We start from the raw sequence: 284,674 nt of genomic DNA on the forward strand, positions 1-284,674 counted from the left end.
ACGCCCTTTCTCGCCCTACAACGCCCTTTCTCACCCTTTCTCGCCCTTTTTCGCCCTTTCTCGCCCTAAAACGCCCTTTCTCGCCCTACAACACCATTTCTCGCCCTTTCTCGCCCTTTCTCGCCCTTTCTCACCCTTCCTCGCCCTACAACACCCTACAACGCCTTTTCTCGCCCTTTCTCGCCCCTCCTCGCCCTACGGCGCCCTACAACGCCCTACAATGCCCTTTCTCGCCTTTTCTCGCCCTACAACGCCCTACAACGCCCTTTCTCGCCCTACAGCGCCCTTTATCACCCCTTGTCACCATACAACGCCCTTTCTCACCCTTTCTCGCCCTACAACGCCCTTTCTCACCCTACAACACCATACAACGCCATTTCTCGCCCTTTCTCGCCCTACAACGCCCTACAACTCCCTTTCTCGCCTGCATCTCCCTTTCTCGCCCTACAACGCCCTACAAAGCCCTTTCTCGCCCTTTCTCGCCCCTCCTCGCCCTACATCGCCCTACAACGCCCTACAATGCCCTTTCTTGCCTTTTCTCGCCCTACAACGCCATATCTCGCCCTCTATCGCCCCTCCTCGCCCTACAACGCCCTACAAAGCCCTTTCATGCCCTTTCTCGCCCTACAACGCCCTTTCTCACCCCTTCTCACCATACAACGCCCTTTCTCACCCTTTCTCGCCGTACAACGCCCTACAACACCCTTTCTCGCCCTACAACGCCCTTTCTAGCCCTACAACGCTATAGAACGCCATTTCTCGCCCTTTCTCGCCCTACAACGCCCTACAACGCCCTTTCTCGCCTGCAACACCCTTTCTCGCCCTACAACACCCTACAACGCCCTTTCTCGCCCTACAACGCTCATAATCGACCTACAACGCCCTTTCTCGCCCTATCTCGCCCTACAATGCCCTTTGTCGCCCTACAACGCCCTTTCTCGCCCTATCTCGCCCTACAATGCCCTTTCTCGCCCTACAACGCTCTACAATGACCTTTCTCACCCTTTCTCGCCCTGCAGCGCCCTTTCTCGCCCTACAACCCCATACAACGCCCTTTCTCGCCCTTTCTCGCCCTACAACGCCCTTTCTCGCCCTACAATGCCCTTTCTCGCCCTATCTCACCCTACAACTACCTTTCTCGCCCTACAACGCCCTACAATGCCCTTTCTCGCCCTACAACGCCCTTCTCACCCTTTCTCGCCCTGCAACGCCCTTTCTCGGCCTCCAACCCCATATAACGCCCTTTCTCGCCCTACAATACCCTTTCTCGCACTGCAACGCCCTTTCTCGCCCTACAACGCCCTTTCTCACCATACAACGCCCTGCAACGCCCTTTCTCGCCCTACAAAGCTCTTAATCGCCCTGCAACGCCCTTTCTCGCAATTCAACGCCCTTTCTCGCCCTGCAAAGCCCTACAACGCCCTTTCTCGCCCTTTCTCGCCCTACAACTCCCTTTCTCGCATTTTCTCACCCTTTCTCGCCCTACAACGCCTTACAACGCCCTTTCTCGCTCCTCCTCGCCCTACAGCGCCCTACAACGCCCTACAACGCCCTACAACGCCCTTTCTCCCCCCTTCTCACCATACAACGCCCTTTCTCGCCCTTTCTCGCCCTTTCTACCCCTAAAATACCCTTTCTCGCCCTGCAACGCCCTTTCTCGCCCTACAACGACCTTTCTCGCCCTTTCTCGCCCTACAACGCCCTTTCTCACCATACAACGCCCAACAACGCCCTTTCTCGCCCTACAACGCTCTTAATCGCCCTACAACGCCCTTTCTCGCCCTACAACGATCTTTCTTGCCCTTTATCGCCCTTTCTCGCCCTACAACGCTCTTTCTCGCCCTACAACGCCCTTTCTCACCCTTTCACGCCCTTTCTCGCCCTTTCTCGCCCTTTCTCGCCCTACAACGCCCTTTCTCGCCCTACAACTCTCTTTCTCGCCCTACAACGCCCTACAACGCCCTTTCTCGCCCTTTCTCGCCTTTCAACTCCCTTTCTCGCCCTTTCTCACCCTACAATGCCCTTTCTCGCCTTACAACGCCCTTTCTCACCATTTCTCGCCCTGTAATGCCCTTTCTCGCCCTACAACGCCCTTTATCGCCCTTTCTCGCCCTTTCTCGCCCTTTATCGTCCTACAACTCCCTTTCTCGCCCTTTCTCACCCTTTCTCTCCCTACAACGCCTTACAACGCCCTTTCTCCCCCTTTCTCGAGCCTCCTCGCCCTACAGCGACCTACAACTCCCTACAACGCCCTACAACGCCCTTTCTCCCCCCTTCTTACCATACAACGCCTTTTCTCACCCTTTCTCGCCCTACAACGCCCTACAACGCCCTTTCTTGCCCTTTCTCGCCCAACAACGCCCTACAACGACCTTTCTCGCCCTACAATGCTCTTTCTTGCCCTACAACGCCCTTTCTCGCCCTACAATGCCCTTTCTCGCCCTTTCTCGCCCTTTTTCGCCCTTTCTCGCCCTAAAACGCCCTTTCTCGCCCTACAACACCATTTCTCGCCCTTTCTCGCCCTACATCGCCCTTTCTCATCCTACAACTCCCTTTCTCGCCCTATCTCGCCCTACAACGCCCTTTCTCGCCCTTTTTTGCCCTGCAATGCCCTTTCTAGCCCTACAACGCCCTAAAACGTCCTTTTTCGCCCTTTCTCGCCCTTTCTCGCTCTTTCTCGACCTACGCGCCCTTTCTCGCCCTACAGCGGCCTTTCTCGACCTACAACGCCCTACAACGCCCTTTCTCACCCTACAACGCAATTTGTCGCCCTACAACGCCTTTTCTCGCCTTACAACGCCCTTTCTCGCCCTTTCTCGTCCTTTCTCGCCCTACAACGCCGTTTCTTGTGCTACAACGCACTTTCTCGCCCTTTCTCACCCTACAACTCCCTTTTTCGCCCTTTCTCGCCCTTTCTCGCTCTTTCTCGCCATACAAAGCCCTTTCTCGCCCTTTCTCGCCCTACAATACAATTTCTCACCCTGCAAAGCCCTTTCTCGCCCTACAACGCCCTTTCTCGCCCCTTCTCTCCCTTTCTCGCCCTTTCTTGCCCTACAACTCTCTTTCTCGCCCTACAACGTCTTACAATGCCCTTTCTCGCCCTATCTCGCCCCTCCTCACCCTACTGCGCCCTACAACGCCCTACAACGCCATTTCTCCTCCACTCTCACCATACAACGCCCTTTCTCGCCCTACAACGCCGTTTCTCGCCCTACAATGCCCTTTCTTGCCCCACAACGTCCTTTCCTGCCCTTTCTCGCCCTACAACGCCCTTTCTCGCCCTTTCTCTCCCATTCTATCCATTTTTCGCCCTAAAACGCCCTTTCTCGCACTACAACACCCTTTCTTACCTTTTCTCGCCCTACAACTCCCTACCACGCCCTTTCACATCCCTACAACGCCCTTTCTCGCCCTTTCTCACACTACAATGCCCTTTCTCGCCCTTCAACGCCCTTTCTCGCCCTACAACGCCCTAAAACGCCCTTTTTTGCCCTTTCTTGCCCTGCAACGACCTTTCTCGCCAAACAACGCCCTACAATGCCCTTTCTCGCCTTTTCTCGCCCTACAACGCCCTACAACGCCCTTTCTCGCCCCTTGTCACCATACAACGCCCTTTCTCACCCTTTCTAGCCCTACAACGCCCTTTCTCACCCTACAACACCATACAACGCCATTTCTTGCCCTTTCTCGCCCTACAACGCCCTACAACGCCCTTTCTCGCCTGCAACTCCCTTTCTCGCCCTACAACGCCCTACAAAGCCCTTTCTCGCCCTTTCTCGCCCCTCCTCGCCCTACTTCGCCCTACAACGCCCTACAATGCCCTTTCTTGCCTTTTCTCGCCCTACAACGCCATATCTCGCCCTCTATCGCCCCTCCTCGCCCTACAACGCCCTACAAAGCCCTTTCATGCCCTTTCTCGCCCTACAACGCCCTATCTCACCCCTTCTCACCATACAACGCCCTTTCTCACCCTTTCTCGCCGTACAACACCCTACAACACCCTTTCTCGCCCTACAACGCCCTTTCTAGCCCTACAACGCTATACAACGCCATTTCTCGCCCTTTCTCGCCCTTTCTCACCCTACAACGCCCTTTCTCGCCTGCAACACCCTTTCTCGCCCTACAACACCCTACAACGCCCTTTCTCGCCCTACAACGCTCATAATCGACCTACAACGCCCTTTCTCGCCCTATCTCGCCCTTTCTCGCCCTACAATGCCCTTTGTTGCCCTACAACGCCCTTTCTCGCCCTATCTCGCCCTACAATGCCCTTTTTCGCCCTACAACGCCCTACAATGACCTTTCTCACCCTTTCTCGCCCTGCAGCGCCCTTTCTCGCCCTACAACGCCATACAACTCCCTTTCTCGCCCTTTCTCGCCCTACAAAGCCCTTTCTCGCCCTACAATGCCCTTTCTCGCCCTATCTCGCCCTACAACGCCCTTTCTCGCCCTACAACGCCCTACAATGCCTTTCTCGCCCTACAACACCCTTCTCACCCTTTCTCGCCCTGCAACGCCCTTTCTCGGCCTCCAACGCCATACAACGCCCTTTCTCGCCCTACAATACCCTTTCTCGCACTGCAACGCCCTTTCTCGCCCTACAATGCCCCACAACGCCCTACAACGTCCTACAACGCCCTTTCTCGCAATTCAACGCCCTTTCTCGCCCTGCAAAGCCCTACAACGCCCTTTCTCGCCCTTTCTCGCCCTACAACTCCCTTTCTCGCATTTTCTCACCCTTTCTCGCCCTACAACGCCTTACAACGCCCTTTCTCGCCCCTCCTCGCCCTACAGCGCCCTAAAACGCCCTACAACGCCCTACAACGCCCTTTCTCCCCCCTTCTCACCATACAACGCCCTTTCTCGCCCTATCTCACCCTACAACTACCTTTCTCGCCCTACAACGCCCTACAATGCCCTTTCTCGCCCTACAACGCCCTTCTCACCCTTTCTCGCCCTGCAACGCCCTTTCTCGGCCTCCAACCCCATATAACGCCCTTTCTCGCCCTACAATACCCTTTCTCGCACTGCAACGCCCTTTCTCGCCCTACAACGCCCTTTCTCACCATACAACGCCCTGCAACGCCCTTTCTCGCCCTACAAAGCTCTTAATCGCCCTGCAACGCCCTTTCTCGCAATTCAACGCCCTTTCTCGCCCTGCAAAGCCCTACAACGCCCTTTCTCGCCCTTTCTCGCCCTTTCTACCCCTAAAATACCCTTTCTCGCCCTGCAACGCCCTTTCTCGCCCTACAACGACCTTTCTCACCCTTTCTCGCCCTACAACGCCTTACAACGCCCTTTCTCGCTCCTCCTCGCCCTACAGCGCCCTACAACGCCCTACAACGCCCTACAACGCCCTTTCTCCCCCCTTCTCACCATACAACGCCCTTTCTCGCCCTTTCTCGCCCTTTCTACCCCTAAAATACCCTTTCTCGCCCTGCAACGCCCTTTCTCGCCCTACAACGACCTTTCTCGCCCTTTCTCGCCCTACAACGCCCTTTCTCACCATACAACGCCCAACAACGCCCTTTCTCGCCCTACAACGCTCTTAATCGCCCTACAACGCCCTTTCTCGCCCTACAACGATCTTTCTTGCCCTTTATCGCCCTTTCTCGCCCTACAACGCTCTTTCTCGCCCTACAACGCCCTTTCTCACCCTTTCACGCCCTTTCTCGCCCTTTCTCGCCCTTTCTCGCCCTACAACGCCCTTTCTCGCCCTACAACTCTCTTTCTCGCCCTACAACGCCCTACAACGCCCTTTCTCGCCCTTTCTCGCCTTTCAACTCCCTTTCTCGCCCTTTCTCACCCTACAATGCCCTTTCTCGCCTTACAACGCCCTTTCTCACCATTTCTCGCCCTGTAATGCCCTTTCTCGCCCTACAACGCCCTTTATCGCCCTTTCTCGCCCTTTCTCGCCCTTTATCGTCCTACAACTCCCTTTCTCGCCCTTTCTCACCCTTTCTCTCCCTACAACGCCTTACAACGCCCTTTCTCCCCCTTTCTCGAGCCTCCTCGCCCTACAGCGACCTACAACTCCCTACAACGCCCTACAACGCCCTTTCTCCCCCCTTCTTACCATACAACGCCTTTTCTCACCCTTTCTCGCCCTACAACGCCCTACAACGCCCTTTCTTGCCCTTTCTCGCCCAACAACGCCCTACAACGACCTTTCTCGCCCTACAATGCTCTTTCTTGCCCTACAACGCCCTTTCTCGCCCTACAATGCCCTTTCTCGCCCTTTCTCGCCCTTTTTCGCCCTTTCTCACCCTAAAACGCCCTTTCTCGCCCTACAACACCATTTCTCGCCCTTTCTCGCCCTACATCGCCCTTTCTCATCCTACAACTCCCTTTCTCGCCCTATCTCGCCCTACAACGCCCTTTCTCGCCCTTTTTTGCCCTGCAATGCCCTTTCTAGCCCTACAACGCCCTAAAACGTCCTTTTTCGCCCTTTCTCGCCCTTTCTCGCTCTTTCTCGCCCTACGCGCCCTTTCTCGCCCTACAGCGGCCTTTCTCGACCTACAACGCCCTACAACGCCCTTTCTCACCCTACAACGCAATTTGTCGCCCTACAACGCCTTTTCTCGCCTTACAACGCCCTTTCTCGCCCTTTCTCGTCCTTTCTCGCCCTACAACGCCGTTTCTTGTGCTACAACGCACTTTCTCGCCCTTTCTCACCCTACAACTCCCTTTTTCGCCCTTTCTCGCCCTTTCTCGCTCTTTCTCGCCATACAAAGCCCTTTCTCGCCCTTTCTCGCCCTACAATACAATTTCTCACCCTGCAAAGCCCTTTCTCGCCCTACAACGCCCTTTCTCGCCCCTTCTCTCCCTTTCTCGCCCTTTCTTGCCCTACAACTCTCTTTCTCGCCCTACAACGTCTTACAATGCCCTTTCTCGCCCTATCTCGCCCCTCCTCACCCTACTGCGCCCTACAACGCCCTACAACGCCATTTCTCCTCCACTCTCACCATACAACGCCCTTTCTCGCCCTACAACGCCGTTTCTCGCCCTACAATGCCCTTTCTTGCCCCACAACGTCCTTTCCTGCCCTTTCTCGCCCTACAACGCCCTTTCTCGCCCTTTCTCTCCCATTCTATCCATTTTTCGCCCTAAAACGCCCTTTCTCGCACTACAACACCCTTTCTTACCTTTTCTCGCCCTACAACTCCCTACCACGCCCTTTCACATCCCTACAACGCCCTTTCTCGCCCTTTCTCACACTACAATGCCCTTTCTCGCCCTTCAACGCCCTTTCTCGCCCTACAACGCCCTAAAACGCCCTTTTTTGCCCTTTCTTGCCCTGCAACGACCTTTCTCGCCAAACAACGCCCTACAATGCCCTTTCTCGCCTTTTCTCGCCCTACAACGCCCTACAACGCCCTTTCTCGCCCCTTGTCACCATACAACGCCCTTTCTCACCCTTTCTAGCCCTACAACGCCCTTTCTCACCCTACAACACCATACAACGCCATTTCTTGCCCTTTCTCGCCCTACAACGCCCTACAACGCCCTTTCTCGCCTGCAACTCCCTTTCTCGCCCTACAACGCCCTACAAAGCCCTTTCTCGCCCTTTCTCGCCCCTCCTCGCCCTACTTCGCCCTACAACGCCCTACAATGCCCTTTCTTGCCTTTTCTCGCCCTACAACGCCATATCTCGCCCTCTATCGCCCCTCCTCGCCCTACAACGCCCTACAAAGCCCTTTCATGCCCTTTCTCGCCCTACAACGCCCTATCTCACCCCTTCTCACCATACAACGCCCTTTCTCACCCTTTCTCGCCGTACAACGCCCTACAACACCCTTTCTCGCCCTACAACGCCCTTTCTAGCCCTACAACGCTATACAACGCCATTTCTCGCCCTTTCTCGCCCTTTCTCACCCTACAACGCCCTTTCTCGCCTGCAACACCCTTTCTCGCCCTACAACACCCTACAACGCCCTTTCTCGCCCTACAACGCTCATAATCGACCTACAACGCCCTTTCTCGCCCTATCTCGCCCTTTCTCGCCCTACAATGCCCTTTGTTGCCCTACAACGCCCTTTCTCGCCCTATCTCGCCCTACAATGCCCTTTTTCGCCCTACAACGCCCTACAATGACCTTTCTCACCCTTTCTCGCCCTGCAGCGCCCTTTCTCGCCCTACAACGCCATACAACTCCCTTTCTCGCCCTTTCTCGCCCTACAAAGCCCTTTCTCGCCCTACAATGCCCTTTCTCGCCCTATCTCGCCCTACAACGCCCTTTCTCGCCCTACAACGCCCTACAATGCCTTTCTCGCCCTACAACACCCTTCTCACCCTTTCTCGCCCTGCAACGCCCTTTCTCGGCCTCCAACGCCATACAACGCCCTTTCTCGCCCTACAATACCCTTTCTCGCACTGCAACGCCCTTTCTCGCCCTACAATGCCCCACAACGCCCTACAACGTCCTACAACGCCCTTTCTCGCAATTCAACGCCCTTTCTCGCCCTGCAAAGCCCTACAACGCCCTTTCTCGCCCTTTCTCGCCCTACAACTCCCTTTCTCGCATTTTCTCACCCTTTCTCGCCCTACAACGCCTTACAACGCCCTTTCTCGCCCCTCCTCGCCCTACAGCGCCCTAAAACGCCCTACAACGCCCTACAACGCCCTTTCTCCCCCCTTCTCACCATACAACGCCCTTTCTCGCCCTTTCTCGCCCTTTCTACCCCTAAAATACCCTTTCTTGCCCTTTATCGCCCTTTCTCGCCCTACAACGCTCTTTCTCGCCCTACAACGCCCTTTCTCGCCCTTTCACGCCCTTTCTCGCCCTTTCTCGCATTTTCTCGCCCTACAACGCCCTTTCTCGCCCTGCAACTCTCTTTCTCGCCCTACAACGACCTTTCTCGCCCTTTCTCGCCCTACAACGCCCTTTCTCATCATACAACGCCCAACAACGCCCTTTCTCACCCTACAACGCTCTTAATCGCCCTACAACGCCCTTTCTCGCCCTACAACGATCTTTCTTGCCCTTTATCGCCCTTTCTCGCCCTACAACGCTCTTTCTCGCCCTACAACGCCCTTTCTCGCCCTTTCACGCCCTTTCTCGCCCTTTCTCGCCCTTTCTCGCCCTTCAACTCCCTTTCTCGCCCTTTCTCACCCTACAACGCCCTAAAACGCCCAACAACGCCGTTTCACGCCCTTTCTCGCCCTACAACGCCCTTACTCGCCCTACAAGGCTTTTCTCGCTCTACAACGCCCTACAACGCCCTTTCTCGCCTTTTCTCGACCTACAACGCCCTACAACGCCCTTTCTCGCCCTTCAACGCCCTACAACGCCCTTTCTCACCCTACAACGCACTTACTCGCCCTACAACGCCTTTTCTCGCCCTACAACGCCCTTTCTCACCCTTTCTCGTCCTTTCTCGCCCTACAACGCCCTTTCTCGCCCTACAACGCCCTACAACGCACTTTCTCAACCTCTCTCACTCTTTCTCGCCCTTTCTCGCCATACAACGCCCTTTCTCGCCCTTTCTCACCCTACAACTCCCTACAACGCCCTTTCTCGCCTTTTCTCGCCCTACAACGCCCTTTCTCACCCTTTCTCGCCCTGCAGCGCCCTTTCTCGCCTTTTCTCGACCTACAACGCCCTACAACGCCCTACAATGCCCTTTCTCGACCTTCAACGCCCTTTCTCGCCCTACAACGCCCTTTCTCTCCCTTTCTCTCCCTACAACGCACATTCTAGCCCTACAACGCCCTTTCTCGCCCTACAAGGCCCTACAACGCCCTACAACGCCCTACAACTCCCTTTCTCTCCATTTCTCGCCCTACAACTCCCTTTCTCGCCCTTTCTCGCCCTACAACGCCCTTTCTCACGCTACAACGCCCTTTCTCGTCCTACAACGCCTTTTCTCGCCCTTTCTCGCCTTTTCTCGCCCTTTCTCACCCTTTCTCGCCCTACAACGCCCTTTCTCGCCCTTTCTCACCCATTCTCGCCCTACAACGCACTTTCTCGCCCTTTCTCGCCCTACAACGCCCTTTCTCGCCATTTCTCACATTACAACCCTATTTCTCGCCCTACAACGCCCTTTCTCGCCCTTTCTCGCCCTACAACGCTGTTCTTGCCCTTTCTCGCCCTACAACACCCTTTCTCGCCCTACAACGCCCTACAACTCTCTTTCTCTCCCTTTCTCGCCCTACAACTCCCTTTCTTGCCCTTTCTCGCCCTACAACGCCCTTTCTCGCCCTTCAACGCCCTACAACGCCCTTTCTCACCCTACAACGAACTTTCTCGCCCTACAATGCCTTTTCTCGCCCTACAACGCCCTTTCTCACCCTTTTTCGTCCTTTCTCGCCCTACAACGCCCTTTCTCGACCTACAAAGCCCTACAACGCACTTTCTCGACCTCTCTCGCTCTTTCTCGCCGTTCTCGCCATACAACGCCCTTTCTCGCCCTTTCTCACCCTACAACTCCCTACAACGCCCTTTCTCGCCTTTTCTCGCTCTACAACGCCCTTTCTCACCCTTTCTCGCCCTGCAGCGCCCTTTCTCGCCTTTTCTCGACCTACAACGCCCTACAACGCCCTACAATGCCCTTTCTCGACCTTCAACGCCCATTCTCGCCCTACAACTCCCTTTCTCGCCCTTTCTCGTTCTACAACGCCCTTTCTCACGCTACAACGCCCTTTCTCGTCCTACAACGCCTTTTCTCACCCTTTCTCGCCTTTTATCGCCCTTTCTCTCCCTTTCTCGCCCTACAACGCCCTTTCTCGCCCTTTCTCACCCTTTCTCGCCCTACAACGCCTTACAACGCCCTTTCTCGCCCCTCCTCGCCCTACAGTGCCCTACAACGCCCAACAACGCCCTACAACGCCCTTTCTCCCCCCTTCTCACCATACAACGCCCTTTCTCGCCCTTTCTCGCCCTTTCTACCCTTAAAATACCCTTTCTCGCCCTGCAACGCCCTTTCTCGCCCTACAACGACCTTTCTCGCCCTTTCTCGCCCTACAACGCCCTTTCTCACCATACAACGCCCAACAACGCCCTTTCTCGCCCTACAACGCTCTTAATCGCCCTACAACGCCCTTTCTCGCCCTACAACGATCTTTCTTGCCCTTTATCGCCCTTTCCCGCCCTACAACGCTCTTTCTCGCCCTACAACGCCCTTTCTCGCCCTTTCTCGCCCTACAACGCCCTTTCTCGCCCTACAACGATCTTTCTTGCCCTTTATCGCCCTTTCTCGCCCTACAACGCTCTTTCTCGCCCTACAACGCCCTTTCTCGCCCTTTCACGCCCTTTCTCGCCCTTTCTCGCCCTTTCTCACCCTACAATGCCCTTTCTCGCCCTACAACTCTCTTTCTCGCCCTACAACGCCCTACAACGCCCTTTCTCGCCCTTTCTCGCCCTTCAACTCCCTTTCTCGCCCTTTCTCACCCTACAACGCCCAACAACGCCCTTTCACGCCCTTTCTCGCCCTACAACGCCCTTCCTCGCCCTACAAGGCCTTTTCTCGCTCTACAACTCCCTACAACGCCCTTTCTCGCCTTTTCTCGACCTACAACGCTCTACAACGCCCTTTCTCGCCCTTCAACGCCCTACAACGCCCTTTCTCACCCTATAACGCACTTACTCGCCCTACAACGCCTTTTCTCGCCCTACAACGCCCTTTCTCACCCTTTCTCGTCCTTTCTCGCCCTACAACGCCCTTTCTCACCCTACAACGCCCTACAACGCACTTTCTCAACCTCTCTTGCTCTTTCTCGCCATACAACGCCCTTTCTCGCCCTTTCTCACCCTACAACTCCCTACAACGCCTTTTCTCGCCTTTTCTAGCCCTACAACGCCCTTTCTCACCCTTTCCCGCCCTGCAGCGCCCTTTCTCGCCTTTTCTCGACCTACAACGCCCTACAACGCCCTACAATGCCCTTTCTCGACCTTCAACGCCCTTTCTCGCCCTACAACGCCCTTTCTCTCCCTTTCTCTCCCTACAACGCACATTCTAGCCCTGCAACGCCCTTTCTCGCCCTACAAGGCCCTACAACGCCCTACAACTCCCTTTCTCTCCATTTCTCGCCCTACAACTCCCTTTCTCGCCCTTTCTCGCCCTACAACGCCCTTTCTCACGCTACAACGCCCTTTCTCATCCTACAACGCCTTTTCTCGCCCTTTCTCGCCCTTTCTCGCCCTACAACGCCCTTTCTTGCCCTTTCTCACCCATTCTCGCCCTACAACGCACTTTCTCGCCCTTTCTCGCCCTTTCTCGCCCTACAACGCCCTATAACGCCCTACAACGCCCTTTCTCGCCCTACAACGCCCTTTCTCACCCTTTCTCGCCCTTTCTCCACCTACAACGCCCTTTCTCATCCTGCAACGCCCTGTCTCGCCCTACAGCGCTCTTGTTCGCCCTACAACGCCCTTTCTCGCCATTTCTCACATTACAACCCTATTTCTCGCCCTACAACGCCTTTTCTCGCCCTTTCTCGCCCTACAACGCTGTTCTAGCCCTTTCTCGCCCTACAACGCCCTTTCTCGCCCTACAACGCCCTACAACGCTCTTTCTCTCCCTTTCTCGCCCTACAACTCCCTTTCTTGCCCTTTCTCGCCCTACAACGCCCTTTCTCGCCCTTCAACGCCCTACAACGCCCTTTCTCACCCTACAATGCACTTTCTCGCCCTACAACGCCTTTTCTCGCCCTACAACGCCCTTTCTCACCCTTTTTCGTCCTTTCTCGCCCTATAACGCCCTTTCTCGCCCTACAACGCCCTACAACGCACTTTCTTGACCTCTCTCGCTCTTTCTCGCCCTTTCTCGCCATACAACGCCCTTTCTCGCCCTTTCTCACCCTACAACTCCCTACAACGCCCTTTCTCGCCTTTTCTCACCCTACAACGTCCTTTCTCACCCTTTCTCGCCCTGCAGCGCCCTTTCTCGCCTTTTCTCGACCTACAACGCCCTACAACGCCCTACAATGCCCTTTCTCGACCTTCAACGCCCTTTCTCGCCCTACAACGCCCTTTCTCTCCCTTTCTCTCCCTACAACGCAAATTCTAGCCCTACAACACCCTTTCTCGCCCTACAACGCCCTACAACGCCCTACTACTCCCTTTCTCTCCATTTCTCGCCCTACAACTCCCTTTCTCGCCCTTTCTCGCCCTGCAACGCCCTTTCTCGCCCTACAATGCCCTACAACGCCCTTTCTCACGCTACAACGCCCTTTCTCGTCCTACAACGCCTTTTCTCGCCCTTTCTCGCCTTTGCTCGCCCTTTCTCGCCCTTTCTCGCCCTTTCTCGCCCTTTCTCACCCTTTCTCGCCCTTTCTCACCCATTCTCGCCCTACAACGCACTTTCTCGCCCTTTCTCGCCCTACAACGCCCTTTCTCACCCTTTCTCGCCCTTTCTCCACCTACAACGCCCTTTCTCGTCCTGCAACGCCCTGTCTCGCCCTACAGCTCTCTTGTTCGCCCTTCAACGCCATTTCTCGCCCTACAACGCCCTTTCTCGCAATTTCTCACATTACAACCCCATTTTTCGCCCTACAACGCCCTTTCTCGCCCTTTCTCGCCCTACAACGCTGTTCTCGCCCTTTCTCACCCTACAACGCCCTTTTTCACCCTACAACGCCCTACAACGCCCTTTCTCTCCCTTTCTCGCCCTACAACTCCCTTTCTTGCCCTTTCTCGCCCTACAACGCCCTACAACGCCCTTTCTCGCCCTTTCTCGCCTTTTCTCGCCCTACAACTCCCTTTCTTGCCCTTTCTCGACCTACAACGTCCTTTCTCGCTCTACAATGCCCTTTCTCGACCTACAACGCCCTTTCTCGCCCTACAATGCCCTACAACGCCCTACAACGCCCTTTCTCACACTTTCTCGCCCTGCAACACCCTTTCTCACCCTACAACGCCATGCAACGCCCTTACTCGCCCTTTCTTGCCTGCAACGACCTTTCTCGCCCTACAACGCCCTTTCTCGCCCTTTCTCGCCCTTTCTCGCCCTTTCTTGCCCTACAACACCCTACAACGCCTTTTCTCGCCCTACAACGCTCATAATCGACCTACAACGCCCTTTCTCGCCCTATCTCGCCCTTTCTCGCCCTACAATGCCCTTTGTTGCCCTACAACGCCCTTTCTCGCCCTATCTCGCCCTACAATGCCCTTTTTCGCCCTACAACGCCCTACAATGACCTTTCTCACCCTTTCTCGCCCTGCAGCACCCTTTCTCGCCCTACAACGCCATACAACTCCCTTTCTCGCCCTTTCTCGCCCTACAACGCCCTTTCTCGCCCTACAATGCCCTTTCTCGCCCTATCTCGCCCTACAACGCCCTTTCTCGCCCTACAACACCCTTCTCACCCTTTCTCGCCCTGCAACGCCCTTTCTCGGCCTCCAACGCCATACAACGCCCTTTCTCGCCCTACAATACCCTTTCTCGCACTGCAACGCCCTTTCTCACCCTACAACGCCCCACAACGCCCTACAATGTCCTACCACACCCTTTCTCGCCCTTTCTCGCCCTTTCTCGCCCTACAACGCCCTTTCTCGCAATTCAACGCCCTTTCTCGCCCTGCAAATCCCTACAACGCCCTTTCTCGCCCTTTCTCGCCCTACAACTCCCTTTCTCGCATTTTCTCACCCTTTCTCGCCCTACAACGCCTTACAACGCCCTTTCTCGCCCCTCCTCGCCCTACAGCGCCCTACAACGCCCTACAACGCCCTACAACGCCCTTTCTCCCCCCTTCTCACCATACAACGCCCTTTCTCGCCCTTTCTCGCCCTTTCTACCCCTAAAATACCCTTTCTCGCCCTGCAACGCCCTTTCTCGCCCTACAACGACCTTTCTCGCCCTACAATGCCCTTTCTCACCATACAACGCCCAACAACGCCCTTTCTCGCCCTACAACGCTCTTAATCGCCCTACAACGCCCTTTCTCGCCCTACAACGATCTTTCTTGCCCTTTATCGCCCTTTCTCGCCCTACAACGCTCTTTCTCGCCCTACAACGCCCTTTCTTGCCCTTTCTCGCCCTTTCTCGCCCTTTCTCGCATTTTCTCGCCCTACAACGCCCTTTCTCGCCCTACAACTCTCTTTCTCGCCCTACAACGACCTTTCTCGCCCTTTCTCGCCCTACAACGCCCTTTCTCACCATACAACGCCCAACAACGCCCTTTCTCGCCCTACAACGCTCTTAATCGCCCTACAACGCCCTTTCTCGCCCTACAACGCTCTTTCTCGCCCTACAACGCCCTTTCTCGCCCTTTCACGCCCTTTCTCGCCCTTTCTCGCCCTTTCTCGCCCTTCAACTCCCTTTCTCGCCCTTTCTCACCCTACAACGCCCTAAAACGCCAAACAACGCACTTTCACGCCCTTTCTCGCCCTACAACGCCCTTCCTCGCCCTACAAGGCCTTTTCTCGCTCTACAACGCCCTTTCTCGCCTTTTCTCGACCTACAACGCCCTACAACGCCCTTTCTCGCCCTTCAACGCCCTACAACGCCCTTTCTCACCCTACAACGCACTTACTCGCCCTACAACGCCTTTTCTCGCCCTACAACGCCCTTTCTCACCCTTTCTCGTCCTTTCTCGCCCTACAACGCCCTTTCTCGCCCTACAACGCCCTACAACGCACTTTCTCAACCTCTCTCACTCTTTCTCGCCCTTTCTCGCCATACAACGCCCTTTCTCGCCCTTTCTCACCCTACAACTCCCTACAACGCCCTTTCTCGCCTTTTCTCGCCCTACAACGCCCTTTCTCACCCTTTCTCGCCCTGCAGCGCCCTTTCTCGCCTTTTCTAAACCTACAACGCCCTACAACGCCCTACAATGCCCTTTCTCGACCTTCAACGCCCTTTCTCGCCCTACAACGCCCTTTCTCTCCCTTTCTCTCCCTACAACGCACATTCTAGCCCTACAACGCCCTTTCTCGCCCTACAAGGCCCTACAACGCCCTACAACGCCCTACAACTCCCTTTCTCTCCATTTCTCGCCCTACAACTCCCTTTCTCGCCCTTTCTCGCCCTACAACGCCCTTTCTCACGCTACAACGCCCTTTCTCGTCCTACAACGCCTTTTCTCGCCCTTTCTCGCCTTTTCTCGCCCTTTCTCACCCTTTCTCGCCCTACAACGCCCTTTCTCGCCCTTTCTCACCCATTCTCGCCCTACAACGCACTTTCTCGCCCTTTCTCGCCCTTTCTCGCCCTACAACGCCCTTTCTCACCCTTTCTCGCCCTTTCTCCACCTACAACGCCCTTTCTCGTCCTTCAACGCCCTGTCTCGCTCTACAGCGCTCTTGTTCGCCCTTCAACGCCACTTCTCGCCCTACAACACCCTTTCTCGCCATTTCTCACATTACAACCCTATTTCTCGCCCTACAATGCCCTTTCTCGCCCTTTCTCGCCCTACAACGCTGTTCTTGCCCTTTCTCGCCCTACAACACCCTTTCTCGCCCTACAACGCCCTACAACTCTCTTTCTCTCCCTTTCTCGCCCTACAACTCCCTTTCTTGCCCTTTCTCGCCCTACAACGCCCTTTCTCGCCCTTCAACGCCCTACAACGCCCTTTCTCACCCTACAACGAACTTTCTCGCCCTACAATGCCTTTTCTCGCCCTACAACGCCCTTTCTCACCCTTTTTCGTCCTTTCTCGCCCTACAACGCCCTTTCTCGACCTACAAAGCCCTACAACGCACTTTCTCGACCTCTCTCGCTCTTTGTCGCCGTTCTCGCCATACAACGCCCTTTCTCGCCCTTTCTCACCCTACAACTCCCTACAACGCCCTTTCTCGCCTTTTCTCGCTCTACAACGCCCTTTCTCACCCTTTCTCGCCCTGCAGCGCCCTTTCTCGCCTTTTCTCGACCTACAACGCCCTACAACGCCCTACAATGCCCTTTCTCGACCTTCAACGCCCTTTCTCGCCCTACAACTCCCTTTCTCGCCCTTTCTCGTTCTACAACGCCCTTTCTCACGCTACAACGCCCTTTCTCGTCCTACAACGCCTTTTCTCGCCCTTTCTCGCCTTTTCTCGCCCTTTCTCGCCCTTTCTCGCCCTACAACGCCCTTTCTCGCCCTTTCTCGCCCTACAACGCCTTACAACGCCCTTTCTCGCCCCTCCTCGCCCTACAGCGCCCTACAACGCCCTACAACGCCCTACAACGCCCTTTCTCCCCAATTCTCACCATACAACGCCCTTTCTCGCCCTTTCTCGCCCTTTCTACCCTTAAAATACCCTTTCTCGCCCTGCAACGCCCTTTCTCGCCCTACAACGACCTTTCTCGCCCTTTCTCGCCCTACAACGCCCTTTCTCACCATACAACGCCCAACAACGCCCTTTCTCGCCCTACAACGCTCTTAATCGCCCTACAACGCCCTTTCTCGCCCTACAACGATCTTTCTTGCCCTTTCTCGCCCTTTCTCGCCCTACAACGCTCTTTCTCGCCCTACAACGCCCTTTCTCACCCTTTCACGCCCTTTCTCGCCCTTTCTCGCCCTTTCTCGCCCTACAACGCCCTTTCTCGCCCTACAACGATCTTTCTTGCCCTTTATCGCCCTTTCTCGCCCTACAACGCTCTTTCTCGCCCTACAACGCCCTTTCTCGCCCTTTCACGCCCTTTCTCGCCCTTTCTCGCCCTTTCTCTCCCTACAACGCCCTTTCTCGCCCTACAACTCTCTTTCTCGCCCTACAACGCCCTACAACGCCCTTTCTCGCCCTTTCTCGCCCTTCAACTCCCTTTCTCGCCCTTTCTCACCCTACAACGCCCTAAAACGCCCAACAACGCCCTTTCACGCCCTTTCTCGCCCTACAACGCCCTTCCTCGCCGTACAACGCCTTTTCTCGCCCTACAACGCCCTTTCTCACCCTTTCTCGTCCTTTCTCGCCCTACAACGCCCTTTCTCGCCCTACAACGCCCTACAACGCACTTTCTCAACCTCTCTTGCTCTTTCTCGCCATACAACGCCCTTTCTCGCCCTTTCTCAAACTACAACTCCCTACAACGCCTTTTCTCGCCTTATCTCGCCCTACAACGCCCTTTCTCACCCTTTCCCGCCCTGCAGCGCCCTTTCTCGCCTTTTCTCGACCTACAACGCCCTACAATGCCCTTTCTCGACCTTCAACGCCCTTTCTCGCCCTACAACGCCCTTTCTCCCCCTTTCTCTCCCTACAACGCACATTCTAGCCCTGCAACGCCCTTTCTCGCCCTACAAGGCCCTACAACGCCCTACAACTCCCTTTCTCTCCATTTCTCGCCCTACAACTCCCTTTCTCGCCCTTTCTCACCCTACAACGCCCTTTCTCATCCTACAACGCCATTTCTCGCCCTTTCTCGCCTTTTCTCGCCCTTTCTCGCCCTACAACGCCCTTTCTCGCCCTTTCTCACCCATTCTCGCCCTACAACGCACTTTATCGCCCTTTCTCGCCCTTTCTCGCCCTACAACGCCCTATAACGCCCTACAACGCCCTTTCTCGCCCTACAACGCCCTTTCTCACCCTTTCTCGCCCTTTCTCCACCTACAACGCCCTTTCTCATCCTGCAACGCCCTGTCTCGCCCTACAGCGCTCTTGTTCGCCCTTCAACGCCATTTCTCGCCCTACAACGCCCTTTCTCGCCATTTCTCACATTACAACCCTATTTCTCGCCCTACAACGCCCTTTCTCGCCCTTTCTCGCCCTACAACGCTGTTCTAGCCCTTTCTCGCCCTACAACGCCCTTTCTCGCCCTACAACGCCCTACAACGCTCTTTCTCTCCCTTTCTCGCCCTACAACTCCCTTTCTTGCCCTTTCTCGCCCTACAACGCCCTTTCTCGCCCTTCAACGCCCTATAACGCCCTTTCTCACCCTACAACGCACTTTCTCGCCCTACAATGCCTTTTCTCGCCCTACAACGCCCTTTCTCACCCTTTTTCGTCCTTTCTCACCCTACAACGCCCTTTCTCGACCTACAACGCCCTACAATGCACTTTCTCGACCTCTCTCGCTCTTTCTCGCCGTTCTCGCCATACAACGCCCTTTCTCACCCTTTCTCACCCTACAACTCCCTACAACGCCCTTTCTCGCCTTTTTTCGCTCTACAACGCCCTTTCTCACCCTTTCTCGCCCTGCAGCGCCCTTTCTCGCCTTTTCTCGACCTACAACGCCCTACAACGCCCTACAATGCCCTTTCTCGACCTTCAACGCCCATTCTCGCCCTACAACTCCCTTTCTCGCCCTTTCTCGTCCTACAACGCCTTTTCTCGCCCTTTCTCGCCCTTTCTCGCCCTACAACGCCCTTTCTCACCCATTCTCACCCTACAACGCACTTTCTCGCCCTTTCTCGCCCTTTCTCGCCCTACAACACCCTATAACGCCCTACAACGCCCTTTCTCGCCCTACAACGCCCTTTCTCACCCTTTCTCGCCCTTTCTCCACCTACAACGCCCTTTCTCGTCCTGCAACGCCCTGTCTAGCCCTGCAGCGCTCTTGTTCGCCCTTCAACACCATTTCTCGCCCTACAACACCCTTTCTCGTCATTTCTCACATTACAACCCCATTTCTCACCCTACAACGCCCTTTCTCGCCCTTTCTCGCCCTACAACGCTGTTCTAGCCCTTTCTCGCCCTACAACGCCCTTTCTCGCCCTACAACGCCCTACAACGCTCTTTCTCTCCCTTTCTCGCCCTACAACTCCCTTTCTTGCCCTTTCTCGCCCTACAACGCCCTTTCTCGCCCTTTAACGCCCTACAACGCCCTTTCTCAACCTACAACGCACTTTCTCGCCCTACAACGCCTTTTCTCGCCCTACAACGCCCTTTCTCACCCTTTTTCGTCCTTTCTCGCCCTATAACGCCCTTTCTCGCCCTACAACGCCCTACAACGCACTTTCTTGACCTCTCTCGCTCTTTCTCGCCCTTTCTCGCCATACAACGCCCTTTCTCGCCCTTTCTCACCCTACAACTCCCTACAACGCCTTTTCTCGCCTTTTCTCACCCTACAACGCCCTTTCTCACCCTTTCTCGCCCTGCAGCGCCCTTTCTCGCCTTTTCTCGACCTACAACGCCCTACAACGCCCTACAATGCCCTTTCTCGACCTTCAACGCCCTTTCTCGCCCTACAACGCCCTTTCTCTCCCTACAACGCAAATTCTAGCCCTACAACACCCTTTCTCGCCCTACAACGCCCTACAACGCCCTACTACTCCCTTTCTCTCCATTTCTCGCCCTACAACTCCCTTTCTCGCCCTTTCTCGCCCTACAACGCCCTTTCTCGCCCTACAATGCCCTACAACGCCCTTTCTCACGCTACAACGCCCTTTCTCGCCCTACAACGCCCTTTCTCGCCCTACAACGCCCTTTCTCACCCTTTCTCGCCCTTTCTCCACCTACAACGCCCTTTCTCGTCCTGCAACGCCCTGTCTAGCCCTGCAGCGCTCTTGTTCGCCCTTCAACACCATTTCTCGCCCTACAACGCCCTTTCTCGTCATTTCTCACATTACAACCCCATTTCTCGCCCTACAACGCCCTTTCTCGCCCTTTCTCGCCCTACAACGCTGTTCTAGCCCTTTCTCGCCCTACAACGCCCTTTCTCGCCCTACAACGCCCTACAACGCTCTTTCTCTCCCTTTCTCGCCCTACAACTCCCTTTCTTGCCCTTTCTCGCCCTACAACGCCCTTTCTCGCCCTTCAACGCCCTACAACGCCCTTTCTCAACCTACAACGCACTTTCTCGCCCTACAACGCCTTTTCTCGCCCTACAACGCCCTTTCTCACCCTTTTTCGTCCTTTCTCGCCCTATAACGCCCTTTCTCGCCCTACAACGCCCTACAACGCACTTTCTTGACCTCTCTCGCTCTTTCTCGCCCTTTCTCGCCATACAACGCCCTTTCTCGCCCTTTCTCACCCTACAACTCCCTACAACGCCTTTTCTCGCCTTTTCTCACCCTACAACGCCCTTTCTCACCCTTTCTCGCCCTGCAGCGCCCTTTCTCGCCTTTTCTCGACCTACAACGCCCTACAACGCCCTACAATGCCCTTTCTCGACCTTCAACGCCCTTTCTCGCCCTACAACGCCCTTTCTCTCCCTACAACGCAAATTCTAGCCCTACAACACCCTTTCTCGCCCTACAACGCCCTACAACGCCCTACTACTCCCTTTCTCTCCATTTCTCGCCCTACAACTCCCTTTCTCGCCCTTTCTGGCCCTACAACGCCCTTTCTCGCCCTACAATGCCCTACAACGCCCTTTCTCACGCTACAACGCCCTTTCTCGCCCTACAACGCCTTTTCTCGCCCTTTCTCGCCTTTGCTCGCCCTTTCTCGCCCTTTCTCGCCCTTTCTCACCCTTTCTCGCCCTTTCTCACCCATTCTCGCCCTACAACGCACTTTCTCGCCCTTTCTCGCCCTTTCTCGCCCTTTCTCGCCCTACAACGCCCTTTCTCACCCTTTCTCGCCCTTTCTCCACCTACAACGCCCTTTCTCGTCCTGCAACGCCCTGTCTCGCCCTACAGCTCTCTTGTTCGCCCTTCAACGCCATTTCTCGCCCTACAACGCCCTTTCTCGCAATTTCTCACATTACAACCCCATTTCTCGCCCTACAACGCCCTTTCTCGCCCTTTCTCGCCCTACAACGCTGTTCTCGCCCTTTCTCACCCTACAACGCCCTTTCTCACCCTACAACGCCCTACAACGCCCTTTCTCTCCCTTTCTCGCCCTACAACTCCCTTTCTTGCCCTTTCTCGCCCTACAACGCCCTACAACGCCATTTCTCGCCTTTTCTCGCCCTACAACTCCCTTTCTTGCCCTTTCTCGACCTACAACGTCCTTTCTCGCTCTACAATGCCCTTTCTCGACCTACAACGCCCTTTCTCGCCCTACAATGCCCTACAACGCCCTACAACGCCCTTTCTCACACTTTCTCGCCCTGCAACACCCTTTCTCACCCTACAACGCCATGCAACGCCCTTACTCGCCCTTTCTCGCCTGCAACGACCTTTCTCGCCCTACAACGCCCTTTCTCGCCCTTTCTCGCCCTTTCTCGTCCTTTCTTGCCCTACAGCGCCGTTTCTCGCCCTACAACGCCCTTTCTCGCCCTTTCTCGCCCTACAACGCCCTTTCTCACCTGCAACGTCCTTTCTCACCCTACAATGCCCTACAACGCCCTTTCTCGACCTTTCTCGCCCTTTCTCACCCTTCCTCGCCCTACAACGCCCTTTCTCACCATACAACGCCCTACAACTCCCTTTCTCGCCCTACATCGCTCTTAATCGCCCTTTCTCGCCCTACAACGCCCTTTCTCGCGCTACAACGCACTTTCTCTCACTCTCTCAGCCTACAACTCCCTTTTTCGCCCTTTCTCGCCCTTTCTCGCTTTTTCTCGCCATAAAACCCCCTTTCTCGCCCTTTCTCGCCCAACAATACCCTTTCTCACCCTGCAACGCCCTTTCACGCCTTACAACGCCCTTTTTCGCCCTTTCTCGCCCTACAGCGCCCTACAACGCCCTACAACGCCATTTCTCCCCCATTCTCACCATACAACGCCCTTTCTCACCCTTTCTCGCCCTACAACGCCCTTTCTCGCCCTTTCTCGCCCTACAACGCCCTTTCTCTCCCTTTCTCGCCCTACAACTCCGTTTCTCTCCCTTTCACGCCCTACAACGCCCTTTCTCGCCCTACATTGCCCTTTCTCGCCCTTTCTTGTCCTGCAACGCCCTTTCTCGCCCTACAGCACTCTTGTTCGCCCTTCAACGCCATTTCTTGCCCTACAATGCCCTTTCTCGCCCTTTCTCACATTACAACCCCATTTCTCGCCCTACAACGCCCTTTCTCGCCCTTTCTCGCCCTACAACGCCCGTTGTCGCCCTTTCTCGCCCTACAACGCCCTTTCTCGCCCTACAGCACCCTACAACGCCCTTTCTCTCACTTTCTCGCCCTACAACTCCCTTTCTTGCCCTTTCTCGCCCTACAACACCCTTTCTCGCCCTACAACGCCCTTTCTCGCCCTTTCTCGCCCTACAACGCCCTTTCTCCCCTTTCTCGCCCTTTCTCGCCCTACAACGTCCTACAACGCCCTTTCTCGCCCTTTCTCGCCTTTTCTCGCCCTACAACTCCCTTTCTTGCCCTTTCTCGACCTACAACGTCCTTTCTCGCTCTACAAAGCCCTTTCTCGCCCTACAATGCCCTTTCTCGCCCTACAACGCCCTACAACGCCCTACAACGCCCTTTCTCACAATTTCTCGCCCTGTAACACCCTTTCTCACCCTACAACGCCCTTTCTCGCCCTACAACGCCCTACAACGCTCTTTCTCTCCCTTTCTCGCCCTACAACTCCCTTTCTTGCCCTTTCTCGCCCTACAACGCCCTTTCTCGCCCTTCAACGCCCTACAACGCCCTTTCTCAACCTACAACGCACTTTCTCGCCCTACAACGCCTTTTCTCGCCCTACAACGCCCTTTCTCACCCTTTTTCGTCCTTTCTCGCCCTATAACGCCCTTTCTCGCCCTACAACGCCCTACAACGCACTTTCTTGACCTCTCTCGCTCTTTCTCGCCCTTTCTCGCCATACAACGCCCTTTCTCGCCCTTTCTCACCCTACAACTCCCTACAACGCCTTTTCTCGCCTTTTCTCACCCTACAACGCCCTTTCTCACCCTTTCTCGCCCTGCAGCGCCCTTTCTCGCCTTTTCTCGACCTACAACGCCCTACAACGCCCTACAATGCCCTTTCTCGACCTTCAACGCCCTTTCTCGCCCTACAACGCCCTTTCTCTCCCTACAACGCAAATTCTAGCCCTACAACACCCTTTCTCGCCCTACAACGCCCTACAACGCCCTACTACTCCCTTTCTCTCCATTTCTCGCCCTACAACTCCCTTTCTCGCCCTTTCTGGCCCTACAACGCCCTTTCTCGCCCTACAATGCCCTACAACGCCCTTTCTCACGCTACAACGCCCTTTCTCGCCCTACAACGCCTTTTCTCGCCCTTTCTCGCCTTTGCTCGCCCTTTCTCGCCCTTTCTCGCCCTTTCTCACCCTTTCTCGCCCTTTCTCACCCATTCTCGCCCTACAACGCACTTTCTCGCCCTTTCTCGCCCTTTCTCGCCCTTTCTCGCCCTACAACGCCCTTTCTCACCCTTTCTCGCCCTTTCTCCACCTACAACGCCCTTTCTCGTCCTGCAACGCCCTGTCTCGCCCTACAGCTCTCTTGTTCGCCCTTCAACGCCATTTCTCGCCCTACAACGCCCTTTCTCGCAATTTCTCACATTACAACCCCATTTCTCGCCCTACAACGCCCTTTCTCGCCCTTTCTCGCCCTACAACGCTGTTCTCGCCCTTTCTCACCCTACAACGCCCTTTCTCACCCTACAACGCCCTACAACGCCCTTTCTCTCCCTTTCTCGCCCTACAACTCCCTTTCTTGCCCTTTCTCGCCCTACAACGCCCTACAACGCCCTTTCTCGCCTTTTCTCGCCCTACAACTCCCTTTCTTGCCCTTTCTCGACCTACAACGTCCTTTCTCGCTCTACAATGCCCTTTCTCGACCTACAACGCCCTTTCTCGCCCTACAATGCCCTACAACGCCCTACAACGCCCTTTCTCACACTTTCTCGCCCTGCAACACCCTTTCTCACCCTACAACGCCATGCAACGCCCTTACTCGCCCTTTCTCGCCTGCAACGACCTTTCTCGCCCTACAACGCCCTTTCTCGCCCTTTCTCGCCCTTTCTCGTCCTTTCTTGCCCTACAGCGCCGTTTCTCGCCCTACAACGCCCTTTCTCGCCCTTTCTCGCCCTACAACGCCCTTTCTCACCTGCAACGTCCTTTCTCACCCTACAATGCCCTACAACGCCCTTTCTCGACCTTTCTCGCCCTTTCTCACCCTTCCTCGCCCTACAACGCCCTTTCTCACCATACAACGCCCTACAACTCCCTTTCTCGCCCTACATCGCTCTTAATCGCCCTTTCTCGCCCTACAACGCCCTTTCTCGCGCTACAACGCACTTTCTCTCACTCTCTCAGCCTACAACTCCCTTTTTCGCCCTTTCTCGCCCTTTCTCGCTTTTTCTCGCCATAAAACCCCCTTTCTCGCCCTTTCTCGCCCAACAATACCCTTTCTCACCCTGCAACGCCCTTTCACGCCTTACAACGCCCTTTTTCGCCCTTTCTCGCCCTACAGCGCCCTACAACGCCCTACAACGCCATTTCTCCCCCATTCTCACCATACAACGCCCTTTCTCACCCTTTCTCGCCCTACAACGCCCTTTCTCGCCCTTTCTCGCCCTACAACGCCCTTTCTCTCCCTTTCTCGCCCTACAACTCCGTTTCTCTCCCTTTCACGCCCTACAACGCCCTTTCTCGCCCTACATTGCCCTTTCTCGCCCTTTCTCGTCCTGCAACGCCCTTTCTCGCCCTACAGCACTCTTGTTCGCCCTTCAACGCCATTTCTTGCCCTACAATGCCCTTTCTCGCCCTTTCTCACATTACAACCCCATTTCTCGCCCTACAACGCCCTTTCTCGCCCTTTCTCGCCCTACAACGCCCGTTGTCGCCCTTTCTCGCCCTACAACGCCCTTTCTCGCCCTACAGCACCCTACAACGCCCTTTCTCTCACTTTCTCGCCCTACAACTCCCTTTCTTGCCCTTTCTCGCCCTACAACACCCTTTCTCGCCCTACAACGCCCTTTCTCGCCCTTTCTCGCCCTACAACGCCCTTTCTCCCCTTTCTCGCCCTTTCTCGCCCTACAACGTCCTACAACGCCCTTTCTCGCCCTTTCTCGCCTTTTCTCGCCCTACAACTCCCTTTCTTGCCCTTTCTCGACCTACAACGTCCTTTCTCGCTCTACAAAGCCCTTTCTCGCCCTACAATGCCCTTTCTCGCCCTACAACGCCCTACAACGCCCTACAACGCCCTTTCTCACAATTTCTCGCCCTGTAACACCCTTTCTCACCCTACAACGCCCTTTCTCGCCCTTTCTCGCCCTACAACGCCCTTTCTCACCTGCAACGTCCTTTCTCACCCTACAATGCCCTACAACGCCCTTTCTCGACCTTTCTCGCCCTTTCTCACCCTTCCTCGCCCTACAACGCCCTTTCTAACCATACAAAGCCCTACAACTCCCTTTCTCGCCCTACATCGCTCTTAATCGCCCTTTCTCGCCCTACAACGCCCTTTCTCGCGCTACAACGCACTTTCTCTCTCTCTCTCACCCTACAACTCCCTTTTTCGCCCTTTCTCGCCCTTTCTCGCCCTACAATACCCTTTCTCACCCTGCAACGCCCTTTCTCGCCCTACAACGCCCTTTCTCGCCCCTTCTCGCCCTTTCTCGCCCTTTCTTGCCCTACAACTTCCTTTCTCGCCCTTTCACACCCTTTCTCGCCCTACAACGCCTTACAACGCCCTTTCTCGCCCTTTCTCGCCCTACAGCGCCCTACAACGCCCTACATCGCCATTTCTCCCCCATTCTCACCATACAACGCCCTTTCTCACCCTTTCTCGCCCTACAACGCCCTTTCTCGCCCTTTCTCGCCTACAACGCCCTTTCTCGCCCTACAACGCCCTTTCTCACCCTTTCTCGCCCTTTTTTGCCCTTTCTAGCCCTAAAACGCCTTTTCTCGCACTACAACACCCTTTCTCGCATTTTCTCTCCCTACAACTCCCTACAACGCCCTTTCACACCCTACAACGCCCTTTCTCGCCCTACAACGCCCTACAGCGCCATTTTTTGCCCTTTCTTGCCTGCAACGACCTTTCTTGCCAAACATTGCCCTGCAATGTCCTTTCTTGCACTTTCTCGCCCTGCAACGCCCTTTCTTGCCCTACAACGCCCTACAGCGCCCTTTCTAGCCCTACAACGCCCTTTCTCACCCTTTCTCGCCCTTTCTCCCCCTAAAACTCCCTTTCTCACCCTTTCTCACCCTTTCTCGCCCTACAACGCCCTACAACACCCTTTCTCGCCCTTTCTCGCCCCTCCTCGCCCTACAACTCCCTACAATGCCCTTTATCGCCTTTTCTCGCCCTACAACACCCTTTCTCGCCCTCTATCGCCCCTCCTCGCCCTACAACGCCCTAAAACGCCCCTTCTTGCCCTACAACGCCCTTTCTCACCCCTTCTCACCATACAACGCCCTTTCTCACCCTTTCTCGCCCTACAATGCCCTGCAACGCCCTTTCTTGCCCTACAACGCTCTTAATCGCCCTACAACGCCCTTTCTCACCCTACAACGCTCTTTCTCGCCCTACAACGCCCTACAACGCCCTTTCTCACACTACAACTCCCTTTCTCACCCTTTCTCGCCCTACAACGCCCTTTCTCGCCCTACAACGCCCCTTCTCGCCCTACAACGCCCTTTCTCCCCTTTCTCTCCCTTTCTCGCCCTACAGCGCTCTACAACGCCCTTTCTCGCCCTTTCTCGCCCTACAACTCCCTTTCTCACCCTTTCTTGCCCTACAACGCCCTTTCTCACCCTACAACGATCTTTATCGCCCTTTCTCACCCTACAACGCTCTTTCTCGCCCTTTCTCGACCTACAACGCCCTTTCTCGCTCTACAATGCCCTTTCTCCTCTTTCTCTCCCTTTCTCGCCCTACAACGCTCTACAACGCCCTTTCTCGCCCTTTCTCGCCCTACAACTCTCTTTCTCGCCCTTTCTCGACCTACAACGCCCTTTCTCGCTCTACAATGCCCTTTCTCGCCCTACAACGCCCTACAACGCTCTTTCTCACACTTTCTCACCCTGCAATGCCCTTTCTCGCCCTACAACGCCCTTTCTCGCGCTACAACGCACTTTCTCTCACTCTCTCAGCCTACAACTCCCTTTTTCGCCCTTTCTCGCCCTTTCTCGCTTTTTCTCGCCATAAAACCCCCTTTCTCGCCCTTTCTCGCCCAACAATACCCTTTCTCACCCTGCAACGCCCTTTCACGCCTTACAACGCCCTTTTTCGCCCTTTCTCGCCCTACAGCGCCCTACAACGCCCTACAACGCCATTTCTCCCCCATTCTCACCATACAACGCCCATTCTCACCCTTTCTCGCCCTACAACGCCCTTTCTCGCCCTTTCTCGCCCTACAACGCCCTTTCTCTCCCTTTCTCGCCCTACAACTCCGTTTCTCTCCCTTTCACGCCCTACAACGCCCTTTCTCGCCCTACATTGCCCTTTCTCGCCCTTTCTCGTCCTGCAACGCCCTTTCTCGCCCTACAGCACTCTTGTTCGCCCTTCAACGCCATTTCTTGCCCTACAATGCCCTTTCTCGCCCTTTCTCACATTACAACCCCATTTCTCGCCCTACAACGCCCTTTCTCGCCCTTTCTCGCCCTACAACGCCCGTTGTCGCCCTTTCTCGCCCTACAACGCCCTTTCTCGCCCTACAGCACCCTACAACGCCCTTTCTCTCACTTTCTCGCCCTACAACTCCCTTTCTTGCCCTTTCTCGCCCTACAACACCCTTTCTCGCCCTACAACGCCCTTTCTCGCCCTTTCTCGCCCTACAACGCCCTTTCTCCCCTTTCTCGCCCTTTCTCGCCCTACAACGTCCTACAACGCCCTTTCTCGCCCTTTCTCGCCTTTTCTCGCCCTACAACTCCCTTTCTTGCCCTTTCTCGACCTACAACGTCCTTTCTCGCTCTACAAAGCCCTTTCTCGCCCTACAATGCCCTTTCTCGCCCTACAACGCCCTACAACGCCCTACAACGCCCTTTCTCACAATTTCTCGCCCTGTAACACCCTTTCTCACCCTACAACGCCCTTTCTCGCCCTTTCTCGCCCTACAACGCCCTTTCTCACCTGCAACGTCCTTTCTCACCCTACAATGCCCTACAACGCCCTTTCTCGACCTTTCTCGCCCTTTCTCACCCTTCCTCGCCCTACAACGCCCTTTCTAACCATACAAAGCCCTACAACTCCCTTTCTCGCCCTACATCGCTCTTAATCGCCCTTTCTCGCCCTACAACGCCCTTTCTCGCGCTACAACGCACTTTCTCTCTCTCTCTCACCCTACAACTCCCTTTTTCGCCCTTTCTCGCCCTTTCTCGCCCTACAATACCCTTTCTCACCCTGCAACGCCCTTTCTCGCCCTACAACGCCCTTTCTCGCCCCTTCTCGCCCTTTCTCGCCCTTTCTTGCCCTACAACTTCCTTTCTCGCCCTTTCACACCCTTTCTCGCCCTACAACGCCTTACAACGCCCTTTCTCGCCCTTTCTCGCCCTACAGCGCCCTACAACGCCCTACATCGCCATTTCTCCCCCATTCTCACCATACAACGCCCTTTCTCACCCTTTCTCGCCCTACAACGCCCTTTCTCGCCCTTTCTCGCCTACAACGCCCTTTCTCGCCCTACAACGCCCTTTCTCACCCTTTCTCGCCCTTTTTTGCCCTTTCTAGCCCTAAAACGCCTTTTCTCGCACTACAACACCCTTTCTCGCATTTTCTCTCCCTACAACTCCCTACAACGCCCTTTCACACCCTACAACGCCCTTTCTCGCCCTACAACGCCCTACAGCGCCATTTTTTGCCCTTTCTTGCCTGCAACGACCTTTCTTGCCAAACATTGCCCTGCAATGTCCTTTCTTGCACTTTCTCGCCCTGCAACGCCCTTTCTTGCCCTACAACGCCCTACAGCGCCCTTTCTAGCCCTACAACGCCCTTTCTCACCCTTTCTCGCCCTTTCTCCCCCTAAAACTCCCTTTCTCACCCTTTCTCACCCTTTCTCGCCCTACAACGCCCTACAACACCCTTTCTCGCCCTTTCTCGCCCCTCCTCGCCCTACAACTCCCTACAATGCCCTTTATCGCCTTTTCTCGCCCTACAACACCCTTTCTCGCCCTCTATCGCCCCTCCTCGCCCTACAACGCCCTAAAACGCCCCTTCTTGCCCTACAACGCCCTTTCTCACCCCTTCTCACCATACAACGCCCTTTCTCACCCTTTCTCGCCCTACAATGCCCTGCAACGCCCTTTCTTGCCCTACAACGCTCTTAATCGCCCTACAACGCCCTTTCTCACCCTACAACGCTCTTTCTCGCCCTACAACGCCCTACAACGCCCTTTCTCACACTACAACTCCCTTTCTCACCCTTTCTCGCCCTACAACGCCCTTTCTCGCCCTACAACGCCCCTTCTCGCCCTACAACGCCCTTTCTCCCCTTTCTCTCCCTTTCTCGCCCTACAGCGCTCTACAACGCCCTTTCTCGCCCTTTCTCGCCCTACAACTCCCTTTCTCACCCTTTCTTGCCCTACAACGCCCTTTCTCACCCTACAACGATCTTTATCGCCCTTTCTCACCCTACAACGCTCTTTCTCGCCCTTTCTCGACCTACAACGCCCTTTCTCGCTCTACAATGCCCTTTCTCCTCTTTCTCTCCCTTTCTCGCCCTACAACGCTCTACAACGCCCTTTCTCGCCCTTTCTCGCCCTACAACTCTCTTTCTCGCCCTTTCTCGACCTACAACGCCCTTTCTCGCTCTACAATGCCCTTTCTCGCCCTACAACGCCCTACAACGCTCTTTCTCACACTTTCTCACCCTGCAATGCCCTTTCTCGCCCTACAACGCCATAAAATGACCTTTCTCGCCCTTTCTCGCCCTACAACGCTCTTTCTCGCCTGCAACGACCTTTCTCCCCCTACATAGTTACATAGTTACATAGTTTATAAGGCCGAAAAAAGACAAGCGTCCATCCAGTTCAGCCTATTTCTTGTGCACTGCAGCTATTCCACAGCGTTGATCCAGGGGAACGCAAAAAAAACCCAAAACAAAACAAAAAAAAAAAACATGCGGTATAGGCCAATTGACATCATTGAGGAAAAAATTCACTTCCCGACTCCAATCTGGCAGTCAGATTAAATCCCTGGATTAATTAACTATCACTAAGCATAAGATGTAATTTTATTGTTCTCAAGAAAGGCGTCCAGGCCTCTCTTGAACTCATTAAGTGAGTTGGACATCACCACTTCCTCTCCCAGAGAGTTCCAGAGTCTCACGGCTCTGACCGTAAAGAATCCCCTTCTATGCTGGTGCAGGAACCTCCTTTCCTCCAGACGCATAGTGTGCCCCCTCGTCATTGTCACCATCCTTGGTATAAACAGGTCATGGGAGAGATCTCTGTACTGCCCCCTGATGTATTTATACATGTTTATGAGGTCTCCCCTAAGCCTTCTCTTTTCCAACGTAAATAGGCCTAATTTTGACAACCTCTCTGGGTATTCTAGTCCCTCCATTCCCTTTATTACCTTAGTCGCCCTCCTTTGTACCCTCTCTAGCTCCAATATGTCTTTCCTGAGCACCGGAGCCCAGAACTGTGCACAATATTCTAAGTGCGGCCTTACCAGCGCTTTATACAGAGGAAGAACAATGTTCTCATCATATGCCCCTATTCCTCTTCTGATGCATGCCATGACTCTATTTGCCTACAACGCTCTACATCGCCCTTTCTCGTTCTTTCTTGCCCTTTCTCGCCCTACAACGCCCTTTCTCGCCCTTTCTGGCCATACAACGCCCTTTCTCGCCTGCAACGCCCTTTCTCGCCCTACAACGCCCTACAACGCCCTTTCTCGACCTTTCTCGCCCTTTCTCGCCCTTCCTCGCCCTACAACGCCCTTTCTCACCATACAACGCCCTACAATGCCCTTTCACGTCCTACGACGCTCTTAATCACCCTACAACGCCCTTTCTCGCCCTACAACGATCTTTCTCGCCCTTTCCCACCCTACAACGCACTTTCTCGCCCTATAACGCCTTTTCTCGCCTTACAACGCCCTTTCTCGCCCTTTCTCGCCCTACAACACCCTTTCTCGCGCTACAGCGCACTTTCTCGCCCTTTCTCACCCTACAACTCCCTTTTTCGCCCTTTCTTGCCCTTTCTCGCCCTACAATATCCTTTCTCACCCTGCAACGCCCTTTCTCGCCCTTTCTCGCCCTTTCTCGCCCCTTCTCGCCCTTTCTCGCCCTTTCTTGCCCTACAACTCCCTTTCTCGCCCTTTCACACCCTTTCTCGCCCTACAACGCCTTACAACGCCCTTTCTCGCCCTTTCTCGCCTCTCCTCATTCTAAAGTGCCCTACAACGCCATTTCTCCCCCATTCTCACCATACAACGCCCTTTCTCACTCTTTCTCGCCCTTCAACGCCCTTTCTCGCCCTTTCTCGCCTACAACGCACTTTCTCGCCCTTTCTCCCCCTTTTTCGCCCTTTCTCGCCCTAAAACGCCCTTTCTCGCACTACAACACCCTTTCTCGCCTTTTCTCGCCCTACAACACCCTACAACGCCCTTTCTCAACCTACAACGCCCTTTCTCGCCCTACAACGCCCTACAACGCCCTTTCTCAACCTTTCTCGCACTTTCTCACCCTACAACTCCCTTTTTCGCCCTTTCTTGCCCTTTCTCGCCCTACAATATCCTTTCTCACCCTGCAACGCCCTTTCTCGCCCTTTCTCGCCCTTTCTCGCCCCTTCTCGCCCTTTCTCGCCCTTTCTTGCCCTACAACTCCCTTTCTCGCCCTTTCACACCCTTTCTCGCCCTACAATGCCTTACAACGCCCTTTCTCGCCCTTTCTCGCCTCTCCTCATTCTAAAGTGCCCTACAATGCCATTTCTCCCCCAATCTCACCATACAACGCCCTTTCTCACTCTTTCTCGCCCTTCAACGCCCTTTCTCGCCCTTTCTCGCCTACAACGCACTTTCTCGCCCTTTCTCCCCCTTTTTCGCCCTTTCTCGCCCTAAAACGCCCTTTCTCGCACTACAACACCCTTTCTCGCCTTTTCTCGCCCTACAACACCCTACAACGCCCTTTCTCAACCTACAACGCCCTTTCTCGCCCTACAACGCCCTACAACGCCCTTTCTCAACCTTTCTCGCCCTTTCTCGCCCTTCCTCGCCCTACAATGCCCTTTCTCACCATACAACGCCCTACAACGCCCTTTCACGCCCTGCAACGCTCTTAATCGCCCTACAACGCCCTTTCTCGCCCTACAACGATCTTTCTCGCCCTTTCTCACCCTACAACGCACTTTCTCGCCCTACAACGCCTTTTCTCGCCTTACAACGCCCTTTCTCGCCCTACAACGCCCTTTCTCGCGCTACAACGCACTTTCTCGCCCTTTCTCACCCTACAACTCCCTTTTTCGCCCTTTCTCGCCCTACAATACCCTTTCTCACCCTGAAACGCTCTTTCTCGCCCTACAACACCCTTTCTCGCCCCTTCTCACCCTTTCTCGCCCTTTCTTGCCCTACAACTCCCTTTCTCACCCTTTCACACCCTTTCTCGCCCTACAGCGCCCTTTCTCGCCCTTTCACACCCTTTCTCGCCCTACAACGCCTTACAACGCCCTTTCTCCCCCTTTCTCGCCTCTCCTCATTCTAAAGCGCCCTACAACGCCATTTCTCCCCCATTCTCACCATACAACGCCCTTTCTCACTCTTTCTCGCCCTTCAACGCCCTTTCTCGCCCTTTCTCGCCTACAACGCACTTTCTCGCCCTTTCTCCCCCTTTTTCGCCCTTTCTCGCCCTAAAACGCCCTTTCTCGCACTACAACACCCTTTCTCGCCTTTTCTCGCCCTACAACACCCTACAACGCCCTTTCTCAACCTACAACGCCCTTTCTCGCCCTACAACGCCCTACAACGCCCTTTCTCAACCTTTCTCGCCCTTTCTCGCCCTTCCTCGCCCTACAATGCCCTTTCTCACCATACAACGCCCTACAACGCCCTTTCACGCCCTGCAACGCTCTTAATCGCCCTACAACGCCCTTTCTCGCCCTACAACGATCTTTCTCGCCCTTTCTCACCCTACAACGCACTTTCTCGCCCTACAACGCCTTTTCTCGCCTTACAACGCCCTTTCTCGCCCTACAACGCCCTTTCTCGCGCTACAACGCACTTTCTCGCCCTTTCTCACCCTACAACTCCCTTTTTCGCCCTTTCTCGCCCTACAATACCCTTTCTCACCCTGAAACGCTCTTTCTCGCCCTACAACGCCCTTTCTCGCCCCTTCTCACCCTTTCTCGCCCTTTCTTGCCCTACAACTCCCTTTCTCACCCTTTCACACCCTTTCTCGCCCTACAGCGCCCTACAACGCCCTACAACGCCATTTCTCCCTCATTCTCACCATACAACGCCCTTTCTCACCCTTTCTCGCCCTGCAACGCCCTTTCTCGCCCTTTCTCGCCTACAACGCCCTTTCTCGCCCTACAATGCCCTTTCTTGCCCCACAACCCCCTTTCTTGCCCTTTCTCGCCCTACAACGCCCTTTATCGCCTTTTCTCGCCCTTTTTCGCCCTTTCTCGCCCTAAAACGCCCTTTCTCTCACTACAACACCCTTTCTTACCTTTTCTCGCCCTACAACTCCCTATAACGCCCTTTCTCAACCTACAACGCCCTTTCTCGCCCTAAAACGCCCTTTCTCTCACTACAACACCCTTTCTTACCTTTTCTCGCCCTACAACTCCCTATAACGCCCTTTCTCAACCTACAACGCCCTTTCTCACCCTACAACGCCCTTTCTCACCCTTTCTCGCCCTACAGCGCCCTTTTTTGCCCTTTCTTGCACTGCAATGACCTTTCTCGCCAAACATTGCCCTACAATGTCCTTTCTTGCCCTTTCTCACCCTACAACGCCCTTTCTCGCCTTTTCTCGCCCTTTTTCGCCCTTTCTCGCCCTAAAACGCCCTTTCTCTCACTACAACACCCTTTCTTACCTTTTCTCGCCCTACAACTCCCTATAACGCCCTTTCTCAACCTACAACGCCCTTTCTCGCCCTAAAACGCTCTTTCTCTCACTACAACACCCTTTCTTACCTTTTCTCGCCCTACAACTCCCTATAACGCCCTTTCTCAACCTACAACGCCCTTTCTCGCCCTACAACGCCCTTTCTCACCCTTTCTCGCCCGACAACGCCCTACAGCGCCCTTTTTTGCCCTTTCTTGCACTGCAATGACCTTTCTCGCCAAACATTGCCCTACAATGTCCTTTCTTGCCCTTTCTCGCCCTGCAACGCCCTTTCTCGCCCTACAACGCCCTTTCTAGCCCTACAACGCCCTTTCTCACCCTTTCTCGCCCTTTCTCCCCCTACAACTCCCTTTCTCACCCTTTCTCACCATTTCTCGCCCTACAACGCCCTTTCTCGCCCTTTCTCGCCCCTCCTCACCCTACGGCGCCCTACAACGCCCTACAATGCCCTTTTTCGCCTTTTCTCGCCCTACAACGCCCTTTCTCGCCCTACAACGCCCTTTCTCACCCCCTCTCACCATACAACGCCCATTCTCACCCTTTCTCGCCCTACAATGCCCTACAACGCCCTTTCTCACCCTACAACGCCATACAACGCCATTTCTCGCCCTTTCTCGCCCTACAACGCCCTTTCTCACCTGCCTCGCCCTTTCTCACCATACAACGCCCTACAACGCCCTTTCTCACCCTACAACGCTCTTTCTCGCCCTACAACGCCCTACAACGCCCTACAACGCCCTTTCTCGCCCTTTCTCGCCCTACAACGCCCTTTCTTACCCTACAACGCCCTATCTCGCCCTACAACGCCCTTTCTCGCCCTACAATGCCCTACAATACCCTTTCTCGCCCTGCAACGCCCTTTCTCGCCCTTTCTCGCCCTACAACTCCCTTTCTCGCCTTTTCTCATCCTTTCTCGCCCTACAACGCCTTACAACGCCTTTTCTCGCCCTTTCTCGCCTCTCCTCGCCCTAGAGCACCCTACAACGCCCTTTCTCCCCCCTTCTCACCATACAACGCCCTTTCTCACCCTTTCTCGCCCTACAACGCCCTTTCTCACCCTTTCTCGCCCTTTCCCGCCCTACAATACCCTTTCTCGCACTGCAACGCCCTTTCTCGCCCTACAACGCCCTTTCTCACCATACAACGCCCTGCAACGCCCTACAACGCCCTTTCTCGCCCTACAACGCTCTTAATCGCCCTACAACGCCCTTTCTCGCCCTACAACGATCTTTTTCGCCCTTTCTCGCCCATTCTCGCCCTTTCTCGCCCTACAACGCTCATTCTCGCCCTACGACGCCCTTTCTCGCCCTTTCTCGCCCTTTCTCACCCTTTCTCGCCCTACAACGCCCTTTCTCGCCCTTTTTCGCCCTAGAACTCTCTTTCTCGCCCTACAATGCCCTTTTTCGCCCTTTCTCACCCTTTCTCGCCCTTCAACTCTCTTTCTCGCCTTTTCTCGCCCTACAACGCCCTACAACGCCCTTTCTCGCCCTTTCACACCCTTTCTCGCCCTTCCTCGCCCTACAACGCCTTTTCTCGCCCTTTCTCACCCTACAACGCCCTTTCTCGCCTTTTCTCGCCCTACAACGCCCTACAATTCCCTTTCTCGCCCTACAACGCCCTTTCTCACCCTTTCTCGCCCTGCAACGCCCTTTCTCGCCCTACAACGCCATACAATGCCCTACAACTTCCTTTCTCGCCTTTTCTTATCCTTTCTCATCCTACAACGCCTTACAAAGCCCTTTCTCGCCCTTTCTCGCCCCTCCTCGCCCTACAGCGCCCTACAACGGCCTACAACGCCCTACAACGCCCTTTCTCCCCCCTTCTCACCATACAATGCCCTTTCTCACCCTTTCTCGCCCTGCAACGCCCTTTCTCGCCCTTTCACTCCCTACAATACCCTTTCTCGCCCTGCAACGCCCTTTCTCGCAATACAAAGCTCTTAATCGCCCTACAACGCCCTTTCTCGCCCTACAACGATCTTTGTCGCCTTTTCTCGCCCTTTCTCACCCTACAACACTCTTTTTCGCCCTACAACGCCCTTTCTCGCCCTACAACAAACTTTCTCGACCTTTCTCGCCCTACAACGCCCTTTCTCGCCCTTTCTCGCACTTTCTCGCCCTACAACAACCTTTCTCGCCTTTTATCGCCCTACAACGCCCTACAACACCCTGCAACGCCCTTTCTCGCCCTTTCTCGCCCTACAACGCCCTTTCTAGCCCTTTCTCACCCTACAACGCCCTACAATGCCCTTTCTCGCCCTACAACGCCCTTTCTCACCCTTTCTCGCCCTGCAACGCCCTTTCTCGCCCTACAACGCCATACAACGCTCTTTCTCGCCCTTTCTCGTCCTACAATACCCTTTCTCGCCCTGCAACGCCATTTCTCGTCCTCCAACGCCATACAACGCCCTTTCTCGCCCTTTCTCGCCCTACAATCCCCTTTCTCGCCCTGCAACGCCCTTTCTCGCCCTACAACGCCCTAAAATGCCCTACAACTTCCTTTCTCGCCTTTTCTTATCCTTTCTCGTCCTACAACACCTTACAAAGCCCTTTTTCGCCCTTTCTCACCCCTCCTCGCCCTACAGCGCCCTACAACGCCCTACAATACCCTACAACGCCCTTTCTCCCCCTTTCTCACCATACAACGCCCTTTCTCACCCTTTCTCGCCCTGCAACGCCCTTTCTCGCCCTTTCACGCCCTACAATACCCTTTCTTGCCCTGCAACGCCCTTTCTTGCCCTACAACGCTCTTAATCGCCCTACAACGCCCTTTCTCGCCCTTTCTCACCCTTTCTCGCCCTTTCTCGCCCTACAACAACCTTTCTCGCCTTTTCTCGCCTTACAACTCTCTTTCTCGTCCTACAACGCCATACAACGCCCTTTCTCGCCCTTTCTCGCCCTACAATACCCTTTCTCGCCCTGCAACGCCCTTTTTCACCCTACAACGTCCTACAATGCCCTACAACGCCCTTTCTCGCCCTTTCTCGCCCTACAACTTCCTTTCTCGCCTTTTCTCATCCTTTCTCGCCCTACAACGCCTTACAATGCCCTTTCTCGCCCTTTCTCGCCCCTCCTCGCACTACAGCGCCCTACAACGCCCTACAACGCCCTACAATGTCCTTTCTCCCCCCTTCTCACCATATAACGCCCTTTCTCACCATTTCTCGCCCTACAACGCCCTTTCTCGCCCTTTCTCGCCCTTTCACGCCCGACAATACCCTTTCTCGCCCTGCAACGCCCTTTCTTGCCCTACAACGCCCTTTCTCGCCATTTTTCTCCCTACAACGCCCTTTCTCACCATACAACGCCCTACAACGCCCTACAACACTCTTAATCGCCCTGCAACGCCCTTTCTCGCCCTACAACGATCTTTCTCAACCTTTCTCGCACTACAACGCTCTTTCTCGCCCTTTCTCGCCCTTTCTCGCCCTTTCTCGCCCTACAACGCCCTACAACGCCCTACAACGCACTTTCTCGACCTTTCTCGCTCTTTCTCGCCCTTTCTCGCCCTACAATACCCTTTCTCGCCCTGCAACGCCCTTTCTTGCCCTCCAAAGCCATACAACGCCCTTTCTCGCCCTTTCTCGCCCTAAAATACCCTTTCTCGCCCTACAGCGCCCTTTCTCGCCCTTTCACACCCTTTCTCGCCCTACAACGCCTTACAACGCCCTTTCTCGCCCTTTCTCGCCTCTCCTCATTCTAAAGCGCCCTACAACGCCATTTCTCCCCCATTCTCACCATACAACGCCCTTTCTCACTCTTTCTCGCCCTTCAACGCCCTTTCTCGCCCTTTCTCGCCTACAACGCACTTTCTCGCCCTTTCTCCCCCTTTTTCACCCTTTCTCGCCCTAAAACGCCCTTTCTCGCACTACAACACCCTTTCTCGCCTTTTCTCGCCCTACAACACCCTACAACGCCCTTTCTCAACCTACAACACCCTTTCTCGCCCTACAACGCCCTACAACGCCCTTTCTCAACCTTTCTCGCCCTTTCTCGCCCTTCCTCGCCCTACAATGCCCTTTCTCACCATACAACGCCCTACAACGCCCTTTCACGCCCTGCAACGCTCTTAATCGCCCTATAACGCCCTTTCTCGCCCTACAACGATCTTTCTCGCCCTTTCTCACCCTACAACGCACTTTCTCGCCCTACAACGCCTTTTCTCGCCTTACAACGCCCTTTCTCGCCCTACAACGCCTTTTCTCGCGCTACAACGCACTTTCTCGCCCTTTTCTCACCCTACAACTCCCTTTTTCGCCCTTTCTCGCCCTACAATACCCTTTCTCACCCTGAAACGCTCTTTCTTGCCCTACAACGCCCTTTCTCGCCCCTTCTCACCCTTTCTCGCCCTTTCTTGCCCTACAACTCCCTTTCTCACCTTTTCACACCCTTTCTCGCCCTACAGCGCCCTACAACGCCCTACAACGCCATTTCTCCCTCATTCTCACCATACAACGCCCTTTCTCACCCTTTCTCGCCCTGCAACGCCCTTTCTCGCCCTTTCTCGCCTACAACGCCCTTTCTCGCCCTACAATGCCCTTTCTTGCCCCACAACGCCCTTTCTTGCCCTTTCTCGCCCTACAACGCCCTTTCTCGCCTTTTCTCGCCCTTTTTCGCCCTTTCTCGCCCTAAAACGCCCTTTCTCTCACTACAACACCCTTTCTTACCTTTTCTCGCCCTACAACTCCCTATAACGCCCTTTCTCAACCTACAACGCCCTTTCTCGCCCTAAAACGCCCTTTCTCTCACTACAACACCCTTTCTTACCTTTTCTCGCCCTACAACTCCCTATAACGCCCTTTCTCAACCTACAACGCCCTTTCTCGCCCTACAACGCCCTTTCTCACCCTTTCTCGCCCGACAACGCCCTACAGCGCCCTTTTTTGCCCTTTCTTGCACTGCAATGACCTTTCTCGCCAAACATTGCCCTACAATGTCCTTTCTTGCCCTTTCTCGCCCTGCAACGCCCTTTCTCGCCCTACAACGCCCTTTCTAGCCCTACAACGCCCTTTCTCACCCTTTCTCGCCCTTTCTCCCCCTACAACTCCCTTTCTCACCCTTTCTCACCATTTCTCGCCCTACAACGCCCTTTCTCGCCCTTTCTCGCCCCTCCTCACCCTACGGCGCCCTACAACGCCCTACAATGCCCTTTTTCGCCTTTTCTCGCCCTACAACGCCCTTTCTCGCCCTACAACGCCCTTTCTCACCCCCTCTCACCATACAACGCCCATTCTCACCCTTTCTCGCCCTACAACGCCCTACAACGCCCTTTCTCACCCTACAACGCCATACAACGCCATTTCTCGCCCTTTCTCGCCCTACAACGCCCTTTCTCACCTGCCTCGCCCTTTCTCACCATACAACGCCCTACAACGCCCTTTCTCACCCTACAACGCTCTTTCTCGCCCTACAACGCCCTACAACGCCCTACAACGCCCTTTCTCGCCCTTTCTCGCCCTACAACGCCCTTTCTTACCCTACAACGCCCTACAACGCCCTACAACGCCCTATCTCACCCTACAACGCCCTTTCTCGCCCTACAATGCCCTACAATACCCTTTCTCGCCCTGCAACGCCCTTTCTCGCCCTTTCTCGCCCTACAACTCCCTTTCTCGCCTTTTCTCATCCTTTCTCGCCCTACAACGCCTTACAACGCCTTTTCTCGCCCTTTCTCGCCTCTCCTCGCCCTAGAGCACCCTACAACGCCCTTTCTCCCCCCTTCTCACCATACAACGCCCTTTCTCACCCTTTCTCGCCCTACAACGCCCTTTCTCGCCCTTTCCCGCCCTACAATACCCTTTCTCGCACTGCAACGCCCTTTCTCGCCCTACAACGCCCTTTCTCACCATACAACGCCCTGCAACGCCCTACAACGCCCTTTCTCGCCCTACAACGCTCTTAATCGCCCTACAACGCCCTTTCTCGCCCTACAACGATCTTTCTCGCCCTTTCTCGCCCTTTCTCGCCCTTTCTCGCCCTACAACGCTCATTCTCGCCCTACGACGCCCTTTCTCGCCCTTTCTCACCCTTTCTCGCCCTACAACGCCCTTTCTCGCCCTTTCTCGCCCTAGAACTCTCTTTCTCGCCCTACAATGCCCTTTTTCGCCCTTTCTCACCCTTTCTCGCCCTTCAACTCTCTTTCTCGCCTTTTCTCGCCCTACAACGCCCTTTCTCGCCCTTTCACACCCTTTCTCGCCCTTCCTCGCCCTACAACGCCTTTTCTCGCCCTTTCTCACCCTACAACGCCCTTTCTCGCCTTTTCTCGCCCTTCAACGCCCTACAATTCCCTTTCTCGCCCTACAACGCCCTTTCTCACCCTTTCTCGCCCTGCAACGCCCTTTCTCGCCCTACAACGCCATACAATGCCCTACAACTTCCTTTCTCGCCTTTTCTTATCCTTTCTCGTCCTACAACGCCTTACAAAGCCCTTTCTCGCCCTTTCTCGCCCCTCCTCGCCCTACAGCGCCCTACAACGCCCTACAACGCCCTACAATGCCCTTTCTCCCCCCTTCTCACCATACAATGCCCTTTCTCACCCTTTCTCGCCCTGCAACGCCCTTTCTCGCCCTTTCACTCCCTACAATACCCTTTCTCGCCCTGCAACGCCCTTTCTCGCAATACAAAGCTCTTAATCGCCCTACAACGCCCTTTCTCGCCCTACAACGATCTTTGTCGCCTTTTCTCGCCCTTTCTCACCCTACAACACTCTTTTTCGCCCTACAACGCCCTTTCTCGCCCTTTCTCGCCCTACAACAAACTTTCTCGCCCTTTCTCGCCCTACATCGCCCTTTCTCGCCCTTTCTCGCCCTACAACAACCTTTCTCGCCTTTTATCGCCCTACAACGCCCTACAACACCCTGCAACGCCCTTTCTCGCCCTTTCTCGCCCTACAACGCCCTTTCTAGCCCTTTCTCACCCTACAACGCCCTACAATGCCCTTTCTCGCCCTACAACGCCCTTTCTCACCCTTTCTCACCCTGCAACGCCCTTTCTCGCCCTACAACGCCATACAACGCTCTTTCTCGCCCTTTCTCGTCCTACAATACCCTTTCTCGCCCTGCAACGCCATTTCTCGTCCTCCATCGCCATACAACGCCCTTTCACGCCCTTTCTCGCCCTACAATCCCCTTTCTCGCCCTGCAACGCCCTTTCTCGCCCTACAACGCCCTAAAATGCCCTACAACTTCCTTTCTCGCCTTTTCTTATCCTTTCTCGTCATACAACACCTTACAAAGCCCTTTTTCGCCCTTTCTCACCCCTCCTCGCCCTACAGCGCCCTACAACGCCCTACAATACCCTACAACGCCCTTTCTCCCCCTTTCTCACCATACAACGCCCTTTCTCACCCTTTCTCGCCCTGCAACGCCCTTTCTCGCCCTTTCACGCCCTACAATACCCTTTCTCGCCCTGCAACGCCCTTTCTTGCCCAACAACGCTCTTAATCGCCCTACAACGCCCTTTCTCGCCCTTTCTCACCCTTTCTCGCCCTTTCTCGCCCTACAACAACCTTTCTCGCCTTTTCTCGCCTTACAACTCTCTTTCTCGTCCTACAACGCCATACAACGCCCTTTCTCGCCCTACAATACCCTTTCTTGCCCTGCAACGCCCTTTCTCGCCCTACAACGTCCTACAATGCCCTACAACGCCCTTTCTCGCCCTTTCTCGCCCTACAACTTCCTTTCTCGCCTTTTCTCATCCTTTCTCGCCCTACAACGCCTTACAATGCCCTTTCTCGCCCTTTCTCGCCCCTCCTCGCACTACAGCGCCCTACAACGCCCTACAACGCCCTACAATGTCCTTTCTCCCCCCTTCTCACCATATAACGCCCTTTCTCACCATTTCTCGCCCTACAACGCCCTTTCTCGCCCTTTCTCGCCCTTTCACGCCCGACAATACCCTTTCTCGCCCTACAACGCCCTTTCTCGCCCTTTCTCGCCCTTTCACGCCCGACAATACCCTTTCTCGCCCTGCAACGCCCTTTCTCGCCCTACAACGCTCTTAATCGCCCTACAACGCCCTTTCTCGCCCTACAACGATCTTTCTCGCCCTTTCTCGCCCTTTCTCGCCCTTTCTCGCCCTACAACGCTCATTCTCGCCCTACGACGCCCTTTCTCGCCCTTTCTCGCCCTTTCTCACCCTTTCTCGCCCTACAACGCCCTTTCTCGCCCTTTCTCGCCCTAGAACTCTCTTTCTCGCCCTACAATGCCCTTTTTCGCCCTTTCTCACCCTTTCTCGCCCTTCAACTCTCTTTCTCGCCTTTTCTCGCCCTACAACGCCCTTTCTCGCCCTTTCACACCCTTTCTCGCCCTTCCTCGCCCTACAACGCCTTTTCTCGCCCTTTCTCACCCTACAACGCCCTTTCTCGCCTTTTCTCGCCCTTCAACGCCCTACAATTCCCTTTCTCGCCCTACAACGCCCTTTCTCACCCTTTCTCGCCCTGCAACGCCCTTTCTCGCCCTACAACGCCATACAATGCCCTACAACTTCCTTTCTCGCCTTTTCTTATCCTTTCTCGTCCTACAACGCCTTACAAAGCCCTTTCTCGCCCTTTCTCGCCCCTCCTCGCCCTACAGCGCCCTACAACGCCCTACAACGCCCTACAATGCCCTTTCTCCCCCCTTCTCACCATACAATGCCCTTTCTCACCCTTTCTCGCCCTGCAACGCCCTTTCTCGCCCTTTCACTCCCTACAATACCCTTTCTCGCCCTGCAACGCCCTTTCTCGCAATACAAAGCTCTTAATCGCCCTACAACGCCCTTTCTCGCCCTACAACGATCTTTGTCGCCTTTTCTCGCCCTTTCTCACCCTACAACACTCTTTTTCGCCCTACAACGCCCTTTCTCGCCCTTTCTCGCCCTACAACAAACTTTCTCGCCCTTTCTCGCCCTACATCGCCCTTTCTCGCCCTTTCTCGCCCTACAACAACCTTTCTCGCCTTTTATCGCCCTACAACGCCCTACAACACCCTGCAACGCCCTTTCTCGCCCTTTCTCGCCCTACAACGCCCTTTCTAGCCCTTTCTCACCCTACAACGCCCTACAATGCCCTTTCTCGCCCTACAACGCCCTTTCTCACCCTTTCTCACCCTGCAACGCCCTTTCTCGCCCTACAACGCCATACAACGCTCTTTCTCGCCCTTTCTCGTCCTACAATACCCTTTCTCGCCCTGCAACGCCATTTCTCGTCCTCCATCGCCATACAACGCCCTTTCACGCCCTTTCTCGCCCTACAATCCCCTTTCTCGCCCTGCAACGCCCTTTCTCGCCCTACAACGCCCTAAAATGCCCTACAACTTCCTTTCTCGCCTTTTCTTATCCTTTCTCGTCCTACAACACCTTACAAAGCCCTTTTTCGCCCTTTCTCACCCCTCCTCGCCCTACAGCGCCCTACAACGCCCTACAATACCCTACAACGCCCTTTCTCCCCCTTTCTCACCATACAACGCCCTTTCTCACCCTTTCTCGCCCTGCAACGCCCTTTCTCGCCCTTTCACGCCCTACAATACCCTTTCTCGCCCTGCAACGCCCTTTCTTGCCCAACAACGCTCTTAATCGCCCTACAACGCCCTTTCTCGCCCTTTCTCACCCTTTCTCGCCCTTTCTCGCCCTACAACAACCTTTCTCGCCTTTTCTCGCCTTACAACTCTCTTTCTCGTCCTACAACGCCATACAACGCCCTTTCTCGCCCTACAATACCCTTTCTTGCCCTGCAACGCCCTTTCTCGCCCTACAACGTCCTACAATGCCCTACAACGCCCTTTCTCGCCCTTTCTCGCCCTACAACTTCCTTTCTCGCCTTTTCTCATCCTTTCTCGCCCTACAACGCCTTACAATGCCCTTTCTCGCCCTTTCTCGCCCCTCCTCGCACTACAGCGCCCTACAACGCCCTACAACGCCCTACAATGTCCTTTCTCCCCCCTTCTCACCATATAACGCCCTTTCTCACCATTTCTCGCCCTACAACGCCCTTTCTCGCCCTTTCTCGCCCTTTCACGCCCGACAATACCCTTTCTCGCCCTGCAACGCCCTTTCTTGCCCTACAACGCCCTTTCTCGCCCTTTTTCTCCCTACAACGCCCTTTCTCACCATACAACGCCCTACAACGCCCTACAACACTCTTAATCGCCCTGCAACGCCCTTTCTCGCCCTACAACGATCTTTCTCAACCTTTCTCGCACTACAACGCTCTTTCTCGCCCTTTCTCGCCCTTTCTCGCCCTTTCTCGCCCTTTCTCGCCCTACAACGCCCTACAACGCACTTTCTCGACCTTTCTCGCTCTTTCTCGCCCTTTCTCGCCCTACAATACCCTTTCTCGCCCTGCAACGCCCTTTCTTGCCCTCCAAAGCCATACAACGCCCTTTCTCGCCCTTTCTCGCCCTAAAATACCCTTTCTCGCCCTGCAACGCCCTTTCTCGCCCTACAACGCCCTACAACGCCCTACAACTCCCTTTCTCGCCCTTTCTCGCCATACAGCTTCCTTTCTCGCCTTTTCTCATCCTTTCTCGCCCTACAACGCCTTACAACGCCCTTTCTCGCCCTTGCTCGCCCCTCCTCGCCCTACAGCGCCCTACAACGCCCTACAACGCCCTTTCTCCCCCCTTCTCACCATACAAGGCCCTTTCTCACCCTTTCTCGCCCTAAAACGCCCTTTCTCGCCCTTTCACGCCCTACAATACCCTTTCTCGCCCTGCAACGCCCTTTCTCGCCCTACAATGCTCTTAATCGCCCTACAACTCTCTTTCTCGCCCTACAACGCCATACAACGCCCTTTCTCGCCCTTTCTCGCCCTACAATACCCTTTCTCGCCCTGCAACGCCCTTTCTCGCACTACAACGCCCTTTCTCGCGCTTTCTCGCCCATTCTCGCCCTTTCTCGCCCTTCAACTCTCTTACTCGCCCTTTCTCGCCCTACAACGCCCTTTCTCGTCCTTTCTCGCCCTACAACGCCGTTCCTCTCCTTTTCTCGACCTACAACGCCCTACAACGCCCTACAATGCCCTTTCTCGCCCTTCAACGCCCTTTCTCGTCCTTTCTCGCCCTACAACGCCCTTCCTCGCCCTACAACGCCCTACAACGCACTTTCTCGACCTTTCTCGCTCTTTCTCGCCCTTTCTCGCCATACAATGCCCTTTCTCGCCCTACAATACCCTTTCTCGCCCTGCAACGCCCTTTCTCGCCCTCCAACGCCATACAACGCCCTTTCTCTCCCTTTCTCGCCCTAAAATACCCTTTCTCGCCCTGCAACGCCCTTTCTCGCCCTACAAAGTCAACAACGCCCTACAACGCCCTTTCTCGCCCTTTGTCGCCCTTTCTCGCCCTACAACTTCCTTTCTCGCCTTTTCTCATACTTTCTCGCCCTACAACGCCTTACAACGCCCTTTCTCGCCCTTTCTCGCCTCTCCTCGCCCTACAGCGCCCTACAACGCCCTACAACGCCCTTTCTCCCCCCTTCTCACCATACAAGGCCCTTTCTCACCCTTTCTCGCCCTAAAACGCCCTTTCTCGCCCTTTCACGCCCTACAATACCCTTTCTCGCCCTGCAACGCCCTTTCTTGCCCTACAACGCTCTTAATCGCCCTACAACGCCCTTTCTCGCCCTTTCTCACCCTTTCTCGCCCTTTCTCGCCCTACAACAACCTTTCTCGCCTTTTCTCGCCTTACAACTCTCTTTCTCGTCCTACAACGCCATACAACGCCCTTTCTCGCCCTTTCTCGCCCTACAATACCCTTTCTCGCCCTGCAACGCCCTTTCTCGCCCTACAACATCCTACAATGCCCTACAACGCCCTTTCTCGCCCTTTCTCGCCCTACAACTTCCTTTCTCGCCTTTTCTCATCCTTTCTCGCCCTACAACGCCTTACAATGCCCTTTCTCGCCCCTCCTCGCACTACAGCGCCCTACAACGCCCTACAACGCCCTACAATGTCCTTTCTCCCCCCTTCTCACCATATAACGCCCTTTCTCACCATTTCTCGCCCTACAACGCCCTTTCTCGCCCTTTCTCGCCCTTTCACGCCCGACAATACCCTTTCTCGCCCTGCAACGCCCTTTCTTGCCCTACAACGCCCTTTCTCGCCCTTTTTCTCCCTACAACGCCCTTTCTCACCATACAACGCCCTACAACGCCCTACAACACTCTTAATCGCCCTGCAACGCCCTTTCTCGCCCTACAACGATCTTTCTCAACCTTTCTCGCACTACAACGCTCTTTCTCGCCCTTTCTCGCCCTTTCTCGCCCTTTCTCGCCCTTTCTCGCCCTACAACGCCCTACAACGCCCTACAACGCCCTACAACGCACTTTCTCGACCTTTCTCGCCCTTTCTCGCCCTACAATACCCTTTCTCGCCCTGCAACGCCCTTTCTTGCCCTCCAAAGCCATACAACGCCCTTTCTCGCCCTTTCTCGCCCTAAAATACCCTTTCTCGCCCTGCAACGCCCTTTCTCGCCCTACAACGCCCTACAACGCCCTACAACTCCCTTTCTCGCCCTTTCTCGCCCTTTCTCGCCCTACAGCTTCCTTTCTCGCCTTTTCTCATCCTTTCTCGCCCTACAACGCCTTACAACGCCCTTTCTCGCCCTTTCTCGCCCCTCCTCGCCCTACAGCGCCCTACAACGCCCTACAACGCCCTTTCTCCCCCCTTCTCACCATACAAGGCCCTTTCTCACCCTTTCTCGCCCTAAAACGCCCTTTCTCGCTCTTTCACGCCCTACAATACCCTTTCTCGCCCTGCAACGCCCTTTCTCGCCCTACAACGCCCTTTCTCACCATACAACGCCGTACAACGCCCTACAATGCCCTTTCTCGCCCTACAATGCTCTTAATCGCCCTACAACTCTCTTTCTCGCCCTACAACGCCATACAACGCCCTTTCTCGCCCTTTCTCGCCCTACAATACCCTTTCTCGCCCTGCAACGCCCTTTCTCGCACTACAACGCCCTTTCTCGCGCTTTCTCGCCCATTCTCGCCCTTTCTCGCCCTTCAACTCTCTTACTCGCCCTTTCTAGCCCTACGACGCCCTACAACGCCCTACAACGCCCTTTCTCGCCCTGCAACGCCCTTTCTCGCAATACAAAGCTCTTAATCGCCCTACAACGCCCTTTCTCGCCCTACAACGATCTTTGTCGCCTTTTCTCGCCCTTTCTCACCCTACAACACTCTTTTTCGCCCTACAACGCCCTTTCTCGCCCTTTCTCGCCCTACAACAAACTTTCTCGCCCTTTCTCGCCCTACATCGCCCTTTCTCGCCCTTTCTCGCCCTACAACAACCTTTCTCGCCTTTTATCGCCCTACAACGCCCTACAACACCCTGCAACGCCCTTTCTCGCCCTTTCTCGCCCTACAACGCCCTTTCTAGCCCTTTCTCACCCTACAACGCCCTACAATGCCCTTTCTCGCCCTACAACGCCCTTTCTCACCCTTTCTCACCCTGCAACGCCCTTTCTCGCCCTACAACGCCATACAACGCTCTTTCTCGCCCTTTCTCGTCCTACAATACCCTTTCTCGCCCTGCAACGCCATTTCTCGTCCTCCATCGCCATACAACGCCCTTTCACGCCCTTTCTCGCCCTACAATCCCCTTTCTCGCCCTGCAACGCCCTTTCTCGCCCTACAACGCCCTAAAATGCCCTACAACTTCCTTTCTCGCCTTTTCTTATCCTTTCTCGTCCTACAACACCTTACAAAGCCCTTTTTCGCCCTTTCTCACCCCTCCTCGCCCTACAGCGCCCTACAACGCCCTACAATACCCTACAACGCCCTTTCTCCCCCTTTCTCACCATACAACGCCCTTTCTCACCCTTTCTCGCCCTGCAACGCCCTTTCTCGCCCTTTCACGCCCTACAATACCCTTTCTCGCCCTGCAACGCCCTTTCTTGCCCAACAACGCTCTTAATCGCCCTACAACGCCCTTTCTCGCCCTTTCTCACCCTTTCTCGCCCTTTCTCGCCCTACAACAACCTTTCTCGCCTTTTCTCGCCTTACAACTCTCTTTCTCGTCCTACAACGCCATACAACGCCCTTTCTCGCCCTACAATACCCTTTCTTGCCCTGCAACGCCCTTTCTCGCCCTACAACGTCCTACAATGCCCTACAACGCCCTTTCTCGCCCTTTCTCGCCCTACAACTTCCTTTCTCGCCTTTTCTCATCCTTTCTCGCCCTACAACGCCTTACAATGCCCTTTCTCGCCCTTTCTCGCCCCTCCTCGCACTACAGCGCCCTACAACGCCCTACAACGCCCTACAATGTCCTTTCTCCCCCCTTCTCACCATATAACGCCCTTTCTCACCATTTCTCGCCCTACAACGCCCTTTCTCGCCCTTTCTCGCCCTTTCACGCCCGACAATACCCTTTCTCGCCCTGCAACGCCCTTTCTTGCCCTACAACGCCCTTTCTCGCCCTTTTTCTCCCTACAACGCCCTTTCTCACCATACAACGCCCTACAACGCCCTACAACACTCTTAATCGCCCTGCAACGCCCTTTCTCGCCCTACAACGATCTTTCTCAACCTTTCTCGCACTACAACGCTCTTTCTCGCCCTTTCTCGCCCTTTCTCGCCCTTTCTCGCCCTTTCTCGCCCTACAACGCCCTACAACGCACTTTCTCGACCTTTCTCGCTCTTTCTCGCCCTTTCTCGCCCTACAATACCCTTTCTCGCCCTGCAACGCCCTTTCTTGCCCTCCAAAGCCATACAACGCCCTTTCTCGCCCTTTCTCGCCCTAAAATACCCTTTCTCGCCCTGCAACGCCCTTTCTCGCCCTACAACGCCCTACAACGCCCTACAACTCCCTTTCTCGCCCTTTCTCGCCATACAGCTTCCTTTCTCGCCTTTTCTCATCCTTTCTCGCCCTACAACGCCTTACAACGCCCTTTCTCGCCCTTGCTCGCCCTTGCTCGCCCCTCCTCGCCCTACAGCGCCCTACAACGCCCTACAACGCCCTTTCTCCCCCCTTCTCACCATACAAGGCCCTTTCTCACCCTTTCTCGCCCTAAAACGCCCTTTCTCGCCCTTTCACGCCCTACAATACCCTTTCTCGCCCTGCAACGCCCTTTCTCGCCCTACAATGCTCTTAATCGCCCTACAACTCTCTTTCTCGCCCTACAACGCCATACAACGCCCTTTCTCGCCCTTTCTCGCCCTACAATACCCTTTCTCGCCCTGCAACGCCCTTTCTCGCACTACAACGCCCTTTCTCGCGCTTTCTCGCCCATTCTCGCCCTTTCTCGCCCTTCAACTCTCTTACTCGCCCTTTCTCGCCCTACAACGCCCTTTCTCGTCCTTTCTCGCCCTACAACGCCGTTCCTCTCCTTTTCTCGACCTACAACGCCCTACAACGCCCTACAATGCCCTTTCTCGCCCTTCAACGCCCTTTCTCGTCCTTTCTCGCCCTACAACGCCCTTCCTCGCCCTACAACGCCCTACAACGCACTTTCTCGACCTTTCTCGCTCTTTCTCGCCCTTTCTCGCCATACAATGCCCTTTCTCGCCCTACAATACCCTTTCTCGCCCTGCAACGCCCTTTCTCGCCCTCCAACGCCATACAACGCCCTTTCTCTCCCTTTCTCGCCCTAAAATACCCTTTCTCGCCCTGCAACGCCCTTTCTCGCCCTACAAAGTCAACAACGCCCTACAACGCCCTTTCTCGCCCTTTGTCGCCCTTTCTCGCCCTACAACTTCCTTTCTCGCCTTTTCTCATACTTTCTCGCCCTACAACGCCTTACAACGCCCTTTCTCGCCCTTTCTCGCCTCTCCTCGCCCTACAGCGCCCTACAACGCCCTACAACGCCCTTTCTCCCCCCTTCTCACCATACAAGGCCCTTTCTCACCCTTTCTCGCCCTAAAACGCCCTTTCTCGCCCTTTCACGCCCTACAATACCCTTTCTCGCCCTGCAACGCCCTTTCTTGCCCTACAACGCTCTTAATCGCCCTACAACGCCCTTTCTCGCCCTTTCTCACCCTTTCTCGCCCTTTCTCGCCCTACAACAACCTTTCTCGCCTTTTCTCGCCTTACAACTCTCTTTCTCGTCCTACAACGCCATACAACGCCCTTTCTCGCCCTTTCTCGCCCTACAATACCCTTTCTCGCCCTGCAACGCCCTTTCTCGCCCTACAACATCCTACAATGCCCTACAACGCCCTTTCTCGCCCTTTCTCGCCCTACAACTTCCTTTCTCGCCTTTTCTCATCCTTTCTCGCCCTACAACGCCTTACAATGCCCTTTCTCGCCCCTCCTCGCACTACAGCGCCCTACAACGCCCTACAACGCCCTACAATGTCCTTTCTCCCCCCTTCTCACCATATAACGCCCTTTCTCACCATTTCTCGCCCTACAACGCCCTTTCTCGCCCTTTCTCGCCCTTTCACGCCCGACAATACCCTTTCTCGCCCTGCAACGCCCTTTCTTGCCCTACAACGCCCTTTCTCGCCCTTTTTCTCCCTACAACGCCCTTTCTCACCATACAACGCCCTACAACGCCCTACAACACTCTTAATCGCCCTGCAACGCCCTTTCTCGCCCTACAACGATCTTTCTCAACCTTTCTCGCACTACAACGCTCTTTCTCGCCCTTTCTCGCCCTTTCTCGCCCTTTCTCGCCCTTTCTCGCCCTACAACGCCCTACAACGCCCTACAACGCCCTACAACGCACTTTCTCGACCTTTCTCGCCCTTTCTCGCCCTACAATACCCTTTCTCGCCCTGCAACGCCCTTTCTTGCCCTCCAAAGCCATACAACGCCCTTTCTCGCCCTTTCTCGCCCTAAAATACCCTTTCTCGCCCTGCAACGCCCTTTCTCGATCTACAACGCCCTACAACGCCCTACAACTCCCTTTCTCGCCCTTTCTCGCCCTTTCTCGCCCTACAGCTTCCTTTCTCGCCTTTTCTCATCCTTTCTCGCCCTACAACGCCTTACAACGCCCTTTCTCGCCCTTTCTCGCCCCTCCTCGCCCTACAGCGCCCTACAACGCCCTACAACGCCCTTTCTCCCCCCTTCTCACCATACAAGGCCCTTTCTCACCCTTTCTCGCCCTAAAACGCCCTTTCTCGCTCTTTCACGCCCTACAATACCCTTTCTCGCCCTGCAACGCCCTTTCTCGCCCTACAACGCCCTTTCTCACCATACAACGCCGTACAACGCCCTACAATGCCCTTTCTCGCCCTACAATGCTCTTAATCGCCCTACAACTCTCTTTCTCGCCCTACAACGCCATACAACGCCCTTTCTCGCCCTTTCTCGCCCTACAATACCCTTTCTCGCCCTGCAACGCCCTTTCTCGCACTACAACGCCCTTTCTCGCGCTTTCTCGCCCATTCTCGCCCTTTCTCGCCCTTCAACTCTCTTACTCGCCCTTTCTAGCCCTACGACGCCCTACAACGCCCTACAACGCCCTTTCTCGCCCTTCAACGCCCTTTCTCGTCCTTTCTCGCCCTACAACGCCCTTTCTCGCCCTACAACGCCCTACAACGCACTTTCTCGACCTTTCTCGCTCTTTCTCGCCCTTTCTCGCCATACAATGCCCTTTCTCGCCCTTTCTCGCCCTACAATACCCTATCTCGCCCTGCAACGCCCTTTCTCGCCCTCCAAAGCCATACAACGCCCTTTCTCTCCCTTTCTCGCCCTAAAATACCCTTTCTCGCCCTGCAACGCCCTTTCTCGCCCTACAAAGCCAACAACGCCCTACAACGCCCTTTCTCGCCCTTTCTCGCCCTACAACTTCCTTTCTCGCCTTTTCTCATCCTATCTCGCCCTACAACGCCTTACAACGCCCTTTCTCGCCCTTTCTCGCCTCTCCTCGCCCTACACTGCCCTACAACGCCCTACAACGCCCTTTCTCCCCCCTTCTCACCATACAAGGCCCTTTCTCACCCTTTCTCGCCCTAAAACGCCCTTTCTCGCCCTTTCACGCCCTACAATACCCTTTCTCGCCCTGCAACGCCCTTTTTCGCCCTACAACGCCCTTTCTCGCCCTACAACGCCCTTTCTCGCCCTTTCTCGCTATTCAACTGTCTTTCTAGCCCTTTCTCGCCCTTTCACGCCCTACAATAACCTTTATCGCCCTGCAACGCCCTTTCTCGCCCTTTCTCGTCCTACAACGCCCTTTCTCACCATACAACGCCTTATAACGCCCTTTCTCGCCCTACAACACTCTTAATCGCCCTACAACGCCCTTTCTCGCCCTACAACAATATTTCTCGCACTTTCTCGCCCTACAACGCTCTTTCTCGCCCTACAACGCCCTTTCTCGCCCTACAACGCCCTTTCTCGCCCTTTCTCGCCATTCAACTGTCTTTCTCGCCCTTTCTCGCCCTACAACGCCCTACAATGCCCTACAATGCCCTCTCACGCCCTTTCTCGCCCTACAACGCCCTTCCTCGCCCTACAACGCCTTTTCTCACCCTTTCTCGCCCTACAACGCCCTTTCTTGCCTTTTCTCGACCTACAACTCCCTTTCTCGCTTTTTCTCATCCTTTCTCGCCCTACAACGCCTTACAAAAACCTTTCTCGCCCTTTCTCGACCCTCCTCGCACTACAGCGCCCTACAATGCCCTACAACGCCCTACAATGCCCTTTCTCCCCCCTTCTCACGATACAACGCCCTTTCTCACCCTTTCTCGCCCTACAACGCCCTTTCTCGCCCTTTCTCGCCCTTTCTCGCCCTTTCTCGCTATTCAACTGTCTTTCTAGCCCTTTCTCGCCCTACAACGCCCTACAATGCCCTACAATGCCCTCTCACGTCCTTTCTCGTCCTACAACGCCCTTCCTCGCCCTACAACGCCTTTTCTCACCCTTTCTCGCCCTACAACGCCCTTTCTTGCCTTTTCTCGACCTACAACTCCCTTTCTCGCTTTTTCTCATCCTTTCTCGCCCTACAACGCCTTACAAAATCCTTTCCCGCCCTTTCTCGACCCTCCTGGCACTACAGCGCCCTACAATGCCCTACAAAGCCCTACAATGCCCTTTCTCCCCCCTTCTCACGATACAACGCCCTTTCTCACCCTTTCTCGCCCTACAACGCCCTTTCTCGCCCTTTCTCGCCCTTTCTCGCCCTACAGTACCCTTTCTCGACCTACAACGCCCTTTCTCGCCCTACAACGCCCTTTCTCGCCCTTTATCTCCCTACAACGCCCTTTCTCACCATACAAAGCCCTACAACGCCCTACAACTCCTTTTATCGCCCTACAATACTCTTATTCGCCCTACAACGCCCTTTCTCGCCCTACAACGCTCTTTCTCGCGCTACAACACCCTTTCCCGCCCTTTCTCGCCCTTTCTCACCCTACAACGCCCTTTCTCGCCCTTTCTCGCCCTACAACTCTCTTTCTCGCCCTACAACGCCCTTTCTCGCCCTTTCTCGCCCTTTCTCGCCCTTCAACTGTCTTTCTCGCCCTTTCTTGCCCTACAACGCCCTACAACGCCCTACAGCGCCCTTTCACGCCCTTTCTCGCCCTACAACGCCCTTCCTCGCCCTACAACGCCTTTTCTCACCCTTTCTCGCCCTACAACGCCCTTTCTTGCCTTTTCTCGACCTACAACTCCCTTTCTCGCCTTTTCTCTTCCTTTCTCGCCCTACATCGCCTTGCAAAAACCTTTCTCGCCCTTTCTCGACCCTCCTCGCTCTACAGCGCCCTACAATGCCCTACAACGCCCTACAACGCCCTTTCTCCCCCCTTCTCACCATACAACGCAATTTCTCAACCTTTCTCGCCCTACAACGCCCTTTCTCGCCCTTTCTCGCCCTTTCACGCCCTACAATGCCCTTTCTCGCCCTAAAACGCCCTTTCTCGCCCTTTCTCTCCCTACAACGCCCTTTCTCACAATACAACGCCCTAAAACGCCCTTTCTCGCGCTACAACACTCTTAATCGCCCTACAACGCCCTTTCTCGCCCTACAACGATCTTTCTCGCCCTTTCTCGTCCTACAACGCTCTTTCTCGCCCTACTACGCCCTTTCTCGCCCTTTCTGGACCTTTCTCGCCCTACAACGCCCTTTCCCGCCCTTTCTCGCCCTACAACTCTCTTTCTCGCCCTACAACGCCCTTTCTCGCCCTTTCTCGCCCTTCTACTGTTTTTCTCGCCCTTTCTTGCCCTACAACGCCCTACAAAGCCCTACAACGCCCTTTCACGCCCTTTCTCGCCCTACAACGCCCTTCCTCTCCCTACAACGCTTTTTCTCACCCTTTCTCGCCCTACAACGCCCTTTCTTGCCTTTTCTCCACCTACAACGCCCTACAACGCCTTTTCTCACCCTTCAACGCCCTTTCTCGCCCTTTCTCACCCTACAACGCACTTTCTCGCCCTACAACGCCTTTTCTCGCCATACAACGCACTTTCTCGCCCTTTCTCGTCCTTTCTCGCCCTACAACGCCCTTTCTCGCCCTACAACGCCGTACAACGCACTTTCTCGCCCTTTCTCACCATACAACTCCCTACAACGCCCTTTCTCGCTCTTTCTCGCCCTACAATACCCTTTCTCGCCCTGCAACGCCCTTTCTCGCCTTACAACGCCCTTTCTCGCCCTACAACGCCCTTTCTCACCATACAACGCCGTACAACGCCCTACAATGCCCTTTCTCGCCCTACAATGCTCTTAATCGCCCTACAACTCTCTTTCTCGCCCTACAACGCCATACAACGCCCTTTCTCACCCTTTCTCGCCCTAAAACGCCCTTTCTCGCTCTTTCACGCCCTACAATACCCTTTCTCGCCCTGCAACGCCCTTTCTCGCCCTACAACGCCCTTTCTCGCCCTACAACGCCCTTTCTCACCATACAACGCCATACTACGCCCTACAATGCCCTTTCTCGCCCTACAATGCTCTTAATCGCCCTACAACTCTCTTTCTCGCCCTACAACGCCATACAACGCCCTTTATCGCCCTTTCTCGCCCTACAATACCCTTTCTCGCCCTGCAACGCCCTTTCTCGCCCTACAACGCCCTTTCTCGCGCTTTCTCGCCCTTTCTCGCCCTTTCTCGCCTTACAACTCCCTTTCTCGCCTTTTCTCATCCTTTCTCGCCCTACAACGCCTTACAACGACCATTCTCGCCCCTCCTCGCACTACAGCGCCCTACAACGCCCTACAACGCCCTACAACGCCCTTGCTCCCCCTTTCTCACCATACAACGCCCTTTCTCACCCTTTCTCGCCCTACAACGCCCTTTCTCGCCCTTTCTCGCCCTTTCACGCCCTACAATACCCTTTATCGCCCTGCAACGCCCTTTCTCGCCCTTTCTCGTCCTACAACGCCCTTTCTCACCATACAACGCCCTACAACGCCCTTTCTCGCCCTACAACACTCTTAATCGCCCTACAACGCCCTTTCTCGCACTACAACAATATTTCTCGCACTTTCTCGCCCTACAACGCTCTTTCTCGCCCTACAACGCCCTTTCTCGCCCTACAACGCCCTTTCTCGCCCTTTCTCGCCCTACAACTCTCTTTCTCGCCCTTTCTTGCCCTTTCTCGCCCTTTCTCGCCCTTTCTCGCCATTCAACTGTCTTTCTCGCCCTTTCTCGCCCTACAACGCCCTACAATGCCCTACAATGCCCTCTCACGCCCTTTCTGACCCTACAACGCCCTTCCTCACCCTACAACGCCTTTTCTCACCCTTTCTCGCCCTACAACGCCCTTTCTTGCCTTTTCTCGACCTACAACTCCCTTTCTCGCTTTTTCTCATCCTTTCTCGCCCTACAACGCCTTACAAAAACCTTTCTCGCCCTTTCTCGACCCTCCTCGCACTACAGCGCCCTACAATGCCCTACAACGCCCTACAATGCCCTTTCTCCCCCCTTCTCACGATACAACGCCCTTTCTCACCCTTTCTCGCCCTACAACGCCCTTTCTCGCCCTTTCTCGCCCTTTCTCGCTATTCAACTGTCTTTCTAGCCCTTTCTCGCCCTACAACGCCCTACAATGCCCTACAATGCCCTCTCACGTCCTTTCTCGCCCTACAACGCCCTTCCTCGCCCTACAACGCCTTTTCTCACCCTTTCTCGCCCTACAACGCCCTTTCTTGCCTTTTCTCGACCTACAACTCCCTTTCTCGCTTTTTCTCATCCTTTCTCGCCCTACAACGCCTTACAAAATCCTTTCTCGCCCTTTCTCGACCCTCCTGGCACTACAGCGCCCTACAATGCCCTACAAAGCCCTACAATGCCCTTTCTCCCCCCTTCTCACGATACAACGCCCTTTCTCACCCTTTCTCGCCCTACAACGCCCTTTCTCGCCCTTTCTCGCCCTTTCTCGCCCTACAGTACCCTTTCTCGCCCTACAACGCCCTTTCTCGCCCTACAACGCCCTTTCTCGCCCTTTATCTCCCTACAACGCCCTTTCTCACCATACAAAGCCCTACAACGCCCTACAACTCCCTTTATCGCCCTACAATACTCTTATTCGCCCTACAACGCCCTTTCTCGCCCTACAACGCTCTTTCTCGCCCTTTCTCGCCCTACAACTCTCTTTCTCGCCCTACAACGCCCTTTCTCGCCCTTTCTCGCCCTTTCTCGCCCTTCAACTGTCTTTCTCGCCCTTTCTTGCCCTACAACGCCCTACAACGCCCTACAGCGCCCTTTCACGCCCTTTCTCGCCCTACAACGCCCTTCCTCGCCCTACAACGCCTTTTCTCACCCTTTCTCGCCCTACAATTCCCTTTCTTGCCTTTTCTCGACCTTCAACTCCCTTTCTCGCCTTTTCTCTTCCTTTCTCGCCCTACATCGCCTTACAAAAACCTTTCTCGCCCTTTCTCGACCCTCCTCGCTCTACAGCGCCCTACAATGCCCTACAACGCCCTACAACGCCCTTTCTCCCCCCTTCTCACCATACAACGCAATTTCTCAACCTTTCTCACCCTACAACGGCCTTTCTCGCCCTTTCTCGCCCTTTCACGCCCTACAATACCCTTTCTCGCCCTAAAACGCCCTTTCTCGCCCTTTCTCTCCCTACAACGCCCTTTCTCACCATACAACACCCTACAACGCCCTACAACGCCCTTTCTCGCGCTACAACACTCTTAATCGCCCTACAACGCCCTTTCTCGCCCTACAACGATCTTTCTCGCCCTTTCTCGCCCTACAACGCTCTTTCTCGCCCTACTACGCCCTTTCTCGCCCTTTCTGGACCTTTCTCGCCCTACAACGCCCTTTCCCGCCCTATCTCGCCATATAACTCTCTTTCTCACCCTACAACGCCCTTTCTCGCCCTTTCTCGCCCTTCAACTGTCTTTCTCGCCCTTTCTCGCCCTACAACGCCCTACAAAGCCCTACAACGCCCTTTCACGCCCTTTCTCGCCCTACAATGCCCTTCCTCGCCCTACAACGCTCTTTCTTGCCTTTTCTCCACCTACAACGCCCTACAACGCCTTTTCTCACCCTTCAACGCCCTTTCTCGCCCTTTCTCACCCTACAACGCACTTTCTCGCCCTACAACGCCTTTTCTCTCCATACAATGCCCTTTCTCGCCCTTTCTCGTCCTTTCTCGCCCTACAACGCCCTTTCTCGCCCTACAACGCCGTACAACGCACTATCTCGCCCTTTCTCACCATACAACTCCCTACAACGCCCTTTCTCGCTCTTTCTCGCCCTTTCTCGCCATACAACTCCCTTTCTCGCACTTTCTCACCCTACAACTGCCTACAACGCCCTTTCTCGCCCTACAACGCCCTACAACGCCCTACAACGCCCTTTCTCGCCCTACAACGCCCTTTCCACCCTTTCTCGCCCTGCAACGCCCTTTCTCGCCCTCAAACGCCATACAACGCCCTTTCTCGCCCTGCAACGCCATTTCTCGCCCTACAACGCCCTTTCTTGCCCTTTCTCGCCCTACAACGCCCTTTCTCACCATACAACGCCCTACAACGCCCTACAATGCCCTTTCTCTCCTTACAATGCTCTTAATCGCCCTACAACGCCCTTTCTCGCCCTACAACGATCTTTCTCGCCCTTTCTCGCCTTTTCTCCCCCTACAACGTTCTTTCTCGCCCTACAACGCCCTTTCTCGCCCTTTATCGCCCTACAATACCCTTTCTCGCCCTGCAACGCCCTTTCTCACCCTACAACACCCTACAACGCCCTACAACGCCCTACAACGCCCTTTCTCGCCCTACCACTACCGTTCTCGCCTTTTCTCATCCTTTCTCGCCCTACAACACCCTTTCTCGCCCTTTCTCGCCCTACAACGCCCTTTCTCGCCCTTTCTCGCCCTACAACGCCCTACAACGCCCTACAACGCCCTTTCTCGCCCTACAACGCCCTTTCCACCATTTCTCGCCCTGCAACGCCCTTTCTCGCCCTCAAACGCCATACAACGCCCTTTCTCGCCCTGCAACGCCATTTCTCGCCCTACAACGCCCTTTCTTGCCCTTTCTCGCCCTACAACGCCCTTTCTCACCATACAACGCCCTACAACGCCCTACAATGCCCTTTCTCACCTTACAATGCTCTTAATCGCCCTACAACGCCCTTTCTTGCCCTACAACGATCTTTCTCGCCCTTTCTCGCCTTTTCTCCCCCTACAACGTTCTTTCTCGCCCTACAACGCCCTTTCTCGCCCTTTATCGCCCTACAATACCCTTTCTCGCCCTGCAACGCCCTTTCTCGCCCTACAACACCCTACAATGCCCTACAACGCCCTTTCTCGCCCTTTCTCGCCCTACCACTACCGTTCTCGCCTTTTCTCATCCTTTCTCGCCCTACAACACCCTTTCTCGCCCTTTCTCGCCCTACAACGCCCTTTCTCGCCCTACAACGCCCTACAACGCCCTACAACGCCCTTTCTCGCCCTACAACGCCCTTTCCACCCTTTCTCGCCCTGCAACGCCCTTTCTCGCCCTCAAACGCCATACAACGCCCTTTCTCGCCCTGCAACGCCATTTCTCGCCCTACAACGCCCTTTCTTGCCCTTTCTCGCCCTACAACGCCCTTTCTCACCATACAACGCCCTACAACGCCCTACAATGCCCTTTCTCACCTTACAATGCTCTTAATCGCCCTACAACACCCTTTCTCGCCCTTTCTCGCCCTACAACGCCCTTTCTCGCCCTTTCTCGCCCTACAACGCCCTACAACGCCCTACAACGCCCTTTCTCGCCCTACAACGCCCTTTCCACCCTTTCTCGCCCTGCAACGCCCTTTCTCGCCCTCAAACGCCATACAACGCCCTTTCTCGCCCTGCAACGCCATTTCTCGCCCTACAACGCCCTTTCTTGCACTTTCTCGCCCTACAACGCCCTTTCTCACCATACAACGCCCTACAACGCCCTACAATGCCCTTTCTCACCTTACAATGCTCTTAATCGCCCTACAACGCCCTTTCTCGCCCTACAACGATCTTTCTCGCCCTTTCTCGCCTTTTCTCCCCCTACAACGTTCTTTCTCGCCCTACAACGCCCTTTCTCGCCCTTTATCGCCCTACAATACCGTTTCTCGCCCTGCAACGCCCTTTCTCGCCCTACAACACCCTACAACGCCCTACAACGCCCTTTCTCGCCCTTTCTCGCCCTACCACTACCGTTCTCGCCTTTTCTCATCCTTTCTCGCCCTACAACACCCTTTCTCGCCCTTTCTCGCCCAACAACGCCCTTTCTCGCCATACAACGCCCTACAACGCCCTACAATGCCCTTTCTCACCTTACAATGCTCTTAATCGCCCTACAACGCCCTTTCTCGCCCTACAACGATCTTTCTCGCCCTTTCTCGCCTTTTCTCCCCCTACAACGTTCTTTCTCGCCCTACAACGCCCTTTCTCGCCCTTTATCGCCCTACAATACCGTTTCTCGCCCTGCAACGCCCTTTCTCGCCCTACAACACCCTACAACGCCCTACAACGCCCTTTCTCGCCCTTTCTCGCCCTACCACTACCGTTCTCGCCTTTTCTCATCCTTTCTCGCCCTACAACACCCTTTCTCGCCCTTTCTCGCCCAACAACGCCCTTTCTCGCCTTTTCTCGCCCTACAACTCTCTTTCTCGCCCTACAACGTCCTTTTTCGCCCTTTCTCGCCCTTCAACTGTCTTTCTCGCCCTTTCTCGCCCTACAGCGCCCTACAACGCCCTACAACGCCCTTTCACGCCCTTTCTCACCCTACTACGCCCTTCCTCGACCAACAACGCCTTTTCTCACCCTTTCTCGCCCTACAACGTCCTTTCTTGCCTTTTCTCGACCTACAACTCCCTTTCTCGCCTTTACTAATCCTTTCTCGCCCTACAACGCCTTGCAAAAACCTTTTTCGCTCTTTCTCGACCCTCCTCGCACTACAGCGCCCTCTCTCGCCCTGCAACGCCCTACAATACCTTTTCTCGCCCTGCAACGCCCTTTCTCGCCCTACAACGCCCTTTCTCGCCCTTTCTCTCCCTACAACGCCCTTTCTCACCATACAACGCCCTACAACGCCCTACAACGCCCTTTCTCGCCCTACAACTTTCTTAATCGCCCTACAACGCCCTTTCTCGTCCTACAACGATCTTTCTCGCCCTTTCTCGCCCTGCAACGCCCTTTCTTGTCCTACAACGCCATTTCTCGCCCTTTCTCGTCCTACAACGATCTTTCTCGCCCTTTCTCGCCCTACAACGCCCTACAATGCCCTACAATGCCCTCTCATGCCTTTTCTCACCCTACAACGCCCTTCCTCGCCCTACAACGCCTTTTCTCACCCTTTCTCGCCCTACAACGCCCTTTCTTGCCTTTTCTCGACCTACAACTCCCTTTCTCGCTTTTTCTCATCCTTTCTCGCCCTACAACGCCTTACAAAAACCTTTCTCGCCCTTTCTCGACCCTCCTCGCACTACAGCGCCCTACAATGCCCTACAACGCCCTACAATGCCTTTTCTCCCCCCTTCTCACGATACAACGCCCTTTCTCACCCTTTCTCGCACTACAACGCCCTACAACGCCCTTTTGTGCCCTATCTTGCCCTGGAACGCCCTTTCTCGCCCTACAACGCCCTACAACGTCCTTTCTTGCCCTTTCTCGCCCTGCAATGCCCTTTCTCAACCTACAACGCCGTACAACGCCCTTTCTAGCCCTACAACGCCCTTTCTCACCCTTTCTCGCCCTTTCTCGCCCTACAAATCCCTTTCTCTCCCTTTATCACCCTTTCTCGCCCTACAACGCCCTGCAACGCCCTTTCTCGCCCTACAATGCCCTTTCTCGCCTTTTCTCGACCTACAACGCCCTACAACGCCCTACAATGTCCTTCCTCGACCTTCAACGCCCTTTCTCGCCCTTCAACGCCCTTTTTCGCCCTTTCTCTCCCTACAATGCACATTCTAGCCCTACAACGACTTTTCTCGCCCTACAACGCCCTTTCTCGCACTTTCTCGTCCTTTCTCGCCCTACAACGCCCTTTCTCGCCCTACAACGCACTTTCTCGCCCTTTCTCGCCCTACAACGCCCTAAAACGCCCGTTCTCGCCCTTTCTCACCCTCCAACTCCCTTTCTCACCCTTTCTTGCTCTTTCTCGCCCTTTCTCACCTTACAATTATCTTTCTCGCCCTTTCTCGCCCTTTTTCGCCCTTTCTCGCCCTATAACGCCCTTTCTCACCCTTTCTCGCCCTTTCTTACCCTACAACGCCCATTTCTCGTCCTACAACGCCCTTTCTTGCCCTACAACGCTCTTGTTCGCCCTTCAACGCCCTTTCTCGCCCTACAATGCCCTTTCTCGCCCTTTCTCACATTACAACGCCCTTTCTCGCCCTACAACGCCCTACAACGCCCTTTCTCGCCCTACAACGCCCTACAACGCCCTTTCTCGCCCTACAACGCCCTACAACGCCCTTTCTCGCCCTACAATGCCCTACAACACCCTTTCTCGCCCTTTCTCGCCCTACAACGCCCTACAACGCACTACAACGCGCTACAATGCCCTTTCTTTCCATTTCTTGCCCTACAACGCCCTTTCTCGCCCTTTCTCGCCTTTTCTCGCCCTTTCTCGCCCTTTCTCGCCCTACAACGCCCTTTCTCGCTCTTTCTCGCTCTTTCTCGCCCTTTCTCGCCCTACAACGCACTACAACGCCCTATAACGCACTGCAACGCCCTTTCTCGCCCTACAATGCCCTTTCTCGCCTTTTCTCGACACCACAACGCCCTACAACGCCCTACAATGTCCTTTCTCGACCTTCAATGCCCTTTCTCGCCCTACAACGCCCTTTCTCGCCCTTTCTCTCCCTGCAATGCACATTCTAGCCCTACAACGACTTTTCTCGCCCTACAACGCCCTTTCTCGCAATTTCTCGTCCTTTCTCGCCCTACAACGCCCTATCTCGCCCTACAACGCACTTTCTCGCCCTTTTTCGCCCTTTCTCGCCCTACAACGCCCTAAAACGCCCGTTCTCGCCCTTTCTCATCCTACAACTCCCTTTCTCGCCCTTTCTTGCTCTTTCTCGCCCTTTATCACCTTACAACTCCCTTTCTCGCCCTTTCTCGCCCTTTCTCGCCCTTTCTCGCCCTATAACGCCCTTTCTCACCCTTTCTCGCCCTTTCTTCCCCTAAAACGCCCATTTCTCGTCCTACAACGCTCTTTCTCGCCCTACAACGCCCTTTCTCGCCCTTTCTCGCCCTACAACGCCCTTTCTCGCCCTTTCTCGCCCTACAACTCTCTTTCTCGCCCTACAACGCCCTTTCTCGCCCTTTCTAGCCCTTTCTCGCCCTTCAACTGTCTTTCTCGCCCTTTCTCGCCCTAAAACGCCCTACAACGCCCTACAACGCCCTTTTACGCCCTTTCTCGCCCTACAACGCCCTTCCGCGCCCTACAATGCCTTTTCTCACCCTTTCTCGCCCTACAACGCCCTTTCTTGCCTTTTCTCGACCTACAACGCCCTACAACCTCTTTTCTCGCCCTTCAACGCCCTTTCTCGCCCTTTCTCACACAACAACGCACTTTTTTGCCCTACAACGCCTTTTCTCGCCATACAACGCCCTTTCTTGCCCTTTCTCGTCCTTTCTCGCCCTACAACGCCCTTTCTCGCCCTACAACGCCGTACAACGCACTTTCTCGACCTTTCTCGCCCTTTCTCGCCCTTTCTCGCCCTACAACGCCCTTTCTTGCCCTTTCTCACTCTACAATGCCCTTTCTCGCCCTACAACGCCCTTTCTCACCCTTTCTCGCCCTTCAACGCCCTTTCTCGCCCTCCAACGATATACAACACCCTTTCTCGCCCTTTCTCGCCCTACAATACCCTTTCTCGCCCTGCAACGCACTTTCTCACCCTACAACGCCCTACAACGCCCTACAACGCCCTTTCTCGCCCTTTCTCGCCCTTTTTCTCCCTACAACTCCCTTTCTCGCCTTTTCTCATCCTTTCTCGCCCTACAACGCCTTACAACGCCCTTTCTCGCCCTTTCTCGCCCTTTCTCGCCCTTTCTCGCACCTCCTCGCCCTAGAGCGCTCTAAAACGCCCTAGAACGCCCTTTCTCCTCCCTTCTCACCATACAACGCCCTTTCTCGCCCTTTCACGCCCTACAATACCCCTCCTCGCCCTGCAACGCCCTTTCTCGCCCTACAACGCCGTTTCTCAGCATACAACGCCCTACAACGCTCTTTCTCACCCTACAAAGCTCTTAATCGCCCTACAGTGCCCTTTCTCGCCATACAACGATCATTCTCGCCCTTTCTCGCCCTTTCTCGCCCTACAACACTCTTGTTCGCTCTACAACGCCCTTTCTCGCCCTTTCTCGCCCTACAACGCCCTTTCTCACCCTACAACGCCCTTTCTCGACCTTTCTCGTTCTACAACTCTCTTTCTCGCCCTACAACGCCCTTTCTCGCCCTTTCTCGCCCTTCAACTTTCTTTCTCGCCCTTTCTCGCCCTACAACGCCCTACAACGCCCTTTCTCACCCTACCACGCCTTTTCTCACCCTTTCTCGCCCTACAACGTCCTTTCTAGCCTTTTCTCGACCTACAACGCCCTACAACACCCTACAACGCACTTTCTCGCCCTACAACGCCTTTTCTCGCCCTACAACGCCCTTTCTCGCCCTTTCTCGCCCTACAACTCTCTTTCTCGCCCTACAACGCCCTTTCTCGCCCTTTCTCGCCCTTTCTCGCCCTTCAACTGTCTTTCTCGCCCTTTCTCGCCCTAAAACGCCCTACAACGCCCTACAACGCCCTTTTACGCCCTTTCTCGCCCTACAACGCCCTTCCGCGCCCTACAACGCCTTTTCTCACCCTTTCTCGCCCTACAACGCCCTTTCTTGCCTTTTCTCGACCTACAACGCCCTACAACGTCTTTTCTCGCCCTTCAACGCCCTTTCTCTCCCTTTCTCACCCAACAACGCACTTTTTTGCCCTACAACGCCTTTTCTCGCCATACAACGCCCTTTCTCGTCCTTTGTCGCCCTACAACGCCCTTTCTCGCCCTACAACGCCGTACAACGCACTTTCTCGACCTTTCTCGCTCTTTCTCGCCCTTTCTCGCCCTTTCTTGCCCTACAACGCCCTTTTTCGCCCTTTCTCACTCTACAATGCCCTTTCTCGCCCTACAACGCCCTTTCTCACCCTTTCTCGCCCTGCAACGCCCTTTCTCGCCCTCCAACGCTATACAACACCCTTTCTCGCCCTTTCTCGCCCTACAATACCCTTTCTCGCCCTGCAACGCACTTTCTCACCCTACAACGCCCTACAACGCCCTACAACGCCCTTTCTCGCCCTTTTTCTCCCTACAACTCCCTTTCTCGCCTTTTCTCATCCTTTCTCGCCCTACAACGCCTTACAACGCCCTTTCTCGCCCTTTCTCGCCCTTTCTCGCCCCTCCTCGCCCTAGAGCGCCCTAAAACGCCCTAGAACGCCCTTTCTCCTCCCTTCTCACCATACAACGCCCTTTCTCGCCCTACAATACCCTTCCTCGCCCTGCAACGCCCTTTCTCGCCCTACAACGCCGTTTCTCGCCCTTTCTCGCCCTACAACGCCCTTTCTCAGCATACAACGCCCTACAACGCCCTACAACGCCCTTTCTCACCCTACAAAGCTCTTAATCGCCCTACAATGCCCTTTCTCGCCCTACAACGATCATTATCGCCCTTTCTCGCCCTTTCTCGCCCTACAACACTCTTGTTCGCTCTACAACGCCCTTTCTCGCCCTTTCTCGCCCTACAACGCCCTTTCTCACCCTACAACGCCCTTTCTCGCCCTTTCTCGTTCTACAACTCTCTTTCTCGCCCTACAACGCCCTTTCTCGCCCTTTCTCGCCCTTCAACTTTCTTTCTCGCCCTTTCTCGCCCTACAACGCCCTACAACGCCCTTTCTCACCCTACCACGCCTTTTCTCACCCTTTCTCGCCCTACAACGTCCTTTCTCGCCTTTTCTCGACCTACAACACCCTACAACACCCTACAACGCACTTTCTCGCCCTACAACGCCATTTCTCGCCCTACAACGCCCTTTCTCGCCCTTTCTCGTCCTTTCTCGCCCTGCAATGCCCTTTCTCGCCCTTTCTCGCCCTACAACGCCCTTTCTCGACCTTTCTCGCTCTTTCTCGCCCTTTCTCGCCATACAACGCCCTTTTTCGTCCTTTCTCACCCTACAACTCCCTACAACGCCCTTTCTCGCCCTTTCTTGCCCTTTCTCGCCCTACAACGCCCTTTCTCGCCCTACAATGCCCTGCAACGCCCTTTCTCGCCCTACAACGCCCTACAATGCCCTTTCTCGCCCTACAATGCCCTTTCTCGCCCTGCAATGCCCTTTCTCGCCCTACAACGCCACACAACGCTCTTTCTTGCCCTTTCTCGCCCTACAATAACCTTTCTCGCCCTGCAACGCCCTTTCTTGCCCTACAACGCCATTTCTCGCCCTTTCTCGCCCTTTATCGCCCTACAACTCCATTTCTCGCCCTTTATCAGCCTTTCTAGCCCTACAACGCCCTACAACGCCCTTTTGTGCCCTATCTTGCCCTGGAACGCCCTTTCTCGCCCTACAACGCCCTACAACGTCCTTTCTTGCCCTTTCTCGCTCTGCAATGCCCTTTCTCGACCTACAACGCCCTACAACGCCCTTTCTAGCCCTACAACGCCCTTTCTCACCCTTTCTCGCCCTTTCTCGCCCTACAAATCCCTTTCTCTCCCTTTATCACCCTTTCTCGCCCTACAACGCCCTGCAACGCCCTTTCTCGAACTACAATGCCCTTTCTCGCCTTTTCTCGACCTACAACGCCCTACAACGCCCTACAATGTCCTTTCTCGACCTTCAACGCCCTTTCTCGCCCTTCAACGCCCTTTCTCGCCCTTTCTCTCCCTACAATGCACATTCTAGCCCCACAACGACTTTTCTCGCCCTACAACGCCCTTTCTCGCACTTTCTCGTCCTTTCTCGCACTACAACGCCCTTTCTCGCCCTACAACGCACTTTCTCGCCCTTTCTCGCCCTACAACACCCTAAAACGCCCGTTCTCGCCCTTTCTCACCCTACAACTCCCTTTCTCGCCCTTTCTTGCTCTTTCTCGCCCTTTCTCACCTTACAATTATCTTTCTCGCCCTTTCTCGCCCTTTCTCGCCCTTTCTCGCCCTATAACGCCCTTTCTCACCCTTTCTCGCCCTTTCTTCCCCTACAACGCCCATTTCTCGTCCTACAATGCCCTTTCTCGCCCTACAACGCTCTTGTTCGCCCTTCAACGCTCTTTCTCGCCCTACAACGCCCTTTCTCGCCCTTTCTCGCCCTACAACGCGCTTTCTCGCCTTACAATGCCCTACAACGCCCTTTCTCGCCCTTTCTCTCCCTACAATGCCCTACAACGCCCTCCAACGCCCTACAATGCCCTTTCTCTCCATTTCTTGCCCTACAACGCCCTTTCTCGCCCCTTCTCGCCTTTTCTCGCCCTTTCTCGCCCTTTCTCGCCCTACAACACCCTTTCTCGCTCTTTCTCGCTCTTTCTCACCCTTTCTCGCCCTACAACGCACTACAACGCCCTATAACGCCCTGCAACGCCTTTTCTTGCCCTACAATGCCCTTTCTCGCCTTTTCTCAACCCACAACGCCCTACAACGCCCTACAATGTCCTTTCTCGACCTTCAACGCCCTTTCTCGCCCTACAACGCCCTTTCTCGCCCTTTCTCTCCCTACAATGCACATTCTAGCCCTACAATGACTTTTCTCGCCCTACAACACCCTTTCTCGCACTTTCTCATCCTTTCTCGCCCTACAACGCCCTATCTCGCCCTACAACGCACTTTCTCGCCCTTTCTCGCCCTTTCTCGCCCTACAACGCCCTAAAACGCCCGTTCTCGCCCTTTTTCACCCTACAACTCCCTTTCTCGCCCTTTCTTGCTCTTTCTCGCCCTTTCTCACCTTGCAACTCCCTTTCTCGCCCTTTCTCGTCCTTTCTCGCCCTTTCTCGCCCTATAACGCCCTTTCTCACCCTTTCTCGCCCTTTCTTCCCCTACAACGCCCATTTCTCGTCCTACAACGCCCTTTCTCGCCCTACAACGCTTTTGTTCGCCCTTCAACGCCCTTTCTCGCCCTACAACGCCCTTTCTCGCCCTTTCTCACATTACAACGCCCTTTCTCGCCCTACAACGCCCTACAACGCCCTTTCTCGCATTACAACGCCCTTTCTCGCCCTACAACGCCCTACAACGCCGTTTCTCGCCCTTTCTCATCCTACAACGCCCTACAACGCCCTACAATGCCCTTTCTCTCCATTTCTTGACCTACAACGCCCTTTCTCGCCCTACAACGCCCTTTCTCGCCCTACAATGCCCTACAACGCCGTTTCTCGCCCTTTCTCGCCCTACAACGCCCTACAACGCCCTACAATGCCCTTTCTCTCCATTTCTTGACCTACAACGCCCTTTCTCGCCCTACAACGCCCTTTCTCGCCCTTTCTCGCCTTTTCTCGCCCTTTCTCGCCCTTTCTCGCCCTACAACGCCTTTTCTCGCTCTTTCTCGCCCTTTCTCGCCCTGCAACGCACTACAACGCCCTATAACGCCCTACAATGCCCTTTCTCGCCCTACAACGCCCTTTCTCCCCCTACAACGCCCTTTCTCATCCTACAACACCCTTTCTCGCCCTACTACGCTCTTGTTCGCCCTTCAACGCCATTTCTCGCCCTACAACGCCCTTTCTCGCCCTTTCTCACATTACAAACCCATTTCTCGCCCTACAACGCCCTTTCTCGCCCTTTCTCGCCCTACAACGTCCTTTCTCGCCCTTTCTCGCCCCTCAACGCCCTTTATCGCCCTACAACTCCCTACAACGCCCTTTTTCGCCCTACAACGCCCTACAACGCCCTACAACGCCGTTTCTCTCCCTCTCTCGCCCTACAACTCCCTTTCTCGCCCTTTCTCGCTCTACAACGCCCTTCCTCGCCCTACAACGCCCTTTCTCCCCTTTCTCTCCCTTTCTCGCCCTACAACGCCCTACATTGCCCTTTCTCGCCCTTTCTCGCCCTACAACTCCCTTTCTCGCCCTTTCTCGCCCTACAACGCCCTTTCTCGCTCTACAATGACCTTTCTCACCCTACAACGCCCTTTCTCGCCCTACAACGCCCTTTCTCACCCTACAACGCCCTACAATGCCCTTTCTCACACTTTCTCGACCTGCAAAGCCCTTTCTCGCCCTGCAACGCCATACAGCGCCCTTTCTCACATTACAACCCCATTTCTCGCCCTACAACGCCCTTTCTCGCCCTACAATGTCCTTTCTCGCCCTTTCTCGCCCTACAACGCCCTTTCTCGCCCTACAATGCCCTACAACGCCCTTTCTCGCCCTACAACACCCTACAACGCCCTACAACGCCCTTGCTCTCCCTCTCTCGCCCTAAAACTCCCTTTCTCGCCCTACAACGCCCTTTCTAGCCCTACAACGCCCTTTCTCGCCCTTTCTCGCCCTACAACGCCCTTTCTCGCCCTACAACGACCTTTCTCCCCTCTCTCTCCCTTTCTCGCCCTAAAACGCCCTACAACGCCCTTTCTCGAACTTTCTCTCCCTACAACTCCCTTTCTCACCCTTTCTTGCCCTACAACGCCCTTTCTCACCCTACAACGCCCTTTCTCACCCTTTCTCCCCCTACAACGCCTTTTCTCACCCTACAACGCCCTACAACGCCCTTTCTCGCCCTACAACGCTCTGCAATGCCCTTTCTCGCCCTTTCACGCCCTTTCTCGCCATACAATTCCCTTTCTCGCCCTTTCTCGCCCAACAACGCCCTTTCTCGCCCTTTTTCGCCCTTTCTCGCCCTTTAACTCCCTTTCTCGTCCTTTCTCGCCCTATAACGCCCTACAACGCCCTTTCTCGCCCTTTCACGCCCTTCCTCGCCCTACAACGCCCTTTCTCCCCCTACAATTCCCTACAACGCCCTTTCTCGCAATACAACTCTCTTAATCGCCCTACAACGGCCTTATTCGCCCTACAACGATCTTTGTTGCCCTTTCTCGTCCTTTCTCGCAAAACAACGCTCTTTCTCGCCCTACAACGCCCTTTCTCGCCCTTTCTCGCATTTTCTCGCCCTTTCTTGCCCTACAGCACCCTTTCTCGCCCTTTCTCGCCTAACAACACCCTTTCTCACCCTTTCTCGCCCTTTCTCACCCTTTCTCGCCCTTCAACTCCCTTTCTCGCCCTTTCTTGCTCTTTCTCGCCTTTTTTCACCTTACAACTCCCTTTCTCGCCCTTTCTCGCCGTTTCTCGCCCTTTCTCGCCCTTTCACGCCCTTCCTCGCCCTACAACGCCCTTTCTCGTCCTACAATGCCCTTTCTCACCCTTTCTCGCCCTTCAACTCCCTTTCTCGCCCTTTCTTGCTCTTTCTCGCCTTTTTTCACCTTACAACTCCCTTTCTCGCCCTTTCTCGCCCTTTCTCGCCCTTTCTCGCCCTTTCACGCCCTTCCTCGCCCTATAACGCTCTTTCTCGCCCTACAATGCACTTTCTCTCCCTTTTTCGCCCTTTCTCGCCCTACAACGCCCTAAAACGACCGTTCTCGCCCTTTCTCACCCTACAACTCCCTTTCTCGCCCTTTCTTGCTCTTTCTCGCCTTTTTTCACCTTACAACTCCCTTTCTCGCCCTTTCTTGCTCTTTCTCGCCTTTTTTCACCTTACAACTCCCTTTCTCGCCCTTTCTCGCCCTTTCTCGCACTATAACGCCCATTCTCACCCTTTCTCGCCCTTTCTTCCCCTACAACGCCCATTTCTCGTCCTACAACGCCCTTTCTCGCCCTACAACGCTCTTGTTTGCCCTTCAACGACCTTTCTCGCCCAACAACGCCCTTTCTCGCCCTTTCTCACATTACAATGCCCTTTCTCGCCCTACAACGCCCTTTCTCGCCCTTTCTCGCCCTACAACGCCCTTTCTCGCCCTACAACACCCTAAAACGCCCTTTCTCGCCCTTTCTCGCCCTACAACGCCCTACAACGCCCTACAAAGCCCTACAATGCCCTTTCTCTCCATTTCTTGCCCTACAACGCCCTTTCTCGCCCTACAACGCCCTATAACGCCCTTTCTCGCCCTTTCTCACCCTACAACTGCCTTTCTCGCCCTTTCTCGCCCTACAACGCCCTTTCTCATCCTTTCTCGCCCTACAATGCCCTTTCTCGCCCTACAACGACCTACAACACACTTTCTCGCCCTTTCTCGCCCTTTCTCGCCAAACAACGCCCTACAACGCCCTTTCTCGCCCTTTCTCACCCTACAACTCCCTTTCTCGCCCTTTCTCACCCTTTCTCGCCCTTTCTCGCTCTACAACCCCCTTTCTCGCCCTACAACTCCCTATATTGCCCTTTCTCGTCCTACAACGCCCTTTCTCACCCTTTCTTGCCCTACAACTCCCTTTCTCGCCCTTTCTCACCCTTTCTCGCCCTCTCTCGCTCTACAACGCCCTTTCTCGCCCTACAGCTCCGTATATTGCCCTTTCTCGTCCTACAACGCCCTTTCTCACCCTTTCTTGCCCTGCAACGCACTTTCTCGCCCTACAACGCCATGCAACGCCCTTTCTCGTCCTACAATACCCTTTCTCACCCTGCAACGCCCTTTCTCGCCCTACAACGCCCTACAACGCCATTTCTCGCCCTTTCTCGCCCTACAACTCCCTTTCTCGCCCTTTCTCACCCTTTCTCGCTCTACAACGCCTTACAACGCCCTTTCTCGCCCCTCCTCGCCCTACATCGGCCTACAACGCCCTACAACGCCCTTTCTCACCCTTTCTCGCCCTCCAACTCCCTTTATCTCCCTTTCTCGCCCTTTCTCGCCCTTTCTCGCCCTACAACGATCTTTCTCGACCTTTCTCACCCTTTCTCGCCCTACAACACTATTTCTCGCCCTACCACGCCCAACAACGCCCTTTCTCACCCTACAACGCCCTTTCTCCCCCTACAACGCACTTTCTCATCCTACAACACCCTTTCTCGCCCTACTACGCTCTTGTTCGCCCTTCAACGCCATTTCTCGCCCTACAACGCCCTTTCTCGCCCTTTCTCGCCCTACAACGTCCTACAACGCCCTTTCTCGCCCTACAACGCCCTTTCTCCCCCTACAACGCCCTACAACGCCCTTTTTCGCCCTACAACGCCCTACAACGCCCTTTCTCTTCCTCTCTCGCCCTACAACTCCCGTTCTCACCCTTTCTCGCCCTACAACACCCTTTCTCGCCCTACAACGCCCTTTCTCCCCTTTCTCTCCCTTTCTCGCCCTACAACGCCCTACAACGCCCTTTCTCACCCTTTCTCGCCCTACAACTCCCTTTCTCGCCCTTTCTCGCCCTACAATGCCCTTTCTCGCTCTACAATGACCTTTCTCGCCCTACAACGCCCTTTCTCGCCCTACAACGCCCTACAACGCCCTTTCTCACACTTTCTCGCCCTGCAAAGCCCTTTCTCGCCCTACAACGCCATGCAACGCCCTTTCTCGCCCTTTCTCACATTACAACCCCATTTCTCGCCCTACAACGCCCTTTCTTGCCCTACAACGTCCTTTCTCGCCCTTTCTCGCCCTACAACACCCTTTCTCGCCCTACAACACCCTACAACGCCCTTTCTCACCCTACAACGCCCTACAACGCCCTACAACGCCCTTGCTCTCCCTCTCTCGCCCTACAACTCCCTTTCTCGCCCTTTCTCGCCCTACAACGCCCTTTCTCGCCCTACAACGCCCTTTCTCGCCCTTTCTCGCCTTTTCTTACCCTTTCTCGCCCTACAACGACCTTTCTCCCCTCTCTCTCCCTTTCTCGCCCTACAACGCCCTACAACGCCCTTTCTCGCCCTACAACTCCCTTTCTCATCCTTTCTTGCCCTACAACGGCCTTTCTCGCCCTACAACGCCCTTTCTCGCCCTACAACGCCCTTTCTCACCCTACAACGCCCTACAACGCCCTTTCTCGCCCTACAATGCCCTTTCTCGCCCTTTCTCGCCCTTTTTCGCCCTTTCTCGCCCTTCAACTCCCTTTCTCACCCTTTCTCGCCCTACAACGCCTTACAACGCCCTGCAATGCACTTTCTCGCCCTTTCACGCCCTTTCTCGCCCTACAACTCCCTTTCTAGCCCTTTCTCGCCCAACAACGCCCTTTCTCGCCCTTTTTCGCCCTTTCTCGCACTTCAACTCCCTTTCTCGCCCTTTCTCGCTCTTTCTTGCCCTACAACGCCCTACAACGCCCTTTCTCGCCCTTTCACGCCCTTCCTCGCCCTACAACGCCCTTTCTCACCCTACAACTCCCTTTCTCGCCCTTTCTTGCTCTTTCTCGCCTTTTTTCACCTTACAACTCCCTTTCTCGCCCTTTCTCGCACTATAACGCCCATTCTCACCCTTTCTCGCCCTTTCTTCCCCTACAACGCCCATTTCTCGTCCTACAACGCCCTTTCTCGCCCTACAACGCTCTTGTTTGCCCTTCAACGCCCTTTCTCGCCCAACAACGCCCTTTCTCGCCCTTTCTCACATTACAATGCCCTTTCTCGCCCTACAACGCCCTTTCTCGCCCTTTCTCTCCCTACAACGCCCTTTCTCGCCCTACAACACCCTAAAACGCCCTTTCTCGCCCTTTCTCGCCCTACAACGCCCTACAACGCCCTACAAAGCCCTACAATGCCCTTTCTCTCCATTTCTTGCCCTACAACGCCCTTTCTCGCCCTACAACGCCCTATAACGCCCTTTCTCGCCCTTTCTCACCCTACAACTGCCTTTCTCGCCCTTTCTCGCCCTACAACGCCCTTTCTCGCCCTTTCTCATCCTTTCTCGCCCTACAATGCCCTTTCTCGCCCTACAACGCCCTACAACACACTTTCTCGCCCTTTCTCGCCCTTTCTCGCCAAACAACACCCTACAACGCCCTTTCTCGCCCTTTCTCACCCTACAACTCCCTTTCTCGCCCTTTCTCACCCTTTCTCGCCCTTTCTCGCTCTACAACCCCCTTTCTCGCCCTACAACTCCCTATATTGCCCTTTCTCGTCCTACAACGCCCTTTCTCACCCTTTCTTGCCCTACAACTCCCTTTCTCGCCCTTTCTCACCATTTCTCGCCCTTTCTCGCTCTACAACGCCCTTTCTCGCCCTACAACTCCCTATATTGCCCTTTCTCGTCCTACAACGCCCTTTCTCACCCTTTCTTGCCCTGCAACGCACTTTCTCGCCCTACAACGCCATGCAACGCCCTTTCTCGCCCTACAATACCCTTTCTCACCCTGCAACGCCCTTTCTCGCCCTACAACGCCCTACAACGCCCTTTCTCGCCCTTTCTCGCCCTACAACTCCCTTTCTCGCCCTTTCTCACCCTTTCTCGCTCTACAACGCCTTACAACGCCCTTTCTCGCCCCTCCTCACCCTACATCGGCCTACAACGCCCTACAACGCCCTTTCTCACCCTTTCTCGCCCTCCAACTCCCTTTATCTCCCTTTCTCGCCCTTTCTCGCCCTACAACGATCTTTCTCGACCTTTCTCACCCTTTCTCGCCCTACAACACTATTTCTCGCCCTAACACGCCCAACAACGCCCTTTCTCATCCTACAACACCCTTTCTCGCCCTACTACGCTCTTGTTCGCCCTTCAACGCCATTTCTCGCCCTACAACGCCCTTTCTCGCCCTTTCTCGCCCTACAACGTCCTACAACGCCCTTTCTCGCCCTACAACGCCCTTTCTCGCCCTACAACGCCCTACAACGCCCTTTTTCGCCCTACAACGCCCTACAACGCCCTTTCTCTCCCTCTCTCGCCCTACAACTCCCGTTCTCGCCCTTTCTCGCCCTACAACACCCTTTCTCGCCCTACAACGCCCTTTCTCCCCTTTCTCTCCCTTTCTCGCCCTACAACGCCCTACAACGCCCTTTCTCACCCTTTCTCGCCCTACAACTCCCTTTCTCGCCCTTTCTCGCCCTACAATGCCCTTTCTCGCTCTACAATGACCTTTCTCGCCCTACAACGCCCTTTCTCGCCCTACAACGCCCTACAACGCCCTTTCTCACACTTTCTCGCCCTGCAAAGCCCTTTCTCGCCCTACAACGCCATACAACGCCCTTTCTCGCCCTTTCTCACATTACAACCCCATTTCTCGCCCTACAACGCCCTTTCTTGCCCTACAACGTCCTTTCTCGCCCTTTCTCGCCCTACAACACCCTTTCTCGCCCTACAACACCCTACAACGCCCTTTCTCACCCTACAAACGCCCTACAACGCCCTACAACGCCCTTGCTCTCCCTCTCTCGCCCTACAACTCCCTTTCTCGCCCTTTCTCGCCCTACAACGCCCTTTCTCGCCCTACAACGCCCTTTCTCGCCCTTTCTCGCCTTTTCTTACCCTTTCTCGCCCTACAACGACCTTTCTCCCCTCTCTCTCCCTTTCTCGCCCTACAACGCCCTACAACGCCCTTTCTCGCCCTACAACTCCCTTTCTCATCCTTTCTTGCCCTACAACGGCCTTTCTCGCCCTACAACGCCCTTTCTCGCCCTACAACGCCCTTTCTCACCCTACAACGCCCTACAACGCCCTTTCTCGCCCTACAATGCCCTTTCTCGCCCTTTCTCGCCCTTTTTCGCCCTTTCTCGCCCTTCAACTCCCTTTCTCACCCTTTCTCGCCCTACATCGCCTTACAACGCCCTGCAATGCACTTTCTCGCCCTTTCACGCCCTTTCTCGCCCTACAACTCCCTTTCTAGCCCTTTCTCGCCCAACAACGCCCTTTCTCGCCCTTTTTCGCCCTTTCTCGCACTTCAACTCCCTTTCTCGCCCTTTCTCGCTCTTTCTCGCCCTACAACGCCCTACAACGCCCTTTCTCGCCCTTTCACGTCCTTCCTCGCCCTACAACGCCCTTTCTCACCCTACAACGCCCTACAACGCCCTTTCTCGCAATACAACTCTCTTATTCGCCCTACAACGGCCTTATTCGCCCTACAACGATCTTTGTTGCCCTTTCTCGTCCTTTCTCGCAAAACAACGCTCTTTCTCGCCCTACAACGCCCTTTCTCGCCCTTTCTCGCATTTTCTCGCCCTTTCTTGCCCTACAGCACCCTTTCTCGCCCTTTCTCGCCCTACAACGACCTTTCTCGCCCTTTCTCACCCTTTCTCGCCCTTTCTCGCCCTTCAACTCCCTTTCTCGCCTTCTCTCGCCCTTTCTCGCTGTTTTTCGCCCTTTCTCGCCCTTTCTCTCCCTTTCTCGCTCTTCAACTTCCTTTCTCGCCCTTTCTCGACTTACAATGACCTACAACGCCCTACAACACCCTACAACTCCCTAAAACGCCCTTTCTAACCCTTTCACGCCCTTTCTCACCCTACAACGCCCTTTCTCGCCCTTTCACACCTTTTCTCGCCTTACAACGCCCTTTCTCGACCTTTTTCGCCCTTTCTCGCCCTTTTTCGCCATTTCTCGCCCTTTCTCGCCCTTCAACTACCTTTCTCGTCCTTTCTCGCCCTTTCTCGCCCTACAACGCCCTTTAACGCCAAACAACGCCCTTTCTCGCCCTTTCACGCCATTTCTCGCCCTACAACGCATTTTCTCGCCCTTTCTCGCCCTACAACGCCCTTTCTCACCTTTTCTCGACCTACAACGCCCTACAACGCCCTACAATGCCCTTTCTCGACCTTCAACCCCCTTTCTCGCCCTACAAATCCCTTTTTTGCCCTTTCTCGCCCTACAACGACTTTTCTCGCCCTACAACGCCCTTTCTTTCCCCTTCTATTTTATCGCCCTACAACGCCCTTTCTTGCCCTACAGCGCACTTTCTCGAACTTTCTCGCCCTACAACGCCCTACAATGCCCGTTCTCGCCCTTTCTCACCCTACAACTCCCTTTCTCGCCCTTTCTAGCCCTTTCTCGCCCTTTCTCACCCTACAACTCCCTTTCTCGCCCTTTCTCGACCTTTCTCACCCTATTTCGCCCCACAACGCCCTATAATGCCCTACAACGCCCTTACTCGCCCTACAACGCCCTTTCTCACCCTTTCTTGCCCTTTCTCCCCCTACAACGACCTATCTCGTCCTACAATGCCCTTTATCGCCCTTTCTCGACCTTTCTCGCCCTTTTTCACCCTACAACGCCCTATAATGCCCTACAACGCCCTTTCTCGCCCTACAACGCCTTTTCTCACCCTTTCTCGCCCTTTCTCCCCCTACAACGACCTTTCTCGTCCTACAACGCCCTTTCTCGCCCTACCACGCTGTATCTCGCCCTTTCTCACATTTCAACGCCCTTTCTCGCTCTACAATGCCCTTTCTCGCCCTAAAACGCCCTACAACGCTCTTTCTCGCCCTACAACGCCCTTTCTCGCCCTTTCTCTCTCTTCAACTCCCTTTCTCGCCTTTTCTCGCCCTACAACGCCCTACAACGCCCTTTCTCGCCCTTTCACGCCCTTTCTCGCCTTACAACGCCCTTTCACGTCCTTTTTCTCCCTTTCTCGCCAGTTCTCGCCCTTCAATTCCCTTTCTCGTCCTTTCTCGCCCTACAACGCCCTACAACGCCAAACAACGCCTTTTTTCGCCCCTTTACACCCTTCCTCGCCCTACAAATCATTTTCTCGCCCTTTCTCGCCCTACAACGCCATTTCTCGCCCTAAAACGCGCTACAACGCTCTTTCTCGCCCTTTTTCGCCCTTTCTCACCCTTTCTCGCCCTTTCTCGCCCTTTCTCGCCCTTTCTCTCTCTTCAACTCCCTTTCTAGCCCTTTCTCGCCCTACAACGCCGTACAACGCCCTTTCACGCCCTTTCTCGCCCTACAATGCCCTTTCTCGACCTAAAACGCGCTACAACGCTCTTTCTCGCCCTTTTTCGCCCTTTCTCACCCTTTCTCGCCCTTTCTCGCCCTACAACCCCCTTTCTCGCTCTTTTTCGCCCTACAACGCCCTTTCTCGCTCTTTCTTGCCCTACAACGCACTACAACGCCCTATAACGCCCTACAACGCCCTTTCTCGCCCTACAACGCCCATTCTCCCCTACAACGCCCTTTCTCATCCTACAACACCCATTCTCGCCCTACTACGCTCTTGTTCGCCCTTCAACGCCATTTCTCGCCCTACAACGCCCTTTCTCTCCCTTTCTCGCTCTACAACGTCCTTTCTCTCCCTTTCTCGCCCTACAACGCCCTTTCTCGCCCTACAACGCCCTACAACGCCCTTTTTCACCCTACAACGCCCTACAACGCCCTGCAACGCCCTTTCTCTCCCTCTCTCGCCCTACAACTCCCTTTCTCGCCCTTTCTCGCCCTACAACGCCCTTTCTCGCCCTACAACGCCGTTTCTCCCCTTTCTCGCCCTACAACGCCCTACAACGCCCTTTCTCACCCTTTCTCGCCCTACAACTCCCTTTCTCGCCCTTTCTCGCCCTACAATGCCCTTTCTCGCTCTACAATGACCTTTCTCGCCCTACAACGCCCTTTCTCGTCCTACAACGCCCTACAACGCCCTTTCTCACACTTTCTCGCCCTACAACGCCCTTTCTCGCCCTACAACGCCCTACAGTGCCCTTTCTCACACTTTCTCGCCCTGCAAAGCCCTTTCTCGCCCTACAACGCCATACAACGCCCTTTCTCGCCCTTCCTCACATTACAACCCCATTTCTCGCCCTACAACGCCCTTTCTCGCCCTACAACGCCCTTTCTCGCCCTTTCTCGCCCTTTCTCGCCTTTTCTTACCCTTTCTCGCCCTACAACGACCTTTCTCCCCTCTCTCTCCCTTTCTCGCCCTACAACGCCCTACAACGCCCTTTCTCGCCCTTTCTCGCCCTACAACTCCCTTTCTCATCCTTTCTTGCCCTACAACGGCCTTTCTCGCCCTACAACGCCCTTTCTCGCCCTACAACGCCCTTTCTCACCCTACAACGCTGTACAACGCCCTTTCTAGCCCTACAACGCCCTTTCTTTCCCCTTCTATTTTATCGCCCTACAACGCCCTTTCTTGCCCTACAACGCACTTTCTCGAACTTTCTCGCCCTACAACGCCCTACAATGCCCGTTCTCGCCCTTTCTCACCCTACAACTCCCTTTCTCGCCCTTTCTAGCCCTTTCTCGCCCTTTCTCACCCTACAACTCCCTTTCTCGCCCTTTCTCGACCTTTCTCACCCTATTTCGCCCACAACGCCCTATAATGCCCTACAACGCCCTTACTCGCCCTACAACGCCCTTTCTCACCCTTTCTTTCCCTTTCTCCCCCTACAACGACCTTTCTCGTCCTACAATGCCCTTTATCACCCTTTCTCGACCTTTCTCGCCCTTTTTCACCCTACAACGCCCTATAATGCCCTACAACGCCCTTTCTCGCCCTACAACGCCTTTTCTCACCCTTTCTCGCCCTTTCTCCCCCTACAACGACCTTTCTTGTCCTACAACGCCCTTTCTCGCCCTACCACGCTCTATCTCGCCCTTTCTCACATTTCAACGCCCTTTCTCGCTCTACAACGCCCTTTCTCGCCCTTTCACGCCTTTTCTCGCCTTACAACGCCCTTTCTCGACCTTTTTCGCCCTTTCTCGCCCTTTCTCGCCCTTTCTCACCCTACAACTCCCTTACTCGCCCTTTCTCGACCTTTCTCGCCCTATTTCGCCCCACAACGCCCTATAATGCCCTACAACGCCCTTTCTCACCCTTTCTTGCCCTTTTTCCCCCTACAACGACCTTTCTCGTCCTACAATGCCCTTTCTCGCCCTTTCGCGACCTTTCTCGCCCTTTTTCACCCTACAACGCCCTATAATGCCATACAACGCCCTTTCTCGCCCTACAGTGCCCTTTCTCACGCTTTCTCGCCCTTTCTCCCCCTACAACGACCTTTCTCGCCCTACAACGCCCTTTCTCGCCCTACCACGCTCTATCTCGCCCTTTCTCATATTTCAACGCCCTTTCTCGCCCTACAATGCCCTTTCTCACCCTCAAACGCCCTACAACTCCCTTTCTCTCCCTTTCTCGCCCTACAACGTCCTTTCTCGCCATAAAACGCCCTACAACGCTCTTTCTCACCCTTTTTCGCCCTTTATCGCCCTTTCTCGCCCTTTCTCGCCCTTTCTCTCTCTTCAACTCCCTTTCTCGCCCTACAATGCCCTACAACGCCCTACAACGCCCTTTCTCGCCTTTCACGCCCTTTCTCGCCTTACAATGCCCTTTCACGCCCTTTTTCTACCTTTCTCGCCCTTTCTCGCACTTCAATTCCCTTTCTCGTCCTTTCTCGACATTTCTCGCCCTACAACGCCCTACAACGCCAAACAACGCCCTTTCTCGCCCTTTCACACCCTTCCTCGCCCTACAACGCATTTTCTCGCCCTTTCTCGCCCTACAACGCCCTTTCTCGCCCTAAAACGCGCTACAACGATATTTCTCGCCCTTTTTCGCCCTTTCTCACCCTTTCTCGCCCTTTCTCGCCCTTTCTCGCCCTTTCTCTCTTTTCAACTCCCTTTCTCTCTCTTCAAAACCCTTTCTCGCCCTTTCTCGCCCTACAACGTCCTACAACGCCCTTTCTTGCCCTTTCACGCCCTTTCTCGCCCTACAATGCCCTTTCTCGCCCTAAAACGCGCTACAACGCTCTTTCTCGCCCTTTTTCGCCCTTTCTCACCCTTTCTCGCCCTTTCTCACCCTTTCTCGCCCTTTCTCTCTCTTCAACTCCCTTTCTCGCCCTTTCTCGCCCTACAACGCCCTTTCTCGCCCTTTCACGCCCTTTCTCGCCTTACAACGCCCTTTCTCGCCCTTTTTCTCCCTTTCTCGCCCTTTCTCGCCCTTCAATTCCCTTTCTCGTCCATTCTCGCCCTTTCTCGCCCTACAACGCCCTACAACGCCAAACAACGCCCTTTCTCGCCCTTTCATGCCCTTCCTCGCCCTACAACGCATTTTCTCGCCCTGCAAAGCCCTTTCTCGCCTTTTCTCGACCTACAACGCCCTACAATGACCTACAATGCCCTTTCTCGACCTTCAACGCCCTTTCTCGCCCTACAAATCCCTTTTTTGCCCTTTCTCTCCCTACAACGCACTTTCTCGCCCTACAACGACTTTTCTCGCCCTACAACGCCCTTTCTTGCCCTTTCTCGTCCTACAACGCCCTTTCTCGCCCTACAACGCACTTTCTCGTCCTTTCTCGCCCTACAACGCCCTACAATGCACGTTCTCGCCCTTTCTCACCCTACAACTCCCTTTCTCGCCCTTTCTAGCCCTTTCTCGTCCTTTCACACCCTTCCTCGCCCTACAACGCATTTTCTCGCCCTTTCTCGCCCTACAACGCCCTTTCTCGCCCTAAAACGCCCTACAACGCTCTTTCTCGCTCTTTCTCGCCCTTTCTCGCCCTTTCTCTCTCTTCAACTCCCTTTCTCGCCCTACAACGCCCTGCAACGCCCTTTCACGCCCTTTCTCGCCTTACAACGCCCTTTCTCGCCCTTTCTCGCCCTTTCTCGCCCTTCAATTCCCTTTCTCGTCCATTCTCGCCCTACAACGCCCTACAACGCCAAACAACGCCCTTTCTCGCCCTTTCACGCCCTTCCTCGCCCTACAACGCATTTTCTCACCCTTTCTCGCCCTACAACGCCCTTTCTCGCCTTTTCTCGACCTACAACGCCCTACAGCGCCCTACAATGCCCTTTCTCGACCTTCATCGCCCTTTCTCGCCCTACAAATCCCTTTTTTGCCCTTTCTCTCCCTACAACGCACTTTCTCGCCCTACAACGACTTTTCTCGCCCTACAACGCCCTTTCTTGCCCTTTCTCGCCCTTCAATTCCCTTTCTCGTCCATTCTCGCCCTTTCTCGCCCTACAACGCCCTACAACGCCAAACAACGCCCTTTCTCGCCCTTTCACGCCCTTCCTCGCCCTACAACGCATTTTCTCACCCTTTCTCGCCCTACAACGCCCTTTCTCGCCTTTTCTCGACCTACAACGCCCTACAACGCCCTACAATGCCCTTTCTCGACCTTCAACGCCCTTTCTCGCCCTACAAATCCCTTTTTTGCCCTTTCTCTCCCTACAACGCCCTTTCTCGCCCTACAACGCACTTTCTCGCCCTTTCTCGCCCTTTCTCGCCCTACAACGCCCTACAATGCACGTTCTCGCCCATTCTCACCCTACAACTCCCTTTCTCGCCCTTTCTAGCCCTTTCTCGCCCTTTCTCGCCCTTTTTCACCCTACAACTCCCTTTCTCGCCCTTTCTCGACCTTTCTCGCGCTTTTTCGCCCTACAACGCCCTATAATGCCCTACAACGCCCTTTCTCGCCCTACAACTCCCTTTCTCACCCTTTCTCGCCCTTTCTCACACTACAACGACCTTTCTCGTCCTACAACGCCCTTTCTCGCCCTACAACGCTCTTTCTCGCCCTTTCTCACATTTCAACGCCCTTTCTCGCCCTACAAGGCCCTTTCTCGCCCTAAAAAGCCCTTTCTCGCCCTTTCTCACCCTACAACTCCCTTTCTCGCCCTTTCTCGACCTTTCTCGCCCTTTTTCGCCCTACAACGCCCTATAATGCCCTACAACGCCCTTTCTCGCCCTACAACGCCCTTTCTCACCCTTTCTCGCCCTTTCTCCCCCTACAACGACCTTTCTCATCCTACAACGCCCTTTCTCGCCCTACAACGCTCTTTCTCGCCCTTTCTCACATTTCAATGCCCTTTCTCGCCCTACCATGCCCTTTCTCGCCCTAAAACGCCCTACAACGCCCTTTCTCGCCCTACAACTCCTTACAACGCCCTACAACGCCCTACAATGCCCGTTCTCGACCTTTCTCACCCTACAACTCCCTTTCTCGCCCTTTCTAGCCCTTTCTCGCCCTTTCTCACCCTACAACTCCCTTTCTCACCCTTTCCTGACCTTTCTCGCCCTTTTTCGCCCTACAACGCCCTATAAAGCCCTACAATGCCCTTTCTCGCCCTACATCGCCCTTTCTCACCCTTTCTTGCCCTTTCTCCCCCTACAACGACCTTTCTCGTCCTACAAGGCCTTTTCTCGCCCTACAACGCTCTTTCTCGCCCTTTCTCACATTTCAACGCCCTTTCTCGCCCTACAATGACCTTTCTCGCCCTAAAACGCCCTACAACGCTCTTTCTCGCCCTACAACGCCCTTTCTCTCCCTTTCTCGCCCTACAACTCCCTTTCTCGCCCTACAACGCCGTTTCTCTCCCTACAACGCCCTTTCTCGCCCTACAATGCCCTTTCTCGCCCTAAAAAGCCCTTTCTCGCCCTACAACGCCCTACAATGCCCGTTCTCGCCCTTTCTCACCCTACAACTCCCTTTCTCGCCCTTTCTAGCCCTTTCTCGCCCTTTCTCGCCCTTTCTCACCCTACAACTCCCTTTCTTGCCCTTTCTCGACCTTTCTCGCCCTTTTTCGCCCTACAACGCCCTATAATGCCCTACAACGCCCTTTCTCGCCCTACAACGCCCTTTCTCACCCTTTCTCGCCCTTTCTCCCCCTACAACGACCTTTCTCAACCTACAACGCCCTTTCTCGCCCTACAACGCTCTTTCTCGCCCTTTCTCACATTTCAACGCCCTTTCTCGCCCTACAATGCCCTTTCTCACCCTAAAACGCCCTACAACGCCCTTTCTCGTCCTACAACTCCCTACAACGCCCTACAACGCCCTACAATGCCCATTCTCGACCTTTCTCACCCTACAACTCCCTTTCTCGCCCTTTCTAGCCCTTTCTCGCCCTTTCTCACCCTACAACTCCCTTTCTCGCCCTTTCCCGACCTTTCTCGCCCTTTTTCGCCCTACAACGCCCTATAATGCCATACAACGCCCTTTCTCGCCCTACAACGCCCTTTCTCACCCTTTCTTGCCCTTTCTCCCCCTACAACGACCTTTCTCGTCCTACAAGGCCTTTTCTCGCCCTACAACGCTCTTTCTCGCCCTTTCTCACATTTCAACGCCCTTTCTCGCCCTACAATGCCCTTTCTCGCCCTAAAACGCCCTACAACGCTCTTTCTCGCCCTACAACGCCCTTTCTCTCCCTTTCTCGCCCTACAACTCCCTTTCTCGCCCTACAACGCCCTTTATCGCCCTAAAACGCGCTACAACGCTCTTTCTCGCCCTTTTTCGCCCTTTCTCGCCCATTATCGCAATTTCTCTCTCTTCAACTCCCTTTCTCTCTCTTCAAAACCCTTTCTCGCCCTTTCTCGCCCTACAACGCCCTACAACGTCCTTTCTTGCCCTTTCACGCCCTTTCTCGCCCTACAATGCCCTTTCTCGCCCTAAAACGCGCTACAACGCTCTTTCTCTCCCTTTTTCGCCCTTTCTCACCCTTTCTCGCCCTTTCTCGCCCTTTGTCTCTCTTCAACTCCCTTTCTCTCTCTTCAAAACCCTTTCTCGCCCTTTCTCGCCCTACAACGCCCTACAACGTCCTTTCTTGCCCTTTCACGCCCTTTCTCGCCCTACAATGCCCTTTCTCGCCCTAAAACGCGCTACAACGCTCTTTCTCGCCCTTTTTCGCCCTTTCTCACCCTTTCTCGCCCTTTCTCGCCCTTTCACTCTCTTCAACTCCCTTTCTCGCCCTACAACGCCCTACAACGCCCAACAACGCCCTTTCTCGCCCTTTCACGCCCTTTCTCGCCTTACAACGCCCTTTCTCGCCCTTTTTCTCCCTTTCTCGCCCTTTCTCGCCCTTCAATTCCCTTTCTCGTCCATTCTCGCCCTTTCTCTCCCTACAACGCCCTACAACGCCAAACAACGCCCTTTCTCGCCCTTTCATGCCCTTCCTCGCCCTACAACGCATTTTCTCACCCTACAAAGCCCTTTCTCGCCTTTTCTCGACCTACAACGCCCTACAACGCCCTACAATGCCCTTCCTCGACCTTCAACGCCCTTTCTCGCCCTACAAATCCCTTTTCTGCCCTTTCTCTCCCTACAACGCACTTTCTCGCCCTACAACGACTTTTCTCGCCCTACAACGCCCTTTCTTGCCCTTTCTCGTCCTTTCTCGCCCTACAATGCCCTTTCTCGCCCTACAACGCACTTTCTCGCCCTTTCTCGCCCTACAACGCCCTACAACGCCCTACAATGCACGTTCTCGCCCATTCTCACCCTACAACTCCCTTTCTCGCCCTTTCTAGCCCTTTCTCGCCCTTTCTCACCCTACAACTCCCTTTCTCGCCCTTTCTCGACCTTTCTCGCGCTTTTTCGCCCTACAACGCCCTATAATGCCCTACAACGCCCTTTCTCGCCCTACAACTCCCTTTCTCACCCTTTCTCGCCCTTTCTCCCACTACAACGACCTTTCTCGTCCTACAACGCTCTTTCTCGCCCTTTCTCACATTTCAACGCCCTTTCTCGCCCTACAATGCCCTTTCTCGCCCTACAACGCACTTTCTCGCCCTTTCTCGCCCTACAACGCCCTACAACGCCCTACAATGCACGTTCTCGCCCATTCTCACCCTACAACTCCCTTTCTCGCCCTTTCTAGCCCTTTCTCGCCCTTTCTCGCCCTTTCTCACCCTACAACTCCCTTTCTCGCCCTTTCTCGACCTTTCTCGCGCTTTTTCGCCCTACAACGCCCTATAATGCCCTACAACGCCCTTTCTCGCCCTACAACTCCCTTTCTCACCCTTTCTCGCCCTTTCTCCCACTACAACGACCTTTCTCGCCCTACAACGCTCTTTCTCGCCCTTTCTCACATTTCAACGCCCTTTCTCGCCCTACAATGCCCTTTCTCGCCCTAAAAAGCCCTTTCTCGCCCTTTCTCGCCCTACAACGCCCTACAATGCCCGTTCTCGCCCTTTCTCACCCTACAACTCCCTTTCTCGCCCTTTCTAGCCTTTTCTCGCCCTTTCTCGCCCTCTCTCACCCTACAACTCCCTTTCTCGTCCTTTCTCGACCTTTCTCGCCCTTTTTCGCCCTACAACGCCTATAATGCCCTACAACGCCCTTTCTCGCCCTACAACGCCCTTTCTCACCCTTTCTCGCCCTTTCTCCCCCTACAACGACCTTTCTCGTCCTACAACGCCCTTTCTCGCCCTACAACGCTCTTTCTCGCCCTTTCTCACATTTCAACGCCCTTTCTCGCCCTACCATGCCCTTTCTCGCCCTAAAACGCCCTACAACGCCCTTTCTCGCCCTACAACTCCCTACAACGCCCTACAACGCCCTACAATGCCCGTTCTCGACCTTTCTCACCCTACAACTCCCTTTCTCGCCCTTTCTAGCCCTTTCTCGCCCTTTCTCACCCTACAACTCCCTTTCTCGCCCTTTCCCGACCTTTCTCGCCCTTTTTCGCCCTACAACGCCCTATAAAGCCCTACAACGCCCTTTCTCGCCCTACAACGCCCTTTCTCACCCTTTCTTGCCCTTTCTCCCCCTACAACGACCTTTCTCGTCCTACAAGGCCTTTTCTCGCCCTACAACGCTCTTTCTCGCCCTTTCTCACATTTCAACGCCCTTTCTCGCCTTACAATGCCCTTTCTCGCCCTAAAACGCCCTACAACGCTCTTTCTCGCCCTACAACGCCCTTTCTCTCCCTTTCTCGCCCTACAACTCCCTTTCTCGCCCTACAACGCCGTTTCTCGCCCTACAACGCCCTTTCTCGCCCTACAATGCCCTTTCTCGCCCTTCAATTCCCTCTCTCGTCCATTCTCGCCCTTTCTCGCCCTACAACGCGCTACAACGCCAAACAACGCCCTTTCTCGCCCTTTCACGCCCTTCCTCGCCCTACAACGCATTTTCTCACCTTACAACGCCATTTCTCGCCTTTTCTTGACCTACAACGCCCTACAATGCCCTACAATGCCCTTTCTCGCCCTACAAATCCCTTTTTTGCCCTTTCTCTCCCTACAACGCACTTTCTCGCCCTACAACGACTTTTCTCGCCCTACAACGCCCTTTCTTGCCCTTTCTCGTCCTTTCTCGCCCTACAACGCCCTTTCTCGCCCTACAACGCACTTTCTCACCCTTTCTCTCCCTACAACGCCCTACAATGCACGTTCTCGCCCTTTCTCACCCTACAACTCCCTTTCTCGCCCTTTCTGGCCCTTTCTCGTCCTTTCTCGCCCTTTCTCGCCCTACAATGCCAAACAACGCTCTTTCTCGCCCTTTCACACCCTTCCTCGCCCTACAACGCATTTTCTCGCCCTTTCTCACCCTACAACGCCCTTTCTCGCCATAAAACGCCCTACAACGCTCTTTCTCGCCCTTTCTCGCCCTTTCTCTCTCTTCAACTCCTTTTCTCGCCCTTTCTCGCCCTTTCTCACCCTACAACTCCCTTTCTCGACCTTTCTTGCCCTTTTTCGCCCTACAACGCCCTATAATGCCCTACAACGCCCTTTCTCGCCCTACAACGCCCTTTCTCACCCTTTCTCGCCCTTTCTCCCCCTACAACGACCTTTCTCGTCCTACAACGCCCTTTCTCGCCCTACAACGCTCTTTCTCGCCCTTTCTCACATTTCAACGCCCTTTCTCGCCCTACCATGCCCTTTCTCGCCCTAAAACGCCCTTTCTCGCCCTACAACTCCCTACAACGCCCTACAACGCCCTACAATGCCCGTTCTCGACCTTTCTCACCCTACAACTCCGTTTCTCGCCCTTTCTAGCCCTTTCTCACCCTTTCTCACCCTACAACTCCCTTTCTCGCCCTTTCCCGACCTTTCTCGCCCTTTTTTGCCCTACAACGCCCTATAAAGCCCTACAACGCCCTTTCTCGCCCTACAACGCCCTTTCTCACCCTTTCTTGCCTTTTCTCCCCCTACAACGACCTTTCTCGTCCTACAAGGCCTTTTCTCGCCCTACAACGCTCTTTCTCGCCCTTTCTCACATTTCAACGCCCTTTCTCGCCCTACAATGCCCTTTCTCGCCCTAAAACGCCCTACAACGCTCTTTCTCGCCCTACAACGCCCTTTCTCTCCCTTTCTCGCCCTACAACTCCCTTTCTCGCCCTACAACGCCCTTTCTCGCCCTAAAACGCGCTACAACGCTCTTTCTCGCCCTTTTTCGCCCTTTCTCAACCATTCTCGCCCTTTTTCGCCCTTTCTCACCCATTCTCGCCCTTTCTCTCTCTTCAACTCCCTTTCTCTCTCTTCAACTCCCTTTCTCGCCCTTTCTCGCCCTACAATGCCCTACAACGCCCTTTCTCGCCCTTTCACGCCCTTTCTCGCCCTACAATGCCCTTTCTCGCCCTAAAACGTGCTACAACGCTCTTTCTCGCCCTTTTTCGCCCTTTCTCACCCTTTCTCGCCTTTCTCGCTCTTTCTCGCCCTTTCTCTCTCTTCAACTCCCTTTCTCGCCCTTTCTCGCCCTACAACGCCCTACAACGCCCTTACTCGCCCTTTCACGCCCTTTCTCGCCTTACAACGCCCTTTCTCGCCCTTTTTCTCCCTTTCTCGCCCTTTCTCGCCCTTCAATTCCCTCTCTCGTCCATTCTCGCCCTTTCTCGCCCTACAACGCGCTACAACGCCAAACAACGCCCTTTCTCGCCCTTTCACGCCCTTCCTCGCCCTACAACGCATTTTCTCACCTTACAACGCCATTTCTCGCCTTTTCTTGACCTACAACGCCCTACAATGCCCTACAATGCCCTTTCTCGCCCTACAAATCCCTTTTTTGCCCTTTCTCTCCCTACAACGCACTTTCTCGCCCTACAACGACTTTTCTCGCCCTACAACGCCCTTTCTAGCCCTTTCTCGTCCTTTCTCGCCCTACAACGCCCTTTCTCGCCCTACAACGCACTTTCTCACCCTTTCTCTCCCTACAACGCCCTACAATGCACGTTCTCGCCCTTTCTCACCCTACAACTCCCTTTCTCGCCCTTTCTGGCCCTTTCTCGTCCTTTCTCGCCCTTTCTCGCCCTACAATGCCAAACAACGCTCTTTCTCGCCCTTTCACACCCTTCCTCGCCCTACAACGCATTTTCTCGCCCTTTCTCACCCTACAACGCCCTTTCTCGCCATAAAACGCCCTACAACGCTCTTTCTCGCCCTTTCTCGCCCTTTCTCTCTCTTCAACTCCTTTTCTCGCCCTTTCTCGCCCTACAACGCCCTTTCACGCCCTTTCTCGCCTTACATCGCCCTTTCTCGCCCTTTTTCTCCCTTTCTCGCCCTTTCTCGCCCTTCAATTCCCTTTCTCGTCCATTCTCGCCCTTTCTCGCCCTACAACGCCCTACAACGCCAAACAACGCCCTTTCTCGCCCTTTCTTGCCCTACAACGCCCTTTCTCGCCTTTTCTCGACCTACAACGCCCTACTACGCCCTACAATGCCCTTTCTCGACCTTCAACGCCCTTTCTCGCCCTACAAATCCCTTTTTTGCCCTTTCTCTCCCTACAACGCACTTTCTCGCCCTACAACGACTTTTCTCGCCCTACAACGCCCTTTCTTGCCCTTTCTCGTCCTTTCTCGCCCTACAACGCCCTTTCTCGCCCTACAACGCACTTTCTCGCCCTTTCTCGCCCTTTCTCACCCTACAACGCCCTACAATGCACGTTCTCGCCCTTTCTCAACCTACAACTCCCTTTCTCGCCCTTTCCAGCCCTTTCTCGCCCTTTCTCGCCCCTTCTCACCCTACAACTCCCTTTCTCGCCCTTTCTCGACCTTTCTCGCGCTTTTTTGCCCTACAACGCCCTATAATGCCCTACAACGCCCTTTCTCGCCCTACAACTCCCTTTCTCACCCTTTCTCGCCCTTTCTCCCACTACAACGACCTTTCTCGTCCTACAACGCCCTTACTCGCCCTACAACGCTCTTTCTCGCCCTTTCTCACATTTCAACGCCCTTTCTCGACTTACAATGCCCTTTCTCGCCCTAAAAATCCCTTTCTCGCCCTTTCTCGCCCTACAACGCCCTACAATGCCCGTTCTCGCCCTTTCTCACCCTACAACTCCCTTTCTCGCCCTTTCTAGCCCTTTCTCGCCCTACAACGCCCTTTCTCACCTTACAACTCCCTTTCTCGCCCTTTCTCGCCCTTTCTCACCCTTTCTCGCCCTTTCTCCCCCTACAACGCCCTTTCTCGCCCTACCATGCCCTTTCTCGCCCTAAAACGCCCTACAACGCCCTTTCTCGCCCTACAACTCCCTACAACGCCCTACAACGCCCTACAATGCCCGTTCTCGACCTTTCTCACCCTACAACTCCCTATCTCGCCCTTTCTAGCCCTTTCTCGCCCTTTCCCACCCTACAACTCCCTTTCTCGTCCTTTCCCACCCTTTCTCGCCCTACAACGCATTTTCTCACCGTTTCTCGCCCTACAACGCCCTACAATGCCCGTTCTCGACCTTTCTCACCCTACAACTCCCTTTCTCGCCCTTTCTAGCCCTTTCTCGCCCTTTCCCACCCTACAACTCCCTTTCTCGCCCTTTCCCGACCTTTCTCGCCCTTTTTCGCCCTACAACGCCCTATAAAGCCCTACAACGCCCTTTCTCGCCGAACAACGCCCTTTCTCACCCTTTCTTGCCCTTTCTCCCCCTATAACGACCTTTCTCGTCCTACAAGGCCTTTTCTCGCCCTACAACGCTCTTTCTCGCCCTTTCTCATATTTCAACGCCCTTTCTCACCCTACAATGCCCTTTCTCGCCCTAAAACGCCCTACAACGCTCTTTCTCGCCCTACAACGCCCTTTCTCTCCCTTTCTCGCCCTACAACTCCCTTTCTCGCCCAACAATGCCGTTTCTCGCCCTACAACGCCCTTTCTCGCCCTACAATGCCCTTTCTCGCCCTAAAAAGCCCTTTCTCGCCCTTTCTCGCCCTACAACGCCCTACAATGCCCGTTCTCGCCCTTTCTCACCCTACAACTCCCTTTCTCGCCCTTTCTAGCCCTTTCTCGCCCTTTCTCGCCCTTTCTCACCCTACAACTCCCTTTCTCGCCCTTTCTCGACCTTTCTCTCCCTTTTTCGCCCTACAACGCCCTATAATGCCCTACAACGCCCTTTCTCGCCCTACAACGCCCTTTCTCACCCTTTCTCGCCCTTTCTCCCCCTACAACGACGTTTCTCAACCTACAACGCCCTTTCTCGCCCTACAACGCTCTTTCTCGCCCTTTCTCACATTTCAACGCCCTTTCTCGCCCTACAATGCCCTTTGTCGCCCTAAAACGCCCTACAACGCCCTTTCTCGCCCTACAACTCCCTACAACGCCCTACAACGCCCTACAATGCCCGTTCTCGACCTTTCTCACCCTACAACTCCCTTTCTCGCCCTTTCTAGCCCTTTCTCGCCCTTTCTCGCCCTACAACTCCCTTTCTCGCCCTTTCTCGCCCTACAATGCCCTTTCTCGCTCTACAATGCCCTACAACGCCCTACAACGCTCTTTCTCGCCCTACAACGCCCTTTCTCTCCCTTTCTCGCCCTACAACTCCCTTTCTCGCCCTACAACGCCCTTTCTCGCCCTAAAACGCGCTACAACGCTCTTTCTCGCCCTTTTTCGCCCTTTCTCAACCATTCTCGCCCTTTTTCGCCCTTTCTCACCCATTCTCGCCCTTTCTCTCTCTTCAACTCCCTTTCTCTCTCTTCAACTCCCTTTCTCGCCCTTTCTCGCCCTACAATGCCCTACAACGCCCTTTCTCGCCCTTTCACGCCCTTTCTCGCCCTACAATGCCCTTTCTCGCCCTAAAACGTGCTACAACGCTCTTTCTCGCCCTTTTTCGCCCTTTCTCACCCTTTCTCGCCTTTCTCGCTCTTTCTCGCCCTTTCTCTCTCTTCAACTCCCTTTCTCGCCCTTTCTCGCCCTACAACGCCCTACAACGCCCTTACTCGCCCTTTCACGCCCTTTCTCGCCTTACAACGCCCTTTCTCGCCCTTTTTCTCCCTTTCTCGCCCTTTCTCGCCCTTCAATTCCCTCTCTCGTCCATTCTCGCCCTTTCTCGCCCTACAACGCGCTACAACGCCAAACAACGCCCTTTCTCGCCCTTTCACGCCCTTCCTCGCCCTACAACGCATTTTCTCACCTTACAACGCCATTTCTCGCCTTTTCTTGACCTACAACGCCCTACAATGCCCTACAATGCCCTTTCTCGCCCTACAAATCCCTTTTTTGCCCTTTCTCTCCCTACAACGCACTTTCTCGCCCTACAACGACTTTTCTCGCCCTACAACGCCCTTTCTTGCCCTTTCTCGTCCTTTCTCGCCCTACAACGCCCTTTCTCGCCCTACAACGCACTTTCTCACCCTTTCTCTCCCTACAACGCCCTACAATGCACGTTCTCGCCCTTTCTCACCCTACAACTCCCTTTCTCGCCCTTTCTGGCCCTTTCTCGTCCTTTCTCGCCCTTTCTCGCCCTACAATGCCAAACAACGCTCTTTCTCGCCCTTTCACACCCTTCCTCGCCCTACAACGCATTTTCTCGCCCTTTCTCACCCTACAACGCCCTTTCTCGCCCTAAAACGCCCTACAACGCTCTTTCTCGCCCTTTCTCGCCCTTTCTCTCTCTTCAACTCCTTTTCTCGCCCTTTCTCGCCCTACAACGCCCTTTCACGCCCTTTCTCGCCTTACATCGCCCTTTCTCGCCCTTTTTCTCCCTTTCTCGCCCTTTCTCGCCCTTCAATTCCCTTTCTCGTCCATTCTCGCCCTTTCTCGCCCTACAACGCCCTACAACGCCAAACAACGCCCTTTCTCGCCCTTTCTTGCCCTACAACGCCCTTTCTCGCCTTTTCTCGACCTACAACGCCCTACTACGCCCTACAATGCCCTTTCTCGACCTTCAACGCCCTTTCTCGCCCTACAAATCCCTTTTTTGCCCTTTCTCTCCCTACAACGCACTTTCTCGCCCTACAACGACTTTTCTCGCCCTACAACGCCCTTTCTTGCCCTTTCTCGTCCTTTCTCGCCCTACAACGCCCTTTCTCGCCCTACAACGCACTTTCTCGCCCTTTCTCGCCCTTTCTCACCCTACAACGCCCTACAATGCACGTTCTCGCCCTTTCTCAACCTACAACTCCCTTTCTCGCCCTTTCCAGCCCTTTCTCGCCCTTTCTCGCCCCTTCTCACCCTACAACTCCCTTTCTCGCCCTTTCTCGACCTTTCTCGCGCTTTTTTGCCCTACAACGCCCTATAATGCCCTACAACGCCCTTTCTCGCCCTACAACTCCCTTTCTCACCCTTTCTCGCCCTTTCTCCCACTACAACGACCTTTCTCGTCCTACAACGCCCTTACTCGCCCTACAACGCTCTTTCTCGCCCTTTCTCACATTTCAACGCCCTTTCTCGACTTACAATGCCCTTTCTCGCCCTAAAAATCCCTTTCTCGCCCTTTCTCGCCCTACAACGCCCTACAATGCCCGTTCTCGCCCTTTCTCACCCTACAACTCCCTTTCTCGCCCTTTCTAGCCCTTTCTCGCCCTACAACGCCCTCTCTCACCTTACAACTCCCTTTCTCGCCCTTTCTCGCCCTTTCTCACCCTTTCTCGCCCTTTCTCCCCCTACAACGCCCTTTCTCGCCCTACCATGCCCTTTCTCGCCCTAAAACGCCCTACAACGCCCTTTCTCGCCCTACAACTCCCTACAACGCCCTACAACGCCCTACAATGCCCGTTCTCGACCTTTCTCACCCTACAACTCCCTATCTCGCCCTTTCTAGCCCTTTCTCGCCCTTTCCCACCCTACAACTCCCTTTCTCGTCCTTTCCCACCCTTTCTCGCCCTACAACGCATTTTCTCACCGTTTCTCGCCCTACAACGCCCTACAATGCCCGTTCTCGACCTTTCTCACCCTACAACTCCCTTTCTCGCCCTTTCTAGCCCTTTCTCGCCCTTTCCCACCCTACAACTCCCTTTCTCGCCCTTTCCCGACCTTTCTTGCCCTTTTTCGCCCTACAACGCCCTATAAAGCCCTACAACGCCCTTTCTCGCCGAACAACGCCCTTTCTCACCCTTTCTTGCCCTTTCTCCCCCTATAACGACCTTTCTCGTCCTACAAGGCCTTTTCTCGCCCTACAACGCTCTTTCTCGCCCTTTCTCATATTTCAACGCCCTTTCTCACCCTACAATGCCCTTTCTCGCCCTAAAACGCCCTACAACGCTCTTTCTCGCCCTACAACGCCCTTTCTCTCCCTTTCTCGCCCTACAACTCCCTTTCTCGCCCAACAATGCCGTTTCTCGCCCTACAACGCCCTTTCTCGCCCTACAATGCCCTTTCTCGCCCTAAAAAGCCCTTTCTCGCCCTTTCTCGCCCTACAACGCCCTACAATGCCCGTTCTCGCCCTTTCTCACCCTACAACTCCCTTTCTCGCCCTTTCTAGCCCTTTCTCGCCCTTTCTCGCCCTTTCTCACCCTACAACTCCCTTTCTCGCCCTTTCTCGACCTTTCTCTCCCTTTTTCGCCCTACAATGCCCTATAATGCCCTACAATGCCCTTTCTCGCCCTACAACGCCCTTTCTCACCCTTTCTCGCCCTTTCTCCCCCTACAACGACGTTTCTCAACCTACAACGCCCTTTCTCGCCCTACAACGCTCTTTCTCGCCCTTTCTCACATTTCAACGCCCTTTCTCGCCCTACAATGCCCTTTGTCGCCCTAAAACGCCCTACAACGCCCTTTCTCGCCCTACAACTCCCTACAACGCCCTACAACGCCCTACAATGCCCGTTCTCGACCTTTCTCACCCTACAACTCCCTTTCTCGCCCTTTCTAGCCCTTTCTCGCCCTTTCTCACCCTACAACTCCCTTTCTCGCCCTTTCTCATATTTCAACGCCCTTTCTCGCCCTACAATGCCCTTTCTCGCCCTAAAACGCCCTACAACGCTGTTTCTCGCCCTACAACGCCCTATCTCTCCCTTTCTCGCCCTACAACTCCCTTTCTCGCCCTACAATGCCGTTTCTCGCCCTACAACGCCCTTTCTCGCCCTACAATGCCCTTTCTCGCCCTAAAAAGCCCTTTCTCGCCCTTTCTCGCCCTACAACGCCCTACAATGCCCGTTCTCGCCCTTTCTCACCCTGCAACTCCCTTTCTCGCCCTTTCTCGCCCTTTCTCGCCCTTTCTCACCCTACAACTCCCTTTCTCGCCCTTTCTCGACCTTTCTCTCCCTTTTTCGCCCTACAACGCCCTATAATGCCCTACAACGCCCTTTCTCGCCCTACAACGCCCTTTCTCACCCTTTCTCGCCCTTTCTCCCCCTACAACGACGTTTCTCAACCTACAACGCCCTTTCTCGCCCTACAACGCTCTTTCTCGCCCTTTCTCACATTTCAACGCCCTTTCTCGCCCTACAATGCCCTTTGTCGCCCTAAAACGCCCTACAACGCCCTTTCTCGCCCTACAACTCCCTACAACGCCCTACAACGCCCTACAATGCCCGTTCTCGACCTTTCTCACCCTACAACTCCCTTTCTCGCCCTTTCTAGCCCTTTCTCGCCCTTTCTCGCCCTACAACTCCCTTTCTCGCCCTTTCTCGCCCTACAATGCCCTTTCTCGCTCTACAATGCCCTACAACGCCCTACAACGCCCTTTATCGCCCTACAACAGCCTTTCTCGCCCTACAACGCCCTACAACGCCCTTTCTCACACTTTCTCGCCCTGCAACACCATTTCTCGCGCTACGACGCCATACAGCGCCCTTTCTCGCCCTGCAAAGCCCTTTCTCGCCTGCAACACCCTTTCTCACCCTACAATGCCCTACAACGCCCTTTCTCGCTCTTTCTCGTCCTTTATCGCCCTACAAGGCCTTTTCTCGCCCTACAACGCCCTTTCTCGCCCTTTCTCGCCCTACAACGCCCTTTCTCACCCTACAAAGCCCAACAACGCCCTACAATGCCCTTTCTCGCGCTACAACGCTCTTAATCGCCCTACAACGCCCTTTCTCGCCCTACAACGATCTTTCTCGCCCTTTCTCGCCCTACAACGCTCTTTCTCGCCCTACAACGCCCTTTCTCGCCCTTTCTCGCCCTTTCTCGCATTTTCTCGCCCTTTCTCGCCCTTTCACGCCCTTCAACTCCCTTTCTCGCCCTTTCTCGCCCTACAACGCCCTACAACGCCCTACAACGCCCTTTCTCGCCATTTCACGCCCTTTCTCGCCTTACAACTCCCTTTCTCACCCTTTCTCGCCCTTTTTCGCTCTTTCTCGCCCTTTCTCGCCCTTCAACTCCCTTTCTCGCCCTTTCTCGCCCTACAACGCCAAACAACGCCCTTTCTCGCCCTTTCACCCCCTTCCTCGCCCTACAATGTATTTTCTCGCCCTTTCTCGCCCTACAACGCCCTTTCTCGCTCTAAAACGCCCTACAATGCTCTTTCTCCCCCTTTTTCGCCCTTTCTCGCCCTTTCTCGCCATTTCTCGCCCTTTCTCGCCCTTTCTCTCTCTTCAACTCCCTTTCTCGCCCTTTCTCGCCCTACAACGCCCTACAACGCCCTTTCACGCCCTTTCTGCCTTACAACACCCTTTCTCGCCCGTTCTCGCCCTTCAATTCCCTTTCTCGTACATTCTCGCCCTTTCTCGCCCTACAGCGCCCTACAACGCCAAACAACGCCCTTTCTCGCCCTTTCACGCCCTTCCTCGCCCTACAACGCATTTTCTCGCCCTTTCTCGCCCTACAACGCCCTTTCTCGCCTTTTCTCGACCTACAACGCCCTACAACGCCCTACAATGCCCTTTCTCGACCTTCAACGCCCTTTCTCGCCTTACAAATTTCTTTTTTGCCCTTTCTCTCCCTACAACGCACTTTCTCGCCCTACAACGACTTTTCTCGCCCTACAACGCCCTTTCTTGCCCTTTCTCGTCCTTTCTCGCCCTACAACGCCCTTTCTCGCCCTACAACGCACTTTCTCGCCCTTTCTCGCCCTACAATGCCCTACAATGCACGTTCTCGCCCTTTCTCACCCTAAAACTCCCTTTCTCGCCCTTTCTAGCCCTTTCTCGCCCTTTCTCGCCCTTTCTCACCCTACAACTCCCTTTCTCGCCCTTTCTCGACCTTTCTCGCGCTTTTTCGCCCTACAATGCCCTATAATGCCCTACAACGCCCTTTCTCGCCCTACAACGCCCTTTCTCACCCTTTCTCGCACTTTCTCCCACTACAACGACCTTTCTCGTCCTACAACGACCTTTCTCGCCCTACAACGCTTTTTCTCGCCCTTTCTCACATTTCAACGCCATTTCTCGCCCTACAATGCCCTTTCTCGCCCTAAAAAGCCCTTTCTCGCCCTACAACGCCCTACAATGCCCGTTCTCGCCCTTTCTCACCCTACAACTCCCTTTCTCGCCCTTTCTAGCCCTTTCTCGCCCTTTCTCGCCCTTTCTCACCCTACAACTCCCTTTCTCGCCCTTTCTCGACCTTTATCGTTCTTTTTCGCCCTACAACGCCCTATAATGCCCTACAACGCCTTTTCTCGCCCTACAACGCCCTTTCTCACCCTACAACGACTTTTCTCGCCCTACAACGCCCTTTCTTGCCCTTTCTCGCCCTTCAACGCCCTTTCTCGCCCTACAACGCACTTTCTCGCCCTTTCTCGCCCTACAACGCCCTACAATGCACGTTTTCGCCCTCTCTCACCCTACAACTCCCTTTCTCGCCCTTTCTAGCCCTTTCTCGCCCTTTCTCGCCCTTTCTCACCCTACAACTCCCTTTCTCGCCCTTTCTCGACCTTTCTCGCGCTTTTTCGCCCTACAACGCCCTATAATGCCCTACAACGCCCTTTCTCGCCCTACAACGCCCTTTCTCACCCTTTCTCGCACTTTCTCCCACTACAACGACCTTTCTCATCCTACAACGCCCTTTCTCGCCCTACAACGCATTTTCTCGCCCTTTCTCACATTTCAACGCCCTTTCTCACCCTACAATGCCCTTTCTCGCCCTAAAAAGCCCTTTCTCGCCCTACAACGCCCTACAATGCCCGTTCTCGCCCTTTCTCACCCTACAACTCCCTTTCTCGCCATTTCTAGCCCTTTCTCGCCCTTTCTCGCCCTTTCTCACCCTACAACTCCCTTTCTCGCCCTTTCTCGACCTTTATCGCTCTTTTTCGCCCTACAACGCCCTATAATGCCCTACAACGCCCTTTCTCGCCCTACAACGCCCTTTCTCACCCTTTCTCGCCCTTTCTCCCCCTACAACGACCTTTCTCGTCCTACAACGCCCTTTCTCGCCCTACAACGCCCTTTCTCACCCTTTCTCGCTCTTTCTCCCCCTACAACGCCCTTTCTCGCCCTACAACGCTCTTTCTCGCCCTTTCTCGCCCTACAACGCCCTACAATGCCCATTCTCGCCCTTTCTCACCCTACAACTCCCTTTCTCGCCCTTTATAGCCCTTTCTCGCCCTTTCTCGCCCTTTCTCACCCTACAACTCCCTTTCTCGCCCTTTCTCGACCTTTCTCGCTCTTTTTCGCCCTACAACGCCCTATAATGCCCTACAACGACCTTTCTCGTCCTACAACGCCCTTTCTCGCCCTACAACGCTCTTTCTCGCCCTTTCTCACATTTCTATGCCCTTTCTCGCCCTACAATGCCCTTTCTCGCCCTAAAACGCCCTACAACGCCCTTTCTCGCCCTACAACGCCCTACAACGCCCTACAATGCCCGTTCTCGCCCTTTCTCACATTACAACTCCCTTTCTCGCCCTTTTTCGCCCTTTCTCGCCCTTTCTTGCCCTTTCTCGCCCTTCAACTCCCTTTCTCGCCCTTTCTCGCCCTACAACGCCCTACAACGCCCTACAACGCCCTTTCTCGCCATTTCACGCAGTTTCTCGCCTTACAACTCCCTTTCTCGCCCTTTTTCGCCCTTTCTCGCCCTTTCTCGCCCTTCAACTCCCTATCTCGCCCTTTCTCGCCCTTTCTCGCCCTACAACGCCCTACAACGCCCTTTCTCACCCTACAACGCCCTACAACACCCTTTCTCGCAATACAACGCTCTTAATCGCCATACAACGCCCTTATTCGCCCTGCAACTTTCTTTCTCGCCCTACAATGCTCTTTCTCGCCCTACAACGCCCTTTCTCGCCCTTTCTCGCATTTTCTCGCCCTTTCTCGCCCTACAACTCCCTTTCTCGCCCTTTCTCGCCCTACAACGCCCTTTCTCGCCCTTTTTCGCCCTTTCTCGCCCTTCAACTCCCTTTCTCGCCCTTTCTCGCCCTTTCTCACCCTACAACTCCCTTTCTCGCCCTTTCTCGCCCTTTCTCGCCTTTTCTCGCTCTTTCTCGCCCGTTCTCGCCCTTTCTCGCCCTTCAACACCCTTTCTCGCCCTTTCTCGCTCTTTCTCGCCCTACAATGCCCTTTCTCGCTCTACAATGCCCTTTCTCGCCATACAACGCCCTTTCTCGCCCTACAACACCCTTTCTCGCCCTACAACGCCCTACAATGCCCTTTCTCACCCTTTCTCGCCCTGCAACACCCTTTCTCGCCCTACAACGCCAGACAACGCCCTTTCTCGCCCTACAAAGCCATTTCTCGCCTGCATCGACCTTTCTCGCCCTAAAACGCCCTACAACGCTCTTTCTGGCCCTTTCTCATCCTTTCTTGCCCTACAACGCCCTTTCTCGCCCTACAACGCCCTTTCTCGCCCTACAACGCCATTTCTCACCCTTCAGCGCCCTACAACGCCCTTTCTCGCCCTACAACGCTCTTTCTTGCCCATTCTCGCACTAAAACGCTCTTTCTCACCCTACAATGCCCTACAACGCCCTACAACGCCCTTTCTCGCATTTTCTCGCCCTTTCTCGCTTTTTCACGCCTTACAACTCCCTTTCTCGCACTTTTTCGCCCTACAACGCCCTTTCTCGCCCTTTTTCGCCCTTTCTCGCCCTTTCTCGCCCTTCAACTCCCTTTCTCGCCCTACAACGCCCTACAACGCCCTACAACGCCCTACAACGCCCTGCAACGCCCTTTATCGCCCTTTCACGCTCTTTCTCGCCCTACATCTCGCTTTCTCGCCCTTTCTTGCCCAACAATGCCTTTTCTCGCTGTTTTTCTCCCTTTCTCGCCCTTCAACTCCCTTTCTCGCCCTTTCTCGCCCTACAACGCCGTACAAGGCCCTTTCTCGCCCTTTCTCGCCTTACAACGCCCTTTCTCGCCCTTTTTCGCCCTTTCTCGCCCTTTCTCGCCCTTCAATTCCCTTTCTCGTCCTTTCTCGCCATTTCTCGCCCTACAACGCCAAACAACGCACTTTCTCGCCCTTTCACGCCCTTCCTCACCCTACAACGCATTTTCTCGCCCTTTCTCGCCCTACAACGCCCTTTCTCGCCTTTTCTCGACCTACAACGCCCTACAACGCCCTACAATGCCCTTTCTCGACCTTCAACGCCCTTTCTCGCCCTCCAAATCCCTTTTTTGCAATTTCTCTCCCTACAACGCACTTTATCGCCCTACAACGACTTTTCTCGCCCTACAACGCCCTTTCTTGCCCTTTCTCGTCCTTTCTCGCCCTACAACGCCATTTCTTGCCCTACAACGCACTTTCTCGCCCTTTCTCGCCATTTCTCGCCCTACAACGCCCTACAATATCCGTTCTCGCCCTTTCTCACCCTAAAACTCCCTTTCTCGCCCTATCTAGCCCTTTTTCGCCCTTTCTCGCCCTTTCTCACCCTACAACTCCCTTTCTCGACCTTTCTCGCCCTTTTTCACCCTACAACGCCCTATAATGCCCTACAACGCCCTTTCTCGCCCTACAACGCCCTTTCTCACCCTTTCTCGCCCTTTTTCCCCCTACAACGACCTTTCTCGTCCTACAACGCCCTTTCTCGCCCTACAACGCTCTTTCTCGCCCTTTCTCACATTTCAATGCTCTTTCTCGCCCTACAATGCTCTTTCTCGCCCTAAAACGCCCTAAAACGCCCTACAACGCCCTTTCTCGCCCTACATTGCCCTACAACGCCCTACAATGCCCGTTCTCGCCCTTTCTCACCCTACAACTCCCTTTCTCGCCCTTTCTAGCCCTTTCTCGCCCTTTCTCGCCCTTTCTCACCCAACAACTCCCTTTCTCGCCCTTTCCCGACCTTTCTCGCCCTTTTTCGCCCTACAACGCCCTATAATGCCCTACAACGCCCTTTCTCGCCCTACAACGCCCTTTCTCACCCTTTCTCCCCCTACAAGGACCTTTCTCGTCCTACAACGCCCTTTCTCGCCCTACAACGCTCTTTCTCGCCCTTTCTCACATTTCAACGCCCTTTCTCGCCCTACAATGCCCTTTCTCGCCCTAAAACGCCCTACAACGCTCTTTCTCGCCCTACAACGCCGTTTCTCTCCCTTTCTTGCCATACAACTCCCTTTCTCGCCCTACAACGCCGTTTCTCGCCCTACAACGCCCTTTCTCGCCCTACAATTCCCTTTCTCCCTCTTTCTCGCCCTACAACTCCCTACAACGCCCTATAACGCCCTTTCTCGCCCTTTCTCGCCCTTTCTCGCCCTACAACTCCCTTTCTCGCCCTTTCTTGCCCTACAACGCCCTTTCTCGCTCTACAATGCCCTACAAAGCTCTACAATGCCCTTTATCGCCCTACAACGCCCTTTCTCGCCCTACAACGCCCTACAACGCCCTTTCTCACACTTTCTCGCCCTGCAACACCCTTTCTCGCCCTACAACGCCATACAACACCCTTTCTTGCCCTGCAACGCCCTTTCTCGCCTGCAACGCCCTTTCTCGCCCTACAACGCCCTACAATGCACGTTCTCGCCCTTTCTCACCCTACAACTCCCTTTCTCGCCCTTTCTAGCCCTTTCTCGCCCTTTCTCGCCCTTTCTCACCCTACAACTCCCTTTCTCGCCCTTTCTCGACCTTTCTCGCGCTTTTTCGCCCTACAACGCCCTATAATGCCCTACAACATCCTTTCTCGCCCTACAACGCCCTTTCTCACCCTTTCTCGCCTTTTCTCCCACTACAACGACCTTTCTCGTCCTACAACGCCCTTTCTCGCCCTACAACGCTCTTTCTCTCCCTTTCTCACATTTCAACACCCTTTCTCGCCCTACAATACCCTTTCTCGCCCTAAAACGCCCTACAACGCTCTTTCTCGCCCTACAACGCCCTTTCTCTCCCTTTCTCGCCCTACAACTCCCTTTCTCGCCCTACAACGCCCTTTCTCGCCCTACAATGCCCTTTCTCGCCCTACAATTCCCTTTCTCCCCCTTTCTCGCCCTACAACGCCCTATAACGCCCTTTCTCGCCCTACAACTCCCTTTCTCGCCCTTTCTCGCCCTACAACGCCCTTTCTCGCTCTACAATGCCCTACAACGCCCTTTCTTGCCCTACAACGCCCTACAAAGCACTTTCTCACACTTTCTCGCCCTGCAACACCCTTTCTCGCCCTACAACGCCATACAACGCCCTTTCTCGCCCTGCAACGCCCTTTCTCGCCTGCAACGCACTTTCTCGCCCTACAACGCCATTTCTCGCCCTACAACGATCTTTCTCGCCCTTTCTCGCACTTTCTCGCCTTTTCTCGCTCTTTCTCGCCCTTTCTCGCCCTTCAACACCCTTTCTCGCCCTTTCTCGCTCTTTCTCGCCCTACAACGCCCTTTCTCGCTCTACAATGCCCTTTCTCACCCTACAACGCCCTTTCTCGCCCTACAGCACCCTTTCTCGCCCTACAACGCCCTACAATGCCCTTTCTCACCCTTTCTCGCCCTTCAACACCCTTTCTCGCCCTACAACGCCATACAACGCCCTTTCTCGCTCTTTCTCGCCCTACAAAGCCATTTCTCGCCTGCAACGACCTTTCTCGCCCTAAAACGCCCTACAACGCCCTTTCTGGCCCTTTCTCATCCTTTCTTGCCCTACAACGCCCTTTCTCGCCCTACAACGCCCTTTCTCGCCCTACAACGCCATTTCTCACCCTTCAACGCCCTACAACGCCCTTTCTCGCCCTACAACGCTCTTTCTTGCCCATTCTCGCCCTTTCTCGCACTAAAACGCTCTTTCTCACCCTACAATGCCCTACAACGCCCTACAATGCCCTTTCTCGCATTTTGTCGCCCTTTCTCGCTTTTTCACGCCTTACAACTCCCTTTCTCGCACTTTTTCGCCCTACAACGCCCTTTCTCGCCCTTTTTCGCCCTTTCTCGCCCTTCAACTCCCTTTCTCGCCCTTTCTCGCCCTACAACGCCCTACAACGCCCTACAACGCCCTGCAACGCCCTTTATCGCCCTTTCACGCCCTTTCTCGCCCTACATCTCGCTTTCTCGCCCTTTCTCGCCCAACAATGCCCTTTCTCGCCGTTTTTCGCCCTTTCTCGCCCTTCAACTCCCTTTCTCGCCCTTTCTCGCCCTACAACGCCGTACAACGCCCTTTCTCGCCCTTTCACGCCCTTTCTCGCCTTACAACTAGTGTTGAGCCACCCCCGTAGTGTTCGAGTTCGGTTCGGTTCGTCGAACACCCGTGTGTTCGCCGAACTGTTCGTCGAACTGTTCGTCGAACACCTTTGAACACCGTTAAAATCAATGGCAGGCAAACAAAAACACATAGAAACACATAGAAAACACCTTCAAAGGTGTCCAAAAGCTGACAAACTGCTCAGAAGACATAACTAACACATGGAAAAGTGACAAGTACATATAGTCATGCGAAAATAAAAGAGGTGTAGGAGTAAAAGGAGGGGGAGACACAGATATAGGCATGTCATGCCCTTCTAAAATCCAAAAAGTGAGAAGCCGACACGGCCAGTCCGCTCCTGCCCGTGCCACCTCCGTGTCGCCGGGTTTGTGCCAGAGCCGCGGTGAACCCTGATGGCCAGCCCCCCTCTCCCAATACTGGTGCCTGTCCGCTGGTGGGTCGAGCGAGCCCCCCTGTGGTGGAGGCAGCTCTAAGCTTTTTAATTTAAATTGTCTCTCTAATTTGAATGAATACACTTTAAATCCATTTACAAGGATCTATTGGAGGGCAAGTTTCATGCCAGCAGCCGCGTAATTCCAGCTCCAGTAGCGTCCACTAAACCTGCTGCAGTTAAAAAGCTTTTATAAGGATCGAGCTCGGCTGTCCACCGCAAGGCATCCTACTGCCAGTCCCAGCCCCTATGCCTTGGGGTGCCTCCTGATGCTCTTCACTGAGTATGCCGTGGTCCCGAAGCATTTCCTTTGAAAAAATGAAGTGTCCAAACTACAGGTGGTGTAGCTTGCTTAACAGCCGGGATAATCCGCTGACTAGCAGACCCTGCTACTAGGCACAAAGTATTTCCTGGGCTAGATGCAGTTAAAAATTTGTAATTAGATACTCTCGTTGGATGCTGAGAAAGCATTCCATAGAGTCTCCTGGCACGCCATATATGATTCTCTTAAAAAGCTTGGGGTAGGGGTCTAGGGGACCCTTTTATAGCCAAAATCACGGCCCTGTATCGCAATACGTCACCTAGGCTGAAGATAAATGGAACTGTAGCACCCTGAGGGCTCGGTTGCTACAGAGGTATTGCACCTCACCCAGAGATGTGATATCTCACTCTCAGGTAAGGATGCAGTGTGGATCAGGACCCGACACCTGCATGCATTACACCACATTGCCGTGGGGCAGGGCGACCAATATGCCCCTGAGATGGGCACGACAGTCCCTGTCCCTGGCTGGAGTGGGGGGAGGGAACACTGAGGAAGGGGAACCCTGTAGTGCATGAGCAGGGAGGAAGCAGTTCCTGGGTGCATTGAGAAGGGAGTATAAAAGGTGGGCACCATCTTAGTTCAGTGCAGAGAAGTCTGAGCAGAAGTGGCAGGGAGCAGGGGCTCTGCATGAGCTCTGCTCCGGAGGCGGGCCTAGTAACAGAGGCCCAGGCCTGGAAGAGGGAGAAGGAAGGAAGAGGAGCGGAGAAGGCTCCAGGAACGAGGAACGAAGGGATCTCAGGGGTGCGGACGGGCGAGTCGCCACCGCACGCCAGAATCCACCTGCGTGGAGGGGTCAGGCCAAAGGGGGAGACCGGTCCCCGAAACTAGTGGAGGCAGGAAACGACCCTCAGCTAGAAACAGGAGGCGGTGACATTTTATGTGGCGCAGCCCCTCGCTACACCCGCTAGGAAGGCACCACATAGGGTCAGGGAAACTGGCGCCAAGTTTACCAAGAGGAGGCCCGAGGCAGCCGGACAGAAGGGTTGGTAAGAAAGGCCAGACAAAGGACACACAAAGGGGGTCCTGTGAAGCGCTCCAAAGTTATCTGGGAGTTGTCTGAGCCCCTCACCTGGTGAGCACAGTACGACGTGGGCAGCCGTTACCTGCAGACGTGATCTGGATAATAAGAACTGTGAGTAAAGGCCCTGGACTGCATCACTGACTCCGTGTCATTACTGCTGCTGCCCTGCACCATCACCCCCATCCTCCGCATACACTGCCCTGAGGCTATACTCCTCCCGTGGGGAGTTATGCTACGCTCTGCTGCACCCACAACACCAGCCTCAGCGGTCTGCCCTGGAGCGGCGGTTCACTCTGACCGCAATCCACGGGTGGCGTAGTCGGACATTTAAACATCAAAACCACATAAATAGTTCCGCCACTGGTTTGACCGCCCTGAGCCACGGAACCGGGTTGCCGCCACGGAGACTACAACCACCAGCATCCACCAAAAAGGGTCCGGCTCCGGGTGTCCCAAGGCCCAGGGGGCGCGTCAGAACATTTTCATCACCTTTCACAATCACCAATGGGACAAGGCAGGGATGTTCTCTGTCCCCTCTCTTATACATCCTAGTGACGGAGCACCTGCTCTCATCAATTCGCCATAACCCCAATATTAGGTGGATTGAGGTGGGAGGCACCGAGTACAAGTGCTCTCTATTTGCTGATGATGTCCTAGTATATATCACTCAATATCATATATATTCATCCATGCTGTTATGGCTGAAATAGATCACTTTGTTACATGGTCAAATTTTAAAATCAATGCAGCGAAGTCTGAGGCCCTCGATGTCTCCCTCCCCAAATCCATGTAGGATTCCATCCAGTCCAACTTTCCCTTTGCCTGGCCCTCACAGGGTATCAAATACTTAGGAATTCCTATTCATAGAGACCTCTCCCATCTATGTTATCTTAATTTTGGGCCCTTTATTGAACAACTCCATACAGACCACGGTTGGCAAATTAGAACTGTAAGATTCACTACGTGAACCACTGGTGTTTTGTGGAAAAGCACATGTACACTGTGTTCCAAATTATTATGCAAAAAGTGTTTAGGAGTGATAAGGGAAGAATTTGTTTGTTTGTCAGTTAAACTCATTGATGGTGATGTGTGTCAGGGCTCTTTATATCACTGTAAGCAATTGCAGACACCAGTGCTAATTAGTTTGGCAGGTGTGTCCAATGAAAGGCAAGACTACTTAAGAAGGCTCTCTCACATTATTCAGCAGCCTACATTTTCTGCCAAAATGGGAAAGAAAAAGGATGTGTCGGCTGCTGAGAAGCAACAAATTGTGGAGTGTTTAGGTCAAGGCATGACTACAATCAACATTGTGCGATGATCAGGATGAAGTGTCTTGGCAATCAAGAAGTATGTAGCTGATTCACAGTACACATGTGTGCGTGCTGATAAGGGCAAATTGAGGACTCTTTCCTACAGGCAATTACGTCAGGTTGAAAGAGCAGCGGCAAAAAAGCCTTGTCATAGCAGCAGACAAGTTTTTGAAGCTGCTTGTGCCTCCAATGTCCCCCGAACAACAAGATGCAGGGTCCTTCAGAGGTTTGCAGCTGTGCATACGCCATCCTGTCGACCTCCTCTATCCACTTCACACAAGCAGAAACGGCTCCAGTGGGCCAAACATTACATGAAGACTGATTTCAAAACTGTTTTGTTCACGGATGAGTGCCGTGCAGCGCTCGATGGTCCAGATGGATGGAGTGGAGGATGGCTGGTTGATTGACACCCCATGCAAACACGGCTACAGCGCCAACAAGGAGGAGGTGGAGTAATGTTTTGGGCTGGAATCATGGGGAGAGAGATTGTCGGCCCCTTTAGGATCCCTGAAGGCGCTAAAGATGAACTCCATAATGTATGTGGATTTTCTCAAACAGCACTTCCTGCCATGGTTCAAGAAGAAGAACCGTGTATTTCACAGCAAGATCATTTTTCTGCATGATAATGCACCATCTCATGCTGCACATAAAACATCTGCATCTCTGGCTGATATGGGCATAAAAGGGGACAAACTTATGGTGTGACCCCCATGCTCCCCTGACCTCTACCCCATTCAGAACCTTTGGAGCATCATTAAAAGGAGTGTCTATGATGGCAGAGGCAGTTCACATCTAAGCAACAGCTCTGGGAGGGTATTCTGTCCTCATGCAAAACAATTGAAGCAGAAACCATCCAAAACCTGACAAATTCAATGGACGAGAGAGTTCAGAAGCTCCTTTCGAACAAGGGGTCCTATGTGAAAATGTAACATCACCTAGAATAAAGTTTTGAGTTGAAAACTGTTTGATTTCAGTTTCTAACAACCTGCTAATGCTTATAATTTCAAAAATGACCATTTTTTTGGTCTTTATTAAAATGAAAAGGTTGATCGAAAAGTTTGGGGGATCTAAGAGTGTGGCAACCCAGTAGTCATGATTACTTCGAATTCTGACAATATGAGGGTCATGCTGCAGGTAGTGCAGCAAGAAGGCACTTATGTGTCTTGCGCATCTCGGAGCCCCAAAATTATTTTCCGGGCTAGATGCAGCTAAAAATTATTTTTAATTTTAAATCTGGTGGAGCTTATTATAGATGGCCTAATAGGATCAGTGCTGCACACTGCTACAAAGCCCAAATTATTTTCCAGTCAAGATACAGATAAACATGATTAGTAATTTGAAAGCTTAAAACGGTTGGTAGGGTGATTTTAAACAATCATCAAGCTTTTACTCTCCCCAGGATGACACAGGGGTAGAAAAGTCGTTTCGGATCCATGATTTGTTCATCTTTATGAACGTGAGTCTGTCTACATTATCAGTGGAGAGCCGCGTGCGCTTATCTGTCAGCACACCACCAGCAGCGCTGAACACACGTTCAGACAGAACGCTGGCTGCGGGGCATGACAAGATCTCCAAGGCGTAAGTGGCTAGCTCCGGCCATTTATCCAGATTGGAAGCCCAAAAAGAGCAAGGGTCCAGTGACACAGTCGTGGCTTCAATGTTTACTTGGAGATACTCCTGTACCATCGTCTCTAGGCGTTGACTATGTGTCAGACTTCTTGGCTCCTGTGGCCTTGCAAAGGATGGGCTAAAAAAGTGGTGAAATGATTCCGCAAAATTGATGTTACCACCAGATACTGTGGTTCTGTTACGGTTTGAGTGCTGAACACTTGACGGTCCCACGGTTGGCAAGTTGGAACTGTGAGATTCACTACGTGCACCACTGGTATTTTGTGGAAAAGCACATGTAAGATTCTGCAACAGTCTCTGCTGATACTCCTGCATGCGTGCATCCCTTTCTATGGCAGGAATAATTTCTACAAATTTACTTTTGTACCGGGGATCTAACAGTGTGGCAACCCAGTAGTCAGGATTATTTCTAATTCTCACAATTCGAGGGTCATGTTGCAGGTAGTGCAGCAAGAAGGCACTCATATGTGTTGCGCATCCAGGAGCACCAAGTCCCTGTTGTGTTGGTGGCGAGGTAACAATCATGCTTCCTTCCTCTATCCTCTCCCCCCAACCTCGCACAACAGAAATGTGATCAAGGTCTCCCTCATCTGATGAGTCTTCCATCAGTTCGTCCTCCACTTCTTCCTGGGCTCCTGCACCTTCCTCACTAGTTTGGCTGCTACCATGCGCCCTGGTAAAACCATCTCCCCCACCCTCACATGCCTGCCGCCTTGGTGCTGCCGACCTTCTGGACCTTGCAGATGTTAGCCCTTCCGCATACAACTCCTCCTCCTCTACTTCCTCCACCTCCTCTTGTGCCACCACCTGACTCCGAATTCTGTTTAACATGTGCTCCAGCATGTAAATCACCGGAATAGTCATGCTGATAATGGCATCGTCAGCACTAAACATCTTCGTCGCCATTTCAAAACTGTGCAGAAGGGTGCATAGGTCCCTGATCTGAGACCACTCCTCCAGCGTGATTTGCCCCACCTCTGAATCTCGTTGGCCCAGGCTATACGTCAGAACGTATTGCACCAGGGCTTGTCGGTGCTGCCACAGTCGCTGCAACATGTGCAGAGTTGAATTCCACCGGGTAGGCACATCGCATTTTAGCCGGTGAAGTGGCAGGCCCAACGACTTCTGTAGAGATGTAAGTCGCTGAGCTGCGGGATGCGAACGGCGGAAGTGAGCACACAGCGACCGTGCCCTCTGCAGAAGGCCATCTAGTCTGGGATAGTGGGCTAAAAATTGCTGGACAACCAGGTTCAACACGTGAGCCATACAAGGCACGTGTGTGACATTGCCCCAGCGAAGGGCCGCACCCAGGTTTGCAGCATTGTCGCACACGGCCTTCCCTGGTTTCAGGTCCAGTGGAGACAACCATTCATGAAATTGGTTCTCCAGAGCTGACCACAACTCCTCAGCTGTGTGACTCACATTTCCCAGACATTTCAATGTAAAAACCGCCTGATGACGTTGAGCCCTACTGCCAGCATAGTAAGGAGGTGTGCAGGATCCCTTCTGCGCAGTTAGAAAGCTTGTGGCATTACCAGACAGGCTTTGGGTGCAGGTGGAAGACCGAGAGGAGGTTGAGGAGGCAGAAGCAGTGGAGGAACTTTGACATAAAGAGGATTGACGCACAACTCGTGCGGACGGCAAGACTTGGACAGCAGCCCCTTGTCCTGCTGTCACCATAGTTACCCAGTGCCCAGTCAGCGACATGTAACGCCCCTGTCCATGCCTACTCGTCCAAGTGTCTGTGGTGAAATGCACCCTGTCACACACAGATTTTCTCAAAGAAGCGGTGATGTTGTGTGCGACATGCTGGTGGAGCGCAGGCACACCTTTCTTTGAGAAGTAGTGCCGACTGGGCATCTGGTACTGGGGCACTGCGACGGACATAAGGTCTCGAAAATCCTCTGTGTCCACAAGGCGGAAAGGCAGCATTTCTGTAGCCAAGAGCTTGCAGATGGTGAAATTCAACCTCTTAGCTTTCTCATGGCTAGGAGGAAATGGTCTTTTACTTGTCCACATCTGAGGGACCGAGGGCTGGCTATTGTGCTTAGACGGGGTTGATAAGGGTGTCCCCGGCAAACTGCCGGTCTGTGAGGAAGATGCAGGCGGACATGTTAGGTTGCCTTCATCCAAAGGTGGTGCTATCGATGTCGGACAGCGCTCAACACCAGCTGGTGTTACCACCTCCAAAGAAAATGATGACCTGCCAATCACGCTGGCTGTTGCGGGTAAAGAGGTGGCAGGTCTGCGCCCCAAAACAGGTGTGACTGCTGTCCCCCCAGTCACAGAGGATGAAGAGGCCGCGGATGCACAAGATATGGCAGACGGTGGTTGGCCCGGCCGGCTAGGCCGCATTGTAGCACACTGAGCATCCCACTGCAACTTATGCTTCATGTCCATGTGCCGGTTCATGCATGAAGTACTCAAACTATGTATTTTTTGGCCTCTACTTAGCTTTTGCTGACAAATGTTACAGATAACACGAGTTGGGTCATCTTTATCGATCTGAAAAAATGCCCAGGCTATGCAAGGCTTAGCACCCATGCGACCTGAAGAGCCACCACGACTTGTGGTGAGAGGCAGAGTTGTGTTTGAGGATGCAGTTGTTGACGTGCTTCCAGTACTACGTCTCTGTCCAGGAAGGCGCAACCTGACCTCGTCGTCACTAGCATCTTCCTCCACCTCCTCTGCTGACCTCATCTCTTGGCTGACTGTGGGTTGACAGTAAGTGGGATCTCCGACCTCATCATCATCACCCTGTGCGTTATCACACCCGTCGTCCTCAGAGCCAACCTGTTCCTGCCCTGACAAAAAACTAAAGTTGTCGCTCCAATCAGGTATTTGAGTCTTATCATCGTCTTCCTCATTGTCTCCACCAACAGGAGTTACAGTTTGGGAATGAGGGTCTACATTATGGTCAGAACCTTCTGCGTCTGGTCCTGGATCCGACTCATAAAGATTCTGGGCATCAGTGCAGATCATTTCCTCGTCTGGATTCACAGAAGCGCTGGAGTCGACCTCTGATTCCCAGGCTATAGTATGAGTAAACAGCTCTGCAGACTCAACCATCTGTTCTACCTCATACTCAGATGGGCAGCTGGAGATTTGGGAGCTGTGAGGAAGCAAGTGCGATTTGGGTGACACCTTTGAGGACTGGAGTATTTGTGATGTTGAAGTTGATGTGGAGGAGAGCCCACTTAAAGGAGCACTTGATATCCGTTAAAGCACCTGCTGTTTTTGTGCCTCATCTGGAATTTGTAGCGATTGGCGTGGCCGTAAGAAAGGGATCTTATCACATTGTCCGCTAAAAGAAGTAGACATTTTAGTTTGGCTGGAAGATGGTCTTTCTTCTGCACCTACCCCACGGACACAACCTTTTTTTCCCTTCCCAACACGCCTATTCCCCTTTCCACCAGCAGCAGGCCTTTTTCCACTCATTTTGGTGGTTAACTAATTCACAACTCTGGAGTTGTTTGCACAAAAAAACAATGGATGGTAACCGAGCAGAGCTGAGTGGCCAAACTATGGTATTAGGCCAAAACTATTGGCTGGGTTAGATGCAGAAAAAAATTATTTTTAATTTGCAACCTGATGGAGGTCAGTATAGATGGACTAATAGACCAAGTCCCACACACCGCTAGAAGCCCAAATATTTTTTCAGAGCTAGATGCAGAAAATTTTTTGATTCAATTTGCAACCTGATGGAGGTCAGTATAGATGGACTAATAGACCAAGTCTCACACACCACTAGAAGCCCAAATATTTTTTCAGAGCTAGATGCAGAAAAAAATTATTTTTAATTTGCAACCTGATGGAGGTCAGTATAGATGGACTAATAGACCAAGTCCCACACACCGCTAGAAGCCCAAATATTTTTTCAGAGCTAGATGCAGAAAAAAAATATTTTTAATTTGCAACCTGATGGAGGTCAGTATAGATGGACTAATAGACCAAGTCCCACACACCGCTAGAAGCCCAAATATTTTTTCAGAGCTAGATGCAGAAAATTTTTTGATTCAATTTGCAACCTGATGGAGGTCAGTATAGATGGACTAATAGACCAAGTCCCACACACTGCTAGAAGCCCAAATATTTTTTCAGAGCTAGATGCAGAAAAAAATTATTTTTAATTTGCAACCTGATGGAGGTCAGTATAGATGGACTAATAGACCAAGTCCCACACACCGCTAGAAGCCCAAATATTTTTTCAGAGCTAGATGCAGAAAAAAATTATTTTTAATTTGCAACCTGATGGAGGTCAGTATAGATGGACTAATAGACCAAGTCCCACACACCGCTAGAAGCCCAAATATTTTTTCAGAGCTAGATGCAGAAAAAAATTATTTTTAATTTGCAACCTGATGGAGGTCAGTATAGATGGACTAATAGACCAAGTCCCACACACCGCTAGAAGCCCAAATATTTTTTCAGAGCTAGATGCAGAAAAAAATTATTTTTAATTTGCAACCTGATGGAGGTCAGTATAGATGGACTAATAGACCAAGTCCCACACACCGCTAGAAGCCCAAATATTTTTTCAGAGCTAGATGCAGAAAAAAATTATATTCAGTTTGCAACCGGATGGAGGTCAGTATAGATGGACTAATAGAATGATGCTATGCCCAAAAGATTTTACTTCACTAGGTGCAGTAAAAAAATTGGTATTCTATACACAGGTGGTATATCTTGCAACACAGATAGGCTACTCCACTGACTAACACACTCTGCAATAGGCCAAAAAGGATTAGCTTTGCTAGATTCAGCCAAATGCTGTGAAAAAAACTTGCACAGCACTGGCACAGACCTGCCTGGCAAAAACTGATAGGAACTCATGTAACCTAGTCCTGAAAAGGACTCCAATTACAATTAGTCTTTACTCCCACAACCTATCTATTTAAGAGCACAGACCTCCCTGATAAAAGTCGTAGGAAATGCTGTAACCTAGTCCTTAAAAGGACTGCAATCACAACTATTCCCTACTCCCAAGCTATCTGTATATTTGTGCAAAAATTGGCTTGAAATTAACAAGGTATAGCGCACACAGCAACAGCGGTGCCGTCTAACACGCAGCTGCAGCAGTGAGAAAATGGTGGCGACGGGGAAAATGGCTTGGTCTTATAGGGCAAGGACATGTGACATACACTGCCAATGACACATGCCCTTGCTTGCGTGAAAAAAAGCACTTCGCTCCGTGTGTGCGCTGCTGATAGGCTGACAGATTGCACCTCCCCACTGCAAATGCGGGAAAGAGAAAAAAAAATGGAGATCTTCATTGTTCCTGCAGCGATCCATCCCCTGCCCCTCCCCCCACCCCGCTGTACACTCAAACTGCGTATTAACATTAATTTTCATCATTACTGAGAAAAAATCCAGTTATGATTTTGGTGCACGAACAGTTATCGAACATAACCTCGAACAGCCGAATTTTTATCAAATTGTTCGTGTTCGCCGAACGGCTCGAACACCGCCCAAAACAGCTCGAATTTGAGATTGGCGAACAGTTCGAGTAGAACAACGCTCATCTCTACTTACAACGCCCTTTCTCGCCCTTTTTCGCCCTTTCTCGCCCTTTCTCGCCCTTCAATTCCCTTTCTCGTCCTTTCTCGCCATTTCTCGCCCTACAACGCCCTACAATGCCAAACAATGCCCTTTCTCGCCCTTTCACGCCCTTCCTCGCCCTACAACGCATTTTCTCGCCCTTTCTCGCCCTACAACGCCCTTTCTCGCCTTTTCTCGACCTACAACGCCCTACAACGCCCTACAATGCCCTTTCTCGACCTTCAACGCCCTTTCTCGCCCTCCAAATCCCTTTTTTGCAATTTCTCTCCCTACAACGCACTTTATCGCCCTACAACGACTTTTCTCGCCCTACAACGCCCTTTCTTGCCCTTTCTCGTCCTTTCTCGCCCTACAACGCCCTTTCTAGCCCTACAACGCACTTTCTCGCCCTTTCTCGCCATTTCTCGCCCTACAACGCCCTACAATATCCGTTCTCGCCCTTTCTCACCCTAAAACTCCCTTTCTCGCCCTATCTAGCCCTTTCTCGCCCTTTCTCGCCCTTTCTCACCCTACAACTCCCTTTCTCGACCTTTCTCGCCCTTTTTCACCCTACAACGCCCTATAATGCCCTACAACGCCCTTTCTCGCCCTACAACGCCCTTTCTCACCCTTTCTCTCCCTTTCTCCCCCTACAACGACCTTTCTCGTCCTACAACGCCCTTTCTCGCCCTACAACGCTCTTTCTCGCCCTTTCTCACATTTCAATGCCCTTTCTCTCCCTACAATGCTCTTTCTCGCCCTAAAACGCCCTACAACGCCCTTTCTCGCCCTACAACGCCCTACAACGCCCTACAATGCTCGTTCTCGCCCTTTCTCACCCTACAACTCCCTTTCTCGCCCTTTCTAGCCCTTTCTCGCCCTTTCTCGCCCTTTCTCACCCTACAACTCCCTTTCTCGCCCTTTCCCGACCTTTCTCGCCCTTTTTCGCCCTACAGCGCCCTATAATGCCCTACAACGCCCTTTCTCGCCCTACAACGCCCTTTCTTACCCTTTCTCCCCCTACAAAGACCTTTCTCGTCCTACAACGCCCTTTCTCGCCCTACAACGCTCTTTCTCGCCCTTTCTCACATTTCAACGCCCTTTCTCGCCTTACAATGCCCTTTCTCGCCCTAAAACGCCCTACAACGCTCTTTCTCGCCCTACAACGCCGTTTCTCTCCCTTTCTTGCCATACAACTCCCTTTCTCGCCCTACAACGCCGTTTCTCGCCCTACAACGCCCTTTCCCGCCCTACAATTCCCTTTCTCCCTCTTTCTCGCCCTACCACTCCCTACAACGCCCTATAACGCCCTTTCTCGCCCTTTCTCGCCCTACAACTCCCTTTCTCGCCCTTTCTTGCCCTACAACGCCCTTTCTCGCTCTACAATGCCCTACAAAGCTCTACAACGCCCTTTATCGCCCTACAACGCCCTTTCTCGCCCTACAACGCCCTACAACGCCCTTTCTCACACTTTCTCTCCCTGCAACACCCTTTCTTGCCCTACAACGCCATACAACACCCTTTCTTGCCCTGCAACGCCCTTTCTCGCCTGCAACGCCCTTTCTCGCCCTACAACGCCCTACAACGCCCTACAATGCTCGTTCTCGCCCTTTCTCACCCTACAACTCCCTTTCTCGCCCTTTCTAGCCCTTTCTCGCCCTTTCTCGCCCTTTCTCACCCTACAACTCCCTTTCTCGCCCTTTCCCGACCTTTCTCGCCCTTTTTCGCCCTACAACGCCCTATAATGCCCTACAACGCCCTTTCTCGCCCTACAACGCCCTTTCTTACCCTTTCTCCCCCTACAAAGACCTTTCTCGTCCTACAACGCCCTTTCTCGCCCTACAACGCTCTTTCTCGCCCTTTCTCACATTTCAACGCCCTTTCTCGCCTTACAATGCCCTTTCTCGCCCTAAAACGCCCTACAACGCTCTTTCTCGCCCTACAACGCCGTTTCTCTCCCTTTCTTGCCATACAACTCCCTTTCTCGCCCTACAACGCCGTTTCTCGCCCTACAACGCCCTTTCCCGCCCTACAATTCCCTTTCTCCCTCTTTCTCGCCCTACCACTCCCTACAACGCCCTATAACGCCCTTTCTCGCCCTTTCTCGCCCTACAACTCCCTTTCTCGCCCTTTCTTGCCCTACAACGCCCTTTCTCGCTCTACAATGCCCTACAAAGCTCTACAACGCCCTTTATCGCCCTACAACGCCCTTTCTCGCCCTACAACGCCCTACAACGCCCTTTCTCACACTTTCTCTCCCTGCAACACCCTTTCTTGCCCTACAACGCCATACAACACCCTTTCTTGCCCTGCAACGCCCTTTCTCGCCTGCAACGCCCTTTCTCGCTCTTTCTCGCCCTGCAACGCCCTACAATGCACGTTCTCGCCCTTTCTCACCCTACAACTCCCTTTTTCGCCCTTTCTAGCCCTTTCTCGCCCTTTCTCGCCCTTTCTCACCCTACAACTCCCTTTCTCGCCCTTTCTCGACCTTTCTCGCGCTTTTTCGCCCTACAACGCCCTATAATGCTCTACAACGTCCTTTCTCGCCCTACAACGCCCTTTCTCACCCTTTCTCGCCCTTTCTCCCACTACAACGACCTTTCTCGTCCTACAACGCCCTTTCTCGCCCTACAACGCTCTTTCTCGCCCTTTCTCACATTTCAACGCCCTTTCTCGCCCTACAATGCCCTTTCTCGCCCTAAAACGCCCTACAACGCTCTTTCTCGCCCTACAACGCCCTTTCTCGCCCTACCACGCTCTATCTCGCCCTTTCTCACATTTCAACGCCCTTTCTCGCCCTACAATGCCCTTTCTCGCCCTAAAACACCCTACAACGCTCTTTCTCACCCTACAACGCCGTTTCTCTCCCTTTCTTGCCATACAACTCCCTTTCTCGCCCTACAACGCCGTTTCTCGCCCTACAACGCCCTTTCTCGCCCTACAATTCCCTTTCTCCCTCTTTCTCGCCCTACAACTCCCTACAACGCCCTATAACGCCCTTTCTCGCCCTTTCTCGCCCTTTCTCGCCCTACAACTCCCTTTCTCGCCCTTTCTTGCTCTACAACGCCCTTTGTCGCTCTACAATGCCCTACAAAGCTCTACAACGCCCTTTATCGCCCTACAATGCCCTTTCTCGCCCTACAACGCCCTACAACGCCCTTTCTCACACTTTCTCGCCCTGCAACACCCTTTCTTGCCCTGCAACGCCATACAACACCCTTTCTTGCCATGCAACGCCCTTTCTCGCCTGCAACGCCCTTTCTCGCCCTGCAACGCCCTACAATGCACGTTCTCGCCCTTTCTCACCCTACAACTCCCTTTCTCGCCCTTTCTAGCCCTTTCTCGCCCTTTCTCGCCCTTTCTCACCCTACAACTCCCTTTCTCGCCCTTTCTCGACCTTTCTCGCGCTTTTTCGCCCTACAGCGCCCTATAATGCTCTACAACATCCTTTCTCGCCCTACAACGCCCTTTCTCACCTTTTCTCGCCCTTTCTCCCACTACAACGACCTTTCTCGTCCTACAACGCCCTTTCTCGCCCTACAACGCTCTTTCTCGCCCTTTCTCACATTTCAACGCCCTTTCTCGCCCTACAATGCCCTTTCTTGCCCTAAAACGCCCTACAACGCTCTTTCTCGCCCTACAACGCCCTTTCTCTCCCTTTCTCGCCCTACAACTCCCTTTCTCGCCCTACAACGCCCTTACTCGCCCTACAATTCCCTTTCTCCCCCTTTCTCGCCCTACAACGCCCTATAACGCCCTTTCTCGCCCTTTCTGGCCCTACAACTCCCTTTCTCGCCCTTTCTCGCCCTACAACACCCTTTCTCGCTCTACAATGCCCTACAACGCCCTTTCTTGCCCTACAACGCCCTACTTCGCCCTTTCTCGCCCTTTCTCGCCCTTCAATTCCCTTTCTCGTCCTTTCTCACCATTTCTCGCCCTACAACGCCCTACAACGCCAAACAACGCCCTTTCTCACCCTTTCACGCCCTTCCTCGCCCTACAACGCATTTTCTCGCCCTTTCTCGCCCTACAACGCCCTTTCTCGCCTTTTCTCGACCTTCAACGCCCTTTCTCGCCCTACAAATCCCTTTTTTGCAATTTCTCTCTCTACAACGCACTTTATCGCCCTACAACGACTTTTCTCGCCCTACAACGCCCTTTCTTGCCCTTTCTCGTCCTTTCTCGCCCTACAACGCCCTTTCTTGCCCTACAACGCACTTTCTCGCCATTTCTCGCCCTACAACGCCCTACAATATCCGTTCTCGCCCTTTCTCACCCTAAAACTCCCTTTCTCGCCCTATCTAGCCCTTTCTCGCCCTTTCTCGCCCTTTCTCACCCTACAACTCCCTTTCTCGACCTTTCTCGCTCTTTTTCACCCTACAACGCCCTATAATGCCCTACAACGCCCTTTCTCGCCCTACAACGCCCTTTCTCACCCTTTCTCGCCCTTTCTCCCCCTACAACGACCTTTCTCGTCCTACAACGCCCTTTCTCGCCCTACAACGCTCTTTCTCGCCCTTTCTCACATTTCAATGCCCTTTCTCGCCCTACAATGCTCTTTCTCGCCCTAAAACGCCCTACAACGCCCTTTCTCGCCCTACAATGCCCTACAACGCCCTACAATGCCCGTTCTCGCCCTTTCTCACCCTACAACTCCCTTTCTCGCCCTTTCTAGCCCTTTCTCGCCCTTTCTCGCCCTTTCTCACCCTACAACTCCCTTTCTCGCCCTTTCCCGACCTTTCTCGTCCTTTTTCGCCCTACAACACCCTATAATGCCCTACAACGCCCTTTCTCGCTCTACAACGCCCTTTCTCACCCTTTCTCCCCCTACAAAGACCTTTCTCGTCCTACAACGCCCTTTCTCGCCCTACAACGCTCTTTCTCGCCCTTTCTCACATTTCAACGCCCTTTCTCGCCTTACAATGCCCTTTCTCGCCCTAAAACGCCCTACAACGCTCTTTCTCGCCCTACAACGCCGTTTCTCTCCCTTTCTTGCCATACAACTCCCTTTCTCGCCCTACAACGCCGTTTCTCGCCCTACAACGCCCTTTCTCGCCCTACAACGCTCTTTCTCGCCCTTTCTCACATTTCAACGCCCTTTCTCGCCTTACAATGCCCTTTCTCGCCCTAAAACGCCCTACAACGCTCTTTCTCGCCCTACAACGCCGTTTCTCTCCCTTTCTTGCCATACAACTCCCTTTCTCGCCCTACAACGCCGTTTCTCGCCCTACAACGCCCTTTCTGGCCCTACAATTCCCTTTCTCCCTCTTTCTCGCCCTACAACTCCCTACAACGCCCTATAACGCCCTTTCTCGCCCTTTCTCGCCCTACAACTCCCTTTCTCGCCCTTTCTTGCCCTACAACGCCCTTTCTCGCTCTACAATGCCCTACAAAGCTCTACAACGCCCTTTATCGCCCTACAACGCCCTTTCTCGCCCTACAACGCCCTACAACGCCCTTTCTCACACTTTCTCGCCCTGCAACACCCTTTCTTGCCCTACAATGCCATACAACACCCTTTCTTGCCCTGCAACGCCCTTTCTCGCCTGCAACGCCCTTTCTCGCCCTTTCTCGCCCTGCAACGCCCTACAATGCACGTTCTCGCCCTTTCTCACCCTACAACTCCCTTTTTTGCCCTTTCTAGACCTTTCTCGCCCTTTCTCGCCCTTTCTCACCCTACAACTCCCTTTCTCGCCCTTTCTCGACCTTTCTCGCGCTTTTTCGCCCTACAACGCCCTATAATGCTCTACAACGTCCTTTTTCGCCCTACAACGCCCTTTCTCACCCTTTCTCGCCCTTTCTCCCACTACAACGACCTTTCTCGTCCTACAACGCCCTTTCTCGCCCTACAACGCTCTTTCTCGCCCTTTCTCACATTTCAACGCCCTTTCTCGCCCTACAATGCCCTTTCTCGCCCTAAAACGCCCTACAACGCTATTTCTCGCCCTACAACGCCCTTTCTCGCCCTACCACGCTCTATCTCGCCCTTTCTCACATTTCAACGCCCTTTCTCGCCCTACAATGCCCTTTCTCGCCCTAAAACGCCCTACAACGCTCTTTCTCGCCCTACAACGCCGTTTCTCTCCCTTTCTTGCCATACAACTCCCTTTCTCGCCCTACAACGCCCTTTCTCACCCTTTCTCCCCCTACAAAGACCTTTCTCGTCCTACAACGCCCTTTCTCGCCCTACAACGCTCTTTCTCGCCCTTTCTCACATTTCAACGCCCTTTCTCGCCTTACAATGCCCTTTCTCGCCCTAAAACGCCCTACAACGCTCTTTCTCGCCCTACAACGCCGTTTCTCTCCCTTTCTTGCCATACAACTCCCTTTCTCGCCCTACAACGCCGTTTCTCGCCCTACAACGCCCTTTCTCGCCCTACAATTCCCTTTCTCCCTCTTTCTCGCCCTACAACTCCCTACAACGCCCTATAACGCCCTTTCTCGCCCTTTCTCGCCCTACAACTCCCTTTCTCGCCCTTTCTTGCCCTACAACGCCCTTTCTCGCTCTACAATGCCCTACAAAGCTCTACAACGCCCTTTATCGCCCTACAATGCCCTTTCTCGCCCTACAACGCCCTACAACGCCCTTTCTCACACTTTCTCGCCCTGCAACACCCTTTCTTGCCCTACAATGCCATACAACACCCTTTCTTGCCCTGCAACGCCCTTTCTCGCCTGCAACGCCCTTTCTCGCCCTTTCTCGCCCTGCAACGCCCTACAATGCACGTTCTCGCCCTTTCTCACCCTACAACTCCCTTTTTTGCCCTTTCTAGACCTTTCTCGCCCTTTCTCGCCCTTTCTCACCCTACAACTCCCTTTCTCGCCCTTTCTCGACCTTTCTCGCGCTTTTTCGCCCTACAACGCCCTATAATGCTCTACAACGTCCTTTTTCGCCCTACAACGCCCTTTCTCACCCTTTCTCGCCCTTTCTCCCACTACAACGACCTTTCTCGTCCTACAACGCCCTTTCTCGCCCTACAACGCTCTTTCTCGCCCTTTCTCACATTTCAACGCCCTTTCTCGCCCTACAATGCCCTTTCTCGCCCTAAAACGCCCTACAACGCTATTTCTCGCCCTACAACGCCCTTTCTCGCCCTACCACGCTCTATCTCGCCCTTTCTCACATTTCAACGCCCTTTCTCGCCCTACAATGCCCTTTCTCGCCCTAAAACGCCCTACAACGCTCTTTCTCGCCCTACAACGCCGTTTCTCTCCCTTTCTTGCCATACAACTCCCTTTCTCGCCCTACAACGCCCTTTCTCGCCCTTTCTAGCCCTTTCTCGCCCTTTCTCGCCCTTTCTCACCCTACAACTCCCTTTCTCGCCCTTTCCCGACCTTTCTCGCCCTTTTTCGCCCTACAACACCCTATAATGCCCTACAACGCCCTTTCTCGCTCTACAACGCCCTTTCTCACCCTTTCTCCCCCTACAAAGACCTTTCTCGTCCTACAACGCCCTTTCTCGCCCTACAACGCTCTTTCTCGCCCTTTCTCACATTTCAACGCCCTTTCTCGCCTTACAATGCCCTTTCTCGCCCTAAAACGCCCTACAACGCTCTTTCTCGCCCTACAACGCCGTTTCTCTCCCTTTCTTGCCATACAACTCCCTTTCTCGCCCTACAACGCCCTTTCTCGCCCTACAATTCCCTTTCTCCCTCTTTCTCGCCCTACAACTCCCTACAACGCCCTATAACGCCCTTTCTCGCCCTTTCTCGCCCTACAACTCCCTTTCTCGCCCTTTCTTGCCCTACAACGCCCTTTCTCGCTCTACAATGCCCTACAAAGCTCTACAACGCCCTTTATCGCCCTACAACGCCCTTTCTCGCCCTACAACGCCCTACAACGCCCTTTCTCACACTTTCTCGCCCTGCAACACCCTTTCTTGCCCTACAATGCCATACAACACCCTTTCTTGCCCTGCAACGCCCTTTCTCGCCTGCAACGCCCTTTCTCGCCCTTTCTCGCCCTGCAACGCCCTACAATGCACGTTCTCGCCCTTTCTCACCCTACAACTCCCTTTTTTGCCCTTTCTAGACCTTTCTCGCCCTTTCTCGCCCTTTCTCACCCTACAACTCCCTTTCTCGCCCTTTCTCGACCTTTCTCGCGCTTTTTCGCCCTACAACGCCCTATAATGCTCTACAACGTCCTTTTTCGCCCTACAACGCCCTTTCTCACCCTTTCTCGCCCTTTCTCCCACTACAACGACCTTTCTCGTCCTACAACGCCCTTTCTCGCCCTACAACGCTCTTTCTCGCCCTTTCTCACATTTCAACGCCCTTTCTCGCCCTACAATGCCCTTTCTCGCCCTAAAACGCCCTACAACGCTCTTTCTCGCCCTACAACGCCCTTTCTCGCCCTACCACGCTCTATCTCGCCCTTTCTCACATTTCAACGCCCTTTCTCGCCCTACAATGCCCTTTCTCGCCCTAAAACGCCCTACAACGCTCTTTCTCGCCCTACAACGCCGTTTCTCTCCCTTTCTTGCCATACAACTCCCTTTCTCGCCCTACAACGCCGTTTCTCGCCCTACAACGCCCTTTCTCGCCCTACAATTCCCTTTTCTCCCTCTTTCTCGCCCTACAACTCCCTACAACGCCCTATAACGCCCTTTCTCGCCCTTTCTCGCCCTACAAGTCCCTTTCTCGCCCTTTCTTGCCCTACAACGCCCTTTCTCGCTCTATAATGCCCTACAAAGCTCTACAACGCCCTTTATCGCCCTACAACGCCCTACAACGCCCTACAACGCCCTTTCTCACACTTTCTCGCCCTGCAACACCCTTTCTTGCCCTACAACGCCATACAACACCCTTTCTTGCCCTGCAACGCCCTTTCTCGCCTGCAACGCCCTTTCTCGCCCTTTCTCGCCCTGCAACGCCCTACAATGCACGTTCTCGCCCTTTCTCACCCTACAACTCCCTTTCTCGCCCTTTCTAGCCCTTTCTCGCCCTTTCTCGCCCTTTCTCACCCTACAACTCCCTTTCTCGCCCTTTCTCGACCTTTCTCGCGCTTTTTCGCCCTACAACGCCCTATAATGCTCTACAACGTCCTTTCTCGCCCTACAACGCCCTTTCTCACCTTTTCTCGCCCTTTCTCCCACTACAACGACCTTTCTCGTCCTACAACGCCCTTTCTCGCCCTACAACGCTCTTTCTCGCCCTTTCTCACATTTCAACGCCCTTTCTCGCCCTACAATGCCCTTTCTCGCCCTAAAACGCCCTACAACGCTCTTTCTCGCCCTACAACGCCCTTTCTCTCCCTTTCTCGCCCTACAACTCCCTTTCTCGCCCTACAACGCCCTTTCTCGCCCTACAACGCCCTTACTCGCCCTACAATTCCCTTTCTGCCCCTTTCTCGCCCTACAACGCCCTATAATGCCCTTTCTCGCCCTTTCTGGCCCTACAACTCCCTTTCTCGCCCTTTCTCGCCCTACAACACCCTTTCTCGCTCTACAATGCCCTACAACGCCCTTTCTTGCCCTACAACGCCCTACTTCGCCCTTTCTCGCCCTTCAATTCCCTTTCTCGTCCTTTCTCACCATTTCTCGCCCTACAACGCCCTACAACGCCAAACAACGCCCTTTCTCGCCCTTTCACGCCCTTCCTCGCCCTACAACGCATTTTCTCGCCCTTTCTCGCCCTACAACGCCCTTTCTCGCCTTTTCTCGACCTACAACACCCTACAACGCCCTACAATGCCCTTTCTCGACCTTCAACGCCCTTTCTCGCCCTACAAATCCCTTTTTTGCAATTTCTCTCTCTACAACGCACTTTATCGCCCTACAACGACTTTTCTCGCCCTACAACGCCCTTTCTTGCCCTTTCTCGTCCTTTCTCGCCCTACAACGCCCTTTCTTGCCCTACAACGCACTTTCTCGCCATTTCTCGCCCTACAACGCCGTACAATATCCGTTCTCGCCTTTTCTCACCCTAAAACTCCCTTTCTCGCCCTATCTAGCCCTTTCTCGCCCTTTCTCACCCTACAACTCCCTTTCTCGACCTTTCTCGCTCTTTTTCACCCTACAACGCCCTATAATGCCCTACAACGCCCTTTCTCGCCCTACAACGCCCTTTCTCCCCCTACAACGACCTTTCTCGTCCTACAACGCCCTTTCTCGCCCTACAACGCTCTTTCTCGCCCTTTCTCACATTTCAATGCCCTTTCTCGCCCTACAATGCTCTTTCTCGCCCTAAAACGCCCTACAATGCCCTTTCTCGCCCTACAATGCCCTACAACGCCCTACAATGCCCGTTCTCGCCCTTTCTCACCCTACAACTCCCTTTCTCGCCCTTTCTAGCCCTTTCTCGCCCTTTCTCACCCTACAACTCCCTTTCTCGCCCTTTCCCGACCTTTCTCGCCCTTTTTCGCCCTACAACACCCTATAATGCCCTACAACGCCCTTTCTCGCTCTACAACGCCCTTTCTCACCCTTTCTCCCCCTACAAAGACCTTTCTCGTCCTACAACGCCCTTTCTCGCCCTACAACGCTCTTTCTCGCCCTTTCTCACATTTCAACGCCCTTTCTCGCCTTACAATGCCCTTTCTCGCCCTAAAACGCCCTACAACGCTCTTTCTCGCCCTACAACGCCGTTTCTCTCCCTTTCTTGCCATACAACTCCCTTTCTCGCCCTACAACGCCGTTTCTCGCCCTACAACGCCGTTTCTCGCCCTACAATTCCCTTTCTCCCTCTTTCTCGCCCTACAACTCCCTACAACGCCCTATAACGCCCTTTCTCGCCCTTTCTCGCCCTACAACTCCCTTTCTCGCCCTTTCTTGCCCTACAACGCCCTTTCTCGCTCTACAATGCCCTACAAAGCTCTACAACGCCCTTTATCGCCCTACAACGCCCTTTCTCGCCCTACAACGCCCTACAACGCCCTTTCTCACACTTTCTCGCCCTGCAACACCCTTTCTTGCCCTACAATGCCATACAACACCCTTTCTTGCCCTGCAACGCCCTTTCTCGCCTGCAACGCCCTTTCTCGCCCTTTCTCGCCCTGCAACGCCCTACAATGCACGTTCTCGCCCTTTCTCACCCTACAACTCCCTTTTTTGCCCTTTCTAGACCTTTCTCGCCCTTTCTCGCCCTTTCTCACCCTACAACTCCCTTTCTCGCCCTTTCTCGACCTTTCTCGCGCTTTTTCGCCCTACAACGCCCTATAATGCTCTACAACGTCCTTTTTCGCCCTACAACGCCCTTTCTCACCCTTTCTCGCCCTTTCTCCCACTACAACGACCTTTCTCGTCCTACAACGCCCTTTCTCGCCCTACAACGCTCTTTCTCGCCCTTTCTCACATTTCAACGCCCTTTCTCGCCCTACAATGCCCTTTCTCGCCCTAAAACGCCCTACAACGCTCTTTCTCGCCCTACAACGCCCTTTCTCGCCCTACCACGCTCTATCTCGCCCTTTCTCACATTTCAACGCCCTTTGTCGCCCTACAATGCCCTTTCTCGCCCTAAAACGCCCTACAACGCTCTTTCTCGCCCTACAACGCCGTTTCTCTCCCTTTCTTGCCATACAACTCCCTTTCTCGCCCTACAACGCCGTTTCTCGCCCTACAACGCCCTTTCTCGCCCTACAATTCCCTTTTCTCCCTCTTTCTCGCCCTACAACTCCCTACAACGCCCTATAACGCCCTTTCTCGCCCTTTCTCACCCTACAACTCCCTTTCTCGCCCTTTCTTGCCCTACAACGCCCTTTCTCGCTCTATAATGCCCTACAAAGCTCTACAACGCCCTTTATCGCCCTACAACGCCCTTTCTCGCCCTACAACGCCCTACAACGCCCTTCCTCACACTTTCTCGCCCTGCAACACCCTTTCTTGCCCTACAACGCCATACAACACCCTTTCTTGCCCTGCAACGCCCTTTCTCGCCTGCAACGCCCTTTCTCGCCCTTTCTCGCCCTGCAACGCCCTACAATGCACGTTCTCGCCCTTTCTCACCCTACAACTCCCTTTCTCGCCCTTTCTAGCCCTTTCTCGCCCTTTCTCGCCCTTTCTCACCCTACAACTCCCTTTCTCGCCCTTTCTCGACCTTTCTCGCGCTTTTTCGCCCTACAACGCCCTATAATGCTCTACAACGTCCTTTCTCGCCCTACAACGCCCTTTCTCACCTTTTCTCGCCCTTTCTCCCACTACAACGACCTTTCTCGTCCTACAACGCCCTTTCTCGCCCTACAACGCTCTTTCTCGCCCTTTCTCACATTTCAACGCCCTTTCTCGCCCTACAATGCCCTTTCTCGCCCTAAAACGCCCTACAACGCTCTTTCTCGCCCTACAACGCCCTTTCTCTCCCTTTCTCGCCCTACAACTCCCTTTCTCGCCCTACAACGCCCTTTCTCGCCCTACAACGCCCTTACTCGCCCTTTCTGGCCCTACAACTCCCTTTCTCGCCCTTTCTCGCCCTACAACACCCTTTCTCGCTCTACAATGCCCTACAACGCCCTTTCTTGCCCTACAACGCCCTACTTCGCCCTTTCTCGCCCTTCAATTCCCTTTCTCGTCCTTTCTCACCATCTCTCGCCCTACAACGCCCTACAACGCCAAACAATGCCCTTTCTCGCCCTTTCACGCCCTTCCTCGCCCTACAACGCATTTTCTCGCCCTTTCTCGCCCTACAACGCCCTTTCTCGCCTTTTCTCGACCTACAACGCCCTACAACGCCCTACAATGCCCTTTCTCGACCTTCAACGCCCTTTCTCGCCCTACAAATCCCTTTTTTGCAATTTCTCTCTCTACAACGCACTTTATCGCCCTACAACGACTTTTCTCGCCCTACAACGCCCTTTCTTGCCCTTTCTCGTCCTTTCTCACCCTACAACGCCCTTTCTTGCCCTACAACGCACTTTTTCGCCATTTCTCGCCCTACAACGCCCTACAATATCCGTTCTCGCCCTTTCTCACCCTAAAACTCCCTTTCTCGCCCTATCTAGCCCTTTCTCGCACTTTCTCGCCCTTTCTCACCCTACAACTCCCTTTCTCGACCTTTCTCGCCCTTTTTCACCCTACAACGCCCTATAATGCCCTACAACGCCCTTTCTCGCCCTACAACGCCCTTTCTCACCCTTTCTCGCCCTTTCTCCCCCTACAACGACCTTTCTCGTCCTACAACGCCCTTTCTCGCCCTACAACGCTCTTTCTCGCCGTTTCTCACAATTCAATGCCCTTTCTCGCCCTACAATGCTCTTTCTCGCCCTAAAACGCCCTACAACGCCCTTTCTCGCCCTACAACGCCCTACAACGCCCTACAATGCCCGTTCTCGCCCTTTCTCACCCTACAACTCCCTTTCTCGCCGTTTCTAGCCCTTTCTCGCCCTTTCTCGCCCTTTCTCACCCTACAACTCCCTTTCTCGACTTTTCCCGACCTTTCTCGCCCTTTTTCGCCCTACAACGCCCTATAATGCCCTACAACGCCCTTTCTCGCCCTACAACGCCCTTTCTCACCCTTTCTCCCCCTACAAAGACCTGTCTCGTCCTACAACGCCCTTTCTCGCCCTACAACGCTCTTTCTCGCCCTTTCTCACATTTCAACGCCCTTTCTCGCCTTACAATGCCCTTTCTCGCCCTAAAACGCCCTACAACGCTCTTTCTCGCCCTACAACGCCGTTTCTCTCCCTTTCTTGCCATACAACTCCCTTTCTCGCCCTACAACGCCGTTTCTCGCCCTACAACGCCCTTTCTCGCCCTACAATTCCCTTTCTCCCTCTTTCTCGCCCTACAACTCCCTACAACGCCCTATAACGCCCTTTCTCGCCCTTTCTCGCCCTACAACTCCCTTTCTCGCCCTTTCTCGCCCTACAACGCCCTTTCTCACCCTTTCTCCCCCTACAAAGACCTGTCTCGTCCTACAACGCCCTTTCTCGCCCTACAACGCTCTTTCTCGCCCTTTCTCACATTTCAACGCCCTTTCTCGCCTTACAATGCCCTTTCTCGCCCTAAAACGCCCTACAACGCTCTTTCTCGCCCTACAACGCCGTTTCTCTCCCTTTCTTGCCATACAACTCCCTTTCTCGCCCTACAACGCCGTTTCTCGCCCTACAACGCCCTTTCTCGCCCTACAATTCCCTTTCTCCCTCTTTCTCGCCCTACAACTCCCTACAACGCCCTATAACGCCCTTTCTCGCCCTTTCTCGCCCTACAATTCCCTTTCTCCCCCTTTCTCGCCCTACAACGCCCTATAACGTCCTTTCTCGCCCTTTCTGGCCCTACAACTCCCTTTCTCGCAATTTCTTGCCCTACAACACCCTTTCTCGCTCTACAATGCCCTACAACGCCCTTTCTTGCCCTACAACGCCCTACTTCGCCCTTTCTCGCCCTTTCTCGCCCTTCAATTCCCTTTCTCGTCCTTTCTCACCATTTCTCGCCCTACAACGCCCTACAACGCCAAACAACGCCCTTTCTCGCCCTTTCACGCCCTTCCTCGCCCTACAACGCATTTTCTCGCCCTTTCTTGCCCTACAACGCCCTTTCTCGCTCTACAATGCCCTACAAAGCTCTACAACGCCCTTTATCGCCCTACAACGCCCTTTCTCGCCCTACTACGCCCTACAACGCCCTTTCTCACACTTTCTCGCCCTGCAACACTCTTTCTTGCCCTACAACGCCATACAACACCCTTTCTTGCCCTGCAACGCCCTTTCTCGCCTGCAACGCCCTTTCTCGCCCTTTCTCGCCCTGCAACGCCCTACAATGCACGTTCTCGCCCTTTCTCACCCTACAACTCCCTTTTTTGCCCTTTCTAGCCCTTTCTCGCCCTTTCTCGCCCTTTCTCACCCTACAACTCCCTTTCTCGCCCTTTCTCGACCTTTCTCGCGCTTTTTCGCCCTACAACGCCCTATAATGCTCTACAACGTCCTTTCTCGCCCTACAACGCCCTTTCTCACCCTTTCTCGCCCTTTCTCCCACTACAACGACCTTTCTCGTCCTACAACGCCCTTTCTCGCCCTACAACGCTCTTTCTCGCCCTTTCTCACATTTCAACGCCCTTTCTCGCCCTACAATGCCCTACAACGCCCTACAATGCCCGTTCTCGCCCTTTCTCACCCTACAACTTCCTTTCTCGCCCTTTCTATCCCTTTCTCGCCCTTTCTCGCCCTTTCTCACCCTACAACTCCCTTTCTCGCCCTTTCCCGACCTTTCTCGCCCTTTTTCGCCCTACAACGCCCTATAATGCCCTACAACGCCCTTTCTCGCCCTACAACGCCCTTTCTCCCCCTTTCTCCCCCTACAAGGACCTTTCTCGTCCTACAACGCCCTTTCTCGCCCTACAACGCTCTTTCTCGCCCTTTCTCACATTTCAACGCCCTTTCTCGCCCTACAATGCCCTTTCTCGCCCTAAAACGCCCTACAACGCTCTTTCTCGCCCTACAACGCCGTTTCTCTCCCTTTCTTGCCATACAACTCCCTTTCTCGCCCTACAACGCCGTTTCTCGCCCTACAACGCCCTTTCTCGCCCTACAATTCCCTTTCTCCCTCTTTCTCGCCCTACAACTCCCTACAACGCCCTATAACGCCCTTTCTCGCCCTTTCTCGCCCTTTCTCGCCCTTTCTCGCCCTACAACTCCCTTTCTCGCCCTTTCTTGCCCTACAATGCCCTTTCTCGCTCTACAATGCCCTACAAAGCTCTACAACGCCCTTTATCGCCCTACAACGCCCTTTCTCGCCCTACAACGCCCTACAACGCCCTTTCTCACACTTTCTCGCCCTGCAACACCCTTTCTCGCCCTACAACGCCATACAACACCCTTTCTTGCCCTGCAACGCCCTTTCTCGCCTGCAACGCCCTTTCTCGCCCTTTCTCGCCCTACAACGCCCTACAATGCACGTTCTCGCCCTTTCTCACCCTACAACTCCCTTTCTCACCCTTTCTAGCCCTTTCTCGCCCTTTCTCGCCCTTTCTCACCCTGCAACTCCCTTTCTCGCCCTTTCTCGACCTTTCTCGCGCTTTTTCGCCCGACAACGCCCTATAATACCCTACAACGTCCTTTCTCGCCCTACAACGCCCTTTCTCACCCTTTCTCGCCCTTTCTCCCACTACAACGACCTTTCTCGTCCTACAACGCCCTTTCTCGCCCTACAACGCTCTTTCTCGCCCTTTCTCACATTTCAACGCCCTTTCTCGCCCTACAATGCCCTTTCTCGCCCTAAAACGCCCTACAACGCTCTTTCTCGCCCTACAACGCCCTTTCTCTCCCTTTCTCGCCCTACAACTCCCTTTCTCGCCCTACAACGCCCTTTCTCGCCCTACAACGCCCTTTCTCGCCCTACAATTCCCTTTCTCACCATTTCTCGCCCTACAACGCCACATAACGCCCTTTCTCGCCCTTTCTGGCCCTACAAATCCCTTTCTCGCCCTTTCTCGCCCTACAACGCCCTTTCTCGCTCTACAATGCCCTACAACGCCCTTTCTTGCCCTTTCTCATCCTTTCTTGCCCTACAACGCCCTTTCTCGCCCTACAACGCCCTTTCTCGCCCTACAACGCCATTTCTCACCCTTCAACGCCCTACAACGCCCTTTCTCGCCCTACAACGCTCTTTCTTGCCCTTTCTCGCCCTTTCTCGCACTAAAACGCTCTTTCTCACCCTACAATGCCCAACAACGCCCTACAACGCCCTTTCTCGCCCTATCTCGCTCTTTCACGCCTTACAACTCCCTTTCTCGCACTTTTTCACCCTACAACGCCCTTTCTCGCCCTTTTTCGCCCTTTCTCGCCCTTTCTCGCCCTTTCTCGCCCTTCAACTCCCTTTCTCGCCCTACAACGCCCTGCAACGCCCTTTATCGCCCTTTCACGCCCTTTCTCGCCCTACATCTCGCTTTCTCGCCCTTTCTCGCCCAACAATGCCCTTTCTCGCTGTTTTTCGCCCTTTCTCGCACTTCAACTCCCTTTCTCGCCCTACAACGCCCTACAACGCCCTACAACGCCCTTTCTCGCCCTTTCACCCCCTTTCTCGCCTTACAACGCCCTTTCTCGCCCTTTCTCGCCCTTTCTCGCCCTTCAATTCCCTTTCTCGTCCTTTCTCGCCGTTTCTCGCCCTACAACGCCATACAACGCCAAACAACGCCCTTTCTCGCCCTTTCACGCCCTTCCTCGCCCTACAACGCATTTTCTCGCCCTTTCTCGCCCTACAACGCCCTTTCTCGCCCTTTCTCGACCTTCAACGACCTTTCTCGCCCTACAAATCCCTTTTTTGCAATTTCTCTCCCTACAACGCACTTTATCGCCCTACAACGACTTTTCTCGCCCTACAACGCCCTTTCTTGCCCTTTCTCGTCCTTTCTCGCCCTACAACGCCCTTTCTTGCCCTACAACGCACTTTCTCGCCCTTTCTCGCCCTACAACGCCCTACAATACCCGTTCTCGCCCTTTCTCACCCTAAAACTCCCTTTCTCGCCCTTTCTAGCCCTTTCTCGCCCTTTCTCGCCCTTTCTCACCCTACAACTCCCTTTCTCGACCTTTCTCGCCCTTTTTCACCCTATAACGCCCTATAATGTCCTACAACGCCCTTTCTCGCCCTACAATGCCCTTTCTCGCCCTTTCTCGTCCTACAACGCCCTTTCTCGCCCTAAAACGCCCTACAACGCTCTTTCTCGCCCTTTTTCACCCTTTCTCGCCCTTTCTCTCCCTTTCTCGCCCTTTCTCTCTCTTCAACTCCCTTTCTCACCGTTTCTCGCCCTTCAACGCCCTACAACGCTCTTTCTCGCCCTTTCACGCCCTTTCTCGCCTTACAACGCCCTTTCTCGCCCTTTTTCGCCCTTTCTCGCCCTTTCTCGCCCTTCAATTCCCTTTCTCGTCCTTTCTCGCCATTTGTCGCCCTACAACGCCCTACAACGCCAAACAACGCTCTTTCTCGCCCTTTCACGCCCTTCCTCGCCCTACAACGCATTTTCTCGCCCTTTCTCGCCCTACAACGCCCTACAATGCCCTTTCTCGACCTTCAACGCCCTTTCTCGCACTACAAATCCCTTTTTTGCCCTTTCTCTCCCTACAATGCACTTTCTCGCCCTACAACGACTTTTCTCACCCTACAACGCCCTTTCTTGCCCTTTCTCGTCCTTTCTCGCCCTACAACGCCCTTTCTCGCCCTACAACGCACTTTCTCACCCTACAACGCCCTGCAATGCACGCTCTCGCCCTTTCTTTCCCTACAACTCCCTTTCTCGCCCTTTCTAGCCCTTTCTCGCCCTTTCTCGCCCTTTCTCACCCTACAACTCCCTTTCTCACCCTTTCTCGCCCTTTCTCCCCCTACAACGACCTTTCTCGACCTACAACGCCCTTTCTCACCCTACAACGCTCTTTCTCGCCCTTTCTCACATTTGAACGCCCTTGTTCGCCCTACAATGCCCTTTCTCGCCCTAAAACGCCTTACAACGCCCTTTCTCGCCCTTTCTCGCCCTACAACACCCTGCAATGCCCGTTCTCGCCCTTTCTCACCCTACAACTCCCTTTCTCGCCCTTTCCAGCCCTTTCTCACCCTTTCTCGCCCTCTCTCACCCTACAACTCCCTTTCTCGCCCTTTCTCGACCTTTCTCGCCCTTTTTCGCCATACAACGCCCTATAATGCCCTACAAAGCACTTTCTCGCCCTACAACTCCCTTTCTCACCCTTTCTCGCCCTTTCTCCTCCTACAACGACCTTTCTCGTCCTACAACGCCCTTTCTCGCCCTACAACGCTCTTTCTCGCCCTTTCTCGCCCTACAACGCCCTTTCTCGCTCTAAAACGCCCTACAACGCTCTTTCTCGCCCTACAACGCCCTTTCTCTCCCTTTCTCGCCCTACAACGCCCTTTCTCCCCTTTTCTCGCCATACAACGCCCTACAACGCCTTATAATGCCCTTTCTCGCCCTTTCTCGCCCTACAACTCCCTTTCTCGCCCTTTCTTGCCCTACAACGCCCTTTCTCGCTCTACAATGACCTACAACGCCCTACAACGCCCTTTATCGCCCTACAACGCCCTTTCTCGCCCTACAACGCCCTACAACGCCCTTTCTCACACTTTCTCGCCCTGCAACACCCTTTCTCGCCCTTCAACGCCCTACAACGCCCTTTCTAACCCTACAACGCCCTTCAACGCCCTACAACACCCTTTCTCGCAATACAACGCTCTTAATCGCCATACAACGCCCTTATTCGCCCTGCAACGATCTTTCTCGCCCTTTCTCGCCCTTTCTCGCCCTACAACGCTCTTTCTCGCCCTTTCTCACATTTCAACGCCCTTTCTCGCCCTACAATGCCCTTTCTCGCCCTAAAACGCCCTACAACGCCCTTTCTCGCCCTACAACACCCTGCAATGCCCGTTCTCGCCCTTTCTCACCCTACAACGCCCTTTCTCACCCTACAATGCCCTTTATTGCCCTAAAACGCCCTACAATGCCCTTTCTCGCCCTTTCTCGCCCTACAACACCCTGCAATGCCCGTTCTCGCCCTTTCTCACCCTACCACTCCCTTTCTCGCCCTTTCCAGCCCTTTCTCACCCTTTCTCGCCCTCTCTCACCCAACAACTCCCTTTCTCGCCCTTTCTCGACCTTTCTCGCCCATTTTCGCCATACAACGCCCTATAATGCCCTACAACGCCCTTTCTCGCCCTACAACGCCCTTTCTCACCCTTTCTCGCCCTTTCTCCTCCTACGACGACCTTTCTCGTACTACAACGCCCTTTCTCGCCCTTTTTTGCCCTTTCTCGCCTTTTCTCGCCCTTCAACTCCCTTTCTCGCCCTTTCTCGCCCTACAACGCCCTTTCTCGCTCTACAACGCCCAACAATGCCCTTTCTCGCAATACAACGCTTTTTCTCGCCTTACAACGCCCTTTCTCACATTTTCTCGCCCTTTCTCGCCCTACAACTCCCTTTCTCGCCCTTTCTCGCCCTACAACGCCCTTTCTCACCCTTTTTCGCCCTTTCTCGCCCTTTCTCGCCCTTCAACTCCCTTTCTCGCCCTAGAACGCCCTACAACGCCCTTTCTCGCTCTACAACGCCCAACAATGCCCTTTCTCGCAATACAACGCTTTTTCTCGCCTTACAACGCCCTTTCTCACATTTTCTCGCCCTTTCTCGCCCTTCAACTCCCTTTCTCGCCCTTTCTCGCCCTACAACGCTCTTTCTCGCCCTTTCACGTCCTTTCTCGCCCTACAACGCCCTTTCTCGCCCTTTTTTGCCCTTTCTCGCCCTTTCCTGCCCTTTCTTGCCCTTTCTCGCCCTACAACTCCCATTCTCGCCATTTTTCGCTCTTTTTCGCCCTTTCTCGCCCTTCAACTCCCTTTCTCGCCCTTTCTCGCCCTACAACGCCCTACAACGCCCTTTCTCGCCCTTTCACGCCCTTTCTCGCCCTACAACTCCCTTTCTCGCCCTTTCTCGCCCTACAACGCCCTTTCTCGCTCTACAATGCCCTACAATGCCCTACAACGCCCTTTCTCGCAATACAACGCTTTTTATCGCCATACAACGCCCATATTCGCCCTGCAACGATCTTTCTCGCACTTTCTCGCCCTTTCTCGCCCTACAACGCTTTTTCTCGCCTTACAACGCCCTTTCTCACATTTTCTCGCCCTTTCTCGCCCTACAACTCCCGTTCTCGCCCTTTCTCGCCCTACAACGCCCTTTCTCACCCTTTTTCGCCCTTTCTCGCCCTTCAACTCCCTTTCTCGCCCTTTCTCGCCCTACAACTACCTTTCTCGTCCTTTCTCGGCCTACAACCCCCTTTCTCGCCCTACAACGCCCTACAACGCCCTACAATGCCCGTTCTCGCCCTTTCTCACCCTACAACTCCCTTTCTCGCCCTTTCTAGCCCTTTCTCGCCCTTTCTCGCCCTTTCTCACCCTACAACTTCCTTTCTCGCCCTTTCCCGACCTTTCTCGCGCTTTTTCGCCCTACAACGCCCTTTAATGCCCTACAATGCCCTTTCTCGCCCTACAACGCCCTTTCTCACCCTTTCTCGCCCTTTCTCCCCCTACAACGACCTTTCTCGTCCTGCAACGCCCTTTCTCGCATTACAACGCTCTTTCTCGCCCTTTCTCGCCCTACAACGCCCTTTCTCGCTCTAAAACGCCCTACAATGCTCTTTCTCGTCCTACAACGCCCTTTCTCTCCCTTTCTCACCCTACAACGCCCTTTCTCTCCCTACAACGCCCTTTCTCGCTCTAAAACTCCCTACAACGCTCTTTCTCGCCCTACATCTCCCTTTCTCGCCCTTTCTCGCCCTACAACGCCCTTTCTCCCCATTTCTCGCCATACAACGCCCTACAACGCCCTACAATGACCTTTCTCGTCCTACAACGCCCTTTCTCGCCCTACAACGCTCTTTCTCGCAATTTCTCACATTTCAAAGCCCTTTCTCGCCCTACAATGCCCTTTCTCACCCTAAAACGCCCTACAACGCCCTTTCTCGCCCTTTCTCGCCGTACAACGCCCTACAATGCCCGTTCTCGCCCTTTCTCACCCTGCAACTCCCTTTCTCGCCCTTTCTAGCCCTTTCTCGCCCTTTCTCGCCCTTTCTCACCCTACGACTCCCTTTCTCGCCCTTTCCCGACCTTTCTCGCGCTTTTTCGCCCTACAATGCCCTATAATGCCCTACAATGCCCTTTCTCGCCCTACAACGCCCTTTCTCACCCTTTCTCGCCCTTTCTCCCCCTACAACGACCTTTCTCGTCCTGCAACGCCCTTTCTCGCCCTACAACGCTCTTTCTCGCCCTTTCTCGCCCTACAACGCCCTTTCTCGCTCTAAAACGCCCTACAACGCTCTTTCTCGCCCTACAACGCCCTTTCTCTCCCTTTCTCGCCCTACAACGCCCTTTCTCTCCCTACAACGCCCTTTCTCGCTCTAAAACTCCCTACAACGCTCTTTCTCGCCCTACAACTCCCTTTCTCGCCCTTTCTCGCTCTACAACGCCCTTTCTCCCCCTTTCTCGCCATACAATGCCCTACAACGCCCTATAATGCCATTTCTCGCGCTTTCTCGCCCTACAACTCCCTTTCTCGCCCTTTCTTGCCCTACAACGCCCTTTCTCGCTCTACAATGCCCTACAAGTCCCTACAACGCCCTTTATCGCCCTACAACGCCCTTTCTCGCCCTACAACGCCCTTTATCACACTTTCTCGCCCTGCAACACCCTTTCTCGCCCTTTCTCCCCCTACAACGACCTTTCTCGTCCTGCAACGCCCTTTCTCGCATTACAACGCTCTTTCTCGCCCTTTCTCGCCCTACAACGCCCTTTCTCGCTCTAAAACGCCCTACAATGCTCTTTCTCGTCCTACAACGCCCTTTCTCTCCCTTTCTCACCCTACAACGCCCTTTCTCTCCCTACAGCGCCCTTTCTCGCTCTAAAACTCCCTACAACGCTCTTTCTCGCCCTACATCTCCCTTTCTCGCCCTTTCTCGCCCTACAACGCCCTTTCTCCCCATTTCTCGCCATACAACGCCCTACAACGCCCTACAATGACCTTTCTCGTCCTACAACGCCCTTTCTCGCTCTACAATGCCCTACAAGTCCCTACAACGCCCTTTATCGCCCTACAACGCCCTTTCTCGCCCTACAACGCCCTTTCTCACACTTTCTCGCCTGCAACGCCCTTTCTCGCCCTACAACGCCCTACAACGCCCTTTCTCGCCCTCTCTCGTCCTTTATCGCCCTACAAGGCCCTTTCTCGCCCTACAACGCCCTTTCTTGCCCTTTCTCGCCTTACAACGCCCTTTCTCACCCTACAAAGCCCTACAACGCCCTACAATGCCCTTTTTCGCCCTACAAAGATCTTTCTCGCCCTTTCTCGCCCTACAACGCTCTTTCTCGCCCTACAACGCCCTTTCTCGCCCTTTCTCGCATTTTCTCGCCCTTTCTCGCCCTTTCACGCCCTACAACTCCCTTTCTCGCCCTTTCTCGCCCTACAATGCCCTTTCTCGCCCTTTTTCTCCCTTTCTCGCCCTTTCTTGACCTTTCTCGCCCTTCAACTCCATTTCTCGCCCTACAACGCCCTACAATGCCCTTTCTTGCCATTTCATGCCCTTTCTCGCCCTACAACTCCCTTTCTAACCCTTTCTCGCCCTACAACGCCCTTTCTCGCCCTTTTTCGCCCTTTCTCGCCCTTTCTCGCCCTTCAACTCCCTTTCTCGCCCTTTCTCGCCCTTCAACGCCCTACAACGCCCTTTCTCACCCTACAACGCCCTACAACGCCCTACAACACCCTTTCTCGCAATACAACGCTCTTAATCGCCATACAACGCCCTTATTCGCCCTACAACTATCTTTCTCGCCCTTTCTCGCCCTTTCTCGCCATACGATGCTCTTTCTCGCCCTGCAACGCCCTTTCTCGCCCTTTCTCGCATTTTCTCGCCCTTTCTCGCCCTTTCTCGCCCTTTCTCGCCCTACAACTCCCTTTCTCGCCTTTTCTCGCCCTACAACGCCCTTTCTCGCCCTTTCTCGCCCTACAACACCCTTTCTCACCCTACAAAGCCCTACAACGCCCTACAATGCCCTTTCTCGCCCTACAACTCTCTTAATCGCCCTACAACACCCTTTCTCGCCCTGCAAAGATCTTTCTCGCCCTTTCTCGCCCTACAACGCTCTTTCTCGCCCTACAACGCCCTTTCTCGCCCTTTCTCGCATTTTCTCGCCCTTTCTCGCCCTTTCACGCCCTACAACTCCCTTTCTCGCCCTTTCTCGCCCTACAACGCCCTTTCTCGCCCTTTTTCGCCATTTCTCGCCCTTTCTTGCCCTTTCTCACCCTTCAACTCCCTTTCTCGCCCTACAATGCCCTACAACGCCCTACAATGCCCTTTCTTGCCATTTCATGCCCTTTCTCGCCCTACAACTCCCTTTCTCGCCCTATAACGCCCTTTCTCGCCCTTTTTCGCCCTTTCTCGCCCTTCAACTCCCTTTCTCGCCCTTTCTCGCCCTTCAACGCCCTACAACGCCCTTGCTCACCCTACAACGCCCTACAACGCCCTACAACACCCTTTCATGCAATACAACGCTCTTAATCGCCATACAACGCCCTTATTCGCCCTACAACTATCTTTCTCGCCCTTTCTCGCCCTACAACGCTCTTTCTCGCCCTTTCTCACATTTCAACGCCCTAAAACGCCCTACAACGCCCTTTCTCGCCCTTTCTCGCCCTACAACACCCTGCATTGCCCGTTCTCGCCCTTTCTCACCCTACAACTCCCTTTCTCGCCCTTTCCAGCCCTTTCTCACCCTTTCTCGCCCTCTCTCACCCTACAACTCCCTTTCTCGCCCTTTCTCGACCTTTCTCGCCCTTTTTCGCCATACAACGCCCTATAATGCCCTACAACGCCCTTTCTCGCCCTACAACGCCCTTTCTCACCCTTTCTCGCCCTTTCTCCTCCTACAACGACCTTTCTCGTCCTACAACGCCCTTTCTCGCCCTACAACGCTCTTTCTCGCAATTTCTCACATTTCAACGAACTTTCTCGCCCTACAATGCCCTTTCTCGCCCTAAAACGCCCTACCACGCCATTTCTCGCCCTTTCCCGCCCTACAACGCCCTACAATGCCCGTTCTCGCCCTTTCTCACCCTACAACTCCCTTTCTCGCCCTTTCTCGCCCTTTCTCGCCCTTTCTCACCCTACAACTCCCTTTCTCGCCCTTTCCCGACCTTTCTCGCGCTTTTTCGCCCTACAACGCCCTATAATGCCCTACAATGCCCTTTCTCGCCCTACAACGCCCTTTCTCACCCTTTCTCGCCCTTTCTCCCCCTACAACGACCTTTCTCGTCCTGCAACGCCCTTTCTCGCCCTACAACGCTCTTTCTCGCCCTACAACGCTTTTTCTCGCCCTATAAAGCCCTTTCTCTCCCTTTCTCGCCCTACAACGCCCTTTCTCTCCCTACAACGCCCTTTCTCGCTCTAAAACTCCCTACAACGCTCTTTCTCGCCCTACAACTCCCTTTCTCGCCCTTTCTCGCCCTACAACGCCCTTTCTCCCCCTTTCTCGCCATACAACGCCCTTTCTCCCCCTTTCTCGCCATACAACGCCCTACAACGCCCTATAATGCCCTTTCTCGCCCTACAACTCCCTTTCTCGCCCTTTCTTGCCCTACAACGCCCTTTCTCGCTCTACAATGCCCTACAACGCCCTACAACGCCCTTTATCGCCCTACAACGCCCTTTCTCACCCTACAACGCCCTACAACGCCCTTTCTCACACTTTCTCGCCCTGCAACACCCTTTCTCGCCCTACAACGCCATACAACGCCCTTTCTCGCCCTGCAACGCCCTTTCTCGCCTGCAACGCCCTTTCTCGCCCTACAACGCCCTTTCTCGCCCTCTCTCGTCCTTTATCGCCCTACAAGGCCCTTTCTCGCCCTACAACGCCCATTCTCGCCCTTTCTCGCCCTACAACGCCCTTTCTCACCCTACAAAGCCCTACAACGCCCTACAATGCCCTTTCTCGCCCTACAACGCTCTTAATCGCCCTACAACACCCTTTCTCGCCCTACAAAGATCTATCTCGCCCTTTCTCGTCCTACAACGCTCTTTCTCGCCCTACAACGCCCTTTCTCGCCCTTTCTCGCCCTTTCTCGCATTTTCTCGCCCTTTCTCGCCCTTTCACGCCCTACAACTCCCTTTCTTGCCCTTTCTCCCCCTACAACGCCCTTTCTCGCCCTTTTTCGCCCTTTCTCGCCCTGTCTTGCCCTTTCTCGCCCTTCAACTCCCTTTCTCGCCCTTTCTTGCCCTACAACGCCCTACAATGCCCTTTCTTGCCATTTCATGCCCTTTCTCGCCCTACAACTTCCTTTCTAACCCTTTCTCGCCCAACAATGCCCTGTCTAGCCCTTTTTCGCCCTTTCTCGCCCTTTCTCGCCCTTCAACTCCCTTTCTCGCCCTTCAACGCCCTACAACGCCCTTTCTCAACCTACAATGCCCTACAGCGCCCTACAACACCCTTTCTCGCAATACAACGCTCTTAATCGCCATACAACGCCCTTATTGGCCCTACAACTATCTTTCTCGCCCTTTCTCGCCCTTTCTCGCCCTACAATGCTCTTTCTCGCCCTACAACGCCCTTTCTCGCCCTTTCTCGCATTTTCTCGCCCTTTCTCGCCCTTTCTCGCCCTACAACTCCCTTTCTCGCCCTTTCCCGCCCTACAACGCCCTTTCTCGCCCTTTTTCGCCCTTTCTCGCCCTTTCTCGCCCTTCAACTCCCTTTCTCGCCCTTTCTCGCCCTACAACTTCCTTTCTCGACCTTTCTCACCCTACAACGCCCTTTCTCGCCCTTTCTCGCCCTTTCTCGCCCTTCAACTCCCTTTCTCGCCCTTTCTCGCCCTTTCTCGCCCTACAACTCCCTTTCTCGCCCTACAACGCCCTTTCTCGCTCTACAATGCCCTTTCTCACCCTTCAACTCCCTTTCTCGCCCTTTCTCGCCCTACAACACCCTTTCTCGCCCTTTTTCGCCCTTTCTCGCCCTTCAACTCCCTTTCTCGCCCTTTCTAGCCCTTTCTCGCCCCACAACTCCCTTTCTCACCCTTTCTCGCCCTGCAACACCCTTTCTCGCCCTACAACTCCCTACATCGCCCTTTCTCGCCCTTTCTCGCCCTTCAACTCCCTTTCTCGCCCTTTCTCGCCCTACAACGCCCTACAACGCCCTGCAACGCCCTTTATCGCCCTTTCACGCCCTTTCTCGCCCTACAACTCCCTTTCTCGCCCTTTCTCACCCAACAATGCCCTTTCTCGCCGTTTTTTGTTCCTTCTCGCCCTTCAACTCCCTTTCTCGCTCTTTCTCACCCTACAACGCCCTACAACGCCCTACAACGCCCTTTCTCGCCCTTTCACGCCCTTCCTCGCCCTACAACCCCCTTTCTCACCCTACAACGCCCTACAACACCCTAAAATGCCATTTCTCGCAATACAACTCTCTTAATCGCTCTACAACGCCCTTATTCGCCCTACAACGATCTTTGTCGCCCTTTCTCGTCCTTTCTCGCCCTACAACGCTCTTTCTCGCCCTACAATGCCCTTTCTCGCCCTTTCTCGACCTTTCTTGCATTTTCTCGCCCTGTCTCGCCCTACAACGCTCTTTCCAGCCCTACAAAGCCCTACAACGCCCTTTCTCGCCCTTTCCCACCCTTTCTCGCATTTTCTCACCCTTTCTCGCCCTTTCACGCCCTACAACTCCCTTTCTCGCCCTTTCTCACCCTACAACGCCCTTTCTCGCCCTTTCTCGCCCTTCAACTCCGTTTCTCGCCCTCTCTCGCCCTACAACGCCCTACAACGCCCTACAACGCCCTTTCTCGCCCTTTCACGCCCTTTCTCGCCCTACAACTCCCTTTCTCGCCCTTTCTCGCCCTACAACGCCCTTTCCCGCCCATTTTCGCCCTCTCTCGCCCTTCAACTCTCTTTCTCGCCCTTTCTCGCCCTACAACGCCCGTTCTCACCCTACAACGCCCTACAACGCCCTACAACGCCCTTTCTCGCAATACAACGCTCTTAATCGCCATACAACGCCCTTATTCGCCCTACAACGATTTTTCTCGCCCTTTCTCGCCCTTTCTCGCCCTACAATGCTCTTTCTCGCCCTACAAAGCCCTTTCTCGCCCTTTCTCGCATTTTCTCATCCTTTCTCGCCCTTTCTCGCCCTACAACTCCCTTTCTCGCCCTTTTTCGCCCTACAATGACCTTTCTCGCCCTTTTTTGCACATTCTCGCCCTTTCTCGCCCTTCAACTCCCTTCCTCGCCCTTTCTCGCCCTACAACGCCCTTTCTCGCTCTACAATGCCCTACAACGCCCTTCAACGCCCTTTCTCGCAATACAACGCTTTTTATCGCCATACAACGCCCTTATTCGCCCTGCAACGATCTTTCTCGCCCTTTCTCGTCCTTTCTCGCTCTACAACGCTCTTTCTTGCCTTACAACGCCCTTTCTCGCATTTTCTCGCCCTTTCTCGCCCTACAACTTCCTTTCTCGCCCTTTCTCGCCCTACAACGCCCTTTCTCAACCTTTTTCGCCCTTTCTCGCCCTTTAACTCCCTTTTTCGCCCTTTCTCGTCCTTTCTCGCCCTACAACCCCCTTTCTCGCCCTTTTTCGCCCTTTCTCGCCCTTCAACTCACTTTCTCACCCTTTCACGACCTTTCTCGCCCTTTTTCGCCCTTTCTCGCCCTTCCTCGCCCTTTCTCGCCCTTCAACTCCCTTTCTCGCCCTTTCTCGCCCTAGAACGCCCTACAACGCCCTGCAACGCCCTTTCTCGCCCTTTCACGCCCTTTCTCACCCTACAACGCCCTTTCTCGCCCTTTTTCGCCCTTTCTCGCCCTTTCTTGCCCTTTCTTGCCCTTTCTCACCCTTCAACTCCCTTTCTCGCCCTTTCTCGCCCTACAACGCCCTTTCTCGCCCTTTCACGCCCTTCCTCGACCTACAACGCCCTTTCTCGCCCTTTTTCGCCCTTTCTCACCCTTTCTTGCCCTTTCTTGCCCTTTCTCGCCCTTCAACTCCCTTTCTCGCCCTTTCTCGCATTTTCTCGCCCTTTCTCGCCCTACAACGCTCTTTCTCGCCCTACAACGCCCTTTCTCACCCTTTCTCGCCCTTCAACTCCCTTTCTCGCCCTTTCTCGCCCTACAACTCCCTTTCTTGCCCTTTCTCGCCCTACAACGCCCTTTCTCGCCATTTCACGTCCTTTCTCGCCCTACAACGCCCTTTCTCGCCCTTTTTTGCCCTTTCTCGCCCTTTCCTGCCCTTTCTTGCCCTTTCTCGCCCTACAACTCCCATTCTCGCCCTTTCTCGCCCTTTTTCGCCCTTTCTCGCCCTTCAACTCCCTTTCTCGCCCTTTCTCGCCCTACAACGCCCTACAACGCCCTTTCTCGCCCTTTCACGCCCTTTCTCGCCCTACAACTCCCTTTCTCGCCCTTTCTCTCCCTAAAACGTCCTTTCTCGCCCTTTCTCGCCCTTCAACTCTCTTTCTCGCCTTTTATCGCCCTACAACGCCCGTTCTCACCCTACAACGCCCTACAACGCCCTACAACGCCCTTTCTCGCAATACAACGCTCTTTATCGCCATACAACGCCCTTTCTCGCCCTTTCTCGCATTTTCTCGCCCTCTCTCGCCCTTTCTCGCCCTACAACTCCCTTTCTCGACCTTTTTCGCCCTACAACGCCCTTTCTCGCCCTTTTTTGCCCTTTCTCGCCTTTTCTCGCCCTTCAACTCCCTTTCTCGCCCTTTCTCGCCCTACAACGCCCTTTCTCGCTCTACAACGCCCAACAATGCCCTTTCTCGCAATACAACGCTTTTTCTCGCCTTACAACGCCCTTTCTCACATTTTCTCGCCCTTTCTCGCCCTACAACTCCCTTTCTCGCCCTTTCTCGCCCTACAACGCCCTTTCTCACCCTTTTTCGCCCTTTCTCGCCCTTTCTCGCCCTTCAACTCCCTTTCTCGCCCTAGAACGCCCTACAACGCCCTTTCTCGCTCTACAACGCCCAACAATGCCCTTTCTCGCAATACAACGCTTTTTCTCGCCTTACAACGCCCTTTCTCACATTTTCTCGCCCTTTCTCGCCCTTCAACTCCCTTTCTCGCCCTTTCTCGCCCTACAACGCCCTTTCTCGCCCTTTCACGCCCTTTCTCGCCCTTTTTTGCCCTTTCTCGCCCTTTCCTGCCCTTTCTTGCCCTTTCTCGCCCTACAACTCCCATTCTCGCCATTTTTCGCTCTTTTTCGCCCTTTCTCGCCCTTCAACTCCCTTTCTCGCCCTTTCTCGCCCTACAACGCCCTACAACGCCCTTTCTCGCCCTTTCACGCCCTTTCTCGCCCTACAACTCCCTTTCTCGCCCTTTCTCGCCCTACAACGCCCTTTCTCGCTCTACAATGCCCTACAATGCCCTACAACGCCCTTTCTCGCAATACAACGCTTTTTATCGCCATACAACGCCCATATTCGCCCTGCAACGATCTTTCTCGCACTTTCTCGCCCTTTCTCGCCCTACAACGCTTTTTCTCGCCTTACAACGCCCTTTCTCACATTTTCTCGCCCTTTCTCGCCCTACAACTCCCGTTCTCGCCCTTTCTCGCCCTACAACGCCCTTTCTCACCCTTTTTCGCCCTTTCTCGCCCTTCAACTCCCTTTCTCGCCCTTTCTCGCCCTACAACTACCTTTCTCGTCCTTTCTCGGCCTACAACCCCCTTTCTCGCCCTTTTTCACCCTTTCTCGCCCTTCAACTCACTTTCTCGCCCTTTCACGACCTTTCTCGCCCTTTTTCGCCTTTTCTCGCCCTTCAACTCCCTTTCTCGCCCTTTCTCGCCCTACAACTACCTTTCTCGTCCTTTCTCGGCCTACAACCCCCTTTCTCGCCCTTTTTCACCCTTTCTCGCCCTTCAACTCACTTTCTCGCCCTTTCACGACCTTTCTCGCCCTTTTTCGCCCTTTCTCGCCCTTTCCTGCCCTTTCTTGCCCTTTCTCACCCTACAACTCCCATTCTCACCCTTTCTCGCCCTTTTTCGCCCTTTCTCGCCCTTCAACTCCCTTTCTTGCCCTTTCTCGCCCTACAACGCCCTACAACGCCCTTTCTCGCCCTTTCACGCCCTTTCTCGCCCTACAACTCCCTTTCTCGCCCTTTCTCGCCCTACAACGCCCTTTCTCGCCCTTTCTTGCCCTTTCTCACCCTTCAACTCCCTTTCTCGACCTTTCTGGCCCTACAACGCCCTTTCTCGCCCTTTTTTGCCCTTTCTCGCCCTTTCTTGCCCTTTCTTGCCCTTTCTCGCCCTTCAACTCCCTTTCTCGCCCTTTCTTGCCCTTTCTTGCCCTTTCTCGCCCTTCAACTCCCTTTCTCGCCCTTTCTCGCCCTTTCTCGCATTTTCTCGCCCTTTCTCGCCCTACAACGCTCTTTCTCGCCCTACAACGCCCTTTCTCACCCTTTCTCGCCCTTCAACTCCCTTTCTCGCCCTTTCTCGCCCTACAACGCCCTTTCTCGCTCTACAATGCCCTTTCTCACCCTTCAACTCCCTTTCTCGCCCTTTCTCGCCCTACAACACCCTTTCTCGCCCTTTTTCGCCCTTTCTCGCCCTTCAACTCCCTTTCTCGCCCTTTCTAGCCCTTTCTCGCCCCACAACTCCCTTTCTCACCCTTTCTCACCCTGCAACACCCTTTCTCGCCCTACAACTCCCTACATCGCCCTTTCTCGCCCTTTCTCGCCCTTCAACTCCCTTTCTCGCCCTTTCTCGCCCTACAACGCCCTGCAACGCCCTTTATCGCCCTTTCACGCCCTTTCTCGCCCTACAACTCCCTTTCTCGCCCTTTCTCACCCAACAATGCCCTTTCTCGCCGTTTTTTGTTCCTTCTCGCCCTTCAACTCCCTTTCTCGCTCTTTCTCACCCTACAACGCCCTACAACGCCCTACAACGCCCTTTCTCGCCCTTTCACGCCCTTCCTCGCCCTACAACCCCCTTTCTCACCCTACAACGCCCTACAACACCCTAAAATGCCATTTCTCACAATACAACTCTCTTAATCGCTCTACAACGCCCTTATTCGCCCTACAACGATCTTTGTCGCCCTTTCTCGTCCTTTCTCGCCCTACAACGCTCTTTCTCGCCCTACAATGCCCTTTCTCGCCCTTTCTCGACCTTTCTTGCATTTTCTCGCCCTGTCTCGCCCTACAACGCTCTTTCCAGCCCTACAAAGCCCTACAACGCCCTTTCTCGCCCTTTCCTACCCTTTCTCGCATTTTCTCACCCTTTCTCGCCCTTTCACGCCCTACAACTCCCTTTCTCGCCCTTTCTCACCCTACAACGCCCTTTCTCGCCCTTTCTCGCCCTTCAACTCCGTTTCTCGCCCTCTCTCGCCCTACAACGCCCTACAACGCCCTACAACGCCCTTTCTCGCCCTTTCACGCCCTTTCTCACCCTACAACTCCCTTTCTCGCCCTTTCTCGCCCTACAACGCCCTTTCCCGCCCATTTTCGCCCTACAACGCCCGTTCTCACCCTACAACGCCCTACAACGCCCTACAACGCCCTTTCTCGCAATACAACGCTCGTAATCGCCATACAACGCCATTATTCGCCCTACAACGATTTTTCTCGCCCTTTCTCGCCCTTTCTCGCCCTACAATGCTCTTTCTCGCCCTACAAAGCCCTTTCTCGCCCTTTCTCGCATTTTCTCATACTTTCTCGCCCTTTCTCGCCCTACAACGCCCTTTCTCACCCTTTCTCGCCCTTCAACTCCCTTTATCGCCCTTTCTCGCCCTACAACGCCCTTTCTCGCCCTTTCACGTCCTTTCTCGCCCTACAACGCCCTTTCTCGCCCTTTTTTGCCCTTTCTCGCCCTTTCCTGCCCTTTCTTGCCCTTTCTCGCCCTACAACTCCCATTCTCGCCCTTTCTCGCCCTTTTTCGCCCTTTCTCGCCCTTCAACTCCCTTTCTCGCCCTTTCTCGCCCTACAACGCCCTACAACGCCCTTTCTCGCCCTTTCACGCCCTTTCTCGCCCTACAACTCCCTTTCTCGCCCTACAACGCCCTACAACGCCCTTTCTCGCCCTTTCTCGCCCTTCAACTCTCTTTCTCGCCTTTTATCGCCCTACAACGCCCGTTCTCACCCTACAACGCCCTACAACGCCCTACAACGCCCTTTCTCGCAATCCAACGCTCTTTATCGCCATACAACGCCATTTTCTTTCTCGCCCTTTCTCGCATTTTCTCGCCCTCTCTCGCCCTTTCTCGCCCTACAACTCCCTTTCTCGCCCTTTTTCGCCCTACAACGCCCTTTCTCGCCCTTTTTTGCCCTTTCTCGCCCTTTCTCGCCCTTTCTCGCCCTTCAACTCCCTTTCTCGCCCTTTCTCGCCCTACAACGCCCTTTCTCGCTCGACAATGCCCTACAACGCCTTACAACGCCCTTTCTCGCAATACAACGCTTTTTATCGCCATATAACGCCCTTATTCGCCCTGCAACGATCTTTCTCGCCCTTTCTCGCCCTTTCTCGCCCTACAACGCTTTTTCTCGCCTTACAACGCCCTTTCTCGCATTTTCTCGCCCTTTCTCGCCCTACAACTCCCTTTCTCGCCCTTTCTCGCCCTACAACGCCCTTTCTCACCCTTTTTCGCCCTTTCTCGCCCTTCAACTCCCTTTATCGCCCTTTCTCGCCCTACAACTACCTTTCTCGTCCTTTCTCGGCCTACAACCCCCTTTCTCGCCCTTTTTCACCCTTTCTCGCCCTTCAACTCACTTTCTCGCCCTTTCACGACCTTTCTCGCCCTTTTTCGCCCTTTCTCGCCCTTCAACTCCCTTTCTCGCCCTTTCTCGCCCTACAACTACCTTTCTCTTCCTTTCTCGGCCTACAACCCCCTTTCTCGCCCTTTTTCACCCTTTCTCGCCCTTCAACTCACTTTCTCGCCCTTTCACGACCTTTCTCGCCCTTTTTCGCCCTTTCTCGCCCTTCAACTCCCTTTCTCGCCCTAGAACGCCCTACAACGCCCTACAACGCCCTTTCTTGCCCTTTCTTGCCCTTTCTCGCCCTTCAACTCCCTTTCTCGCCCTTTCTCGCCCTTTCTCGCATTTTCTCGCCCTTTCTCGCCCTACAACGCTCTTTCTCGCCCTACAACGCCCTTTCTCACCCTTTCTCGCCCTTCAACTCCCTTTCTCGCCCTTTCTCGCCCTACAACTCCCTTTCTTACCCTTTCTCACCCTACAATGCCCTTTCTCGCTCTACAATGTCCTACAACGCCCTTTCTCGCAATACAACGCTCTTAATAGCCATACATCGCCCTTATTCGCCCTGCAACGATCTTTCTCGCCGTTTCTCGCCCTTTCTTGCCCTACAACTCCTTTTCTCGCCCTTTCTCGCCCTACAACCCACTTTCTCGCCCTTTTTCGCCCTTTCTCGCCCTTCAACTCCCTTTCTCGCCCTTTCTCGGCCTTTCTCGCTCTTCAACTCCCTTTCTCGCCCTACAACGCCCTACAACGCCCTTTCTCGCCCTTTCACGTCCTTTCTCGCCCTACAACGCTTTTTCTCGCCCTTTTTTGCCCTTTCTCGCCCTTTCCTGCCCTTTCTTGCCCTTTCTCGCCCTACAACTCCCATTCTCGCCCTTTCTCGCCCTACAACGCCCTTTCTCGCCATTTTTCGCCCTTTCTCGCCCTTTCTCGCCCTTCAACTCCCTTTCTCGCCCTTTCTCGCCCTACAACGCCCTTTCTCGCTCTACAATGCCCTACAACGCCCTACAACGCCCTTTCTCGCAATACAACGCTTTTTATCGCCATACAACGCCCTTTCTCGCCCTACAACGCTTTTTCTCGCCTTACATCGCCCTTTCTCGCATTTTCTCGCCCTTTCTCGCCCTACAACTCCCTTTCTCGCCCTTTCTCGCCCTACAACGTCCTTTCTCACCCTTTTTCGCCCTTTCTCGCCCTTTCTCGCCCTTCAACTCCCTTTCTCGCCCTTTCTCGCCCTACAACTACCTTTCTCGTCCTTTCTCGCCCTACAACCCCCTTTCTCGCCCTTTTTCACCCTTTCTCGCCCTTCAACTCACTTTCTCGCCCTTTCACGACCTTTCTCGCCCTTTTTCGCCCTTTCTCGCCCTTTCTCGCCCTTCAACTTCCTTTCTCGCCCTAGAACGCCCTACAACGCCCTACAACGCCCTTTCTCGCCCTTTCACGCCCTTTCTCACCCTACAACGCCCTTTCTCGCTCTTTTTCGCCCTTTCTCGCCCTTTCTTGCCCTTTCTCACCCTTCAACTCCCTTTCTCGACCTTTCTCGCCCAACAACGCCCTTTCTCGCCCTTTCTCGCCCTTTCACGCCCTTCCTCGCCCTACAACGCACTTTCTCGCCCTTTTTCGCCCTTTCTCGCCCTTTCTTGCCCTTTCTTGCCCTTTCTCGCCCTTCAACTCCCTTTCTCGCCCTTTTTCACCCTTTCTCGCCCTTCAACTCACTTTCTCGCCCTTTCACGACCTTTCTCGCCCTTTTTCGCCCTTTCTCGCCCTTCAACTCCCTTTCTCCCCCTTTCTCGCCCTACAACTACCTTTCTCGTCCTTTCTCGGCCTACAACTCCCTTTCTCGCCCTTTCTCGCCCTTTCTCGCCCTACAACTACCTTTCTCGTCCTTTCTCGGCCTACAACCCCCTTTCTCGCCCTTTTTCACCCTTTCTCGCCCTTCAACTCCCTTTCTCGCCCTTTCTCGCCCTACAACTACCTTTCTCGTCCTTTCTCGGCCTACAACCCCCTTTCTCGCCCTTTTTCACCCTTTCTCGCCCTTCAACTCACTTTCTCGCCCTTTCACGACCTTTCTCGCCCTTTTTCGCCCTTTCTCGCCCTTCAACTCCCTTTCTCGCCCTAGAACGCCCTACAACGCCCTACAACGCCCTTTCTTGCCCTTTCTCGCCCTTCAACTCCCTTTCTCGCCCTTTCTCGCCCTTTCTCGCATTTGCTCGCCCTTTCTAGCCCTACAACGCTCTTTCTCGCCCTACAACGCCCTTTCTCACCCTTTCTCGCCCTTCAACTCCCTTTCTCGCCCTTTCTCGCCCTACAACTCCCTTTCTTACCCTTTCTCACCCTACAATGCCCTTTCTCGCTCTACAATGTCCTACAACGCCCTTTCTCGCAATACAACGCTCTTAATAGCCATACATCGCCCTTATTCGCCCTGCAACGATCTTTCTCGCCGTTTCTCGCCCTTTCTTGCCCTACAACTCCTTTTCTCGCCCTACAACCCACTTTCTCCCCCTTTTTCGCCCTTTCTCGCCCTTCAACTCCCTTTCTCGCCCTTTCTCGGCCTTTCTCGCTCTTCAACTCCCTTTCTCGCCCTACAACGCCCTACAACGCCCTTTCTCGCCCTTTCACGTCCTTTCTCGCCCTACAACGCCCTTTCTCGCCCTTTTTTGCCCTTTCTCGCCCTTTCCTGCCCTGTCTTGCACTTTCTCGCCCTACAACTCCCATTCTCGCCCTTTCTCGCCCTACAACGCCCTTTCTCGCCATTTTTCGCCCTTTCTCGCCCTTTCTCGCCCTTCAACTCCCTTTCTCGCCCTTTCTCGCCCTACAACGCCCTTTCTCGCTCTACAATGCCCTACAACGCCCTACAACGCCCTTTCTCGCAATACAACGCTTTTTATCGCCATACAACGCCCTTTCTCGCCCTACAACGCTTTTTCTCGCCTTACATCGCCCTTTCTCGCATTTTCTCGCCCTTTCTCGCCCTTCAACTCCCTTTCTCGCCCTTTCTCGCCCTACAACGCCCTTTCTCACCCTTTTTCGCCCTTTCTCGCCCTTTCTCGCCCTTCAACTCCCTTTCTCGCCCTTTCTCGCCCTACAACTACCTTTCTCGTCCTTTCTCGCCCTACAACCCCCTTTCTCGCCCTTTTTCACCCTTTCTCGCCCTTCAACTCACTTTCTCGCCCTTTCACGACCTTTCTCGCCCTTTTTCGCCCTTTCTCGCCCTTTCTCGCCCTTCAACTTCCTTTCTCGCCCTAGAACGCCCTACAACGCCCTACAACGCCCTTTCTCGCCCTTTCACGCCCTTTCTCACCCTACAACGCCCTTTCTCGCTCTTTTTCGCCCTTTCTCGCCCTTCCTTGCCCTTTCTCACCCTTCAACTCCCTTTCTCGACCTTTCTCGCCCAACAACGCCCTTTCTCGCCCTTTCTCGCCCTTTCACGCCCTTCCTCGCCCTACAACGCACTTTCTCGCCCTTTTTCGCCCTTTCTCGCCCTTTCTTGCCCTTTCTTGCCCTTTCTCGCCCTTCAACTCCCTTTCTCGCCCTTTCTCGCCCTTTCTCGCATTTTCTCGCCCTTTCTCGCCCTACAACGCTCTTTCTCGCCCTACAACACCCTTTCTCACCCTTTCTCGCCCTTCAACTCCCTTTCTCGCCCTTTCTCGCCCTATAACTCCCTTTCTTACCCTTTCTCACCCTACAATGCCCTTTCTCGCTCTACAATGTCCTACAACGCCCTTTCTCGCAATACAACGCTCTTAATAGCCATACATCGCCCTTATTCGCCCTGCAACGATCTTTCTCGCCGGTTCTCGCCCTTTCTTGCCCTACAACTCCCTTTCTCGCCCTTTCTCGCCCTACAACCCACTTTCTCGCCCTTTTTTGCCCTTTCTCGCCCTTCAACTCCCTTTCTCGCCCTTTCTCGGCCTTTCTCGCTCTTCAACTCCCTTTCTCGCCCTGCAACGCCCTACAACGCCCTTTCTCGCCCTTTCACGTCCTTTCTCGCCCTACAACGCCCTTTTTCGCCCTTTTTTGCCCTTTCTCGCCCTTTCCTGCCCTTTCTTGCCCTTTCTCGCCCTACAACTCCCATTCTCGCCCTTTCTCGCCCTACAACGCCCTTTCTCGCCATTTTTCGCCCTTTCTCGCCCTTTCTCGCCCTACAACTCCCTTTCTTGCCCTTTCTCGCCCTTTCTCGCCCTTTCTCGCCCTTTTTCGCCCTTTCTCGCCCTTTCTCGCCCTTTCTCGCCCTTCAACTCCCTTTCTCGCCCTTTCTCGCCCTACAACGCCCTTTCTCGCTCTACAATGCCCTACAACACCCTACAACGCCCTTTCTCGCAATACAACGCTTTTTATCGCCATACAACGTCCTTTATCGCCATACAACGCCCTTTCTCGCCCTACAACGCTTTTTCTCGCCTTACATCGCCCTTTCTCCCATTTTCTCGCCCTTTCTCGCCCTACAACTCCCTTTCTCGCCCTTTCTCGCCCTACAACGCCCTTTCTCGCCCTTTTTCGCCCTTTCTCGCCCTTTCTTGCCCTTTCTTGCCCTTTCTCGCCCTTCAACTCCCTTTCTCGCCCTTTCTCGCCCTACAACTACCTTTCTCGTCCTTTCTCGGCCTACAACCCCCTTTCTCGCCCTTTTTCACCCTTTCTCGCCCTTCAACTCACTTTCTCGCCCTTTCACGACCTTTCTCGCCCTTTTTCGCCCTTTCTCGCCCTTCAACTCCCTTTCTCGCCCTTTCTCGCCCTACAACTACCTTTCTCTTCCTTTCTCGGCCTACAACCCCCTTTCTCGCCCTTTTTCACCCTTTCTCGCCCTTCAACTCACTTTCTCGCCCTTTCACGACCTTTCTCGCCCTTTTTCGCCCTTTCTCGCCCTTCAACTCCCTTTCTCGCCCTAGAACGCCCTACAACGCCCTACAACGCCCTTTCTTGCCCTTTCTTGCCCTTTCTCGCCCTTCAACTCCCTTTCTCGCCCTTTCTCGCCCTTTCTCGCATTTTCTCGCCCTTTCTCGCCCTACAACGCTCTTTCTCGCCCTACAACGCCCTTTCTCACCCTTTCTCGCCCTTCAACTCCCTTTCTCGCCCTTTCTCGCCCTACAACTCCCTTTCTTACCCTTTCTCACCCTACAATGCCCTTTCTCGCTCTACAATGTCCTACAACGCCCTTTCTCGCAATACAACGCTCTTAATAGCCATACATCGCCCTTATTCGCCCTGCAACGATCTTTCTCGCCGTTTCTCGCCCTTTCTTGCCCTACAACTCCTTTTCTCGCCCTTTCTCGCCCTACAACCCACTTTCTCGCCCTTTTTCGCCCTTTCTCGCCCTTCAACTCCCTTTCTCGCCCTTTCTCGGCCTTTCTCGCTCTTCAACTCCCTTTCTCGCCCTACAACGCCCTACAACGCCCTTTCTCGCCCTTTCACGTCCTTTCTCGCCCTACAACGCTTTTTCTCGCCCTTTTTTGCCCTTTCTCGCCCTTTCCTGCCCTTTCTTGCCCTTTCTCGCCCTACAACTCCCATTCTCGCCCTTTCTCGCCCTACAACGCCCTTTCTCGCCATTTTTCGCCCTTTCTCGCCCTTTCTCGCCCTTCAACTCCCTTTCTCGCCCTTTCTCGCCCTACAACGCCCTTTCTCGCTCTACAATGCCCTACAACGCCCTACAACGCCCTTTCTCGCCCTACAACGCTTTTTCTCGCCTTACATCGCCCTTTCTCGCATTTTCTCGCCCTTTCTCGCCCTACAACTCCCTTTCTCGCCCTTTCTCGCCCTACAACGTCCTTTCTCACCCTTTTTCGCCCTTTCTCGCCCTTTCTCGCCCTTCAACTCCCTTTCTCGCCCTTTCTCGCCCTACAACTACCTTTCTCGTCCTTTCTCGCCCTACAACCCCCTTTCTCGCCCTTTTTCACCCTTTCTCGCCCTTCAACTCACTTTCTCGCCCTTTCACGACCTTTCTCGCCCTTTTTCGCCCTTTCTCGCCCTTTCTCGCCCTTCAACTTCCTTTCTCGCCCTAGAACGCCCTACAACGCCCTACAACGCCCTTTCTCGCCCTTTCACGCCCTTTCTCACCCTACAACGCCCTTTCTCGCTCTTTTTCGCCCTTTCTCGCCCTTTCTTGCCCTTTCTCACCCTTCAACTCCCTTTCTCGACCTTTCTCGCCCAACAACGCCCTTTCTCGCCCTTTCTCGCCCTTTCACGCCCTTCCTCGCCCTACAACGCACTTTCTCGCCCTTTTTCGCCCTTTCTCGCCCTTTCTTGCCCTTTCTTGCCCTTTCTCGCCCTTCAACTCCCTTTCTCGCCCTTTCTCGCCCTTTCTCGCATTTTCTCGCCCTTTCTCGCCCTACAACGCTCTTTCTCGCCCTACAACGCCCTTTCTCACCCTTTCTCGCCCTTCAACTCCCTTTCTCGCCCTATAACTCCCTTTCTTACCCTTTCTCACCCTACAATGCCCTTTCTCGCTCTACAATGTCCTACAACGCCCTTTCTCGCAATACAACGCTCTTAATAGCCATACATCGCCCTTATTCGCCCTGCAACGATCTTTCTCGCCGGTTCTCGCCCTTTCTTGCCCTACAACTCCCTTTCTCGCCCTTTCTCGCCCTACAACCCACTTTCTCGCCCTTTTTCGCCCTTTCTCGCCCTTCAACTCCCTTTCTCGCCCTTTCTCGGCCTTTCTCGCTCTTCAACTCCCTTTCTCGCCCTGCAACGCCCTACAACGCCCTTTCTCGCCCTTTCACGTCCTTTCTCGCCCTACAACGCCCTTTCTCGCCCTTTTTTGCCCTTTCTCGCCCTTTCCTGCCCTTTCTTGCCCTTTCTGGCCCTACAACTCCCATTCTCGCCCTTTCTCGCCCTACAACGCCCTTTCTCGCCATTTTTCGCCCTTTCTCGCCCTTTCTCGCCCTACAACTCCCTTTCTTGCCCTTTCTCGCCCTTTCTCGCCCTTTCTCGCCCTTTTTCGCCCTTTCTCGCCCTTTCTCGCCCTTTCTCGCCCTTCAACTCCCTTTCTCGCCCTTTCTCGCCCTACAACGCCCTTTCTCGCTCTACAATGCCCTACAACGCCCTACAACGCCCTTTCTCGCAATACAACGCTTTTTATCGCCATACAACGCCCTTTATCGCCATACAACGCCCTTTCTCGCCCTACAACGCTTTTTCTCGCCTTACATCGCCCTTTCTCGCATTTTCTCGCCCTTTCTCGCCCTACAACTCCCTTTCTCGCCCTTTCTCGCCCTACAACGCCCTTTCTCGCCCTTTTTCTCCCTTTCTCGCCCTTTCTTGCCCTTTCTTGCCCTTTCTCGCCCTTCAACTCCCTTTCTCGCCCTTTCTCGCCCTTTCTCGCATTTTCTCGCCCTTTCTCGCCCTACAACGCTCTTTCTCGCCCTACAACGCCCTTTCTCACCCTTTCTCGCCCTTCAACTCCCTTTCTCGCCCTTTCTCGCCCTACAACGCCCTTTCTCGCCCTTTCACGTCCTTTCTGGCCCTACAACTCCCATTCTCGCCCTTTCTCGCCCTACAACGCCCTTTCTCGCCATTTTTCGCCCTTTCTCGCCCTTTCTCGCCCTACAACTCCCTTTCTTGCCCTTTCTCGCCCTTTCTCGCCCTTTCTCGCCCTTTTTCGCCCTTTCTCGCCCTTTCTCGCCCTTTCTCGCCCTTCAACTCCCTTTCTCGCCCTTTCTCGCCCTACAACGCCCTTTCTCGCTCTACAATGCCCTACAACGCCCTACAACGCCCTTTCTCGCAATACAACGCTTTTTATCGCCATACAACGCCCTTTATCGCCATACAACGCCCTTTCTCGCCCTACAACGCTTTTTCTCGCCTTACATCGCCCTTTCTCGCATTTTCTCGCCCTTTCTCGCCCTACAACTCCCTTTCTCGCCCTTTCTCGCCCTACAACGCCCTTTCTCGCCCTTTTTCTCCCTTTCTCGCCCTTTCTTGCCCTTTCTTGCCCTTTCTCGCCCTTCAACTCCCTTTCTCGCCCTTTCTCGCCCTTTCTCGCATTTTCTCGCCCTTTCTCGCCCTACAACGCTCTTTCTCGCCCTACAACGCCCTTTCTCACCCTTTCTCGCCCTTCAACTCCCTTTCTCGCCCTTTCTCGCCCTACAACGCCCTTTCTCGCCCTTTCACGTCCTTTCTCGCCATACAACGCCCTTTCTCGCCCTTTTTTGCCCTTTCTCGCCCTTTCCTGCCCTTTCTTGCCCTTTCTCGCCCTACAACTCCCATTCTCGCCCTTTCTCGCCCTTTTTCGCCCTTTCTCGCCCTTCAACTCCCTTTCTCGCCCTTTCTCGCCCTACAACGCCCTACAACGCCCTTTCTCGCCCTTTCACGCCCTTTCTCGCCCTACAACTCCCTTTCTCGCCCTTTCTCGCCCTACAACGCCCTTTCTCGCTCTACAATGCCCTACAACGCCCTACAACGCCCTTTCTCGCAATACAACGCTTTTTATCGCCATACAACGCCCATATTCGCCCTGCAACGATCTTTCTCGCACTTTCTCGCCCTTTCTCGCCCTACAACGCTTTTTCTCGCCTTACAACGCCCTTTCTCACATTTTCTCGCCCTTTCTCGCCCTACAACTCCCTTTCTCGCCCTTTCTCGCCCTACAACGCCCTTTCTCACTCTTTTTCGCCCTTTCTCGCCCTTTCTCGCCCTTCAACTCCCTTTCTCGCCCTTTCTCGCCCTACAACTACCTTTCTCGTCCTTTCTCGGCCTACAACTCGCTTTCTCGCCCTTTTTCACCCTTTCTCGCCCTTCAACTCACTTTCTCGCCCTTTCACGACCTTTCTCGCCCTTTTTCGCCCTTTCTCGCCCTTTCTCGCCCTTCAACTCCCTTTCTCGCCCTAGAACGCCCTACAACGCCCTTTCTCGCCCTTTCACGCCCTTTCTCACCCTACAACGCCCTTTCTCGCTCTTTTTCGCCCTTTCTCGCCCTTTCTTGCCCTTTCTCACCCTTCAACTCCCTTTCTCGACCTTTCTGGCCCTACAACGCCCTTTCTCGCCCTTTTTTGCCCTTTCTCGCCCTTTCTTGCCCTTTCTTGTCCTTTCTCGCCCTTCAACTCCCTTTCTCGCCCTTTCTCGCCCTTTCTCGCATTTTCTCGCCCTTTCTCGCCCTACAACGCTCTTTCTCGCCCTACAACGCCCTTTCTCACCCTTTCTCGCCCTTCAACTCCCTTTCTCGCCCTTTCTCGCCCTACAACGCCCTTTCTCGCCCTTTCACGTCCTTTCTCGCCCTACAACGCCCTTTCTCGCCCTTTTTTGCCCTTTCTCGCCCTTTCCTGCCCTTTCTTGCCCTTTCTCGCCCTACAACTCCCATTCTCGCCCTTCTCGCCCTTTTTCGCCCTTTCTCGCCCTTCCACTCCCTTTCTCGCCCTTTCTCGCCCTACAATGCCCTACAACGCCCTTTCTCGCCCTTTCACGCCCTTTCTCGCCCTACAACTCCCTTTCTCGCCCTTTCTCGCCCTACAACGCCCTTTCTCGCCTTTTCTCGCCCTTCAACTCTCTTTCTCGCCTTTTATCGCCCTATAACGCCCGTTCTCACCCTACAACGCCCTACAACGCCCTACAACGCCCTTTCTCGCAATCCAACGCTCTTTATCGCCATACAACGCCCTTTCTCGCCCTTTCTCGCATTTTCTCGCCCTCTCTCGCCCTTTCTCGCCCTACAACTCCCTTTCTCGCCCTTTTTCGCCCTACAACGCCCTTTCTCGCCCTTTTTTGCCCTTTCTCGCCCTTTCTCGCCCTTTCTCGCCCTTCAACTCCCTTTCTCGCCCTTTCTCGCCCTACAACGCCCTTTCTCGCTCGACAATGCCCTACAACGCCTTACAACGCCCTTTCTGGCAATACAACGCTTTTTATCGCCATACAACGCCCTTATTCGCCCTGCAACGATCTTTCTCGCCCTTTCTCGCCCTTTCTCGCCCTACAACACTTTTTCTCGCCTTACAACGCCCTTTCTCGCATTTTCTCGCCCTTTCTCGCCCTACAACTCCCTTTCTCACCCTTTCTCGCCCTACAACGCCCTTTCTCACCCTTTTTCGCCCTTTCTCGCCCTTTCTCGCCCTTCAACTCCCTTTCTCGCCCTTTCTCGCCCTACAACTACCTTTCTCGTCCTTTCTCGGCCTACAACCCCCTTTCTCGCCCTTTTTCACCCTTTCTCGCCCTTCAACTCACTTTCTCGCCCTTTCACGACCTTTCTCGCCCTTTTTCGCCCTTTCTCGCCCTTCAACTCCCTTTCTCCCCCTTTCTCGCCCTACAACTACCTTTCTCGTCCTTTCTCGGCCTACAACTCCCTTTCTCGCCCTTTCTCGCCCTTTCTCGCCCTACAACTACCTTTCTCGTCCTTTCTCGGCCTACAACCCCCTTTCTCGCCCTTTTTCACCCTTTCTCGCCCTTCAACTCCCTTTCTCGCCCTTTCTCGCCCTACAACTACCTTTCTCGTCCTTTCTCGGCCTACAACCCCCTTTCTCGCCCTTTTTCACCCTTTCTCGCCCTTCAACTCACTTTCTCGCCCTTTCACGACCTTTCTCGCCCTTTTTCGCCCTTTCTCGCCCTTCAACTCCCTTTCTCGCCCTAGAACGCCCTACAACGCCCTACAACGCCCTTTCTTGCCCTTTCTCGCCCTTCAACTCCCTTTCTCGCCCTTTCTCGCCCTTTCTCGCATTTGCTCGCCCTTTCTAGCCCTACAACGCTCTTTCTCGCCCTACAACGCCCTTTCTCACCCTTTCTCGCCCTTCAACTCCCTTTCTCGCCCTTTCTCGCCCTACAACTCCCTTTCTTACCCTTTCTCACCCTACAATGCCCTTTCTCGCTCTACAATGTCCTACAACGCCCTTTCTCGCAATACAACGCTCTTAATAGCCATACATCGCCCTTATTCGCCCTGCAACGATCTTTCTCGCCGTTTCTCGCCCTTTCTTGCCCTACAACTCCTTTTCTCGCCCTACAACCCACTTTCTCCCCCTTTTTCGCCCTTTCTCGCCCTTCAACTCCCTTTCTCGCCCTTTCTCGGCCTTTCTCGCTCTTCAACTCCCTTTCTCGCCCTACAACGCCCTACAACGCCCTTTCTCGCCCTTTCACGTCCTTTCTCGCCCTACAACGCCCTTTCTCGCCCTTTTTTGCCCTTTCTCGCCCTTTCCTGCCCTTTCTTGCACTTTCTCGCCCTACAACTCCCATTCTCGCCCTTTCTCGCCCTACAACGCCCTTTCTCGCCATTTTTCGCCCTTTCTCGCCCTTTCTCGCCCTTCAACTCCCTTTCTCGCCCTTTCTCGCCCTACAACGCCCTTTCTCGCTCTACAATGCCCTACAACGCCCTACAACGCCCTTTCTCGCAATACAACGCTTTTTATCGCCATACAACGCCCTTTCTCGCCCTACAACGCTTTTTCTCGCCTTACATCGCCCTTTCTCGCATTTTCTCGCCCTTTCTCGCCCTTCAACTCCCTTTCTCGCCCTTTCTCGCCCTACAACGCCCTTTCTCACCCTTTTTCGCCCTTTCTCGCCCTTTCTCGCCCTTCAACTCCCTTTCTCGCCCTTTCTCGCCCTACAACTACCTTTCTCGTCCTTTCTCGCCCTACAACCCCCTTTCTCGCCCTTTTTCACCCTTTCTCGCCCTTCAACTCACTTTCTCGCCCTTTCACGACCTTTCTCGCCCTTTTTCGCCATTTCTCGCCCTTTCTCGCCCTTCAACTTCCTTTCTCGCCCTAGAACGCCCTACAACGCCCTACAACGCCCTTTCTCGCCCTTTCACGCCCTTTCTCACCCTACAACGCCCTTTCTCGCTCTTTTTCGCCCTTTCTCGCCCTTTCTTGCCCTTTCTCACCCTTCAACTCCCTTTCTCGACCTTTCTCGCCCAACAACGCCCTTTCTCGCCCTTTCTCGCATTTTCTCGCCCTTTCTCGCCCTACAACGCTCTTTCTCGCCCTACAACACCCTTTCTCACCCTTTCTCGCCCTTCAACTCCCTTTCTCGCCCTTTCTCGCCCTATAACTCCCTTTCTTACCCTTTCTCACCCTACAATGCCCTTTCTCGCTCTACAATGTCCTACAACGCCCTTTCTCGCAATACAACGCTCTTAATAGCCATACATCGCCCTTATTCGCCCTGCAACGATCTTTCTCGCCGGTTCTCGCCCTTTCTTGCCCTACAACTCCCTTTCTCGCCCTTTCTCGCCCTACAACCCACTTTCTCGCCCTTTTTTGCCCTTTCTCGCCCTTCAACTCCCTTTCTCGCCCTTTCTCGGCCTTTCTCGCTCTTCAACTCCCTTTCTCGCCCTGCAACGCCCTACAACGCCCTTTCTCGCCCTTTCACGTCCTTTCTCGCCCTACAACGCCCTTTTTCGCCCTTTTTTGCCCTTTCTCGCCCTTTCCTGCCCTTTCTTGCCCTTTCTCGCCCTACAACTCCCATTCTCGCCCTTTCTCGCCCTACAACGCCCTTTCTCGCCATTTTTCGCCCTTTCTCGCCCTTTCTCGCCCTACAACTCCCTTTCTTGCCCTTTCTCGCCCTTTCTCGCCCTTTCTCGCCCTTTTTCGCCCTTTCTCGCCCTTTCTCGCCCTTTCTCGCCCTTCAACTCCCTTTCTCGCCCTTTCTCGCCCTACAACGCCCTTTCTCGCTCTACAATGCCCTACAACACCCTACAACGCCCTTTCTCGCAATACAACGCTTTTTATCGCCATACAACGTCCTTTATCGCCATACAACGCCCTTTCTCGCCCTACAACGCTTTTTCTCGCCTTACATCGCCCTTTCTCCCATTTTCTCGCCCTTTCTCGCCCTACAACTCCCTTTCTCGCCCTTTCTCGCCCTACAACGCCCTTTCTCGCCCTTTTTCGCCCTTTCTCGCCCTTTCTTGCCCTTTCTTGCCCTTTCTCGCCCTTCAACTCCCTTTCTCGCCCTTTCTCGCCCTACAACTACCTTTCTCGTCCTTTCTCGGCCTACAACCCCCTTTCTCGCCCTTTTTCACCCTTTCTCGCCCTTCAACTCACTTTCTCGCCCTTTCACGACCTTTCTCGCCCTTTTTCGCCCTTTCTCGCCCTTCAACTCCCTTTCTCGCCCTTTCTCGCCCTACAACTACCTTTCTCTTCCTTTCTCGGCCTACAACCCCCTTTCTCGCCCTTTTTCACCCTTTCTCGCCCTTCAACTCACTTTCTCGCCCTTTCACGACCTTTCTCGCCCTTTTTCGCCCTTTCTCGCCCTTCAACTCCCTTTCTCGCCCTAGAACGCCCTACAACGCCCTACAACGCCCTTTCTTGCCCTTTCTTGCCCTTTCTCGCCCTTCAACTCCCTTTCTCGCCCTTTCTCGCCCTTTCTCGCATTTTCTCGCCCTTTCTCGCCCTACAACGCTCTTTCTCGCCCTACAACGCCCTTTCTCACCCTTTCTCGCCCTTCAACTCCCTTTCTCGCCCTTTCTCGCCCTACAACTCCCTTTCTTACCCTTTCTCACCCTACAATGCCCTTTCTCGCTCTACAATGTCCTACAACGCCCTTTCTCGCAATACAACGCTCTTAATAGCCATACATCGCCCTTATTCGCCCTGCAACGATCTTTCTCGCCGTTTCTCGCCCTTTCTTGCCCTACAACTCCTTTTCTCGCCCTTTCTCGCCCTACAACCCACTTTCTCGCCCTTTTTCGCCCTTTCTCGCCCTTCAACTCCCTTTCTCGCCCTTTCTCGGCCTTTCTCGCTCTTCAACTCCCTTTCTCGCCCTACAACGCCCTACAACGCCCTTTCTCGCCCTTTCACGTCCTTTCTCGCCCTACAACGCTTTTTCTCGCCCTTTTTTGCCCTTTCTCGCCCTTTCCTGCCCTTTCTTGCCCTTTCTCGCCCTACAACTCCCATTCTCGCCCTTTCTCGCCCTACAACGCCCTTTCTCGCCATTTTTCGCCCTTTCTCGCCCTTTCTCGCCCTTCAACTCCCTTTCTCGCCCTTTCTCGCCCTACAACGCCCTTTCTCGCTCTACAATGCCCTACAACGCCCTACAACGCCCTTTCTCGCCCTACAACGCTTTTTCTCGCCTTACATCGCCCTTTCTCGCATTTTCTCGCCCTTTCTCGCCCTACAACTCCCTTTCTCGCCCTTTCTCGCCCTACAACGTCCTTTCTCACCCTTTTTCGCCCTTTCTCGCCCTTTCTCGCCCTTCAACTCCCTTTCTCGCCCTTTCTCGCCCTACAACTACCTTTCTCGTCCTTTCTCGCCCTACAACCCCCTTTCTCGCCCTTTTTCACCCTTTCTCGCCCTTCAACTCACTTTCTCGCCCTTTCACGACCTTTCTCGCCCTTTTTCGCCCTTTCTCGCCCTTTCTCGCCCTTCAACTTCCTTTCTCGCCCTAGAACGCCCTACAACGCCCTACAACGCCCTTTCTCGCCCTTTCACGCCCTTTCTCACCCTACAACGCCCTTTCTCGCTCTTTTTCGCCCTTTCTCGCCCTTTCTTGCCCTTTCTCACCCTTCAACTCCCTTTCTCGACCTTTCTCGCCCAACAACGCCCTTTCTCGCCCTTTCTCGCCCTTTCACGCCCTTCCTCGCCCTACAACGCACTTTCTCGCCCTTTTTCGCCCTTTCTCGCCCTTTCTTGCCCTTTCTTGCCCTTTCTCGCCCTTCAACTCCCTTTCTCGCCCTTTCTCGCCCTTTCTCGAATTTTCTCGCCCTTTCTCGCCCTACAACGCTCTTTCTCGCCCTACAACGCCCTTTCTCACCCTTTCTCGCCCTTCAACTCCCTTTCTCGCCCTATAACTCCCTTTCTTACCCTTTCTCACCCTACAATGCCCTTTCTCGCTCTACAATGTCCTACAACGCCCTTTCTCGCAATACAACGCTCTTAATAGCCATACATCGCCCTTATTCGCCCTGCAACGATCTTTCTCGCCGGTTCTCGCCCTTTCTTGCCCTACAACTCCCTTTCTCGCCCTTTCTCGCCCTACAACCCACTTTCTCGCCCTTTTTCGCCCTTTCTCGCCCTTCAACTCCCTTTCTCGCCCTTTCTCGGCCTTTCTCGCTCTTCAACTCCCTTTCTCGCCCTGCAACGCCCTACAACGCCCTTTCTCGCCCTTTCACGTCCTTTCTCGCCCTACAACGCCCTTTCTCGCCCTTTTTTGCCCTTTCTCGCCCTTTCCTGCCCTTTCTTGCCCTTTCTGGCCCTACAACTCCCATTCTCGCCCTTTCTCGCCCTACAACGCCCTTTCTCGCCATTTTTCGCCCTTTCTCGCCCTTTCTCGCCCTACAACTCCCTTTCTTGCCCTTTCTCGCCCTTTCTCGCCCTTTCTCGCCCTTTCTCGCCCTTCAACTCCCTTTCTCGCCCTTTCTCGCCCTACAACGCCCTTTCTCGCTCTACAATGCCCTACAACGCCCTACAACGCCCTTTCTCGCAATACAACGCTTTTTATCGCCATACAACGCCCTTTATCGCCATACAACGCCCTTTCTCGCCCTACAACGCTTTTTCTCGCCTTACATCGCCCTTTCTCGCATTTTCTCGCCCTTTCTCGCCCTACAACTCCCTTTCTCGCCCTTTCTCGCCCTACAACGCCCTTTCTCGCCCTTTTTCTCCCTTTCTCGCCCTTTCTTGCCCTTTCTTGCCCTTTCTCGCCCTTCAACTCCCTTTCTCGCCCTTTCTCGCCCTTTCTCGCATTTTCTCGCCCTTTCTCGCCCTACAACGCTCTTTCTCGCCCTACAACGCCCTTTCTCACCCTTTCTCGCCCTTCAACTCCCTTTCTCGCCCTTTCTCGCCCTACAACGCCCTTTCTCGCCCTTTCACGTCCTTTCTGGCCCTACAACTCCCATTCTCGCCCTTTCTCGCCCTACAACGCCCTTTCTCGCCATTTTTCGCCCTTTCTCGCCCTTTCTCGCCCTACAACTCCCTTTCTTGCCCTTTCTCGCCCTTTCTCGCCCTTTCTCGCCCTTTTTCGCCCTTTCTCGCCCTTTCTCGCCCTTTCTCGCCCTTCAACTCCCTTTCTCGCCCTTTCTCGCCCTACAACGCCCTTTCTCGCTCTACAATGCCCTACAACGCCCTACAACGCCCTTTCTCGCAATACAACGCTTTTTATCGCCATACAACGCCCTTTATCGCCATACAACGCCCTTTCTCGCCCTACAACGCTTTTTCTCGCCTTACATCGCCCTTTCTCGCATTTTCTCGCCCTTTCTCGCCCTACAACTCCCTTTCTCGCCCTTTCTCGCCCTACAACGCCCTTTCTCGCCCTTTTTCTCCCTTTCTCGCCCTTTCTTGCCCTTTCTTGCCCTTTCTCGCCCTTCAACTCCCTTTCTCGCCCTTTCTCGCCCTTTCTCGCATTTTCTCGCCCTTTCTCGCCCTACAACGCTCTTTCTCGCCCTACAACGCCCTTTCTCACCCTTTCTCGCCCTTCAACTCCCTTTCTCGCCCTTTCTCGCCCTACAACGCCCTTTCTCGCCCTTTCACGTCCTTTCTCGCCCTACAACGCCCTTTCTCGCCCTTTTTTGCCCTTTCTCGCCCTTTCCTGCCCTTTCTTGCCCTTTCTCGCCCTACAACTCCCATTCTCGCCCTTTCTCGCCCTTTTTCGCCCTTTCTCGCCCTTCAACTCCCTTTCTCGCCCTTTCTCGCCCTACAACGCCCTACAACGCCCTTTCTCGCCCTTTCACGCCCTTTCTCGCCCTACAACTCCCTTTCTCGCCCTTTCTCGCCCTACAACGCCCTTTCTCGCTCTACAATGCCCTACAACGCCCTACAACGCCCTTTCTCGCAATACAACGCTTTTTATCGCCATACAACGCCCATATTCGCCCTGCAACGATCTTTCTCGCACTTTCTCGCCCTTTCTCGCCCTACAACGCTTTTTCTCGCCTTACAACGCCCTTTCTCACATTTTCTCGCCCTTTCTCGCCCTACAACTCCCTTTCTCGCCCTTTCTCGCCCTACAACGCCCTTTCTCACTCTTTTTCGCCCTTTCTCGCCCTTTCTCGCCCTTCAACTCCCTTTCTCGCCCTTTCTCGCCCTACAACTACCTTTCTCGTCCTTTCTCGGCCTACAACTCGCTTTCTCGCCCTTTTTCACCCTTTCTCGCCCTTCAACTCACTTTCTCGCCCTTTCACGACCTTTCTCGCCCTTTTTCGCCCTTTCTCGCCCTTTCTCGCCCTTCAACTCCCTTTCTCGCCCTAGAACGCCCTACAACGCCCTTTCTCGCCCTTTCACGCCCTTTCTCACCCTACAACGCCCTTTCTCGCTCTTTTTCGCCCTTTCTCGCCCTTTCTTGCCCTTTCTCACCCTTCAACTCCCTTTCTCGACCTTTCTGGCCCTACAACGCCCTTTCTCGCCCTTTTTTGCCCTTTCTCGCCCTTTCTTGCCCTTTCTTGTCCTTTCTCGCCCTTCAACTCCCTTTCTCGCCCTTTCTCGCCCTTTCTCGCATTTTCTCGCCCTTTCTCGCCCTACAACGCTCTTTCTCGCCCTACAACGCCCTTTCTCACCCTTTCTCGCCCTTCAACTCCCTTTCTCGCCCTTTCTCGCCCTACAACGCCCTTTCTCGCCCTTTCACGTCCTTTCTCGCCCTACAACGCCCTTTCTCGCCCTTTTTTGCCCTTTCTCGCCCTTTCCTGCCCTTTCTTGCCCTTTCTCGCCCTACAACTCCCATTCTCGCCCTTTCTCGCCCTTTTTCGCCCTTTCTCGCCCTTCCACTCCCTTTCTCGCCCTTTCTCGCCCTACAATGCCCTACAACGCCCTTTCTCGCCCTTTCACGCCCTTTCTCGCCCTACAACTCCCTTTCTCGCCCTTTCTCGCCCTACAACGCCCTTTCTCGCCTTTTCTCGCCCTTCAACTCTCTTTCTCGCCTTTTATCGCCCTATAACGCCCGTTCTCACCCTACAACGCCCTACAACGCCCTACAACGCCCTTTCTCGCAATCCAACGCTCTTTATCGCCATACAACGCCCTTTCTCGCCCTTTCTCGCATTTTCTCGCCCTCTCTCGCCCTTTCTCGCCCTACAACTCCCTTTCTCGCCCTTTTTCGCCCTACAACGCCCTTTCTCGCCCTTTTTTGCCCTTTCTCGCCCTTTCTCGCCCTTTCTCGCCCTTCAACTCCCTTTCTCGCCCTTTCTCGCCCTACAACGCCCTTTCTCGCTCGACAATGCCCTACAACGCCTTACAACGCCCTTTCTGGCAATACAACGCTTTTTATCGCCATACAACGCCCTTATTCGCCCTGCAACGATCTTTCTCGCCCTTTCTCGCCCTTTCTCGCCCTACAACACTTTTTCTCGCCTTACAACGCCCTTTCTCGCATTTTCTCGCCCTTTCTCGCCCTACAACTCCCTTTCTCACCCTTTCTCGCCCTACAACGCCCTTTCTCACCCTTTTTCGCCCTTTCTCGCCCTTTCTCGCCCTTCAACTCCCTTTCTCGCCCTTTCTCGCCCTACAACTACCTTTCTCGTCCTTTCTCGGCCTACAACCCCCTTTCTCGCCCTTTTTCACCCTTTCTCGCCCTTCAACTCACTTTCTCGCCCTTTCACGACCTTTCTCGCCCTTTTTCGCCCTTTCTCGCCCTTCAACTCCCTTTCTCCCCCTTTCTCGCCCTACAACTACCTTTCTCGTCCTTTCTCGGCCTACAACTCCCTTTCTCGCCCTTTCTCGCCCTTTCTCGCCCTACAACTACCTTTCTCGTCCTTTCTCGGCCTACAACCCCCTTTCTCGCCCTTTTTCACCCTTTCTCGCCCTTCAACTCCCTTTCTCGCCCTTTCTCGCCCTACAACTACCTTTCTCGTCCTTTCTCGGCCTACAACCCCCTTTCTCGCCCTTTTTCACCCTTTCTCGCCCTTCAACTCACTTTCTCGCCCTTTCACGACCTTTCTCGCCCTTTTTCGCCCTTTCTCGCCCTTCAACTCCCTTTCTCGCCCTAGAACGCCCTACAACGCCCTACAACGCCCTTTCTTGCCCTTTCTCGCCCTTCAACTCCCTTTCTCGCCCTTTCTCGCCCTTTCTCGCATTTGCTCGCCCTTTCTAGCCCTACAACGCTCTTTCTCGCCCTACAACGCCCTTTCTCACCCTTTCTCGCCCTTCAACTCCCTTTCTCGCCCTTTCTCGCCCTACAACTCCCTTTCTTACCCTTTCTCACCCTACAATGCCCTTTCTCGCTCTACAATGTCCTACAACGCCCTTTCTCGCAATACAACGCTCTTAATAGCCATACATCGCCCTTATTCGCCCTGCAACGATCTTTCTCGCCGTTTCTCGCCCTTTCTTGCCCTACAACTCCTTTTCTCGCCCTACAACCCACTTTCTCCCCCTTTTTCGCCCTTTCTCGCCCTTCAACTCCCTTTCTCGCCCTTTCTCGGCCTTTCTCGCTCTTCAACTCCCTTTCTCGCCCTACAACGCCCTACAACGCCCTTTCTCGCCCTTTCACGTCCTTTCTCGCCCTACAACGCCCTTTCTCGCCCTTTTTTGCCCTTTCTCGCCCTTTCCTGCCCTTTCTTGCACTTTCTCGCCCTACAACTCCCATTCTCGCCCTTTCTCGCCCTACAACGCCCTTTCTCGCCATTTTTCGCCCTTTCTCGCCCTTTCTCGCCCTTCAACTCCCTTTCTCGCCCTTTCTCGCCCTACAACGCCCTTTCTCGCTCTACAATGCCCTACAACGCCCTACAACGCCCTTTCTCGCAATACAACGCTTTTTATCGCCATACAACGCCCTTTCTCGCCCTACAACGCTTTTTCTCGCCTTACATCGCCCTTTCTCGCATTTTCTCGCCCTTTCTCGCCCTTCAACTCCCTTTCTCGCCCTTTCTCGCCCTACAACGCCCTTTCTCACCCTTTTTCGCCCTTTCTCGCCCTTTCTCGCCCTTCAACTCCCTTTCTCGCCCTTTCTCGCCCTACAACTACCTTTCTCGTCCTTTCTCGCCCTACAACCCCCTTTCTCGCCCTTTTTCACCCTTTCTCGCCCTTCAACTCACTTTCTCGCCCTTTCACGACCTTTCTCGCCCTTTTTCGCCATTTCTCGCCCTTTCTCGCCCTTCAACTTCCTTTCTCGCCCTAGAACGCCCTACAACGCCCTACAACGCCCTTTCTCGCCCTTTCACGCCCTTTCTCACCCTACAACGCCCTTTCTCGCTCTTTTTCGCCCTTTCTCGCCCTTTCTTGCCCTTTCTCACCCTTCAACTCCCTTTCTCGACCTTTCTCGCCCAACAACGCCCTTTCTCGCCCTTTCTCGCCCTTTCACGCCCTTCCTCGCCCTACAACGCACTTTCTCGCCCTTTTTCGCCCTTTCTCGCCCTTTCTTGCCCTTTCTTGCCCTTTCTCGCCCTTCAACTCCCTTTCTCGCCCTTTCTCGCCCTTTCTCGCATTTTCTCGCCCTTTCTCGCCCTACAACGCTCTTTCTCGCCCTACAACACCCTTTCTCACCCTTTCTCGCCCTTCAACTCCCTTTCTCGCCCTTTCTCGCCCTATAACTCCCTTTCTTACCCTTTCTCACCCTACAATGCCCTTTCTCGCTCTACAATGTCCTACAACGCCCTTTCTCGCAATACAACGCTCTTAATAGCCATACATCGCCCTTATTCGCCCTGCAACGATCTTTCTCGCCGGTTCTCGCCCTTTCTTGCCCTACAACTCCCTTTCTCGCCCTTTCTCGCCCTACAACCCACTTTCTCGCCCTTTTTCGCCCTTTCTCGCCCTTCAACTCCCTTTCTCGCCCTTTCTCGGCCTTTCTCGCTCTTCAACTCCCTTTCTCGCCCTGCAACGCCCTACAACGCCCTTTCTCGCCCTTTCACGTCCTTTCTCGCCCTACAACGCCCTTTCTCGCCCTTTTTTGCCCTTTCTCGCCCTTTCCTGCCCTTTCTTGCCCTTTCTCGCCCTACAACTCCCATTCTCGCCCTTTCTCGCCCTACAACGCCCTTTCTCGCCATTTTTCGCCCTTTCTCGCCCTTTCTCGCCCTACAACTCCCTTTCTTGCCCTTTCTCGCCCTTTCTCGCCCTTTCTCGCCCTTTTTCGCCCTTTCTCGCCCTTTCTCGCCCTTTCTCGCCCTTCAACTCCCTTTCTCGCCCTTTCTCGCCCTACAACGCCCTTTCTCGCTCTACAATGCCCTACAACACCCTACAACGCCCTTTCTCGCAATACAACGCTTTTTATCGCCATACAACGTCCTTTATCGCCATACAACGCCCTTTCTCGCCCTACAACGCTTTTTCTCGCCTTACATCGCCCTTTCTCGCATTTTCTCGCCCTTTCTCGCCCTACAACTCCCTTTCTCGCCCTTTCTCGCCCTACAACGCCCTTTCTCGCCCTTTTTCGCCCTTTCTCGCCCTTTCTTGCCCTTTCTTGCCCTTTCTCGCCCTTCAACTCCCTTTCTCGTCCTTTCTCGCCCTTTCTCGCATTTTCTCGCCCTTTCTCGCCCTACAACGCTCTTTCTCGCCCTACAACGCCCTTTCTCACCTTTTCTCGCCCTTCAACTCCCTTTCTCGCCCTTTCTCGCCCTACAACGCCCTTTCTCGCCCTTTCACGTCCTTTCTCGCCCTGCAACGCCCTTTCTCGCCCTTTTTTGCCCTTTCTCGCCCTTTCCTGCCCTTTCTTGCCCTTTCTCGCCCTTCAACTCCCTTTCTCGCCCTTTCTCGCCCTACAACGCCCTTTCACGTCCTTTCTCGCCCTACAACGCCCTTTCTCGCCCTTTTTTGCCCTTTCTCGCCCTTTCCTGCCCTTTCTTGCCCTTTCTCGCCCTACAACTCCCATTCTCGCCCTTTCTCGCCCTTTTTCGCCCTTTCTCGCCCTTCAACTCCCTTTCTCGCCCTTTCTCGCCCTACAACGCCCTACAACGCCCTTTCTCGCCCTTTCACGCCCTTTCTCGCCCTACAACTCCCTTTCTCGCCCTTTCTCGCCCTACAACGCCCTTTTTCGCCCTTTCTCGCCCTTTCTTGCCCTTTCTTGCCCTTTCTCGCCCTTCAACTCCCTTTCTCGCCCTTTCTCGCCCTTTCTCGCATTTTCTCGCCCTTTCTCGCCCTACAACGCTCTTTCTCGCCCTACAACGCCCTTTCTCACCCTTTCTCGCCCTTCAACTCCCTTTCTCGCCCTTTCTCGCCCTACAACGCCCTTTCTCGCCCTTTCACGTCCTTTCTCGCCCTGCAACGCCCTTTCTCGCCCTTTTTTGCCCTTTCTCGCCCTTTCCTGCCCTTTCTTGCCCTTTCTCGCCCTACAACTCCCTTTCTCGCCCTTTCTCGCATTTTCTCGCCCTTTCTCGCCCTACAACGCTCTTTCTCGCCCTACAACGCCCTTTCTCACCCTTTCTCGCCCTTCAACTCCCTTTCTCGCCCTTTCTCGCCCTACAACGCTCTTTCTCGCCCTACAACGCCCTTTCTCACCCTTTCTCGCCCTTCAACTCCCTTTCTCACCCTTTCTCGCCCTACAACGCCCTTTCTCGCCTTTCACGTCCTTTCTCGCCCTACAACGCCCTTTCTCGCCCTTTTTTGCCCTTTCTCGCCCTTTCCTGCCCTTTTTTGCCCTTTCTCGCCCTTTCCTGCCCTTTCTTGCCCTTTCTCGGCCTACAACCCCCTTTCTCGCCCTTTTTCACCCTTTCTCGCCCTTCAACTCACTTTCTCGCCCTTTCACGACCTTTCTCGCCCTTTTTCGCCCTTTCTCGCCCTTTCTCGCCCTTCAACTCCCTTTCTCGCCCTAGAACGCCCTACAACGCCCTACAACACCCTTTCTCGCCCTTTCACGCCCTTTCTCACCCTACAACGCCCTTTCTCGCTCTTTTTCGCCCTTTCTCGCCCTTTCTTGCCCTTTCTCACCCTTCAACTCCCTTTCTCGACCTTTCTCGCCCTACAACGCCCTTTTTCGCCCTTTTTCGCCCTTTCTCGCCCTTTCTTGCCCTTTCTTGCCCTTTCTCGCCCTTCAACTCCCTTTCTCGCCCTTTCTCGCCCTTTCTCGCATTTTCTCGCCCTTTCTCGCCCTACAACGCTCTTTCTCGCCCTACAACGCCCTTTCTCACCCTTTCTCGCCCTTCAACTCCCTTTCTCGCCCTTTCTCGCCCTACAACGCCCTTTCTCGCCCTTTCACGTCCTTTCTCGCCCTACAACGCCCTTTCTCGCCCTTTTTTGCCCTTTCTCGCCCTTTCCTGCCCTTTCTTGCCCTTTCTCGCCCTTCAACTCCCATTCTCGCCCTTTCTCGCCCTTTTTCGCCCTTTCTCGCCCTTCAACTCCCTTTCTCGCCCTTTCTCGCCCTACAACGCCCTACAACGCCCTTTCTCGCCCTTTCACGCCCTTTCTCGCCCTACAACTCCCTTTCTCGCCCTTTCTCGCCCTACAACGCCCTTTCTCGCCCTTTCTCGCCCTTCAACTCTCTTTCTCTCCTTTTATCGCCCTACAACGCCCGTTCTCACCCTACAACGCCCTACAACGCCCTACAACGCCCTTTCTCGCAATACAACGCTCTTTATCGCCATACAACGCCCTTTCTCGCCCTTTCTCGCATTTTCTCGCCCTCTCTCGCCCTTTCTCGCCCTACAACTCCCTTTCTCGCCCTTTTTCGCCCTACAACCCCCTTTCTCGCCCTTTTTTGCCCTTTCTCGCCCTTTCTCGCCCTTCAACTCCCTTTCTCGCCCTTTCTCGCCCTACAACGCCCTATCTCGCTCGACAATGCCCTACAACGCCTTACAACGCCCTTTCTCGCAATACAACGCTTTTTATCGCCATACAACGCCCTTATTCGCCCTGCAACGATCTTTCTCGCCCTTTCTCGCCCTTTCTCGCCCTACAACGCTTTTTCTCGCCTTACAACGCCCTTTCTCGCATTTTCTCGCCCTTTCTCGCCCTACAACTCCCTTTCTCGCCCTTTCTCGCCCTACAACGCCCTTTCTCACCCTTTTTCGCCCTTTCTCGCCCTTTCTCGCCCTTCAACTCCCTTTCTCGCCCTTTCTCGCCCTACAACTACCTTTCTCGTCCTTTCTCGGCCTACAACCCCCTTTCTCGCCCTTTTTCACCCTTTCTCGCCCTTTTTCGCCCTTTCTCGCCCTTCAACTCCCTTTCTCGCCCTAGAACGCCCTACAACGCCCTACAACGCCCTTTCTCGCCCTTTCACGCCCTTTCTCACCCTACAACGCCCTTTCTCGCTCTTTTTCGCCCTTTCTCGCCCTTTCTTGCCCTTTCTCACCCTTCAACTCCCTTTCTCGACTTTTCTCGCCCTACAACGCCCTTTCTCGCCCTTTCTCGCCCTTTCACGCCCTTCCTCGCCCTACAACGCACTTTCTCGCCCTTTTTCGCCCTTTCTCGCCCTTTCTTGCCCTTTCTCGCCCTTCAACTCCCTTTCACGCCCTTTCTCGCCCTTTCTCGCATTTTCTCGCCCTTTCTCGCCCTACAACGCTCTTTCTCGCCCTACAACGCCCTTTCTCACCCTTTCTCGCCCTTCAACTCCCTTTCTCGCCCTTTCTCGCCCTACAACTCCCTTTCTTACCCTTTCTCACCTTACAATGCCCTTTCTCGCTCTACAATGTCCTACAACGCCCTTTCTCGCAATACAACACTCTTAATAGCCATACATCGCCCTTATTCGCCCTGCAACGATCTTTCTCGCCGTTTCTCGCCCTTTCTTGCCCTACAACTCCCTTTCTCGCCCTTTTTCGCCCTTTCTCGCCCTTTCTCGCCCTTTCTCGCCCTTCAACTCCCTTTCTCGCCCTTTCTCGCCCTACAACGCCCTTTCTCGCTCTACAATGCCCTACAACGCCCTACAACGCCCTTTCTCGCAATACAACGCTTTTTATCGCCATACAACGCCCTTTCTCGCCCTACAACGCTTTTTCTCGCCTTACATTGCCCTTTCTCGCATTTTCTCGCCCTTTCTCGCCCTACAACTCCCTTTCTCGCCCTTTCTCGCCCTACAACGCCCTTTCTCACCCTTTTTCGCCCTTTCTCGCCCTTTCTCGCCCTTCAACTCCCTTTCTCGCCCTTTCTCGCCCTACAACTACCTTTCTCGTCCTTTCTCGCCCTACAACCCCCTTTCTCGCCCTTTTTCACCCTTTCTCGCCCTTCAACTCACTTTCTCGCCCTTTCACGACCTTTCTCGCCCTTTTTCGCCCTTTCTCGCCCTTTCTCGCCCTTCAACTTCCTTTCTCGCCCTAGAACGCCCTACAACGCCCAACAACGCCCTTTCTCGCCCTTTCTCGCCCTTTCACGCCCTTCCTCGCCCTACAACGCACTTTCTCGCCCTTTCTCGCCCTTTCTCGCCCTTCAACTCTCTTTCTCGCCTTTTATCGCCCTACAACGCCCGTTCTCACCCTACAACGCCCTACAACGCCCTTTCTCGCAATACAACGCTCTTTATCGCCATACAACGCCCTTTCTCGCCCATTCTCGCATTTTCTCGCCCTCTCTCGCCCTTTCTCGCCCTACAACTCCCTTTCTCGCCCTTTTTCGCCCTACAACGCCCTTTCTTGCCCTTTTTTGCCCTTTCTCGCCCTTTCTCGCCCTTTTTCGCCCTTCAACTCCCTTTCTCGCCCTTTCTCGCCCTACAATGCCCTTTCTTGCTCTACAATGCCCTACAACGCCCTACAACGCCCTTTCTCGCAATACATCGCTTTTTATCGCCACACAACGCCCTTATTCGCCCTGCAACAATCTTTCTCGCCCTTTCTCGCCCTTTCTCGCCCTACAACGCTTTTTCTCGCCTTACAACGCCCTTTCTCGCATTTTCTCGCCCTTTCTCGCCCTACAACTCCCTTTCTCGCCCTTTCTCGCCCTACAACGCCCTTTCTCACCCTTTTTCGCCCTTTCTCGCCCTTCAACTCCCTTTCTCGCCCTTTCTCGCCCTACAACTACCTTTCTCGTCCTTTCTCGCCCTACAACGCCCTTTCTCACCCTTTTTCGCCCTTTCTCGCCCTTTCTCGCCCTTCAACTCCCTTTCTCGCCCTTTCTCGCCCTACAACTACCTTTCTCGTCCTTTCTCGGCCTACAACCCCCTTTCTCGCCCTTTTTCACCCTTTCTCGCCCTTCAACTCACTTTCTCGCCCTTTCACGACCTTTCTCGCCCTTTTTCGCCCTTTCTCGCCCTTTCTCGCCCTTCAACTCCCTTTCTCGCCCTAGAACGCCCTACAACGCCCTACAACGCCCTTTCTCGCCCTTTCACGCCCTTTCTCACCCTACAACGCCCTTTCTCGCTCTTTTTCGCCCTTTCTCGCCCTTTCTTGCCCTTTCTCACCCTTCAACTCCCTTTCTCGACCTTTCTCGCCCTACAACGCCCTTTCTCGCCCTTTCTCGCCCTTTCACGCCCTTCCTCGCCCTACAACGCACTTTCTCGCCCTTTTTCGCCCTTTCTCGCCCTTTCTTGCCATTTCTTGCCCTTTCTCGCCCTTCAACTCCCTTTCTCGCCCTTTCTCGCCCTTTCTCGCATTTTCTCGCCCTTTCTCGCCCTACAACGCTCTTTCTCGCCCTACAACGCCCTTTCTCACCCTTTCTCGCCCTTCAACTCCCTTTCTCGCCCTTTCTCGCCCTACAACTCCCTTTCTTACCCTTTCTCACCCTACAATGCCCTTTCTCGCTCTACAATGTCCTACAACGCCCTTTCTCGCAATACAACGCTCTTAATAGCCATACATCGCCCTTATTCGCCCTGCAACGATCTTTCTCGCCGTTTCTCGCCCTTTCTTGCCCTACAACTCCCTTTCTCGCCCTTTCTCGCCCTACAACCCGCTTTCTCGCGCTTTTTCGCCCTTTCTCGCCCTTCAACTCCCTTTCTCGCCCTTTCTCGGCCTTTCTCGCTCTTCAACTCCCTTTCTCGCCCTACAACGCCCTACAACGCCCTTTCTCGCCCTTTCACGTCCTTTCTCGCCCTACAACGCCCTTTCTCGCCCTTTTTTGCCCTTTCTCGCCCTTTCCTGCCCTTTCTTGCCCTTTCTCGCCCTACAACTCCCATTCTCGCCCTTTCTCGCCCTACAACGCCCTTTCTCGCCATTTTTCGCCCTTACTCGCCCTACAACTCCCTTTCTTGCCCTTTCTCGCCCTATAACGCCCTTTCTCGCCCTTTTTCGCCCTTTCTCGCCCTTTCTCGCCCTTTCTCGCCCTTTCTCGCCCTTCAACTCCCTTTCTCGCCCTTTCTCGCCCTACAATGCCCTTTCTCGCTCTACAATGCCCTACAACGCCCTACAACGCCCTTTCTCGCAATACAACGCTTTTTATCGCCATACAACGCCTTTCTCGCCCTACAACGCTTTTTCTCGCCTTACATCGCCCTTTCTCGCATTTTCTCGCCCTTTCTCGCCCTACAACTCCCTTTCTCGCCCTTTCTCGACCTACAACGCCCTTTCTCACCCTTTTTCGCCCTCTCTCGCCATTTCTCGCCCTTCAACTCCCTTTCTCGCCCTTTCTCGCCCTACAACTACCTTTCTCGTCCTTTCTCGCCCTACAACCCCCTTTCTCGCCCTTTTTCACCCTTTTTCGCCCTTCAACTCACTTTCTCGCCCTTTCACGACCTTTCTCGCCCTTTCTCGCCCTTCAACTTCCTTTCTCGCCCTAGAACGCCCTACAACGCCCTACAACGCCCTTTCTCGCCCTTTCACGCCCTTTCTCACCCTACAACGCCCTTTCTCGCTCTTTTTCGCCCTTTCTCGCCCTTTCTTGCCCTTTCTCACCCTTCAACTCCCTTTCTCGACCTTTCTCGCCCTACAACGCCCTTTCTCGCCCTTTCTCGCCCTTACACGCCCTTCCTCGCCCTACAACGCACTTTCTCGCCCTTTTTCGCCATTTCTCGCCCTTTCTTGCCCTTTCTTGCCCTTTCTCGCCCTTCAACTCCCTTTCTCGCCCTTTCTCGCCCTTTCTCGCATTTTCTCGCCCTTTCTCGCCCTACAACGCTCTTTCTCGCCCTACAACGCCCTTTCTCACCCTTTCTCGCCCTTCAACTCCCTTTCTCGCCCTACAACTCCCTTTCTTACCCTTTCTCACCCTACAATGCCCTTTCTCGCTCTACAATGTCCTACAACGCCCTTTCTCGCAATACAACGCTCTTAATAGCCATACATCGCCCTTATTCGCCCTGCAACGATCTTTCTCGCCGTTTCTCGCCCTTTCTTGCCCTACAACTCCCTTTCTCGCCCTTTCTCGCCCTACAACCCACTTTCTCGCCCTTTTTCGCCCTTTCTCGCCCTTCAACTCCCTTTCTCGCCCTTTCTCGGCCTTTCTCGCCCTACAACGCCCTTTCTTGCCCTTTTTTGCCCTTTCTCGCCCTTTCCTGCCCTTTCTTGCCCTTTCTCGCCCTACAACTCCCATTCTCGCCCTTTCTCGCCCTACAACGCCCTTTCTCGCCATTTTTCGCCCTTTCTCGCTCTTTCTCGCCCTACAACTCCCTTTCTTGCCCTTTCTCGCCCTATAACGCCCTTTCTCGCCCTTTTTCGCCCTTTCTCGCCCTTTCTCGCCCTTTCTCGCCCTTCAACTCCCTTTCTCGCCCTTTCTCGCCCTACAATGCCCTTTCTCGCTCTACAATGCCCTACAACGCCCTACAACGCCCTTTCTCGCAATACAACGCTTTTTATCGCCATACAACGCCCTTTCTCGCCCTACAACGCTTTTTCTCGCCTTACATCGCCCTTTCTCGGATTTTCTCGCCCTTTCTCGCCCTACAACTCCCTTTCTCGCCCTTTCTCGCCCTACAACGCCCTTTCTCACCCTTTTTCGCCCTTTCTCGCCATTTCTCGCCCTTCAACTCCCTTTCTCGCCCTTTCTCGCCCTACAACTACCTTTCTCGTCCTTTTTCGCCCTACAACCCCCTTTCTCGCCCTTTTTCACCCTTTTTCGCCCTTCAACTCACTTTCTCGCCCTTTCACGACCTTTCTCGCCCTTTCTCGCCCTTCAACTTCCTTTCTCGCCCTAGAACGCCCTACAACGCCCTACAACGCCCTTTCTCGCCCTTTCACGCCCTTTCTCACCCTACAACGCCCTTTCTCGCTCTTTTTCGCCCATTCTCGCCCTTTCTTGCCCTTTCTCACCCTTCAACTCCCTTTCTCGACCTTTCTCGCCATACAACGCCCTTTCTCGCCCTTTCTCGCCCTTTCACGCCCTTCCTCGCCCTACAACGCACTTTCTCGCCCTTTTTCGCCATTTCTCGCCCTTTCTTGCCCTTTCTTGCCCTTTCTCGCCCTTCAACTCCCTTTCTCGCCCTTTCTCGCCCTTTCTCGCATTTTCTCGCCCTTTCTCGCCCTACAACGCTCTTTCTCGCACTACAACGCCCTTTCTCACCCTTTCTCGCCCTTCAACTCCCTTTCTCGCCCTTTCTCGCCCTACAACTCCCTTTCTTACCCTTTCTCACCCTACAATGCCCTTTCTCGCTCTACAATGTCCTACAACGCCCTTTCTCGCAATACATCGCCCTTATTCGCCCTGCAACGATCTTTCTCGCCGTTTCTCGCCCTTTCTTGCCCTACAACTCAATTTCTCGCCCTTTCTCGCCCTACAACCCACTTTCTCGCCCTTCAACTCCCTTTCTCGCCCTTTCTCGCCCTACAACTACCTTTCTCGTCCTTTCTCGCCCTACAACCCCCTTTCTCGCCCTTTTTCACCCTTTTTCGCCCTTCAACTCACTTTCTCGCCCTTTCACGACCTTTCTCGCCCTTTCTCGCCCTTCAACTTCCTTTCTCGCCCTAGAACGCCCTACAACGCCCTACAACACCCTTTCTCGCCCTTTCACGCCCTTTCTCGCCCTACAACGCCCTTTCTCACCCTTTCTCGCCCTTCAACTCCCTTTCTCGCCCTTTCTCGCCCTACAACTCCCTTTCTTACCCTTTCTCACCCTACAATGCCCTTTCTCGCTCTACAATGTCCTACAACGCCCTTTCTCGCAATACAACGCTCTTAATAGCCATACATCGCCCTTATTCGCCCTGCAACGATCTTTCTCGCCGTTTCTCGCCCTTTCTTGCCCTACAACTCCCTTTCTCGCCCTACAACCCACTTTCTCGCCCTTTTTCGCCCTTTCACGCCCTACAACGCCCTTTCTCGCCCTTTCACGTCCTTTCTCGCCATACAACGCCCTTTCTCGCCCTTTTTTGCCCTTTCTCGCCCTTTTTCGCCCTTTCTCGCCCTTTCTCGACCTTCAACTCCCTTTCTCGCCCTTTCTAGCCCTTTCTCGCCCTACAACTCCCTTTCTCACCCTTTCTCGCCCTGCAACACCCTTTCTCGCCCAACAACTCCCTACATCGCCCTTTCTCGCCCTTTTTCGCCCTTTCTCGCCCTTTCTCGCCCTTCAACTCCCTTTCTCGCCCTTTCTCGCCCTACAACGCCCTACAACGCCCTGCAACGCCCTTTATCGCCCTTTCACGCCCTTTCTCGCCCTACAACTCCCTTTCTCGCCCTTTCTCACCCAACAATGCCCTTTCTCGCCGTTTTTTGTTCCTTCTCGCCCTTCAACTCCCTTTCTCGCCCTTTCTCACCCTACAACGCCCTGCAACGCCCTACAACGCCCTTTCTCGCCCTTTCACGCCCTTCCTCGCCCTACAACCCCCTTTCTCACCCTACAACGCCCTACAACACCCTAAAATGCCATTTCTCGCAATACAACTCTCTTAATCGCTCTACAACGCCCTTATTCGCCCTACAACGATCTTTGTCGCCCTTTCTCGTCCTTTCTCGCCCTACAACGCTCTTTCTCGCCCTACAATGCCCTTTCTCGCCCTTTCTCGACCTTTCTTGCATTTTCTCGCCCTGTCTCGCCCTACAACGCTCTTTCCAGCCCTACAAAGCCCTACAACGCCCTTTCTCGCCCTTTCCCACCCTTTCTCGCATTTTCTCACCCTTTCTCGCCCTTTCACGCCCTACAACTCCCTTTCTCGCCCTTTCTCACCCTACAACGCCCTTTCTCGCCCTTTCTCGCCCTTCAACTCCCTTTCTCGCCCTCTCTCGCCCTACAACGCCCTACAACGCCCTACAACGCCCTTTCTCGCCCTTTCACGCCCTTTCTCGCCCTACAACTCCCTTTCTCGCCCTTTCTCGCCCTACAACGCCCTTTCCCGCCCATTTTCGCCCTTTCTCGCCCTTCAACTCTCTTTCTCGCCCTTTCTCGCCCTACAACGCCCGTTCTCACCCTACAACGCCCTACAACGCCCTACAACGCCCTTTCTCGCAATACAACGCTCTTAATCGCCATACAACGCCCTTATTCGCCCTACAACGATTTTTCTCGCCCTTTCTCGCCCTACAATGCTCTTTCTCGCCCTACAAAGCCCTTTCTCGCCCTTTCTCGCATTTTCTCGTCCTTTCTCGCCCTTTCTCGCCCTACAACTCCCTTTCTCGCCCTTTTTCGCCCTACAATGACCTTTCTCGCCCTTTTTTGCACATTCTCGCCCTTTCTCGCCCTTCAACTCCCTTCCTCACCCTTTCTCGCCCTTTTTCGCCCAACAACTCCCTTTCTCGCCCTTTCTCGTCCTACAATGCCCTTTCTCGCTCTACAATGCCCTACAACGCCCTTCAACGCCCTTTCTCGCAATACAACGCTTTTTATCGCCATACAACGCCCTTATTCGCCCTGCAACGATCTTTCTCGCCCTTTCTCGTCCTTTCTCGCCCTACAACGCTCTTTCTCGCCCTACAATGCCCTTTCTCGCCCTTTCTCGACCTTTCTTGCATTTTCTCGCCCTGTCTCGCCCTACAACGCTCTTTCCAGCCCTACAAAGCCCTACAACGCCCTTTCTCGCCCTTTCCCACCCTTTCTCGCATTTTCTCACCCTTTCTCGCCCTTTCACGCCCGACAACTCCCTTTCTCGCCCTTTCTCACCCTACAACGCCCTTTCTCGCCTTTTCTCGCCCTTCAACTCCCTTTCTCGCCCTCTCTCGCCCTACAACGCCCTACAACGCCCTACAACGCCCTTTCTCGCCCTTTCACGCCCTTTCTCGCCCTACAACTCCCTTTCTCGCCCTTTCTCGCCCTACAACGCCCTTTCCCGCCCATTTTTGCCCTTTCTCGCCCTTCAACTCTCTTTCTCGCCCTTTCTCGCCCTACAACGCCCGTTCTCACCCTACAACGCCCTACAACACCCTACAACGCCCTTTCTCGCAATACAACGCTCTTAATCGCCATACAACGCCCTTATTCGCCCTACAACGATTTTTCTCGCCCTTTCTCGCCCTACAATGCTCTTTCTCGCCCTACAAAGCCCTTTCTCGCCCTTTCTCGCATTTTCTCGTCCTTTCTCGCCCTTTCTCGCCCTACAACTCCCTTTCTCGCCCTTTTTCGCCCTACAATGACCTTTCTCGCCCTTTTTTGCACATTCTCGCCCTTTCTCGCCCTTCAACTCCCTTCCTCGCCCTTTCTCGCCCTTTTTCGCCCTACAACTCCCTTTCTCGCCCTTTCTCGCCCTACAATGCCCTTTCTCGCTCTACAATGCCCTACAACGCCCTTCAACGCCCTTTCTCGCAATACAACGCTTTTTATCGCCATACAACGCCCTTATTCGCCCTGCAACGATCTTTCTCGCCCTTTCTCGTCCTTTCTCGCTCTACAACGCTCTTTCTTGCCTTACAACGCCCTTTCTCGCATTTTCTCGACCTTTCTTGCATTTTCTCGCCCTGTCTCGCCCTACAACGCTCTTTCCAGCCCTACAAAGCCCTACAACGCCCTTTCTCGCCCTTTCCCACCCTTTCTCGCATTTTCTCACCCTTTCTCGCCCTTTCACGCCCGACAACTCCCTTTCTCGCCCTTTCTCACCCTACAACGCCCTTTCTCGCCTTTTCTCGCCCTTCAACTCCCTTTCTCGCCCTCTCTCGCCCTACAACGCCCTACAACGCCCTACAACGCCCTTTCTCGCCCTACAACGCCCTTTCCCGCCCATTTTCGCCCTTTCTCGCCCTTCAACTCTCTTTCTCGCCCTTTCTCGCCCTACAACGCCCGTTCTCACCCTACAACGCCCTACAACGCCCTACAACGCCCTTTCTCGCAATACAACGCTCTTAATCGCCATACAACGCCCTTATTCGCCCTACAACGATTTTTCTCGCCCTTTCTCGCCCTTTCTCGCCCTACAATGCTCTTTCTCGCCCTACAAAGCCCTTTCTCGCCCTTTCTCGCATTTTCTCGTCCTTTCTCGCCCTTTCTCGCCCTACAACTCCCTTTCTCGCCCTTTTTCGCCCTACAATGACCTTTCTCGCCCTTCAACTCCCTTCCTCGCCCTTTCTCGCCCTTTTTCGCCCTACAACTCCCTTTCTCGCCCTTTCTCGCCCTACAATGCCCTTTCTCGCTCTACAATGCCCTACAACGCCCTTCAACGCCCTTTCTCGCAATACAACGTTTTTATCGCCATACAACGCCCTTATTCGCCCTGCAACGATCTTTCTCGCCCTTTCTCGTCCTTTCTCGCTCTACAACGCTCTTTCTTGCCTTACAACGCCCTTTCTCGCATTTTCTCGCCCTTTCTCGCCCTACAACTCCCTTTCTCGCCCTTTCTCGCCCTACAACGCCCTTTCTCAACCTTTTTCGCCCTTTCTCGCCCTTTCTCGCCCTTTAACTCCCTTTTTCGCCCTTTCTCGTCCTTTCTCGCCCTGCAACCCCCTTTCTCGCCCTTTTTCGCCCTTTCTCGCCCTTCAACTCACTTTCTCACCCTTTCACGACCTTTCTCGCCCTTTTTCGCCCTTTCTCGCCCTTTCTCGCCCTTTCTCGCCCTTCAACTCCCTTTCTCGCCCTTTCTCACCCTAGAACGCCCTACAACGCCCTACAACGCCCTTTCTCGCCCTTTCACGCCCTTTCTCACCCTACAACGCCCTTTCTCGCCCTTTTTCGCCCTTTCTCGCCCTTTCTTGCCCTTTCTTGCCCTTTCTCACCCTTCAACTCCCTTTCTCGCCCTTTCTCGCCCTACAACGCCCTTTCTCGCCCTTTTTCGCCCTTTCTCGCCCTTTCTTGCCCTTTCTTGCCCTTTCTCGCCCTTCAACTCCCTTTCTCGCCCTTTCTCGCCCTTTCTCGCATTTTCTCGCCCTTTCTCGCCCTACAACGCTCTTTCTCGCCCTACAACGCCCTTTCTCACCCTTTCTCGCCCTTCAACTCCCTTTCTCGCCCTACAACTCCCTTTCTTGCCCTTTCTCGCCCTACAACGCCCTTTCTCGCCCTTTCACGTCCTTTCTCGCCCTACAACGCCCTTTCTCGCCCTTTTTTGCCCTTTCTCGCCCTTTCCTGCCCTTTCTTGCCCTTTCTCGCCCTACAACTCCCATTCTCGCCCTTTCTCGCCCTTTTTCGCCCTTTCTCGCCCTTCAACTCCCTTTCTCGCCCTTTCTCGCCCTACAACGCCCTACAACGCCCTTTCTCGCCCTTTCACGCCCTTTCTCGCCCTACAACTCCCTTTCTCGCCCTTTCTCTCCCTACAACGCCCTTTCTCGCCCTTTCTCGCCCTTCAAATCTCTTTCTCGCCTTTTATCGCCCTACAACGCCCGTTCTCACCCTACAACGCCCTACAACGCCCTACAACGCCCTTTCTCGCAATACAACGCTCTTTATCGCCATACAACGCCCTTTCTCGCCCTTTCTCGCATTTTCTCGCCCTCTCTCGCCCTTTCTCGCCCTACAATTCCCTTTCTCAACCTTTTTCGCCCTACAACGCCCTTTCTCGCCCTTTTTTGCCCTTTCTCGCCCTTTCTCGCCTTTTCTCGCCCTTCAACTCCCTTTCTCGCCCTTTCTCGCCCTACAACGCCCTTTCTCGCTCTACAATGCCCTACAACGCCCTACAACGTCCTTTCTCGCAATACAACGCTTTTTATCGCCATACAACGCCCATATTCGCCCTGCAACGATCTTTCTCGCACTTTCTCCCCCTTTCTCGCCCTACAACGCTTTTTCTCGCCTTACAACGCCCTTTCTCGCATTTTCTCGCCCTTTCTCGCCCTACAACTCCCTTTCTCGCCCGTTCTCGCCCTACAACGCCCTTTCTCACCCTTTTTCGCCCTTTCTCGCCCTTCAACTCCCTTTCTCGCCCTTTCTCGCCCTACAACTACCTTTCTCGTCCTTTCTCGGCCTACAACCCCCTTTCTCGCCCTTTTTCACCCTTTCTCGCCCTTCAACTCACTTTCTCGCCCTTTCACGACCTTTCTCGCCCTTTTTCGCCCTTTCTCGCCCTTTCTCGCCCTTCAACTCCCTTTCTCGCCCTAGAACGCCCTACAACGCCCTTTCTCGCCCTTTCACGCCCTTTCTCGCCATACAACGCCCTTTCTCGCCCTTTTTTGCCCTTTCTCGCCCTTTTTCGCCCTTTCTCGCCCTTTCTCGACCTTCAACTCCCTTTCTCGCCCTTTCTAGCCCTTTCTCGCCCTACAACTCCCTTTCTCACCCTTTCTCGCCCTGCAACACCCTTTCTCGCCCAACAACTCCCTACATCGCCCTTTCTCGCCCTCTTTCGCCCTTTCTCGCCCTTTCTCGCCATTCAACTCCCTTTCTCGCCCTTTCTCGCCCTACAACGCCCTACAACGCCCTGCAACGCCCTTTATCGCCCTTTCACGCCCTTTCTCGCCCTACAACTCCCTTTCTCGCCCTTTCTCACCCAACAATGCCCTTTCTCGCCGTTTTTTGTTCCTTCTCGCCCTTCAACTCCCTTTCTCGCCCTTTCTCACCCTACAACGCCCTACAACGCCCTACAACGCCCTTTCTCGCCCTTTCACGCCCTTCCTCGCCCTACAACCCCCTTTCTCACCCTACAACGCCCTACAACACCCTAAAATGCCATTTCTCGCAATACAACTCTCTTAATCGCTCTACAATGCCCTTATTCGCCCTACAACGATCTTTGTCGCCCTTTCTCGTCCTTTCTCGCCCTACAACGCTCTTTCTCGCCCTACAATGCCTTTTCTCGCCCTTTCTCGACCTTTCTTGCATTTTCTCGCCCTTTCTCGCCCTACAACTCCCTTTCTCGCCCTTTCTCGCCCTACAACGCCCTTTCCCGCCCATTTTCGCCCTTTCTCGCCCTTCAACTCTCTTTCTCGCCCTTTCTCGCCCTACAACGCCCGTTCTCACCCTACAACGCCCTACAACGCCCTACAACGCCCTTTCTCGCAATACAACGCTCTTAATCGCCATACAACGCCCTTATTCGCCCTACAACGATTTTTCTCGCCCTTTCTCGCCCTTTCTTGCCCTACAATGCTCTTTCTCGCCCTACAAAGCCCTTTCTCGCCCTTTCTCGCATTTTCTCGTCCTTTCTCGCCCTTTCTCGCCCTACAACTCCCTTTCTCGCCCTTTTTCGCCCTACAATGACCTTTCTCGCCCTTTTTTGCACATTCTCGCCCTTTCTCGCCCTTCAACTCCCTTCCTCGCCCTTTCTCGCCCTTTTTCGCCCTACAACTCCCTTTCTCGCCCTTTCTCGCCCTACAATGCCCTTTCTCGCTCTACAATGCCCTACAACGCCCTTCAACGCCCTTTCTCGCAATACAACGCTTTTTATCGCCATACAACGCCCTTATTCGCCCTGCAACGATCTTTCTCGCCCTTTCTCGTTCTTTCTCGCTCTACAACGCTCTTTCTTGCCTTACAACGCCCTTTCTCGCATTTTCTCGACCTTTCTTGCATTTTCTCGCCCTGTCTCGCCCTACAACGCTCTTTCCAGCCCTACAAAGCCCTACAACGCCCTTTCTCGCCCTTTCCCACCCTTTCTCGCATTTTCTCACCCTTTCTCGCCCTTTCACGCCCGACAACTCCCTTTCTCGCCCTTTCTCACCCTACAACGCCCTTTCTCGCCTTTTCTCGCCCTTCAACTCCCTTTCTCGCCCTCTCTCGCCCTACAACGCCCTACAACGCCCTACAACGCCCTTTCTCGCCCTTTCACGCCCTTTCTCGCCCTACAACTCCCTTTCTCGCCCTTTCTCGCCCTACAACGCCCTTTCCCGCCCATTTTCGCCCTTTCTCGCCCTTCAACTCTCTTTCTCGCCCTTTCTCGCCCTACAACGCCCGTTCTCACCCTACAACGCCCTACAACGCCCTACAACGCCCTTTCTCGCAATACAACGCTCTTAATCGCCATACAACGCCCTTATTCGCCCTACAACGATTTTTCTCGCCCTTTCTCGCCCTTTCTCGCCCTACAATGCTCTTTCTCGCCCTACAAAGCCCTTTCTCGCCCTTTCTCGCATTTTCTCGTCCTTTCTCGCCCTTTCTCGCCCTACAACTCCCTTTCTCGCCCTTTTTCGCCCTACAATGACCTTTCTCGCCCTTTTTTGCACATTCTCGCCCTTTCTCGCCCTTCAACTCCCTTCCTCGCCCTTTCTCGCCCTTTTTCGCCCTACAACTCCCTTTCTCGCCCTTTCTCGCCCTACAATGCCCTTTCTCGCTCTACAATGCCCTACAACGCCCTTCAACGCCCTTTCTTGCAATACAACGCTTTTTATCGCCATACAACGCCCTTATTCGCCCTGCAACGATCTTTCTCGCCCTTTCTCGTCCTTTCTCGCTCTACAACGCTCTTTCTTGCCTTACAACGCCCTTTCTCGCATTTTCTCGCCCTTTCTCGCCCTACAACTCCCTTTCTCGCCCTTTCTCGCCCTACAACGCCCTTTCTCAACCTTTTTCGCCCTTTCTCGCCCTTTCTCGCCCTTTAACTCCCTTTTTCGCCCTTTCTCGTCCTTTCTCGCCCTGCAACCCCCTTTCTCGCCCTTTTTCGCCCTTTCTCGCCCTTCAACTCACTTTCTCACCCTTTCACGACCTTTCTCGCCCTTTTTTGCCCTTTCTCGCCCTTTCTCGCCCTACAACGCCCTTCAACTCCCTTTCTCGCCCTTTCTCACCCTAGAACGCCCTACAACGCCCTACAACGCCCTTTCTCGCCCTTTCACGCCCTTTCTCACCCTACAACGCCCTTTCTCGCCCTTTTTCGCCCTTTCTCGCCCTTTCTTGCCCTTTCTTGCCCTTTCTCACCCTTCAACTCCCTTTCTCGCCCTTTCTCGCCCTACAACGCCCTTTCTCGCCCTTTTTCGCCCTTTCTCGCCCTTTCTTGCCCTTTCTTGCCCTTTCTCGCCCTTCAACTCCCTTTCTCGCCCTTTCTCGCATTTTCTCGCCCTTTCTCGCCCTACAACGCTCTTTCTCGCCCTACAACGCCCTTTCTCACCCTTTCTCGCCCTTCAACTCCCTTTCTCGCCCTACAACTCCCTTTCTTGCCCTTTCTCGCCCTACAACGCCCTTTCTCGCCCTTTCACGTCCTTTCTCGCCCTACAACGCCCTTTCTCGCCCTTTTTTGCCCTTTCTCGCCCTTTCCTGCCCTTTCTTGCCCTTTCTCGCCCTACAACTCCCATTCTCGCCCTTTCTCGCCCTTTTTCGCCCTTTCTCGCCCTTCAACTCCCTTTCTCGCCCTTTCTCGCCCTACAACGCCCTACAACGCCCTTTCTCGCCCTTTCACGCCATTTCTCGCCCTACAACTCCCTTTCTCGCCCTTTCTCTCCCTACAACGCCCTACAACGCCCTTTCTCGCCCTTTCACGCCCTTTCTCGCCCTTCAAATCTCTTTCTCGCCTTTTATCGCCCTACAACGCCCGTTCTCACCCTACAACGCCCTACAACGCCCTACAACGCCCTTTCTCGCAATACAACGCTCTTTATCGCCATACAACGCCCTTTCTCGCCCTTTCTCGCATTTTCTCGCCCTCTCTCGCCCTTTCTCGCCCTACAACTCCCTTTCTCAACCTTTTTCGCCCTACAACGCCCTTTCTCGCCCTTTTTTGCCCTTTCTCGCCCTTTCTCGCCTTTTCTCGCCCTTCAACTCCCTTTCTCGCCCTTTCTCGCCCTACAACGCCCTTTCTCGCTCTACAATGCCCTACAACGCCCTACAACGCCCTTTCTCGCAATACAACGCTTTTTATCGCCATTCAACGCCCATATTCGCCCTGCAACGATCTTTCTCGCACTTTCTCGCCCTTTCTCGCCCTACAACGCTTTTTCTCGCCTTACAACGCCCTTTCTCGCATTTTCTCGCCCTTTCTCGCCCTACAACTCCCTTTCTCGCCCTTTCTCGCCCTACAACGCCCTTTCTCACCCTTTTTCGCCCTTTCTCGCCCTTCAACTCCCTTTCTCGCCCTTTCTCGCCCTACAACTACCTTTCTCGTCCTTTCTCGGCCTACAACCCCCTTTCTCGCCCTTTTTCACCCTTTCTCGCCCTTCAACTCACTTTCTCGCCCTTTCACGACCTTTCTCGCCCTTTTTCGCCCTTTCTCGCCCTTTCTCGCCCTTCAACTCCCTTTCTCGCCCTAGAACGCCCTACAACGCCCTTTCTCGCCCTTTCACGCCCTTTCTCACCCTACAACGCCCTTTCTCGCTCTTTTTCGCCCTTTCTCGCCCTTTCTTGCCCTTTCTCACCCTTCAACTCCCTTTCTCGACCTTTCTCGCCCTACAACGCCCTTTCTCGCCCTTTCTCGCCCTTACACGCCCTTCCTCGCCCTACAACGCACTTTCTCGCCCTTTTTCGCCCTTTCTCGCCCTTTCTTGCCCTTTCTTGCCCTTTCTCGCCCTTCAACTCCCTTTCTCGCCCTTTCTCGCATTTTCTCGCCCTTTCTCGCTCTACAACGATCTTTCTCGCCGTTTCTCGCCCTTTCTTGCCCTACAACCCACTTTCTCGCCCTTTTTCGCCCTTTCTCGCCTTTCAACTCCCTTTCTCGCCCTTTCTCGGCCTTTCTCGCTCTTCAACTCCCTTTCTCGCCCTACAACGCCCTTTCTCGCCCTTTCACGTCCTTTCTCGCCCTACAACGCCCTTTCTCGCCCTTTTTTGCCCTTTCTCGCCCTTTCCTGCCCTTTCTTGCCCTTTCTCGCCCTACAACTCCCATTCTCGCCCTTTCTCGCCCTACAACGCCCTTTCTTGCCCTTTCTCACCCTACAACGCCCTTTCTCGCCCTTTCTCGCCCTTTTTCGCCCTTTCTCGCCCTTTCTCGCCCTTCAACTCCCATTCTCGCCCTTTCTCGCCCTACAACGCCCTTTCTCGCCATTTTTCGCCCTTTCTCGCTCTTTCTCGCCATACAACTCCCTTTCTTGTCCTTTCTCGCCCTATAACGCCCTTTCTCGCCCTTTTTCGCCCTTTCTCGCCCTTTCTCGCCCTTTCTCGCCCTTCAACTCCCTTTCTCGCCCTTTCTCGCCCTACAATGCCCTTTCTCGCTCTACAATGCCCTACAACGCCCTACAACGCCCTTTCTCGCAATACAACGCTTTTTATCACCATACAACGCCATTTCTCGCCCTACAACGCTTTTTCTCGCCTTACATCGCCCTTTCTCGCATTTTCTCGCCCTTTCTCGCCCTACAACTCCCTTTCTCGCCCTTTCTCGCCCTACAACGCCCTTTCTCACCCTTTTTCGCCCTTTCTCGCCATTTCTCGCCCTTCAACTCCCTTTCTCGCCCTTTCTCGCCCTACAACTACCTTTCTCGTCCATTCTCGCCCTACAACCCCCTTTCTCGCCCTTTTTCACCCTTTTTCGCCCTTCAACTCACTTTCTCGCCCTTTCACGACCTTTCTCGCCCTTTCTCGCCCTTCAACTTCCTTTCTCGCCCTAGAACGCCCTACAACGCCCTACAAGACCCTTTCTCGCCCTTTCACGCCCTTTCTCACCCTACAACGCCCTTTCTCGCTCTTTTTCGCCCTTTCTCGCCCTTTCTTGCCCTTTCTCACCCTTCAACTCCCTTTCTCGACCTTTCTCGCCCTACAACGCCCTTTCTCGCCCTTTCTCGCCCTTTCACGCCCTTCCTCGCCCTACAACGCACTTTCTCGCCCTTTTTCGCCATTTCTCGCCCTTTCTTGCCCTTTCTTGCCCTTTCTCGCCCTTCAACTCCCTTTCTCGCCCTTTCTCGCATTTTCTCGCCCTTTCTCGCCCTACAACGCTCTTTCTCGCCCTACAACGCCCTTTCTCACCCTTTCTCGCCCTTCAACTCCCTTTCTCGCCCTTTCTCGCCCTACAACTCCCTTTCTTACCCTTTCTCACCCTACAATGCCCTTTCTCGCTCTACAATGTCCTACAACGCCCTTTCTCGCAATACAACGCTCTTAATAGCCATACATCGCCCTTATTCGCCCTGCAACGATCTTTCTCGCCGTTTCTCGCCCTTTCTTGCCCTACAACTTCCTTTCTCGCCCTTTCTCACCCTACAACCCACTTTCTCGCCCTTTTTCGCCCTTTCTCGCCCTTCAACTCCCTTTCTCGCCCTTTCTCGGCCTTTCTCGCTCTTCAACTCCCTTTCTCGCCCTACAACGCCCTACAACGCCCTTTCTCGCCCTTTCACGTCCTTTCTCGCCATACAACGCCCTTTCTCGCCCTTTTTTGCCCTTTCTCGCCCTTTTTCGCCCTTTCTCGCCCTTTCTCGACCTTCAACTCCCTTTCTCGCCCTTTCTAGCCCTTTCTCGCCCTACAACTCCCTTTCTCACCCTTTCTCGCCCTGCAACACCCTTTCTCGCCCAACAACTCCCTACATCGCCCTTTTTCGCCCTTTCTCGCCCTTTCTCGACCTTCAACTCCCTTTCTCGCCCTTTCTCGCCCTTTCTCGCCCTTCAACTCACTTTCTCGCCCTTTCTCGCCCTACAACGCCCTACAACGCCCTGCAACGCCCTTTATCGCCCTTTCACGCCCTTTCTCGCCCTACAACTCCCTTTCTCGCCCTTTCTCACCCAACAATGCCCTTTCTCGCCGTTTTTTGTTCCTTCTCGCCCTTCAACTCCCTTTCTCGCCCTTTCTCACCCTACAACGCCCTACAACACCCTACAACGCCCTTTCTCGCCCTTTCACGCCCTTCCTCGCCCTACAACCCCTTTTCTCACCCTACAACGCCCTACAACACCCTAAAATGCCATTTCTCGCAATACAACTCTCTTAATCGCTCTACAACGCCCTTATTCGCCCTACAACGATCTTTGTCGCCCTTTCTCGTCCTTTCTCGCCCTACAACGCTCTTTCTCGCCCTACAATGCCCTTTCTCGCCCTTTCTCGACCTTTCTCGCATTTTCTCGCCCTGTCTCGCCCTACAACGCTCTTTCCAGCCCTACAAAGCCCTACAACGCCCTTTCTCTTCCTTTCCCACCCTTTCTCGCATTTTCTCACCCTTTCTCGCCCTTTCACGCCCTACAACTCCCTTTCTCGCCCTTTCTCACCCTACAACGCCCTTTCTCGCCCTTTCTCGCCCTTCAACTCCCTTTCTCGCCCTCTCTCGCCCTACAACGCCCTACAACGCCCTACAACGCCCTTTCTCGCCCTTTCACGCCCTTTCTCGCCCTACAACTCCCTTTCTCGCCCTTTCTCGCCCTACAACGCCCTTTCCCGCCCATTTTCGCCCTTTCTCGCCCTTCAACTCTCTTTCTCGCCCTTTCTCGCCCTACAACGCCCGTTCTCACCCTACAACGCCCTACAACGCCCTACAACGCCCTTTCTCGCAATACAACGCTCTTAATCGCCATACAACGCCCTTATTCGCCCTACAACGATTTTTCTCGCCCTTTCTCGCCCTTTCTCGCCCTACAATGCTCTTTCTCGCCCTACAAAGCCCTTTCTCGCCCTTTCTCGCATTTTCTCGTCCTTTCTCGCCCTTTCTCGCCCAACAACTCCCATTCTCGCCCTTTCTCGCCCTTCAACTCCCTTCCTCGCCCTTTCTCGCCCTTTTTCGCCCTACAACTCCCTTTCTCGCCCTTTCTCGCCCTACAATGCCCTTTCTCGCCCTACAATGCCCTTTCTCGCTCTACAATGCCCTACAACGCCCTTCAACGCCCTTTCTCGCAATACAACGCTTTTTATCGCCATACAACGCCCTTATTCGCCCTGCAACGATCTTTCTCGCCCTTTCTCGTCCTTTCTCGCTCTACAACGCTCTTTCTTGCCTTACAACGCCCTTTCTCGCATTTTCTCGACCTTTCTTGCATTTTCTCGCCCTGTCTCGCCCTACAACGCTCTTTCCAGCCCTACAAAGCCCTACAACGCCCTTTCTCGCCCTTTCCCACCCTTTCTCGCATTTTCTCACCCTTTCTCGCCCTTTCACGCCCTACAACTCCCTTTCTCGCCCTTTCTCACCCTACAACACCTTTTCTTGCCCTCTCTCGCCCTACAACGCCCTACAACGCCCTACAACGCCCTTTCTCGCCCTTTCACGCCCTTTCTCGCCCTACAACTCCCTTTCTCGCCCTTTCTCGCCCTACAACGCCCTTTCCCGCCCATTTTCGCCCTTTCTCGCCCTTCAACTCTCTTTCTCGCCCTTTCTCGCCCTACAACGCCCGTTCTCACCCTACAACGCCCTACAACGCCCTACAACGCCCTTTCTCGCAATACAACGCTCTTAATCGCCATACAACGCCCTTATTCGCCCTACAACGATTTTTCTCGCCCTTTCTCGCCCTTTCTCGCCCTACAATGCTCTTTCTCGCCCTACAAAGCCCTTTCTCGCCCTTTCTCGCATTTTCTCGTCCTTTCTCGCCCTTTCTCGCCCTACAACTCCCTTTCTCGCCCTTTTTCGCCCTACAATGACCTTTCTCGCCCTTTTTTGCACATTCTCGCCCTTTCTCGCCCTTCAACTCCCTTCCTCGACCTTTCTCGCCCTTTTTCGCCCTACAACTCCCTTTCTCGCCCTTTCTCACCCTACAATGCCCTTTCTCGCTCTACAATGCCCTACAACGCCCTTCAACGCCCTTTCTCGCAATACAACGCTTTTTATCGCCATACAACGCCCTTATTCGCCCTGCAACGATCTTTCTCGCCCTTTCTCGTCCTTTCTCGCTCTACAACGCTCTTTCTTGCCTTACAACGCCCTTTCTCGCATTTTCTCGCCCTTTCTCGCCCTACAACTCCCTTTCTCGCCCTTTCTCGCCCTACAACGCCCTTTCTCAACCTTTTTCGCCCTTTCTCGCCCTTTCTCGCCCTTTAACTCCCTTTTTCGCCCTTTCTCGTCCTTTCTCGCCCTGCAACCCCCTTTCTCGCCCTTTTTCGCCCTTTCTCGCCCTTCAACTCACTTTCTCACCCTTTCACGACCTTTCTCGCCCTTTTTCGCCCTTTCTCGCCCTTTCTCGCCCTTCAACTCCCTTTCTCGCCCTTTCTCGCCCTAGAACGCCCTACAACGCCCTACAACGCCCTTTCTCGCCCTTTCACGCCCTTTCTCACCCTACAACGCCCTTTCTCGCCCTTTTTCGCCCTTTCTCGCCCTTTCTTGCCCTTTCTTGCCCTTTCTCACCCTTCAACTCCCTTTCTCGCCCTTTCTCGCCCTACAACGCCCTTTCTCGCCCTTTTTCGCCCTTTCTCGCCCTTTCTTGCCCTTTCTCGCCCTACAACTCCCATTCTCGCCCTTTCTCGCCCTACAACTCCCTTTCTCGCCATTTTTCGCCCTTTCTCGCCCTTTCTCGCCCTACAACTCCCTTTCTTGCCCTTTCTCGCCCTTTCTCCCTTTCTCGCCCTTTTTCGCCCTTTCTCGCCCTTTCTCGCCCTTTCTCGCCCTTCAACTCCCTTTCTCGCCCTTTCTCGCCCTACAACGCCCTTTCTCTCTCTACAATGCCCTACAACGCCCTACAACGCCCTTTCTCGCAATACAACGCTTTTTATCGCCATACAACGCCCTTTCTCGCCCTACAACGCTTTTTCTCGCCTTACATCGCCCTTTCTCGCATTTTCTCGCCCTTTCTCGCCCTACAACTCCCTTTCTCGCCCTTTCTCGCCTTACAACGCCCTTTCTCGCCCTTTTTCGCCCTTTCTCGCCCTTTCTCGCCATACAACGCCCTTTCTCGCCCTACAACGCTTTTTCTCGCCTTACATCGCCCTTTCTCGCATTTTCTCGCCCTTTCTCGCCCTTCAACTCCCTTTCTCGCCCTTTCTCGCCCTTTCTTGCATTTTCTCGCCCTTTCTCACCCTACAACGCTCTTTCTCGCCCTACAACGCCCTTTCTCACCCTTTCTCGCCCTTCAACTCCCTTTCTCGCCCTTTCTCGCCCTACATTGCCCTTTCTCGCCCTTTCACGTCCTTTCTCGCCCTACAACGCCCTTTCTCGCCCTTTTTTGCCCTTTCTCGCCCTTTCCTGCCCTTTCTTGCCCTTTCTCGCCCTACAACTCCCATTCTCGCCCTTTCTCGCCCTTTTTCGCCCTTTCTCGCCCTTCAACTCCCTTTCTCGCCCTTTCTCGCCCTACAACGTCCTACAACGCCCTTTCTCGCCCTTTCACGCCCTTTCTCGCCCTACAACTCCCTTTCTCGCCCTTTCTCGCCCTACAACGCCCTTTCTCGCCCTTTCTCGCCATTCAACTCTCTTTCTCGCCTTTTATCGCCCTACAACGCCCGTTCTCACCCTACAACGCCCTACAACGCCCTACAACGCCCTTTCTCGCAATACAACGCTCTTTATCGCCATACAACGCCCTTTCTCGCCCTTTCTCTCATTTTCTCGCCCTCTCTCGCCCTTTCTCGCCCTACAACTCCCTTTCTCGCCCTTTTTCGCCCTACAACGCCCTTTCTCGCCCTTTTTTGCCCTTTCTCGCCCTTTTTCGCCCTTCAACTCCCTTTCTCGCCCTTTCTCGCCCTACAACGCCCTTTCTCGCTCTACAATGCCCTACAACGCCCTACAACGCCCTTTCTCGCAATACAACGCTTTTTATCGCCATACAACGCCCTTATTCGCCCTGCAACAATCTTTCTCGCCCTTTCTCGCCCTTTCTCGCCTTACAACGCTTTTTCTCGCCTTACAACGCCCTTTCTCGCATTTTCTCGCCCTTTCTCGCCCTACAACTCCCTTTCTCGCCCTTTCTCGCCCTACAACGCCCTTTCTCACCCTTTTTCGCCCTTTCTCGCCCTTCAACTCCCTTTCTCGCCCTTTCTCGCCCTACAACTACCTTTCTCGTCCTTTCTCGGCCTACAACCCCCTTTCTCGCCCTTTTTCACCCTTTCTCGCCCTTCAACTCACTTTCTCGCCCTTTCACGACCTTTCTCGCCCTTTTTCGTCCTTTCTCGGCCTTTCTCGCCCTTCAACTCCCTTTCTCGCCCTAGAACGCCCTACAACGCCCTACAACGCCCTTTCTCGCCCTTTCACGCCCTTTCTCACCCTACAACGCCCTTTCTCGCTCTTTTTCGCCCTTTCTCGCCCTTTCTTGCCCTTTCTCACCCTTCAACTCCCTTTCTCGACCTTTCTCGCCCTACAACGCCCTTTCTCGCCCTTTCTCGCCCTTTCACGCCCTTCCTCGCCCTACAACGCACTTTCTCGCCCTTTTTCGCCCTTTCTCGCCCTTTCTTGCCCTTTCTTGCCCTTTCTCGCCCTTCAACTCCCTTTCTCGCCCTTTCTCGCCCTTTCTCGCATTTTCTCGCCCTTTCTCGCCCTACAACGCTCTTTCTCGCCCTACAACGCCCTTTCTCACCCTTTCTCGCCCTTCAACTCCCTTTCTCGCCCTTTCTCGCCCTACAACTCCCTTTCTTACCCTTTCTCACCCTACAATGCCCTTTCTCGCTCTACAATGTCCTACAACGCCCTTTCTCGCAATACAACGCTCTTAATAGCCATACATCGCCCTTATTCGCCCTGCAACGATCTTTCTCGCCGTTTCTCGCCCTTTCTTGCCCTACAACTCCCTTTCTCGCCCTTTCTCGCCCTACAACCCACTTTCTCGCCCTTTTTCGCCCTTTCTCGCCTTTCAACTCCCTTTCTCGCCCTTTCTCGGCCTTTCTCGCTCTTCAACTCCCTTTCTCGCCCTACAACGCCCTACAACGCCCTTTCTCGCCCTTTCACGTCCTTTCTCGCCCTACAACGCCCTTTCTCGCCCTTTTTTGCCCTTTCTCGCCCTTTCCTGCCCTTTCTTGCCCTTTCTCGCCCTACAACTCCCATTCTCGCCCTTTCTCGCCCTACAACGCCCTTTCTCGCCATTTTTCGCCCTTTCTCGCTCTTTCTCGCCCTACAACTCCCTTTCTTGCCCTTTCTCGCCCTTCAACTCCCTTTCTCGCCCTTTCTCGCCCTACAATGCCCTTTCTCGCTCTACAATGCCCTACAACGCCCTACAACGCCCTTTCTCGCAATACAACGCTTTTTATCGCCATACAACGCCCTTTCTCGCCCTACAACGCTTTTTCTCGCCTTACATCGCCCTTTCTCGCATTTTCTCGCCCTTTCTCGCCCTTCAACTCCCTTTCTCGCCCTTTCTCGCCCTACAACTCCCTTTCTTACCCTTTCTCACCCTACAATGCCCTTTCTCGCTCTACAATGTCCTACAACGCCCTTTCTCGCAATACAACGCTCTTAATAGCCATACATCGCCCTTATTCGCCCTGCAACGATCTTTCTCGCCGTTTCTCGCCCTTTCTTGCCCTACAACTCCCTTTCTCGCCCTTTCTCGCCCTTCAACTCCCTTTCTCGCCCTTTCTCTGCCTTTCTCGCTCTTCAACTCCCTTTCTCGCCCTACAACGCCCTACAACGCCCTACAACGCCCTTTCACGTCCTTTCTCGCCCTACAACGCCCTTTCTCGCCCTTTTTTGCCCTTTCTCGCCCTTTCCTGCCCTTTCTTGCCCTTTCTCGCCCTACAACTCCCATTCTCGCCCTTTCTCGCCCTACAACGCCCTTTCTCGCCATTTTTCGCCCTTTCTCGCCCTTTCTCGCCCTACAACTCCCTTTCTTGCCCTTTCTCGCCCCTTCTCGCCCTTTCTCGCCCTTTTTCGCCCTTTCTCGCCCTTTCTCGCCCTTCAACTCCCTTTCTCGCCCTTTCTCGCCCTACAACGCCCTTTCTCGCTCTACAATGCCCTACAACGCCCTACAATGCCCTTTCTCGCAATACAACGCTTTTTATCGCCATACAACGCCCTTTCTCGCCCTGCAACGCTTTTTCTCGCCTTACATCGCCCTTTCTCGCATTTTCTCGCCCTTTCTCGCCCTACAACTCCCTTTCTCGCCCTTTCTCGCCCTACAACGCCCTTTCTCACAGTTTTTCGCCCTTTCTCGCCCTTTCTCGCCCTTCAACTCCCTTTCTCACCCTTTCTCGCCCTACAACTACCTTTCTCGTCCTTTCTCGCCCTACAACCCCCTTTCTCGCCCTTTTTCGCCCTTTCTCGCCCTTCAACTCACTTTCTCGCCCTTTCACGACCTTTCTCGCCCTTTTTCGCCCTTTCTCGCCCTTTCTCGCCCTTCAACTCCCTTTCTCGCCCTTCAACTCCCTTTCTCTCCCTAGAACGCCCTACAATGCCCTACAACGCCCTTTCTCGCCCTTTCACGCCCTTTCTCACCCTACAACGCCCTTTCTCGTCCTTTTACGCCCTTTCTCGCCCTTTCTTGCCCTTTCTTGCCCTTTCTCACCCTTCAACTCCCTTTCTCGCCCTTTCTCGCCCTACAACGCCCTTTCTCGCCCTTTCTCGCTCTTTCTCGCCCTTCCTCGCCCTACAACGCACTTTCTCGCCCTTTTTCGCCCTTTCTCGCCCTTTCTTGCCCTTTCTTGCCCTTTCTCGCCCTTCAACTCCCTTTCTCGCCCTTTCTCGCCCTTTCTCGCATTTTCTCACCCTTTCTCGCCCTACAACGCTCTTTCTCGCCCTACAACGCCCTTTCTCACCCTTTCTCGCCCTTCAACTCCCTTTCTCGCCCTTTCTCGCCCTTTCTCGCCCTACAACTCCTTTTCTTGCCCTTTCTCACCCTACAATGCCCTTTCTCGCTCTACAATGTCCTACAACACCCTTTCTCACAATACAACGCTCTTAATAGCCATACATCGCCCTTATTCGCCCTGCAACGATCTTTCTCGCCGTTTCTCGCCCTTTCTTGCCCTACAACTCCCTTTCTCGCCCTTTCTCGCCCTACAACCCACTTTCTCGCCCTTTTTCGCCATTTCTCGCCCTTCAACTCCCTTTCTCGCCCTTTCTCGGCCTTTCTCGCTCTTCAACTCCCTTTCTCGCCCTACATCGCCCTACAACGCCCTTTCTCGCCCTTTTACATCCTTTCTTGCCCTACAACGCCCTTTCTCGCCCTTTTTTGCCCTTTCTCGCCCTTTCCTGCCCTTTCTTGCCCTTTCTCGCCCTACAACTCCCATTCTCGCCCTTTCTCGCCCTACAACGCCCTTTCTCGCCCTTTTTCGCCCTTTCTCGCCCTACAACTCCCTTTCTCGCCCTTTCTCGCCCTTTCTCTCCCTTTCTCGCCCTTTTTCGCCCTTTCTCGCCCTTTATCGCCCTACAACTCCCTTTCTCGCCCTTTCTCGCCCTACAACGCCCTTTCTTGCTCTACAATGCCCTACAACGCCCTTTCTCACAATACAACGCTCTTAATCGCCATAAAACGCCCTTATTTGCCCTGCAACAATCTTTCTCGCCCTTTCTCGCCCTACAACGCTCTTTCTCGCCCTACAAAGCCCTTTCTCGCCCTTTCTCGCATTTTCTCGCCCTTTCTCGCCCTACAACTCCCTTTCTTGCCCTCTCTCGCCCTACAACGTCCTTTCTCGCCCTTTCTCGCATTTTCTCGCCCTTTCTCGCCCTACAACTCCCTTTCTTGCCCTCTCTCGCCCTACAACGCCCTTTCTCGCCATTTTTCGCCCTTTCTCGCCCTTCAACTCCCTTTCTCGCCCTACAACTCCCTTTCTAGCCCTAAAACCCCATTTCTCGGACTTCTTCGCCCTCTCTCGCCCTTTTTCGCCCTTTCTCGCCCTTTCTCGCCCTTCAACACCCTTTCTCGCCCTTTCTCGCCCTTCATTTACCTTTCTCTCCCTTTCTCGCCCTTTCTCGCCCTACAACGCCCTTTCTCGCCCTTTCTCGCTCTTTCTCGCCCTTCCTCGCCCTACAACGCACTTTCTCGCCCTTTTTCGCCCTTTCTCGCCCTTTCTTGCCCTTTCTTGCCCTTTCTCGCCCTTCAACTCCCTTTCTCGCCCTTTCTCGCCCTTTCTCGCATTTTCTCACCCTTTCTCGCCCTACAACGCTCTTTCTCGCCCTACAACGCCCTTTCTCACCCTTTCTCGCCCTTCAACTCCCTTTCTCGCCCTTTCTCGCCCTTTCTCGCCCTACAACTCCTTTTCTTGCCCTTTCTCACCCTACAATGCCCTTTCTCGCTCTACAATGTCCTACAACACCCTTTCTCACAATACAACGCTCTTAATAGCCATACATCGCCCTTATTCGCCCTGCAACGATCTTTCTCGCCGTTTCTCGCCCTTTCTTGCCCTACAACTCCCTTTCTCGCCCTTTCTCGCCCTACAACCCACTTTCTCGCCCTTTTTCGCCATTTCTCGCCCTTCAACTCCCTTTCTCGCCCTTTCTCGGCCTTTCTCGCTCTTCAACTCCCTTTCTCGCCCTACATCGCCCTACAACGCCCTTTCTCGCCCTTTTACATCCTTTCTTGCCCTACAACGCCCTTTCTCGCCCTTTTTTGCCCTTTCTCGCCCTTTCCTGCCCTTTCTTGCCCTTTCTCGCCCTACAACTCCCATTCTCGCCCTTTCTCGCCCTACAACGCCCTTTCTCGCCCTTTTTCGCCCTTTCTCGCCCTACAACTCCCTTTCTCGCCCTTTCTCGCCCTTTCTCTCCCTTTCTCGCCCTTTTTCGCCCTTTCTCGCCCTTTATCGCCCTACAACTCCCTTTCTCGCCCTTTCTCGCCCTACAACGCCCTTTCTCGCCCTTTTTCGCCCTTTCTCGCCCTACAACTCCCTTTCTCGCCCTTTCTCGCCCTTTCTCTCCCTTTCTCGCCCTTTTTCGCCCTTTCTCGCCCTTTATCGCCCTACAACTCCCTTTCTCGCCCTTTCTCGCCCTACAACGCCCTTTCTTGCTCTACAATGACCTACAACGCCCTTTCTCACAATACAACGCTCTTAATCGCCATAAAACGCCCTTATTTGCCCTGCAACAATCTTTCTCGCCCTTTCTCGCCCTACAACGCTCTTTCTCGCCCTACAAAGCCCTTTCTCGCCCTTTCTCGCATTTTCTCGCCCTTTCTCGCCCTACAACTCCCTTTCTTGCCCTCTCTCGCCCTACAACGTCCTTTCTCGCCCTTTCTCGCATTTTCTCGCCCTTTCTCGCCCTACAACTCCCTTTCTTGCCCTCTCTCGCCCTACAACGCCCTTTCTCGCCCTTTTTCGCCCTTTCTCGCCCTTCAACTCCCTTTCTCGCCCTACAACTCCCTTTCTAGCCCTAAAACCCCATTTCTCGGACTTCTTCGCCCTCTCTCGCCCTTTTTCGCCCTTTCTCGCCCTTTCTCGCCCTTCAACACCCTTTCTCGCCCTTTCTCGCCCTTCATTTACCTTTCTCTCCCTTTCTCGCCCTTTCTCGCCCTACAACGCCCTACAACGCCCTACAACGCCTTTTTTTGCCCTTTCTCGCCCTTTCCTGCCCTTTCTTGCCCTTTCTCGCCCTTCAACTCCCTTTCTCGCCCTTTCTCGACCTTTCTCGCCCTACAACTCCCATTCTCGCCCTTTCCCGCCATACAACGCCTTTTGTCGCCCTTTTTCGCCCTTTCTCACCCTACAACTCCCTTTCTCGCCCTTTCTAGCCCTTCCTCGCCCTTTCTCGCCATTTCTCACCCTACAACTCCCTTTCTCGCCCTTTCTCGCCCTACAACGCCCTATAATGCCCTACAACGCCCTTTCTCGCCCTACAACGCCCTTTCTCATCCTTTCTCGCCCTTTCTCCCCCTACAACGACCTTTCTCATCCTACAACGCCTTTTCTCGCCCTACAACAATCTTGTTCGCCCTTCAACGCCCTTTCTCGCTCTACAACGCCCTTTCTCGCCCTTTCTCACATTACAACCCCCTTTCTCTCCCTACAATGCCCTTTCTCGCCCTACAACGCCCTTTCTCGCCCTTTCTCGCCCTACAACGCACTTTCTCGCCCTAAAACACCCTACAACGCTCTTTCTCGCCCTTTCTCGCCCTTTCTCGCCCTACAACGCCCTTTCTCTCCCTTTCTCGCCCAACAACTCCCTTTCTCGCCTTTTCTCGCCCTACAACGCCCTGCAATGTCCTACAACGCCCTTTCTCGCCCTACAACTCCCTTTCTCGCCCTTTCTCGCCCTTCAACGCCCTTTCTCACTCTACAATTCCCTACAATGCACTACAACGCCCTTTCTCGCCCTACAACGCCCTACAACGCCCTTTCTCACACTTTCTCGCCCTACAACACCCTTTCTCGCTCTACAATTCCCTACAACGCCATGCAACGCCCTTTCTTGCCCTACAACGCCCTTTCTCGCCTGTAACGCCCTTTCTCGCCCTACAACGCCCTTTCTCATCCTTTATCGCCCTACAACGCCCTTTCTCGCCCTACAACGCCATTTCTCGCCCTTTCTCGCCCTACAACGCCCTTTCTCACCCTACAACGCCCTACAACGCCCTTTCTCGCAATACAACGCTCTTAATAGCCATACATCGCCCTTATTCGCCCTGCAACGATCTTTCTCGCCGTTTCTCGCCCTTTCTTGCCCTACAACTCCCTTTCTCGCCCTTTCTCGCCCTACAACCCACTTTCTCGCCCTTTTTCGCCCTTTCTCGCCCTTCAACTCCCTTTCTCGCCCTTTCTCGGCCTTTCTCGCTCTTCAACTCCCTTTCTCGCCCTACAACGCCCTACAACGCCCTTTCTTGCCCTTTCACGTCCTTTCTCGCCCTACAACGCCCTTTCTCGCCCTTTTTTGCCCATTCTCGCCCTTTCCTGCCCTTTCTTGCCCTTTCTCGCCCTTCAACTCCCATTCTCGCCCTTTCTTGCCCTACAACGCCCTTTCTCGCCATTTTTCGCCCTTTTTCGCCCTTTCTCGCCCTACAACTCCCTTTCTTGCCCTTTCTCGCCCTTTCTCGCCCTTTCTCGCCCTTTTTCGCCCTTTTTCGCCCTTTCTCGCCCTCTCTCGCCCTTTCTCGCCCTTCAACTCCCTTTCTCGCCCTTTCTCGCTCTACAACGCCCTTTCTCGCTCTACAATGCCCTACAACGCCCTACAACGCCCTTTCTCGCAATACAACGCTTTTTATCGCCATACAACGCCCTTATTCGCCCTGCAACAATCTTTCTCGCCCTTTCTCGCCCTTTCTCGCCTTACAACGCTTTTTCTCGCCTTACAACGCCCTTTCTCGCATTTTCTCGCCCTTTCTCGCCCTACAACTCCCTTTCTCGCCCTTTCTCGCCCTACAACGCCCTTTCTCACCCTTTTTCGCCCTTTCTCGCCCTTTCTCGCCCTACAACGCCCTTTCTCACCCTTTTTCGCCCTTTCTCGCCCTTCAACTCCCTTTCTCGCCCTTTCTCGCCCTACAACTACCTTTCTCGTCCTTTCTCGGCCTACAACCCCCTTTCTCGCCCTTTTTCACCCTTTCTCGCCCTTCAACTCACTTTCTCGCCCTTTCACGACCTTTCTCGCCCTTTTTCGCCCTTTCTCGCCCTTTCTCGCCCTTCAACTCCCTTTCTCGCCCTAGAACGCCCTACAACGCCCTACAACGCCCTTTCTCGCCCTTTCACGCCCTTTCTCACCCTACAACGCCCTTTCTCGCTCTTTTTCGCCCTTTCTCGCCCTTTCTTGCCCTTTCTCACCCTTCAACTCCCTTTCTCGACCTTTCTCGCCCTACAACGCCCTTTCTCGCCCTTTCTCGCCCTTTCACGCCCTTCCTCGCCCTACAACGCACTTTCTCGCCCTTTTTCGCCCTTTCTCGCCCTTTCTTGCCCTTTCTTGCTCTTTCTCGCCCTTCAACTCCCTTTCTCGCCCTTTCTCGCCCTTTCTCGCCCTTTCTCGCATTTTCTCGCCCTTTCTCGCCCTACAACGCTCTTTCTCGCCCTACAACGGCCTTTCTCACCCTTTCTCGCCCTTCAACTCCCTTTCTCGCCCTTTCTCGCTCTACAATGTCCTACAACGCCCTTTCTCGCAATACAACGCTCTTAATAGCCATACATCGCCCTTATTCGCCCTGCAACGATCTTTCTCGCCGTTTCTCGCCCTTTCTTGCCCTACAACTCCCTTTCTCGCCCTTTCTCGCCCTACAACCCACTTTCTCGCCCTTTTTCGCCCTTTCTCGCCCTTCAACTCCCTTTCTCGCCCTTTCTCGGCCTTTCTCGCTCTTCAACTCCCTTTCTCGCCCTACAACGCCCTTTCTCGCCATTTTTCGCCCTTTCTCGCTCTTTCTCGCCCTACAACTCCCTTTCTTGCCCTTTCTCGCCCTTCAACGCCCTTTCTCGCCCTTTCACGTCCTTTCTCGCCCTACAACGCCCTTTCTTGCCCTTTTTTGCCCTTTCTCACCCTTTCCTGCCCTTTCTTGCCCTTTCTCGCCCTACAACTCCCATTCTCGCCCTTTCTCGCCCTACAACGCCCTTTCTCGCCATTTTTCGCCCTTTCTCGCTCTTTCTCGCCCTACAACTCCCTTTCTTGCCCTTTCTCGCCCTTCAACTCCCTTTCTCGCCCTTTCTCGCCCTACAATGCCCTTTCTCGCTCTACAATGCCCTACAACGCCCTACAACGCCCTTTCTCGCAATACAACGCTTTTTATGGCCATACAACGCCCTTTCTCGCCCTACAACGCTTTTTCTCGCCTTACATCGCCCTTTCTCGCATTTTCTCGCCCTTTCTCGCCCTACAACTCCCTTTCTCGCCCTTTCTCGCCCTACAACGCCCTTTCTCACCCTTTTTCGCCCTTTCTCGCCCTTTCTCGCCCTTCAACTCCCTTTCTCGCCCTTTCTCGCCCTACAACTACCTTTCTCGTCCTTTCTCGCCCTACAACCCCCTTTCTCGCCCTTTTTCACCCTTTTTCGCCCTTCAACTCACTTTCTCGCCCTTTCACGACCTTTCTCGCCCTTTCTCGCCCTTCAACTTCCTTTCTCGCCCTAGAACGCCCTACAACGCCCTACAATGCCCTTTCTCGCCCTTTCACGCCCTTTCTCACCCTACAACGCCCTTTCTCGCTCTTTTTCGCCCTTTCTCACCCTTTCTTGCCGTTTCTCACCCTTCAACTCCCTTTCTCGACCTTTCTCGCCCTACAACGCCCTTTCTCGCCCTTTCTCGCCCTTTCACACCCTTCCTCGCCCTACAACGCACTTTCTCGCCCTTTTTCGCCCTTTCTCGCCCTTTCTTGCCCTTTCTTGCCCTTTCTCGCCCTTCAACTCCCTTTCTCGCCCTGTCTCGCATTTTCTCGCCCTTTCTCGCCCTACAACGCTCTTTCTCGCCCTACAACGCCCTTTCTCACCCTTTCTCGCCCTTCAACTCCCTTTCTCGCCCTTTCTCGCCCTACAACTCCCTTTCTTACCCTTTCTCACCCTACAATGCCCTTTCTCGCTCTACAATGTCCTACAACGCCCTTTCTCGCAATACAACGCTCTTAATAGCCATACATCGCCCTTATTCGCCCTGCAACGATCTTTCTCGCCGTTTCTCGCCCTTTCTTGCCCTACAACTCCCTTTCTCGCCCTTTCTCGCCCTTCAACTCCCTTTCTCGCCCTTTCTCTGCCTTTCTCGCTCTTCAACTCCCTTTCTCGCCCTACAACGCCCTACAACGCCCTACAACGCCCTTTCACGTCCTTTCTCGCCCTACAACGCCCTTTCTCGCCCTTTTTTGCCCTTTCTCGCCCTTTCCTGCCCTTTCTTGCCCTTTCTCGCCCTACAACTCCCATTCTCGCCCTTTCTCGCCCTACAACGCCCTTTCTCGCCATTTTTCGCCCTTTCTCGCCCTTTCTCGCCCTACAACTCCCTTTCTTGCCCTTTCTCGCCCCTTCTCGCCCTTTCTCGCCCTTTTTCGCCCTTTCTCGCCCTTTCTCGCCCTTCAACTCCCTTTCTCGCCCTTTCTCGCCCTACAACGCCCTTTCTCGCTCTACAATGCCCTACAACGCCCTACAACGCCCTTTCTCGCAATACAACGCTTTTTATCGCCATACAACGCCCTTTCTCGCCCTGCAACGCTTTTTCTCGCCTTACATCGCCCTTTCTCGCATTTTCTCGCCCTTTCTCGCCCTACAACTCCCTTTCTCGCCCTTTCTCGCCCTACAACGCCCTTTCTCACAGTTTTTCGCCCTTTCTCGCCCTTTCTCGCCCTTCAACTCCCTTTCTCACCCTTTCTCGCCCTACAACTACCTTTCTCGTCCTTTCTCGCCCTACAACCCCCTTTCTCGCCCTTTTTCGCCCTTTCTCGCCCTTCAACTCACTTTCTCGCCCTTTCACGACCTTTCTCGCCCTTTTTCGCCCTTTCTCGCCCTTTCTCGCCCTTCAACTCCCTTTCTCGCCCTTCAACTCCCTTTCTCGCCCTAGAACGCCCTACAATGCCCTACAACGCCCTTTCTCGCCCTTTCACGCCCTTTCTCACCCTACAACGCCCTTTCTCGTCCTTTTACGCCCTTTCTCGCCCTTTCTTGCCCTTTCTTGCCCTTTCTCACCCTTCAACTCCCTTTCTCGCCCTTTCTCGCCCTACAACGCCCTTTCTCGCCCTTTCTCGCTCTTTCTCGCCCTTCCTCGCCCTACAACGCACTTTCTCGCCCTTTTTCGCCCTTTCTCGCCCTTTCTTGCCCTTTCTTGCCCTTTCTCGCCCTTCAACTCCCTTTCTCGCCCTTTCTCGCCCTTTCTCGCATTTTCTCACCCTTTCTCGCCCTACAACGCTCTTTCTCGCCCTACAACGCCCTTTCTCACCCTTTCTCGCCCTTCAACTCCCTTTCTCGCCCTTTCTCGCCCTTTCTCGCCCTACAACTCCTTTTCTTGCCCTTTCTCACCCTACAATGCCCTTTCTCGCTCTACAATGTCCTACAACACCCTTTCTCACAATACAACGCTCTTAATAGCCATACATCGCCCTTATTCGCCCTGCAACGATCTTTCTCGCCGTTTCTCGCCCTTTCTTGCCCTACAACTCCCTTTCTCGCCCTTTCTCGCCCTACAACCCACTTTCTCGCCCTTTTTCGCCATTTCTCGCCCTTCAACTCCCTTTCTCGCCCTTTCTCGGCCTTTCTCGCTCTTCAACTCCCTTTCTCGCCCTACATCGCCCTACAACGCCCTTTCTCGCCCTTTTACATCCTTTCTTGCCCTACAACGCCCTTTCTCGCCCTTTTTTGCCCTTTCTCGCCCTTTCCTGCCCTTTCTTGCCCTTTCTCGCCCTACAACTCCCATTCTCGCCCTTTCTCGCCCTACAACGCCCTTTCTCGCCCTTTTTCGCCCTTTCTCGCCCTACAACTCCCTTTCTCGCCCTTTCTCGCCCTTTCTCTCCCTTTCTCGCCCTTTTTCGCCCTTTCTCGCCCTTTATCGCCCTACAACTCCCTTTCTCGCCCTTTCTCGCCCTACAACGCCCTTTCTTGCTCTACAATGCCCTACAACGCCCTTTCTCACAATACAACGCTCTTAATCGCCATAAAACGCCCTTATTTGCCCTGCAACAATCTTTCTCGCCCTTTCTCGCCCTACAACGCTCTTTCTCGCCCTACAAAGCCCTTTCTCGCCCTTTCTCGCATTTTCTCGCCCTTTCTCGCCCTACAACTCCCTTTCTTGCCCTCTCTCGCCCTACAACGTCCTTTCTCGCCCTTTCTCGCATTTTCTCGCCCTTTCTCGCCCTACAACTCCCTTTCTTGCCCTCTCTCGCCCTACAACGCCCTTTCTCGCCATTTTTCGCCCTTTCTCGCCCTTCAACTCCCTTTCTCGCCCTACAACTCCCTTTCTAGCCCTAAAACCCCATTTCTCGGACTTCTTCGCCCTCTCTCGCCCTTTTTCGCCCTTTCTCGCCCTTTCTCGCCCTTCAACACCCTTTCTCGCCCTTTCTCGCCCTTCATTTACCTTTCTCTCCCTTTCTCGCCCTTTCTCGCCCTACAACGCCCTTTCTCGCCCTTTCTCGCTCTTTCTCGCCCTTCCTCGCCCTACAACGCACTTTCTCGCCCTTTTTCGCCCTTTCTCGCCCTTTCTTGCCCTTTCTTGCCCTTTCTCGCCCTTCAACTCCCTTTCTCGCCCTTTCTCGCCCTTTCTCGCATTTTCTCACCCTTTCTCGCCCTACAACGCTCTTTCTCGCCCTACAACGCCCTTTCTCACCCTTTCTCGCCCTTCAACTCCCTTTCTCGCCCTTTCTCGCCCTTTCTCGCCCTACAACTCCTTTTCTTGCCCTTTCTCACCCTACAATGCCCTTTCTCGCTCTACAATGTCCTACAACACCCTTTCTCACAATACAACGCTCTTAATAGCCATACATCGCCCTTATTCGCCCTGCAACGATCTTTCTCGCCGTTTCTCGCCCTTTCTTGCCCTACAACTCCCTTTCTCGCCCTTTCTCGCCCTACAACCCACTTTCTCGCCCTTTTTCGCCATTTCTCGCCCTTCAACTCCCTTTCTCGCCCTTTCTCGGCCTTTCTCGCTCTTCAACTCCCTTTCTCGCCCTACATCGCCCTACAACGCCCTTTCTCGCCCTTTTACATCCTTTCTTGCCCTACAACGCCCTTTCTCGCCCTTTTTTGCCCTTTCTCGCCCTTTCCTGCCCTTTCTTGCCCTTTCTCGCCCTACAACTCCCATTCTCGCCCTTTCTCGCCCTACAACGCCCTTTCTCGCCCTTTTTCGCCCTTTCTCGCCCTACAACTCCCTTTCTCGCCCTTTCTCGCCCTTTCTCTCCCTTTCTCGCCCTTTTTCGCCCTTTCTCGCCCTTTATCGCCCTACAACTCCCTTTCTCGCCCTTTCTCGCCCTACAACGCCCTTTCTTGCTCTACAATGACCTACAACGCCCTTTCTCACAATACAACGCTCTTAATCGCCATAAAACGCCCTTATTTGCCCTGCAACAATCTTTCTCGCCCTTTCTCGCCCTACAACGCTCTTTCTCGCCCTACAAAGCCCTTTCTCGCCCTTTCTCGCATTTTCTCGCCCTTTCTCGCCCTACAACTCCCTTTCTTGCCCTCTCTCGCCCTACAACGTCCTTTCTCGCCCTTTCTCGCATTTTCTCGCCCTTTCTCGCCCTACAACTCCCTTTCTTGCCCTCTCTCGCCCTACAACGCCCTTTCTCGCCCTTTTTCGCCCTTTCTCGCCCTTCAACTCCCTTTCTCGCCCTACAACTCCCTTTCTAGCCCTAAAACCCCATTTCTCGGACTTCTTCGCCCTCTCTCGCCCTTTTTCGCCCTTTCTCGCCCTTTCTCGCCCTTCAACACCCTTTCTCGCCCTTTCTCGCCCTTCATTTACCTTTCTCTCCCTTTCTCGCCCTTTCTCGCCCTACAACGCCCTACAACGCCCTACAACGCCCTACAACGCCTTTTTTTGCCCTTTCTCGCCCTTTCCTGCCCTTTCTTGCCCTTTCTCGCCCTTCAACTCCCTTTCTCGCCCTTTCTCGACCTTTCTCGCCCTACAACTCCCATTCTCGCCCTTTCCCGCCATACAACGCCTTTTGTCGCCCTTTTTCGCCCTTTCTCACCCTACAACTCCCTTTCTCGCCCTTTCTAGCCCTTCCTCGCCCTTTCTCGCCATTTCTCACCCTACAACTCCCTTTCTCGCCCTTTCTCGCCCTGCAACGCCCTATAATGCCCTACAACGCCCTTTCTCGCCCTACAACGCCCTTTCTCATCCTTTCTCGCCCTTTCTCCCCCTACAACGACCTTTCTCATCCTACAACGCCTTTTCTCGCCCTACAACAATCTTGTTCGCCCTTCAACGCCCTTTCTCGCTCTACAACGCCCTTTCTCGCCCTTTCTCACATTACAACCCCCTTTCTCTCCCTACAATGCCCTTTCTCGCCCTACAACGCCCTTTCTCGCCCTTTCTCGCCCTACAACGCACTTTCTCGCCCTAAAACACCCTACAACGCTCTTTCTCGCCCTTTCTCGCCCTTTCTCGCCCTACAACGCCCTTTCTCTCCCTTTCTCGCCCAACAACTCCCTTTCTCGCCTTTTCTCGCCCTACAACGCCCTGCAATGTCCTACAACGCCCTTTCTCGCCCTACAACTCCCTTTCTCGCCCTTTCTCGCCCTTCAACGCCCTTTCTCACTCTACAATTCCCTACAATGCACTACAACGCCCTTTCTCGCCCTACAACGCCCTACAACGCCCTTTCTCACACTTTCTCGCCCTACAACACCCTTTCTCGCTCTACAATTCCCTACAACGCCATGCAACGCCCTTTCTTGCCCTACAACGCCCTTTCTCGCCTGTAACGCCCTTTCTCGCCCTACAACGCCCTTTCTCATCCTTTATCGCCCTACAACGCCCTTTCTCGCCCTACAACGCCATTTCTCGCCCTTTCTCGCCCTACAACGCCCTTTCTCACCCTACAACGCCCTACAACGCCCTTTCTCGCAATACAACGCTCTTAATAGCCATACATCGCCCTTATTCGCCCTGCAACGATCTTTCTCGCCGTTTCTCGCCCTTTCTTGCCCTACAACTCCCTTTCTCGCCCTTTCTCGCCCTACAACCCACTTTCTCGCCCTTTTTCGCCCTTTCTCGCCCTTCAACTCCCTTTCTCGCCCTTTCTCGGCCTTTCTCGCTCTTCAACTCCCTTTCTCGCCCTACAACGCCCTACAACGCCCTTTCTTGCCCTTTCACGTCCTTTCTCGCCCTACAACGCCCTTTCTCGCCCTTTTTTGCCCATTCTCGCCCTTTCCTGCCCTTTCTTGCCCTTTCTCGCCCTTCAACTCCCATTCTCGCCCTTTCTTGCCCTACAACGCCCTTTCTCGCCATTTTTCGCCCTTTTTCGCCCTTTCTCGCCCTACAACTCCCTTTCTTGCCCTTTCTCGCCCTTTCTCGCCCTTTCTCGCCCTTTTTCGCCCTTTTTCGCCCTTTCTCGCCCTCTCTCGCCCTTTCTCGCCCTTCAACTCCCTTTCTCGCCCTTTCTCGCTCTACAACGCCCTTTCTCGCTCTACAATGCCCTACAACGCCCTACAACGCCCTTTCTCGCAATACAACGCTTTTTATCGCCATACAACGCCCTTATTCGCCCTGCAACAATCTTTCTCGCCCTTTCTCGCCCTTTCTCGCCTTACAACGCTTTTTCTCGCCTTACAACGCCCTTTCTCGCATTTTCTCGCCCTTTCTCGCCCTACAACTCCCTTTCTCGCCCTTTCTCGCCCTACAACGCCCTTTCTCACCCTTTTTCGCCCTTTCTCGCCCTTTCTCGCCCTACAACGCCCTTTCTCACCCTTTTTCGCCCTTTCTCGCCCTTCAACTCCCTTTCTCGCCCTTTCTCGCCCTACAACTACCTTTCTCGTCCTTTCTCGGCCTACAACCCCCTTTCTCGCCCTTTTTCACCCTTTCTCGCCCTTCAACTCACTTTCTCGCCCTTTCACGACCTTTCTCGCCCTTTTTCGCCCTTTCTCGCCCTTTCTCGCCCTTCAACTCCCTTTCTCGCCCTAGAACGCCCTACAACGCCCTACAACGCCCTTTCTCGCCCTTTCACGCCCTTTCTCACCCTACAACGCCCTTTCTCGCTCTTTTTCGCCCTTTCTCGCCCTTTCTTGCCCTTTCTCACCCTTCAACTCCCTTTCTCGACCTTTCTCGCCCTACAACGCCCTTTCTCGCCCTTTCTCGCCCTTTCACGCCCTTCCTCGCCCTACAACGCACTTTCTCGCCCTTTTTCGCCCTTTCTCGCCCTTTCTTGCCCTTTCTTGCTCTTTCTCGCCCTTCAACTCCCTTTCTCGCCCTTTCTTGCCCTACAACGCCCTTTCTCGCCATTTTTCGCCCTTTTTCGCCCTTTCTCGCCCTACAACTCCCTTTCTTGCCCTTTCTCGCCCTTTCTCGCCCTTTCTCGCCCTTTTTCGCCCTTTTTCGCCCTTTCTCGCCCTCTCTCGCCCTTTCTCGCCCTTCAACTCCCTTTCTCGCCCTTTCTCGCTCTACAACGCCCTTTCTCGCTCTACAATGCCCTACAACGCCCTACAACGCCCTTTCTCGCAATACAACGCTTTTTATCGCCATACAACGCCCTTATTCGCCCTGCAACAATCTTTCTCGCCCTTTCTCGCCCTTTCTCGCCTTACAACGCTTTTTCTCGCCTTACAACGCCCTTTCTCGCATTTTCTCGCCCTTTCTCGCCCTACAACTCCCTTTCTCGCCCTTTCTCGCCCTACAACGCCCTTTCTCACCCTTTTTCGCCCTTTCTCGCCCTTTCTCGCCCTACAACGCCCTTTCTCACCCTTTTTCGCCCTTTCTCGCCCTTCAACTCCCTTTCTCGCCCTTTCTCGCCCTACAACTACCTTTCTCGTCCTTTCTCGGCCTACAACCCCCTTTCTCGCCCTTTTTCACCCTTTCTCGCCCTTCAACTCACTTTCTCGCCCTTTCACGACCTTTCTCGCCCTTTTTCGCCCTTTCTCGCCCTTTCTCGCCCTTCAACTCCCTTTCTCGCCCTAGAACGCCCTACAACGCCCTACAACGCCCTTTCTCGCCCTTTCACGCCCTTTCTCACCCTACAACGCCCTTTCTCGCTCTTTTTCGCCCTTTCTCGCCCTTTCTTGCCCTTTCTCACCCTTCAACTCCCTTTCTCGACCTTTCTCGCCCTACAACGCCCTTTCTCGCCCTTTCTCGCCCTTTCACGCCCTTCCTCGCCCTACAACGCACTTTCTCGCCCTTTTTCGCCCTTTCTCGCCCTTTCTTGCCCTTTCTTGCTCTTTCTCGCCCTTCAACTCCCTTTCTCGCCCTTTCTCGCCCTTTCTCGCCCTTTCTCGCATTTTCTCGCCCTTTCTCGCCCTACAACGCTCTTTCTCGCCCTACAACGGCCTTTCTCACCCTTTCTCGCCCTTCAACTCCCTTTCTCGCCCTTTCTCGCCCTACAACTCCCTTTCTTACCCTTTCTCACCCTACAATGCCCTTTCTCGCTCTACAATGTCCTACAACGCCCTTTCTCGCAATACAACGCTCTTAATAGCCATACATCGCCCTTATTCGCCCTGCAACGATCTTTCTCGCCGTTTCTCGCCCTTTCTTGCCCTACAACTCCCTTTCTCGCCCTTTCTCGCCCTACAACCCACTTTCTCGCCCTTTTTCGCCCTTTCTCGCCCTTCAACTCCCTTTCTCGCCCTTTCTCGGCCTTTCTCGCTCTTCAACTCCCTTTCTCGCCCTACAACGCCCTACAACGCCCTTTCTCGCCCTTTCACGTCCTTTCTCGCCCTACAACGCCCTTTCTTGCCCTTTTTTGCCCTTTCTCGCCCTTTCCTGCCCTTTCTTGCCCTTTCTCGCCCTACAACTCCCATTCTCGCCCTTTCTCGCCCTACAACGCCCTTTCTCGCCATTTTTCGCCCTTTCTCGCTCTTTCTCGCCCTACAACTCCCTTTCTTGCCCTTTCTCGCCCTTCAACTCCCTTTCTCGCCCTTTCTCGCCCTACAATGCCCTTTCTCGCTCTACAATGCCCTACAACGCCCTACAACGCCCTTTCTCGCCCTACAACGCTTTTTCTCGCCTTACATCGCCCTTTCTCACATTTTCTCGCCCTTTCTCGCCCTACAACTCCCTTTCTCGCCCTTTCTCGCCCTACAACGCCCTTTCTCACCCTTTTTCGCCCTTTCTCGCCCTTTCTCGCCCTTCAACTCCCTTTCTCGCCCTTTCTTGCCCTACAACTACCTTTCTCGTCCTTTCTCGCCCTACAACCCCCTTTCTCGCCCTTTTTCACCCTTTTTCGCCCTTCAACTCACTTTCTCGCCCTTTCACGACCTTTCTCGCCCTTTCTCGCCCTTCAACTTCCTTTCTCGCCCTAGAACGCCCTACAACGCCCTACAACGCCCTTTCTCGCCCTTTCACGCCCTTTCTCACCCTACAACGCCCTTTCTCGCTCTTTTTCGCCCTTTCTCACCCTTTCTTGCCCTTTCTCACCCTTCAACTCCCTTTCTCGACCTTTCTCGCCCTACAACGCCCTTTCTCGCCGTTTCTCGCCCTTTCACGCCCTTCCTCGCCCTACAACGCACTTTCTCGCCCTTTTTCGCCCTTTCTCGCCCTTTCTTGCCCTTTCTTGCCCTTTCTCGCCCTTCAACTCCCTTTCTCGCCCTTTCTCGCCCTTTCTCGCATTTTCTCGCCCTTTCTCACCTACAACGCTCTTTCTCGCCCTACAACGCCCTTTCTCACCCTTTCTCGCCCTTCAACTCCCTTTCTCGCCCTTTCTCGCCCTACAACTCCCTTTCTCACCCTTTCTCGCCCTTCAACTCCCTTTCTCGCCCTTTCTCGCCCTTTCTCGCCCTACAACTCCTTTTCTTGCCCTTTCTCACCCTACAATGCCCTTTCTCGCTCTACAATGTCCTACAACGCCCTTTCTCGCAATACAACGCTCTTAATAGCCATACATCGCCCTTATTCGCCCTGCAACGATCTTTCTCGCCGTTTCTCGCCCTTTCTTGCCCTACAACTCCCTTTCTCGCCCTTTCTCGCCCTACAACCCACTTTCTCGCCCTTTTTCGCCCTTTCTCGCCCTTCAACTCCCTTTCTCGCCCTTTCTCGGCCTTTCTCGCTCTTCAACTCCCTTTCTCGCCCTACAACGCCCTACAACGCCCTTTCTCGCCCTTTCACGTCCTTTCTCGCCCTACAACGCCCTTTCTCGCCCTTTTTTGCCCTTTCTCGCCCTTTCCTGCCCTTTCTTGCCCTTTCTCGCCCTACAACTCCCATTCTCGCCCTTTCTCGCCCTACAACGCCCTTTCTCGCCATTTTTCGCCCTTTCTCGCCCTTTCTCGCCCTACAACTCCCTTTCTTGCCCTTTCTCGCCCTTTCTCGCCCTTTCTCGCCCTTTTTCGCCCTTTCTCGCCCTTTCTCGCCCTTTCTCGCCCTTCAACTCCCTTTCTCGCCCTTTCTCGCCCTACAACGCCCTTTCTCGCTCTACAATGCCCTACAACGCCCTACAACGCCCTTTCTCGCAATACAACGCTTTTTATCGCCATACAACGCCCTTTCTCGCCCTGCAACGCTTTTTCTCGCCTTACATCGCCCTTTCTCGCATTTTCTCGCCCTTTCTCGCCCTACAACTCCCTTTCTCGCCCTACAACTACCTTTCTCGTCCTTTCTCGCCCTACAACCCCCTTTCTCGCCCTTTTTCGCCCTTTCTCACCCTAGAACGCCCTACAATGCCCTACAACGCCCTTTCTCGCCCTTTCACGCCCTTTCTCACCCTACAACGCCCTTTCTCGCCCTTTTACGCCCTTTCTCGCCCTTTCTTGCCCTTTCTTGCCCTTTCTCACCCTTCAACTCCCTTTCTCGCCCTTTCTCGCCCTACAACGCCCTTTCTCGCCCTTTCTCGCTCTTTCTCGCCCTTCCTCGCCCTACAACGCACTTTCTCGCCCTTTTTCGCCCTTTCTCGCCCTTTCTTGCCCTTTCTTGCCCTTTCTCGCCCTTCAACTCCCTTTCTCGCCCTTTCTCGCCCTTTCTCGCATTTTCTCACCCTTTCTCGCCCTACAACGCTCTTTCTCGCCCTACAACGCCCTTTCTCACCCTTTCTCGCCCTTCAACTCCCTTTCTCGCCCTTTCTCGCCCTACAACTCCTTTTCTTGCCCTTTCTCACCCTACAATGCCCTTTCTCGCTCTACAATGTCCTACAACACCCTTTCTCACAATACAACGCTCTTAATAGCCATACATTGCCCTTATTCGCCCTGCAACGATCTTTCTCGCCGTTTCTCGCCCTTTCTTGCCCTACAACTCCCTTTCTCGCCCTTTCTCGCCCTACAACCCACTTTCTCGCCCTTTTTCGCCCTTTCTCGCCCTTCAACTCCCTTTCTCGCCCTTTCTCGGCCTTTCTCGCTCTTCAACTCCCTTTCTCGCCCTACATCGCCCTACAACGCCCTTTCTCGCCCTTTTACATCCTTTCTTGCCCTACAACGCCGTTTCTCGCCCTTTTTTGCCCTTTCTCGCCCTTTCCTGCCCTTTCTTGCCCTTTCTCGCCCTACAACTCCCATTCTCGCCCTTTCTCGCCCTACAACGCCCTTTCTCGCCCTTTTTCGCCCTTTCTCGCCCTTTCTCGCCCTACAACTCCCTTTCTCGCCCTTTCTCGCCCTTTCTCGCCCTTTCACGCCCTTTCTCGCCCTTTTTCGCCCTTTCTCGCCCTTTGTCGCCCTACAACTCCCTTTCTCGCCCTTTCTCGCCCTACAACGCCCTTTCTTGCTCTACAATGCCCTACAACGCCCTTTCTCACAATACAACGCTCTTAATCGCCATAAAACGCCCTTATTTGCCCTGCAACAATCTTTCTCGCCCTTTCTCGCCCTACAACGCTCTTTCTCGCCCTACAAAGCCCTTTCTCGCCCTTTCTCGCATTTTCTCGCCCTTTCTCGCCCTACAACTCCCTTTCTTGCCCTCTCTCGCCCTACAACGCCCTTTCTCGCCCTTTTTTGCCCTTTCTCGCCCTTCAACTCCCTTTCTCGCCCTACAACTCCCTTTCTAGCCCTAAAACCCCATTTCTCGGACTTCTTCGCCCTCTCTCGCCCTTTTTCGCCCTTTCTCGCCCTTTCTCGCCCTTCAACACCCTTTCTCGCCCTTTCTCGCCCTTCATTTACCTTTCTCTCCCTTTCTCGCCCTACAACGCCCTACAACGCCCTACAACGCCCTACAACGCCTTTTTTTGCCCTTTCTCGCCCTTTCCTGCCCTTTCTTGCCCTTTCTCGCCCTTCAACTCCCTTTCTCGCCCTTTCTCGCCCTTTCTCGCCCTACAACTCCCATTCTCGCCCTTTCCCGCCATACAACGCCTTTTGTCGCCCTTTTTCGCCCTTTCTCACCCTACAACTCCCTTTCTCGCCCTTTCTAGCCCTTCCTCGCCCTTTCTCGCCATTTCTCACCCTACAACTCCCTTTCTCGCCCTTTCTCGCCCTACAACGCCCTATAATGCCCTACAACGCCCTTTCTCGCCCTACAACGCCCTTTCTCATCCTTTCTCGCCCTTTCTCCCCCTACAACGACCTTTCTCATCCTAAACGCCTTTTCTCGCTCTACAACAATCTTGTTCGCCCTTCAACGCCCTTTCTCGCTCTACAATGCCCTTTCTCGCCCTTTCTCACATTACAACCCCCTTTCTCTCCCTATAATGCCCTTTCTCGCCCTACAACGCCCTTTCTCGCCCTACAACGCACTTTCTCGCCCTAAAACACCCTACAACGCTCTTTCTCGCCCTTTCTCGCCCTTTCTCGCCTTACAACGCCCTTTCTCTCCCTTTCTCGCCCAACAACTCCCTTTCTCGCCTTTTCTCGCCCTACAACGCCCTGCAATGTCCTACAACGCCCTTTCTCGCCCTATAACTCCCTTTCTCGCCCTTTCTCGCCCTACAACGCCCTTTCTCACTCTACAATTCCCTACAATGCACTACAACGCCCTTTCTCGCCCTACAACGCCCTACAACGCCCTTTCTCACACTTTCTCGCCCTACAACACCCTTTCTCGCTCTACAATTCCCTACAACGCCATGCAACGCCCTTTCTCGCCCTACAACGCCCTTTCTCGCCTGTAACGCCCTTTCTCGCCCTACAACGCCCTTTCTCGTCCTTTATCGCCCTACAACGCCCTTTCTCGCCCTACAACGCCATTTCTCGCCCTTTCTCGCCCTACAACGCCCTTTCTCACCCTACAACGCCCTACAACGCCCTTTCTCGCAATACAACGCTCTTAATTGCCATACAACGACCTTATTCGCCCTACAACGATCTTTCTCGCCCTTTCTCTCCCTTTCTCGCCCTACAATGCTCTTTCTCGCCCTACAACGCCCTTTCTCGCCCTTTCTCGCATTTTCTCGCCCTATCTCGCCCTTTCTCGCCCTACAACTCCCTTTCTCGCCCTTTTTCGCCCTTTCTCGCCCTTTTTCGCCCTTTCTTGCCCTTTCTCGCCCTTTCTCGCCCTTTCATAGAATCATAGAATCATAGAATCATAGAATGGTAGAGTTGGAAGGGACCTCCTGGGTCATCTGGTCCAACCCCCTGCTCAAAGCAGGATTCACTAGATCATCTCAGACAGATGTCTGTCCAGCCTCTGTTTGAAGACGTCCATTGAAGGGGAACTCACCACCTCTCGTGGCAGCCTGTTCCACTCATTGATCACCCTAACTGTCAAAAAGTTTTTTCTAATATCTAATCTGTGTCTCCTCCCATTTAGTTTCATCCCATTGCTTCTAGTCTTTCCTTGTGCAAATGAGAATAAAGATGATCCTTCTACAATGTGACAGCCCTTGACATATTTGTAGACAGCTATTAAGTCTCCTCTCAGTCTTCTTTTTTGCAAGCTAAACATTCCCAAATCCTGCAACCGTTCCTCATAGGACATGGTTTGCAGACCAGTCACCATTCTGGTCGCTCTTCTCTGAACTTGCTCCAGTTTGTCTATGTCTTTTTTAAAATGTGGTGCCCAAAACTGTGCACAGTATTCCAGATGAGGTCAGACCAAAGACGAGTAAAGACCGATAATGACTTCACGTGACCTAGACTGTATGCTTCTGTTAATACATCCCAGAATTGTATTTGCCTTTTTTGCTGCTGCATCACACTGTTGACTCATGTTCAGTCTATGATCTATTAGTATACCTAAGTCTTTTTCACATGTACTGTTGCTTAGCTCTATTCCTCCCATTCTGTATATGCTTTTTTCATTTTTATTGCCCAGATGTAGTACTTTGCATTTTTCCCTGTTAAAAAACATTCTGTTGGTTGCTGCCCACTGCTCCAGTTTATTTAGATTTTTTTGAATCCTTTCTCTCTCTTCTCTAGTATTAGCTATCCCTCCTAGCTTTGTGTCATCAGCAAATTTAATCAGTTTACCCTCAATTCCTTCATCTAAATCATTGATAAAGATGTTGAACAATACAGGTCCCAGGACTGAGCCCTGTGGTACCCCACTTGAGACATTCATCCAGCTGGATGTGAAGCCATTTACAACCACCCTTTGAGTCCGATCACTAAGCCAGTTATGAATCCACCTAACAGTTGCCTGGTCCATTGCATACTTGGTCATTTTTTCAATAAGGATGGTGTGAGATACTATGTCAAATGCTTTGCTAAAGTCAAGATATACTATATTTACAGCATTTCCCTGATCCACCTAGTCAGTGATTCTGTCATAGAAGGAAATTAAGTTAGTCTGACATGACTTGTTAGTTACAAACCCATGCTGACTCTGGTTAATCACTTCATTCTTATCCATGTACTTACATACATGTTGTTTAATAATTTGTTAAAAGATCTTTCCTGGTATAGAAGTCAGACTCACTGGCCTATAGTTCCCTGGGTCCACCTTCTTCCCCTTTTTGAAGATAGGAACAACATTTGCTCTTCTCCAGTCTTCTGGGACTTCTCCTGTTCTCCAAGAATTTTCAAAGATTATGGAGAGTGGTTCTAAAATTTCTTCTACGTTCTCCTTCAGTACTCTGGGGTGTAATTCATCTGGACCTGGAGACTTGAACTCATTTATGTTAGCTAAATATTCCCTTACAATCTTTCTGTTTACAGATAACTTGGATTCCTCTATTCCTTTAAAAGGACAGTGAAGATCAGTTGATGTTACATTTTCTTTCTGAGAGAAAACAGATGCAAAATAGGAATTAAAATGTTCGGCCTTCTCAACATCCTCTCTTACCATTTCTCCATTTTCATCCTGTAAAAATCCTATAGCATCTTTGACTTTTCTTTTACTTTTGACATACCCCCCAAATCCTTTTTTATTGCTTTTGACATCTCTTGCAAGCCTTAACTCATTGTCAGCTTTAGCTAACCTGATACGTGCCCTGCAGGATCTGCAGACTGCATTATAATCTTCTTTAGATATGCCTCCCTCTTTCCATTTAACAAACATTTCTTTCTTTCTTTTTAGCATGTGTTTAAGTTCTGTGTTCATCCATCCTGGTTTCCTTAAATGCTTCCCATTCTTCCTACTTTTCGGGATTGTTAACGATTGTGCTTTGAGAATCTCATTTTTAAAAATTTCCCATCCTTCCTGGACATTTTTGTCCTTAAGGACATCCAGCCATTGGATCCCCCCTATTCTCTTTCTGAGTCTCTTAAAATCTGCCTTTCTAAAATCTAACCTTGAAGTTTGAGTCTTCATATGTCTTCCTCCTCTAGTTATCCAAAATTCTATAATAGCATGATCGCTGCCTCCTAGGGTCCCAGCCACCTTGACCTCCTCAACCATTTCCTCCCTGTTTATAAGGATTAGATCCAAAGTAGCAGATCCCCTTGTTTTCTCCCCTACCTTTTGGAAGATAAAGTTGTCATCAAGAGAGGATAAGAATTTGCTTGACCTGTTAGTTTTACTTGAGAGAGATTCCCAACAAATGTCTGGATAGTTGAAATCTCCCATGACCACTACGTCATATTTTTTGGAGAACTTGGTCATTTGATACATAAAGAGTTCATCCATATCTTCAGCTTGCCCAGGTGGCCTGTAGTAAATGCCTACAATGGTGTCCTTTCCGTTGTTCTCTCCTTGTATTCTTACCCAAACAGTTTCCACAGAACTCCCAGTCTCTGAAGCTTCAATCTCTGTGCAGATATACGCTTTTCTAACATACAATGCAACACCTCCTCCTCGTTTATCAAGTCTGTTTCTTGTAAATAAGTTGTATCCTTTTAGCCTTTTATTCCAATCATGTGCATCGTCCCACCAAGTTTCAGTGATTCCAATGACATCATATTCCTTTTCCTGCATTAGTAGTTCCAATTCTCCTTGTTTGTTGCCCATGCTTTGTGCATTTGTATAAAAACATTTTAGTTTGTGATTGGTTTCTCTTCTTCCCATATTTTTATTATTTAAATTGTTTTGTCTTTATTCTTCCTTTCCACTTCCAGTAGCAGAGATCTCAATAGTATTTGTCAGCTGTATGGCTTTTTCTGGCCTTTTGCTTCCCTTCCCACATTGTTCTAGTTCAAAGCTCTTCTGATGAGTGTAGCAAGGCGACTTCCAAATACATGTTTTCCAGTCTTCGTTAGGTGCACCCCATCTCTAGCAAGTAGTCCATCGTATAGGTAATTCATTCCGTGATCCAGAAATCCAAATCCTTGTTGACGGCACCATCGACGTAGCCAGTTGTTCACCTGTAGAATCTTATTCCACCTCATTGTTCCATGGCCATCCACTGGGAGGATGGATGAGAAGACCACCTGCGCTCCCAATTCTTTCACTTTCTTGCTTAAGTCTTCAAAGTCACTGCAGATGGTTTCCAGGTCCTTTCTTGCGGTGTCATTTGTCCCCACATGTATTAGCAGGAATGGGTAGTGATCTGTAGGTCTGAAGAGTCTTGATATCCTGTCAGACACATCTTTAATTTTTGCTCCTGGAAGACAGCACATTTCTCTTGAGGTTATGTCTGGTCTGCAGATAGCGGCTTCTGTTCCTCTTAACAGGGAATCCCCCATGACCACCACTCTCCGTTTTTTCATCACAACATTCTTCTTTCTCCATCTAGGAGGATTCTGAGGGCTTACAAGATTATTCATTGCTGGCAAAGTCTTATTTTGCTGTATTTCTTCATGGTTCTCCTGCGTGAGAGCCTGGTACTGGTTCCTGAGCAGTATGGGTGCTGACTGCCTCTCGATCCTCCTGCTTCTGTGGGTCACATGCTTCCATTCCTCTGTTTCGTCAGGTGCAGTTCGAATTTCTTCTCTTTCTGAATCATGAAGAGATAATTCTGCTCTGTCTAAGAACTCTTCACCTTCCTTAATGATTTTCAAGGTAGTTAACCTCTCTTCTAGATTTCGCAACTTTTCCTCCAACAGGGACACAAGCTTGCATTTCTGGCATGTGAAGTTTGGCTTTTCCACTGGCAAGTCTGTGAACATGTAGCAGGATATGCAGCTCACCAAATGGCTCCTGGACTCTTCCATATTCTTATTGTTAATGTTCTGAAAACAGTGAAAAAAGCTTAAAAAAAAAGCTTCAAAATGCGCGCGCCTACCGGCGCGCGGTTTACCGATATCCTCTTTTCAGCTCCAACAGCAAAAATCCAGTGTTCTTTGAGCTCGCGGAGACTCTTCACTTACCCCAAAATGCAGTGGGAATATGCAAATTATCTCCTCAGGACTCCTCCCCTGGTTTACCGATGTCCTCTTTTCAGCTCCAACAGCCAAAATCCAATGTTCTTTGAGCTCGCGGAGACTCTTCACTTACCCCAAAATGCAGTGGGAATATGCAAATTATCTCCTCAGGACTCCTCCCCTGGTTTACCGATGTCCTCTTTTCAGCTCCAACAGCCAAAATCCAGTGTTCTTTGAGCTCGCGGAGAATCTTCACTTTCCCCAAAATGCAGTGGGAATATGTAAATTATCTCCTCAGGACTCCTACCCTGGTTTACTGATGTCCTCTTTTCAGCTCCAACAGCCAAAATCCAGTGTTCTTTGAGCTCGCGGAGACTCTTCACTTACCCCAAAATGCAGTGGGAATATGCAAATTATCTCCTCAGGACTTCTCCCCCTTTCACGCCCTTCAACTCATTTTCTCGCCCTTTCTCGCCCTTTCTCGCCCTACAACTCCCTTTCTCGCCCTTTCTCGCCCTGCAACGCCCTTTCTCGCTCTACACTGCCCTACAACGCCCTACAACGCCCTTTCTCTCAATACAACGCTTTTAATCGCCATACAACGCCCTTATTCGCCCTGCAACGCCCTTTCTCGCATTTTATCGCCCTTTCTCGCCCTTTCTCGCCCTACAACTCCCTTTCTCACCCTTTCTCACCCTTTTTCGCCCTTTCTCGCACTTCAACTCACTTTCTCGCCCTTTCTCGCCCTTTCTCGCCCTACAACGCTCTTTCTTGCCTTACAACGCCCTTTCTCGCATTTTCTCGCCCTTTCTCGCCCTCTCTCGCCCTACAACTCCCTTTCTCGCCCTTTCTCGCCTTACAACGCCCTTTCTCACCCTTTTTCGCCCTTTCTCGCCCTTTCTCGCCCTTCAACTCCCTTTCTCGCCCTTTCTCGCCCTACAACTACCTTTCTCGTTCTTTCTCGCCCTACAACCCCCTTTCTCGCCCTTTTTCGCCCTTTCTCGCCCTTCAACTCCCTTTCTCGCCCTTTCTCGACCTTTCTCGCCCTTTTTCGCTCTTTCTCGCCCTTTCTCGCCCTTCAACTCCCTTTCTTGCCCTTTCTCACCCTACAACGCCCTACAGCGCCCTTTCTCGCCCTTTCACGCCCTTTCTCGCCCTACAACGCCCTTTCTCGCACTTTTTCGCCCTTTCTCGCCCTTTCTTGCCCTTTCTTGCCCTTTCTCACCCTTCAACTCCCTTTCTCGCCCTTTCTCGCCCTTTCTCGCCCTTCAACTCCCTTTCTCGCCCTTTCTCGCCCTACAACGCCCTACAACGCCCTACAGCGCCCTTTCTCGCCCTTTCTTGCCCTTTCACGCCCTTCCTCGCCCTACAACGCCCTTTCTCGCCCTTTTTTCACCCTTTCTCGCCCTTTTTTGCAATTTCTTGCCCTTTCTCGCCCTTCAACTCCCTTTCTCGCCCTTTCTCGCCCTTTCTCGCATTTTCTCGCCCTTTCTCGCCCTACAACGCTCTTTCTCGCCCTACAACGCCCTTTCTCACCCTTTCTCGCCCTTCAACTCCCTTTCTCGCCCTTTCTCGCCCTTTCTCACCCTACAACTCACTTTCTTGCCCTTTCTCGCTCTACAATGCCCTTTCTCGCTCAACAATGCCTTACAACGCCCTACAACGCTTGTTATCGCCATACAACGCCCTTATTCGCCCTGCAACGATCTTTCTCGCCATTTCTCGCCCTTTCTCGCCCTACAATGCTCTTTCTCGCCTTACAACGCCCTTTCTCGCATTTTCTCGCCCTTACTCGCCCTACAACTCCCTTTCTCGCCTTTTCTCGCCCTACAATGCCCTTTCTCACCCTTTTTCGCCCTTTCTCGCCCTTTCTCGCCCTGCAACTCCCTTTCTCGCCCTTTCTCGCCCTACAACTCCCTTTCTCGCCCTTTTTTGCCCTTTCTCGCCCTTTCCTGCCCTTTCTTGCCCTTTCTCGCCCTACAACTCCCATTCTCGCCCTTTCTCGCCCTACAACGCCCTTTCTCGCCCTTTTTCGCCCTTTCTCGCCCTTTCTCGCCCTACAACTACCTTTCTCGCCCTTTCTCGCCCTACAACGCCCTTTCTCGCACTTCTTCGCCCTTTCTCGCCCTTTCTCGCCCTACAACTCCCTTTCTCGCCCTTTCTCGCCCTACAACGCCCTTTCTTGCTCTACAATGCCCTACAACGCCCTACAACGCCCTTTCTCGCAATACAACGCTCTTAATCGCCATAAAACGCCGTTATTCGCCCTGTAACAATCTTTCTCGCCCTTTCTCGCCCTTTCTCGCCCTACAACGCTCTTTCTTGCCCTACAACGCCCTTTCTCGCCCTTTCTCGCATTTTCTCGCCCTTTCTCGCCCTTTCTCGCCCTTTCTCGCCCTTTTTCGCCCTTTCTCGCCCTTCAACTCCCTTTCTCGCCCTTTCTCGCCCTTTCTCGCCCTTTTTCGCCCTTTCTCGCCCTTCATCTCCCTTTCTCTCCCTTTCTCGCCCTTTCTCGCCCTTTCACGCCCTTCCTCGCCCTTTTTCGCCCTTTCTCGCCCTTTCTCGCCCTTCAATTCCCTTTCTCGCCCTTTCTCGCCCTTTCTCACCCTTTTTCGCCCTTTCTCGCCCTTCATCTCCCTTTCTCTACCTTTCTCGCCCTTTCTCGCCCTACAACGCCCTTTCTCGCCCTTTCACGCCCTTTCTCGCCCTTTCACGCCCTTTCTCGCCCTGCAACGCCCTTTCTCGCCCTTTTTTGCCCTTTCTCGCCCTTTCCTGCCCTTTCTTGCCCTTTCTCGCCCTTCAACTCCCTTTCTCGCCTTTTCTCGCCCTTTCTCGTCCTACAACTCCCATTCTCGCCCTTTCCCGCCATACAACGCCCTTTCTCGCCCTTTTACGCCCTTTCTCGCCCTTTCTTGCAATACAACGCACTTTCTCGCCCTTTCTCGCCCTTTCAGGCCCTACAACGCCCTGCAAAGCCCGTTCTCGCCCTTTCTCACCCTACAACTCCCTTTCTCGCCCTTTCTAGCCCTTCCTCGCCCTTTCTCGCCATTTCTCACCCTACAACTCCCTTTCTCGCCCTTTCTCGCCCTACAACGCCCTTTCTCATCCTTTCTCGCCCTTTCTCCCCCTACAACGACCTTTCTTGTCCTACAACGCCCTTTCTCGCCCTACAACGCTCTTGTTCGCCCTACAATGCCCTTTCTCGCCCTTTCTCACATTACAACCCCCTTTCTCGCCCTACAATGCCCTTTCTCGCCCTACAACGCCCTTTCTCACCCTTTCTCGCCCTACAACGCACTTTCTTGCCCTAAAACACCCTACAACGCTCTTTCTCTCCCTTTCTCGCCCTACAACTCCCTTTCTCGCCCTTTCTCGCCCTACAACGCCCTACAATTCCCTTTCTCCCCCTTTCTCGCCCTACAACGCCCTGCAATGCCCTATAACGCCCTTTCTCGCCCTACAACTCCCTTTCTCGCCCTTTCTCGCCCTACAACGCTCTTTCTCGCCCTACAACGCCCTTTCTCACCCTTTCTCGCCCTTCAACTTCCTTTCTCGCCCTTTCTCTCCCTTTCTCGCCCTACAACTCCCTTTCTCGCCCTTTCTCGCCCTACAACGCTCTTTCTCGCCCTACAACGCCCTTTCTCACCCTTTCTCGCCCTTCAACTCCCTTTCTCGCCCTTTCTCGACCTTTCTCGCCCTACAACGCCCTAGAACGCCCTTTCTCGCCCTTTCACGTCCTTTCTCGCCCTACAACGCCTTTTCTCGCCCTTTTTTGCCCTTTCTCGCCCTTTCCTGCCCTTTCTTGCCCTTTCTCGCCCTACAACTCCCATTCTCGCACTTTCTCGCCCTATAACGCCCTTTCTCGCCCTTGTTCGCCCTTTCTCGCCCTTTCTCGCCCTACAACTCCCTTTCTCGCCCTTTCTCGCCCTACAACGCCCTTTCTCGCCCTTTTTCGCCCTTTCTCGCCCTTTCTCGCCCTAAAACTCCCTTTCTCGCCCTTTCTCGCCCTACAACGCCCTTTCTTGCTCTACAATGCCCTACAACGCCCTCCAGCGCCCTTTCTCGCAATACAACGCTCTTAATCGCCATAAAACGCCCTTATTCGCCCTGTAACAATCTTTCTCGCCCTTTCTCGCCCTTTCTCGCCCTACAACGCTCTTTCTCGCCCTACATCGCCCTTTCTCGCCCTTTCTCGCATTTTCTCGCCCTTTCTCGCCCTACAACTCCCTTTCTCGCCCTTTCTCGCATTTTCTCGCCCTTTCTCGCCCTTTCTCGCCCTACAACTCCCTTTCTTGCCCTCTCTCGCCCTACAATGCCCTTTCTCGCCCTTTTTCGCCCTTTCTCGCCCTTTCTCGCCCTTCAACTCCCTTTCTCGCCCTACAACTCCCTTTCTCGCCCTTTCGCGCCCTAAAACCCAATTTCTCGCCTTTTTTCGCCCTTTCTCGCCCTTTTTCGCCTTTTCTCGCCCTTTCTCGCCCTTCAACTCCCTTTCTCGCCCTTTCTCGCCCTTTCTCGCCCTTTTTCGCCCTTTCTCGCCCTTTTTCGCCCTTTCTTGCCCTTCATCTCCCTTTCTCTCCCTTTCTCGCCCTTTAACGCCCTAAAACGCCCTTTCTCGCCCTTTCACGCCCTTTCTCGCCCTTTCACGCCCTTTCTCGCCCTGCAACGCCCTTTCTCGCTCTTTTTTGCCCTTTCTCGCAATTTCCTGCCCTTTCTTGCCTTTTCTCGCCCTTCAACTCCCTTTCTCGCCCTTTCTCGCCCTTTCTCGCATTTTCTCGCCCTTTCTCGCCCTACAACGCTCTTTCTCGCCCTACAACGCCCTTTCTCACCCTTTCTCGCCCTTCAACTCCCTTTCTCGCCCTTTCTCGCCCTTTCTCATCCTACAACTCCCTTTCTTGCCCTTTCTCGCCCTACAATGCCCTTTCTCGCTCAACAATGCCCTACAACGCCCTACAACGCTTTTTATCGCCATACAACGCCCTTATTCGCCCTGCAACGATCTTTCTCGCCCTTTCTCGCCCTTTCTCACCCTACAATGCTTTTTCTCGCCTTGCAACGCCCTTTCTCGCATTTTCTCGCCCTTTCTCGCCCTTTCTCGCCCTACAACTCCCTTTCTCGCCTTTTCTCGCCCTACAACGCCCTTTCTCACCCTTTTTCGCCCTTTCTCGCCCTTTCTCGCCCTGCAACTCCCTTTCTCGCCCTTTCTCGCCCTACAACTCCCTTTCTCGCCCTTTTTTGCCCTTTCTCGCCCTTTCCTGCCCTTTCTTGCCCTTTCTCGCCCTACAACTCCCATTCTCGCCCTTTCTCGCCCTACAACGCCCTTTCTCGCCCTTTTTCGCCCTTTCTCGCCCTTTCTCGCCCTACAACTCCCTTTCTCGCCCTTTCTCGCCCTACAACGCCCTTTCTCGCCCTTTCTCGCCCTTTTTCGCCCTTTCTCGCCCTTTCTCGCCCTTTTTCGCCCTTTCTCGCCCTGCAACTACCTTTCTCGCCCTTTCTCGCCCTACAACGCCCTTTCTCGCATTTTATCGCCCTTTCTCGCCCTTTCTCGCCCTACAACTCCCTTTCTCACCCTTTCTCACCCTTTTTCGCCCTTTCTCGCACTTCAACTCACTTTCTCGCCCTTTCTCGCCCTTTCTCGCCCTACAACGCTCTTTCTTGCCTTACAACGCCCTTTCTCGCATTTTCTCGCCCTTTCTCGCCCTCTCTCGCCCTACAACTCCCTTTCTCGCCCTTTCTCGCCTTACAACGCCCTTTCTCACCCTTTTTCGCCCTTTCTCGCCCTTTCTCGCCCTTCAACTCCCTTTCTCGCCCTTTCTCGCCCTACAACTACCTTTCTCGTTCTTTCTCGCCCTACAACCCCCTTTCTCGCCCTTTTTCACCCTTTCTCGCCCTTCAACTCCCTTTCTCGCCCTTTCTCGACCTTTCTCGCCCTTTTTCGCTCTTTCTCGCCCTTTCTCGCCCTTCAACTCCCTTTCTTGCCCTTTCTCACCCTACAACGCCCTACAGCGCCCTTTCTCGCCCTTTCACGCCCTTTCTCGCCCTACAACGCCCTTTCTCGCACTTTTTCGCCCTTTCTCGCCCTTTCTTGCCCTTTCTTGCCCTTTCTCACCCTTCAACTCCCTTTCTCGCCCTTTCTCGCCCTTCAACTCCCTTTCTCGCCCTTTCTCGCCCTACAACGCCCTACAACGCCCTACAATGCCCTTTCTCGCCCTTTCATGCCCTTTCTCGCCCTACAACGCCCTTTCTCGCCCTTTTTCGCCCTTTCTCGCCTTTTCTTGCCCTTTCTTGCCCTTTCTCACCCTTTAACTCCCTTTCTCGCCCTTTATCGCCCTACAACGCCCTACAGCGCCCTTTCTCGCCCTTTCTTGCCCTTTCACGCCCTTCCTCGCCCTACAACGCCCTTTCTCGCCCTTTTTTCACACTTTCTCGCCCTTTTTTGCCCTTTCTTGCCCTTTCTCGCCCTTCAACTCCCTTTCTCGCCCTTTCTCGCCCTTTCTCGCATTTTCTCGCCCTTTCTCGCCCTACAACGCTCTTTCTCGCCCTACAACGCCCTTTCTCACCCTTTCTCGCCCTTCAACTCCCTTTCTCGCCCTTTCTCGCCCTTTCTCACCCTACAACTCCCTTTCTTGCCCTTTCTCGCTCTACAATGCCCTTTCTCGCTCAACAATGCCTTACAACGCCCTACAACGCTTTTTATCGCCATACAACGCCCTTATTCGCCCTGCAACGATCTTTCTCGCCCTTTCTCGCCCTTTCTCGCCCTACAATGCTCTTTCTCGCCTTACAACGCCCTTTCTCGCATTTTCTCGCCCTTACTCGCCCTACAACTCCCTTTCTCGCCTTTTCTCGCCCTACAATGCCCTTTCTCACCCTTTTTCGCCCTTTCTCGCCCTTTCTCGCCCTGCAACTCCCTTTCTCGCCCTTTCTCGCCCTACAACTCCCTTTCTCGCCCTTTTTTGCCCTTTCTCGCCCTTTCCTGCCCTTTCTTGCCCTTTCTCGCCCTACAACTCCCATTCTCGCCCTTTCTCGCCCTACAACGCCCTTTCTCGCCCTTTTTCGCCCTTTCTCGCCCTTTCTCGCCCTACAACTACCTTTCTCGCCCTTTCTCGCCCTACAACGCCCTTTCTCGCACTTCTTCGCCCTTTCTCGCCCTTTCTCGCCCTACAACTCCCTTTCTCGCCCTTTCTCGCCCTACAACGCCCTTTCTTGCTCTACAATGCCCTACAACGCCCTACAACGCCCTTTCTCGCAATACAACGCTCTTAATCGCCATAAAACGCCGTTATTCGCCCTGTAACAATCTTTCTCGCCCTTTCTCGCCCTTTCTCGCCCTACAACGCTCTTTCTTGCCCTACAACGCCCTTTCTCGCCCTTTCTCGCATTTTCTCGCCCTTTCTCGCCCTTTCTCGCCCTTTCTCGCCCTTTTTCGCCCTTTCTCGCCCTTCAACTCCCTTTCTCGCCCTTTCTCGCCCTTTCTCGACCTTTTTCGCCCTTTCTCGCCCTTCATCTCCCTTTCTCTCCCTTTCTCGCCCTTTCTCGCCCTTTCACGCCCTTCCTCGCCCTTTTTCGCCCTTTCTCGCCCTTTCTCGCCCTTCAATTCCCTTTCTCGCCCTTTCTCGCCCTTTCTCACCCTTTTTCGCCCTTTCTCGCCCTTCATCTCCCTTTCTCTACCTTTCTCGCCCTTTCTCGCCCTACAACGCCCTTTCTCGCCCTTTCACGCCCTTTCTCGCCCTTTCACGCCCTTTCTCGCCCTGCAACGCCCTTTCTCGCCCTTTTTTGCCCTTTCTCGCCCTTTCCTGCCCTTTCTTGCCCTTTCTCGCCCTTCAACTCCCTTTCTCGCCTTTTCTCGCCCTTTCTCGTCCTACAACTCCCATTCTCGCCCTTTCCCGCCATACAACGCCCTTTCTCGCCCTTTTACGCCCTTTCTCGCCCTTTCTTGCCCTACAATGCACTTTCTCGCCCTTTCTCGCCCTTTCAGGCCCTACAACGCCCTACAAAGCCCGTTCTCGCCCTTTCTCACCCTACAACTCCCTTTCTCGCCCTTTCTAGCCCTTCCTCGCCCTTTCTCGCCATTTCTCACCCTACAACTCCCTTTCTCGCCCTTTCTCGCCCTACAACGCCCTTTCTCATCCTTTCTCGCCCTTTCTCCCCCTACAACGACCTTTCTTGTCCTACAACGCCCTTTCTCGCCCTACAACGCTCTTGTTCGCCCTACAATGCCCTTTCTCGCCCTTTCTCACATTACAACCCCTTTTCTCGCCCTACAATGCCCTTTCTCGCCCTACAACGCCCTTTCTCACCCTTTCTCGCCCTACAACGCACTTTCTTGCCCTAAAACACCCTACAACGCTCTTTCTCTCCCTTTCTCGCCCTACAACTCCCTTTCTCGCCCTTTCTCGCCCTACAACGCCCTACAATTCCCTTTCTCCCCCTTTCTCGCCCTACAACGCCCTGCAATGCCCTATAACGCCCTTTCTCGCCCTACAACTCCCTTTCTCGCCTTTTCTCGCCCTACAACGCTCTTTCTCGCCCTACAACGCCCTTTCTCACCCTTTCTCGCCCTTCAACTTCCTTTCTCGCCCTTTCTCTCCCTTTCTCGCCCTACAACTCCCTTTCTCGCCCTTTCTCGCCCTACAACGCTCTTTCTCGCCCTACAACGCCCTTTCTCACCCTTTCTCGCCCTTCAACTCCCTTTCTCGCCCTTTCTCGACCTTTCTCGCCCTACAACGCCCTAGAACGCCCTTTCTCGCCCTTTCACGTCCTTTCTCGCCCTACAACGCCTTTTCTCGCCCTTTTTTGCCCTTTCTCGCCCTTTCCTGCCCTTTCTTGCCCTTTCTCGCCCTACAACTCCCATTCTCGCACTTTCTCGCCCTATAACGCCCTTTCTCGCCCTTGTTCGCCCTTTCTCGCCCTTTCTCGCCCTACAACTCCCTTTCTCGCCCTTTCTCGCCCTACAACGCCCTTTCTCGCCCTTTTTCGCCCTTTCTCGCCCTTTCTCGCCCTAAAACTCCCTTTCTCGCCCTTTCTCGCCCTACAACGCCCTTTCTTGCTCTACAATGCCCTACAACGCCCTCCAGCGCCCTTTCTCGCAATACAACGCTCTTAATCGCCATAAAACGCCCTTATTCGCCCTGTAACAATCTTTCTCGCCATTTCTCGCCCTTTCTCGCCCTTTCTCGCCCTACAACGCTCTTTCTCGCCCTACATCGCCCTTTCTCGCCCTTTCTCGCATTTTCTCGCCCTTTCTCGCCCTACAACTCCCTTTCTCGCCCTTTCTCGCATTTTCTCGCCCTTTCTCGCCCTTTCTCGCCCTACAACTCCCTTTCTTGCCCTCTCTCGCCCTACAATGCCCTTTCTCGCCCTTTTTCGCCCTTTCTCGCCCTTTCTCGCCCTTCAACTCCCTTTCTCGCCCTACAACTCCCTTTCTCGCCCTTTCGCGCCCTAAAACCCAATTTCTCGCCTTTTTTCGCCCTTTCTCGCCCTTTTTCGCCTTTTCTCGCCCTTTCTCGCCCTTCAACTCCCTTTCTCGCCCTTTCTCGCCCTTTCTCGCCCTTTTTCGCCCTTTCTCGCCCTTTTTCGCCCTTTCTTGCCCTTCATCTCCCTTTCTCTCCCTTTCTCGCCCTTTAACGCCCTAAAACGCCCTTTCTCGCCCTTTCACGCCCTTTCTCGCCCTTTCACGCCCTTTCTCGCCCTGCAACGCCCTTTCTCGCTCTTTTTTGCCCTTTCTCGCAATTTCCTGCCCTTTCTTGCCTTTTCTCGCCCTTCAACTCCCTTTCTCGCCCTTTCTCGCCCTTTCTCGCATTTTCTCGCCCTTTCTCGCCCTACAACGCTCTTTCTCGCCCTACAACGCCCTTTCTCACCCTTTCTCGCCCTTCAACTCCCTTTCTCGCCCTTTCTCGCCCTTTCTCATCCTACAACTCCCTTACTTGCCCTTTCTCGCCCTACAATGCCCTTTCTCGCTCAACAATGCCCTACAACGCCCTACAACGCTTTTTATCGCCATACAACGCCCTTATTCGCCCTGCAACGATCTTTCTCGCCCTTTCTCGCCCTTTCTCGCCCTACAATGCTCTTTCTCGCCTTGCAACGCCCTTTCTCGCATTTTCTCGCCCTTTCTCGCCCTTTCTCGCCCTACAACTCCCTTTCTCGCCTTTTCTCGCCCTACAACGCCCTTTCTCACCCTTTTTCGCCCTTTCTCGCCCTTTCTCGCCCTGCAACTCCCTTTCTCGCCCTTTCTCGCCCTACAACTCCCTTTCTCGCCCTTTTTTGCCCTTTCTCGCCCTTTCCTGCCCTTTCTCGCCCTTTCTCGCCCTACAACTCCCTTTCTCGCCCTTTCTCGCCCTGCAACTCCCTTACTCGCCCTTTCTCTCCCTACAACTACCTTTCTCGCCTTTTTTGGCCCTTTCTCGCCCTTTTTCGCCTTTTCTCGCCCTTTCTCGCCCTTCAACTCCCTTTCTCGCCCTTTCTCGCCCTTTCTCGCCCTTTTTCGCCCTTTCTCGCCCTTTTTCGCCCTTTCTTGCCCTTCATCTCCCTTTCTCTCCCTTTCTCGCCCTTTAACGCCCTAAAACGCCCTTTCTCGCCCTTTCACGCCCTTTCTCGCCCTTTCACGCCCTTTCTCGCCCTGCAACGCCCTTTCTCGCTCTTTTTTGCCCTTTCTCGCAATTTCCTGCCCTTTCTTGCCTTTTCTCGCCCTTCAACTCCCTTTCTCGCCCTTTCTCGCCCTTTCTCGCATTTTCTCGCCCTTTCTCGCCCTACAACGCTCTTTCTCGCCCTACAACGCCCTTTCTCACCCTTTCTCGCCCTTCAACTCCCTTTCTCGCCCTTTCTCGCCCTTTCTCATCCTACAACTCCCTTACTTGCCCTTTCTCGCCCTACAATGCCCTTTCTCGCTCAACAATGCCCTACAACGCCCTACAACGCTTTTTATCGCCATACAACGCCCTTATTCGCCCTGCAACGATCTTTCTCGCCCTTTCTCGCCCTTTCTCGCCCTACAATGCTCTTTCTCGCCTTGCAACGCCCTTTCTCGCATTTTCTCGCCCTTTCTCGCCCTTTCTCGCCCTACAACTCCCTTTCTCGCCTTTTCTCGCCCTACAACGCCCTTTCTCACCCTTTTTCGCCCTTTCTCGCCCTTTCTCGCCCTGCAACTCCCTTTCTCGCCCTTTCTCGCCCTACAACTCCCTTTCTCGCCCTTTTTTGCCCTTTCTCGCCCTTTCCTGCCCTTTCTCGCCCTTTCTCGCCCTACAACTCCCTTTCTCGCCCTTTCTCGCCCTGCAACTCCCTTACTCGCCCTTTCTCTCCCTACAACTACCTTTCTCGCCCTTTCTCGCCCTACAACTCCCTTTCTCGCCCTTTTTTGCCCTTTCTCGCCCTTTCCTGCCCTTTCTTGCCCTTTCTCGCCCTACAACTCCCATTCTCGCCCTTTCTCGCCCTACAACTCCCTTTCTCGCCCTTTTTTGCCCTTTCTCGCCCTTTCCTGCCCTTTCTTGCCCTTTCTCGCCCTACAACTCCCAATCTCGCCCTTTCTCGCCCTACAACGCCCTTTCTCGCCCTTTCTCGCCCTTTCTCGCCCTACAACGCTCTTTCTTGCCCTACAACGCCCTTTATCGCCCTTTCTCGCATTTTCTCGCCCTTTCTCGCCCTTTCTCGCCCTTCAACCCCCTTTCTCGCCCTTTCTCGCCCTACAACTCCCTTTCTCGCCCTTTCTCGCCCTAAAACCCCATTTCTCGCCCTTTTTTGCCCTTTCTCGCCCTTTTTCGCCCTTTCTCGCCCTTTTTCGCCCTTTCTCGCCCTACAACTCCCTTTCTCGCCCTTTCTCGCCCTAAAACGCCCTTTCTCGCACTTTTTCGCCCTTTCTCGCCCTTTCTCGCCCTACAACTCCCTTTCTCGCCCTTTCTCGCCCTACAACGCCCTTTCTTGCTCTACAATGCCCTACAACGCCCTACAACGCCCTTTCTCGCAATACAACGCTCTTAATCGCCATAAAACGCCCTTATTCGCCCTGTAACAATCTTTCTTGCCCTTTCTCGCCCTACAACTCCCAATCTCGCCCTTTCTCGCCCTTTCTCGCCCTTTCTCGCCCTTTCTCGCCCTTTCTCGCCCTACAACGCTCTTTCTTGCCCTACAACGCCCTTTATCGCCCTTTCTCGCATTTTCTCGCCCTTTCTCGCCCTTTCTCGCCCTTCAACCCCCTTTCTCGACCTTTCTCGCCCTACAACTCCCTTTCTCGCCCTTTCTCGCCCTAAAACCCCATTTCTCGCCCTTTTTTGCCCTTTCTCGCCCTTTTTCGCCCTTTCTCGCCCTTTTTCGCCCTTTCTCGCCCTTTCTCGCCCTACAACTCCCTTTCTCGCCCTTTCTCGCCTTAAAACGCCCTTTCTCGCACTTTTTCGCCCTTTCTCGCCCTTTCTCGCCCTACAACTCCCTTTCTCGCCCTTTCTCGCCCTACAACGCTCTTTCTTGCCCTACAACGCCCTTTCTCGCCCTTTCTCGCATTTTCTCGCCCTTTCTCGCCCTTTCTCGCCCTTCAACTCCCTTTCTCGCCCTTTCTCGCCCTTTCTCGCCCTTTTTCGCCCTTTCTCGCCCTTCATCTCCCTTTCTCTCCCTTTCTCGCCCTTTCTCGCCCTTTCACGCCCTTTCTCTCCCTTTTTCGCCCTTTCTCGCCCTTTCTCGCCCTTCAATTCCCTTTCTCGCCGTTTCTTGCCCTACAACGCCCTTTCTCGCCCTTTCTCGCCCTTTCACGCCCTTTCTCGCCCTACAACTCCCTTACTCGCCCTTTTTTGCCCTTTCTCGCCCTTTCCTGCCCTTTCTTGCCCTTTCTCGCCCTACAACTCCCATTCTCGCCCTTTCCCGCCATACAACGCCCTTTCTCGCCCTTTTTCGCCCTTTCTCGCCCTTTCTTGCCCTACAACGCACTTTCTCGCCCTTTCTCGCCCTTTCTGGCCCTACAACGCCCTACAACGCCCGTTCTCGCCCTTTTTCACCCTACAACTCCCTTTCTCGCCCTTTCTAGCCCTTCCTCGCAATTTCTCGCCGTTTCTCACCCTACAACTCCCTTTCTCGCCCTTTCTCGCCCTACAACACCCTTTCTCATCCTTTCTCGCCCTTTCTCCCCCTACATCGACCTTTCTCGTCCTACAACGCCCTTTCTCGCCCTACAACGCTCTTGTTCGCCCTACAATGCCCTTTCTCGCCCTTTCTCACATTACAACCCCCTTTCTCGCCCTACAATGCCCTTTCTCGCCCTACAACGCCCTTTCTCACCCTTTCTCGCCCTACAACGTACTTTCTCGCCCTAAAACACCCTACAACGCTCTTTCTCTCCCTTTCTCGCCCTACAACTCCCTTTCTCGCCCTTTCTCGCCCTACAACGCCCTACAATTCCCTTTCTCCCCCTTTCTCGCCCTACAACGCCCTGCAATGCCCTATAACGCCCTTTCTCGCCCTACAACTCCCTTTCTCGCCCTTTCTCGCCCTACAACGCTCTTTCTCGCCCTACAACGCCCTTTCTCACCCTTTCTCGCCCTTCAACTCCCTTTCTCGCCCTTTCTCGCCCTACAACTCCCTTTCTCGCCCTTTCTAGCCCTTCCTCGCCCTTTCTCGCCGTTTCTCACCCTACAACTCCCTTTCTCGCCCTTTCTCGCCCTACAACGACCTTTCTCGTCCTACAACGCCCTTTCTCGCACTACAACGCTCTTGTTCGCCCTACAATGCCCTTTCTCGCCCTTTCTCACATTACAACCCCCTTTCTCGCCCTACCATGCCCTTTCTCGCCCTACAACGCCCTTTCTCACCCTTTCTCGCCCTACAATGCACTTTCTCGCCCTAAAACACCCTACAACGCTCTTTCTCGCCCTACAACGCCCTTTCTCACCCTTTCTCGCCCTTCAACTCCCTTTCTCGACCTTTCTCGCCCTACAACGCCCTACAACGCCTTTTCTCGCCCTTTCACGTCCTTTCTCGCCCTACAACGCCCTTTCTCTCCCTTTTTTGCCCTTTCTCGCCCTTTCCTGCCCTTTCTTGCCCTTTCTCGCCCTACAACTCCCATTCTCGCCCTTTCTCGCCCTACAACGCCCTTTCTCGCCCTTTTTCGCCCTTTCTCGCCCTACAACTACCTTTCTCGCCCTTTCTCGCCCTACAACGCCCTTTCTCGCACTTTTTCGCCCTTTCTCGCCCTTTCTCGCCCTACAACTCCCTTTCTCGCCCTTTCTCGCCCTACAACGCCCTTTCTTGCTCTACAATGCCCTACAACGCCCTACAACGCCCTTTCTCGCAATACAACGCTCTTAATCGCCATAAAACGCCCTTATTCGCCCTGTAACAATCTTTCTCGCCCTTTCTCGCCCTTTCTCGCCCTACAACGCTCTTTCTTGCCTTACAACGCCCTTTCTCGCCCTTTCTTGCATTTTCTCGCCCTTTCTCGCCCTTTCTCGCCCTTCAACTCCCTTTCTCGCCCTTTCTCTCCCTACAACTCCCTTTCTCGCCCTTTCTCGCCCTAAAACCCCATTTCTCGCCCTTTTTTGCCCTTTCTCGCCCTTTTTCGCTCTTTCTCGCCCTTTTTCGCCCTTTCTCGCCCGTTCTCGCCCTACAACTACCTTTCTCGCCCTTTCTCGCCCTACAACGCCCTTTCTTGCTCTACAATGCCCTACAACGCCCTACAACGCCCTTTCTCGCAATACAACGCTCTTAATCGCCATAAAACGCCCTTATTCGCCCTGTAACAATCTTTCTCGCCTTTTCTCGCCCTTTCTCGCCCTACAACGCTCTTTCTTGCCCTACAACGCCCTTTCTCGCCCTTTCTCGCATTTTCTCGCCCTTCAACTCCCTTTCTCGCCCTTTCTCGCCCTTTTTCGCCCTTTCTCGCCCTTCATCTCCCTTTCTCTCCCTTTCTCGCCCTTTCTCGCCCTTTCACGCCCTTTCTCGCCCTTTTTCGCCCTTTCTCGCCCTTTCTCGCCCTTCAATTCCCTTTCTCGCCCTTTCTCGCCCTACAACGCCCTTTCTCGCCCTTTCACGCCCTTTCTCGCCCTTTCTCGCCCTACAACTCCCATTCTCGCCCTTTCCCGCCATACAACGCCCTGTCTCGCCCTTTTTGCCCTTTCTCGCCCTTTCCTGCCCTTTCTTGCCCTTTCTCGCCCTACAACTCCCATTCTCGCCCTTTCCCGCCATACAACGCCCTGTCTCGCCCTTTTTCGCCCTTTCTCGCCCTTTCTTGCCCTACAATGCACTTTCTCGCCCTTTCTCGCCCTTTCTGGCCCTACAACGCCCTACAACGCCCGTTCTCGCCCTTTCTCACCCTACAACTCCCTTTCTCGCCCTTTCTTGCCCTTCCTCGCGCTTTCCCGCCGTTTCTCACCCTACAACTCCCTTTCTCGCCCTTTCTCGCCCTACAACGCCCTTTCTCATCCTTTCTCGCCCTTTCTCCCCCTACAACGACCTTTCTCGTCCTACAACGCCCTTTCTCGCCCTACAACGCTCTTGTTCGCCCTACAATGCCCTTTATCGCCCTTTCTCACATTACAACCCCCTTTCTCGCCCTACAATGCCCTTTCTCGCCCTACAACGCCCTTTCTCACCCTTTCTCGCCCTACAAGGCACTTTCTCGCCCTAAAACACCCTACAACGCTCTTTCTCTCCCTTTCTCGCCCTACAACTCCCTTTCTCGCCCTTTCTCGCCCTACAACGCCCTACAATTCCCTTTCTCACCCTTTCTCGCCCTACAACGCCCTGCAATGCCCTATAATGCCCTTTCTCGCCCTACAACTCCCTTTCTCGCCCTTTCTCGCCCTACAACGCTCTTTCTCGCCCTACAACGCCCTTTCTCACCCTTTCTCGCCCTTCAACTCCCTTTCTCGCCCTTTCTCGCCCTACAACTCCCTTTCTCGCCCTTTGTCGCCCTACAACGCTCTTTCTCGCCCTACAACGCCCTTTCTCACCCTTTCTCGCCCTTCAACTCCCTTTCTCGCCCTTTTCTCGACCTTTCTCGCCGTACAACGCCCTACAACGCCCTTTCTCGCCCTTTCACGTCCTTTCTCGCTCTACAACGCCCTTTCTCGCCCTTTTTTGCCCTTTCTCGCCCTTTCCTGCCCTTTCTTGCCCTTTCTCGCCCTACAACTCCCATTCTCGCACTCTCTCGCCCTATAACGCCCTTTCTCGCCCTTGTTCGCCCTTTCTCGCCCTTTCTCGCCCTACATCTCCCTTTCTCGCCTTTCTCGCCCTACAACGCCCTTTCTCGCCCTTTCTCGCCCTACAACTCCCTTTCTCGCCCTTTCTCGCCCTACAACGCCCTTTCTTGCTCTACAATGCCCTACAACGCCCTCCAGCGCCCTTTCTCGCATTACAACGCTCTTAATCACCATAAAACGCCCTTATTCGCCCTGTAACAATCTTTCTCGCCCTTTCTCGCCCTTTCTCGCCCTTTCTCGCCCTACAACGCTCTTTCTCGCCCTACATCGCCCTTTCTCGCCCTTTCTCGCATTTTCTCGCCCTTTCTCGCCCTACAACTCCCTTTCTCGCCCTTTCTCGCATTTTCTCGCCCTTTCTCGCCCTTTCTCGCCCTACAACTCCCTTTCTTGCCCTCTCTCGCCCTACAACGCCCTTTCTCACCCTTTTTCGCCCCTTCTCGCCCTTTCTCGCCCTTCAACTCCCTTTCTCGCCCTTTCTCGCCCTACAACTCCCTTTCTCGCCCTTTCGCACCCTAAAACCCCATTTCTCGCCTTTTTTCGCCCTTTCTCGCCCTTCAACTCCCTTTCTCGCCCTTTCTCGCCCTTTCTCGCCCTTTTTCGCCCTTTCTCGCCCTTTTTCGCCATTTCTTGCCCTTCATCTCCCTTTCTCTCCCTTTCTCGCCCTTTAACGCCCTAAAACGCCCTTTCTCGCCCTTTCACGCCCTTTCTCGCCCTTTCACGCCCTTTCTCGCCCTGCAACGCCCTTTCTCGCTCTTTTTTGCCCTTTCTCGCAATTTCCTGCCCTTTCTTGCCCTTTCTCGCCCTTCAACTCCCTTTCTCGCCCTTTCTCACCCTTTCTCGCCCTACAACTCCCATTCTCGCCCTTTCCCGCCCTACAACGCCCTTTCTCATCCTTTCTCGCCCTTTCTCCCCCTACAACGACCTTTCTCGTCCTACAACGCCCTTTCTCGCCCTACAACGCTCTTGCTCGCCCTTCAACGCCCTTTCTCGCCCTACAACGCCCTTTCTCGCCCTTTCTCACATTACAACCCCCTTTCTCGCCCTACAATGCCCTTTCTCGCCCTACAACGCCCTTTCTCGCTCTACAATGCCCTACAACGCCCTACAACGCCCTTTCTCGCAATACAACGCTTTTAATCGCCATACAACGCCCATATTCGCCCAGCAACGATCTTTCTCTCCCTTTCTCGCCCTTTCTCGCCCTACAACGCTCATTCTCGCCTTACAACGCCCTTTCTCGCATTTTATCGCCCTTTCTCGCCCTTTCTCGCCCTACAACTCCCTTCCTCGCCCTTTCTCGCCCCACAACGCCCTTTCTCGCCCTTTTTCGCCCTTTCTCGCCCTTCAACTCTCTTTCTCGCCCTTTCTCGCCCTACAACGCCCTTTCTCACCCTACAACGCCCTACAACGCCATACAACGCCCTTTCTCGCAATACAATGCTCTTAATTGCCATACAACGACCTTATTCGCCCTACAACGATTTTTCTCACCCTTTCTCGCCCTTTCTCGCCCTACAATGCTCTTTCTCGCCCTACAACGCCCTTTCTCGCCCTTTCTCGCATTTTCTCGCCCTTTTTCACCCTACAACGCCCTTTCTCGCCCTTTTTCGCCCTTTCTTGCCCTTTCTCGCCCTTTCTCGCCCTTTCTCACCCTTCAACTCCTTTTCTCGCCCTTTCTCGCCCTTTCTCGCCCTACAACTCCCTTTCTCGCCCTTTCTCGCCCTACAACGCTCTTTCTCGCTCTACAATGCCCTACAGCGCCCTACAACGCCCTTTCTCGCAATACAATGCTTTTAATCGCCATACAACGCCCTTATTCGCCCTGCAACGATCTTTCTCACCCTTTCTCGCCCTTTCTCGCCCTACAATGCTCTTTCTCGCCTTACAACGCCCTTTCTCGCATTTTATCGCCCTTTCTCGCCCTTTCTCGCCCTACAACTCCCTTTCTCGCCCTTTCTCGCCGTACAACGCCCTTTCTCACCCTTTTTCGCCATTTCTCGCCCTTTCTCGCCCTTCAACTCCCTTTCTCGCCCTTTCTCGCCCTACAACTACCTTTCTCGTTCTTTCTCGCCCTACAACCCCCTTTCTCGCCCTTTCTCGCATTTTCTCGCCCTTTCTCGCCCTTTCTCGCCCTACAACTCCCTTTCTCGCCTTTTCTCGCCCTTCAACTCCTTTTCTCGCCCTTTCTCGCCCTTTGTCGCCCTACAACTCCCTTTCTCGCCCTTTCTCGCCCTACAACGCCCTTTCTAGCTCTACAATGCCCTACAACGCCCTACAACGCCCTTTCTCTCAATACAACGCTTTTAATCGCCATACAACGCCCTTATTTGCCCTGCAACGATCTTTCTCGCCCTTTCTCGCCCTTTCTCGCCCTACAACGCTCTTTCTCGCCTTACAACGCCCTTTCTCGCATTTTATCGCCCTTTCTCGCCCTTTCTCGCCCTACAACTCCATTTCTCGCCCTTTCTCGCCGTACAACGCCCTTTCTCACCCTTTTTCGCCCTCTCTCGCCCTTTCTCGCCCTTCAACTCCCTTTCTCGCCCTTTCTCGCCCTACAACTACCTTTCTCGTTCTTTCTCGCCCTACAACCCCCTTTCTCGCCCTTTTTCACCCTTTCTCGCCCTTCAACTCCCTTTCTCGCCCTAAAACGCCCTACAACGCCCTTTCTCGCCATTTCACGCCCTTTCTCTCCCTACAACGCCCTTTTTTTGCCCTTTTTCGCCCTTTCTCGCCCTTTCTTGCCCTTTCTTGCCCTTTCTCACCCTTCAACTCCCTTTCTCGCCCTTTCTCGCCCTTCAACTCCCTTTCTCGCCCTTTCTCGCCCTACAACTACCTTTCTCGTTCTTTCTCGCCCTACAACCCACTTTCTCGCCCTTTCTCGCCCTTTCTTGCCCTTTCTTGCCCATTCTCACCCTTCAACTCCCTTTCTCGCCCTTTCTCGCCCTACAACGCCCTTTCTCACCCTTTCTTGCCCGTTCACGCCCTTCCTCGCCCTACAACGCCCTTTCTCGCCCTTTTTCGCCCTTTCTCGCCCTTTCTTGCCCTTTCTCGCCCTTCAACTCCCTTTCTCGCCCTTTCTCGCATTTTCTCGCCCTTTCTCCCCCTTCAACGCTCTTTCTCGCCCTACAACGCCCTTTCTCACCCTTTCTCGCCCTTCAACTCCCTTTCTCGCCCTTTCTCGCCCTACAACTCCCTTTCTTGCCCTTTCTCACCCTACAATGGCCTTTCTCGCTCTACAATGCCCTACAACGCCCTTTCTCGCAATACAACACTCTTAATCGTGATACATCGCCCTTATTCGCCCTGCAACGATCTTTCTCGCCGTTTCTCGCCCTTTCTCGCCCTACAACCCTCTTTCTCGCCTTTTTCGCCCTTTCTCGCCCTTCAACTCCCTTTCTCGCCCTTTCTCGCTCTTCTATTCCCTTTCTCGCCCTTTCTCGCCCTTTCTCGCCCTACAACGCCTTACAACGCCCTTCCTTGCCCTTTCACGTCCTTTCTCGCCCTACAACGCCCTTTCTCGCCCTTTTTTGCCCTTTCTCGCCCTTTCCTGCCCTTTCTTGCCCTTTCTCGCCCTTCAACTCCCTTTCTCGCCCTTTCTCGCCCTTTCTCGCCCTACAACTCCCATTCTCGTCCTTTCTCGCCCTACAACGCCCTTTCTCGCCCTTTTTCGCCCTTTCTCGCCCTGCAACTCCCTTTCTCGCCCTTTCTCGCCCTACAACGCCCTTTCTTGCTCTACAATGCCCTACAACGCCCTACAACGCCCTTTCTCGCAATACAACGCTCTTAATCGCCATACAACGCCCTTATTCGCCCTGCAACAATCTTTCTCGCCCTTTCTTGCCCTACAACGCTCTTTCTCACCCTACAACGCCCTTTCTCGCCCTTTCTCGCATTTTCTTGCCTTTTCTCGCCCTTTCTCGCCCTACAACTCCTTTTCTTGCCCTTTCTCGCCCTACGACGCCCTTTCTCGCCCTTTTTCGCCCTTTCTCGCCCTTTATCGCCCTTCAACTCCCTTTCTCGCCCTTTCTCGCCCTACAACTCCGTTTCTCGCCCTTTCTCGCCCTAAAACCCCCTTTCTCGCCCTTTTTCGCCCTTTCTCGCCCTTTAACTCCCTTTTTCGCCCTTTCTCGCCCTTTTTCGCCCTTTCTCGCCCTTTAACTCCCTTTTTCGCCCTTTCTCGCCCTTTTTCGCCCTTTCTCGCCCTTTCTCGCCCTTCAACTCCCTTTCTCTCCCTTTCTCGCCCTTTCTCGCCCTACAACGCCCTACAACGCCCTACAACGCCCTTTCTCGCCCTTTAACTCCCTTTTTCGCCCTTTCTCGCCCTTTTTCGCCCTTTCTCGCTTTTTCTCGCCCTTCAACTCCTTTTCTCTCCCTTTCACGCCCTTTCTCACCCTGCAACGCCCTTTCTCGCCCTTTTTTGCCCTTTCTCGCCCTTTCCTGCCCTTTCTTGCCCTTTCTCACCCTTCAACTCCCTTTCTCGCCTTTTCTCGCCCTTTCTCGCCCTACAACTCCCATTCTCGCCCTTTCCCGCCATTCAACGCCCTTTCTCTCACTTTTTCGCCCTTTCTCGCCCTTACTTGCCCTACAACGCACTTTCTCGCCCTTTCTCGCCCTTTCTGGCCCTACAACGCCCTACAACGCCCGTTCTCGCCCTTTCTCACCCTACAACTCCCTTTCTCGCCCTTTCTAGGCCTTCCTCGCCCTTTCTCGCCGTTTCTCACCCTACAACTCCCTTTCTCGCCCTTTCTCGCCCTACAACGCCCTTTCTCATCCTTTCTCTACCTTTCTCCTCCTACAACGACCTTACTCGTCCTACAACGCCCTTTCTCGCCCTACAACGCTCTTGTTCGCCCTACAACGCCCTTTCTCGCCCTTTCTCACATTACAACCCCCATTCTCGCCCTACAATGCCCTTTCTCGCCCTACAACGCCCTTTCTCACCCTTTCTCGCCCTACAACGCACTTTCTCGCCCTAAAACACCCTACAACGCTCTTTCTCGCCCTTTCTCGCCCTTTCTCACCCTACAACGCCCTTTCTCTCCCTTTCTCGCCCTACAACTCCCTTTCTCGCCCTTTCTCGCCCTACAACGCCCTACAATTCCCTTTCTCCCCCTTTCTCGGCCTACAACGCCCTGCAATGCCCTACAACGCCCTTTCTCGCCCTACAACTCCCTTTTTCGCCCTTTCTCGCCCTACAACGCTCTTTCTAGCCCTACAACGCCCTTTCTCACCGTTTCTCGCCCTTCAACTCCCTTTCTCGCCCTTTCTCGCCCTACAACTCCCTTTCTTGCCCTTTCTCGCCCTACAATGCCCTTTCTCGCTCTACAATGCCCTACAACGCCCTTTCTCGCAATACAACACTCTTAATCTCCATACATCGCCCTTATTCGCCCTGCAACGATCTTTCTCGCAGTTTCTCGCCCTTTCTCGCCCTACATCTCCCTTTCTTGCCCTTTCTCGCCCTACAACCCATTTTCTCGCCCTTTTTCGCCCTTTCTCGCCCTTCAATTCCCTTTCTCGCCCTTTCTTGCCCTTTCTCGCTCTTCAACTCCCTTTCTCGCCCTTTCTCGCCCTACAATGCCCTACAACGCCCTTTCTCGCCCTTTCACGTCCTTTCTCGCCCTACAACGCCCTTTCTCACCCTTTTTTGCCCTTTCTCGCCCTTTCCTGACCTTTCTCGCCCTTTCTCGCCCTACAACTCCCTTTCTCGCCCTTTCTCGCCCCACAACGCCCTTTCTCGCCCTTTTTCGCCCTTTCTCGCCCTTCAACTCTCTTTCTCGTCCTTTCTCGCCCTACAACGCCCTTTCTCACCCTACAACGCCCTACAACGCCATACAACGCCCTTTCTCGCAATTCAATGCTCTTAATTGCCATACAACGACCTTATTCGCCCTACAACGATTTTTCTCACCCTTTCTCGCCCTTTCTCGCCCTACAATGCTCTTTCTCGCCCTACAACGCCCTTTCTCGCCCTTTCTCGCATTTTCTCGCCCTTTTTCACCCTACAACGCCCTTTCTCGCCCTTTTTCGCCCTTTCTTGCCCTTTCTCGCCCTTTCTCGCCCTTTCTCGCCCTTCAACTCCTTTTCTCGCCCTTTCTCACCCTTTCTCGCCCTACAACTCCCTTTCTCGCCCTTTCTCGCCCTACAACGCCCTTTCTCGCTCTACAATGCCCTACAACGCCGTACAACGCCCTTTCTCGCAATACAATGCTTTTAATCGCCATACAACGCCCTTATTCGCCCTGCAACGATCTTTCTCACCCTTTCTCGCCCTTTCTCGCCCTACAATGCTCTTTCTCGCCTTACAACGCCCTTTCTCGCATTTTATCGCCCTTTCTCGCCCTTTCTCGCCCTACAACTCCCTTTCTCGCCGTACAACGCCCTTTCACACCCTTTTTCGCCATTTCTCGCCCTTTCTCGCCCTTCAACTCCCTTTCTCGCCCTTTCTCGCCCTACAACTACCTTTCTCGTTCTTTCTCGCCCTACAACCCCCTTTCTCGCCCTTTCTCGCATTTTCTCGCCCTTTCTCGCCCTTTCTCGTCCTACAACTCCCTTTCTCGCCTTTTCTCGCCCTTTCTCGCCCTTCAACTCCTTTTCTCGCCCTTTCTCGCCCTACAACTCCCTTTCTCGCCCTTTCTCGCCCTACAACGCCCTTTCTAGCTCTACAATGCCCTACAACGCCCTACAACGCCCTTTCTCTCAATACAACGCTTTTAATCGCCATACAACGCCCTTATTTGCCCTGCAACAATCTTTCTCGCCCTTTCTCGCCCTTTCTCGCCCTACAACGCTCTTTCTCACCTTACAACGCCCTTTCTCGCATTTTATCGCCCTTTCTCGCCCTTTCTCGCCCTACAACTTCATTTCTCGCCCTTTCTCGCCGTACAACGCCCTTTCTCACCCTTTTTCGCCCTCTCTCGCCCTTTCTCGCCCTTCAACTCCCTTTCTCGCCCTTTCTCGCCCTACAACTACCTTTCTCATTCTTTCTCGCCCTACAACCCCCTTTCTCGCCCTTTTTCACCCTTTCTCGCCCTTCAACTCCCTTTCTCGCCCTACAACGCCCTACAACGCCCTTTCTCGCCATTTCACGCCCTTTCTCGCCCTACAACGCCCTCTTTTTGCCCTTTTTCGCCCTTTCTCGCCCTTTCTTGCCCTTTCTTGCCCTTTCTTGCCCTTTCTCACCCTTCAACTCCCTTTCTCGCCCTTTCTCGCCCTTCAACTCCCTTTCTCGCCCTTTCTCGCCCTACAACTACCTTTCTCGTTCTTTCTCGCCCTACAACCCACTTTCTCGCCCTTTCTCGCCCTTTCTTGCCCTTTCTTGCCCTTTCTCACCCTTCAACTCCCTTTCTCGCCCTTTCTCGCCCTACAACTCCCTTTCTCACCCTTTCTTGCCCGTTCACGCCCTTCCTCGCCCTACAACGCCCTTTCTCGCCCTTTCTCGCCCTTTCTTGCCCTTTCTTGCCCTTTCTCGCCCTTCAACTCCCTTTCTCGCCCTTTCTCGCATTTTCTCGCCCTTTCTCGCCCTTCAACGCTCTTTCTCGCCCTACAACGCCCTTTCTCACCCTTTCTCGCCCTTCAACTCCCTTTCTCGCCCTTTCTCGCCCTTTCTCGCCCTACAACTCCCTTTCTTGCCCTTTCTCGCCCTACAATGGCCTTTCTCGCTCTACAATGCCCTACAACGCCCTTTCTCGCAATACAACGCTCTTAATCGTGATACATCGCCCTTATTCGCCCTGCAACGATCTTTCTCGCCGTTTCTCGCCCTTTCTCGCCCTACAACCCTCTTTCTCGCCTTTTTTCGCCCTTTCTCGCCCTACAACGCCTTACAACGCCCTTTCTTGCCCTTTCACGTCCTTTCTCGCCCTACAACGCCCTTTCTCGCCCTTTTTTGCCCTTTCTCGCCCTTTCCTGCCCTTTCTTGCCCTTTCTCGCCCTTCAACTCCCTTTCTCGCCCTTTCTCGCCCTTTCTCGCCCTACAACGCCCTTTCTTGCTCTACAATGCCCTACAACGCCCTACAACGCCCTTTCTCGCAATACAACGCTCTTAATCGCCATACAACGCCCTTATTCGCCCTGCAACAATCTTTCTCGCCCTTTCTTGCCCTACAACGCTCTTTCTCGCCCTACAACGCCCTTTCTCGCCCTTTCTCGCATTTTCTTGCCTTTTCTCGCCCTTTCTCGTCCTACAACTCCTTTTCTTGCCCTTTCTCGCCCTACGACGCCCTTTCTCGCCCTTTTTCGCCCTTTCTCGCCCTTTATCGCCCTTCAACTCCCTTTCTCGCCCTTTCTCGCCCTACAACTCCCTTTCTCGCCCTTTCTCGCCCTAAAACCCCCTTTCTCGCCCTGTTTCGCCCTTTCTCGCCCTTTAACTCCCTTTTTCGCCCTTTCTCGCCCTTTTTCGCCCTTTCTCGCCCTTCAACTCCCTTTCTCTCCCTTTCTCGCCCTTTCTCGCCCTACAACGCCCTACAACGCCCTACAACGCCCTACAACTCCCTTTCTCGCCCTTTAACTCCCTTTTTCGCCCTTTCTCGCCCTTTTTCGCCCTTTCTCGCCCTTTCTCGCCCTTCAACTCCCTTTCTCTCCCTTTCACGCCCTTTCTCGAACTGCAACGCCCTTTCTCGCCCTTTTTTGCCCTTTCTCGCCCTTTCCTGCCCTTTCTTGCCCTTTCTCACCCTTCAACTCCCTTTCTCGCCTTTTCTCGCCCTTTCTCGCCCTACAACTCCCATTCTCGCCCTTTCCCGCCATACAACGCCCTTTCTCGCACTTTTTCGCCCTTTCTCGCCCTTTCTTGCCCTACAACGCCCTTTCTCGCCCTTTCTCACATTACAACCCCCATTCTCGCCCTACAATGCCCTTTCTCGCCCTACAACGCCCTTTCGCACCCTTTCTCGCCCTACAACGCACTTTCTCGCCCTAAAACACCCTACAACGCTCTTTCTCGCCCTTTCTCGCCCTTTCTCACCCTACAACGCCCTTTCTCTCCCTTTCTCGCCCTACAACTCCCTTTCTCGCCCTTTCTCGCCCTACAACGCCCTACAATTCCCTTTCTCCCCCTTTCTCGGCCTACAACGCCCTGCAATGCCCTACAACGCCCTTTCTCGCCCTACAACTCCCTTTCTCGCCCTTTCTCGCCCTACAACGCTCTTTCTCGCCCTACAACGCCCTTTCTCACCCTTTCTCGCCCTTCAACTCCCTTTCTCGCCCTTTCTCGCCCTTTCTCGCCCTACAACTCCCTTTCTTGCCCTTTCTCGCCCTACAATGCCCTACAACGCCCTTTCTCGCAATACAACGCTCTTAATCTCCATACATCGCCCTTATTCGCCCTGCAACGATCTTTCTCGCAGTTTCTCGCCCTTTCTCGCCCTACATCTCCCTTTCTTGCCCTTTCTCGCCCTACAACCCACTTTCTCGCCCTTTTTCGCCCTTTCTCGCCCTTCAATTCCCTTTCTCGCCCTTTCTTGCCCTTTCTCGCTCTTCAACTCCCTTTCTCGCCCTTTCTCGCCCTACAATGCCCTACAACGCCCTTTCTCGCCCTTTCATGTCCTTTCTCGCCCTACAACGCCCTTTCTCACCCTTTTTTGCCCTTTCTCGCCCTTTCCTGCCCTTTCTCGCCCTTTCTCGCCCTACAACGCCCTTTCTCGCCCTTTCTCGCATTTTCTCGCCCTTTCTCGCCCTTTCTTGCCCTCTCTCGCCCTTCAACTCCCTTTCTCGCCCTTTCTCGCCCTACAACTCCCTTTCTTGCCCTTTCTCACCCTACAATGCCCTTTCTCGCTCTACAATGCCCTACAACGCCCTTTCTCGCAATACAACGCTCTTAATCTCCATACATCGCCCTTATTCGCCCTGCAACGATCTTTCTCGCAGTTTCTCGCCCTTTCTCGCCCTACATCTCCCTTTCTTGCCCTTTCTCGCCCTACAACCCACTTTCTCGCCCCTTCTAGCCCTTCCTCGCCCTTTCTCCCTGTTTCTCACCCTACAGCTTCCTTTCTCGCCCTACAACGCCCTTTCTCATCCTTTCTCGACCTTTCTCCCCCTACAACGACCTTACTCGTCCTACAACGCCCTTTCTCGACTTACAACGCTCTTGTTCGCCCTACAACGCCCTTTCTCGCCCTTTCTCACATTACAACCCCTATTCTCGCCCTACAATGCCCTTTCTCGCCCTACAACGCCCTTTCTCACCCTTTCTCGCCCTACAACGCACTTTCTCGCCCTAAAACACCCTACAACGCTCTTTCTCGCCCTTTCTCGCCCTTCCTCAACCTACAACGCCCTTTCTCGCCCTTTCTCGCCCTTCAACTCCCTTTCTCGCCCTTTCTCGCCCTTTCTCGCCCTTTTTCGCCCTTTCTCGCCCTTTTTTGCCCTTTCTCGCCCTTCATCTCCCTTTCTCTCCCTTTCTCGCCCTTTAACGCCCTAAAACGCCCTTTCTCGCCCTATCACGCCCTTTCTTGCCCTTTCACGCCCTTTCTCGCCCTGCAACGCCTTTTCTCGCCCTTTTTTGCCCTTTCTTGCCCTTTCCTGCCCTTTCTTGCCCTTTCTCGCCCTTATACTCCCTTTCTCGCCCTTTCTCGTCCTTTCTCGCCCTACAACTCCCATTCTCGCCCTTTCCCGCCATGCAACGCCCTTTCTCGCCCTTTTCCGCCCTTTCTCGCCCTTTCTTGCCCTACAACGCACTTTCTCGCCCTTTCTGGCCCTACAACGCCCTACAACGCCCGTTCTCGCCCTTTCTCACCCTACAACTCCCTTTCACGCCCTTTCTAGCCCTTCCTCGCCCTTTCTCCCTGTTTCTCACCCTACAGCTTCCTTTCTCGCCCTTTCTCGCCCTACAACGCCCTTTCTCGTCCTTTCTCACCCTTTCTCCCCCTACAACGACCTTTCTCGTCCTACAACGCCCTTTCTCGCCCTACAACGCTCTTGTTTGCCCTACAACGCCCTTTCTCGCCCTTTCTCGCCCTACAACGCCCTTTCTCATCCTTTCTCGCTCTTTCTCCCCCTACAACGCCCTTTCTCGTCCTACAACGCCCTTTCTCGCCCTACAACGCTCTTGTTCGCCCTTCAACGCCCTTTCTCGCCCTACAACGCCCTTTCTCGCCCTTTCTCACATTACAACCCCCTTTCTCGCCCTACAATGCCCTTTCTCGCCCTACAACGCCCTTTCTCACCCTTTCTCGCCCTACAACGCACTTTCTCGCCCTTAAACACCCTACAACGCTCTTTCTCGCCCTTTCTCGCCCTTTCTCGCCCTACAACGCCCTTTCTCTCCCTTTGTTTCCCTACAACTCCCTTTCTCGCCCTACAACGCCCTTTCTCGCCCTACAATTCCCTTTCTCCACCTTTCTCGCCCTACAACGCCCTGCAATGCCTTACAACGCCCTTTCTCGCCCTACAACGCCCTTTCTCATCCTTTCTCGCCCTTTCTCCCCCTACATCGACCTTTCTCGTCCTACAACGCCCTTTCTCGCCCTTTCTCACATTACAACCCCCTTTCTCGCCCTACAATGCCCTTTCTCGCCCTACAACGCCCTTTCTCACCCTTTCTTGCCCTATAACGCACTTTCTCGCCCTAAAACACCCTACAACGCTCTTTCTCGCCCTTTCTCGCCCTTTCTCGCCCTACAATGCCCTTTCTCTCCCTTTCTCGCCCTACAACTCCCTTTCTCGCCCTTTCTCGCCCTACAACTCCCTTTCTCGCCCTTTTTTGCCCTACAACGCAGTTTCTCGCCCTTTTTCGCCCTTTTTTGCCCTTTCTCGCCCTTTCTCGCCCTTCAACTCCTTTTCTCGCCCTTTCTCGCCCTTTCTCGCCCTACAACTCCCTTTCTCGCCCTACAACGCCCTTTCTCGCTCTACAATGCCCTACAACGCCCTACAACGCCCTTTCTCGCAATACAACGCTCTTAATCGACATACAACGCTCTTATTCGCCCTGCAACAATCTTTCTCGCCCTTTCTTGCCCTACAACGCTCTTTCTCGCCCTACAACGCCCTTTCTCGCCCTTTCTCGCATTTTCTTGCCTTTTCTCGCCCTTTCTCGCCCTACAACTCCTTTTCTTGCCCTTTCTCGCCCTACGACGCCCTTTCTCGCCCTTTTTCGCCCTTTCTCGCCCTTTATCGCCCTACAACGCCCTTTCTTGCTCTACAATGCCCTACAACGCCCTACAACGCCCTTTCTCGCAATACAACGCTTTTAATCGCCATACAACGCCCTTATTCGCCCTGCAACGATCTTTCTCGCCCTTTCTCGCCCTACAACGCTCTTTCTCGCCTTACAACGCCCTTTCTCGCATTTTATCGCCCTTTCTCGCCCTACAACTCCCTTTCTCGCCCTTTCTTGCCGTACAACGCCCTTTCTCGTTCTTTCTCGCCCTACGACCCCCTTTCTCGCCCTTTTTCACCCTTTCTCGCCCTTCAACTCCCTTTCTTGCCCTTTCTCGAGATTTCTCGCCCTTTTTCGCCCTTTCTCGCCCTTTCTCGCCCTTCAACTCTCTTTCTCGCCCTTTCTCGCCCTACAACGCCCTACAACGCCGTAAAACGCCCTTTCTCGCCCTTTCTTGTCCTTTCTCGCCCTACAACGCCCTTTCTCGCCCTACAACGCCCTGCAACACCCTACAACGCCCTTTCTCACAATTTCTCGCCCTGCAACTCCCTTTCTCGCCCTACAACGCCCTGCAACACCCTACAGCGCCCTTTCTCGCCGTTTCTCGCCCTCCAACTCCCTTTATCTCCCTTTCTCGCCCTTTCTCGCCCTACAACGCCCTACAACGCCCTTTCTCGCCATTTCACGCCCTTTCTCGCCCTTTCTTGCCCTTTCTCACCCTTCAACTCCCTTTCTCGCCCTTTCTCGCCCTTCAACTCCCTTTCTCGCCCTACAACGCCCTACAACGCCCTTTCTCGCCCTTTTACGCCTTTTCTCGCCATACAACGCCCTTTCTCGCCCTTTTTCGCCCTTTTTCGCCCTTCCTCGCCCTTTCTTGCCCTTTCTCACCCTTCAACTCCCTTTCTCGCCCTTTGTCGCCCTACAACGCCCTTTCTCACCCTTTCTTGCCCGTTCACGCCCTTCCTCGCCCCACAACGCCCTTTCTCTCCCTTTTTTGCCCTTTCTCACCCTTTCTTGCCCTTTCTTGCCCTTTCTCGCCCTTCAACTCCCTTTCTCGCCCTTTCTCGCATTTTCTCGCCCTTTCTCGCCCTTCAACGCTCTTTCTCGCCCTACAACGCCCTTTCTCACCCTTTCTCGCCCTACAACTCCCTTTCTTGCCCTTTCTCGCCCTACAATGGCCTTTCTCGCTCTACAATGCCCTACAACGCCCTTTCTCGCAATACAACGCTCTTAATGGCCATACATCGCCCTTATTCGCCCTGCAGCGATCTTTCTCGCCGTTTCTCGCCCTTTCTCGCTCTACAACTCCCTTTCTCGCCCTTTCTCGACCTACAATCCTCTTTCTCGCCTTTTTTCGCCCTTTCTCGCCCTTCAACTCCCTTTCTCGCCCTTTCTCGCTCTTCAATTCCCTTTCTCGCCCTTTCTCACCCTACAACGCCTTACAACGCCCTTTCTCGCCCTTTCACGTCCTTTCTCGCCCTACAACGCCCTTTCTCGCCTTTTTTTGCCCTTTCTCGCCCTTTCCTGCCCTTTCTTGCCCTTTCTCGCCCTTCAACTCCCTTTCTCACCCTTTCTCGCCCTTTCTCGCCCTACAACTCCCATTCTCGCCCTTTCTCGCCCTACAATGGCCTTTCTCGCTCTACAATGCCCTACAACGCCCTTTCTCGCAATACAACGCTCTTAATGGCCATACATCGCCCTTATTCGCCCTGCAGCGATCTTTCTCGCCGTTTCTCGCCCTTTCTCGCTCTACAACTCCCTTTCTCGCCCTTTCTCGACCTACAATCCTCTTTCTCGCCTTTTTTCGCCCTTTCTCGCCCTTCAACTCCCTTTCTCGCCCTTTCTCGCTCTTCAATTCCCTTTCTCGCCCTTTCTCACCCTACAACGCCTTACAACGCCCTTTCTCGCCCTTTCACGTCCTTTCTCGCCCTACAACGCCCTTTCTCGCCTTTTTTTGCCCTTTCTCGCCCTTTCCTGCCCTTTCTTGCCCTTTCTCGCCCTTCAACTCCCTTTCTCGCCCTTTCTCGCCCTTTCTCGCCCTACAACTCCCATTCTCGCCCTTTCTCGCCCTACAACGCCCTTTCTCGCCCTTTTTCGCCCTTTCTCGCCCTACAACTCCCTTTCTCGCCCTTTCTCGCCCTACAACGCCCTTTCTTGCTCTACAATGCCCTACAACGCCCTACAACGCCCTTTCTCGCAATACAACGCTCTTAATCGACATACAACGCCCTTATTCGCCCTGCAACAATCTTTCTCGCCCTTTCTTGCCCTACAACGCTCTTTCTCGCCCTACAACGCCCTTTCTCGCCCTTTCTCGCATTTTCTTGCCTTTTCTCACCCTTTCTCGCCCTACAACTCCTTTTCTTGCCCTTTCTCGCCCTTTCTCGCCCTTTCTCGCCCTTTTTCGCCCTTTCTCGCCCTTTATCTCCCTTCAACTCCCTTTCTCGCCCTTTCTCGCTCTACAACTCCCTTTCTCGCCCTTTCTCGCCCTAAAACCCCCTTTCTCGCCCTTTTTCGCCCTTTCTCGCCATTTAACTCCCTTTTTCGCCCTTTCTCGCCCTTTTTCGCCCTTTCTCGCCCTTTCTCGCCCTTCAACTCCCTTTCTCGCCCTTTCTCGCTCTTCAATTCCCTTTCTCGCCCTTTCTCACCCTACAACGCCTTACAACGCCCTTTCTCGCCCTTTCACGTCCTTTCTCGCCCTACAACGCCCTTTCTCGCCTTTTTTTGCCCTTTCTCGCCCTTTCCTGCCCTTTCTTGCCCTTTCTCGCCCTTCAACTCCCTTTCTCGCCCTTTCTCGCCCTTTCTCGCCCTACAACTCCCATTCTCGCCCTTTCTCGCCCTACAACGCCCTTTCTCGCCCTTTTTCGCCCTTTCTCGCCCTACAACTCCCTTTCTCGCCCTTTCTCGCCCTACAACGCCCTTTCTTGCTCTACAATGCCCTACAACGCCCTACAACGCCCTTTCTCGCAATACAACGCTCTTAATCGACATACAACGCCCTTATTCGCCCTGCAACAATCTTTCTCGCCTTTTCTTGCCCTACAACGCTCTTTCTCGCCCTACAACGCCCTTTCTCGCCCTTTCTCGCATTTTCTTGCCTTTTCTCACCCTTTCTCGCCCTACAACTCCTTTTCTTGCCCTTTCTCGCCCTACAACGCCCTTTCTCGCCCTTTTTCGCCCTTTCTCGCCCTTTATCTCCCTTCAACTCCCTTTCTCGCCCTTTCTCGCTCTACAACTCCCTTTCTCGCCCTTTCTCGCCCTAAAACCCCCTTTCTCGCCCTTTTTCGCCCTTTCTCGCCATTTAACTCCCTTTTTCGCCCTTTCTCGCCCTTTTTCGCCCTTTCTCGCCCTTTCTCGCCCTTCAACTCCCTTTCTGACCCTTTCTCGCCCTTTCTCGCCCTACAACGCCCTACAACGCCCTTTCTCGCCCTGCAACGCCCTTTCTCGCCCTTTTTTGCCCTTTCTCGCCCTTTCCTGCCCTTTCTTGCCCTTTCTCGCCCTTCAACTCCCTTTCTCGCCTTTTCTCGCCCTTTCTCGACCTACAACTCCCATTCTCGCACTTTCCCGCCATACAACGCCCTTTCTCGCACTTTTTCGCCCTTTCTCGCCCTTTCTTGCCCTACAACGCACTTTCTCGCCCTTTCTCGCCCTTTCTGGCCCTACAACGCCCTACAACGCCCGTTCTCGCCCTTTCTCACCCTAGAACTCCCTTTCTCGCCCTTTCTAGCCCTTCCTCGCCCTTTCTCGCCGTTTCTCACCCTACAACTCCCTTTCTCGCCCTTTCTCGCCCTACAACGCCCTTTCTCATCCTTTCTCGCCCTTTCTCCCCCTACAACGACCTTACTCGTCCTACAACGCCCTTTCTCGCCCTACAACGCTCTTGTTCGCCCTACAACGCCCTTTCTCGCCCTTTCTCACATTACAACCCCCTTTCTCGCCCTACAATGCCCTTTCTCGCCCTACAACGCCCTTTCTCACCCTTTCTCGCCCTACAACGCACTTTCTCGCCCTAAAACACCCTACAACGCTCTTTCTTGCCCTTTCTCGCCCTTTCTCACCCTACAACGCCCTTTCTCTCCCTTTCTCGTCCTACAACTCCCTTTCTCGCCCTTTCTCGCCCTACAACGCCCTACAATTCCCTTTCTCCCCCTTTCTCGCCCTACAATGCCCTGCAATGCCCTACAACGCACTTTCTCGCCCTTTCTCGCCCTACAACGCCCTACAACGCCCGTTCTCGCCCTTTCTCACCCTACAACTCCCTTTCTCGCCCTTTCTCTCCGTTTCTCACCCTACAACTCCCTTTCTTGCCCTTTCTCGCCCTACAATGCCCTTTCTCGCTCTACAATGCCCTACACCGCCCTTTCTCGCAATACAACGCTCTTAATCGCCATACATCGCCCTTATTCGCCCTGCAACGATCTTTCTCGCCGTTTCTCGCCCTTTCTCGCCCTACAATGCCCTACAACGCCCTTTCTCACCCTTTCACGTCCTTTCTCGCCCTACAACGCCCTTTCTCGCCCTTTTTTGCACTTTCTCGCCCTTTCCTGCCCTTTCTTGCCCTTTCTCGCCCTACAACTCCCATTCTCGCCCTTTCTCGCCCTACAACGCCCTTCCTCGCCCTTTTTCGCCCTTTCTCGCCCTTTCTCGCCCTACAACTCCCTTTCTCTCCCTTTCTCGCCCTACAACGCCCTTTCTTGCTCTTTCTCGCCCTTTCTCGCCCTTTCTCGCCCTACAACGCCCTTTCTCGCCCTTTCTCGCCCTTTCTTGCCCTTTCTTGCCCTTTCTTGCCCTTTCTCACCCTTCAACTCCCTTTCTCGCTCTTTCTCGCCCTTCAACTCCCTTTCTCGCCCTTTCTCGCCCTACAACGCCCTACAACGCCCTTTGTCGCCCTTTTACGCCCTTTCTCGCCCTTTTTCGCCCTTTTTCGCCCTTTCTCGCCCTTTCTTGCCCTTTCTTGCCCTTTCTCACCCTTCAACTCCCTTTCTCGCCCTTTCTCGCCCTACAACACCCTTTCTCACCCTTTCTTGCCCATTCACGCCCTTCCTCGCCCTACAACACCCTTTCTCGCCCTTTTTCGCCCTTTCTCGCCCTTTCTCGCTCTTTCTCGCCCTTTCTTGCCCTTTCTCGCCCTTCAACTTCCTTTCTCGCCCTTTCTCGCATTTTCTTGCCCTTTCTCGCCCTTTCTCGCCCTTCAACGCTCTTTCTCGCCCTACAACGCCCTTTCTCACCCTTTCTCGCCCTTCAACTCCCTTTCTCGCCCTTTCTCGCCCTACAACTCCCTTTCTTGCCCTTTCTCGCCCTACAATGGCCTTTCTCGCTCTACAATGCCCTACAACGCCCTTTCTCGCAATACAACGCTCTTAATCGTCATACATCGCCCTTATTCGCCCTGCAACGATCTTTCTCGCCGTTTCTCGCCCATTCTCGCTCTACAACTCCCTTTCTCGCCCTTTCTCGCCCTACAACCCTCTTTCTAGCCTTTTTTCGCCCTTTCTCGCCCTTCAACTCCCTTTCTCGCCCTTTCTCGCTCTTCAATTCCCTTTCTCGCCCTACAACGCCTTACAACGCCCTTTCTCGCCCTTTCACGTCCTTTCTCGCCCTTCAACTCCCTTTCTCGCCCTTTCTCGCCCTTTCTCGCCCTGCAACTCCCATTCTCGCCCTTTCTCGCCCTACAACGCCCTTTCTCGCCCTACAACTCCTTTTCTCGCCCTTTCTCGCCCTACAACGCCCTTTCTTGCTCTACAATGCCCTACAACGCCCTACAATGCCCTTTCACGCAATACAACGCTCTTAATCGCCATACAACGCCCTTATTCGCCCTGCAACAATCTTTCTCACCCTTTCTTGCCCTACAACGCTCTTTCTCGCCCTACAACGCCCTTTTTCGCCCTTTCTCGCATTTTCTTGCCTTTTCTCGCCCTTTCTCGCCCTACAACTCCTTTTCTTGCCCTTTCTCGCCCTACAACTCCCATTCTCGCCCTTTCCCGCCATACAACGCCCTTTCTCGCACTTTTTCGCCCTTTCTCGCCCTTTCTTGCCCTACAACGCACTTTGTCGCCCTTTCTCGCCCTTTCTCGCCCTACAACTCCCATTCTTGCCCTTTCCCGCCATACAACGCCCTTTCTCGCCCTTTCTCGTCCTTTATCGCCCTACAACGCCCTTTCTCGCCCTACAACGCCATTTCTCGCCCTTTCTCGCCCTACAACGGCCTTTCTCACCCTACAACCCCCTACAATGCCCTTTCTCGCCCTACAACGCTCTTAATCGCCCTACAACGCCATTTCTCGCCCTACAACGATCTTTCTCGCCCTTTCTCGCCCTTTCTCGCCCTACAACGCTCTTTCTAGCCCCACAACGCACTACAACGCCCTTTCTCGCCCTTTCACACCCTTTCTCGCATTTTCTCGCCCTTTCTCGCCCTTTCACGCCCTACACCTCCCTTTCTCGCTCTTTCTCGCCCTACAACGCCCTTTCTCGCCCTTTTTCGCCCTTTCTCGCCCTTTCTCGCCCTTCAACTCCCTTTCTCGCCCTTTCTCACCCTACAACGCCCTACAACGCCCTAAAACGCCCTACAACGCCCTTTCACGCCCTTTCTCGCCCTACAACTCCCTTTCTCGCCCTTTCTCGCCCTACAACGCCCTTTCTCGCCCTTTTTCGCCTTTTCTCGCCCTTTTTCGCCTACAACGCCCTTTCTCGCCCTTTTACGCCCTTTCTCGCCCTACAACGCCCTTTCTCGCCCTTTTTCGCCCTTTTTCAGCCTTTCTCGCCCTTTCTTGCCCTTTCTTGCCCTTTCTCACCCTTCAACTCCCTTTCTCGCCCTTTCTCGCCCTACAACGCCCTTTCTCACCCTTTCTTGCCCGTTCACGCCCTTCATCGCCCTACAACGCCCTTTCTCGCCCTTTTTCGCCGTTTCTCGCCCTTTCTTGCCCTTTCTTGCCCTTTCTCGCCCTTCAACTCCCTTTCTCGCCCTTTCTCGCATTTTCTCGCCCTTTCTCGCCCTTCAACGCTCTTTCTCGCCCTACAACGCCCTTTCTCGCCCTTCAACTCCCTTTCTCGCCCTTTCTCGCCCTTTCTCGCCCTACAACTCCCTTTCTTGCCCTTTCTCGCCCTACAATGGCCTTTCTCGCTCTACAATGCCCTACAACGCCCTTTCTCGCAATAGAACGCTCTTAATCGCCATACATCGCCCTTATTCGCCCTGCAACGATCTTTCTCGTTGTTTCTCGCCCTTTCTCGCCCTACAACTCCCTTTCTCGCCCTTTCTCGCCCTACAACCCTCTTTCTCGCCTTTTTTCGCCCTTTCTCGCCCTTCAACTCCCTTTCTCGCCCTTTCTCGCTTTTCAATTCCCTTTCTCGCCCTTTCTCGCTCTTTCTCACACTACAACGCCTTACAACGCCCTTTCTCGCCCTTTCACGTCCTTTCTCGCCCTACAACGCCCTTTCTCGCCCTTTTTTGCCCTTTCTCGCCCTTTCCTGCCCTTTCTTGCCCTTTCTCGCCCTTCAACTCCCTTTCTCGCCCTTTCTCGCCCTTTCTCGCCCTACAACTCCCATTCTCGTCCTTTCTCGCCCTACAACGCCCTTTCTCGCCTTTTTTCGCCCTTTCTCGCCCTTCAACTCCCTTTCTCGCCCTTTCTCGCTTTTCAATTCCCTTTCTCGCCCTTTCTCGCCCTACAACGCCTTACAACGCACTTTCTCGCCCTAAAACACCCTACAACGCTCTTTCTCGCCCTTTCTCGCCCTTTCTCACCCTACAACGCCCTTTCTCTCCATTTCTCGCCCTACAACTCCATTTCTCGCCTTTTCTCGCCCTACAACACCCTACAATTCCCTTTCTCCCCCTTTCTCGCCCTACAATGCCCTACAATGCCCTTTCTCGCCCTACAACGCCCTTTCTCACCCTTTCTCGCCCTACAACGCACTTTCTCGCCCTAAAACACCCTACAACGCTCTTTCTCGCCCTTTCTCGCCCTTTCTCGCCCTACAACGCTCTTTCTCTCCCTTTCTCGCCCTACAACTCCCTTTCTCCCCCTTTCTCGCCCTACAACGCCCTGCAACGCCCTACAACACCCTTTCTCGCCTTACAACTCCCTTTCTCGCCCTTTCTCACCCTACGACACCCTTTCTTACTCTACAATTCCCTACAATGCCCTACAACGCCCTTTCTCACCCTACAACGCCCTTTCTCGCCCTACAATGCCCTACAATGCCCTTTCTCACACTTTCTCGCCCTGCAACACCCTTTCTCGCTCTACAATTCCCTACAACGCCATGCAACGCCCTTTCTCGCCCTACAACGCCCTTTCTCGCCTGCAACGCCCTTTCTCGCCCTACAACGCCCTTTCTCGCCCTTTCTCGTCCTTTATCGCCCTACAACGCCCTTTCTCGCCCTTCAACGCCATTTCTCGCCCTTTCTCGCCCTACAACGGCCTTTCTCACCCTACAACGCCCTACAACCCCCTACAATGCCCTTTCTCGCCCTACAACGCTCTTAATCGCCCTACAACGCCATTTCTCGCCCTACAACGATCTTTCTCGCCCTTTCTCGCCCTTTCTCGCCCTACAACGCTCTTTCTAGCCCTACAACGCACTACAACGCCCTTTCTCGCCCTTTCACACCCTTTCTCGCATTTTCTCGCCCTTTCTCGCCCTTTCACGCCCTACACCTCCCTTTCTCGCTCTTTCTCGCCCTACAACGCCCTTTCTCGCCCTTTTTCGCCCTTTCTCGCCCTTTCTCGCCCTTCAACTCCCTTTCTCGCCCTTTCTCACCCTACAACGCCCTACAACGCCCTAAAACGCCCTACAACGCCCTTTCTCGCCCTTTCTCGCCCTACAACGCCCTTTCTCGCCCTTTTTCGCCCTTTCTCGCCCTTTTTCGCCCTACAACGCCCTTTCTCGCCCTTTTACGCCCTTTCTCGCCCTACAACGCCCTTTCTCGCCCTTTTTCGCCCTTTCTCGCCCTTTCTTGCCCTTTCTTGCCGTTTCTCACCCTTCAACTCCCTTTCTCGCCCTTTCTCGCCCTACAACGCCCTTTCTCACCCTTTCTTGCCCGTTCACGCCCTTCCTCGCCCTACAACGCCCTTTCTCGCCCTTTTTCGCCTTTTCTCGCCCTTTCTTGCCCTTTCTAACCGTTTCTCGCCCTTCAACTCCCTTTCTCGCCCTTTCTCGCATTTTCTCGCCCTTTAACGCTCTTTCTCGCCCTACAACGCCCTTCCTCACCCTTTCTCGCCCTTCAACTCCCTTTCTCGCCCTTTCTCGCCCTTTCTCGCCCTACAACTCCCTTTCTTGCCCTTTCTCGCCCTACAATGGCCTTTCTCGCTCTACAATGCCCTACAACGCCCTTTCTCGCAATACAACGCTCTTAATCGCCATACATCGCCCTTATTCGCCCTGCAACGATCTTTCTCGCCGTTTCTCGCCCTTTCTCGCTCTACAACTCCCTTTCTCGCCCTTTCTCGCCCTACAACCCTCTTTCTCGCCTTTTTTCGCCCTTTCTCGCCCTTCAACTCCCTTTCTCGCCCTTTCTCGCTCTTCAAATCCCTTTCTCGCCCTTTTTTGCCCTTTCTCGCCCTTCAACTCCCTTTCTCGCCCTTTCTCGCCCTTTCTCGCCCTACAACTCCCATTCTCGTCCTTTCTCGCCCTACAACGCCCTTTCTCGCCTTTTTTCGCCCTTTCTCGCCCTTCAACTCCCTTTCTCGCCCTTTCTCGCTCTTCAATTCCCTTTCTCGCCCTACAACACCTTACAACGCCCTTTCTCGCCCTTTCACGTCCTTTCTCGCCCTACAACGCCCTTTCTCGCCCTTCAACTCCCTTTCTCGCCCTTTCTCGCCCTACAACTCCCTTTCTTGCCCTTTCTCGCCCTACAATGGCCTTTCTCGCTCTACAATGCCCTACAACGCCCTTTCTCGCAATACAACGCTCTTAATCGCCATACATCGCCCTTATTCGCCCTGCAACGATCTTTCTCGCCGTTTCTCACCCATTCTCGCTATACAACTCCCTTTCTCGCCCTTCCTCGCCCTACAACCCTCTTTCTCGCCTTTTTTCGCCCTTTCTCGCCCTTCAACTCTCTTTCTCGCCCTTTCTCGCTCTTCAATTCCCTTTCTCGCCCTTTCTCGCCCTACAACGCCTTACAACGCCCTTTCTCGCCCTTTCACGTCCTTTCTCGCCCTACAACGCCCTTTCTCGCCCTTTTTTGCCCTTTCTCGCCCTTTCCTGCCCTTTCTTGCCCTTTCTCGCCCTTCAACTCCCTTTCTCGCCCTTTCTCGCCCTTTCTCGCCCTACAACTCCCATTCTCGCCCTTTCTCGCCCTACAACGCCCTTTCTCGCCCTTTCTCGCCCTTTCTCGCCCTACAACTCCCATTCTCGCCCTTTCTCGCCCTTCAACTCCCTTTCTCGCCCTTTCTCGCCCTTTCTCGCCCTACAACTCCCATTCTCGTCCTTTCTCGCCCTACAACGCCCTTTCTCGCCTTTTTTCGCCCTTTCTCGCCCTTCAACTCCCTTTCTCGCCCTTTCTCGCTCTTCAATTCCCTTTCTCGCCCTACAACGCCTTACAACGCCCTTTCTCGCCCTTTCACGTCCTTTCTCGCCCTACAACGCCCTTTCTCACCCTTTCTCGCCCTTCAACTCCCTTTCTCGCCCTTTCTCGCCCTACAACTCCCTTTCTTGCCCTTTCTCGCCCTACAATGGCCTTTCTCGCTCTACAATGCCCTACAACGCCCTTTCTCGCAATACAACGCTCTTAATCGCCATACATCGCCCTTATTCGCCCTGCAACGATCTTTCTCGCCGTTTCTCACCCATTCTCGCTATACAACTCCCTTTCTCGCCCTTTCTCGCCCTACAACCCTCTTTCTCGCCTTTTTTCGCCCTTTCTCGCCCTTCAACTCCCTTTCTCGCCCTTTCTCGCTCTTCAATTCCCTTTCTCGCCCTTTCTCGCCCTTTCTCGCCCTACAACGCCTTACAACGCCCTTTCTCGCCCTTTCACGTCCTTTCTCGCCCTACAACGCCCTTTCTCGCCCTTTTTTGCCCTTTCTCGCCCTTTCCTGCCCTTTCTTGCCCTTTCTCGCCCTTCAACTCCCTTTCTCGCCCTTTCTCGCCCTTTCTCGCCCTACAACTCCCATTCTCGCCCTTTCTCGCCCTACAACGCCCTTTCTCGCCCTTTTTCGCCCTTTCTCGCCCTACAACTCCCTTTCTCGCCTTTTCTCGCCCTACAACGCCCTTTCTTGCTCTACAATGCCCTACAACGCCCTACAACGCCCTTTCTCGCAATACAACGCTCTTAATCGCCATACAACGCCCTTATTCGCCCTGCAACAATCTTTCTCGCCCTTTCTTGCCCTACAACGCTCTTTCTCGCCCTACAACGCCCTTTCCCGCCCTTTCTCGCATTTTCTTGCCTTTTCTCGCCCTTTCTGGCCCTACAACTCCTTTTCTTGCCCTTTCTCGCCCTACAACGCCCTTTCTCGCCCTTTTTCGCCCTTTCTCGCCCTTTATTGCCCTTCAACTCCCTTTCTCGCCCTTTCTCGCCCTACAACTCCCTTTCTCGCCCTTTCTCGCCCTAAAACCCCCTTTCTCGCCCTTTTTCGCCCTTTCTCGCCCTTTAACTCCCTTTTTCGCCCTTTCTCGCCCTTTCTCACCCTTTCTCGCCCTTCAACTCCCTTTCTCTCCCTTTCTCGCCCTTTCTCGCCCTACAACGCCCTACAACGCCCTTTCTCGCCCTTTTTTGCCCTCTCTCGCCCTTTCCTGCCCTTTCTTGCCCTTTCTCGCCCTTCAACTCCCTTTCTCGCCTTTTCTCGCCCTTTCTCGCCCTACAACTCCCATTCTCGCCCTTTCTCGTCATACAACGCCCTTTCTCGCACTTTTTCGCCCTTTCTTGCCCTACAACGCACTTTCTCGCCCTTTCTCGCCCTTTCTGGCCCTACAACGCCCTACAACGCCCGTTCTCACCCTTTCTCACCCTACAACTCCCTTTCTCGCCCTTTCTAGCCCTTCCTCGCCCTTTCTCGCCGTTTCTCACCCTACAACTCCCTTTCACGCCCTTTCTCGCCCTACAAGGCCCTTTCTCGCCCTACAACGCTCTTGTTCGCCCTACAACGCCCTTTCTCACCCTTTCTCACATTACAACCCCCTTTCTCGCCCTTTTTCGCCCTTTCTCGCCCTTTCTCGTCCTTCAACTCCCTTTCTCGCCCTTTCTCACCCTACAACGCCCTACAATGCCCTATAACGCCCTACAACGCCCTTTCTCGCCCTACAACGCCCTTTCTCGCCCTTTTTCGCCCTTTCTCGCCCTTTTTAGCCCTACAACGCCCTTTCTCGCCCTTTTACGCCCTTTCTCGCCCTACAACGCCTTTTCTCGCACTTTTTCGCCCTTTTTCGCCCTTTCTCGCCCTTTCTTGCCCTTTCTTGCCGTTTCTCACCCTTCAACTCCCTTTCTCGCCCTTTCTCGCCCTACAACGCCCTTTCTCACCCTTTCTTGCCCGTTCACGCCCTTCCTCGCCCTACAACGCCCTTTCTCGCCCTTTTTCGCCCTTTCTCGCCCTTTCTTGCCCTTTCTTACCCTTTCTCGCCCTTCAACTCCCTTTCTCGCCCTTTCTCGCATTTTCTCGCCCTTTCTCGCCCTTCAACGCTCTTTCTCGCCCTACAACGCCCTTTCTCACCCTTTCTCGCCTTCAACTCCCTTTCTCGCCCTTTCTCGCCCTTTCTCGCCCTACAACTCCCTTACTTGCCCTTTCTCGCCCTACAATGGCCTTTCTCGCTCTACAATGCCCTACAACGCCCTTTCTCGCAATACAACGCTCTTAATCGCCATACATCGCCCTTATTCGCCCTGCAACGATCTTTCTCGCCGTTTCTCGCCCTTTCTCGCTCTACAACTCCCTTTCTCGCCCTTTCTCGCCCTACAACCCTCTTTCTCGCCTTTTTTCGCCCTTTCTCGCCCTTCAACTCCCTTTCTCGCCCTTTCTCGCTCTTCAATTCCCTTTCTCGCCCTTTCTCGCCCTTTCTCGCCCTACAACGCCTTACAACGCCCTTTCTCGCCCTTTCACGTCCTTTCTCGCCCTACAACGCCCTTTCTCGCCCTTTTTTGCCCTTTCTCGCCCTTTCCTGCCCTTTCTTGCCCTTTCTCGCCCTTCAACTCCCTTTCTCGCCCTTTCTCGCCCTTTCTCGCCCTACAACTCCCATTCTCGTCCTTTCTCGCCCTACAACGCCCTTTCTCGCCTTTTTTCGCCCTTTCTCGCCCTTCAACTCCCTTTCTCGCCCTTTCTCGCTCTTCAATTCCCTTTCTCGCCCTACAACGCCTTACAACGCCCTTTCTCGCCCTTTCACGTCCTTTCTCGCCCTACAACGCCCTTTCTCACCCTTTCTCGCCCTTCAACTCCCTTTCTCGCCCTTTCTCGCCCTACAACTCCCTTTCTTGCCCTTTCTCGCCCTACAATGGCCTTTCTCGCTCTACAATGCCCTACAACGCCCTTTCTCGCAATACAACGCTCTTAATCGCCATACATCGCCCTTATTCGCCCTGCAACGATCTTTCTCGCCGTTTCTCACCCATTCTCGCTATACAACTCCCTTTCTCGCCCTTTCTCGCCCTACAACCCTCTTTCTCGCCTTTTTTCGCCCTTTCTCGCCCTTCAACTCCCTTTCTCGCCCTTTCTCGCTCTTCAATTCCCTTTCTCGCCCTTTCTCGCCCTTTCTCGCCCTACAACGCCTTACAACGCCCTTTCTCGCCCTTTCACGTCCTTTCTCGCCCTACAACGCCCTTTCTCGCCCTTTTTTGCCCTTTCTCGCCCTTTCCTGCCCTTTCTTGCCCTTTCTCGCCCTTCAACTCCCTTTCTCGCCCTTTCTCGCCCTTTCTCGCCCTACAACTCCCATTCTCGCCCTTTCTCGCCCTACAACGCCCTTTCTCGCCCTTTTTCGCCCTTTCTCGCCCTACAACTCCCTTTCTCGCCTTTTCTCGCCCTACAACGCCCTTTCTTGCTCTACAATGCCCTACAACGCCCTACAACGCCCTTTCTCGCAATACAACGCTCTTAATCGCCATACAACGCCCTTATTCGCCCTGCAACAATCTTTCTCGCCCTTTCTTGCCCTACAACGCTCTTTCTCGCCCTACAACGCCCTTTCCCGCCCTTTCTCGCATTTTCTTGCCTTTTCTCGCCCTTTCTGGCCCTACAACTCCTTTTCTTGCCCTTTCTCGCCCTACAACGCCCTTTCTCGCCCTTTTTCGCCCTTTCTCGCCCTTTATTGCCCTTCAACTCCCTTTCTCGCCCTTTCTCGCCCTACAACTCCCTTTCTCGCCCTTTCTCGCCCTAAAACCCCCTTTCTCGCCCTTTTTCGCCCTTTCTCGCCCTTTAACTCCCTTTTTCGCCCTTTCTCGCCCTTTCTCGCCCTTTCTCGCCCTTCAACTCCCTTTCTCTCCCTTTCTCGCCCTTTCTCGCCCTACAACGCCCTACAACGCCCTTTCTCGCCCTTTCTCGCCCTTTTTTGCCCTCTCTCGCCCTTTCCTGCCCTTTCTTGCCCTTTCTCGCCCTTCAACTCCCTTTCTCGCCTTTTCTCGCCCTTTCTCGCCCTACAACTCCCATTCTCGCCCTTTCTCGTCATACAACGCCCTTTCTCGCACTTTTTCGCCCTTTCTTGCCCTACAACGCACTTTCTCGCCCTTTCTCGCCATTTCTGGCCCTACAACGCCCTACAACGCCCGTTCTCACCCTTTCTCACCCTACAACTCCCTTTCTCGCCCTTTCTAGCCCTTCCTCGCCCTTTCTCGCCGTTTCTCACCCTACAACTCCCTTTCACGCCCTTTCTCGCCCTACAAGGCCCTTTCTCGCCCTACAACGCTCTTGTTCGCCCTACAACGCCCTTTCTCACCCTTTCTCACATTACAACCCCCTTTCTCGCCCTTTTTCGCCCTTTCTCGCCCTTTCTCGTCCTTCAACTCCCTTTCTCGCCCTTTCTCACCCTACAACGCCCTACAACGCCCTAAAACGCCCTACAACGCCCTTTCTCGCCCTACAACGCCCTTTCTCGCCCTTTTTCGCCCTTTCTCGCCCTTTTTAGCCCTACAACGCCCTTTCTCGCCCTTTTACGCCCTTTCTCGCCCTACAACGCCTTTTCTCGCCCTTTTTCGCCCTTTTTCGCCTTTTCTCGCCCTTTCTTGCCCTTTCTTGCCGTTTCTCACCCTTCAACTCCCTTTCTCGCCCTTTCTCGCCATACAACGCCCTTTCTCACCCTTTCTTGCCCGTTCACGCCCTTCCTCGCCCTACAACGCCCTTTCTCGCCCTTTTTCGCCCTTTCTCGCCCTTTCTTGCCCTTTCTTACCCTTTCTCGCCCTTCAACTCCCTTTCTCGCCCTTTCTCGCATTTTCTCGCCCTTTCTCGCCCTTCAACGCTCTTTCTCGCCCTACAACGCCCTTTCTCACCCTTTCTCGCCTTCAACTCCCTTTCTCGCCCTTTCTCGCCCTTTCTCGCCCTACAACTCCCTTTCTTGCCCTTTCTCACCCTACAATGGCCTTTCTCGCTCTACAATGCCCTACAACGCCCTTTCTCGCAATACAACGCTCTTAATCGCCATACATCGCCCTTATTCGCCCTGCAACGATCTTTCTCGCCGTTTCTCGCCCTTTCTCGCTCTACAACTCCCTTTCTCGCCCTTTCTCGCCCTACAACCCTCTTTCTCGCCTTTTTTCGCCCTTTCTCGCCCTTCAACTCCCTTTCTCGCCCTTTCTCGCTCTTCAATTCCCTTTCTCGCCCTTTCTCGCCCTTTCTCGCCCTACAACGCCTTACAACGCCCTTTCTCACCCTTTCACGTCCTTTCTCGCCCTACAACGCCCTTTCTCGCCCTTTTTTGCCCTTTCTCGCCCTTTCCTGCCCTTTCTTGCCCTTTCTCGCCCTTCAACTCCCTTTCTCGCCCTTTCTCGCCCTTTCTCGCCCTACAACTCCCATTCTCGTCCTTTCTCGCCCTACAACGCCCTTTCTCGCCTTTTTTCGCCCTTTCTCGCCCTTCAACTCCCTTTCTCGCCCTTTCTCGCTGTTCAATTCCCTTTCTCGCCCTACAACGCCTTACAACGCCCTTTCTCGCCCTTTCACGTCCTTTCTCGCCCTACAACGCCCTTTCTCACCCTTTCTCGCCCTTCAACTCCCTTTCTCGCCCTTTCTCGCCCTTCAACTCCCTTTCTCGCCCTTTCTCGCCCTACAACGCCCTTTCTTGCTCTACAATGCCCTACAACGCCCTACAACGCCCTTTCTCGCAATACAACGCTCTTAATCGCCATACAAAGCCCTTATTCGCCCTGCAACAATCTTTCTCGCCCTTTCTTGCCCTACAACGCTCTTTCTCGCCCTACAACGCCCTTTCTCGCCCTTTCTCGCATTTTCTTGCCTTTTCTCGCCCTTTCTCGCCCTACAACTCCTTTTCTTGCCCTTTCTCGCCCTACAACGCCCTTTCTCGCCCTTTTTCGCCCTTTCTCGCCCTTTATTGCCCTTCAACTCCCTTTCTCGCCCTTTCTCGCCCTACAACTCCCTTTCTCGCCCTTTCTCGCCCTAAAACCCCCTTTCTCGCCCTTTTTCTCCCTTTCTCGCCCTTTAACTCCCTTTTTCGCCCTTTCTCGCCCTTTTTTGCCCTTTCTCGCCCTTTCTCGCCCTTCAACTCCCTTTCTCTCCCTTTCTCGCCCTTTCTCGCCCTACAACGCCCTACAACGCCCTACAACGCCCTACAACGCCCTTTTACGCCCTTTCTCGCCCTGCAACGCCCTTTCTCGCCCTTTTTTGCCCTCTCTCGCCCTTTCCTGCCCTTTCTTGCCCTTTCTCGCCCTTCAACTCCCATTCTCGCCCTTTCTCGCCATACAACGCCCTTTCTCGCACTTTTTCGCCCTTTCTTGCCCTACAACGCCCGTTCTCACCCTTTCTCACCCTACAACTCCCTTTCTCGCCCTTTCTAGCCCTTCCTCGCCCTTTCTCGCCGTTTCTCACCCTACAACTCCCTTTCTCGCCCTTTCTCGCCCTACAAGGCCCTTTCTCGCCCTACAACGCTCTTGTTCGCCCTACAACGCCCTTTCTCGCCCTTTTTCGCCCTTTCTCGCCCTTTATTGCCCTTCAACTCCCTTTCTCGCCCTTTCTCGCCCTACAACTCCCTTTCTCGCCCTTTCTCGCCCTAAAACCCCCTTTCTCGCCCTTTTTCGCCCTTTCTCGCCCTTTAACTCCCTTTTTCGCCCTTTCTCGCCCTTTCTCGCCCTTTCTCGCCCTTCAACTCCCTTTCTCTCCCTTTCTCGCCCTTTCTCGCCCTACAACGCCCTACAACGCCCTTTCTCGCCCTTTCTTGCCCTTTTTTGCCCTCTCTCGCCCTTTCCTGCCCTTTCTTGCCCTTTCTCGCCCTTCAACTCCCTTTCTCGCCTTTTCTCGCCCTTTCTCGCCCTACAACTCCCATTCTCGCCCTTTCTCGTCATACAACGCCCTTTCTCGCACTTTTTCGCCCTTTCTTGCCCTACAACGCACTTTCTCGCCCTTTCTCGCCCTTTCTGGCCCTACAACGCCCTACAACGCCCGTTCTCACCCTTTCTCACCCTACAACTCCCTTTCTCGCCCTTTCTAGCCCTTCCTCGCCCTTTCTCGCCGTTTCTCACCCTACAACTCCTTTTCACGCCCTTTCTCGCCCTACAAGGCCCTTTCTCGCCCTACAACGCTCTTGTTCGCCCTACAACGCCCTTTCTCACCCTTTCTCACATTACAACCCCCTTTCTCGCCCTTTTTCGCCCTTTCTCGTCCTTCAACTCCCTTTCTCGCCCTTTCTCACCCTACAACGCCCTACAACGCCCTACAACGCCCTTTCTCGCCCTACAACGCCCTTTCTCGCCCTTTTTCGCCCTTTCTCGCCCTTTTTAGCCCTACAACGCCCTTTCTCGCCCTTTTATGCCCTTTCTCGCCCTACAACGCCTTTTCTCGCCCTTTTTCGCCCTTTTTCGCCCTTTCTCGCCCTTTCTTGCCCTTTCTTGCCGTTTCTCACCCTTCAACTCCCTTTCTCGCCCTTCCTCGCCCTACAACGCCCTTTCTCGCCCTTTTTCGCCCTTTCTCGCCCTTTCTTGCCCTTTCTTACCCTTTCTCGCCCTTCAACTCCCTTTCTCGCCCTTTCTCGCATTTTCTCGCCCTTTCTCGCCCTTCAACGCTCTTTCTCGCCCTACAACGCCCTTTCTCACCCTTTCTCGCCTTCAACTCCCTTTCTCGCCCTTTCTCGCCCTTTCTCGCCCTACAACTCCCTTTCTTACCCTTTCTCGCCCTACAATGGCCTTTCTCGCTCTACAATGCCCTACAACGCCCTTTCTCGCAATACAACGCTCTTAATCGCCATACATCGCCCTTATTCGCCCTGCAACGATCTTTCTCGCCGTTTCTCGCCCTTTCTCGCTCTACAACTCCCTTTCTCGCCCTTTCTCGCCCTACAACCCTCTTTCTCGCCTTTTTTCGCCCTTTCTCGCCCTTCAACTCCCTTTCTCGCCCTTTCTCGCTCTTCAATTCCCTTTCTCGCCCTTTCTCGCCCTTTCTCGCCCTACAACGCCTTACAACGCCCTTTCTCGCCCTTTCACGTCCTTTCTCGCCCTACAACGCCCTTTCTCGCCCTTTTTTGCCCTTTCTCGCCCTTTCCTGCCCTTTCTTGCCCTTTCTCGCCCTTCAACTCCCTTTCTCGCCCTTTCTCGCCCTTTCTCGCCCTACAACTCCCTTTCTCGCCCTTTCTTGCCCTACAACGCTCTTTCTCGCCCTACAACGCCCTTTCTCGCCCTTTCTCGCATTTTCTTGCCTTTTCTCGCCCTTTCTCGCCCTACAACTCCTTTTCTTGCCCTTTCTCGCCCTACAACGCCCTTTCTCGCCCTTTTTCGCCCTTTCTCGCCCTTTATTGCCCTTCAACTCCCTTTCTCGCCCTTTCTCGCCCTACAACTCCCTTTCTCGCCCTTTCTCGCCCTAAAACCCCCTTTCTCGCCCTTTTTCTCCCTTTCTCGCCCTTTAACTCCCTTTTTCGCCCTTTCTCGCCCTTTTTTGCCCTTTCTCGCCCTTTCTCGCCCTTCAACTCCCTTTCTCTCCCTTTCTCGCCCTTTCTCGCCCTACAACGCCCTACAACGCCCTACAACGCCCTTTTACGCCCTTTCTCGCCCTGCAACGCCCTTTCTCGCCCTTTTTTGCCCTCTCTCGCCCTTTCCTGCCCTTTCTTGCCCTTTCTCGCCCTTCAACTCCCTTTCTCGCCTTTTCTCGCCCTTTCTCGCCCTACAACTCCCATTCTCGCCCTTTCTCGCCATACAACGCCCTTTCTCGCACTTTTTCGCCCTTTCTTGCCCTACAACGCCCGTTCTCACCCTTTCTCACCCTACAACTCCCTTTCTCGCCCTTTCTAGCCCTTCCTCGCCCTTTCTCGCCGTTTCTCACCCTACAACTCCCTTTCTCGCCCTTTCTCGCCCTACAAGGCCCTTTCTCGCCCTACAACGCTCTTGTTCGCCCTACAACGCCCTTTCTCGCCCTTTCTCACATTACAACCCCCTTTCTCGCCCTACAATGCCCTTTCTCGCCCTACAACGCCCTTTCTCACCCTTTCTCGCCCTACAACGCACTTTCTCGCCCTAAAACACCCTACAACGCTCTTTCTCGCCCTTTCTCGCCCTTTCTCACCCTACAACGCCCTTTCTCTCCCTTTCTCACCCTACAACTCCCTTTCTCGCCCTTTCTCGCCCTACAACACCCTACAATTCCCTTTCTCCCCCTTTCTTGCCCTACAACGCCCTGCAATGCCCTACAACGCACTTTCTCGCCCTTTCTCGCCCTACAACGCCCTACAACGCCCTACAACGCCCGTTCTCGCCCTTTCAAACCCTGCAACTCCCTTTCTCGCCCTTTCTAGCCCTTCCTCGCCCTTTCTCGCCGTTTCTCACCCTACAACTCCCATTCTCGCCCTTTCTCGCCCTACAACGCCCTTTCTCATCCTTTCTCGCCCTTTCTCCCCCTACAACGACCTTACTCGTCCTACAACGCCCTTTCTCGCCCTACAACGCTCTTGTTCGCCCTACAACGCCCTTTCTCGCCCTTTCTCACATTACAACCCCCTTTCTCGCCCTACAATGCCCTTTCTCGCCCTACAACGCCCTTTCTCGGACTAAAACACCCTACAACGCTCTTTCTCGCCCTTTCTCACCCTACAACGCCCTTTCTCTCCCTTTCTCGCCCTACAACTCCCTTTCTCGCCCTTTCTCGCACTACAACGCCCTACAATTCCCTTTCTCCCCCTTTCTCGCCCTACAACGCCCTGCAATGCCCTACAACGCCCTTTCTCGCCCTACAACTCCCTTTCTCGCCCTTTCTCGCCCTACAACGCTCTTTCTCGCCCTACAACGCCCTTTCTCACCCTTTCTCGCCCTTCAACTCCCTTTCTCTCCCTTTCTCGCCCTTTCCCGCCCTACAACTCCCTTTCTTGCCCTTTCTCGCCCTACAATGGCCTTTCTCGCTCTACAATGCCCTACAACGCCCTTTCTCGCAATACAACGCTCTTAATCGCCATACATCGCCCTTATTCGCCCTCCAACGATCTTTCTCGCCGTTTCTCGCCCTTTCTCGCCCTACATCTCCCTTTCTTGCCCTTTCTCGCCCTACAACCCACTTTCTCGCACTTTTTCGCCCTTTCTCGCCCTTCAACTCCCTTTCTCGCCCTTTCTTGCCCTTTCTCGCTCTTCAACTCCCTTTCTCGCCCTTTCTCGCCCTTTCTCGCCCTACAATGCCCTACAGTGCACTTTCTCGCCCTTTCACGTCCTTTCTCGCCCTACAACGCCCTTTCTCGCCCTTTTTTGCCCTTTCTCGCCCTTTCCTGCCCTTTCTTGCCCTTTCTCGCCCTACAACTCCCATTCTCGCCCTTTCTCGCCCTTTTTCGCCCTTTCTCGCCCTTTTTCGCCCTTTCTCGCCCTACAACTCCCTTTCTCTCCCTTTCTCGCCCTACAACACCCTTTCTCGCCCTTTTTCGCCCTTTCTCGCCCTTTCTCGCCCTACAACTCCCTTTCTCGCCCTTTCTCGCCCTACAACGCCCTTTCTTGCTCTACAATGCCCTACAACGCCCTACAACGCCCTTTCTCGCAATACAACGCTCTTAATCGCCATAAAACGCCCTTATTCGCCCTGTAACAATCTTTCTCGCCCTTTCTCGCCCTTTCTCGCCCTACAACGCCCTTTCTCGCCCTTTCTCGCATTTTCTCGCCCTTTCTCGCCCTTTCTCGCCCTAAAACCCCCTATCTCGTCCTTTCTCGCCCTAAAACCCCATTTCTCGCCCTTTTTCGCCCTTTCTCGCCCTTTTTCGCCCTTTCTTGCCCTTTCTCGCCGTTCAACTCCCTTTCTCGCCCTTTCTCGCCCTTTCTCGCCCTTTTTCGCCCTTTCTCGCCCTTTCTCGCCCTTTTTTGCCCTTTCTCGCCCTTCATCTCCCTTTCTCTCCCTTTCTCGCCCTTTAACGCCCTAAAACGCCCTTTCTCGCCCTTTCACGCCCTTTCTTGCCCTTTCACGCCCTTTCTCGCCCTGCAACGCCTTTTCTCGCCCTTTTTTGCCCTTTCTTGCCCTTTCCTGCCCCTTCTTGCCCTTTCTCGCCTTTCAACTCCCTTTCTCGCCCTTTCTCGTCCTTTCTCGCCCTACAACTCCCATTCTCGCCCTTTCCCACCATGCAACGCCGTTTCTCGCCCTTTTCTCGCCCTTTCTGGCCCTACAACGCACTTTCTCGCCCTTTCTGGCCCTACAACGCCCTACAACGCCCGTTATCGCCCTTTCTCACCCTACAACTCCCTTTCTCGCCCTTTCTAGCCCTTCCTCTCCCTTTCTCGCCGTTTCTCACCCTACAACTCCCTTTCTCGCCCTTTCTCGCCCTACAACGCCCTTTCTCATCCTTTCTCACCCTTTCACCCCCTACAACGACCTTTCTCGTCCTACAACGCCCTTTCTCGCCCTACAACGCTCTTGTTTGCCCTACAACGCCCTTTCTCGCCCTTTCTCGCCCTACAACGCACTTTCTCATCCTTTCTCGCTCTTTCTCCCCCTACAACGACCTTTCTTGTCCTACAACGCACTTTCTCGCCCTACAACGCTCTTGTTCGCCCTTCAACGCCCTTTCTCGCCCTACAACGCCCTTTCTCGCCCTTTCTCACATTACACCCCCCTTTCTCGCCCTACAATGCCCTTTCTCGCCCTACAACGCCCTTTCTCACCCTTTCTCGCCCTACAACGCACTTTCTCGCCCTAAAACACCCTACAACGCTCTTTCTCGCCCTTTCTCGCCCTTTCTCGCCCTACAACGCCCTTTCTCTCCCTTTCTTGCCCTACAACTCCCTTTCTCGCCCTTTCTCGCCCTACAACGCCCTTTCTCGCCCTACAATTCCCTTTCTCCCCCTTTCTCGCCCTACAACGCCCTGCAATGCCCTACAACGCCCTTTCTCGCCCTACAACGCCCTTTCTCTTCCTTTCTCACCCTTTCTCCCCCTACAAAGACCTTTCTCGTCCTACAACGCCCTTTCTCGCCCTACAACGCTCTTGTTCGCCCTTCAACGCCCTTTCTCGCCCTACAACGCCCTTTCTCGCCCTTTCTCACATTACAACCCCCTTTCTCGCACTACAATGCCCTTTCTCGCCCTACAACGCCCTTTCTCACCCTTTCTCGCCCTACAACGCACTTTCTCGCCCTAAAACACCCTACAACGCTCTTTCTCGCCCATTCTCGCCCTTTCTCGCCCTTTCTCGCCCTACAACGCCCTTTCTCTCCCTTTCTCGCCCTACAACGCCCTACAACGCCCTACAACGCCCGTTCTCGCCCTTTCAAACCCTGCATCTCCCTTTCTCGCCCTTTCTAGCCCTTCCTCTCCCTTTCTCGCCGTTTCTCACCCTACAACTCCCATTCTCGCCCTTTCTCGCCCTACAACGCCCTTTCTCATCCTTTCTCGCCCTTTCTCCCCCTACAACGACCTTACTCGTCCTACAACGCCCTTTCTCGCCCTACAACGCTCTTGTTCGCCCTACAACGCCCTTTCTCGCCCTTTCTCACATTACAACCCCCTTTCTCGCCCTACAATGCCCTTTCTCGCCCTACAACGCCCTTTCTCGCCCTAAAACACCCTACAACGCTCTTTCTCGCCCTTTCTCACCCTACAACGCCCTTTCTCTCCCTTTCTCGCCCTACAACTCCCTTTCTCGCCCTTTCTCGCACTACAACGCCCTACAATTCCCTTTCTCCCCCTTTCTCGCCCTACAACGCCCTGCAATGCCCTACAACGCCCTTTCTCGCCCTACAACTCCCTTTCTCGCCCTTTCTCGCCCTACAACGCTCTTTCTCGCCCTACAACGCCCTTTCTCACCCTTTCTCGCCCTTCAACTCCCTTTCTCGCCCTTTCTCGCCCTTTCCCGCCCTACAACTCCCTTTCTTGCCCTTTCTCGCCCTACAATGGCCTTTCTCGCTCTACAATGCCCTACAACGCCCTTTCTCGCAATACAACGCTCTTAATCGCCATACATCGCCCTTATTCGCCCTGCAACGATCTTTCTCGCCGTTTCTCGCCCTTTCTCGCCCTACATCTCCCTTTCTTGCCCTTTCTCGCCCTACAACCCACTTTCTCGCACTTTTTCGCCCTTTCTCGCCCTTCAACTCCCTTTCTCGCCCTTTCTTGCCCTTTCTCGCTCTTCAACTCCCTTTCTCGCCCTTTCTCGCCCTACAATGCCCTACAGTGCACTTTCTCGCCCTTTCACGTCCTTTCTCGCCCTACAACGCCCTTTCTCGCCCTTTTTTGCCCTTTCTCGCCCTTTCCTGCCCTTTCTTGCCCTTTCTCGCCCTACAACTCCCATTCTCGCCCTTTCTCGCCCTACAACGCCCTTTCTCGCCCTTTTTCGCCCTTTCTCGCCCTACAACTCCCTTTCTCTCCCTTTCTCGCCCTACAACACCCTTTCTCGCCCTTTTTCGCCCTTTCTCGCCCTTTCTCGCCCTACAACTCCCTTTCTCGCCCTTTCTCGCCCTACAACGCCCTTTCTTGCTCTACAATGCCCTATAACGCCCTACAACGCCCTTTCTCGCAATACAACGCTCTTAATCGCCATAAAACGCCCTTATTCGCCCTGTAACAATCTTTCTCGCCCTTTCTCGCCCTTTCTCGCCCTACAACGCTCTTTCTCGCCCTACAACGCCCTTTCTCGCCCTTTCTCGCATTTTCTCGCCCTTTCTCGCCCTTTCTCGCCCTAAAACCCCCTATCTCGCCCTTTCTCGCCCTAAAACCCCATTTCTCGCCCTTTTTCGCCCTTTCTCGCCCTTTTTCGCCCTTTCTTGCCCTTTCTCGCCCTTCAACTCCCTTTCTCGCCCTTTCTCGCCCTTTCTCGCCCTTTTTCGCCCTTTCTCGCCCTTTTTTGCCCTTTCTCGCCCTTCATCTCCCTTTCTCTCCCTTTCTCGCCCTTTAACGCCCTAAAACGCCCTTTCTCGCCCTTTCACGCCCTTTCTTGCCCTTTCACGCCCTTTCTCGCCCTGCAACGCCTTTTCTCGCCCTTTTTTGCCGTTTCTTGCCCTTTCCTGCCCTTTCTTGCTCTTTCTCGCCTTTCAACTCCCTTTCTCGCCCTTTCTCGTCCTTTCTCGCCCTACAACTCCCATTCTCGCCCTTTCCCACCATGCAACGCCGTTTCTCGCCCTTTTCTCGCCCTTTCTGGCCCTACAACGCACTTTCTCGCCCTTTCTGGCCCTACAACGCCCTACAACGCCCGTTATCGCCCTTTCTCACCCTACAACTCCCTTTCTCGCCCTTTCTAGCCCTTCCTCGCCCTTTCTCGCCGTTTCTCACCCTACAACTCCCTTTCTCGCCCTTTCTCGCCCTACAACGCCCTTTCTCATCCTTTCTCACCCTTTCACCCCCTACAACGACCTTTCTCGTCCTACAACGCCCTTTCTCGCCCTACAACGCTCTTGTTTGCCCTACAACGCCCTTTCTCGCCCTTTCTCGCCCTACAACGCCCTTTCTCATCCTTTCTCGCTCTTTCTCCCCCTACAACGACCTTTCTTGTCCTACAACGCACTTTCTCGCCCTACAACGCTCTTGTTCGCCCTTCAACGCCCTTTCTCGCCCTACAACGCCCTTTCTCGCCCTTTCTCACATTACACCCCCCTTTCTCGCCCTACAATGCCCTTTCTCGCCCTACAACGCCCTTTCTCACCCTTTCTCGCCCTACAACGCACTTTCTCGCCCTAAAACACCCTACAACGCTCTTTCTCGCCCTTTCTCGCCCTTTCTCGCCCTACAACGCCCTTTCTCTCCCTTTCTTGCCCTACAACTCCCTTTCTCGCCCTTTCTCGCCCTACAACGCCCTTTCTCGCCCTACAATTCCCTTTCTCCCCCTTTCTCGCCCTACAACGCCCTGCAATGCCCTACAACGCCCTTTCTCGCCCTACAACGCCCTTTCTCTTCCTTTCTCACCCTTTCTCCCCCTACAAAGACCTTTCTCGTCCTACAACGCCCTTTCTCGCCCTACAACGCTCTTGTTCGCCCTTCAACGCCCTTTCTCGCACTACAACGCCCTTTCTCGCCCTTTCTCACATTACAACCCCCTTTCTCGCACTACAATGCCCTTTCTCGCCCTACAACGCCCTTTCTCACCCTTTCTCGCCCTACAACGCACTTTCTCGCCCTAAAACACCCTACAACGCTCTTTCTCGCCCTTTCTCGCCCTTTCTCGCCCAACAACGCCCTTTCTCTCCCTTTCTCGCCCTACAACGCCCTACAACGCCCTACAACGCCCGTTCTCGCCCTTTCAAACCCTGCAACTCCCTTTCTCGCCCTTTCTAGCCCTTCCTCGCCCTTTCTCGCCGTTTCTCACCCTACAACTCCCATTCTCGCCCTTTCTCGCCCTACAACGCCCTTTCTCATCCTTTCTCGCCCTTTCTCCCCCTACAACGACCTTACTCGTCCTACAACGCCCTTTCTCGCCCTACAACGCTCTTGTTCGCCCTACAACGCCCTTTCTCGCCCTTTCTCACATTACAACCCCCTTTCTCGCCCTACAATGCCCTTTCTCGCCCTACAACGCCCTTTCTCGCCCTAAAACACCCTACAACGCTCTTTCTCGCCCTTTCTCACCCTACAACGCCCTTTCTCTCCCTTTCTCGCCCTACAACTCCCTTTCTCGCCCTTTCTCGCACTACAACGCCCTACAATTCCCTTTCTCCCCCTTTCTCGCCCTACAACGCCCTGCAATGCCCTACAACGCCCTTTCTCGCCCTACAACTCCCTTTCTCGCCCTTTCTCGCCCTACAACGCTCTTTCTCGCCCTACAACGCCCTTTCTCACCCTTTCTCGCCCTTCAACTCCCTTTCTCGCCCTTTCTCGCCCTTTCCCGCCCTACAACTCCCTTTCTTGCCCTTTCTCGCCCTACAATGGCCTTTCTCGCTCTACAATGCCCTACAACGCCCTTTCTCGCAATACAACGCTCTTAATCGCCATACATCGCCCTTATTCGCCCTGCAACGATCTTTCTCGCCGTTTCTCGCCCTTTCTCGCCCTACATCTCCCTTTCTTGCCCTTTCTCGCCCTACAACCCACTTTCTCGCACTTTTTCGCCCTTTCTCGCCCTTCAACTCCCTTTCTCGCCCTTTCTTGCCCTTTCTCGCTCTTCAACTCCCTTTCTCGCCCTTTCTCGCCCTTTCTCGCCCTACAATGCCCTACAGTGCACTTTCTCGCCCTTTCACGTCCTTTCTCGCCCTACAACGCCCTTTCTCGCCCTTTTTTGCCCTTTCTCGCCCTTTCCTGCCCTTTCTTGCCCTTTCTCGCCCTACAACTCCCATTCTCGCCCTTTCTCGCCCTTTTTCGCCCTTTCTCGCCCTTTTTCGCCCTTTCTCGCCCTACAACTCCCTTTCTCTCCCTTTCTCGCCCTACAACACCCTTTCTCGCCCTTTTTCGCCCTTTCTCGCCCTTTCTCGCCCTACAACTCCCTTTCTCGCCCTTTCTCGCCCTACAACGCCCTTTCTTGCTCTACAATGCCCTTCAACGCCCTACAACGCCCTTTCTCGCAATACAACGCTCTTAATCGCCATAAAACGCCCTTATTCGCCCTGTAACAATCTTTCTCGCCCTTTCTCGCCCTTTCTCGCCCTACAACGCTCTTTCTCGCCCTACAACGCCCTTTCTCGCCCTTTCTCGCATTTTCTCGCCCTTTCTCGCCCTTTCTCGCCCTGCAACTCCCTATCTCGCCCTTTCTCGCCCTAAAACCCCATTTCTCGCCCTTTTTCGCCCTTTCTCGCCCTTTTTCGCCCTTTCTCGCCCTTTCTCGCCCTTCAACTCCCTTTCTCGCCCTTTCTCGCCCTTTCTCGCCCTTTTTCGCCCTTTCTCGCCCTTTTTTGCCCTTTCTCGCCCTTCATCTCCCTTTCTCTCCCTTTCTCGCCCTTTAACGCCCTAAAACGCCCTTTCTCGCCCTTTCACGCCCTTTCTTGCCCTTTCACGCCCTTTCTCGCCCTGCAACGCCTTTTCTCGCCCTTTTTTGCCCTTTCTTGCCCTTTCCTGCCCTTTCTTGCCCTTTCTCGCCTTTCAACTCCCTTTCTCGCCCTTTCTCGTCCTTTCTCGCCCTACAACTCCCATTCTCGCCCTTTCCCACCATGCAACGCCCTTTCTCGCCCTTTTCTCGCCCTTTCTTGCCCTACAACGCACTTTCTCGCCCTTTCTGGCCCTACAACGCCCTACAACGCCCGTTATCGCCCTTTCTCACCCTACAACTCCCTTTCTCGCCCTTTCTAGCCCTTCCTCGCCCTTTCTCGCCGTTTCTCACCCTACAACTCCCTTTCTCGACCTTTCTCGTCCTACAACGCCCTTTCTCGCCCTACAACGCTCTTGTTTGCCCTACAACGCCCTTTCTCGCCCTTTCTCGCCCTACAACGCCCTTTCTCATCCTTTCTCGCTTTTTCTCCCCCTACAACGACCTTTCTTGTCCTACAACGCACTTTCTCGCCCTACAACGCTCTTGTTCGCCCTTCAACGCCCTTTCTCGCCCTACAACGCCCTTTCTCGCCCTTTCTCACATTACACCCCCCTTTCTCGCCCTACAATGCCCTTTCTCGCCCTACAACGCCCTTTCTCACCCTTTCTCGCCCTACAACGCACTTTCTCGCCCTAAAACACCCTACAACGCTCTTTCTCGCCCTTTCTCGCCCTTTCTCGCCCTACAACGCCCTTTCTCTCCCTTTCTTGCCCTACAACTCCCTTTCTCGCCCTTTCTCGCCCTACAACGCCCTTTCTCGCCCTACAATTCCCTTTCTCCCCCTTTCTCGCCCTACAACGCCCTGCAATGCCCTACAACGCCCTTTCTCGCCCTACAACGCCCTTTCTCTTCCTTTCTCACCCTTTCTCCCCCTACAAAGACCTTTCTCGTCCTACAACGCCCTTTCTCGCCCTACAACGCTCTTGTTCGCCCTTCAACGCCCTTTCTCGCCCTACAACGCCCTTTCTCGCCCTTTCTCACATTACAACCCCCTTTCTCGCACTACAATGCCATTTCTCGCCCTACAACGCCCTTTCTCACCCTTTCTCGCCCTACAACGCACTTTCTCGCCCTAAAACACCCTACAACGCTCTTTCTCGCCCTTTCTCGCCCTTTCTCGCCCTTTCTCGCCCTACAACGCCCTTTCTCTCCCTTTCTCGCCCTACAACTCCCTTTCTCGCCCTTTCTCGCCCTACAACGCCCTTTCTCGCTCTTTCTCGCCCTACAATTCCCTTTCTCCCCCTTTCTCGCCCTACAACGCCCTGCAACGCCCTACAACGTCCTTTCTCGCCCTACAACTCCCTTTCTCGCCCTTTCTCGCCCTACGACGCTCTTTCTTACTCTACAATTCCCTACAATGCCCTACAACGCCCTTTCTCACCCTACAACGCCCTTTCTCGCCCTACAATGCCCTACAACGCCCTTTATCACACTTTCTCGCCCTGCAACACCCTTTCTCGCTCTACAATTCCCTACAACGCCATGCAACGCCCTTTCTCGCCCTACAACGCCCTTTCTCGCCTGCAACGCCCTTTCTTGCCCTACAACGCCCTTTCTCGCCCTTTCTCGTACTTTATCGCCCTACAACACCCTTTCTCGCCCCACAACTCCATTTCTCGCCCTTTCTCGCCCTACAACGGCCTTTCTCACCCTACAACGCCCTACAACCCCCTACAATGACCTTTCTCGCCCTACAACGCACTTAATCGCCCTACAACGCCATTTCTCGCCCTACAACGATCTTTCTCGCCCTTTCTCGCCCTTTCTCGCCCTACAACGCTCTTTCTAGCCCTACAACGCACTACAACGCCCTTTCTCGCCCTTTCACGCCCTACACCTCCCTTTCTCGCTCTTTCTCGCCCTACAACGCCCTTTCTCGCCCTACAACGCCCTTTCTCGCCCTTTTTCGCCCTTTCTCGCCCTTTCTCGCCCTTCAACTCCCTTTCTCGCCCTTTCTCACCCTACAACGCCCTACAACGCCCTAAAACGCCCTACAACGCCCTTTCACGCCCTTTCTCGCCCTACAACTCCCTTTCTCGCCCTTTCTCGCCCCACAACGCCCTTTCTCACCCTTTTTCGCCCTTTTTCGCCCTTTCTCGCCCTTTCTCGCCCTTCAACTCTCTTTCTCGCCCTTTCTCGCCCTGCAACGCCCTTTCTCACCCTACAACGCCCTACAACGCCATACAACGCCCTTTCTCGCAATACAACGCTCTTAATTGCCATAAAATGACCCTATTCGCCCTACAACGATCTTTCTCACCCTTTCTCGCCCTTTCTCGCCCTTCAACTCCCTTTCTCGCCCTTTCTCACCCTACAATGCCCTAAAACGCCCTACAACTCCCTTTCTCGCCCTTTCTCGCCCCACAACGCCCTTTCTCGCCCTTTTTCGCCCTTTCTCGCCCTTTCTCGCCCTTTCTCGCCCTTCAACTCTCTTTCTCGCCCTTTCTCGCCCTACAACGCGCTTTCTCGCGCTACAACTCCCTTTCTCGCCCTTTCTCGCATTTTCTTGCCTTTTCTCGCCCTTTCTCGCCCTACAACTCCTTTTCTTGCCCTTTCTCGCCCTACAACGCCCTTTCTCGCCCTTTTTCGCCCTTTCTCGCCCTTTATCGCCCTTCAACTTTCTTTCTCGCCCTTTCTCGCCCTTCAACTCCCTTTCTCGCCCTTTCTCGCCCCTTCTCGCCCTACAACTTCCATTCTCTCCCTTTCTCGCCATACAACGCCCTTTCTCGCCCTTTTTCGCCCTTTCTCGCCAATTCTCGCCCTACAACTCCCTTTCTCGCCCTTTCTCGCCCTACAACTCCCTTTCTCGCCCTTTCTCGCATTTTCTTGCCTTTTCTCGCCCTTTCTCGCCCTACAACTCCTTTTCTTGCCCTTTCTCGCCCTACAACGCCCTTTCTCGCCCTTTTTTGCCCTTTCTCGCCCTTTATCGCCCTTCAACATTCTTTCTCGCCCTTTCTCGCCCTTCAACTCCCTTTCTCGCCCTTTCTCGCCCCTTCTCGCCCTACAACTTCCATTCTCTCCCTTTCTCGCCATACAACGCCCTTTCTCGCCCTTTTTCGCCCTTTCTCGCCAATTCTCGCCCTACAACTCCCTTTCTCGCCCTTTCTCGACCTACAACGCCCTTTCTTGCTCTACAATGCCCTGCAACGCCCTACAACGCCGTTTCTCGCAATACAACGCTCTTAATCGCCATACAATGCCCTTATTCGAACTGCAACAATCTTTCTCACCCATTCTCGCCCTTTCTCGCCCTACAATGCTCTTTCTCGCCCTACAACGCCCTTTCTCGCCCTTTTTCGCCCTTTCTCGCCCTTCAACTCCCTTTCTCGCCCTTTCTCGCCCTTTCTCGCCGTTCAACTCCCTTTCTCTCCCTTTCTCGCCCTTTCTCACCCTACAACGCCCTACAACAACCTACAACGCCCTTTCTCGCCCTTTCTAGCTCTACAACTCCCTTTCTTGCCCTTTATCGCCCTACAACGCCCTACAACGCCCTAAAACGCCCTACAACGCCCTTTCACGCCCTTTCTCGCCCTACAACTCCCATTCTCGCCCTTTCTCGCCCCACAACGCCCTTTTTCGCCCTTTCTCGCCCTTCAACTCTCTTTCTCGCCCTTTCTCACCCTACAACGCGCTTTCTCACCCTACAACGCCCTACAACGCCATACAACGCCCTTTCTCGCAATACAACGCTCTTAATTGCCATACAACGACCTTATTCGCCCTACAACTATCTTTCTCACCCTTTCTCGCCCTTTCTCGCCCTACAACTCCTTTTATTGCAATTTCTCGCCCTACAATGGCCTTCTCGCTCTACAATGCCCTACAATGCCCTTTCTCGCAATACAACACTCTTTACATCGCCCTTATTCGCCCTGCAACGATATTTATCGCCGTTTCTCGCCCTTTCTCGCCCTACAACTCCCTTTTCTCGCCCTTTCTCGCCCTGCAACCCTCTTTCTCGCCCTTTTTCTCCCTTCGCCCTTCAACGCTCTTTCTCGCCCTACAACGCCCTTTCTCAACCTTTCTCGCCCTTCAACTCCCTTTCTCGCCCTTTCTCGCCCTACAACTCCCTTTCTTGCCCTTTCTCGCCCTACAACGCCCTTTCTCGCAATACAATGCTCTTAATCGCCATACATCGCCCTTATTCGCCCTGCAACGATCTTTCTCGCCGTTTCTCGCCCTTTCTCGCCCTACAACTACCTTTCTCGCCCTTTCTCGCCCTACAACCCTCTTTCTCGCCCTTTTTCGCTCTTTCTCGCCCTTCAACTCCCTTTCTCGCCCTTTCTCGCCCTTTCTCGCTCTTCAATTCCCTTTCTCGCCCTTTCTAGCCCTTTCTCGCCCTACAACGCCTTACAACGCCCTTTCTCGCCCTTTTACGTCCTTTCTCGCCCTACAACGCCCTTTCTCGCCCTTTTTTGCCCTTTCTCGCCCTTTCCTGCCCTTTCTTGCCCTTTCTCGCCCTTCAACTCCCTTTCTCGCCCTTTCACGCCCTTTCTCACCCTACAACTCCCATTCTCGCCCTTTCTCGCCCTACAACGCCCTTTCTCGCCCTTTCACGCCCTTTCTCGCCCTGCAACGCCTTTTCTCGCCCTTTTTTGCCCTTTCTTGCCCTTTCCTGCCCTTTCTTGCCCTTTCTCGCCTTTCAACTCCCTTTCTCGCCCTTTCTCGTCCTTTCTCGCCCTACAACTCCCTCTCTCGCCCTTTCCCACCATGCAACGCCGTTTCTCGCCCTTTTCTCGCCCTTTCTGGCCCTACAACGCACTTTCTCGCCCTTTCTGGCCCTACAACGCCCTACAACGCCCGTTATCGCCCTTTCTCACCCTACAACTCCCTTTCTCGCCCTTTCGAGCCCTTCCTCGCCCTTTCTCGCCGTTTCTCACCCTACAACTCCCTTTCTCGCCCTTTCTCGCCCTACAACGCCCTTTCTCATCCTTTCTCACCCTTTCACCCCCTACAACGACCTTTCTCGTCCTACAACGCCCTTTCTCGCCCTACAACGCTCTTGTTTGCCCTACAACGCCCTTTCTCGCCCTTTCTCGCCCTACAACGCCCTTTCTCATCCTTTCTCGCTCTTTCTCCCCCTACAACGACCTTTCTTGTCCTACAACGCACTTTCTCGCCCTACAACGCTCTTGTTCGCCCTTCAACGCCCTTTCTCGCCCTACAACGCCCTTTCTCGCCCTTTCTCACATTACACCCCCCTTTCTCGCCCTACAATGCCCTTTCTCGCCCTACAACGCCCTTTCTCACCCTTTCTCGCCCTACAACGCACTTTCTCGCCCTAAAACACCCTACAACGCTCTTTCTCGCCCTTTCTCGCCCTTTCTCGCCCTACAACGCCCTTTCTCTCCCTTTCTTGCCCTACAACTCCCTTTCTCGCCCTTTCTCGCCCTACAACGCCCTTTCTCGCCCTACAATTCCCTTTCTCCCCCTTTCTCGCCCTACAACGCCCTGCAATGCCCTACAACGCCCTTTCTCGCCCTACAACGCCCTTTCTCTTCCTTTCTCACCCTTTCTCCCCCTACAAAGACCTTTCTCGTCCTACAACGCCCTTTCTCGCCCTACAACGCTCTTGTTCGCCCTTCAACGCCCTTTCTCGCCCTACAACGCCCTTTCTCGCCCTTTCTCACATTACAACCCCCTTTCTCGCACTACAATGCCCTTTCTCGCCCTACAACGCCCTTTCTCACCCTTTCTCGCCCTACAACGCACTTTCTCGCCCTAAAACACCCTACAACGCTCTTTCTCGCCCTTTCTCGCCCTTTCTCGCCCTACAACGCCCTTTCTCTCCCTTTCTCGCCCTACAACGCCCTACAACGCCCTACAACGCCCGTTCTCGCCCTTTCAAACCCTGCAACTCCCTTTCTCGCCCTTTCTAGCCCTTCCTCGCCCTTTCTCGCCGTTTCTCACCCTACAACTCCCATTCTCGCCCTTTCTCGCCCTACAACGCCCTTTCTCATCCTTTCTCGCCCTTTCTCCCCCTACAACGACCTTACTCGTCCTACAACGCCCTTTCTCGCCCTACAACGCTCTTGTTCGCCCTACAACGCCCTTTCTCGCCCTTTCTCACATTACAACCCCCTTTCTCGCCCTACAATGCCCTTTCTCGCCCTACAACGCCCTTTCTCGCCCTAAAACACCCTACAACGCTCTTTCTCGCCCTTTCTCACCCTACAACGCCCTTTCTCTCCCTTTCTCGCCCTACAACTCCCTTTCTCGCCCTTTCTCGCACTACAACGCCCTACAATTCCCTTTCTCCCCCTTTCTCGCCCTACAACGCCCTGCAATGCCCTACAACGCCCTTTCTCGCCCTACAACTCCCTTTCTCGCCCTTTCTCGCCCTACAACGCTCTTTCTCGCCCTACAACGCCCTTTCTCACCCTTTCTCGCCCTTCAACTCCCTTTCTCGCCCTTTCTCGCCCTTTCCCGCCCTACAACTCCCTTTCTTGCCCTTTCTCGCCCTACAATGGCCTTTCTCGCTCTACAATGCCCTACAACGCCCTTTCTCGCAATACAACGCTCTTAATCGCCATACATCGCCCTTATTCGCCCTGCAACGATCTTTCTCGCCGTTTCTCGCCCTTTCTCGCCCTACATCTCCCTTTCTTGCCCTTTCTCGCCCTACAACCCACTTTCTCGCACTTTTTCGCCCTTTCTCGCCCTTCAACTCCCTTTCTCGCCCTTTCTTGCCCTTTCTCGCTCTTCAACTCCCTTTCTCGCCCTTTCTCGCCCTTTCTCGCCCTACAATGCCCTACAGTGCACTTTCTCGCCCTTTCACGTCCTTTCTCGCCCTACAACGCCCTTTCTCGCCCTTTTTTGCCCTTTCTCGCCCTTTCCTGCCCTTTCTTGCCCTTTCTCGCCCTACAACTCCCATTCTCGCCCTTTCTCGCCCTACAACGCCCTTTCTCGCCCTTTTTCGCCCTTTCTCGCCCTACAACTCCCTTTCTCTCCCTTTCTCGCCCTACAACACCCTTTCTCGCCCTTTTTCGCCCTTTCTCGCCCTTTCTCGCCCTACAACTCCCTTTCTCGCCCTTTCTCGCCCTACAACCCCCTTTCTTGCTCTACAATGCCCTACAACGCCCTACAACGCCCTTTCTCGCAATACAACGCTCTTAATCGCCATAAAACGCCCTTATTCGCCCTGTAACAATCTTTCTCGCCCTTTCTCGCCCTTTCTCGCCCTACAACGCTCTTTCTCGCCCTACAACGCCCTTTCTCGCCCTTTCTCGCATTTTCTCGCCCTTTCTCGCCCTTTCTCGCCCTACAACTCCCTATCTCGCCCTTTCTCGCCCTAAAACCCCATTTCTCGCCCTTTTTCGCCCTTTCTCGCCCTTTTTCGCCCTTTCTCGCCCTTTCTCGCCCTTCAACTCCCTTTCTCGCCCTTTCTCGCCCTTTCTCGCCCTTTCTCGCCCTTTCTCGCCCTTTTTTGCCCTTTCTCGCCCTTCATCTCCCTTTCTCTCCCTTTCTCGCCCTTTAACGCCCTAAAACGCCCTTTCTCGCCCTTTCACGCCCTTTCTTGCCCTTTCACGCCCTTTCTCGCCCTGCAACGCCTTTTCTCGCCCTTTTTTGCCCTTTCTTGCCCTTTCCTGCCCTTTCTTGCCCTTTCTCGCCTTTCAACTCCCTTTCTCGCCCTTTCTCGTCCTTTCTCGCCCTACAACTCCCATTCTCGCCCTTTCCCACCATGCAACGCCCTTTCTCGCCCTTTTCTCGCCCTTTCTTGCCCTACAACGCACTTTCTCGCCCTTTCTGGCCCTACAACGCCCTACAACGCCCGTTATCGCCCTTTCTCACCCTACAACTCCCTTTCTCGCCCTTTCTAGCCCTTCCTCGCCCTTTCTCGCCGTTTCTCACCCTACAACTCCCTTTCTCGACCTTTCTCGTCCTACAAAACCCTTTCTCGCCCTACAACGCTCTTGTTTGCCCTACAACGCCCTTTCTCGCCCTTTCTCGCCCTACAACGCCCTTTCTCATCCTTTCTCGCTCTTTCTCCCCCTACAACGACCTTTCTTGTCCTACAACGCACTTTCTCGCCCTACAACGCTCTTGTTCGCCCTTCAACGCCCTTTCTCGCCCTACAACGCCCTTTCTCGCCCTTTCTCACATTACACCCCCCTTTCTCGCCCTACAATGCCCTTTCTCGCCCTACAACGCCCTTTCTCACCCTTTCTCGCCCTACAACGCACTTTCTCGCCCTAAAACACCCTACAACGCTCTTTCTCGCCCTTTCTCGCCCTTTCTCGCCCTACAATTCCCTTTCTCCCCCTTTCTCGCCCTACAACGCCCTGCAACGCCCTACAACGTCCTTTCTCGCCCTACAACTCCCTTTCTCGCCCTTTCTCGCCCTACGACGCCCTTTCTTACTCTACAATTCCCTACAATGCCCTACAACGCCCTTTCTCACCCTACAACGCCCTTTCTCGCCCTACAATGCCCTACAACGCCCTTTATCACACTTTCTCGCCCTGCAACACCCTTTCTTGCTCTACAATTCCCTACAACGCCATGCAACGCCCTTTCTCGCCCTACAACGCCCTTTCTCGCCTGCAACGCCCTTTCTTGCCCTACAACGCCCTTTCTCGCCCTTTCTCGTACTTTATCGCCCTACAACGCCCTTTCTCGCCCCACAACTCCATTTCTCGCCCTTTCTCGCCCTACAACGGCCTTTCTCACCCTACAACGCCCTACAACCCCCTACAATGCCCTTTCTCGCCCTACAACGCTCTTAATCGCCCTACAACGCCATTTCTCGCCCTACAACGATCTTTCTCGCCCTTTCTCGCCCTTTCTCGCCCTACAACGCTCTTTCTAGCCCTACAACGCACTACAACGCCCTTTCTCGCCCTTTCACGCCCTACACCTCCCTTTCTCGCTCTTTCTCGCCCTACAACGCCCTTTCTCGCCCTACAACGCCCTTTCTCGCCCTACAACGCCCTTTCTCGCCCTTTTTCGCCCTTTCTCGCCCTTTCTCGCCCTTCAACTCCCTTTCTCGCCCTTTCTCACCCTACAACGCCCTACAACGCCCTAAAACGCCCTACAACGCCCTTTCACGCCCTTTCTCGCCCTACAACTCCCTTTCTCGCCCTTTCTCGCCCCACAACGCCCTTTCTCGCCCTTTTTCGCCCTTTTTCGCCCTTTCTCGCCCTTTCTTGCCCTTCAACTCTCTTTCTCGCCCTTTCTCGCCCTGCAACGCCCTTTCTCACCCTACAACGCCCTACAACGCCATACAACGCCCTTTCTCGCAATACAACGCTCTTAATTGCCATAAAATGACCCTATTCGCCCTACAACGATCTTTCTCACCCTTTCTCGCCCTTTCTCGCCCTTCAACTCTCTTTCTCGCCCTTTCTCGCCCTGCAACGCCCTTTCTCACCCTACAACGCCCTACAACGCCATACAACGCCCTTTCTCGCAATACAACGCTCTTAATTGCCATAAAATGACCCTATTCGCCCTACAACGATCTTTCTCACCCTTTCTCGCCCTTTCTCACCCTACAACGCCCTAAAACGCCCTACAACGCCCTTTCACGCCCTTTCTCGCCCTACAACTCCCTTTCTCGCCCTTTCTCGCCCCACAACGCCCTTTCTCACCCTTTTTCGCCCTTTCTCGCCCTTTCTCGCCCTTCAACTCTCTTTCTCGCCCTTTCTCGCCCTACAACGCGCTTTCTCGCGCTACAACTCCCTTTCTCGCCCTTTCTCGCATTTTCTTGCCTTTTCTCGCCCTTTCTCGCCCTACAACTCCTTTTCTTGCCCTTTCTCGCCCTACAACGCCCTTTCTCGCCCTTTTTCGCCCTTTCTCGCCCTTTATCGCCCTTCAACTTTCTTTCTCGCCCTTTCTCGCCCTTCAACTCCCTTTCTCGCCCTTTCTCGCCCCTTCTCGCCCTACAACTTCCATTCTCTCCCTTTCTCGCCATACAACGCCCTTTCTCGCCCTTTTTCGCCCTTTCTCGCCAATTCTCGCCCTACAACTCCCTTTCTCGCCCTTTCTCGCCCTACAACGCCCTTTCTCGCGCTACAACTCCCTTTCTCGCCCTTTCTCGCATTTTCTTGCCTTTTCTCGCCCTTTCTCGCCCTACAACTCCTTTTCTTGCCCTTTCTCGCCCTACAACGCCCTTTCTCGCCCTTTTTCGCCCTTTCTCGCCCTTTATCGCCCTTCAACATTCTTTCTCGCCCTTTCTCGCCCTTCAACTCCCTTTCTCGCCCTTTCTCGCCCCTTCTCGCCCTACAACTTCCATTCTCTCCCTTTCTCGCCATACAACGCCCTTTCTCGCCCTTTTTCGCCCTTTCTCGCCAATTCTCGCCCTACAACTCCCTTTCTCGCCCTTTCTCGCCCTACAACGCCCTTTCTTGCTCTACAATGCCCTGCAACGCCCTACAACGCCGTTTCTCGCAATACAACGCTCTTAATCGCCATACAATGCCCTTATTCGCCCTGCAACAATCTTTCTCACCCATTCTCGCCCTTTCTCGCCCTACAATGCTCTTTCTCGCCCTACAACGCCCTTTCTCGCCCTTTTTCGCCCTTTCTCGCCCTTCAACTCCCTTTCTCGCCCTTTCTCGCCCTTTCTCGCCGTTCAACTCCCTTTCTCTCCCTTTCTCGCCCTTTCTCACCCTACAACGCCCTACAACAACCTACAACGCCCTTTCTCGCCCTTTCTAGCTCTACAACTCCCTTTCTTGCCCTTTATCGCCCTACAACGCCCTACAACGCCCTAAAACGCCCTACAACGCCCTTTCACGCCCTTTCTCGCCCTACAACTCCCTTTCTCGCCCTTTCTCGCCCCACAACGCCCTTTCTCGCCCTTTTTCGCCCTTTCTCGCCCTTCAACTCTCTTTCTCGCCCTTTCT

Source organism: Phyllobates terribilis, unplaced genomic scaffold (assembly GCF_046119375.1).
Source record: "Phyllobates terribilis strain yellow unplaced genomic scaffold, ASM4611937v1 Scaffold_24__1_contigs__length_18792416, whole genome shotgun sequence".
In the NCBI taxonomy this organism is placed as follows: domain Eukaryota; kingdom Metazoa; phylum Chordata; class Amphibia; order Anura; family Dendrobatidae; genus Phyllobates; species Phyllobates terribilis.